Source organism: Amphibalanus amphitrite, unplaced genomic scaffold (genome assembly GCF_019059575.1).
Source record: "Amphibalanus amphitrite isolate SeventyFive unplaced genomic scaffold, NRLGWU_Aamphi_draft 000074F_arrow, whole genome shotgun sequence".
Taxonomy (NCBI): domain Eukaryota; kingdom Metazoa; phylum Arthropoda; class Thecostraca; order Balanomorpha; family Balanidae; genus Amphibalanus; species Amphibalanus amphitrite.
Genome location: NW_024881570.1, coordinates 877,390 through 1,134,855, shown reverse-complemented (window position 1 = coordinate 1,134,855; position 257,466 = coordinate 877,390). Strand labels below are relative to the sequence as shown.

At 52.2% G+C, this 257,466-nt stretch overlaps 3 protein-coding genes across 4 annotated transcripts; 2 read left to right on the top strand and 1 right to left on the bottom strand.

The window, feature by feature from the left end:
- The first annotated feature begins 32,169 nt into the window (after nucleotides 1–32,169).
- Nucleotides 32,170–180,108, top strand: LOC122379269. Its single transcript, XM_043361308.1, has 130 exons — nucleotides 32,170–32,263; nucleotides 37,364–37,416; nucleotides 48,311–48,518; nucleotides 49,987–50,091; nucleotides 50,883–50,999; nucleotides 64,412–64,543; nucleotides 67,030–67,145; nucleotides 67,932–68,187; nucleotides 68,535–68,819; nucleotides 69,687–69,806; nucleotides 72,867–73,000; nucleotides 73,724–73,961; nucleotides 76,315–76,437; nucleotides 76,738–76,872; nucleotides 77,745–77,978; nucleotides 78,213–78,728; nucleotides 79,172–79,345; nucleotides 79,690–79,950; nucleotides 80,170–80,595; nucleotides 80,751–81,044; nucleotides 81,344–81,785; nucleotides 81,984–83,533; nucleotides 83,722–83,910; nucleotides 84,107–86,002; nucleotides 86,142–86,588; nucleotides 86,734–87,117; nucleotides 87,274–87,783; nucleotides 87,961–88,159; nucleotides 88,308–88,637; nucleotides 88,770–89,296; nucleotides 89,449–89,730; nucleotides 89,917–90,051; nucleotides 91,092–91,865; nucleotides 94,012–94,155; nucleotides 94,864–94,938; nucleotides 95,174–95,290; nucleotides 96,368–96,595; nucleotides 97,037–97,687; nucleotides 98,228–98,485; nucleotides 106,370–106,564; nucleotides 107,041–107,232; nucleotides 108,063–108,233; nucleotides 108,899–109,099; nucleotides 109,573–109,743; nucleotides 109,943–110,062; nucleotides 110,220–111,038; nucleotides 112,101–112,418; nucleotides 112,710–113,324; nucleotides 113,490–113,810; nucleotides 114,067–115,029; nucleotides 115,204–115,334; nucleotides 115,592–115,799; nucleotides 116,021–116,338; nucleotides 117,075–117,398; nucleotides 117,678–118,007; nucleotides 118,287–118,610; nucleotides 118,727–119,053; nucleotides 119,186–119,515; nucleotides 119,756–120,070; nucleotides 120,339–120,662; nucleotides 120,976–121,311; nucleotides 121,498–121,821; nucleotides 122,028–122,351; nucleotides 122,621–122,950; nucleotides 123,170–123,487; nucleotides 123,746–124,081; nucleotides 124,280–124,927; nucleotides 125,210–125,539; nucleotides 125,672–125,995; nucleotides 126,306–126,623; nucleotides 128,083–128,385; nucleotides 128,609–128,959; nucleotides 129,131–129,439; nucleotides 131,332–131,991; nucleotides 132,121–132,438; nucleotides 132,675–133,010; nucleotides 133,170–133,526; nucleotides 133,688–133,996; nucleotides 134,199–134,861; nucleotides 134,994–135,317; nucleotides 135,987–136,316; nucleotides 136,446–136,796; nucleotides 140,040–140,348; nucleotides 140,753–141,412; nucleotides 141,754–142,071; nucleotides 142,279–142,959; nucleotides 143,094–143,402; nucleotides 143,606–144,265; nucleotides 144,636–144,953; nucleotides 145,148–145,828; nucleotides 146,007–146,315; nucleotides 146,463–147,122; nucleotides 147,384–147,701; nucleotides 147,916–148,596; nucleotides 149,083–149,391; nucleotides 149,559–150,218; nucleotides 150,400–150,717; nucleotides 151,275–151,955; nucleotides 152,066–152,374; nucleotides 152,654–153,313; nucleotides 153,503–153,820; nucleotides 154,435–154,764; nucleotides 154,944–155,273; nucleotides 155,628–155,936; nucleotides 156,069–157,043; nucleotides 157,196–157,873; nucleotides 158,109–158,417; nucleotides 158,600–159,574; nucleotides 159,736–160,413; nucleotides 160,646–160,954; nucleotides 161,296–161,634; nucleotides 161,872–162,510; nucleotides 162,648–163,304; nucleotides 163,694–164,338; nucleotides 164,508–164,837; nucleotides 165,078–165,389; nucleotides 165,665–166,312; nucleotides 166,547–167,428; nucleotides 167,733–167,945; nucleotides 168,625–168,822; nucleotides 169,309–169,509; nucleotides 169,779–169,976; nucleotides 170,282–170,647; nucleotides 170,861–171,271; nucleotides 171,453–171,860; nucleotides 172,149–172,913; nucleotides 173,141–175,822; nucleotides 176,087–176,287; nucleotides 177,298–178,662; nucleotides 178,901–180,108. The coding sequence occupies exons 1-130, from the start codon at nucleotides 32,254–32,256 to the stop codon at nucleotides 179,149–179,151; spliced, it is 54,054 nt and encodes an 18,017-aa protein (XP_043217243.1). The 5' UTR covers nucleotides 32,170–32,253; the 3' UTR covers nucleotides 179,152–180,108.
- A 12,522-nt stretch (nucleotides 180,109–192,630) lies between these two features.
- Nucleotides 192,631–208,331, top strand: LOC122379288. The gene is made up of 13 exons (XM_043361342.1): nucleotides 192,631–192,865; nucleotides 193,079–193,232; nucleotides 193,933–194,095; nucleotides 194,743–195,067; nucleotides 195,644–195,794; nucleotides 196,260–196,421; nucleotides 196,669–196,902; nucleotides 199,198–199,349; nucleotides 199,465–200,228; nucleotides 200,478–200,655; nucleotides 201,924–202,223; nucleotides 205,935–206,096; nucleotides 206,963–208,331. The coding sequence occupies exons 1-13, from the start codon at nucleotides 192,833–192,835 to the stop codon at nucleotides 207,827–207,829; spliced, it is 3,645 nt and encodes a 1,214-aa protein (XP_043217277.1). The 5' UTR covers nucleotides 192,631–192,832; the 3' UTR covers nucleotides 207,830–208,331.
- Nucleotides 208,332–223,953: 15,622 nt separating this feature from the next.
- On the bottom strand, nucleotides 223,954–246,300 carry LOC122379263 (rhodopsin-like). 2 transcript variants are annotated; one of them, XM_043361302.1, is made up of 9 exons: nucleotides 246,013–246,300; nucleotides 237,765–237,955; nucleotides 237,309–237,405; nucleotides 234,430–234,553; nucleotides 230,768–230,945; nucleotides 228,975–229,074; nucleotides 227,885–228,018; nucleotides 225,060–225,133; nucleotides 223,954–224,619 (listed from the first exon to the last, which is right to left on the bottom strand). In XM_043361302.1, exons 1-9 carry the CDS (start codon nucleotides 246,137–246,139, stop codon nucleotides 224,466–224,468), a joined length of 1,179 nt encoding a protein of 392 aa, XP_043217237.1. In that variant the 5' UTR covers nucleotides 246,140–246,300; the 3' UTR covers nucleotides 223,954–224,465. The 2 variants fall into 2 exon arrangements, with proteins under 2 accessions (XP_043217237.1, XP_043217238.1); XM_043361303.1 differs by lacking the exons at nucleotides 223,954–224,619; nucleotides 225,060–225,133; nucleotides 227,885–228,018; ... (3 more) ...; nucleotides 237,309–237,405; nucleotides 237,765–237,955 and adding an exon at nucleotides 241,204–242,965.
- Between the last annotated feature and the right edge of the window lie 11,166 nt (nucleotides 246,301–257,466).

Below are 257,466 nucleotides of genomic sequence, written 5' to 3'. Positions count from 1 at the left end.
GCGGCCGGCGCTCTCTCCGCCTTCGCGCTCCCCCCTCTCTCTCTCTCCTCTCTCTCTCTCTCTCTCTCCTCTCTCTCTCTCTCTCTCTCTCTCTCTCTCTCTCTCTCTCTCTCTCTCTCTCTCTCTCTCTCTCTCTCTCTCTCTCTCTCTCTCTCTCTCTCTCTCTCTCTCTCTCAGCCTCTGTCTGAATGTTTCTAAGCAGGTCGTCACGGTGCCTCCCCCGCTGACCAAACAGCCCCTTCCTGTTGTGGCCAGTACTTGAGGAGTCAAACCGCGTCCGCGTCCGTTTGAAGGCTTAGTGCCGACCCGAGTACCACGGAGGAGTCAAGATGACAATGGACTCACCAATGACTCAGTATGACTCCGGGATATTTTCCCGAATGTGAGAATGCTGCGGCGATGTTCCGATAAATTGTGACTCACTGTTATAACCCATGACGTTTTTTATTGAATCACATCAACGAAAGAGACGGCTTAGGCATAAAATACGATTGAAGGCTTATGTCTTGACTAGTTGCTATGCACCAGTCCGTAAATAAATCAAAAATCGTCCGAACCAGAGAAAATCATAAAGCAAGCAAACTTACCTACATAAAATGGAGTGCATTTAAATTAATTTATTTATTTGGTGTAATTTATTGATTTATTTGGTGCCTAATTTATTTCGTGTATTTCCGAAAATAGGTAACACGTAAAAAATCAATATCTCGCAGTGCAAGCCCCGCTGACTTTCTCCGCCAGCAGAATTCCTCGAGCATCTTCAGTGTAGCCACTTTTCCGACTAATGCTCATGAGGCATCCTGGCTCCTGACCGATCGAATCGGCAATTGTATGTAAGTACTAGGGTGAAGTCGTATAAGAGTACGCACTTAGTGGATTTCTTGCTCTCATTTGTTTAATATTTGAAGGAAAGAAATCGCAAATAGGGAATATTAAAGTTCATTGAATTAGCCATCAACCCATGGGGCAACGATCCTTCAGCGTAAATGGAAGTGGTCTAAAACTGACATTTTCTGAACCGTTGCACTTGCGTACTCTTACCATATGGGGTGTGTAAGAGTACGCACGCCAGGCGGGTGGAGTACGCAAGCATATGAACACACACCTAGGCAGCTTGCACTGTCCAAATGCTTAACTTCAAACTCAGAAGGCATTTAAGTTAATTCTAGTATCCAAAAAGAAAAACATAAAATAAATCTTTCAAGTCTATAAATCAGGAAATAATCATGTCGTGTGTTTCTTAAAAAAATGCACAATCAAAAAGGAGAATAACTCGTATTTGGAAGAATTTCGGGACTCGGGTACGCATCTGCATCACAGTGCTCCATTGATGATATACCTACAAAACAAACGTCAATCAGCGATAGATTAACAATTCTATATTTCTGTATATACGATTTAATGTATAATTCTGCGTACTCTTACCCTCCTGAACAGTGCGTCCTCTTACCGTACATGCAATTCGCGCACAAAACAACCCCGAAACGTTGTGCAAAACTTCGCAGACAGAATATTGCACTGTACAGTATTTCCCCAGATAACCTCACAAGTTTCCCACAACAATCACGGAAATGTACCTTATCTTAACTGCCAAGTATCAAAATTATTGTACCATATCATAATAATATCATAACGCTCGAAAATAATATTCATCGCCTTAAACTCAACAGCGTCGCCGCTCAACGCCCACTTTCCGTTGGTGACATGCACGCACTGGCGGCTTCATGTCACTTCATGAACTCGACAAACCCGCGTTGCTAAGCAACCGAAACAGCTGATGCGTACTCTTATCGCCCGCGTACTCTTACCCGCCCTTACCCTAATCTTTGTCTGACAGGCCCCCTTGGCGACCGAGATATTAACACGCTCGATACACGCGGAAAGATACTGCCTGATCAAGCCGGCTGGGTACGTGTAATAGAACTTCATAGCATGGGAAGCCGTGTCTTTCCGTAGCCACGGCGGCGCTACACGACACAGCTGGCTGACCAGTGACCAGTGACCGTGGTTTTTCACGGCATTCCGGTCTGAGGACGTCGCGGCTGAGCCCAGCCGATGGTCGTTACGTCAGAGACACGCCGCAATGTGTGGGAGGATGACGGGCCGATTCAGTGTCCGTCCCGGCGGAGCTGACAATGCGCCTCACCAGGGTGACACGGGAGTCACAGCGTTCAGCCACAGCGGAGACGGGGCGCTGTGAGCATGAATTTCTAAGGAAGATGCCTTTCGCCGGTCACGTCGTAGGCTTATCATACAAACTGAGATTTAGGATGGCAGCGTAGCGTTTACTCAGGCCCGCTGAATCAGAAATGCATGTCTTCCATCGGCGACATCGTAACTCGGGTGCAAACTGTGCTGAAGGGGGACCGCTACTGGGGAGGGGTGAGGTGATTGCATGTCTGAAGACAATAGACGGGTCTTCGATACCGGACCGTTCTGGCTAAACAAGAAGGCGGTTTTTTAGCTTACGTGATGATAATAGCTTCTGAATTCTCAGTTTATAGCCACGTGATTACCACGTTAGAATCCCCACCATTCTAACGCACGCGTCATTTTGTGAGCTGCCTTCCATGGCGGCAACGTTCTACATTGGAGGAGCACCACTCTGAGCTCAGCCGCTCAGGTCTGATCCGCTCCCCCGGCAGAATTTTCTAGACAAGGACGGCGGACGCTGTCGAGCCGTCGGACAGAGGCGTCCTTTTTGTGACCCGTATTTGGCGATGGCCGTAATTTAGAGTGCGTTTTTGCTGAACTATATGGGTCTCGGATTGATTGCATCGGGGCTGCACCGTTGCAAAATCTGTAAACATACTTTTTCCTCTCTATGAATGGTATGAACTATCAGAATATGGTATGCCGACCAGGAAAGTGAAATGCACTGAATTGTTATCGAGCGTTTCCCATGAATCCCATGCAAAGATGACACTTGCAACTTGCAAGCACATATGGTGAGCTTGAACGCTGAATTGCTGATTGCTGCAAGTTAGGAACAGCAATGAGCTTAGCGGTATCTCCTGCGATCCTGGTTGATATGATCGTATGCTCAATGAAGAGCAGTGATACTATATCTATCTATTTCACAAATATAGGATAAACGGATTGTAACAAATGGATGCATTCGAATGCACGAGATCCCTGCACAGCTAAATATGGAGGGATTGCCCCCAATGCCCAATCTTTTGTAAGCGTGATGCTGATTAATTTTATGAATCAATTAACAATTGTATGTACATATATTTGGTACCAGGTACCACTTCGGTGGGCCTCATCTAGCCAACAGGTATGACCTGAGGCGACCCAGAGGCGTCGTGTGCAGAAGGCTTTGAATTTTGCCGCGCGCATTGTCAGTAACGTTGGCTACCGCGAGCGAGTGTCACCGGTGTTACACGAGCTTAAATGGCTGAAAGTTGACGACCTTATCTATGAACATGATGTCTTGTTAGTACGAGCACTCCTCATGGACGATCGAGCACCGGAGCCTCTGCGCGAACGAGTTGTTCGTCGCTCTGACGTATCCTGCCGCATCACCCGCTCGAGCATGGAAACACTGCTGGAACTGCCGCGTGTCCGCACTGAGTTTGGCCGCCGCTGTTTCTGGCCTCGTGCGTGTAGAGCCTGGAACGATTTGCCCACGGACTTACGAGCGTCGGCCGCAGGTAGCAGCGGCGCTTTCAAAGCCGCTTTGAGGTCATACCTGTTGGCTAGATGAGGCCCACCGAAGTGGTACCTGTCGTTTATGTGCCGTGTCTTTTATGTGCGTTTTAAATCTTGCCCTGCTCTTGTCATACGCATTTTAAACCTGTATTTATGTTAACTGACGTGAATGCTCGAAAACCCACCATGTGGAAGCACCTAAATACATACATACATACATATTTCAATTGTATATTTCACACTGCCTAACTCGGGTAACTATGGGCCCGATAGCGGGAAGGCTGGCAGCATCCTGACAGGGCCAGTGCATAGTGCAAGTATCGCGGGCAGAAGCGCCCTGACCATCGCCCATCGGGGCTGCCATCAGTCCCGACCAAAAGCAGCCGTCCACGGCAGTGTCAGGCTGCTCTCATCCCCGACCCGACACCAGTGCCGCCAGTCCACACCGAGTCGGTCCACCCAGAGCTCGGACTCGGAATGCAGACTCAGAACTCAGAAAGCCGGATGACTCAGTGATAAGGAGAACCGCGGGCAGGATCGCGGGCATGTAATCTCCTGTCCGCCAGTTAATTAAACACACCGCAATCAAAACCAGCAGGAAATGGGCCACCCCCGCTTCAAATATGAACATTGAACATGCGATCTTGTGTCCGTCTCCACCAAGTCAAGAATCCATCCAAAGTAATCTGTGAAGATTTGCCCTTTGGCCTTCCCCTCGCGCATCCAAAGCGCAGTTCCACCGGCCACATCAGCTGCGGTGAGTCGTTTTTGCCGAGGGGCACACCTCGCAAGGCATCAGTTCTGGTAAGCGGCTCTGGCCGTCCCTTCTGTGTGAACCGCACTGTGAGCCCCGAGGACCGAGGGAGAGTCACTATAAGGCCGCACTGGGAGCCCCGAGGACCGAGGGAGAGTCACTATAAGGCCACACTGTGAGCCCCGAGGACCGAGGGAGAGTCACTATAAGGCCACACTGTGAGCCCCGAGGACCGAGGGAGAGTCACTATAAGGCCACACTGTGAGCCCCGAGGACCGAGGGAGAGTCACTATAAGGCCACACTGTGAGCCCCGAGGACCGAGGGAGAGTCACTATAAGGCCACACTGGGAGCCCTGAGGAACGAGAGGGAGAGTCACTATAAGGCCACACTGGGAGCCCTGAGGAACGAGAGGGAGAGTCACTGAGCTGAAGAGCCGCGCCGTGAGCCCCGAGAGGGAGAGTCACTGAGGATGTGGGGCCAGCCGCGGCGGGGGCGGAGCGGCGCGGCGGTCCTTCAGCCTTGGCGGCGGGCGGAGTCAGCGTCGCACGGTCTGAGCAAACACAGTCCGTCGGCCCGCCGCCGCCTGTCGGCCGCCCCCAGGACGGTATACCGGAACCCGCACCGCCCGGCGCCGACCTGGGACCATGTGACCTTCAGTCGGCCGGGGCCGCGCGGGGTCACCGCCGAGCAGCCGCCGGGTGCGTCACTGCTTCAATGACTCGCGCAGCTCATGTGCAGTTCATTGGAGTCGATCAGCTTTTCAACTTAACGTTGACCACAGGGAGGCTTGACTTTGGTGACATGCCTATTGCCTAACTAAATTATGTGACCATGCGTATGTAAAACCATTTACATATTCCTCATCTTCATTGTTTTTCTCATTACTTCTTTGATTCGCACGGCACCACTGAAACCACAGTCCACGAAGATCCACCGTTCCGCTCAAATCACCCGCCCGGCCGGTGGCCTATGATCACGGCCCGTTCTTGTGCCGTGCGGAGGCTCCCAGCATGGCACGGTAAGAGGGAGGTTTTGCTAGCTCAGCGCTGGCGGCCCCGTCATCACGAACAGACTCAGACAGAGGAAATGGAGGGAAGATTGAGGTGTGGGTAGTTGAATGCCAAGGCTGCTGATGTCATATCCTGACCCCTAGCTCTGTCTGCGAGCCAAGTCTCTGCTGACGCCTTTGGGGTCGCGTCTTTCTGCTGGGTTCGGCTTCGATAAAGTTAAAGCCATACTCAGTTTCCATTTGTTGCTTTAAAAATCCAAATTAGTCAAATTCCATTGTCACATAGAGCAATGCAAAACAAAGGTATCGTATATTGACTTGGATAAACATTTGATGCGATTAAGCAATGCCTTTAATTAATATTGACTTCAAAATGTGATCAACTAGGTAGTCGCGCTGGTAGTAATTAGGCTCTGGGCTGTGAAAAGTGTTGTATTATGTAACCCAAGCTCGACACGCCAGACAAGAGAAAATGAAGACATCAATCAAATATTGTATTACAGTTGGTATCCTAGTCACACCCATTTATAGAAAGCTGTAATGAATGAGATCGACATAAAATGGCTCCCTGTCACCTTTTTTATCTATAAAATATCACGGCTAGTGAAATTCCAGCACTGTCGACGAAATACTCTTAAACACTGACAAGGTCATGTGTCTTATCTCTGTGCTGACAAAAATCTGGAGATCATGCGTGTCTTGCAGGTGATTAGAGAAGATGTGCGTGCACTAGCCGAGTGAGAGTGAAGCGACCGACCATCTAATCCCTGGAATCAGCGGGCACTCAGTAGCTCTGCCACCGCGGCTCATACCCCGCTGGCCCGCACTCTGCTCAGTGGAGCCTCAGACAGGAGCTTCCGGAGGCGACTGACCTTCGGAGCTCTCCGGGCTCCTCAGCGACAGGTGACGGCGACTGCAGAGAGGTCCCCGTCTGACGTGTCACGGCCAGGCTCCCCCTCACGGCGGCCGGGCCCGTGAGCGGAGAGCGGGGGAGGCGTGACCGGCTGAGAAGAGAGAGGGCGTGGGATGTGACCTGACGGAGCCGGGCCGCCCCGAGAGAGGGGCAGGGGCGGGAGGTCTGGTCGCGCCACGCCACGTAATGGTGCACAACCTTCATGACTGATAGATAGCTCATCGGGAGCATTAAACAATATGTCTAAGGGAAAAGGGAGGCAAGGGAAATTTACAGCCATCATAAAATAGAGTACATTTCAACATAAACAAGATCGCATTGCATTTGGACATTCACACATGGAAAATGAAGGAAGTGGGAAGCGTGCATAAAGATCATCTGAACAGTTCATGAATCATACAAACTATTCACCTACCATAAAAATGATACGAAGCATTGTATTATCACGTGAAATATGACGCTCATCTTACCATTTTCAGCGGAGGTTCATGACACATAGCCCGACATTACGTGACGACAGTTTCATTTACAACCTGCACGAGCCCGCAGATATATGGGAGGGCTCTGACCGTCATCGAATGTTGAGATTCCGGGAGAGGGCGGACGCCGCTCTGACAGAACTGCCCAACACGCTCTGATGCAGCGCTGGCACCACCCTCCCGGGGGCCAAATCAGTGCGAGGGCCGCCGAACAAATTACACGGGTCACACTGTGCAGTGTGCAGGGTCGGCGTCCCAGCGGCGCCACAGGAATGCCTTTGTTGTCTCCCCTCGGTTCTGGCAGGGGATTTGCATACCACGGCTGGCACATAGGCTGCCGCGCCCCATTGGGGAGAGCGTGTCTGCCGGTCTGTCTAATACCTATCCTGCCAGGCCACCATGGAAGGGCGAGGGCCGATATCCCGCGCCCCGTTGGGCTCTGCCGAGCAACGCGCCCGGTTGGGGGGGGGGGGCATTTTGGCCCCCCCCCCTAAGATCTCGAGAACCACGCAACATAGCGACAAGCGGTAAACGGCGTTGGATAGCCCCAATGGGGAACTACCTTGTGACCCAATTTTATTGACCTAGGTCAAACAGATGACGTCACAGGTCAGGTCAAAGGTCCAATTTTCACCGTTTACAGGCACTTCAAGAAATGCGTTGTAAAATCGAGTAAAATGCATTTCATTGAAAATCATCGATGGGGAAATGTTCTTCAAACACATATTTTGCTATTTGAGGTCACTGATACCAGGTCAGGTCACAGAGGTCAGGTCACGGGGGGGTCACAATATGATAGTGTCGTGTGATACATGTTTTATGGTCCATTTTACATGACAAATGCGATTATATGGGTCAGGCAGCCTTTGGGGCCAGCTTAGATCACGTTTTGGTCAAGGTCAGGTCAAGGTCAGGTCAAGGTCAGGTCAAATTAGGTCAAATTTCAAAGTTAATATTTTTGCATAAAATGGGTATCGAATCGATGCAGCTCGTCAAGGGGAGTTCAATGGCGGTCTTTGTTTTGCCGTAAGTGGTCTAGAATCGCTAAAAATTGAGTTCAAAAATTTGACGTCATCATTTTTGAACAGTTTTTTCGATATAACTTGGCCAAAAAACGAGATATCGATCTGAAATTTAGTATGTATGTAGAAGAGCGCTGGGAATATCACATATATTCCGGTTTTTTTCGAAATTCGGAATTTTTTTTTTGATTTTTCAAAGTTTTTCTAAAAAAATCAATTTTTTGATATTTTTTGGTCAAAAACCAAAAATTCTGAAAATCCGAGATAGCAGTTTTGTAGCACCGCTTTTTGTCTACTAGACCATATAAAGAACTTTGAAATTGCTTGATAACTGTAGCTTTGGTGAGCGTTTCAAGATTGCATGTTTTTTGCTCATTTTTGCTCAAACATGACCTCAGTTTGACCTCAATAACTCCTGACCTAAGGTGACCTAAAACTTGAAATTTGGTGTGAAGGTGTCAAATTGATGCCCGGGAAGGTACTGAAAATTTGGCGGCGCTGCGCGCCGCCGTTTTCTTGCTATTCAGAAAAAACCACAGGGGGGGCCAAAATGGCCCCCCCCCCAACGGGGCGAGGGATATGGCAGCAGTCCCCGGAGCTGCCTCCCACCCACACACGCACCAGCAGGGCTCCTCTCTGAACATAACAGGGACACGCGAGGCCTCCTCCCCATTACAGAGAACTAAGGTCTCTGAAAAGCCCGACGACCCCATAATGGAAAGTTCCCGAGCGAATACTGCATATCAATGACAGTACAGTAATCTTAACCTCACCAAAACTAGAAAGCAGATGACTCAACATTATCATTCATCAGGTTATCACTTCGCTCATTTTGTTATCAATGCGATCTGACGCTACTGTTGTTTATGCCAACTTATAACTGATATCAGGTAAAAGTTCGAAATCTAACTTCAGTCTGTACCAAAGAGTTTGTGAAAGCTATTCACCATTTTATACCGACACACTGTGCGCATTTGAATAATCAGTTGTATACGCCATAAGTATGAATTGGTTTGATGCAGCACTACCTGCATTCTTCACATGCTTGGATTATTCGTTGGCATCTTAGCTTAATAATTTCTATGCATTTTCATAAAGTTTCGCTGCTCGTGCACTTAATAAAGCATTAATACAGCAATGTACGAGGGGGTATCGAAAAGTTCTGATCATCACCATGAATTAGATGTGATAGAAGTTTGATTTTTTTACATGATGTTCATTACTCCTTTACAAGTCACCACACACGACCGCAAACTTATCGCATCGTTTCTTGAGCTGCCTCAGGCGGTCATTGTAGGACCCTCGCACTGCCCCGTAAATCACTGCTCCACCTCATCAATGACGTCATTTCTGTCCTTAAATCACCTGCCATACTGTGGATTCTTCATCTCCCGTAACAATTAAGAGTCAGTTAATACCTGGTCAGGTGAATTTCTTAGATGCGGTAGGATTTAATGTCCACATCATGTTGTTTCTTCAATCGCAGCTCAGGACGAATGGGCGGGGGCGCTGTCAGTGCGGATAAAACATCTTTCTTGGGCTTTTTGGCGGCGATTCTGCTTGAGGCCATCTCGCAACTTCTTCAAAAGTGTGCAGTAGTGCTTGCTTATCATTATCCGACCATCATCAAGACAGTCGGTAATGACTATCCTACGCCAGATCCACAACACTGATAGCATTGACCTTCCATATCGGCTTCTGCATCTTCGTCTTTTAAGAAGGACAGATGTGCCGTGCTTAAACTTCTTGATCATCTTTTTGTCTCTGGATCACACACATAGACCCAGCATTAGTCACAAGTCATCAAATGATCGAAGATGTCTTCAATTTCCTAAAAAAAGACCTAGTTTTCATTTCGAAAGGCCAAGACGCATTTTTCTCTTGAACAAAGAAGACACATGAACTTCTAAGCGGGCTGACTCCTTTATCGTCTATAGTTCTTCGCTAATAATATTTTCAGGCACTCCCAGCATTGAGACCTTTCTGTTGCACAATCATCTGAAAGGCCACACGACGATCTGTAAGGATGAGGTCCTCCACTTCCTTCACAGTCACCACCTTGTCAGTCACTGGTAGTCACTCACTTCTTGACTCCCCTGCAAGGGCCATGCAACCAAGTTGAAATTTATTTCTTCATTTTCGGTAAGTGCATGAGATGGGCTTTCCTCGCCATAAACTAATTTCACGTTCTTGATGTATTTTCTCAGTGTGATACCGTTTCAAATGTATTAGTTGGATGACGGTTCGGTCCTCAACGGGCCCAATACTCATCTTTTTTACTTCTAAGTCTCTCCTACATAAGATAAAACCTTTTCTCAGGATTCTCTTTGCGGGAGCATTGTTCTTAAGAACCAAATATATTACCAACCAAAAATCATCAAAATCGGTCTATATCTTCTATGTGATGATCAGAACTTTTCGATACCCCCTCGTAACATCATATAGAATTATCATCATGTTATTCGTATTTTTGTTAGTTGAGCCACTTTGTTATCTTTAGCGCATGCCGTTCTCTTTCACGCTCTGTTCACTGTTTTCTGGCTGTTAACTGTCAAATGTCCATCCCACGCCCCTCGACAAATCAGGCACGATCCAACCATCAGTAGAAAATATCTGTTATATAAGAGTACAAAGCGCTCACCGTGCCGACGGGCGACGACCGCAGTGAACCACACGGTCGGTGAAATTACTGAAATTCAATACTTGATCGGGAGGAGTGATGAGACGAATAGGGCTTTGCATGAAGAGTAGCAGGCACTAAGTCCAGCGCATAGAATCTTCCAGTGTATCAGAGCTTTCATTTTCACGCAATAGCTTACGTTATATTATCACACGAGCATTCTTCTTTGCAGCATTCATTTACAATTGCACTCTGGTATATTTCTCCTAAGCGTTGTAAAGTAATAGTTCCGTGTCAGTAACCATATCCCACCTGAGGTTTGCTAACAACGAAAATAGCACGATTCTGTCCCGACTACAACTACTTTTACAAACCGCACTGATCTCCTTCCGTATTTTTCCTTCCGAGACACTACCGCAAAGCCGCATAATCGTTCTTTGAAGGAGCTTAGCTTATTCGAGTGTGCTTTGCTCTGTAAGTAGCTTGCGCAAACCAAGCAGAAAACAGGATCAACAAAAAAAAAAACTTTTGTTTGCAACTTTGGATGACGCATCAGCGTCGTTTTCAGGTCATGCAACCAAACCCTCGACTGCCAAGCAAGCCATGTATGTACGTTGCTAAATGCCATTCATTAACTTTGAACTTAAACATGTATCAAACCTTCAAAATATTTCTGGTGAAAATATAGCAAGCGGCCATCCAAAGGACGTCTCGAACAGTTAACAAACACGCTATAATGTATTTATATCAACTGTCGGAAGACTCAGAACAGCCCCATCGCCTCGCCGGTAGCTACCGCTCACAGTGGCCGGTGACCTCATGCCCATTACGACGCCACTGGTTCCGCGGGCTGAACCCGGACCTGGGCTGGACCGCCACCTCCCCCGCTCCCCTCCCTCTCAGGCGACCGGCAACAGACGCCCTTATGGGCAGCGGCGATCGCCCCGGCCGCGATTTTTCCTCCGTCGGCGCCAAAAATTCGCTCACCATCGGGGACCCGAGGCCACCTCCCACGCTGGCCGACGATCACGGCGCGGGCTGGCACGAACGGACTGAATATGGCGCACCGCGCGTGACAGTGACGGCCGGCGCTAATGTCGCAACGCCGTGTCGCCCACTGAATTAGGAGAGCATCACGACAGGGTGTGGCATTTCTCACGGCTCAGAGCATCCCCGCTCGGACAGCGTTAAGATCACAGAGATTCAAGTGCCAAATGTTTATTTACAGCACCTATATGAGCGCCTGATATAGTGCATCCATGTGTGAACATCAAAGATGCGGCTCAGCCTGGACTATATCTTTGCTCACATTTCTGCAATTCACTTCAGAGCATCACAAAGGCAAATCTAAATTACTTGACAGGCTTAGCATCAGTCAATCACTTCGGCTAAATTCATAAGTAGCATTATTCAAAATATATCACTCAATTTCGTACACAGCATTGAATGCATCTGACATTTGTCAATGATGGTAGTGTTTGAGATTATATAAGTTCCAGTTCCATCGGTTGGATAGGTCAGTAGAGAGAGACAGCCATCGAATATCGATCGGTTTCAAATGTGCAGTATACTTTTAAGAATTGTAACATCCCACTCACGATCATAAATAACACGCTATCAAAAAGGCACATCAGCTGTCGGCAGATTTTCAGTTCTCCGTTACACTACCACGGAAAGTGTCCGATATGAGTGCGATTAGCGCCAGTGTTGGTGTGGCTCGCCCCGCCTCCGCCGCCTGCCCGCTGCATACGAAGGTTTCGCACACCCCACAGCGTCCTTACTTAGTGCCGGGCGTGGGTGGCTGGGTAAAAACGGGCCGGCGACGGGCCATCGAGCACGGCTCGGCCGGCTCCCAAGGCTGCCGACTCGAGATGCCTGATCGGACGGCGGCGGCCGTCCCCAGCGGAGGGGTCTAAATACACGGGGATATACGGCGGGGGAGTCCAAATAGACGGCGATAGACGGCAGGGAGTCCAGATAGATGGCGATAGACGGCAGCGGAGTCCAAATACACGGCGATAGACAGCAGGGAGTCTGCATAGTTGTTGGCGGTGAACGAAAATGACTTCAAAATAAAACAAGGCAGTCGGTAGGAGTGTTGGAATTCAGGCGCCAAGTGGTAGCAAAGGCGCCGCTTATCATGCCTGTGGGTGGCGTAGCTTGTGGTCTCATATCGATGGGTAGCATAATGCCACTGAAATTGAGACCAATGAGCTAACAGGAAAGTTTAAAGTTGATGACCCTGGAATTCATGGTGATAAACTGCATATTTGCATGCAGCGAAAGAAGCCTCATATGAATAGAATAAAAGAGTGATAACCACTAACGCTTTGCAAGAGCGCACGAGCGATGCAAAATGTCTTGTGCTTGAAGGCTGATGCATCCAACATTTATCATCAATAAACATCAAAAGAGCATAAGCACTAAGCTAACAATTCTACTAATCGCGATAGAAAAAGGTGGCAAACAACAAGAATTTCGACGTTTCCAGATCATTTTGACTAATCATCGGAAATATCAAGAGGTCACTTGAATGAGCATATCGTTCGCTCCTGCACGTCCGGGTATGATCACTGGAATTACTGCTTAAGTTAGTGCTAAAAAATTTAGATACGCGAGTGTGCAATCACACAAAAATAATTAGTCGTTACCGAGCGCTGTGAGGTAATGTGCTAGACACAATTCTGGTCAAAATAGCCACTCCCTGAGGACGAATAGAGCTTCAAAATTTACGCAACTTTGTAGATTGTAACGTTGCAAGTGCAGCTTTGTAAGTTATATAAACATACCTACCTATGTGAGCTTTTGCAACTGTTTACATAAGTAAACCAAAACTTAATTCCTACACTAAAAGTGTCAAAAAGTAAAAGGTCATTATAATGCACATAAGAGCAATGTTTTCTAATTAAATTTGCATATCATTTCATCCGCAATTGTTGGACATTTGAATATATAACAACGATATCACCGTCACTCAAACCTATTCCACATATCCGCCCCTTCTTTTGATGCACCGTTTCGGCACGTGTCCGGAGGTGCCTCACAGCCCGTTTTCATATTCAGCGTCCAGACAGTCGACAAAGCCTTGAATTGTGCTCTTCAGCTCCCGAAGTGATGCGACTTGAGTCTTCCTCAGCTCTGCGAGAGCTACTGAGTCAATGACCAGAACCAGAAGTCTAGCGGTGACAGATCGGGGCTTCGCGCTGGCCATGGGGCGGGCGGTGAGGCAGCTGATTATTTGGCCCAGGAACTTCTGGTCCAGCCAGTTCCTGGTGGCTACAGCCGTCACAGTGGTTGTTTTTGATAACTTGTAAGGCCTTGGCTATTTCTGATGTTGAAATTAGCTTCTTGTTATCTTAAAAGGCCCTCAAAAAGACCCTGACCTTTTCAACGGTTTCCGCCGAGAGGTGGGGGCGACCCCGCCTTTTTTGGACTGGAACTGGTATCGAAGGAGCCCTTTTAAACCTCTTAAGAAGCCCTTTTAAACTTTTATCATCTGGAACGTAGCGAGGTGAGAGAGTAAAACGTTTCCTGAAAAGTCGGCATACGGTTTCAATGTTTCTGATGGCACCAAATGTAAGTGTAATTCACCCCTCCTGTTGAGGTGTAAATAACCTGTTCTTGATCTGTATAAGGAAAAAAACGACTAGTAACTTTGGCCTCCTGCCCTCGCTCCGTATGGGTGTAAAAAATATTAAATGGACAAAGCATAAATGTCCAAAAATTTGCAACAAAGCCACGTGCGAACCACGTGATTTGCATATTTTATACATCTTTAATAAGCATTTACTTTTGACACTTTTAGTGAAACACCCTGTACAATAAAGCACATTCAACACACCAAGATTGATAGTATTCCACCTTTAGGATTATGCCGCACACCTCAATGTAGGTTAAACACATTTCTAAATATTGCCTTCCATTACCCCATAAATACTGTCAGACTCTTTTGAAGACAAAACCTGGTGTCTGTTCAGTTATTTTGAACAAACGTACGTTGCTGCTATGCTGTACCTAATTCTTGAACTGAAATGATTGATCGGTGTAGCAGTATAGACCAAACGAAGAGAGCTGTTCGTTTTGGCAGGTAAGTACACGCAAACGTTTACAATTCGTCACTGCCTTTGTGGAGAGCTAGGCACGTTGTAAACGCGCGGAACGGACATGCCTACAATTCACGCGTGAGAAATCACATAAAAAGCAGTGTAAGTATGTCTTACACAAGCAAGCTTAGCCGAGCTTACGTACATGCCAGCCATACACGTGTTTAGTTTTTTGGCTGAATCTGTGCGTGCGAGTATTGAGGCTTGCCATCAGGGTAGGCGCGGTCTGGAAAACAAACGGTGGAAGATCCGTGAGTTTATCGGATATCTCTGATCTCGATTTGGCCCATATTTGGGGCATGGTAAAGCCATATCACTTTAGGCATGTTTAAACGTGCACGTGCACTCAGCTTACACCCGGCGCTGCTTCAATGAGAACTCGATTAGCGCCGAGCGCTTAGTGTAAAGGATGTAAGGATCACGCATGTGCGATGCCAATAACGTGACTGAAAATCCACCGTTTTAGGTAAGTTGGTGGTCAGCTCATAGATGATAATACTGGTAGATAACAAGATCTACTGATGAGATAAAAATAATTGTAACCAAAATGAAATAAAAGATTCTCAATAAATTGCATCAGGCTCTTCAGAACTTTCTGCATAGGGGAATCACGTGTGACATGGTCATGAAATAGGGTCAGGTGATACAAATCAGTAAAGATTACTCGCATAAACTACAACAGACGGTGAGTTGAAATTGCGAAACTTTGACGAGGTAACGACGCTCATAAATAATGTTGCATATTGGGCGTTGCATATTGTTCAGAGCAGATCCATTCCTGCTGAGCACCATTTCTGACGCCATCGACACAATGAAGTTGTCCTGATCAGCCGGAATGCACTGCTCACTGCTCAGCCCGCTTCCCAGCGACTACCCGTTCTCGCCCTGCGATATCGCACGTGCCACGGCCGCGCTCGACAGGTCTGTCCGTCTGAAAACACTACTGACCTGGTCAGGGGGCCGCCAGCATGCATAAACGATCCGTCAGTGACCGTCGATACAGGGCAACAGCTCCATTCTGGACAAGGACGCATCGGTATGCAGAAACTGACTTACGCAACCGGACTGCATTTCAGATCGACTCCTGCACATTACCTCGCGCGGAGCCATGTGGCTTCTGGAGCTCTGAAAATGGCACTGTGCTAAGCTAGATGAAATGTAATTTTAGATGAGCGACCACCAGGTACCTATTTTTAACAAATCTGCAGATCCATGCATCTGAAGAATTTCTATGTACACAGGCTGTACGATCATGAGGAAAACCCAAACCTTATGTGAATGGACGCGTCTCTAAATGTTTAATTTGATAAATGTCTTCGACGTTCATTCAGGTAAGTCCCACACATTTTCATTTATCATATGCACTACAATGCACATTTCGTTTAGTGGAGCAAAAAGCTCATTCAAAGGTCTCTTGTCTATGAACTATTGCCAGCTCAAAGCTCGTAGCCCGTAGGCATGTCCTACAATTCAAAAACACTAGCACGATTTCCGCACACTTACCTTAATCGCTTCGTCTCCGTGTGAATTATGTAACGGCTGATTTTGGCGTTCATTTTATCCGGCTACCTAAGTGCTACCGTCCAGACTTCGCAATGTCTTACTCTGCCATCAAATTTACAAATACCTCATAGCCGCAGCCCATAGTGTTATGTAACGCGCGAAAATGACAACAAGATCATATAAAATATTACTATGAGCAACGCACAAAGATCGTGGTAATGGAAACGCAACGACCACAAATCCCTCCTTCATTCATGACTCCTAGTCATGATTCGTTCAGTGGCGGCGGAATAGGGGGTGCAGGGGGTGCAGCTGCACCCCCATCGAAAAACATGGGGGTGCAAACATATCCTTTTGCACCCCCAAAATCCGTACAAGGGGCCCGTCGCACCATCCAATACATTTCCCCCGAAAACCAGTGATCGGAAAACGAACACTGATGTAGAATCATCCGGGATGTCCAATTATGGTCAGGAGCGCCCCATGCTAGTCTTTGGGGCCCCCACACCGGCTAGAAGTGTCCCGAGCCGCGTTTGGTGCTCTACGCGGCATCTGAGGGCCCCCACGACGGCCTCAGAGGGCCCTTTTATGACGATCTCTGAGGGCTCCCACCTGAGGGCTTTGTCCCCTGGAGCCCTACAACGGCCACTAAGGGCCCTCATGACGACCGCTGAGGGTCCCACAGAGACTCCAGGGCCCCAAGGAGACTCCAGGGGCCACGCTGGCCTCTGAGGGCCCCTATGACGGCCTCTGAGGGCCCTAACGATGATCTCTGAGGGCTCTCACGACGAACTCTGTCCCCTGGGGCCCTATAACGACCACCAATGGCCCTCATGACGACCGCTGAAGGTCCCACAGGACTCCAGGGGCCCCACTGGCCTCTGAGGACCTCTACGACGGTCTCTGAGGGCCCTTGTGACGGCCCTAGACCCAACTCAAGTCTGAGGGCCCATTTGGCTTCAGACGGCCCAGCGACGGCCTCTGATGGCCTCAACACAACCAGGCTGCAGGGGCTGTGCTGACATCTGAGGGCTCTGCAACGGTCTATTGAGGGCCCTAACAACGATGGCCTCTAGCGGTCTTACCAAGGCCTCTGAGAGCCCTGCAAAGGTATCTGAGGGACCATGAAGACCCTCAATATGGCCAAGGACCCTCATGACGACCTCTGATGATCCTCTCGAAGGCTTCTAAAGGCCCTCACAACTTCTGAGGACCCCAGGACGGTCCCTGAGGGGCTGAGGGCCCTGGCGACGACCTCTCTGGGCCCTCACGATGGTCTCTAAGACCCAACACAAGCTCCAAAGGCCCACACTGGCGTCTGAGGGCTCCACGACGGCCTCTGAGAGCCTCGACGCAGGCAGGCTCCAGGGGCCATGCTGACTTCTGAGGGCCCTCTTGACGGCATCTAGGGCCTAACGAAGGTTTCAAGGGCCAACGCTGGCCTCTGAAGAACCCTACAACGGCTTCGGAGGGTCTCAACTCAACGCATGCAGGTGCCAGGAGACATGCTGGCCTCTGAGGGCCCCGCAGAGTTCAGATTCAGAGTATCCAACGACCTTTGTGGACCTTACGAAATACGAAGGTCTCCGAGAGCTCACGCAGGCTCCTGGGATTCCACACTGATTCTCAGGCTCCATGTCGGATTGTTGAGGCACTTTATCTGCTCTTGGTGCCCCGTCGCCGGCCTCTGAGAGTCTCAATGTCGGAACTTATGGGGCCATGGGCCCTACACCAGCTTTTATGGCCTCTACATCGACTCTTGGGACTCATGACCCATGAAATGTGGGTCTAAGCAGCTTCTAAGAATCCCCATGCTGGTTCTAGTAGCCACCAGCCGAATATTAGGGCTCACACGCGAGCTCCTGGGACCCCGTGCATACCCCAGGGGTCTACCTGCCTCTAAGACCCCACACATACTTTTGGGGCTCAAACGCTTGCCCCTGAAGGCCCCACTGAGACCCCTTTCCTCTATTCAGTCCTCCATACCGGCTCTTTAGGCTAAACATCGGCTCCTGTGGCCTCCATCCCGGCTTTGGAGGGTCTCCATACAACAGGCTTTTTTGGGGTCCGATGCCGGTTTCTGAGAGCCGTCAAAAGACTTTCGAGCCTATACTGCCTTCTGAAACCTTTCAGCAACTTTCAAGGGACCGACCCTGATCGGAGGGCTCATTCAGTCTGGGGAGTCATGTAGGTCTCTGGAGGAGTCCCTATGTGGTCGGTTTCCAAGGGGCTTCTAAACACGGTCTTCTTGGAACGGTCTCGTAGGGCCCTCAATATGGTCCTCTGCGGATCCAGAAAAGTGGTTTGAGACGCTGCGGTTGGTGGCTAGACTAGAAGATTAGCCGATAAAAACTAGCTGCATTTGCTTCTTTATGCTTTCATTATTTGAGACAGGTAGGTACAGTCCACAGCAGAAGTAATGTGGGGTTTCAGTCATGGGTATGTTCTGCTTCTGAAGCTTAGGAACGATTAGCCAGACTACAATGAAACTTTGAATGTAGCTTATATGGATCGTCACCCTTGCAGCTGCAACTTCAGCTATTGACATCTTCTTTTCGATCACTCCGCATTAAACAATCGCCAGTCAAAGCCAACCGTTGAGATTGGTAAAACCCTACATTACTTTAGCGGTGGGCTGTACACCGCAATTTCAAACCTTTTACAGAACTTGTGTGTATGGGGATAGTTTTCCAAAATCTTCGTTTTTCATAAATCAATAATAATTTTTTTTTCACTAGTTTTTTTTTCACAGTTTTTTTAATCACTAAAAAAACTGAAGGGGGGCCCAAAACTTTTAGAGGGGCCCGTTGAGAAAATTTTGCACCCCCATCCAAAATTACCTTCCGCCGCCACTGGATTCGTTGGGTGCTGTAATAACTATAATGCATAGTATTTCAATTAATTGTCCTTTTCGGAACAGATGGCGATTTCAAGAGAGGGTGAAAGGAGCGACGCCCGCACTTTGGTGTAGCTACAGTAATTATATAACGCTTGGGACGATTGGAACCTAGGCATTATATAACGGACGAAAATCTTCACAATTTCGAACCATCGAATTACTTCGAGAGAAGGAACAATAGCAAAATGCGGTTATTTACTTGAGCATATGATAGTAAAAGTAATTGTTTAAACTCGAGCTACACAGAAGTAACAAGCTCATCGACCATGACTTCGGGGTTGTGTTACCGGTGTTACCTAGCTATAATAGTCTTGTTCGCCAGTTGTTCTCATATGATGTAGTCGAATGTGTAGGTAATATGTTTACCTACGGGTTGCAGAAAAAAGGCAAATAACATTCAACCTCCCCCGCGAAAAAAAAAACACGCATAGAATGCGTAATTGATAATTAATATCCCTTCTAATCAGTTAATCTTCTAATCCCTTCTAATTAGTTAACCCGCGCCGGGCCGGGGGGTGTTTGAACACCCCCCCCCCCCTTGCGGTTTTTCGCAGATATCTCAAAAACGGCGGCGCGGAGCGCCGCCGTTTTTGGCACACCTGTTTGTGCATCTTTTCCGCACATGTTGTGAAAATTTCAGACCCAGGTCACCTTAGGCCAGGTCACCAGGTCACGCCAAGTGACCTCACCTCAGAAAAAATAAGAATGCTCGTCATAGCTACACCGACTGAACGATTGCCTTGAAACTTTCAGTGATTGATTAGAGCAACACTATCTATAAAATGTATATCTCGGAATTTTGATATCGGTGACCTAAGGTCAGGTCAATTTTGCGGCCTCTCCATTATAAGTCAATGGGAGAAAATTGAAAAGCGCCTGTTTTGCACGAACGCTATTCTAGACACTCTCAAACATCGAGATGTAGGTAAAATAGACACACTGAACCAGAAAATGGCAACTGTGACCCCTCGTTATGTCCGCGAGGTCATCTCAGGTCACGAACAGAATCTAACAGTTTTTCGATGATAACGTCTGATAGAGGCGTGCTAGAGCGCTGAAAACGCCTTAGATGTGTTCGGCTCGACGTTGCGGATCGACTGATATGCAACATGACCTTTTCCGGTCAGGTCATGACCTTGACCTGAGGTCAAATTTTCAAGTTGACCTTTCAAGGTCAAATTATAGTTTATTCGACGCGTCTCGACGAGACGAACACGATGCTGGCAAAAGTAATGTCATAGCTCTTTTGAGTCAAAAGTTATTGCCGACAAAACGTTTTTCGTAAAAACGGCTATTTTTGGGGTTTTTGCCCTCTGGAGGCTAAACCGTTGACCTGAGGTCAAATCTGAGAACATTACTCAGAAAGGTCTGTAAAAGGGCTATCGAATGCGCTTTTTTGCGGCGCTGTAGCTCTATCGGTTCCCGAGATAGCCGTTGGCAGTTTCCAAAATGTTGAAATAGTCAACATTTTACCTTTGGTGACCTCTGGTGACCTGACCTTTGACCTGACCCAAAAAATGACCGAAGTGTTTTCGTCCTTATTTTTGACGTTCTTTCGATTGCCGCTTACCGCGTGTCGCTACGTGGCCCAGGAGCCGAGTTAGCAGGGGGGGGTGTTCAAACACCCCCCCGCGGCCCGGCGCGGAATTTCAGAGCACCGGCCCGGCGCGGGTTAAATCATGATGGTCATGCCTACCTTCTAATCAGTTAAGGAATCTTATTCACAAGCAGGAAGGACTTTTTCGTTAATAGTCAAAACAACTCGAAAATACATAATGAACGAAGGATAAACGCACTCCCAAACGTTAGCGACGTTTGCTGCCAACATTGCTTGGTAAGGATCAAGGCACTTCAATATAGGTCAATATAGGTCTTCAATACCTAAAATAACTGTTCAGAATTATTTTAGCAAACCCAAGCAGATATAAGTGTTAAAAAATATCATCAATCGTCACTCAAAATGGATAAAATACGAAAAACACTTAATTATATAACACATGTACCCCTGGCGCACAGTTCTGGAACCATCCACACAGGTCTACCATTCCCCGATGTTCCACCTTCCTCCTTGACACTGCCCACTCGGTGTTATATAACGGGAACCCGCGACGGTCTGCGGGACGAGCGGTCGAGCGGGGGCGGGGCGGGGGCGGGGGCGGGGCGGGGCGAGGGTGGAGGAGCAGACAGACCGGTTACCGATGACGTCACGCCCAGGTCAGAGGTCCGAGGCGGTGCCGTTTACCGACTGGTAACAGGATGGGGATGGGAGGGAGGGGGGGGTGCACGCACAATCGCCGGCGGCGGGAAACCAAAGATGCTGTTTGCCGGATCTGTTGGAAGACAGGCATGAGGGAACGTGAAGAGCGGAGGCAAGAAGTGTCATCGGGATAAAATGGTAGGGAATCTGCCGGGTAGAAGGAGATAAAGAGGAGCAAAGCTGGGAAGACAGGGGCCTTGACTGAAATGAAGGGACCAAGAGCTAGCTTTAGATGATGATAATCGGTAATTGATTGGCAATTAATTGACGATAATTCCAGGAAAGGTCACAAAAACGACTGGCAAATGGAAGCAACTACTTATGAAGCAGGTAGTGGCTAAATCATTTGGACAAACGCATATCCGGAAATGTCCGCATTTATGGAGATAAATATTTATTCTAGCACATACCCTGGAGAGAGGCTGGAATGGAAATTCCAATAACGGCCATGACCGTGTGATGGATAACTGTTCATGTAATGCACTGGCCCTGTCAGGATGCTGCCAGCCTTCCCGCTATCGGGCCCATAGTTACCCGAGTTAGGCAGTGTGAAATATACAATTGAAATATATGTACATACAATTGTTAATTGATTCATAAAATTAATCAGCATCACGCTTACAAAAGATTGGGCATTGGGGGCAATCCCTCCATATTTAGCTGTGCAGGGATCTCGTGCATTCGAATGCATCCATTTGTTACAATCCGTTTATCCTATATTTGTGAAATAGATAGATATAGTATCACTGCTCTTCATTGAGCATACGATCATATCAACCAGGATCGCAGGAGATACCGCTAAGCTCATTGCTGTTCCTAACTTGCAGCAATCAGCAATTCAGCGTTCAAGCTCACCATATGTGCTTGCAAGTTGCAAGTGTCATCTTTGCATGGGATTCATGGGAAACGCTCGATAACAATTCAGTGCATTTCACTTTCCTGGTCGGCATACCATATTCTGATAGTTCATACCATTCATAGAGAGGAAAAAGTATGTTTACAGATTTTGCAACGGTGCAGCCCCGATGCAATCAATCCGAGACCCATATAGTTCAGCAAAAACGCACTCTAAATTACGGCCATCGCCAAATACGGGTCACAAAAAGGACGCCTCTGTCCGACGGCTCGACAGCGTCCGCCGTCCTTGTCTAGAAAATTCTGCCGGGGGAGCGGATCAGACCTGAGCGGCTGAGCTCAGAGTGGTGCTCCTCCAATGTAGAACGTTGCCGCCATGGAAGGCAGCTCACAAAATGACGCGTGCGTTAGAATGGTGGGGATTCTAACGTGGTAATCACGTGGCTATAAACTGAGAATTCAGAAGCTATTATCATCACGTAAGCTAAAAAACCGCCTTCTTGTTTAGCCAGAACGGTCCGGTATCGAAGACCCGTCTATTGTCTTCAGACATGCAATCACCTCACCCCTCCCCAGTAGCGGTCCCCCTTCAGCACAGTTTGCACCCGAGTTACGATGTCGCCGATGGAAGACATGCATTTCTGATTCAGCGGGCCTGAGTAAACGCTACGCTGCCATCCTAAATCTCAGTTTGTATGATAAGCCTACGACGTGACCGGCGAAAGGCATCTTCCTTAGAAATTCATGCTCACAGCGCCCCGTCTCCGCTGTGGCTGAACGCTGTGACTCCCGTGTCACCCTGGTGAGGCGCATTGTCAGCTCCGCCGGGACGGACACTGAATCGGCCCGTCATCCTCCCACACATTGCGGCGTGTCTCTGACGTAACGACCATCGGCTGGGCTCAGCCGCGACGTCCTCAGACCGGAATGCCGTGAAAAACCACGGTCACTGGTCACTGGTCAGCCAGCTGTGTCGTGTAGCGCCGCCGTGGCTACGGAAAGACACGGCTTCCCATGCTATGAAGTTCTATTACACGTACCCAGCCGGCTTGATCAGGCAGTATCTTTCCGCGTGTATCGAGCGTGTTAATATCTCGGTCGCCAAGGGGGCCTGTCAGACAAAGATTAGGGTAAGGGCGGGTAAGAGTACGCGGGCGATAAGAGTACGCATCAGCTGTTTCGGTTGCTTAGCAACGCGGGTTTGTCGAGTTCATGAAGTGACATGAAGCCGCCAGTGCGTGCATGTCACCAACGGAAAGTGGGCGTTGAGCGGCGACGCTGTTGAGTTTAAGGCGATGAATATTATTTTCGAGCGTTATGATATTATTATGATATGGTACAATAATTTTGATACTTGGCAGTTAAGATAAGGTACATTTCCGTGATTGTTGTGGGAAACTTGTGAGGTTATCTGGGGAAATACTGTACAGTGCAATATTCTGTCTGCGAAGTTTTGCACAACGTTTCGGGGTTGTTTTGTGCGCGAATTGCATGTACGGTAAGAGGACGCACTGTTCAGGAGGGTAAGAGTACGCAGAATTATACATTAAATCGTATATACAGAAATATAGAATTGTTAATCTATCGCTGATTGACGTTTGTTTTGTAGGTATATCATCAATGGAGCACTGTGATGCAGATGCGTACCCGAAACAGGGCCTCGGCTAACATGTTAACTACTGGGGCAAATGCCCCAGTAGAGTCGAGGAATGCCCCAGTAGTGGTCAGGCTTTGCCCAACCTCCACAAAATGAGAATATATCAATATTAACGTACATTCTTTCATTCGGGAGCGGTTGAAGACGTTTGTGGCAAGAAATCAGGGGCGGCGGAAGAGGGAGTGCACGGTGTGCAGCTGCACCCTCAATTTCCATCCAAAAACATAGGCGTACAGCCCACCGCTAAAGTAATGTAGGGTTTTACCAATCTCAACGATTGGCTTTGACTGGCGATTGTTTAATGCGGAGTGATCGAAAAGAAGATGTCAATAGCTAAAATTGCAGCTGCAAGGGTGACGACTGACGATACATATAAGCTACATTCAAAGTTTCATTGTAGTCTGACTAATCGTTCCTAAGCTTCAGAAGCAGAACATACCCATGACTGAAACCGCACATTACTTCTGCTGTGGACTGTACATTAGCAAGCATATCTTTTTACACCCCATAATCCATCTTCGTTCGAAAGAGCGTCAAAAATAATGACGAAATTACTTGAGCCACTTTTTTGGTGAGGTCAAAGGTCAGGTCATGGTGAAGGCCAACTTTCGCCGATTTTCAGGTCGAATATCGACAGTTTACAAGATGCCGACGCTTAACTCGGGAACCAATTAGAGCTACAGCACCGCGGAAAAGCGCATTTGATAGCCATATTAGCATGCTTTCTGGTTATCTCTCTTAGATTTGACCTAACGCCAACGGTTTTGCCTGCAAGGGGCAAAAACTACTAAAGACGATTTTGGGGGAACAGTTTTTCTGCAATAACTTTTGACTCATGCTTTGCACGAGCCAAGGCCCAAGGGGCTGCAGACAGAGCCAGCCAGCTCCCGGCAGCTGCCTTGGGCGGCCCACGGGGCTGTGGCTGAGCCAGCCTCCCGACGATGGGACGATGGGAGACGATGGGAGACGATGGGAGACGGCGGGAGACGCTGGGATACTGTGGGAGGGGACGCTGCACCGTGCCGCGGCTTTCCCGAGTGACCGCGATCGTAGCGGGCTATCCGGCCACGGCCAGGTTATGAGCCGCGAAATGAGAAGTGAGAACCGCTTTCTAGCGGTCAACACCAATGAACTCATACCCACTTATATCTATTTTTAACACAAGCAGCATTCGGGGAATAATGCTACATTAAAAGTGTTATATACCGTGGTTATTTGGAAAATTAGGTAGCAACCAGGTACCTCATATTGGCCATCATAAACATGATGGCCAGGATGGCCTATGTGTGTATGTAAACTGCATGACGCACGTGTTAACACTGCATATCGGCTAGTCTTATGAAACTAGAGAACAAGATACCGAGAAGGAGTGTCTGGAGCTGGTGGAGAGCCCATTGTCACTATAGTACAAAAAACACACACCTCATTGCAAAAGTTATGACGCATGTACTTCATTTGCTACAACCAAAGGTATTTGTAGGTATTTGTGCTCCTATCAGCTATCTATACGAGCCTGAGAAGCATAATCTTAACAACAATATTAAAATTCGGGCAAGAAATGGTATCAGACAAAAACAAATGCTGTTATATAACTGTCATTGTCAGCTGGCCGCTCTAAACAGCTACAAAGTCAGCTGAAGTCAGCCTGATAGTGAAGAACAGGTCTCTATCGTCGTCCTCATTATGGCCCATCGTCCAGTTATATTTGCTGCATAATTACGCCATCAAACATTCCTCTAAAAGTAGGGTGCTGTATTAACTGTAATATTGCGACACGGCTGGCAGTTCCTTGCGACACGGCTCCGCTACCCGTATTTGGAAGACCGCCTGAACTGGCTGCCAGTTATCACCTTCTGGTAAGTTCTGCAATATTCGAGGCAGAATGTTCCGCTGGAACGATGAGATTAAGAAGCAACAGGGGATCATATGCGGAAGTCTATTTTGTGAGAACCAGTTTAGGCTAGATCTTGATTTAGGCATCCATATAATTGCATAATGCGACGACGAAACAGAATAAGAACTCTGATACCTAATCTTTCCAGTTCAATTTGATTAGAGGTGTTCAGACTGTGCCCGACTGTTGCACACTGCTAGTATGGGAGGTATTGGTCGGTGTTGGCCCGTAAATGCTCAGACAGCTGCTCGCTGTCAGCCTCCGCCGCCGCCCCTCGACGCGTGTCGCCCCGACCCACCGAGATAACGGTGGGACGCGTGTCGGAGCGGCGGCCCTGGGAACCGGAAGCGGTCTGATCGGCCGCTCCAGCTTCCGACGGTGCCGACTTCCGCAGCGAACCGCGTCCATAAAACGGAGCGCCGCTGAGGAGCATCTCAGCAGCGGACCGTGTCGCACCATTGGAGCGTGTTGGATACGACACAGACCACGGTGGAGACGTCAGTTTCCAGTGGCGGAGAGGAGATTGACCGGCCGCGTCTGGGATCAGCAGCAGCCCGACGGTCCCACAGTGAGACCGGACCCGCCACTCTAGCAGAGTACCCGTGAAAATGACCGCCAATCACAGTGCTGTGATTGGCGGTCATATGTGCTCACATATCTCCGCTCCGGTGTTGTAAAACGGCGTCATGGAGGTATCCACTCAGGTCTATCGGATCAGTGTTTGTATTGTGAGTTCTGGCACGCCATGATGCTAGAAGCGGCAGTGACATGTGCCTCTCGAGGACGGGGAAGGTGTTCGTCATACATTCCTCAGTGGACGGGTGTGTTGGTGGTGTGAATATATGACCGGTGCCGGCTGCATGGCCGTGCTGGCGATGATAAACGATGTCTCCGTGACAGGCGTGAGAAGCGCCACTCCTGAGCTGCGGTCCTGGACACAACAATACCGCACCTCGTACGTACTGTCCCTCATGAGCATGCACAATGCACATACCGATTGAAGGAAATAAACAAATGAGGACTAAGCATGAGCGTACGTTGAAAACCACCTAGATAAAGTCAATCTGCAATCAACGGTAATTACGAAACACCGAAGCCAGTTTTTGGTTTTGCTTTTCAACAAGGAGCATTTGCAGAACATAAGACTGTTAGTTAAAAAAGACCAAATCGCCAAACCAGATCTAAAGCGACCAAACAGGACCAAGGGCACAGTGTTAGCATTTCCCAAACGGACCTTGGAGCCGGGTGATATATGTCGGCTCCATGACAATCGCGAAAAGCGCCGGTGCTAAAATACGGCCCCGGGGAGCGTCTCGGGGGGACCGCATGGCCGTTAGAGCCAGTGATAAACGAGGCACAGTCAGGACCAAAAGGAGGCGGGTAGACAACATTCAGCTATCCCACCATCCAAGGCACAGCGACTCAAAGCATGAATCACAACCACAGCCGAGCACACGAAAACATCATACAAGACATGCCTTACATTGCCGGCGTGAGTGTTCGTTCCCTTTCGGGGCGCGTGCCGCGTTCACTGCCTACTGCCTCCTTGACGTGTTCTTCAATGACCAAATGTTCACCGACGACGATTCAGAAAATAACGGCTAAACTGTGGAAGGTGCGGGCTCACGTGAAGCCGGATTTGATCAACTTGCTCATGAAGGACATTCTAAAGTTAGTAAAAATAATAACAATGTATTTTGATAAATTACAAAATATTTATGCTCAGAACGGAAGTTGTATATAAAATTCATTTGACCTCGCAACATTAAAATATGACTTTCAGCATTAATTGTGCTACCACAGTGTCCACTATCAGTTACCTATCGCACAATAAAGACTAACCTCGAAACTGAATAAAGACCGTAAAAAAATCATGTTTAAATACAATTAAGTATTTGCAATTTCACGACAAGACGTCTTAACCACAATGGCCTTGGACATTATACATATTTTCATTTTTCACATTGTTACAGTACACGCTGTATGCAAACTGAATCAACTATGTCACCTTTATCATCTAACGACTACTCCTTCAACTCCAAAACAACAATGCCACCAACGCCAAGCCTTCTAACCCCACAAACACGAGCGTCAAACGTAATACAAATAAGAGTTAAAAAGACGGCACTAAGCATATCTCGATACTTGATGCATACATGTAATACATGATGATACATGTGCGTACGAACATCACACACTGCGATGCATGACAAGAGTCGAGAGTAGCATAGCACACCGGCACAAAACGCATACAGTAGCGCGTATAGTCCATCCTAGACGGCGTTACGTAGAGATGTTGCCGCTGCAATGCATGGCACACTGCAGCCAACGCCGTTATGTAACACCACGCGCAGAAAATACAATAGGCAATAACAGATACCAGAACCTCGTCGTAGACTACAATGCAAGGCGTGAGAATAGCACTAGGCAGACGGAGACTGCAACGCGGGATGTAAAGGTAGTACCAGCTCCCGCGGCTGAATGAAATGATAAGCGTCTGACGTGCTAGGGACTGCAATGGGACATGAACAATAACACCAGGACGAACGGCGGCAAACGACACCATTTACTGAGCGCTTACTCCATTGTTTCATTGGAATTGCACTGTGAATGTGCCACTTACTATAATATATACACTTATTATAGGTACATATATATTATATACACTTACTCATAATCTGATATCAAAGCGAAAAGATGCCGTTCCTATCGTCACTGCCGAACTAAACCATTTCGATTCTCCACTGTATCCCCAAGACACCTCATACATATCGAGCCGCCTCATGTTTACTGCATACATACGCGTGGGTTCGAGGGAGCGACGACCTAGCGGAACAGAGCAGTGATCGAATACAGCAGAGAAGCGCGAGAAAACACAGCAAAGCTGAGTTACCCAATACAGCGGAGCACTGTGCAGTGTGCAGTTACTTTGCAGCAGCTAACAACGAGGCTTGGCAATGCACTGATCGAACTGAGATTACGATCCGACCAAATGCAGCACTTCAATGATCTAACGTTGTGAGGACATTGACCACAGACGGGGTTTCCTAGTCCAGAGTAACTACTCAACATGCCGGGTGGGAAGAGCCATGTGAGGACAAGTCCAGGGTAGTCGCCCGTGACCTCTGAATCCGTACCAGAGTCATTGAACCCGTCAATTCTAGACTCGTTAGCGACTGATCACTGAACAGTGCCGTCCGTTGCATTGGAAAAAAACACCCGTCTGAGGATAGACATGGGCTCATCTAGTTTCAATGAGATGCATTTGACCGGATCATCATCATACGAATGCGTGCGTATACGTGTGCACATTCAATTTCCTAAGGCACCTATAACCATCGCATCGGCTCCATCGTGCGCAGTTATCACCGGAAGAAGTCGCGACACACGAGTCTGGTCAGAGAGGGAGCAGCACATGAGGAATCGCCTGAATCACCGTCGCCGGCCGCGAGGCTGCAGCATCGCGGCCGGCGACGGTGATTCAGGTGATTCAGCAGTAAGTACCGGCGGCTCATGAATGTTCACTGGCGCTGCTCATGAATTGCAGTAAGCAAGTTGAAGTTCAAGCACATGCGCAATGTGCGGGTTTGAAACCTCTTATGATTTTCCTTTATTTGCCGAGGTTCTAGAAACACTTTCGGTTTGCAGCATAACAAATTATGCGTAGCAAGCGAAGCAATTACAGGGTGATCCAAAAAATTTGGAACCCCTAACTTAACCCGCGCCCCAGTGGCGGTCTCAGCCAACTTCGCCCTAGTGAGGGGGGGCATATGTTACCACCCACCTCTAACTCAAAAACTAAGAGGGCTAGAAAGACGCAGTAAAAAGCAGTCGATAGCTCTCAATGCGTACGTTTGAAAGTATTTCAGTCATTTTTCACCTTAGAGCAATATTGGGGTCACCAGAGGTCATCAAAGGTCAAAATTTGCCAATTGTCATTATATTTTTCAGAAAACATGCCGCTATCTCAGGAACTATGGTAGCTAGAATAACGCAAGGAAGAGCAATCGATAGCTTTTGAACTCTTCTTTTGAAAAGGTCATTATTAATATTGACCTCAGGTCAACGGTTTGGCCTCCAGAGGGCAAAAAGTCCAAAAATAGCTGTTTTTACGAAAAGTGTTTTTCGACAATAACTTTCGACTACAAAAAGCCACGACATTTCTATTGCCAGAATCGTGTTCCTCTCGCCGAGACGCGTCGAATGAACTATAATTTGACCTTGAAAGGTCAAGTTGAAAATTTGACCTCAGGTCAAGGTCATGACCTTACTGGAAAAGGTCATCTTGCATATCAGTCGATGCGTCTCAACAAGGCAAACACAATGAGACCATCCCCAGCGTTCTATCTCTTTCCAATCGCGAGTTATTGGCAAAAAACTGTTTGTAGCCTCAAGTGACCTCGGATGACCTGTCTAGAGGCTATCAGCAAAAATGACACCTTGGTCATCACGAGTGGACTAAATCATTGTGATTCTGAAATATTTGGACTGTTCCGATGCGTACACACGGATCTAGAGGCATTTTCATTTTTCTCCATTGACTTGTAATGGAAAGGTTTCGCCACTGACCTGACCTTAGGTCACGGATATAAAAAATCCGAGATATACAAATTGTAGGCGCCCATAACAGCATGCAATCCACCAAGTTTGAAACCTTTCTGACAAACACTGCAGGCTGGACATGATTGCAAACTTTTTTTAGGCTTGGTCAGTTAACTTGACCTGGTGACCTGACCTGACATGACCTGGGGTCAAAAATTTCACACATTGTCCAAAATTGATGTACCAAAAGCTACCCCAAGCGGCGCGGCGCTACGCGCCGCGGTTTTTTATTCACACGCAAAAAACGCGACAGGGTGGTAACATATGCCCCCCCCCCACTGGGGCGAAGGTTAAAATGTCTATAAGTCCGAAAATATTCACTTTATTGTCACATTGCGAATACCATTAGAAAGAGCATTATATTCTCTATAAAATCACGTCAAATTGGTGCATGGATGGTGTAAAGAATTGGCACACTATTAGCTTTTGGAATGAGCGTCAGAAAACTGAGTGAAACGAAATCGCCAAATGTTAACGATGCGCTAAAATCCGTTAGCACTCTATCTGTTGTCTTTTTGCGAAGAACACCACATCCAAATTCAATTTTGTTTCATAGAAGTTTACACAGAAGCTTACAGTAGAACAGATACACGCGTCCTGGCTTCCGCTGTTCATCCCAGCATGTGCTCAACGCGAGCTCAGTGGGCCGTCACGCAGGCCTGCAGTTGCTTGGGGACAGCTCCGACAGCGCGGACCAGCAGTCTCTGGGACAACTGGTCCCAGCAGGCCGTCAGCCTTTCCTTTCCTTACAATAGCACGTGAATGAGCTATTTTTATTCATGAACCCCCAACAAGCGACATGGTCAGAACAGCAAACCGTCAATCACTGATTTGCGCATAATGTTCAAAACCGTTTCACTGAGTTTCGTGACACAAATTTTATACGCATATATCTTGGGCCATATTTATAATAATAATTAAGTTCAATCAACGTGGTTTTATAGAGAATTGAACGCTCTTTCTAATGTTTCTTGCAATTTGTCAATAAAGTGAAAATTTTCTGACTTTACGACATTTTAAGTTAGGGGTTCCAATTTTTTTGGATCACCCTGTATGTAGGCATTTGTCTGCAGAGAGACGGCAGTGAACGGTGTTTTGCCATCTCTCTAAAAGGCAGGTGTAATTACATGCATCGATGTCAATGGCACACAGCGAACAAAGGCAAAACAGTGATATAGTTTGTCTGGCGGACACCTCGGAGGGCGAACAATGTTATCTATTCCGTCGGAGCACACCCTCCGTTGCGTAAGGATGGCCACTCGCTGTCGGAGGACGGCGCCCGATTTCCGGTCCGGCGACTGGTCATTGTTCGGCGGCACGGTAGTCGGATCACCTCGGACCGACCCTCCGTCCGACCCGCGATCGTGGCCGATAGACCTGCTGGACAGGGGCGCCGCGCCGCGCAGCTAATCTCCTGCTGGGGGCACGCGTCAGCGGCTAATCCCCGCTGTCCCCACACCTGGCACACGCATCCGTCCCTGTTTACTGGCAGCCACCCGTTAGAGGCCAATGTCTCCATCATAACATAAAACAAGCCTCGGTGCTCAGTGACGGTGAAGCGAGAAACGATGCTCATCCTCCTGTTGACAATCGGCCAACTGGAGTGCGTCGTCGCGCGCCGACAGGTGGGTGCCGGCGACCGAGTGTCGAGCATGGCTGCTCGCGGAGGCGGCGGCGGCGAGCGTTCACCCCGGCGCGCCGGTGCTCCGTCCGTCAGCGACATCCCGTGACACGACACGGCGACCCCTGGCGGCCCCCGGCCAGCCGCCGCGAGAGGTGGTGCAACTGGCCCATGGCCGAGAGGGGGCGGCCGGCCGGCCACTAGTGCAGCTGGCCGTGTGGGCCGCGACCGGTGCCGACCGAGCGGTGGCCTTCCGAGCCGCGCCGCCGGCCAATCAGCGCCGCCGCTGACGTCACGGCTTTCTCTGGGCGGCGCGCCGGCGGCCGGTCAGTCTGAGACGGACTGGTGAGACGCCAACACCGCCAAGCCGAGAGCTGCGGAGCCTCGGCAGTGAGCGGCCTCGTCAGCCATGTTGAAGGGTGAGTACCGAGCTCAGCGTGAGCCACATTTCAGGGAACAGCAGCAGACAACACCAGCCGACATCGCCGCCGCCACCGACTCCGAGCAGTGCCCTCGACAGCTGGCGCTGCGAGCGAGCGCTCAAGGTGATCCGTGCAGAAGTGAGCGTGCAGCCGCACCCGGCGCTGAGTGCAATGGCAGCGGTCGGGCGCGGCTAGGCTGGGGAGTGAGTGTCGGGCCACTGGGACACCGGGCCCCAGAGACCCAGACAGAGTCCCAAGGACCAGAGACCCAGAGAACGGCCGACTCCACCGGATACCAACCACCGGAAGACGATCGTCTCACCGTCAGCCAAACGACCGCCGTCCGACACCACTGGAAAGCAGCCTGGGAGACGGCCGCCAGCACGAGCCGCGCCTCTGAGCGACCTCTAAACCCACTTCCTGTGGAGTACGCTGGTGAAACGCGTCCTGCACTTCCTGCCGGCTAGTCTCATCGAGTGGGGAGAGGACCTGAGAAAAGGCCGTCAGACGATGCACCCAGCGCAGAGAGCGATCTGAGAACGAGAACCAGTTCCACAGCGTGACATCACATCGTGCAGACCGCGGCGGCCTGGATCCGACGAAAGCGGCCCATCCTGGCGAGACAGACACGGACGTGTGTGTCTCGGCGTGACCTGTCCGGCGGTGCTGACGGACGCGGCTCGGGGTGAGGACTCTGTGCCGCAGGCCGCCGGATGTGACCAGGTGCGGAGAACTGTTCGACCTCCATGGACAGAGACTGTGGGCCACAGCGCACCAAGGCCGGCTGGCGCACAAGGCCGGCGGCCCAGCGGGCCCCGGCCCCCGAGCGGCGTCTCTGCAATCAGCCGGCCGTCACCGCCGATCACGAACGGTCGGCGCCGGCCGCAGAGATTCAGTCGTGACTGGGCCCGATACCATCCCCTAAACACGCTCCTAACCTAACCCGAGCTCCGTGACCCGATCTGACCCCCCATCCACCAGTAATCTGACCTAGTCTGACCGGCTGATCTGACCTCTGTGGCGTCACATATCACCTCAGCCTGACCCTGCCTCTGAGACTCAAGAAATGATGAAACAAACGTTGGTTAGCTTAGCGTCGATTACGATCTGTTGATAGTTCTGGAAAAAAATGTTAGACCTAATCTAATTTAAAGACCTAACTGCTAAGCTTTTAAAAAACGTGCATTTTTCAATGATACATTGTGACAACTCAATAACAAACATAAGACAGGTTCGGACGATGTAGAGCTATAGGGATCAACGGGATCTCGTATAAACTATGCACGAACATAGGCTGCATTAGAAGGTCCAGACGTTCCAAGAAAATGTAAAAAGTTTGCTTCCTTGAATGAAGACGTTCCGGGTCGGAGGTCCGAACAATATTCTTTCGATAAAGTTAGAACAATGCCAGCAATCTAACGTGTCTGACAATGAAGATTACGAAAGGAACGCATCTGTGCATCGTTTTGCAAACTCATTTGCTGCAGTTATCATCTTCGCATGGAGGATCGACAAAATTGAAAGACCAATTATAGCAACACTTCTTCTAATTATATGGTTCAGAGGGCAAAGTTTGGAAAGTCTCTAAAATGCAACATGTGTGAGATCTAAATGATCGAACTTTCATTTGAGCATCTAAAGGTTCAAAAACATAATTGCTTTGCTCTACTTATTATAAAAGATTTCCGAGAAAACTGTATTGCCCTGAATATTAAATAAGTTTCCGCCATGCCTAAAAGAGCTGTGTTCAATGTTAAGCTTGACAGGACTAGCCTCATTAGGTATCAAGCACATCGATGACGTTATGTAAGTGTCGAGTGAAGCCGTGATTCATTGCCAGATCCCAATCAACTCTGTCGAGCAGTCGTTATAGAGTTGGCTCACCGCTTGCCTCATCAAATTAGCTCTATTATTAAGTCTGTTAGCATAATGAAGCGCTATTGTCGAGCCTCTTCATAGAGAAAAGACAAGCGGAAACGAAATTATACACCTATATGACCCTGAGCAGCTGCTAACATTCAGCTCAGCGCGCCGGCCACCTCTCGGCGTGTATCCGGTTCCCGTATCGGTCAGCCTCGCGGCCTCTCGGGAACCCCGCTCCCAAATGGAGCTCGGTGTCGGCCGGCTGTCCCGGTGATGAGTCGACTGCAGGTCCGAGGAGCGGGTCAGGGCGGGGCGGAGTGACCTGTGGCGGCGGTGCCAGTCGGTACCGGGCGCTCCCTCCGTCCACCACCCACGCCCGCCGTCGCCGCCGCCGCCGCTGCTGTCCCGTCCCCGGCCGGCCGAAGGTCGGGGAAGCGCCCCGGCCCGTTGGCCGCCCGCGCACCGCCACACAGCGAGGACAGCCCCCTGTGATGCGTCACACCTGTGACGCGTCACCTGTCACACCTGTTCCAAGTATCCCTTACAGTCCCGGACCCTCTGTCCTGAGGAGAAGCGCTGCAATGTGTGATAGCATCCACATGGGGAAGCCAACCGTGCCCGTCAACTCGAGGCAGTTTTCGTATTCAGTCGAGCAGGACCATTTTCTCCGCGCTTCAGTTATTGTAAACCTAAAAAAGACTGTTGTTAGGACTTTCTATAATTCCCGCAGTCTACGCTTTAAAGAGAACAATGGAATATCAACACTAGCCTCAGTTATTTTCCAATCGATCACACATCCTTTCGAAAGTGATTGATAACTGAACGCCTATCAAAATGACAATAATTAGCGACTGCGCAGCACCAGCATGCTCGTATTCCTGCGATGTTGTTCTGGAACATTCCAGAAGCTCCCACACGACGTCCACCCGTCCTCCAGCCTGTTCACCTTCGACGGATCTAGATGGCCATCGCTCTCAGGGTCCCAATAGCCGCGTGGGTGGCGGCGAAGAAAGGAGAGAAAGGCAGCGCGACTCCGAGTGACCAATGCCGCCAGCTGGGGCGCCGCCACCGCGCATACGAACGGCTCGAGCTCCGCCATGGGCGCGGCCGGTCGGAGCTACTCTCAGTTTCGCTAAATGAGCTCCAGCCACGCGCCAGATGACGAGTCAAACGTTCACTTGTGTGGGCACAGCGTGGGATGCGCCGCCGAGGGAAACGCCGGGATCCGGAGAAAACTCACACATTATTTTGACGGAAATAGAGATGTTGATGCATTCCATAATATTTTGTGAGCACTGAACATTGTAAAACAAGTCATTGAACAATAAGGCACAAAACTTATTCCAGTTTTCATCGTCACAGGCCATCACACAGGATTAGCGCTAATTGCACATGTCAGTTCAAATGTCTCGCTCTCCATGACCACTGACCGACAAGTTGACATACGCCTCCTGGTAGTGCGTATATTCACAGCACCCGAGCTGCTCTATCATTAGCCCAGAATCCTGAGAAATTATGTGATTTTCTGCGGTCCGTTTCGGTCGGCGGTCGGTTGAGGCCGTTCAGTGCCATTAGGGCCGACCTTGGCTGGCAGCCAGGCGGACGATCGGAGCCCGTTGCGTGTCCATCGGAGCGCGTCGTTGTGCCATCGGAGGCGACGGCGGCGTCCTCCCACGCCTGCCGCGCCCGTCGGCGGCGTGGGTGACCGCTGAGATCCGGCCCACCGGCCCTGATGCAATCGGCCGTTTAGCGCGGCCCGTCTGAAGAGGCGGTGAAACTCCGCCCCCGTATCCTCCTCGACTGGCGAAAAGGGCCGCCGCCGCTGCCGACCGCCGCCCGGCCGCTCGAGCCGTCCCTCTCGAGCGAAGGTCGCTTCACCTGGCGATCTGTCAATATTTGCCGCATTCCCGTCCGGTGACGGCCGGGCGGCTCCTCAGGGCCACCGGACGCCGCTCCGCTCTCCTGTCTCACCCCTCTCCGAGCCCAGCGCCCCGCTCCCGGCCGAGTCAGTAGGGCGACCCGATGGACTCCACCGGTGGTCTCTCCAGACAGTCTATCTGGCGACATCATCACGACTGAGTGACCGCGCCGCGGCGGCTGAGGGAGCCGTCTCGGTAATCCGAGCCGGAGGGGCGGCCTGACACCGCGCGCGGCCTGTCGCTCTGTTTACACTTGTCTCCGGCGCCGGGGACCCGCCGCCGCGCCGGACAGCGGGGAGGCGGCGCTCACTGTCCTACGGCCGAGGTAATTGAGGGCTCACAGCCGGATCGGGATTAGGGCAATTTGCCGCGGTAATGGAGACCGTGTGAGGGGTCGGCCGGTCTTTTCCAGCCGCGCCGCCTGGAATGGCAGAGATCACAGACCTCGGCCAGTTCAAATGGAAATGCCGCCCCGCCCGACACACCGTTACGGAGCCGTCTCCGCCGACATACACGGCGGCCGGGTATTGCCCTCATACGGGCGAGGCATCAAAATGAAGACCTCAAGACACACAAAGACGGCTGATCGATGCGTACACAGAGGTTGGAACGGTCGGAGCCATCTGCTCGAAACGCCACGGCGCTCGGCACAAGGCAAAACAACATAGCAACCGTTCAACGCAGCTCAGCACGGCTCAACTCAGCTCAGCGAGTCGGCCGACAGCCGGCACGGGCCGGTCCGGCCGACAGCCTCGTTACTGCCGGGGCGCCCAGCCAGCCGTGAACCGACACACCCGCCCGGCGCCGGAGCGAGACATCGTGTTTTGATGCCCGCCACCGCGACCCGGGGATTAGCGTCGCAACTTACTAATGCGATTCGGACACACGCACTTATTGCCACGATGATTGTGCATTGCCGCCCAGCAAACATTTCGTAATGTCATTCCGGTTAACAACATGCATATGACAATGAATAATGATGTAAAATTAAATCAATCAGGTTACGACGGTGTTTGGGGGATTTAGTGGGCACAGGAGATTCAGAGGCCATTCCGAGCGACAGTCTCTGACTTGTAGTGTTCGCGCTATTTGTGTGAGAATTCGAAAACCGATAAGCTGTTGCCTTTTATAGCCGCCGGGCCGGTCTTCTCGTCAGGCCGTGATAACGCCGCCAGTAATGGCCGGTGAGACCGGCGGCCGGCCCGCCGTGGTGTGACCGTCGGACCGCGCTCTGAGCCACCGTGTGACCGTGTGCCCGCCTCTGTGTGACCGTGTGTCCCGCCTCTGTGTGACCGTGTGCCCGCCTCTGTTTCAGCTGAGATGCCGTTCCTCGTGGGACTGGTAGTCTGGACTACCATCGTCGCCACGGTGAGTACAATCGCGACCGCTCGCCACTCGCTAAACTCTAGCCCACTTACTCGCCGATGTTTACATCTATATATCAGTCAAATTTATTCCACCCGAGCAGCACAGCAAGAAGTAGACGGGCTGCAGAGCAGAGCATCCGTGCTCTATTTACCGCCCGATCGGACAGGGACGACCTCGGTGACCGGGCGGGTGCACTGTCCTTCCTTTGCCACGTCACCCTGCCGCCCGGGCGGAGCGAGCCGCCCAGCGCCGTCCGCTCTGTCCAGGTTCACCCTGTCGAGAGCCGCCGAGACGGTCGGAGGCGAAACCAGCGGTAACGGTCGCACAGTGGAGTCGACACTGTCTTTGTTGCAGCCTTCCCTGATTAGCTGAGTCGGATGCCTGGTGGATCGTGAACGGTGGATTTGGCGCCGCGATGTAACGGGTGCCTGACTGCACGATTGATAAAAATACTGAGCCAGACTGACAGATTTCTCATCGGTCTGAGATCAGCTGGCCAATATTTTATCTTATTTTCTCTCGTGATCAATACTGAGCCGGACCCTATCAACTCCGCAACAATGTAAAACACTGATGCTGGGAGTGAGGTCCCTTGCCCAGCAGCGTGTCCGGTCGCTGGGCGTCAGTTTGAATGCCGGTCAGTGCGGCGTTTCTCGGTCTCGGCCCGCGCGCCGTGTGATCACAGCAGGCACGTGCCGGGCGTGCCGATGTTGTCTGTCTGTCGGTGACGTGCCGTCCGTCGCGGCGCGGCTAACACGGCCCGGGCGTAGCGCGGCAGCGCGGCTGGTATCTTGTTCAGTCACCCCTCGGCGCCGAGTCAACGGCCGGTGGCGGCACGGCACGTCCGGCCAGGGCTGCCCGTCTCCGGCCGGCAGGAAGCGGACCGTGTGTTTAGCCGGGCGGCAGAGGTGGCCCGCCGTTCACCTGCTAACTGTCTGCCCAGACAGATGGCACGCAGACCCCAGCAGTAACGGCGCGACGAGACGCGGACACTGTTTTTCGCGTCTGATGCGACGCGCAACGGGTCGCTAAAAACGCCTCCATACCGCGGCCGCACGCGCCCGAGCGCGGTGACGCCGCTCGGTGAGACGGTGCGGGGCAGCGGGCTGTGCCGGCGCCGGGTTTTGTGCGCTGCTGTTAGACGGGGCACCGGACCGCGGCGGTGAGGTGGTGTCATTAGCAAGGGTAGCGACTGGGGCAGGCGCAGAGACGCACGCAGGACAACAGGGCAGCTCACTCCAGTGAGCTCAGGGGCCGTAACACAAAGGGACGCGAAACTGGCCTTGTTTTGCGCTGTCACACGCCCTCTGATGAGCTTTTTGAGGTTTTTCGATAGGCAACCTTGCGACACGCATCTTGTTAGTTAGAGAAGCATGTTGCGAAAGCCTGGCGAGCTCTGGTAAAACTCCTAGTCATAGAGCGCGACAAAGACAAGAAGTATGACGCGATTCTGAGGCAAGGATTTCCGCAACTTCGCGTGATGAGTATCGGAACGGGGATGGAACACCCCGAGACTGGCGCCAGAGTAACCTCTGGAAGAGCTGCCCAGACGGTGACGTCATCCCCCGGAGACGATCTGGCAGCTCCGGTCAGCTGGCAGCCCTGCTGCGGCCAGCTGACTGCGGTCTCCCGGGAACCCGGCACTCCCCACATACCGCACCGCGTTCGTCTGTCACGAGACTCTGGTAGACCGCGTGGGCCGTTAAATTCGGCGACACGGAGTTGCGTGCCACCCTGCGACGGCCAGAGGTGGCCAGTCTACCTGACCGTGGGGTCCACAGACCGGCTACAATGCCAGGAAGCCGTAATTCGCTGCAGCGCCGACAGACCCGGGCTCGGTTCTCGCCAGCGGCGGTCGGCGAGCTGGAAAAACCGGCCGCTCGCCTCCGCTCGGAGCCGCTGCCCGGTGTGTCGCTGATACCCAGAGTGGCTCTCTGGCCGTGTCACGCCGCTCCACTCATCAGCGCGCTGTCGGCCGTCATTAGCGAGCGATCGACGCGAGGCCGTACCCCGGGTGGCGGCCGCATGGCCCCGCCGGAGACCAAATTACGACGAGACGCGCCGCCGCCCGCCGCCGCCGCGCCGCCCGCGGTCGACCCCAGCACGGTGTCAGTGACCCTAAAGATAGAGCAGCCGGGGCGAAGGGCGGGCGGAGCGGCCGCCACCTCAGACACCGCCGCTCGCAGAACGCTCTGCGCCCTCCCAGAAAGTGAAAGGCTCAACATGAAACTGAGCTCGGTCGGTTATCTCTGGAGGCAGGCACGGTCTCGGCCCGATGTCACTCCCCTTCCTGCTGGTATCGGACATACCGCCGGGGCCCTGAAGGTCACTGTCAGGACCGCGGCGGCGCCGACCGGCCGGCTAATGGACTGAGACGGAGCCGGCGCGGCCGCGGCGGAATGAGCCGCTCCGTGAGCGCCGCCGGCCGACGTGGGACGCTCCGGAGCGGCGCGGTGGCGTCGTGCACGCCCCCGGTGAGGAAATTCACCAGCAGTGTGACCTCAGCGGCGATTAGGGCCCGCCGACCGACCGCGGCGACCAACAGTGCGGGAAATCGACGATCCATTCGCAGGCGCAACAGCGGTGCAACAGCGCCGCGCGCCGCCCGAACGGTTTCACTGGAAGCGGAGCTCTGCAGTGTGGGAGACCGGTACGGGATTCAGTGGTGCGCAATCCGTCTTAGCCCGCTCAGAAAACGCCTGTCAAGCCCCGGAATATGAATGAAATTTTACTTATATAGAATGCCCATTTATGAGTCCAACTGAAAGGTATTCATTTAATTTATTTCAGCAATAATTGCTCTGACGTAAATGTAAATCAAGTTGGTAAAAATATTTTTACTTGTTTTTATATCGGCATCAGAAACAAATTGTCGTCTTCATATCTGAGTCAGATGTCACATTTAAAAATGTACCTAATAGATAACCTGAAACTGTTATGTTAAGTCACGTCAATCTTAAGGGTTTATGCTTCATGTTTCGATCAAAGCCACCTCGCACAAGGAAATGCTTTTTGCCTTATTCCCGTCACCCGGCGCCGTTCAAGGTTACATAATCAAATTAGTCATCGTATTATCATAAAGGTAGCCTTGGTCTCTGCCGGGGCATTGTCATAGGATCAACAACATATATATGTTTTCAAATATAACCTTATGTTCAATGATTGCGAAATGCAAATGGTTCCAAAATTAATTACAAAATGAATATATTTCGGACACTGTCCTTCTTCAGTTCAGAATTGCAAATTAAATCATTTAGTCACAACAGCGCCAGAATATGTCGATAACAGCTAAGTTAGGAAGTCTCACATTGGTAAATTCTCGCGCAAAATAGACAACCATCTTACAGTTGAAATGTTCACAAGGTACCCTTTCATATAAATATAATACATGTGTCCACAATTTACACATTAATTCATCCCTATCATCTATCAATCACTAGACCACAAGCATCTAGTCGTCTATTCAACCATCGAGCCATGCAATCAGTCAAACATCCAACCATCCATGTACTCACACATCACTCAGCTATAGATAATTAGACAATCAAGTCATCAAAGGCCACCATCTTACATCAAAGAGCATAAGTACTTTACCATTAAACCATTCATTCAAACCTCGAAACAATACTCAATCGTTCAATCATTCATGTTCATCCATACATTCATACATTCATTCATTCATTCATTCATACAATCATCCAATTATTCAGTCCTTCATTCATTCATTCATTTTCTCACATATCATTCATCAATATGGTTGAATATAAAAGCCACTTGTCACTCAGTAATACACACATGATCAGTGAATCAGTGGCAAAGGCATCAGAACAGAAGACGTTACAATAGCGAAGTTGTAAATGCTAGAGTACTACAGGACAGGATCAGTTCCTCATTTCTTTCCCTTGGTCTATGACTCGTTACCCTTTAAATGATGGTCCAGGCCGCTATGTTGCTGTTTAGAGCTGGGCGAATCTGTGTGATCCAAAGAGACTCCGCTATTTTCCTGCCTCTACTTTCATCGCATGCCTGCAGAATCTTTGCCCTTACATTATGGGGTCCCGGCCGACACTGGGGATGCTGTGTTCGGAAATGCTCGCCCCACGGGGAGTCATTCCGCTTGTTTTTAGCGTCTCGCAAGTGCTCGTTGTAGCGGAGGCGCACCGAACGTCCCGTCTCACCAACATAACTCTGGTTACACAGTTCACACGTGAGCTGGTACACCACACCTGAGCTGTGGCATCTTCCTTTCAGTCCGGCGGCGCACGAGTGGCATCGAGAGCCACCGGGACAGGGTGGAGGCTGGAGGGCTGACCGGACCAGTTGGTGCCTGATGGTGTTCTTATTAGTCCAGGCCAACCCCAGGTCAGGTTGGCTACTCCTCCGGACGACTGACTGGACCGCGTTGGCGAGCTCGTCGTCGACAAATGGTAGCACCATTCTGACTGCGGAAGCATTCGGTCTTCTTGTTCTTGCTCTGGTCGTCTTCATGCACTGGTCCACCGCCTTGTTGATGGTCTTCACGTTGTACCCGTTGTTGGCGAAGAGCTCTCTTGTTTTGTTGATGCTTCGGTGTCGGGCGTTATCGTCACTTGATAGCTTGATGGCTCGTCGTATTTGTGAGTGAAGCACTGCCCTTTTGGTCTTCCATGGTTGAGCCGACTCTGCGTGAAGCATAATCCCGGATGATGTTGGTTTGATGTAAAGTTCCGTTGTATACTTTCCCGAAGGGTAAACTGTGATCTTGGTATCTAGAAAGGGGATTGGTGTATTGTCTTCCGTCGACTCGATGGTAAATTTCATTGAAGGATGTGCTTCGTTGATGTGGGATAAGTATTCTTTGAGACTAGTTGGTCCGTGAGTCCACACTCCAAAAATGTCATCGATGTATCTCATGTAGATGTCCGGTTTGAGAAGTGCGCTATCGTTGAAGGTATCCTCAAGGTGTCCCATGAAGATGATGGCTAGTGGTGGGGCTACGTGGCTTCCCATGGCGATACCAGTCGTCTGGCGGAAGTATTTGTCACCAAATCTTAAATAGTTGTTGGACAGGCAGTGGCGTAGGAGATGGGTGACGTCGGATGTGTTGAGACCGAACATGTTGATTCTTGTATGATGCAAGTCCAGCAGTTTCTTGGCGCTCTCGATGGCTTCCTGATAAGGGATGTTTCCATAGAGATTGGTGACGTCCATGCTGAAGGCAATACTCCCCGCAGGTAGCTTATACCCGGGGTAGGCGTCGGAGAGGCGTTGTAGGTACTCGTCAGTGCTTCGGAGGTGGGCCGGGACGAACTGGACAAGCTGGCTTAAAATCTTCTCTAACAGTTGCGAGATCTTGTCGAGAGGGTCACCACAAGCAGACACGATCGGTCGAAGGGGGACACCCCTTCGACACCCCTTCGGGGTTCAATGATTGCATTTCGCAATCATTGAACATAAGGTTATATTTGAAAACATATATATGTCATAATGCTGTTCATACAAGTACTTCGCCATTTACTTGGATCAACAACACATCAATTGAGCTCGCCGGGCCGCGAAACAGCCCTGGGCGGAGGGCGGTCGGGCAAACATCGAAGCACTGCGACGTCTGCACGTCTTTATAGCCATGGTCTGTGCCAATCAGCACCGATTCGATGCTGGTAAGGCAGCGTTCCAAAGGCCCTTTGTGTGAAATTCACGCTCGCCTTAGGCTGCTCCAGATTCATTCAGGCGTTATCAGGTCATCATTTTGCACGGAGACATGACTCGAGAGCCCGCGGACGAAAATTGGCTGCTGGCGGCTTCGATGACGGTATAGACCAGGCCGTTGTCTCGGCGGCACTGATTATGCAAACGGGACAGACCGAGCGGCGGCACAGTCCTCCCACGTGCCTCCGAGAGTGAAAGTACGCCCCGCTCGCTCGTCATCCACACGTCGGCCGCCACGCACACATGCGACACAACACCACGCAAACTCCGTCCTAGACGCACTTCACCGACCAATCGACCCCGCCATGCGCTTCGCCGCCTTGAAAATGTCGCTCAGCCCTGGCTCTGTGCCGATCGGGCCCGCCGGCGGCCGCGAAAGTTCTTGGCGCGGCTGGAGATCGCGCTCCCCGGGTCACCGCCTGACCTCCTTCTGCAGCGCTGGGTCCGCCCGGAGACCGATCGAGCCGGGGCGGTGGAGCCGGGGCGGCGCGTGCGGGGCGCCGGGCGAGGTGTGACCGGCGCCGCGTGCCCACAGATGACTGATAACGCCCTGTATCTGGCGTGATTAGGCGGCGCCAGCTATCCCCAGTGTCCCTGTGATGGATCAGCCACTGCCTGGTGCAAGGTTACCAACGCTGCGTCGAATGCGGACGGGCGGACGGGGCGAGAGCAGCGGGCGGGAGAGGAAGATATCGGCGCGCCCGGTAGTTTGTCGTGCCGATACCGGGCTGACGTCGCCCGGGTGCCGCCCCTCTGCATTCTCCGCGTCGCTGACGCAGTCGTTCAGAGTAGACGGTCGCGATCGCCGCGTCACCGATTGTATCTCTGGCAGAGAGTCCTCAGCCTCAGCCTCGGCCCGGCGCCGCTCGGTGGCCCGGGCGGAGAGAGTGGAGGGTGCGTCCCACCGTTCCAGACGGTCTCACATGACCTCCGACCCCGCCGACGCTGCGAATGCCTTCCGCGTCAGAGCCCGACCCTCCGATTGGTGGCTGGAATCGGAAGGCGACTGAAAATCGGCTGTAACGCAGCCTCGGGGCAGAATCCATCTCTGAAATCGTCCACCTGTCAGACGGACGCGTCGGCACTCACCACAAACCGGAGTTTGATTTCTCCCCAGTGGACGAACCGGAATCATGTCGATGAACCGGATTCCAAAATTCAGTTTGATATTCAGAAGTGTTTTGTGTTGTATCTGATAATAATCATCCCTCTGAGAAGTTGACACGGTGCCAAGATTCGCGGAGAAAGGCACGGCCGCAAACCTTGAAGCGGAGTTTGCTTTGGTCAAGGTTTTCCAACTGAAGCTCGTGTGATGCATGACGATGTCATCGGTGCGATAAGCAGCGCGGGCCGACGGACTGTCGTGAGATCACGCCGGACAGTTTTATCCATTAGCCAGATCCAAATGTATCTCAGAGCACCATCACAGCCGCAGCAGTCCCACAAAACATACATCCCCAGCCCTCACAGCGGGTGGGAGGCAGAACCCCGTCGGCAAAAACCACCCACGCGGCGCGTCGCGTCTTGCCACCCTTCGACCGGGGCCATTCCACGCCGGCCACATCCTCTTCATGGACAAAGCGCAGCGCGGCGCGGCCGCTGCTCCCTGCGCCCCGCCGAGCCGTGATCTCAGAGTTCAAGGTCGCGACACGGGCACCGCGGCCGCCACCGCCGCCGGGCATCGTTGCAGCTGAGGCTCGCCGGCGCCGACCTTGATAGGGGCCATCCCGACCGCCCTGCGCTCGGAGCCGGCCGGCCGGCGCCGGCTGATGGCTCCCGGCCGGCCGGGCTGCCCCGGGTGGCTCGTTCACCGAACCGTCTCCCGACTGCCGCTCGGCCGTGTCAGTCAACACCGCCTCCACCGGGAACAGTCAACAGCCGACCCGGCACAGAGTTCCGCCCGGCTGCATTAATTCACCGGCGGGCGTTTGCGCTAGAAACAGAGGGCCATTAACAGCCCCGAACGAGGCGAGTTTCTGTGAAAGCGAACACACGGCTCGGACGCGGCGCTGGCGTGGTCGTCCCCGGGGCGGAGAATGTCGCCGAGCTGCCGCCGCCACCGCCCACCGTCCGCCGCCTTCTCCCAGCGCCGGCCGGTGAAAACGGTCGACATCACGATCTGTCCGGCCCCCGTTTGATAACTAGACCAGATAGCAGCCGGACCGCACCCACCGGCCCATCGGGCCGCCCAGAGCAGACGTGAGCCATGAGGAGTGACCCTCAAAATTCCCATCTGATGCGGTATTACAGAGATGCCAGCCAGAGATATCCAAGGCGGTGCTTGCCTTATAACTGACGAGATAACATAGCTACAAGACGCGGTACGCCCTGCTTAGCTGCTGGGATTCACCCCTCGACACGCGATCATATGTATGAAGTCACACTGTCTCACCACGGAGGCCCTTTAGCTGCACAGATCACACAGCATACTGGCTCCCGAGAAGGAGACAAACAGCACTGCCGAGCCGGGGACAGATCGGTACACAGAACCTTGGCCAGCCGGTTGGAGCGGCGCCAGCTGCAGGTCCCCGTCTCGGCGAGGCTCAGGACCCCCTCCCTGACGGCGGAACGTTGCGGTGTCGGCCGCTGTCCGATCCCATTCGGCGGCGCCCGGACGCGGTGGCAGTTTTTCTAGTCGCGCATTGTTCGCAGCAGCGCCGTGCGGTTCGTTCTGCCGCCGTGGTCGCGGCGTCGTCACGTCTCAAAACCCGGCGGCCGGGGCGGCGCGGCGCGATGACCGCCAGCAAAAACGGACCGACGGCCGGACGGAGACATGAACGACTGCACTTAAACGGGACCATCGGCCCGGCGGCCCGTCATTTGGACACATTACCCCGCCATCGTCCTGTCCGCATCTCGCCGCGGCCAATTTACATAAGCGGCGGCGGCGGGCGCCTCTCCGGCGGCGGCGGTGTTCAGATGAGTCAGGAGGGGCTCAGCGACGGTCGTTCGGTCGGCGTTGACGTCTTTTTGCCGGGATCGTAATCGTCACCTGCGCAGTGCCAAACGCAGTCGGAACGCCGACCGGCGCGGACGGATATTTGTTTACGAGCCTGTAAGTGTCTCGGGTTCTCTGCCCACCCGGCGGCAAGGTTACAGAGGATCCGACACCGGTGCGGAGGCCACTGTGCGGCACAGCGCACGCCGGTGAGCCGCCCGCTCACAAATTGATTGTTTGGATCCCTGCCGGCGGCAAAAAGGGTGTCCCTGTCGTGAGCGCATACCGCGAGGGTATGAATCCTTGATGAGTCAGCGGCGCCCATGAGCTGAACGCAGCCGCCGCTGCGCTGAGTGGTATTGCGAAAAGCCGCCGCGCCGGCCGGTGCGGGACCTTGCAGCCGCCGTATACGGCTCCCGGAGTTTGCACAAGCGCCGCTCTCCTGGCGTCGGCCGAGCGGCGAGCGGCGGCCCGACGCCTCCGATTACACGCCAGGCACCGGCTGGTGCTAGCCGCCAACGCCCGATTGCAGTCACTAGATGGCTGAGTTAGTCTGTTGTAGTCGATCGCAGTCTCCCGGTGGAGGTTCCGTGCCGCGCGCGCCCCGGCACAGTATCGGCGCCGTGCCGCGCTGAGGACACCCGCGGTCGGCGCCGTGCCGCGCCGAGGACGGCCGCGCGGTCGGCGCCGCTCACGGAGCTCGGCGGCGGCGGTTTTTGGGCGCCGGGCCGTGCCGACCGTTCGGCAGGGACGTGGTGCCGGCGCTCGGTTCCGGCGGCACGGCGGCGGTTCGCGGTGCGTGCCGAGGTCGCCTCTAAGGTCGACGGCTGGTCCGGTCGCGCTCCGTCGGCCGGCCGTGGCGCCATGGGACGTTGCCCGCTCGGCGCGAACCGTTGCGGCGCGGCTGCTGGTGCCCCGAGGTGTGACCGGTCACCGTAGGCCGGCGCTCTGAGGCGCACCGCACCCCGTCCCCCGCGAGCTGACCTCGACCCGGGACCGTATCCGCAGCGCATTTACAGCCCACAGCGGGGCCTTATCCGGCCGCACACAAGGGCCGGCGCTGTGCAATAGCCGCATGCAGAATGCAGTCAGTCATGTTCTATAGAGAACTGTGACGGTGAACTGAGGCCAGGCTCAATGTTCTGACTCAGAACCGAGAACCGTCTCACAGCGCTGTTCGCCGTCTCATAAAGATGGCGTATGCTTGTCCTGTAATCGAGGAATGCCGTGTAGATCCCCTCAAACGAGTTTCGTTTTCAAACACACCTTCTTTTAACACGGCGAAGCAGGAACCTGTCGTCGCTGGGCCGAGTTCACAGCGACTTCAAGGCCGCTAGTCGCAACCCTTCGCCGTACAGCGACCGCACAAAGCCAGCGAGCGGTGCGCGGTGACGACGGAGGGACGATGGACCAGGCCTGTGATACGGGGCCAGCGGACGTCTCTATGGCCGCGCATGAATGGTCTCCAGTGCGCCGAATCACGCCCGCCGGGCACCATAAATCAGTCGCTCGCACGGCCGGCCGGGAAATCGGCGCTCTGTAACGACGCGACGCTTTACCCGGACGGCGCGGCGGATCGCGATGGGCAAATTGCCGGCGCCTGACGCCGGGCGGAAACTGAGCTCGTCTCAATCCGTTCAGCTGACGAGTCACCACGCTCGGCGGCGGCTCACAAGCGGGACAATCACCGCCGACAGTGTGTTCAGTCGCTGTTAAAGAGGCTATCATGAGAACACACACGTTATTAATAGGTGGGTGGCGTTCTGGTCAGACTGCCTGGTGCGACCGATGCTGCTCTTTGTCGCCGCTGTGCGCCGGCCGAGGCGCCGTTTAGAGGCGCCGTAATTAATGGTGATGGCCGCCGGGTGTTCGATGTCGCTGACGGCTGACGGAACAAAAGCGATCGGGCCGGTCTGCTGTGGCGCCGTAATTGTCGACCGAGCCGGCGCACCATTCCGGGAGTTCACGGGAGAGGTCATCCACTGACCGGGCTTACCGCTCAGGGTCGCCGTCATTATCTCACCGTGGGGGCGCCTCGTAATCGCGCTCAGTTCGCTCACTCCATTTATACTGCGGCGCCACAGCCCCGGCGAATTCATGTAATTTATCCGACACTTAAACACACCTTACCGTTACAAGAAAATCCAACAATTCATTCCTCAATTTGTGTACCAATATACCCGGAACTTGATACGTGCTTTACCTGACAATGTATCTGGGAGTTAAAATGTGTTCGACCTGACTGACAATGTCCCGTCTCTGTTTCAGACGTTCGGTCAGGTACCACCACCCCGGTTAGACTACGGTGGCCTCACGCAAGAAGTGTTTTTCCTAAACTTAGAAGATGGCTATTTTGGCTGCCAAGTAAACGAGAGCTCCGAGGTGCTGCAGCTGTTTGAGCTGTCCAAGCTGTGTGATGGCGTGCCTCAGTGCTATCTCGGCTCTGACGAGCTGGTTAAAGAGCTTAAGTGCACAAGTAAGTCATACCCGTTTTTATTATTTGACTTAAATGTAGGCATAGTTCGCTACCGCTAAAAAGAACTTTATATAATATGCACAAATGATTTAAATTATTCTCTATCACATCTCCTTACTTTGTAACAAAAAAAAATACGTTGTATAAAATATTTGCGTCACATTCAAATACCGATGTGTAACAGCGCGTTTCGTCAAAGGCCGTTTAAGATGGTTTCCCTGATGGCCGGTGTCCGCTCCCACCAGCCCATTACGTGTCGCTGACTCCCGTTTGTCGCCCCGACCGATCCTCAGACCACCCAGCACCTCCAACGACCCGCTCGCGTGTCCACCCGCCATTGTCCTCCTGCAGTGACCCCTGAGCCAACGGTCGGACCAGCAGCAGTGTCATCACGTAATGGACTGTTACGGCACCCCCAGACGTTAGTCGCCAAACATGTGTCCCAGCGACAAACAATGGCACAAAACAGAGTGAAAGAAACGCAACTGAGCAACAATAACGATTATGTATTTGATGATGCATTTACGAATTAACAAAGCCGTGATGACATCACTTAATTGAAAACCACAGTCCACAGCTAGAAAAAAGCAGGTGTTGTAGTTTGAATTGCAAACACTTGTTTATCATTTCTCTTTACATTCTATAGCTTGACAAGAGTTATAGCTCCCTCAAGGTCAACGTCCCTCCTGCAAAGCAGCCCCGACTTCAGATTCAATCATGGCCACATCACCAATCAGTATGCCAGCCATCTCTGCAATCATCGGTGGCTGTGCCGATCACGAGCTAATGCCCAATTTGCGCCCCTCCCCTCCAGTGATCGTGAGACCGGTCTCAACCAGTACCGGTCCCTGAGACCGGCTGGACTAGATGGGACCACATGACTGGACCGGATCACTGTCTGAGAGGCAGCTCTCACATCCCAGTAGGACAGACATGATTTGTTCTTTCTCTTCAGTTTCAGCCAGACTACCAGACATAACCGTATTGCTCGTTCCTTCCCGATAGATATGGATTTGTATTTCAAGGAGCTGTAACCTTATTGAGCGACATACCTAGCCTTTTCATTATGACACTCAGGTATTCTGACGCAACTCCCGACCACCTAGCACCGTTTTGTGCCGTCCTTTACCATCTCCCACGGTCCTTCCATCCGAGTCCCTCGCCTTCCCTCGAGTTGTCGGCGCCTCTCATGGTCCCACGATCCCGCGGATCTGACCGGGGCGCGCAGCCCGACCGACACACCGTTTTTGCCGTGGCGCCGCTGCCGGCGTGCCCGGCGTGCTGCCGCTCAGGTCTGTGGGCGCTCCGGCCGCGGCGGCGGACAAAACCCGCAGCGCCGGACTGCGTCCACCGGTCACCGTCGCCGCGGACCGGTCCGCCGCCGGCCGGGGTCAATGCATGGCGTCGGCGGTGACCGCACTGACCGCTGACCGGCTGCTCACCTCACCACGTCCCGCCTCTGTTGCAGACACATGTCAGCTGGCCACCGGCCGGCCCTGTGTCAACGGTGCCTGCCTAGATTCTCAATGCTACTGTAACGATGGCTTCGGTGGCAAGGGCTGCGAGATGCCCGGTAAGTAGCGCCGTGTCGGCACAAAGTCCCACTGTGTGTGCACAAGGTGTTTGAGGGTTACGAGTGTATTTGATGTCCGGACACTAAGACAACGAAATCTGAGACTGCTAAGTTTGAACTGTTCTACGAAAACTGAATATGGATGTGGCGTTGATTGGAGGTGGAAGGCAAGTGATAGGGAAAGGATATGTAAAGGTTTGATTGCTGCTTATACTCCTACCTACATTGTTTTCAAATGTCTTGAATTTAACGTATTTTGACTAAATGATCAGTGCAGCTTGTCCTCATAACTACGCTGCTGACACTAATTCCTGACTTCGGAATCTGCATCCCCGCTGGTAATACTATTGCGAATCTCGGTTAAGTAACTAAGCTGAGCAGTGATGCGGTATTGATTGATAGGCCAGCGATCCTTCTTGGAGCCGCTCGCGGCGCCGTTGCTCCGGGTAGGGAGTTACGTCAGCAGGCGCGGCGGCCTTGTCACCTCGCCTGCGGGCAGCAGATGTAGCCGTCTGGCCGCTGCTGGCGAGGGTCGCGCGAGGGGTGTACCGGCCAGCCGTCACTTCCGGCCACGGCGATCATGACGCACGCCTTCAGCGGCGGCAATCGTGACGCAGATGTTCAGCGGCCGCGACCGTGAGCGCGGAAACCCCGCCACCGGAGCAAGGACCGATACCGTGATCAATCACCACATCATCAACCGAGCCGAGGGATATCAGTCCAGTGCCCTTAAAAAAAAAAACTGATAACCTCACTCTTTTGACGCAAATGACACGGCGTGTTTGTTTCAGATGAGAATGAATGCAAGTACCGCCCGTGCGACATCTTCGCGCGGTGTACAAACACGATGGGCGGCTTCTTCTGTTCCTGTTTCCCGGGATACGAAGGCGACGGCACAACTTGCACAGGTAGGTTTTCTTCTGACAGCACGGCGCCTTCTGCCGCGCCCGTCAGCCCACACACATCCTGTTCACCCACAACAGAGCGCGAGAGAAACCCAAGACCGGCTCTGTTTGTCCACTTTGGCGGAAGCCGCGTGCTGCTCCAAACAAAAGACGGCCTTAGCTGACCCGAACCGCCGCCCGTCGGACGAGGCGAGAGCTACACGCAATATCGCCGACAGACGGCGTAAATCTTACATCCGCGCTGCAGCACCTGAGAGACAGGTCAGCGAAAAACAGCCGGGCTTGCCGCCGTGATAGCGGGTGGAGCCGGCCCTCGAGTCGACGCTGAGGGCGTCACAGTGAAAGGCTGCCAGGTGCCAACGGACGCGTAAGAGTGCCACTGTCGAGGGTCACAGCGGGGGCCGGAGAGCGCGTGGGTCGGGGGTCGCCTTGGTGGCGACTGGCGGATGTCCGCCCAGGTATAACCTAGTTACATCGGCTGCGGGCTGGAACTGAGGAAGTGTGGTCCTGAGATACACATGGGCCAGCTTCAACGGATAAGTTAGCTCCATGCATCTTGTACGGGGTCTGGGCTGCTAAGAACCCCTTTATGAACGCTCACCTCAGCGCGCCTTGTAGCAATGTAGCTGGGTAGCTGACTCGTGATTAATCCCTGGGCGTCGCCGGCACAGACAGATTAGATCTGCCCACTGGCCGTCTGAGGAGGGGGCGGGGGAGGGGAGCGGTGTCAGCGCGCCTCCACGCGCACTGACGTCACCCTGCGCTTATGGAAAACAGGCGGGTCCGGCACTCCGCCCAAACAGCGCCTATCCCTCCGCCTAATGCGCGCACAAGCGGGAGGGTGGCTGAAGAGTCAGCCGAAACGACTGATATCTCCCAGAACCGAGGAGTAGAGAAGCGGCGGTGCCAGGCACCCTCCCCATGTTAATCAGGGGAGAAGGGCGGGTGCAGCGGATGGTGCAGCTCAGCGACTGCACCATCCAGATGTCTGAGTGCATGATTCGTAGAGGACACAAAGAAGTCTGTGCTCGGTCGCCGACTCCGGCCCGGACCGTAAATCACCCTGCAGCAGCGCCTGCCTCCCGCCGCGGAGGGTGTCCCGAGACGCGCCGACGCGCCCAGAAAGTCGGCGTCACGGCCGCCGCAGCCACGTCATGCGCCGAGCGGCGCCGGCCCCGCGCGGAATGCGGCGCCCACTCGCGCGCTGCGTGCAGGTGCTGAGATGAGCGAGCGGTGCCGGGCACCAGGGCTGACGGCGGAGCTCCACCCATAGCTCCGGTCGGCCGTCCGCTCCCGCGCGCTAAAAACGCCGCCACACCGCGCCCGGTGAAGGGAGATGGGGTCAGCGCCGCGGTGTCACGACCGGCACGAGTCAACCAAGCGGAGCCGGGTCAGGTGTCGGCGGTTTAAAGGGCCGGGCGGGGCGGGGCGGGCTCGAGATGGCAGGGGGAGGGCGCGGGCCGCCCCACCAGGTGTGGGCCGACACTGCCGCGCCGACCGGCGCCGGCAAGGCCAGCCAGCCGGCCGGCCGGCCCCGCGGCCGCCCACGCCGGCGCCGATGAAGTGGAGAGACGGTGCTGGCGGCTGGGGCGGTGGCTCCGCCTCAGCGGCACCGAGGCCACCGCCCGCCGCCGGCGGCCGTCAGTCCACAGCCGCGCCCGCCCGCCCGCCCGTCCGGCACGCACCTTCTGCTCATCTGCACATTCACGGCCCGCTCCCAGCCGTGACACGGGCCGGTCACCAGCACTCCACCCCCGCCTCCCCGGGCCGCTCGCCGGCTGTGCCTGGGCCGTTTGGGGGGCATCGGGCGGTGATGTGGGCGCCCACCAAGGTCAGCGTGCCGCCCTCCATCGCCACCAGATGAGCCGATCGGCCGCGGTCAGTGGCGGTGCCCGTTCATCAGACCGAGCCGACCTCCTCACTAGACGGAAGGACCGGCGGCGCTCCAACTCCTTATCGGGACGGCGAAAGTGACGCGGCCGCCGCGTTCTCGGAGCGGCATTGTGACGTTCCGCTGGCCGGCCATCTCCATGGCGACCCAGACGCCGCCGGCGGGATGGTATACTCGCAGAGTGACGGAGCGTTCCGCAGGCCGACACCCTCTGGTCCTGTCGACGACTCACTGTAACAGACCGTGTCCACTGCCGGTGACTGCTCTGCGCTCCGCACAATGAGAAGCAGGACGGCGGCGCGGCCGCAGCAGCCGGGCGCGCGTGCAGTGCGCGGTCCGACACACCACCTCTGAGGTTTCGCTTTCTGTCAGCGGTGGTAACGGTGTCGGGCCGCCTGCACGTAACCAGGTCGCGGCATTGCAGCGGAGAGAAGCCCCGCTGCAGCCGGCACCGGGCCGGGCCTTGAGGCGGGCTTAGCCCGTCAGCTGGTCCACCCTCGCGACCCGGGACGTGGGTATCTCAGACGCCGGATGATAGCGCTCGTGAGCGGCCGACTGAGCCGGCTCGGCCGGGCCGTGAAGAGTGGCGAAGCGCGGCCGTGAACGCGGGCGCTGGAGCTCATTTCCGAGACCGCGCTGAATTAACGCACCTGCCACCCGCGGCCAGAGCCGGGAGAGATGACAGCGCGTCCGGGCGCACCGGAGCGCGGCCACACTTTCCCAGTTCGAGGATGCCCGTCACGTCTGTGTCGCGACCCGGAGGCCGCCTCCGAGACCGACCGGCCGACCCGTCATGGCGCACGCCACCCATATAAGGTCGTTTGCGCAACGCGGAAGGCTGTTGGCGCACGATGGCTTTCACCGCAGCGGGGCTGTTTTGCCGGGTGGCGTCGCGGTGCGATGCGCCATTGTGGCCCGTCCATATCGGGCGGTGGCCGCTCTGATTCCGATAAATGCCTCCCAAAAGGAGGTCTCATTAATGGTATGGTCCGCACGACATCGCCGTGTCACCACCCGGACTCCCCCGGTGGTCGGGACATGACCGGTCACGGGCGGGCTACGATCGCTGTCATTCCACGATCCCACGCGTTGGTCGCTGTCCAGTCAGCTAGAACCACCCCAAACGGCCACGTCACCGTCCAATTGGGAGTCCACTCGGTTCTCACACTGTGCCACTCCTAGCTCGGTGCAGTGCAGTACAGGAGGAGCGTCTGGCCGGGCTCGCTGGGAACGGTGGCCGAGGCCAATCAAACGCCAGCGATGGAACGCGGACGGAGAAAGCTGCGCTGCGTTTTATCATGGCGGGCCGGCGCGGCGGCCGCGTGCCACCGTCGCCGGGCCGCCGCGCCGGCAGGGAGGTTTCCCCGCACGCCTGCTAACGATCCACACACCCGGCGCGGCCGATGACGAGCGACCGGGCCCGGCGGCGCCGCTGACGCCCATCGGCTGGTTATGACACGGACGGCCGTCACTCAGGCCACCGCCCACGCCCGTCAGCAACAGCGACCGGCCAACTCGGCAGCGGCGAGGCGCTGGCCTTATGTGTAAATCCGAAAACCGGCCGCTGGGAAGCTCTGACATGCACCGCTAACAATGGGTGTGCACTGTGCACACAGGAAAACTGCATTTCAAGGAATGCACACGATTTGAAAATAACTGTGGACACATGTGAAGAACACCGGGTGAAGGTGCACTCAAAACTTTTTTACTACCTCCTGGAGAGTTCATTTTCATCAAACCCGCAAGATAATAGTATATTGAAAGGGTAACTCGCTGCTACCATTATGTGCATAGTAACGGTACGTGGTTAATATGAACTTATTCGCCAGCGAAGAGTATTATTACCATGTAAATATCAATATTACTCTCGCGATCCAGAACATCACGAAAACTCTTTCCTCCTGGGTATCGTGACTCGGGTACAGATAGTCGTTTCATGCGTGGATCTTGTTTACCCTCGTGAAGATGATATTTGAAATGGAAACAATCAGCCAATCAGAAACGAGATCGGCCGTTTGCGGTTTGAAGGCCGCGCGCATCTGTCAGTTTTCGGCCGTTGGTCTCCGAGAGCGGATGCGAGCAGTGTCGGTGCCGCGCGGCGTGGCCGTTGGTGATTGTGCTTGTGTGTTGTTCATCGCCTATAGAGCCTCTGTGGACATTTTATTGTAAGTACCGATGTGCTAGAGCATTGCGTGCCGTTGAGTGGTGCTAATTTGACCTGGTTAACAGGACCCCGTGCACGGCCACGTGGCCTAAGTGTTGTGAGTACGTACATTAATTTTGTTGTGATGCTACAAGTTTATGCATTTTGTTGGTGACTTTGAAAAAGCCTTGCACTGTAGTGATCCAGTCTCATTATCTCACGCAGACGGGCGACCACCCAGGAACGCCGTCGCTCACTTCAAATATTGTGCGCTCTGCCTAATCCAATATGAGGGCGCTGAATGTCTTGTATTCATATTCAAATTGCATTCAAGTTGTATCGTGGTGTTTATTTACCGCTTGTGCATTGCTGAACGCTTTGTATAAATTTGTATGAATAAGTGAAGAGTCTCACAATGTTCATGGTTGGTGTGCCCCTCGTATTGTTTGTACGGAAGCCAAATATACCTACATTGTTGCTCTTGAAACATTTTTTTTTTAGTTGGTGAGCTCCGGTTAACAGAAGCTTCGTGAAGCTTCTGAAGGAAGCGTCTGTGGGTCTGTTACCATCCTCTGGGGGGGTTTACACTAAAGGAAAGAGTAAACATTACCATGTGACAAAGGGTAGGCCATAAGAATATACTCTCTGTAGGAGGGTAAAGCACAGAGTAGATGATGCGTTACTCCCTAAAAAAGGGTTCCGTTAAAGATTTACCCTTTCAAAGAGTGTAACCCAAAAAATGTTACACTCTAGACAAGAGTAAATCAAAAGAGTTTACCATTCAGAAGATGGTAAAAAACGTCTGTGTGTCATGTTACCGGCCTCCCTGGCGAGTTTACTCTTCATGAAAGAGTAAAATTTACCATCTGGAAGGTGGTAAAAAACGTCTGTGTGTCAAGCTACCATGCTATGACGGGTTTACCCTTCAGGAAATGGTAAAAAAGTTTTCAGTGTGTTTGTTTGGTTTGACGGAATTGTTGCGGTAAGTGGTAAGTGGTAAGTGGTAAGTGGTAAGTGGTAAGTGGTTAAGCGTTCTGAGGAATATCATCATGAGAAGTATGCGCATCTGGCTGACCTTATCCTCACTTCTGTATGGAAATATGAAATTGCCAAAATAAATTACTGTATTAAAAGTCGAGATATTTCGAGCACAGCTCTTCGTCGGTCGATTGTAATTATTTACACACATAACAGGCACACAATGTCGAATTCGTCTCAAGTTCTTCAGTAATGTCGCAGTAAGAAATTTAAATACACAGATCCCGTGCAAATTGATCACCCTAGTTCCTACCTTAAAAATATATCTACACATAATTCCCCAGTTAAACTAGCAGTACATATATAGGTATCTTTCAAGAACCGATTCACACACATTTATATACATTATTTTGGAAGAAGCTGCCATGATGTAGTGTTATCGTTAATTTTGGGCCTGGCGTCTCGGATGAAGATGGATTCAGCGATTCTTCTATCCGCTTCGTCTTTGCATACACGCAGGATTTTGGCCGTCACCGAGATGTCGCGTCGATCCATCTCAGGGTGCTTATGCAGCGCATGCTCTCCTAGGGGAGTGTCCTCTTCTCTGTTAATGCCGTTCCTCCGATGCTCGTTGTAGCGGAGTCTAACTGGCCTGCTCGTTTCTCCGATGTAGGTGTCGCCGCAGTGACTGCAGGTAAGTTCATATACCACGTTTTTGGTCGTGCACTTGGACTGTAGCCCCGCCTGGCATGAATGACAGCACCTTCGTCCCGAGGGGCAGGGGGCTGGGTTCAGTCGTGTCTTGACCAGTCGGAATTGTTGCGGCATGACGTAACGAGACCAGCACGACATGAGACACGTCTCTGTCCGTTGCTCGTGCTCGGCGGCCGGCGAAGTGAGCTGCTGGGGCCGACCCGAGGACCGCCCACGCCGTCCAGCCAGCCGACCTCGCTGCAGCGGGGCCGGTTACGGCGCGGCCGGGGCCCCAGCCGACCTGCCGAGCCTGTCACGTGACTGGCCTTGCAGAGCAGCGGTCGCTCCGATGACGTCACCGGCTCCAGTGTCGCGCCGCGTCCACCGTGTTGTCGAGATGGCGAGATAAGCCGCCGGCCGCCGGCTGACGAGCGCAGGTCAGTACAGCCGCCACATGTGCACATAGCGCCGTCCTGTGCCCAGACGGTGCCGCTGACCGGTCGCGTGATCGGCCCGGAGGAGCTCTCCCGTCAAAAGATATAAAACAGGCCGACTTTCTCCGACACAATTGCTTCCTCTCCCAGCTGGAGCCGACTGTACGCTCGACGGAAGGCATTCAGCCTGGCGCTTTGTCCATCGGCGCCTGGATGAAGCGGCACGCTATCTCACGCACAATCACTGTTTCCTCTCGTAAATTCGTCCGGTCATGGCGGCAGCCCTGAACAGTACATACACCCGCCCGATAGCCGGTCTCGGCGCGGCGCCGATGGCGGTCGATAACCTGACGCACCCGGGCAGTTCAGCTCTGCGACAGCACCGTGCACTTGAACAGACCAGTAGGTACAGGGACCCGCAGTTGCTACTGTACACATATATTACCAATTTAGAATTGCGCTATTATTTGCTAAGTGCTGGCCATTGGAGAAAGGAAATGTAGTGCAAAGTATGGAGGAATAACACATGTTTGCTCCTAGGACGTATGTTTTGTATAATTCCTCTTACCGCAACAGATATTCTTCCAAAACTACAATCGTGCTATTTTTCCGCGCCGGTTGCCTCCCCAGAGCCCGTCCTTGGTATCGCCTATAGCTTCCGTTCCCGCTACGTGAATGAAAGTCACGTGACTACTACAGGTTTGCGCTCAGTACTAACACACCTAGCCCGAGGGCCGGTCCGTAGCGGGGAGGGGTAGAACGCCAGAGCTCCAGCGCAGTGGAGGTGGTGGTGGCCCGTATCATAAAGAGGCAACCGTAAGCAGAACTACAATTGCCGCAGTATAAGATTATGATCAAGTTTTCTTTAGATGTATTGATTGACAAGAAAGTGCAATGCTTATCCGATATAATAAAACGGTGTCCAAGGCCTTGGAAGAACTATAAAACATATTCAGCAACTTATAAATTTCTGATACAGGCCATGACCTTTCACCTTGCCTCCGGGGAGGACCGCTCAGGAAGCCACATACCGAACGAATTGAGGCCTCGCAGCGCGGCGGCAGAGGAGGTGGATAAACCATCGCCAGATCTTTCGGTTGCTTATGTTTCCAGAAGAAGGAGGGGGGGGGGGTGGAGGTTGAGGGCTGTTTTCAACCCACTCACCAATCCTTTCCTTATTAACTTATAGCTTACCGAAAAATGCAACACAATGATGGCCGTCACGAGATGTAGCGAAGAGTGCCTCAGCCACACCGGTTTTGAGTAAACTTTAAGCATTGGAATTCAGGCCAGTGATCCTGAAGCATTATTTTATTTTTGTCGTGCATAAGCTGGGATGACGTGGTTCAAGTTATTTGCGAAGAAACGGTTTTAGTTTCAGAACATTTATGAGGCTTGTCGCGCCAAATAGTATACGTTTGTTGCAAAATGTCAAATAGAATGTTGACGTGCTATCCAGATGATGGAATTTATTTGACACAAGAAGTCAAAAAGTGGCATCGTTAGTCATCCTGCATACCTATAAATCGATTCGTCACCTTGGTTCGAGCTCAATAGTTCTTTTCGCGGATGATCGGTTTCGTTTTCTTTCTTTCTTTCTTTCTTTCTTTCTTTCTTTCTTTCTTTCTTTCTTTCTTTTTTTTTGGGGGGGGGGGGATAGATTATGAGCCAGTAACCACCCTCCCCAGTCCCCCAAACAACAATTGTTGACAAATACTGTGATGGCCTAAAAAATGCCCTCAATTGTGTTACGTAGTGGAGAATGAGGTAAGTTGAGCCGCTTTTTGTTTTTCGTAAGCTACTGGCTGATTATTTTTCTGCGTTTACGGGTTGGACGGACAGAGTGGTGATTTGCGCATGTAATGGTGGCCAGAAATGTTTCATACCGTTTATTTTTGTACTGAAAAAGCTTCGTCAAAAATCATCTTGCACGTTGCTCATCTTACCCCATGGGCGGGGTAAGTTGAGACACGTCGTGGGGAAAGTTGAGCATGGATAGAAAAACGAACCTCTTCTTTTCCCGGGCGCGGCGAAGAGTGGGCTCTTTTATTTACTCCATGGCAAAGATATTTATGGCAAAGTGTTTTTCCTCCATCAAAAAGTGACTGTTTTAACCCGCGCCCCGTTGGGCTCTGCCGAGCAACGCGCCCCGTTGGGGGGGGCCATTTTAGCCCCCCCCCCCCTAAGATCTCGAGAACCACGCAACGTAGCGACAAGCGGCAAACGGTGTTGGATAGCCCTATCAGGGAACTACCTTGTGACCCAATTTTATTGACCTAGGTCAAACCGATGACGTCACAGGTCAGGTCAAAGGTCCAATTTTCACCGTTTACAGGCATTTCAAGAAATGCGTTGTAAAATCGAGTAAAATGCATTTCATTGAAAATCATCGATGGGGAAATGTTCTTCAAACACATATTTTGCTAGTTGAGGTCACTGATACCAGGTCAGGTCACTGAGGTCAGGTCACTGGGGGGTCACAATATGAAAGTGTCGTGTGATACATGTTTTATGGTCCATTTTACATGACAAATGCGATTATGTGGGTCAGGCAGCCTTTGGGGCCAGCTTAGGTAACGTTTTTGTCAAGGTCAGGTCAAGGTCAGGTCAAGGTCAGGTCAAATAAGGTCAAATTTCAAAGTTGATATTTTTGCATAAAATGGGTATCGAATCGATGCAGCTCGTCACGGGGAGTTCGATGGTGGTCTTTGTTTTGCCGTACGAGGTCTAGAATCGCTAAAAATTGAGTTCAAAAATTTGACGTCATCATTTTTGAACAGTTTTTTCGCTATAACTTGGCCAAAAAACGAGATATCGATCTGAAATTTGGTATGTATATAGAAGAGCGCAGGGACTATCACATATATTCCGGTTTTTTTCGAAATTCGGAAAAAAATTTGGATTTTTTTTTAGTTTTTCTAAAAAAATCAATTTTTTGAATTTTTTTGGGTCAAAAACCCAAAATTTTGAAAATCCGAGATAGCAGTTTTGTAGCGCCGCTTTTTGTCTATTAGACCATATAAAGAACTTTGAAATTGCTTGATAACTGTAGATTTGGTGAGCGTTTCAAGATTGCATGTTTTTTGCTCATTTTTGCTCGAACATGACCTCAGTTTGACCTCAATAACTCCTGACCTAAGGTGACCTAAGACTTGAAATTTGGTGTGAAGGTGTCAAATTGATGCCCGGAAAGGTACTGAAAATTTGGCGGCGCTGCGCGCCGCCGTTTTCTTGCTATTCAGGAAAAACCACAGGGGGGGCCAAAATGGCCCCCCCCCAACGGGGCGAGGGTTAATAGCTCGACAAGTTTTCTACCACGGAAGAAATCATTTTGTCCTTCAGATAATCTGCAAATCACTTACAACTTGTGTAATCAACAAAGGAAAACAATTTCCTACCATTTTTATTCAGCAGAAACTAGCGCAGCTCAGTTTGGCTTTCGACAGCGGAGACAACAATGGCTTATCCGGCTCATCTTCCCCCAGGTGAAAATGGCTCATCTTGCCCCACCCGTGGCCATTTTCGATTAATGACACACGCTAAGGAAAATAACCATGCACCGCAGATAACAACCATCTCATTTTAAAGGCAAAACATGTCTTAGTTATCAGGGGCGATACCACATGTTACCCGTGCTGAGCGTGAGAACGTTGCCGTCTCACGTGAAAGACTGCAGCATGGTAAGCGAACGGCACATGGAAGCTCAAGTCAATTAGCGCCATAGGAGCTGAGAAACATGGGGTGGTTAAACTTGCCCCTTGGCTCATCTTACCTCACTCTCCCCTATTTGGGGCTCTCAACTTTGATTTGTTAAAGTTTTTTGTCTGTTCATTATAAAAGCTGTCAAATTTGCCGTATCATTAAACTTTTATTGAGTTTGTATTTCACACTTATCTACATAAAATGAACAATTTTATCACTGGCTTCTTTTATGAATGGAATTGGATGGTCGCATGAATGAACGAATGAATAGCTCCATTTGAGCATCAGCTGAAATCAATCCTAAAATTTAATCTACCAGTCTGCAACGAAAAGGTTTAAAAAGCAGTGCAGGTTAGGTGCAGTTTCTAATCTATGCCTTTTTTTATTAAGTGTCTTAGCTTCCTAATCTTGAGCCGCTTAGTCTTACGATTCATTTTATGTGGTGCTTACATGTGTTCAAGAAGTTATAGTATTCGAGCTCGTTGGTCTTAAAAACTGCTATCGAAGTAAATTAAAGTGCTTCGGGCTTCGGCACTTAAAAACCAATCGATATTTAACCCTCACCCACTTAGGCATTTCTTTTCAGCGTCTTACATGTAGCGGAGGGGCGTAGAAACCCTCAGCCATTCGGCCCTTGATAAAAATAGCCAGAGCTTCGCTGAAAAATACAAAAAGAGCGAGCTGCTCGTGACGAGAGAAATCCGATGATTTGAGGGTCCTGGTCATCGCTGACGAGAGAAAGCCAATTATTTTTATGTCCTGGTCAATGCTGAGATCCTAGGTCACTGGTTGACCTCCCAGATCAGGTTAATAACCCAAAAGCACGGAAAATTGGGTCCTGCTAGAATTTCTACAAGTGAAGTTTGCTGGGGCTTGGCTTGCTTCTGACTCCGAATTTGCACTTGCTTTGATCAAAGATGATGTATCAAAGCATTTGGGGTAGGACGGGTCACGCCAGATCACCCATTAGGCGTTCTGCCGGCTATCCATAGAATGTTAACCAGCACTTACACTTTACAGCCTTGCAGCATATTGCATAGGCACTATAACTGATACCTAAGTATGCCTAGTTTTCAAATGCTAAAATGAGTGCTAAATTTCAAACCAACACTTCCTAAAAGCCACAGTAAAAAGGTGTAAACTTAAGGAAGTTAACCGAGATTATTTCAAGTAAATGACCTTAACCTGAGTTTCACGTGACCTTGGCACCCACAGCAATCAATGAGACAAACATTATAAAGGTAGTATATTTCACATTTTGTCACGTTGCTAATCACGAAACGACTATGGAAACACACAGAAGATGTGCGCTGACTTTCAATTGTTATTCTGGCCTGACATGATCTTGAGAAAAATAATCACAGGTTAAAGGCAATTTGGTTCAGGGATTTAAAATTCTCAGACAAGATGCAAAAATGATAAGGGCTATTTAATTTTCCGGGAAGTTGTAAAATTGATTAACTCCAGGGCACCAAAGAATCGTCGCAATCCTTCGCTTTGCCGCGATTTATTGGTGAAAAACAGGGGGCGCGGTCTACTTACCTCTACTTATATGTGTGGTGAGGGCTGATATTCATTTAACTGTGTTGATGAATATGCAACAATTTCTAGTTTCTACATGAACTGAGACCAGTCCATATGAGTATGTTTTTCTCACGGACAATGACAATATAAAAACAATGCGAATAGAACCAAACGTTTCGGACAACAACGTGCCTTCGTCGGTGGAGAAAAATAAGTGTATAGGTTTAACATCGATGAGAATTATAGGTACCTATGCGGCACCGTCTCGGTCTGGCCAGCCGGGTTGCCGATAAAATACACAAATGTTTATAAGCTTCCATGATGTGCTTAAAAAACTGCTGAAAATATATCTTAAAAAATAAAGATAACTACTTCATCCATTTTATCGAAAGAAAATATGTATGCCTGATTACTTATTTCTTGCCACTGACGGAGGCACTTTTTTGTGCAAAACGTCTGGTTTTATTCGTATTGTTATTGTATTGTCATTCCCTGTGAGAAAAAAAGGATAACTCTTCAGTTAGTAACCATAACAGCGAAACGGCTTAATGTAACACAATTCACTGTGTAGGTATACGAAACCTATAAGTCCCTAAAAATAATCCTATCTACAACTTTTAAAAAGATACAGCTTATACAGCTTAGGCATACAATTTTTTTTCTGCATTAAGATAATATTCATTTATCTCCACAGAATATGGTAAATTAGTGCTGCTGAAGTTCGCTTTCGAAGCGTCTCCTCCAGGCATTCCACAGCTCTCGTGTCATTTTGGATCACGGAACATGGCTGGGCGCAGGACAGGCCGTCTGCGTGCTTGGACGGACCACGTGACCACCTCCTCCCCTCCCCCTCACTCCCGTCCCCTTCCCCAGCAGGGCGTCCGATCTAACCGCGCCCCAGGCAGTCGGCTCGGTCCGACCCTCCCCTGGTCGAGCCACGGCCCGGTGCCGCCTGAGTTTGTGCCGGGTGCAAAACTGGAGCAGTAACTAGCGCCGGAACTAGTAGTCAGCACGACCATCGTCAGATGGCAGGAGTAAATGGAATAAGCGGTTCCAGGTTTCAGAAGGAATGGGGCAGGAAAAAGCGCTGAAAACAATGTTTTGCTGATATAGCCATAAACAGTTCACTGAATTAGGAGAGCAGCACATCAGTTTAAAGCCCTTCAGATGGTGGTTTTAATAAGCACACAATCATTTCCCAATTCGCCTCCAACGGTGTCACAGGCAAAGAAAACGCTGAAATACTAGTGTGTACAGAAGCAACTGCGGGTCCCTGTACGGCAAGAGAGGTTGGGGATTGGAGAATGTCAAAGGTATGTATTACGAGACTAAAAAGTCGTGTGCATTCAGACATGAAGCTGTTGTAATACAGTGGTGAGGAGCTCAAACTCTCACCCTCGGCCGTTAGACGACAACAAAAAGTGAGGCGTTTGACGCCAGCACGATGGTTTCTATAAAGCGCCTATAAACAGCATGAGTTCTAGCGTAAATTTAGGCACTCCACACAAAAAACGCCGAATCTTACGTACTAAGCAAGAAGCCATTTCGACCACTACACTACAATAAGTTAGTTATGTCTAAACGGTCTTTGGTATCCCACACAACGCGCTCTCGCGCGACGCTGCTATAGTTCTTATTGTCCATTGTTTATGTGAGCTGTGTTGTAAGACAGTGCGATTTCACCAGCAGCTTTCGTTTATCAGATGGATGCAAAACAGACCAGTTTCCGACAGTTGGCCGTTCCAGATTCTCACCGTTCCCATGCGGACAACTGCAAAGAATCGCTTATCGGTCCGACGCCATCGCGTTTCGGGCAAATATCCTTGACTGTACCCCGGGTTTCCATGCTATCGGCTGTGTCGCTGTGCATCCTTTCCTCCACTGCTGTAACTGTTCTGGAACCATATCACCGATGCCTATGTGGCGCATGCTGAGCATATGTTTCATGGAAACGTGCGTCTGTTGAAGTAATGCGTATGCTCGTGCGTCGGGCGTCCACGTACACAGCTGTCACAGAATTCCAATGACACATGGACATCTCTTTCCGCAGATATCGACGAATGTCTGGACCCAGAGCTTGCAGCCCGGTGCGTCCCCAACGCCGAGTGCTGCAATCTCCCGGCCCACTACGTCTGCAAGTGCAAGGAGGGCTTCGAGGGCAAGGGCGACGAGGAATGTCGAGGTGAGTTACACCCGGTCCCCGCGGCAGACCCCGCTCGAGCCCGAACTGGGCCAGTCGCGTGTCAGTGACAATTTTTGCGCGCCGTCCGCCCCTGTCGCGACTTTTGCGGAGCCGTTCGGTTGCGGGACAGATCCGGGAGGGATGGGCGCCTGCCCCGCCTGCTTCCGCGCAGTGGATGCGCCTCTGTATTGGGAAGACTTGTGGTTGTCCGCCGTCCGTTGTCCATCGTCCACAGCCCACAGCCCGTCGTCCGCTGCCCTTGTTAGTCGGTAACAGCGCCGGGGACGACGTTTCACCTCGGCCGTAGTCGAATCAGCAAAGCGTGAAATTCAGAGCGCTATCGCCGTCGACCGCGGTCCACGCCGCGGCTAATCCAACAGAAACCGCTTTTAAGTGGCCATTGCATGTTCGTACTGGGTCCTCTGACGGGACAATCCCAGACATAGCCGTTCTAAGCGGCGTTTTCGCGAGGTGCGGCTAGACAATGCCGTCTGAATGGCGGCGAACTGGGCCGCCGCCCGCCGATCGCCCGCGGTGACCGCCACTGCTAATAATCCCATGCGAAAACACACGAACCGGCCGACCGACGGTACAAATCACTGAGAACGTTTTCACTTTTGTTTACTCGCGTGCGTCCTGCCCAGGGCTGTTTGTGCGCGCGGTGAGGCGCTGCCGTCCACGCGCGTGTAGCGCCCGAGGGCCGGTCGGCGGGCAGATATGGTCGGTCGGTCGACCACACTCTCCCCTGTCACCAGCAAGCGCCGTGTTCGATACATCAGGCCGGAGGGGAGGCGTGTCGTCCGACAGTTAGCTGTGAATGCCGGCGCCGCAATGTCGAGTGCAAATGCACGGCGGAAGGGTGAACGCACGGTGAGAATGGCGAGTGCGCTGCTTCAGTTGAGTTAATGGTCCCGACAGCCGGCCTCACGGTGACGAGGTCTTTGTCAGCGCTGTCGTTGGCAGCGGTGTCTTTGACCCCGGTCACGGCTTCACGCCGCTGTTAGGCGGCCACGGATCAGTGCTGCTCCTTTGAGGAGACAAAGCGGCGCTCCGCCAGGTCGGAACGGCGCCCACCACCATGAGGCCCGAGAGCGCCGCCGGCTGAAGGTCCGCGAAGTACGATGTTCTTGGGTGCTCAGCGCCCACTGATCGCCACTGCCTACCCGAGGTGTTATGAACAATGGCGAGCCTACCCACAAAAACGACACATGATATCCGTGATCGGCCGATACTGCGTCCCAATAACCGTCGTAGCCCGGGTTACGCGCCAGGTCGGCAGCTGAAAAAGCGGCCAGATGCATAACTCAACAAATGCGCTGTTTCAGTGAGTTATGACGGGGGTCCGGCCACCCAACACTTTACCGGCGGCCTTTTTGCGAGCCCCACACGCGGACACCATTCATTTTGGCGAGACGTGCCAGAGCCCAGTCATGAGACCGGCAAATAGACGCCGACACAAAAAGCGTCAAAGTGTAGCAGCTTTTTACTGCGGCGTTGTATGCGTCGGTACCGAAGCGTGCTTCCCTCGCCAGCCGGGGACTTGAGACAGTCTCGACAAATCTTGAAAGGTCAGTGCACGTTTGTGCCACTCCCGCCGTCGTCTGTGAGCGGGCCTTCGTTCGCTCGAGTACCCGCTGGGCGGCATGGGCAGCGCTGGTCCCGGCGGGAGGCCGCGCACCAGCCACGCTCGTCTCGCTCGACGGCGCGGCGGCGGCCATTGCCCGCCAGGCGGAAACCCACTCGGCCGAGACGAGACCGGCCTCGAGCCGGGGGCACAGCTGAGAGCCGGAGACTCACTACCGCCGCCGGCTGGCGGGCACCGCCACCTCAGACGCACTAATGGACGTGTGTAATTGCACTGTGGTAGTCGCATCAAATATCGGCCAGTTTTTGTCGATCCCGTCTCGTCCGACCGCGGTCGGCAGAGAGGATAACGACCTCCAGCCGGTGGTCGTGGTACACGGAACACCGCCGCTGCAGTGCCACCGCGTCCCGCCCGTCCGCGGCAGCTGCACGCACACCGCACACCGCACACCGGCGCCGGAGCCGCCTGACGACGCGCTTTTTGCCGCACCCGTGAGCGGCGGCGTCCACGGGCAGCGCACCTGAGGAGTCTATCTCGAGGGGCGGCCACGGGGCGGACAGGGGCGGGCTGCGGCGATCATCGCAGTCTAGCTGAATGCTATGTCACTGCCGAAATAGCTCGCTCCGTAAAAGGACTGCCAAACGACAGGCTATAGACGACAGATGACCGATGAATTGCGGGACTCTGCGCCGACACCCGCGCTCGCCCGTCGCCCGTCACGGAGATGCTCTGAGCGCGGTCCGTTTGTCTGTCAGCCGCCGTGTGTGTCCGGCCGTCAGCTGCCTGTGTGTCCGGCCGTCAGCTGCCTGTGTCGGGCTGTCCGCCCTGCCGGCTGTCTCCCCGTCACCGCCCGCCCGCCCCAACAGCCTGTCACGCCCATCCCGCCCGTCTCCGTCCGCAGATATCGACGAGTGTTCCAGGCCGGACGCCTGTGGAGCCAACGCCATCTGCCAGAACTACCCGGGAAACTACACCTGCACCTGTCCGGAGGGATACGTCGGCAACGCCTACGACGGGGTGAGTACGCACTCTCCCACCAATTTCACAGTCGGGGGCGACCCTCAATAGCAGCTCGGATGACCGGACTGTCATCGGCGATTGCTCCTCTTAGGGCTTACCCCGAGCCAACGAACCCGGTCGTTCCTCGCCACAACCTGTCAAACCCTCCAACTGTGACGCTTCCTCTCCAAACGCTATGCGTCAGTTAACTAGCTCTGGCAGGCTCGCGTGGGCAGAGCCGGTCAACACCGCGCATTCCGGCATCTGAGCCGGCCCGCCGCCCAGATAAAAACCTGTTTTCAAGAGGAGAAAAACGCCGTGGCCGAGCGCTGGCTCTGAGTTATCGCATGTGACCGAATCGGAGGGTCGCCGCTGTTCAGTTGGGGAGCAGCGGGGATCTTCTCCGTCGATTTTCCAGTCGCTCTCCCACGCACGGAACAAAACTGGCAAAGGAGACTTCGCGAAGGGATGGCCACCTCCCCATAAGACAGTGATCAGAACGCAGCAGCACGATGCATTCAGAGAAGGGAGGCATTACAGTTATCAATGCATAGCATTCGTCGAATGTTTGGCTTTCGCTGGCGTCCCTTCAAAACATTTCTTTGAAAGACAGACCGGTCTAGTCATCCGTCGTCGGGACTCGTTTATAAGTACCCAGCCCGTCTGCTCTGCACCATCCGATCACTTGCTAAGGAGAGTCCTGATTAATGGTTAACAAGTCACGACCTCCTCGTGTCAGTTCTGCAGCGTTCTGATCCGTGCCTGGTGAATGTGACCACTAATCCCCTGGTGTTCAATCTGCAGTGTGTCGACTACGACGAGTGTAACGAGCGAGGCATGTGCGGCCCGAACGCCCGCTGTCGGAACACGGTCGGCGGCCACGAGTGCTCCTGCGACGCCGGCTTCGTGGGCGATCCGTACTCGCGCAGCGGCTGCATTGACGTGAACGAGTGCACCCGGGATCCGTGCGGAGCCGGCGCGCTCTGCAAGAACACGCCGGGCAACTACACCTGCCAGTGCCCGCCCGGCTTCCGCGGCGACCCGCTCGTCCAATGTCAGGGTGAGTCCCGGCCCGACCGGCCGCCAAGGTCACTGCCCCGCGCCACTGTCATTAACCGGGCGAGTCCGGAACACCCATAACCCGGCAACTAATGTGAGCCCGCTGCAGTCGTTGCACGGGTCGACTAACGTTCGCCGCCGACCAGCCGTGACCCGTGTCGTGGGAGTGCAGAGGCGGACCACTCGACCGCCTCGCCCTCTGTGCATACTAGCCCCTAACTACCCGGCATTCTCACATCAGCCCGTAACGAGTGCAGTCTAATCATGTAGCCTCACCGGTCACTGTACATACAACATGCACTAAGCGCCCACTGCCCCCGCTAACCCGTAACTCGCTTGTTCACTAAGACCTGGACGAGTGCCTGGAGGGCACGCCGCTGGGCCCGGGCGGCGAGGCTCGGAACGCCAGCTCTCTGTGCGGTGCCGGCGCCATGTGCATGAACACGGCCGGCAGCTACAAGTGCGCCTGTCCGCCCGGCTACACGGGCGACCCCGCCGACGCCTGCTCGGACATCAACGAGTGCGGCCGGCCCATGACCTGCGGCGTGAACGCCGCCTGCCGCAACGAGCCTGGCGGCTTCGCCTGCTTCTGCCCGGAGGGCTTCAGCGGCGACGGCCGCGTCTTCTGCGAGAGTTAGTCACGTCACCGCGGAGGGACCGCGTCGGCCACCGACTGCCGACTCTCCTTCGACGTCCGCTGTCCGTCCGCTAACGCGGCTCTCGTAGGAACTCGACTCCTAAGCTTGCTATGCGCGCGGTGACACGTCCGCTGGCGAGGGGAGGACGGCTCGCTCCAGCCGACTCCCACGGCTTGCTTTCTCCTCCCGGCGGCGCCAACCACCGGGTCTCTTCCGCCAACTCCGCCGGGGCTACTCGAGCGCTACCTTCGCCATCGCCAGTCACTATATTCGCTGCCAAACAATTCCGTCTCCTCTTTCTTGTGCTTTTCTGTCTGATGCTTATGTTTTGACGTCTGCCTGCTCTTGTCTCTGACGCTGTCGTACGCGACGATCCTGTCACCTGGTACGAACTACGAAGCGCCGCTCAAGGACAGCGAAGCAGACCCGGACGTGCCACCGAGCTGCGCATGAACAGACGCCGCTAAGCTGACGATTGACGTGTCCTCTACCCCTTGAAGTATCATCTCGATGACCAGTATGCATGTCGACTGATAGGAACTTTTACTAACGTGTATGCTGAACGACTTTTTCAGACATCCTTCAGGAGTGATGTGTCATTTTCTTCACATTTAGATACCGCGCATGACATCTGTCTACTGTCGAATCGCTGACCTTTGACGTCGACAACCCTGATATTTTGTGTCGTTAATTCAAACATCCAGCTAATTAAAACGTTAAAGATCAGAGATCTCTCATTGAAGGCCGCATTTCCCGAAGGCCCTAGCTTCCTGGTGTAAAAGACGAATACGAGCGTTTTTTGAAGACAATGGCTCCAACAGGGCGAAACTGGGGCGGCTCGGTGACACAGTCTATTCCACAGACATTGACGAGTGTGCCAAGAACCCTTGTGGAGCCAACGCCCGCTGCATTGACACCGTGGGCGCCTTCACGTGCCAGTGTCTGCCCGACTACACCGGCAACCCGTACAAGGGCTGCACAGGTCAGTGTTGATCGTCTCCCGGTCACTTCAGCCGGAACGCACTCCGACAATAGGTACTGGCGGTGTCCCAACGCGTTCAGAGCCACCGACGACCAATCAAAACCGGATGCTGCGGTCGATTTGAATTTCAAATTGGCCCGAGCGAAACTCATTTAGTCTTCCGTCTCATTATTCAGCACCGCAGTGAAGGACGGCCTCATTCTCGTCCCTCGGGAGGCCGTTGTTTTTGGGATAGTCAGCTGATGCTGAGTAAAGACTCGTCACTCGATCGCTACAGTAGACAGCAATAGGCTTCCCACTTCCCAGTTCCCACACAGTGATTCACGCCACCCACTGGTCTCGGTAAAAGGAAACTAACGGGAAAAGAGAAAGGGACACGTCATGCAAAAATGTGACCAGCATAATTTATTGCGGCCTCCAATATTTTTGATTCTATATTCCTGTTTTTTCAATGCCTGTTTAATTACTAAAATTATGTGATTAGGTACGGGGCGGTGTTTCACGGGACGCTGCTACCACGCTGCTATCAAATTGCGCGAGCTGACGTCACACTTGTGGTAGTGTTGGAGCAATGGGCCTGTTGATGTTTCCATGGAAACCCAATTTGACACGTGTAAAAGCAGCGTGCTGCTATCACCGGTGAAACAGGGCCAAGGTGTAGTAAGTGTTTGTAGTTTACAGTTCATAAGCATTTTGCAAAGTATGTAAAATTTCACGACACCTGGCACATTCTGTAAGAAATGCTGTGAACAAACTTGCAAGCAATGCGATGTTAACACTGAACTCTATAATGGATGTTAACACAAAGCTATGCAAACTGATGCAAACAAGGCTATGGCTGTAAAGCCTGGAAAGTAAGTTTGCAATCAAGAACAATACTGTGCAACCGATATTGCATTTTTATAAAAATTTGTTTAGGTTTAATATTATAATATTCTTATATAAATTGAAAGATGATATTATTTTAATTTATTGAAAATATGAGCTCACTTTGTCTTATTATTGAAAGAAATTAGGGAAATTAGAAGCCAAACAGCAGAAAAGTGTGAAATGCAATTATGACGCGCGAATGACAAAACATCACCAAAACATGATAATATTGAAATATTGAAAACCATCATGCCTTTTAGCAGGGCCAGGGGCCATGTAAGACCTTTTTAGGGAATATGCTAAGTAAAAAAGAGCGTATAAATCCCCGGCATAGCTTAGTTGTTCTAAATAATTTACCGTTTTACATTATTGCACAAAGGTAAGGTAACTAAATTCCGAACGGCAAGGCCACTGGAATTTCATGCTTGTAATCGCAATGCTTTCTTTCAAGTCCCTGGTCTTGTGACAGAAAGTTTGCGCTTTCAACGGTTCTTACCTAACAAGCTTCTGAAAAAAAATAATTTTGCAACTTGTTAACCCGGCACCGCCTGGGCTATTTCCGTACCCACATCAGCCTGGGGGGGGGGTCGGATCCGACCCCCCCTGTTATCTCGAGAACCAATGGTCGTATCGAGCCCCGCGAGGCGGCGTTCGAAAGGTCTCTTCGAGACCTTCCCAAAGCACTCTTAAGATTTTAAGATTGAGGTCAACTTTCGGGTCAAGGTCAGGTCAAAGGTCAAATTCAGGGGTTTTGCATGATTAGGCTTACGGACAGCGGAATCGATAGCTGCTGCTCGAAACTCACCACAAATGACCTCAAAGACCTAGTGAAGGTACCATGTGCGTATGGGGGTCATACTAAGTACGGGTCAAGGTCAGGTCAGGTCACGAAAGGTCACGGTTTTCACTTTCTGCTACATGGGCGTGCAACACATGTTTTATGGCTTATTTTTCACGCCAAAACCGATGGTAATGGTTATATGTGACCCCAAGTCACTGTGCTGGTGATAAGTGTGCATTGAAAGCATAAAAAATCGTTTATACCATACATAACTAAACGAGGGCTAAGAAAAAAAGTCAATTTTTCAACTTTTTATTTTTGACATAAAAATGCACTTTTCTAGACGAGCTTTGTCCCAGGAATCTAGTGGTGCCATTTGTTTTCACATGCGATGTTCAGAAGTGCCTCTAATTCGCGAAAATGCTTATGACGTCACCATGCCCTATGCATGTTGGAGCTATTTTTTACAATTTGGGGGTCAAAAATCAAGATAGAAAGTTGAAATTTGGGACATCTAATGTTCTAATAGAGCTCTATAACATATATTCCTTTTTTTTGGAAATTCTCAAAATTTTGGATTTTATTAGCTGTTTTCCAAAAAATATAGTTTTTTGAATTTTTAGGGATGAAAAACGCATTTTATGGAAAATCCGAGATAGCCATTTTAAAGAACTCGTTGAGCTGCGTCTTTTCATGTCCTTAATTTGCAATTTGCTTAAAACCTCGATTTTTAGCGATTTTTTAAACATTTACCATTTTTTGACTGAAAACGCCATGTAGTTACATCACCAAAATCGATATATCTCAGAAATTTTTGAAAAATTTTTCTTAAAAATTGCACAGGAGACGTCAAATTGATGGGGGAGAAGGTATGCCAAGTTTCAAGTTGATAGCGCAAGCGGTTCATGAGTTATTCAAGAAAAACGGAGGGGGGGGGTCGGATCCGACCCCCCCCCCCAGGCGGTCGCGGGTTAACTCAAAATACGTGCTGGGAGGTTTCGTGAATTTCAAACACTGGTTATTATTTCTGGTAAAGTCAGGTTTTTTTCTTTGTAATTCAAATTACTAACTTAAACTTTTGTGACCTTATATGAACTCACTGCACATTTAGCCTAAGAACAAGGTGCAAGGACATAAGTGGAAGGTAAAGAACGCAACGTAAAGGTAGGGCATCTTCGACCCATATCAGCGATTTGCCAGGATAATGAATATCACCGCGTTGGCATCCCGCTGGCCTGGAGTGGGTGATGGGGTGGAGGGGGAGGGGAGGGAATCCGTTGGGGAGCGGTCCAGCCGCATTGGCACCCACGGCGCGGCCTCGCGCCACACCGTAATTGGTCCGATCCGGCCGGCCGCCCGCAGCCGGCCCTGTCACCTCCCGGAAAACTGACCGCCGCCCCCGACCGCAGACATCAACGAGTGCGTCGTGTACGGCAAGCCGTGCGGCGACTACGCCATCTGCAAGAACACCGAGCCGGGATACTCGTGCCGGTGCCCGCAGGGCTACCAGGCCAACCCGACCCCGGCCGTCGCCTGCGAACAGGTCAGTCAACGAGCACACAGACATCCAGAACATTCCGGACTGCAACTTCGGCAGACAGCACTGCAAAGCTAATGTTCATTGTTCAGTCAATGACGCTACGTTCACCGTTAAACTACAACAAGGTTATGTAATTAGATTTAGCTCTGAAAAGCTCTCTCTTGTGTCGCCCACGGCGACCTAAGACCGTTGATACTGGGCAGTGGGCAGCTGATGGACGGGTAGGTAGATGGAAGGCTCCGATGTTATCAGTCCCGGTGGCCAGCGGCCCCCGGGACGGGCGAGGTCAGCTGTCGGGTCACCTGCCAGCGACACGGGGCGCGGTTCAGAAAGGGAGGCCACACCACACAGGGAGGTCGGGTTACATGCAGTGCTGTGGCGCCATTAGTAACCCGTGCGGAGTCACGCAGGATAGTGTAATTCATCTGACCGTTATAATGAAGAGCACCGCACTGACACATGGCTTTAACGAGGTGGTTCCGATGAGCACGTAGAATAAAGGTGAATCACTAAAGCTTCAGATGGTTAGCTAAGCGTGTCATACCCACTTGCGACAACACGGAATCTCTTTAGATGCATGACATTTCATCATTTATCACAAGACCACAAAAACACCAGCCAGAAACTTATGGGCGCTCCTTATCCCCGAGTTTTACCGCCACTATAAAAACGTCAATCCCTCCATCAGTTATCGAGTGGGATTAACGGTACCTCGCTTGCTGACAGGTTGACGTCAAGATCCTCTGCAAATCCAACTTCGACTGTGTCAACAACGCCGAGTGCAAGGAGGGCCAGTGCTTCTGCAAGAGCGGCTTCGAGGAGCGCGGCACAACATGTGTGGACGTCGACGAATGCGCCAAGTCGCCGTGCGGGGCCAACTCGCACTGCGTCAACGTGCCGGGCAGCTACCGGTGCGAGTGCGACGCCGGCTTCATCGGCAATCCGCCGAGCACGCCGTGCAGAGGTGAGTTCCCGCTCCGGCGGCCCCAGCTGCGGACGGCCCTGACACCGAGAGCCGATCGCGGACCGGCATACACCACCGCGCCACGTCGACTTTCACGGCACGGATGCGGGTCGTCGGGCCACGGGGGCGGGGTGTGACGGGGCGGGGTGGGGAGGGAGGGATACGGAGGAGAGGGAGGGTAGCAACTGGCGATACGGAGGCGGCAGCATGCGAACTGCTTCTATTGAGCTGTCTCGGGTGTCTCGAGATGGCAAAACGGTAGTTGTATTCGGGTCAGCTGCCACCGAAATCTGACGGGATGACATCATAATTCCCGGACGGGGAGCCCTATCAATAGCCATGACGACGACGGCGGGATTGGCGCCCGATGACGCGGGCAGCACGGCGCGGCCGGCAACGGCACGTCCGCGCCGAGCCGCCTGTCGGCCAGTGAAAGTCGGCCGCGGCGCCTGACACAGTGCTCCAGAACGGGGTGGCCGGCGGCGCGGCGACCCTGACCGGCCGCCGGCCACCGGCAATGTCCCGCAGACCAGGACGAGTGCGCCGGCGAGCCGTTCCCGTGCGGCGGCGGCGCGCAGTGCGCCAACACGCCGGGCGGGTTCCGCTGCCAGTGTCCGGCGCACCTCGCCGGCGACCCGCTCGTGCTCTGCTCCTGTGAGTGTGGCGTCACCACAGTGCGTCACGACCGCACCCGCTCGTCACGAGCCGCGCCGCCCGGGCACGACACGCACCACCGGGCAGCGATAGTGTAGCGCGCACCCGCCACCGACCGGCCCGCCGCGAGCGCCTGATGCAGCGACGCCTCTTCGACCTTCTGTCCCCCTGGCTGGCAAAAACCAGCATCTGTCTTGACAATCGTGGCTCAGCTATCGATCAGGGCAGATAGTCATGTTGCACGAACTCTGCTAATGACGATGACGGAATCAGTACTGACGATGATTTGCAGGGACGAAGCGGCCGATCCACAGACAGTGTTTGACGTTGTGTTGGTGGTGGGTTTCTAACGTAGACAGATTTAATACTTGTGTGACCTTGGAGCTGCGGGTGCCGCATAAAACGTTATGTACCTGCACCCTTCTGACGATAAACTGTGTATGAATCTTTCGAGTTTGAAGGCCTGACGCCATCTAATCCGAACAGACGGATGTTTTTACCCGACGCTAGGCGATATAAATCTACCAGACATACCGCAGTTGCTAAGTCGGTGTCGGCTTCTTCCACCAAACGCGCCGGGTTTAAACATATCCGTCTGCTCTGCCTTACCGCTTCACTGAGCTTCTCTTACCGACCGTTAAACTGACTGTGACGTAACGTGACCTGAACTGACCCGAACTGACCTCAGCTGACCTAAACCGACCCGACTTGACCCGACGGCCAACTGCTTACAGCGCGTGACGGTAGATGCGCCTGTGACAGCATTCCGTGGAAGGCTATCCCGGCCCAGCCGCCCCGCGGCGGTCGAGGGTACGGTCGTGGTAAGACATCTACCTTCTACTGGCTATACCTATCTTACCTTCCTTCTATTACCTTCTCTGTGAATGCGCCATGTCAAAGACTGACTTGGCATCCAAAAGTCTAGACCATTTTCGACTTCTTCATTTTCGACTGGTCATTCTGTTCTCGACGTCAAAAACTTTCTGTTCATGCTCCCTGAAATTTTAAGCAATCTCACTTCATGCCTCAATCTGCATATCACTCTATCTAAACGTTTGTCCCGCACACCTTTCAATGTAGCGTGTTTGCGACACGCCGCACACGCCTTCTCGTCTCTCTGTCTCGCTATCCTATACGTCAGACGACCCACTGTGTGTTGCGGCTGGTCCGCATGTGTGACGCTCGACCCGACCTGCCGTGACGCTCCGGTGACGGACGCCGGATCCCCGGCCGTCACGCGACGTGACGATAGCGAGGATAGGAGCGGACGCTGCACGAGTCGAACTCCTCACGCACTCCGCACCTCCATATATAGACTGGCCGCCACGACCACGAATGACCTCACCATATCTAGAAATAAACGTGCCAGAGGTTCACTGTAGTCATACTTCACTCGTAGTCACTGGGACATCCCAACACTTTTTCAAGTCCCCTATAAATTCAAATGTGTAGGCAAAGACTAGCTCGATAAATAGGCATGAGACGCTTACCATAAACAACTCATGAAAATATCTCGACAGGGTTTGTCGATAAATAGAAGTCGAAACTTAACAAATACTTATCTACTCATGAAACTTATCCTCCCAATCGCTTTAAAAATTCTAACCTAAACCGCTGTTAACATACCCCTCCAAACTAGACTCTTTTCCCCGACCTTTGGCAAATATAGACCCGCCTGACCTGACCCCACCGCCCGCAGCGCCATGCGACGGTATGGAGTGTGGCCCGCACGCCAAGTGCAAGCCCGACGGCCTGGAGGCGCTGTGTATCTGCGACGACGGCTGGACGTACGACCCCGTCAACGTCAAGGCCGGCTGCGTGGGTGAGTGTGAGAGCGCGGCTGGGAGGTAGCCACTGTGCAGCGGCCACCCGCCGGCCGCTCCGCCGAGAGACCGGTGAAATCCAACCGGATTCCGACAGTTTTACGGGGGCCGTGAGAGAAACGGCGCCTACTTACCGATGAAATCAGTCAATTTGCAGGTGTGACATTCCGAGGATGGTGACGCTTCGAAATTGAACATTTATTCATCTAGAAAAAAAAACATTTTAAGGAAACTTAGCCAGGCTGGGCGATCACGTGTCTTACAAAGGATGTACTGAGATGACGCTCTGTTTTCGGCAGATGTGAACGAGTGTGACCCGGCGCTGGGGCCGTCCGGTATGTGCGGCGAGGGAGCCGTGTGCACCAACACTGCCGGCAGCTACAGCTGCGCCTGCAAGCCGGGCTACTCGGGCAACCCGCAGGTCAAGTGTGTCGGTGAGTACCGTACTTCATCGAGGATAAACCTCATCCGACAGGTGGTGATGACATCTGGCATACCCGGCTTCCTGTTCACTGAATGTTGAACAAGTGTGCGAGGCCTAACAAGGCGAAAACATTTACGTTAGTAGTTAAGCAAAGGTATAACGATCAGCGTGATGTAATTTACAGAATTCGCTTTTGTAACTTTTTAAAAGTTAATTCGATCCACCGTTGTCACTGGATGGTTCACAGCGGGAGCCCTAGGCCAATTACCATTGTGCCGCTCTCGTGAAATTTAGTGTCCTTGGGAACGGCCGAGCCGGCGACGTTCCGTATTGTTCGTGCTGGGAAGGCCATTTGGAAACAATAAGGTTCCATTCGACACCGGGACAATTACAGTCCTAATTGACATCCCAACTTCAAAATATTCCCGCCGGATGCTCCGAATAAAACCCAAGCAGTTTACATAAAAACAGTATCGACTCACGATGGCGTGCTCTTCGAGAGACTAGCTGCGTATCAAAATATCCGGCCCCTCTGGTGACCCATCGTTTGCACCATGGCTCGCGCCAGCGGCCGACCGTGGTCAGTTGCAGGGCAGGCCGGCCAACGGGGCCGCGGTGTCCGCCGGACACCTGAGAACCGGTCCATTACCAAGGTCACCGGCCACCATCGGGCCGATAAAAAGTGAAATGATCGCCGCATGCCCGGCCGGCGGACACCTGCATACATCGGCGCTGCTCAGCAGAGCTCATGACTCGGGCGACTCTCCCGGAGAGCTGGGCTGCACGCTCGAGGCTGCACGCATTCTACGCATACCTCTCTCACTGAGCACGACCCCACTCCCGCAGCTGTGTACACGCCCCTAACCAGCCGACATTTCACAGACGTGGACGAGTGTCGGCGGCCGGGCGCCTGCGGCACCGGCGCCCTCTGCACCAACACCCCTGGCGGCTACAAGTGCTCGTGCCCTGAGGGGACCGAGCCGGCGCCGGACGCGCAGACCCTCTGCGTGGCGCTCATCACCTGCACCGGCGACGATGAGTGTCCCGGAAACTCCATGTGCGACCCGGCCGGACAGTGTCTCTGCCCCGAGCCCAACGTTGGAAACGACTGCAGACGTGAGTGGCGTGCCCTGGGTCCCGGCTCGTGGGGCAATATGGCTGTTGTTGCTGGTTTTTGCCTTAGTGACGGCTGAAAGAATGTGGTTACAAGCCGATAATGGTACCGGATCATGCACGTTGTTTTTGTGCTCCTGTTACTTCATTCGACCTGTTAAACCAGTCGGTACTGCCGAAGAGCCATTCATATGTGACGTTACGTTCGACCTGACCTTCTACCGCTCCCACCCACAGACCCGTGCGAGGACGTCTTCTGCGGCCCGAACGCCGAGTGCATGCTCATCAACGGCCTGCCGAAGTGCATGTGCGCCTCGGGCTTCACTGGCGGCGCGCTGAGCGGCTGCGTGGACATTGACGAGTGCGCCGGCTCGCCGTGCGCGCCCGGCGCCGTCTGCCGCAACAGCCGCGGCAGCTTCGTCTGCGAGTGTCCCAGCGGCTCCGAGGGCGACCCGTACCGCCAGGGCTGCATCGAGTCCAAGGAGGGCTCGTGCGGCCCGCAGCACCCGTGCCCGCCCAACGAGGACTGTGTCCGCGACGAGGGCGTCGGCAGTGACGTCTGCGTCTGCATGCGCGGCTACCGACGCGACGGCGCCTTCGGCAAGTGCGTCGACATCGACGAGTGCACGGACACCGCCGCGTCGGCGGCCGGCGTGTGTGGCGCCAACGCCATCTGCACCAACAAGCCCGGCACCTACGACTGCACCTGTCCGCCCGGGTTCGCCGGAAACGCCTTCTCCAGCTGCGAGCCGCGTGAGTTGGGTGTGCAATGGCCGGGCCAATGGAGCCAGGTGTCTGAGCGCGGGACGGGACGGCTGGCAGTCGAGTGGAGTGACGGCGCACTCGACAGATGCCGCAAAAACTGGACGATGAGTAATCGTTGCAAAAGATGGCTTCGATGCGGACCGAGCACTTCGTACTATTGCACAATCAAAGCTCACAACTAATTGCTAGGTCACTGTCGAGATTTGATAAATCGTACGACAGATAACAATGAAAACCAGCCGTAACAAGGCAGTTTTTATCTACGTGCTACTAATGCGAGGCACACTTTGCGCAAACGACTAAAATATTTTGCTCATTCGCAAAATTTCACACCTGTTTCCCTTGCAAGTCTGTAAGACCACTTAGCTCGACATAGCTTTCCCCTGTAATCCTCACGAATGTCATGTAACGATTAATATCGTCTCTCGCAGAATCGAAGAGCGGCTGCCTGCCTCCGTTCAAGCTGATCGGCGGGGTGTGCGCACTGGGCCGGTGCTCGGGCGCCAAGGGCTGTGGACCTGGAGCGCGCTGCGTTCAGCTGGGCCGCCAGAGCTACTGCGTCTGCGACCAGGGCCACGTCGCTCAGCCCGACGGAACCTGCCAGGGTGAGTAGGGTTTACGTGGCGAGGAATATGTTGTAAGGCACGTGAATGGCCTCCGGTGACACCTATACTCGAACGAGCTAACCTGTCGTATTATCGGGTGGAGGAGCATTGCATGCACGATTTATGGTTCGCCTTTGAATTATGACGAAATACCGTAGGCTATTGGCTTCGGTTAGGTATTTTCATCATAAAACCAACGAGTTGGTAATTATGCATCACCCTGACGATTAGAAGCACGTAGGCGGGTGTTTTTTAGGCTTATCAAGGAGCCGAGGGCAAGCTGAGTGGTGGTATTTCCAAAGACGTTCATCCACTGACGTCACTCGCGTCGTTTCGTGTTACAGACGTAGACGAGTGCTCGGAGCCGACCTCGGACGGACGCCCGCCATGCGGTGTCGGCGCCGACTGTATCAACCTGGTCGGCTCGTTCGAGTGCGCGTGCCCCGAGGGCAGCTCGGGTAACCCCTACAGCGGCTGCACGGCCAACAAGGTCCAGTGCGGCCGCGACAGCGACTGCGGCCAGAACGAGAAGTGCGTGCAGCCGGGCCAGTGCGTCTGCCCGCCGCCCTACTACTCCGATACAGAGGACGGCAACAGGTGCAAGAGTGAGTATTCCACACTGTTCTGCACTGTCATTCAGCCATGTTTACTGTCATGCATCACAGCTGAGTTATTCCTGGAGTTGAAAGGTTGTTGAACTATCGAGGTAGTTATCCCGAGAATCGTGAATGAGGCATTACGATAACGCACGACTGATAGCGATCGGTGCATTACACTGCAGCAGCACTGGAGGCCGCGCTGACGGGCGTTTTCGGCGTTCACAGGTCCGTGCCAGCGGTTCCCGTGCGGCGTGAACGCGCGCTGCACTCCGTCTGACCCACCAAAGTGTCTCTGCGACGCCGGCTACTCGGGCAACCCGTACGAGGGCTGCCGGGACCAGGACGAGTGCCGCGACAACCCGTGCGCTCCCGGCGCCAGCTGCATCAACGAGAAGGGAAACTTCAAGTGTATCTGCCCGGCCGGAACACAGGGCGACCCCTTCGTGGGCGGCTGCACGGGCGCCGCCTCTGGCTGCGCGTCCGACAACGACTGCGACGGAAAGCTGGCCTGCGTGAGCGGAGAGTGCCGCAACCCGTGCGAGCAGCTGCCGTGCGGTGCCAACGCCGTCTGCGAGCCCGAGGGCCACGCCGCCTGGTGTCGCTGCCTGCCCGGCTTCAAGAAGGCCGACGGCTCCAACGACTGCGTCTCAGGTGAGGGATCGGTGACACCATCGCCTCGCTCTTTTGTCAAAATGGAATATGCATAATGGGTTAATTTGTAAAGAAATGCCATTAGGAAAAGTTGCATCGCATAATGCTCGGCATAAAAGATCGCCCCTTTCTCACATATCGTTTCTTCTTTCCAGAGTGTGACGGCTACTTGTGCGGTGACAATGCCGAGTGCATCGTCTCCGCTGACGGCCCCACCTGCAAGTGTCTGGAGGGGTACAACGGCAACCCGTTCCCGGGTGGCGCCTGCTCGCCGGACGTCTGCTCGCCGCGCAACCCGTGCCAGGGCTCAGAGGTGTGCGTCTCCTCGCGCTGCAAGGTGCGCTGTGAGGGTGTCACCTGCGGCATCGGCGCCAAGTGTGACAAGAACACCAACAAGTGCGCCTGCCTGCCGTTCCACGTCGGCAACCCTGATCTGCTCTGCGTGCCACGTGAGTCAGGGGACGTGACTGCGAGTGGGGACCGATGAGGAATGATGGTCTATTGTGGTATATGACATATGAAGGAACATGCTGTAGTTGCCATAATGTAAATGAATCGAACTTGATGACAGATAGCTTACGGTAAGCCTAGAGATATATGAATGGCCATTGTCTCGACGAACGCTTGTCCTCAGATCACCGTTAACAATGTCTATGCTGTTCCATCATGCCCATTGTCTGACTGATGCGATCATTGTGCGTGTGGCGGTGCACGCTGACGTTCATCGACCCTCCCTTTCTATCCGCAGCCACCCTTCCGCCAATGTGCGAGCCCGCCTGCGCCAAGAACGCCCACTGCGAGTACGGCCAGCCCAACAAGTGTGTCTGCAACCAAGGCACTTCCGGCAACCCGTACGAGGGCTGCGGCGCCTCGGCGCGCACCTGCAGCACTGCCTCGTGCGGAAAGGGCGCCACGTGCAAGGAGGGCGGCGGCCGCGTGGACTGCGTGTGCCCGGCTGGCTACCGCGGAAACCCGTACGTCGAGTGCACAGATGTCGACGAGTGCATGGGCAACTCGTGCGGCATGAACGCCCTCTGCATCAACACACCCGGCTCGTACGACTGCCGCTGCAAGCAGGGCTTCCAGGGCAATCCGTTCCTGATGTGCATGCCGCCGAGCTCGACCAGAACCGACTGCGCCAGCAACCCGGATAACTGCCAGTGCTCCGGCTCCAACGCCTGCCCCACCGGGTGAGTAGCGTGCCAGAGCTGGTAGAGTAAATGCCGGATCAGAATTCAGATGCGTTTAGCATCAGTCATACATCACATACCTAGCCAGCGGCATAGTCCGTCTGCAGCATCATAATAGGCACAGTTGGTAGGGAAGCTGAATTAGCATAGACATGGGCATTCACAACCTTTTCATGACTCTTTCGCTCGCTTTTGCAGATACAAGTGCAGCTCAGGCAAGTGCGTGAACCTGTGCGCTGGCGTGGCGTGCGGACCGAACGCTGTGTGTAGTGGAGGCAAGTGCTCGTGCCGCGCTGGCTACGAAGGAGACGCGTCCGACCCCAAGGTGGGCTGCTCCACTGGCGGCTGCCTGAACGACCTCTACTGCCGCGACGACGAGATCTGTCTGCCGGCGGCCGGCGGCCAGCGCCGTTGCGTCAGCGCCTGCTCCAAGCTCTCCTGCGGCTCCAACGCCTACTGCGTCACCGAAAACCACCGGTCGAGTTGTCTCTGCAAGGACGGCTTCAGCGGCGACCCGAGCAACCCGCGCGTCGGCTGCCAGCCCACCACGCCTGTCGACCAGTGCAAGACGTCCCGGGACTGCCCCAAGGATCGGTCCGTCTGCACCCTGGGAGAGAGCGGTCAGAAGCAGTGTCTCGACCCGTGCAGCACCTTCTTCTGCGACCAGAACGAGGTGTGCTCGGTGCGCAGATCGCGTCCTGTCTGCCTCTGCCGTGACGGCTTCAAGAAGAACCCGCGCACCAACCGCTGCGAGAGTCCCGGAGTGCCTGAGTGCGCCAGCTCCGACGACTGTCCGGTCACGCACGCCTGCCTGGCGGACGCCCTCAAGGTGAAGAAGTGTGCTCCGGTGTGCGAGCGCACCCAGTGCTCGCCCAACTCGCAGTGCGTGGCGGTCAACCACCGCGCCTCCTGCCAGTGCGTCAGCGGCTTCTACGGCAACCCTAACGACCGGGCCGGCTGCAAGCCGCTGTCCCGCAACACCTGCTCCTCGGACGCCGAGTGTCCCGAGACGGAAGCCTGTCGGGACGCCGACGGCGGCCGCCAGTGCGTCTCCGTCTGTGCCAGCCTGCGCTGCGGCCCTGGCGCTGTGTGCGTGACCAACAATCACGTGGCACAGTGTCAGTGCCCGCCGGGCAAGTATGTGGGCAACCCGAACGACCTGGAGGAGGGCTGCCGCGCCGTCGGCTGCCTGGGCAACTCGGACTGTCTGGCCACGCAGGCTTGCAACCAGCTCGACTACCAGTGCTACGACGTGTGCCGCGACGCCTGCGGAGCGCACGCCGTCTGTCTGGCGGCCAACCACGCGCCAGTCTGCTCGTGCCGGCCCGGCTACAGCCCGAATCCGACCGCCGAGACTGACTGCGCGTCCGTCGACCTGTGCGCCGACAAGCCGTGTCACTCGTCCGCCAAGTGCATCAACAAGCCCGGCTCGTACTCGTGCTTCTGCCCGCCGCGTCAGATCGGTGACCCGTACACCACGGGCTGCCACCCGGAGGGCCAGTGCCCCGGCGGAGACGCCGACTGTCCGCCCGACTCGGTGTGCCGCCGCGGCCGCTGCGCCGACCCGTGCCAGGGCGCCTGCGGCCAGAACGCCCAGTGCAACGTGGTGCAGCGGAAGGCGCAGTGCAGCTGCCCGGCCGGCTTCCAGGGCAACCCGGAGCCGGAGCAGGGCTGCGTGCGCGCCGTGGTCCGCTGCAGCGGCGACGCCCAGTGTCCGGACGGAGTCTGCATCAGCGGGCAGTGCAGAGGTGAGCCACACATAAATCGCCCTGAGCACCGGGGAGACGGGTGAGGGGGAGGGATACGCTAATTACGCTGGTTTCATATTTGTCACCAATGTCACACATATTTCTTGCGCTTATCCTCAGTTGGAAAACTCACTAGCAGTGCCACATCCGAGGAGTGACGAGAGTCTGACCGACCGTTATGTTTTCAGCCGTGTGCTCTCGCAGCAGCGAGTGTGCCAGTGGCGAGCGTTGCGTGAGGAACCGCTGCGTTCTGCCCTGCCTGTCGAGCACTCAGTGCCCCAAGGACCAGACCTGTGACGGTGGCTTCTGCTCACTGGGATGCAGCACCAACGGAGACTGTCCCGCGGCGGATGCTTGTGTCAACAGCAAGTGCCAAGGTGCGTATAATAGACGTTACATATAGCAACATGGCATGAAAAGCAAAGAGGCTACGCTTGCAGTATCGATTTTCTGTATGATCAAACTGACATTCGAAGTGAATATCGTTGACCTTTATAAGGTGCGAATAACATACGAATAATTTATCGTCTTATGAGCCACCACTTCTAACCAATTTTACCTGGGATATTGCAGACCCGTGCAAGACTGACGGTGCTTGTGGCGCGAACGCCCTTTGCACAGTCAAGGAGCACCGGCCGCAGTGCACCTGCCCGGAGGGATTCACCCCGAACCCGACACCGCAGCAGGGTTGTATGCGCACCCCGACCGTCTGCCAGAGCGCGAGGGACTGCCCAAGCGGCCTGCGCTGCCGCGACGGCGCCTGTCGCAAGGGCTGCCGCGGAAGCGCCGACTGCGCCCAGGGTGAGCGGTGCACCAGCTTCATGTGTGCCACCGTCTGCTACCAGGACAACAACTGTCTGTTCGGCGAGGTGTGCGTGGACGGCGCGTGCCGGTCCGGCTGCCGCTCGGCCGCCGACTGCGGCACCGGGCAGACCTGCACCAACGGACAGTGTGCCTGCGCGCCCGGCTACGTCGCCGACGACGACGACTGCGAGGACGTCGACGAATGCGAGAACCGACCCTGCCACCCGACCGCCACCTGCCTCAACCTGCCCGGCTCGTTCAAGTGCGTCTGCCCTGAGGGTACGGCCGGTAACCCGCTGGCTAGTCCCGGCTGCGGCTCGCCGAGCGAGTGCGACTCCAACACCAACTGCGCCGGGAACCTGGCCTGCACGGAGGCGGGCGGCCGACGCCGCTGCACCGATCCGTGCACGGACGCCGTCTGTGGCGCCGGCGCCGAGTGCCGCGTGGTGAACCACGAGCCCGTGTGCCGGTGCCCGTCTGGCTACCAGGGCGACCCGACCGACCGCGCCGTCGGCTGTTTCCGGCCGCAGTGCAGCAAGGACACCGACTGCCCGGCCGACCGGCTCTGCGACGACTTCCGCTGCGTCAACCCGTGTGACTTCGTCCGCTCCTGCGGCCGTGGCAACTGCCAGGTGCAGGACCACCAGGCTGTCTGCTTCTGCAGCCCCGGCTTCGAGCAGGGCGCCGACGGACTCTGCGTGGACATCGACGAATGTCGCGCCAGCCCGTGCCACCGCTCGGCCGAGTGTCGCAACACGCTCAGCTCCTTCACCTGTGTCTGCCCGCCCGGAACGGTCGGAGATCCCATCACCGACGGCTGCAGGCGGCCCGGAGAATGTCAGGCCGACTCGGATTGCCCACCTGCGGCAGCCTGCAAGCAGGGCCGCTGCCAGAACCCGTGCGAGTCGGCTCGGGCGTGCGGCAAGGGCGCTGAGTGCACCACAGTCGCACACCGCCCCGTCTGCTCCTGCCCGCCGCAAACCACCGGTAACCCGCGCACTGGCTGCACTCCGTTCGAGTGCATCGACAGCGCCGACTGCGCCGCTGCGCAGACCTGCGTGCGCAACAAGTGCGTGGACCCGTGCAGCCAGCTGAACGTGTGCGGCGCTAACGCTGACTGCACCGTGGTCGACCACCAGTCCATCTGCAGCTGCCAGCCGGGCTACACCGGCGAGGCTCGGCTGGGCTGCACGAGGGTGCTGCGCTGCAGCAGTGACGACCAGTGCCCTCAGGCGCAGCGGTGCACAGGCGGCGTGTGCGCTGACCAGTGCCGCTCGCGGAGGGACTGCCTGCAGGGCCAGCTCTGCCTGGAGGGCACGTGCCGACCGACCTGCGCCGCCGACACCGAGTGTCCCCAGTACCACAGCTGCGTCAACCAGATCTGCGTGCAGGAGGTGCGCTGTCGCGCCGACACTGACTGCGGAGCCGAGGAGCGCTGTCGCACCAACGCCTACGGCCAGGCCGAGTGTCAGGGCGTGTGCAGCGGTCTCGTGCTCTGCGGACGCAATGCCGAGTGCCAGGCCAAGAACCGCGAGGTGGTCTGCGTCTGCAAGCCCGGCTTCCGCGGTGATCCACAAGACGAAAAGACCGGATGCAGCCCTGTTGAGTGCGAGAAGAACACCGACTGCCAGCAGAACCAAGTCTGCGACAACTACAAATGTGTTGGTGAGTATATTCTGGTATTCGGATAAAATGTGTAGATGTTTCTGCATACTTCGTTTATCGTACTTGATATTATTCAATAATTTATTCTAATTCCTACGCATGGCAACGATGAGCCTAACCGAGAGTACTCTATTTACAGTTGCGTGCAAGGCCAACAACCCGTGCGGTGAGAACGCTCTCTGTTTGTCGGAGGACTACCGTTCCGTGTGCTTCTGCCGCGAGGGCTTCGTGGGCGACCCGCTCACGCGCTGCAAGCCGGTCGACTTCTGTCGGTCGAGCCCGTGCGCCGGCGGAGCCAAATGCCAGAACGGCGCCGGCTCGTTCAAGTGTCTGTGCCCGCTGGGTACGATCGGCGACCCGTACGAGCTCGGCTGTCAGCCGGCCGTGGAGTGCAAGGTGAACGACGACTGTCCCTCGACGGCCGTCTGCCGCACCCAGGACGGCGAGCCCAAGTGCGTGGACGTCTGCGAGACCACGCAGTGCGGCGCCAACGCCGACTGCAAGGCCACCAACCACAAGGCGTTCTGCGTGTGCCGCCAGGGCTACGACGGCGATGCCAGCGACGTGCTCCAGGGCTGCCGACCGAGTGAGTAGAATTCCATTCAATATCCGTAGTCAGGTGTTTGGGTTGTGAAATAGTAAGCTAATGTATACTCTTATATCTCACAGACATTAACTTTAAAATCGGGACATGAACGACAAGTGTTAAAACATTGCTCCTATGTCCACAGTTCCGGTGAAGTGCACCTACAACCAGGACTGTCCGCGCAACACGGTGTGCGACGGAGGCCTGTGCCGACCGCCCTGTGCTACCAACGACGAGTGCGCACTCACGGAGTCGTGCGCGCGCGGCCAGTGCACCAACCCGTGCAGCTCGGACGCCGCCTGCGGCCTGAACGCCGTCTGCCAGATGGTCCGCCACGAGAAGCGGTGCTCGTGCCCGCCCGGCTACACCGGCTCGCCTGAGGTGGAGTGTGTTCGCATCCCGGTGCCCTGTCAGAGCAGCCTGGACTGCGGCCGCGGCTACAGCTGCCAGGAGAGCGTCTGCATGAGCGCCTGCTCGTCTGACGCCGACTGCGCCCTCAACGAGAAGTGCGCCGACGGCTCCTGCATGCGTGAGTAATCGACTTATCTTGAATGGCAACTCGTGTCTGCCAGCGACTCATGGTAATCGCATTCCAAATGCATTATTTATTACGTGATTTTTATAGAAATGCGCATTCTAGCTCTTTTCTTGCAACCAATGTTAACGCACCCTCTTCATCCCACAGTGACTTGCCGCGTGGACAACGACTGCTTCCTGGGCCATGTTTGCCCCAACAACCTGTGCATCATCGGCTGCCGCGCCAACAGCGACTGCAACGCTGGCGAGGCGTGCCTCAACAGCCGCTGCACGGACCCGTGCGACGCCAGCGCCGTCTGCGGCCCCAACGCCAAGTGCGGGGTGCTCAACCACCGCGCCCAGTGCAGCTGCAGCGCCGGCTTTATCCCCAACCCGACTGCCAACGTGGCGTGCGTGCGCGAGCCGGTGCCGTGCAGCATCAACTCGGAGTGCGGCGCCGGCGCCGTCTGCCAGGCGGGCCAGTGTCGGCCCATCTGCAGCGACGACCGCGGCTGCCTCTCCAACGAGCGCTGCGACCAGGGCCTCTGCATGCCCGGCTGCCGCCTGGACGACGACTGTGCCAGCGGCGAGATCTGCCGCGAGCTCGTCTGCGTGGCCGGCTGCCGCGCCGACACCGACTGTGCCGCCGCCACCAGCTGCGTCAACAACAAGTGCATCGGTAAGGGAGTCGCAATACCGGAGGCTCGTAACATCCGTTACTGACCTGCTTTCCTGAATCTGAATCATGATTTAATAGCACTGAATCGCAGCCTTTGATTAATTGAAACAATATTTTCGGACTTGTCAATGACATTGCTGACTGATCATGCATCTCGACATCTACCTTCTCTTGCAGACCCGTGCGCCTCCCCCACCGCCTGCGGCACCAACGCGCAGTGCTCGGTGGTGAGCCACCGCGTGCAGTGCACGTGTCCTGCCGGCACCACTGGTGACGCCTACAGCAGCTGCCGCGCCCCGCCCAAGGTCTGCGAGAAGGATGAACAGTGCGACGACGGCACCTGCTACGGCGGTGTCTGCGTCGCCAAGTGCTCAAGGCAAGTGAAGACCACATATTATCGCATTGTTTCAAAGATACATTGAGTGAGGTTTATTTAACTGAGCTCGATGTATGTGATTTTTTATCATCTCTTTGATTAAAGCCTGTTTGGCACCACTCCACTCTAACACATTCCAACCCCGCAGCGACACGGCCTGTCTGAACGACGAGCGGTGCGTCGGCGGTATCTGCAAGTCTATCTGCAGCTCGGACACGCAGTGCCGCTCCGGCCAGATCTGCCAGGGCCGGCTGTGTCTGTCCGGCTGCCGCTCGGACGACCACTGCTCCGCCGACCAAGCCTGCATCAACCGGCGCTGCCGCGACCCCTGCCAGGGCACCGCCGCCTGCGGCACGTGCGCCCAGTGCGACGTGGCCAACCACCGCGCCCAGTGCACGTGCCCGGCCGGCACACTCGGCAACCCGCAGGTCGCCTGCCAGCCGGTGGCCACGCGCTGCTCCAGCAGCAAACAGTGCAAGTGAGTAGCATAAATCAAAGAAACTGAAACATTTCGCTTGCGTGATACGAGTGAATCCCAGGGAGCATCTTCAATGCTGTTTGCTAAATAATACCATTCTGTCCTTTGACCGACTCACCCGTTCTGTTTCAGCGGCGGTAAGTGCGAGTCCGGCCTGTGCCTGTCGCAGTGCTCCACGTCGAGCGACTGCGGCTGCGGCCACACCTGTGCCGACGGCGTGTGCCGTCAGCAGTGCTCGGCCGACGCCGGCTGTCCGGAGGGTGTGCTCTGCGCCGATGGCCTGTGCGTGGCCGGCTGCCGCGCCAACGCCGACTGCCCGGCGCGGCTGGCCTGCTCCGGCGGCCAGTGCGTCGACCCGTGCTCCGCCGGCTCTCCGTGCGGCAGCGGCGCCGAGTGCAAGGTCTCCGACCACCGCGCCGTCTGCCTCTGCCCCGACGGCTTCAACGGCAACCCCAAGGAGGCGTGCACAAAGGCCGGCTGCAAGCGCGACGACGACTGCGTGGACCGCACCATGGCCTGCATCGACTCGCAGTGCGTCAACCCGTGCCTGCAGCCGAACGCGTGCGGCGTCAACGCCCAGTGCAAATCGATCCGGCGCCGCGCCTTCTGTCTCTGCCCGCCCGGCTACTACGGCGAGGCCACCGTCCAGTGTCTCAAGGGTACGTTATCTGTTTTTTTTTTTATCCCAACGATATAGATCTCGATTCATCTGACATTTGACAACGTAGAACAATGGTCGAGGTGCTCTTCGACTTTCAAATGTCTCGTGTGTACCGGCTACTTGGTATGACCATTCACGCCACTTCCACAGAGGCCAACGAGTGCGTGAGCAAGCCGTGCGGCGAGAACGCCTATTGCACCGACACACCGGACTCGTTCACGTGCACATGCGAGAAGGGCTGCTTCGGCGACCCCCTGCGCGGCTGCGTCTGCGTCGGCAACCAGTGTGACAGGCTGCAGTGCGGCGTCAACGCCGAGTGCCGCGTCAAGGACGACGATGACGACGATGACGACGACGACGATGATGATGGCAGCAGCGGAGCCGAGTGCTACTGTCCGCCGGCGTTCCCCATCGGAAACCCCAACATCAGATGTGAGTGACCGTTTGGATATTGGCATCATTAGCTATCTGTATACATGAATATTATTGCCCATTAGGCTGGTGAAAAGTAAACGTAAATAGCACGCAGTTGCTTTTTTGGCCACCGTTGGCCCGGCACATTGCGTGATGAGCTCCTGTGCCACATCCAGCTGATTATACGCCTTTCCTTGCGCGCAGGCTCGACATCGGGCCGGGTCAACTGTCGTAGCACGGGCTGCGGCCTGAACGCTGACTGCGCGCGCCAGGGCCTCGGCTACGCGTGTCGCTGCCGCGCCGGCTACGTAGGAAACCCGGAGACCGGCTGCTCGCCAGGTGAGTGCCGCCGCTCGGCCGCGGGACGGGTCGGATGGGAGAGGGGTTAGATGGGAAGGAGACAGGGTGGGAGGGGAGGACAACGACGGAAGAGGTTCCGACTTCCGAGACATCGCGGGAAGGGGAGAGACGAAAACGGGAAAGGGGTCCACGACTTGTGCCATAAGGGGGTGACGATTGCATGGGGAATGTGTATGTCCGTGACTAGACTGAGATCTTCCCTCAAGATGTACATTACGAAGACGGATACCATGGGCGAAACCCCACTCGACAAGCTGTGAATAAGGTCGGATTGCTGATTTGTCCTTCCCAACAGAGCCAAACGCGGGAATGATATTGAGAAAATAAGTATATTGAGTAAAAAAGGAAAGTTTAGCAATAAGCCCTTGACAAAAGTGGCATCAACTTGCTTATCCACTACCTCTGTCTACCGAAGCACGATTTCACGAAAACGATTGTCCCATACAGAACCAAACCTCTGTTTGGGTAGCATTATGGAAACTCACTTTTCACTTTCGTCAGGAAACGATGTAAATCAACAAAAGTTTGTATGGCAGATTTTTAGTTTTAGTCTCAAGCTTGATTAAAAGCAATTTAGTCATTGAGAATCATATCCATACCAAGAGACAAAAGCGACTCATTTCATTTTTGACTCTGCTACACATCCACTTCTTCCGGCACTATTGTTCTAAAGTCATGCCTTTCGAGCATAGCCATGAACAGACTTCTTACTCTGAGACCCTGTCGAGTTGTAGAGTGCATGTGACATTCCCTTCCCGACTGTGTGCTGCCTGATGACTGTACCCCGTCCAGTGGACGGCGGGCCCGGACTGTACCGCCCCGGGCCGCGGCTGGCGGCGGCCGGACTGCGAGCTCCCTCCTCTGCTTTCCCGTCCACCATCCCTCCGAAAACCCGTCAGCTGGCTTAGCATGCCGCTTGTCGTCCCGCGCCGCGTCCGGGACCTCGCGCGGGCCGCCGCCGTGCCGCTGCCCGCGCCGCCGCATGCGTCTAACCCGACCCATCTCCGCCCGGACGACAGAATCTGCATGCACGCGCGACTCAGACTGTGGCACGTCGGCCGCCTGCCAGAACGGCGAGTGCGTCGACCCGTGCGCCGTGCGCGGCGTCTGCGGCCAGAACGCCCTCTGCCAGGTGGTGTTCAGCAAGGCGCGCTGCTCGTGCCCGCAATGCTACGTCGGCCAGCCTTCGGAGGTGTGCCGGCCCGACCCGACCTGCGGCCGCGTGCCGGAGAGGCCCCCCGGCCCGCGGACCCGCTGCAGCGGAGACGACGACTGCGCCGACAGTCTGGCCTGCCAGAGCGGCGAATGCGTCGACCCGTGCTTCGGCTACACACTCTGTCCCGAGGAGAAGAAGTGCATGGCACGCGACCACGTGGCTGCCTGTGTCTGCAAGTACGGCATCAGCGTCAACGAGAAGTTCGAGTTCGTCTGCGCCGGGCCGCGCATCGAGTGCCGCTCGGATGATGACTGCGCTTCCAACCTGGCCTGCTTCACCGGCAAGTGTCAGAACCCGTGCATTCTGCAGAACCCGTGCCCGACCAACAAACGCTGCGACGCCGTCAACCACCAGCCCATCTGCATGTGCTCCAAGGACTGCCAGTCGTCCGTCTCGCTGTGCCTGAACGACCGCGGCTGCTCCGACAACCTGGCCTGTCGCAGCTACCAGTGCATCGACCCCTGCGAGGGCTTCAACTGCCCACAGGACCGACCCTGCTATGTCGAAGACCACAAGCCTGTCTGCAAGTTCTGTCCAGAGGGCTTCAGCGTCGATCCGATCTACGGCTGTATGAAAGGTATGCGCGCCGGCTGCGCGTTCGGCTAGCTGGCTGCGCCCTGGGAGCGGGATCGCAAGCTAACCTGACCGCCATGCCGCGCACTAATGCCTGTCGCACGTGCTACCGACGCTGAGGGACTGGTACCACCTCTGCTGAGGGCCGGTGCCACCTGCTCTGCGACTGTGGCAACGGAACCAAACGATGTAACCGATGCTGCCGCGCTTGCACTAACGCCAACCCACCGGCGATTTAGAGGCCGTCGTCTTCCCGTGGTGTCTATCGCCGTTTTTTAGGCATCACGAATCTAACTTGTCTCCCTCTTTTACAACGACGTAGAGACACCACGGGATAAGACGATGTCGCCTCATGTCCCCGCTCACGCTTGCTTGTGCTTTCTAAAGCCCTTAGCTTCATCGGCTCAATAAACCGGCTGACACAGGGAGCTCCAGCGTCGTCCACCTTCCAACGGAACTGTACTTCGGAGGGGCTTCTTCTTCGCGCCGCGATCTGAACTATGACAGACGGGCACCTGCTCAGACTCAGACATCACCAGACTCTTTAACCCGCCAGCAGGCGGAACGACACACGCATGGACAGACTTAAACACTTCGAGACGACTTCATACTCACCAGAGGCAGATGTTTCCAAATCTGCATGCTGCATGTGCATGAAACGCATGATCATATGATGTGCATGATATGCATGTTATTAGCCCTCTTCCTCCAGGGATTGGTGTCTCAAAATGCATGCTCGCTTTACGCATTACATCTCCAGCCGTAACATCATCAGCAATTAACCCTCGCCGGCCGAGGGGGGGGGGCGGGTGCCGCCCCCCCCCCCCCATAGGGTTTTTTTCGCGATAGCTCCGAACACGCTGGCGATAGAGAGCTGAAACTTGGCATACCTGACCTTTGATCCAAGCCGCATCTTTTGACACCAACCGCATTTTTGGGTCAGGTCAGGTCACTGACCTATGACGTCATAAGTGAACCTCTGCACGGTCTTCAGATGTCGCAACTTCGCAACGCCCTCACTGCCAGAGGAGATGTCACAGGGAAATGAAACTTGCAGGATCTAGTATCCATTATGAGTCTCACAACTTGTATATCTCGGATTTTTCCTAAAGGTCATATGAGGTCAGGTCATTTTCGTGACCTCACCATTATAAGTCAATGGGGAAAAATTCAAACTGCTATTCTGGCGCCGGGAACGATCTCCAACTATCTCAAGCACACAGAATCGTGATTTGATGCACTCCTTGCAAGGTTAGATGCGTCACTTTTGCAATGTTGACCTTCCGTGACGTCATTTATGACGTCATCAAGGTCATATTAGTTTTTCGTCAATAACTCCCGATCAAATTGAGCTAGCGAGTCGAGAAAGCCACCAATGGACTCAGGAAGACCTGCCGAATCGAATGATATGCGACATGACCTCTTTCGACCAACTTCGTGACCTGGGGGTGCTGACCTGACCTTGACCTGAGGTCAACACCCTAAGTTGACCTGACCCGAACAAAAAGTATATCATTCGACGCGCCTGAGCGAGGCGAACACGATGCTGCCAAAATCGCGGCTCTGCGGCCGTTTTTTGCGAAGTTATTCACCAAAAACTGAACCGTACCCTGGGGCACTTGACCTGACCTCAGAGGTCACCGGTTGACCTAGGACCTTAAAACCGGGTACCAATCTCTGCGTCTCGTAACGGCGCACACGCTCGTTTTTTCCGCGACGCGCTAGCTCCACCAGGGGCGAAACGGCGAGGGGGAGGTCGTACCCGCCCCCCCCCCCCCTCGGCCGGCGCGTATGTAGAAAACCAATAGGTCCGGCGAGGGTTAAACATATAAATTATGCATTAACTATACTCAAATCGCCTGCAATTAAAATGCCTCACCAGAATAATCCATCACGCTGCGCGAATTTAGTGTTCGTTTCAATCACTCACCAACTTTAACTGCCTTTGTCAAGGCCCAAAGGACGACTAACTTATTAACTGTGGCTGCCCAGCCACGGATATTGGAGATATATCAGGCATGTCAGGCCTCGAGCGAGGTCAGCCCCGCCTCCGATAATCACCCAGCCTTGAATCATAACGTAACTGCTTCGCCGACGCCGCTCTGACGTCACTGCCCCCCACCGTGACGTCACTGGCCGCCCGTCCACAGTGATTGGCTGCCGGGAGAACGGCAACTGCCCGTCCAACCAGGCCTGTATCAACGGCGAGTGCAAGAACCCGTGCATGCTCGTTGATCCGTGCCAGGCCCCTGAGGTGTGCCGCGTGCAGGACCACAACAGCGTCTGCGTCGACGGTACGACACCGTTTGTAACATGCTGCGCTCAATGACGGGATGTAACATAGTTACCGTGTACATATGCATGAGGGAGTAACTGGGGTGGGGGGTGGGGGACGGCTGATAAGGGAATCCAAGACTTTATTGGAGGGTCGTAAGGGTAACTTTTTATATGGGAAGCTAATGATGTTTATTAAAATGGCAAAGTTGGCAAAAGACGATGTCCTCGAAACCAAGTGAAAGGGAGGGGGTGAATACATTGCGATGCAAATATGGTGTACAGGAGCAGAAAAGTGTAGGCCGAATGGAGATGCTATAAAACTCGCGAGCCTGGTTTCAGAGTGGTGATAGGTAATGAAGTGGATGTTTTAGAGCACACAAAAATGCAAATTTTAAGTGATGTATTCCGTTTAAATCAAAAACTTTAGATTTTACTTTTCTCTGACAGGTTTTACCTGGATGTACACACGTAAATACCTACTTCGGAGGAATTTATCAAAAAAGAAAAGAAAAAAGAACGTAGTCCGGTAGTTTTCACGGGATATGTTCGTTAGGTATATAGTATACATCCACTCGTCTTAGAAGTGCCATAGCAAGAGGCTCATTTGGTAAGCTGCGCAAATTTTCCCCCTTTTCAAAGAAGGGTTGGAAAAATGGTGCAGGGTCTGCCTTCTCTTACTTACCGAGCAGCGTTACTGATCGAGCCCCGCACCCGCACGTCCACAGGCTGCCGGTGCAGCTCCAACGCCGACTGCGGCATCGGCGAACAATGCGACGGCTGCGAGTGCCAGAAGAGCAGAGGTGAGCACTGGAACTGCAGGAAGGGTGCTGTTTCTTAAAAACGGGTTAGATGCGAGAAAGTGTCATGTAAACGATTACGATCCAGACATCGAAATGCAAAGATGCGGCTGGATATTCAGCATTAAAATACGTAAAAGAACAAACTTACCAATCAAGGCCATCACGGCACGGATCCGTTGGACGATTTCCTCTGCTCTGCTGATCTGCGCTGACCGATGTTGCGTCGCCCCCGCAGTACCCAACATCGGCTGCGTACCGGGCAGCTGCGACGACGGCCAGTACTGCGACGAAGGCACCGGCGAGTGCGTCGATGACGATGACGATGATGATGACGACGACGACGACCCGACAGGTAGGTCCCCGTGCCCTTGCCGGCCGGGTGTACCGTATGAGTCGTGTGAGTGCGAGTGCGAATCGTTAAACTGCCTCGTGGCTCTGCGCTTTGGTAACCGCTACCGGCGCAGGTTGTGACCGCTGAGCTATAACGAGCAGCCGCAGCTAGCGCGCACTGCAGTCTAGATCAGCATCGTGGCTAACTAAAGCGTAACCGCTCGCCGTGGCATGTTGTTAACTCCTCTAACCTGCATCGCCTGACCGCCTGCCCCGAGTCCTGCCCTGGCTCGCCCTCACCATTTCGACCCTGCCAGCCTGACCCCGCAGCTGAGCCTAACGCCGCCGGTCGCGGAGGTGCCCGGCGCTAACAGGACCGCCTGCGGCGCTGGTGCGACTCGCCTGGGACGCTGCCACCGACCACCGGCTTCAGCGCTTCCTAATCTATACTCTCTGGCTTTTGCTCTGATCTCGTAACCCGACCAGCTTCTTGGGTCAAGTATTTAGAGCATGGTAGTATGGGAGATTGGGCCTTGCATCGCGAGCTGGTTTTGGGTCACACTTTCAGTCTGCATCCAGCACCTGCCTGCATTCATAAACAAACACACATTGCATCAAGTTAATCAAACTTACGCCCACATGCCAATCAGAATACAGCTCAGCATGCATTGTTTATGGCACTTTTAGGCATGTATTGCGCAGCATGCCGCAAACTACAATCCAATAAAGAGGAATGTATGAGTGCGTGAGCGTTTGGACTGTGTGTGCGCGCGTGCTTACCTGTGTATGCATTTGCTTCACATGTACCATTTCAGACGATAGACTGGCGTTAGAGCGGAGCTGACCTTTGTCAGTAGTATGTAAATAAGCTGTACGTTCGGTTTCGCCTTGCCGTTCGCCTTCTTCAACCATGCATTGTCCGTTCCGGCCGGACCCTTCTCTCGACACACAAACACACACACACACATACTTCTTCCACGTGCCGCAATTTCGGCGGCGCGATAGCTGTCCGTCTCGGCGTCTCCGCTCTGTCTCTCTCGGTCTCCGTTCGTCTCTGTGGCGTTTCTGCCGTCGTCTGACCCGGCGCGCCGCCCAGCAGTGCCGCCCGCTCCGGCCGGCGCACAGCCCACCGTCCGGCCGACCGCCTCGGGCGCGGCCTGCGGCAACAACTCGGACTGCCCAATGGCCGAGACGTGCCTGCAGGGCCGCTGCTCGGACCCGTGCCGCTGCGGCGTGGGCGCCGAGTGCCGCGTGCGCCGACACCGGCCCGTCTGCCGGTGCCCAGAGGGCCACGTCGGGGATCCGGCCGTGCGCTGCACACCCGCCGGTACGTCGGAGTGGTCAGACGATCAGCAGGTCCAGAGAGACGTCCACTTGAGTTAGGCTTTTGTCGAGCCCAGAAGTTGATGATACTAGAGTTGAATCGGCCAGGCCAGGCGCATACGGCGCCAATAACGTAACAAACCAATTAACAGTCCCGTCTATGGCACTCACAACACTCGTTAATGTTTAACCCGGTCAATGGACACCTAACTATGTAACGTTTACGGATAACAATAATCCCAGCACTGGTGTGTTACATCTCACATATCGTGACGTCCCGTTGGTTTTGTCACATCCCTAACCACGGCGGGAAATGGTAGCCGCTGGCGAGCCGTCACCGGTGGACCGGGCTTCCTCTGCCCGTCTGGCGGTGACGGGTCGGTGGAACCATGCCCGCCACTCACACGAACCCATGTCTAACACAGTGTCTCTGTCCCCTAACAAGGCGGCACCACCCCGGCGCAAGACGGCACTGGGAGCGGCACCACACCCCGCCCCCGGCCTGGGCTGACCCCCTCCGTTCCTGAGGCAGCCGGTACCCCCGGCACCCCTGCTCCCCCGGGCGCTACCCCTGGCAGCCAGGTCACGGCCCGACCCGGAACATCCACTGCTCCCGGAGCCCTCCGACCCGGCCAGGTCACCGACAGGCCGGGAACGCCCTCTGGGACCACAGACGGACCCTACGTGCCCGGTCAGAACAGGGAAACCGTCTACACGACCCCCGCTCCTCAGCGAGGGGCCGACGGACCGCCTGGCGGACCCAGCGTCCCCGCCCGTCCCAGCGGGCCGACCTCCTCGGTATCCGGGGAAACCACTCCTCGTCCAGACTCCGAGGTATCCGCGACGCCCAGTCCCTCCGCCACCCCCGGTTCCTCCGAGACGCCCGATCCCGCGGCCACCCCGGTCCCCAGCGGCTCCGGGTCGCCGTGCGCGGCCACGGCTGAGTGTGCTGACACGGAGGCGTGCCGGGGCGGGGTGTGTGTGAGCCCGTGCCAGTGCGGCGCCGGCGCCACCTGTCTGGTGACCGGCCACCGACCCGTCTGCCGCTGCCCGCCCGGATACGAGGGCGACTCCTATGTCCAGTGCCGACCGCGGGGTACGTGCTAACACCGTCCGATCACCACTAACCGACCGCACTCTGTGTGTTCATAGTGAAAATACGACCGCTGTCTGTACAACGCTTGGGTTCATGGTTCGGTGGAATTGTTATTAACTCTGGTGCACCGTCCAACATGATCAGTGATGGTTAATATTTGCTAACTGTTGGTGTTTAATCTCCGTGAATGGTTCATTCAGATATGGTTTTGCTCCGCTTACACGGTAACATTGGTATGACATTAACGTTAACAATTCACTACTCAGTAACGATTTTTCGTCATTACTACATGCTCGTTTCACAAAGTAACCTCTAATCAACCTGTGTCTAACCAACAACATACATCATTCCACGAGCTCGCCAGATTCAGTGGCTGGTTTATCCCGCATGACTAAAGATTCACAATATGATTCGAAAAAGGACACATATTTGCCACTGGAATTTTGGTGCCACAACTCCGATTCGAAGCCAGCCCTGTCTCTGCCGAGCTCGCGGCCCTCTCACCGACCCCGTCCCGCACTGACCACTAACGGCCTGCAGGCGAGACGGGCGTGCCGACGCGCCGTCCGCCGACGCCCACTCTGCGGCCCGTGGTGCCCGTGGCGCCGACGGCCGCCTGCCGACGCCAGGACGACTGCGCCGCCAGCCTGGCGTGCGTGGCCGGCCGCTGCGTGGACCCGTGCCGCTGCGGGCCGGGCGCCACGTGCCGCGTGATCCGGCACCGGCCGCTCTGCCTGTGTCCGCCGGGCACGCGCGGCGACCCGATGACCGGCTGCCGCAGGCCCGCCGCCGGCCTCGGTAGGTACCGCGCCGCCTTCTCCGCAGGCACAGCGCTGTGCACCTGCAGCTAGATAGATGTCGATGCTTTGTAGTGTGACAGAATCGGCTTTACGTGTAGATGGTTGGTAGAGGTTTAAACGGTCAGACCACCTGATTGGGGATGAACAGAAGTCGCTCGGAGCATAGAAAGGTCTAGCTTTGAGGTGTTGCTCCATCACTGGTCTCAGCAGAGTCACTGTATTTCAGACGACTCGAGTTCTACAGAGGCGCCGCTCGGCTCCACTACCGTCGACTCCCCTGCATATACGCCGTCCGTCCCAACCCCGACCAACTTCGACCCGTCCCCGAGTCCCGGGCCCGCTCAGCCGGTCACCGTTCCGCCGGCGTCCAGCCGGTCCACGCCCAGTGTCGGGGGGCAGACGGCTCCCGGCCCTGAGACAGACGTCACTCAGACCACAGCAGCCACAGACGCGCCTGCAGAGGTCCTGAAGAGTCAGACGGAGACCCCTCAGGTCGCCACCACGGAAGCACCTACAGAGGTCGAGAAGAGTAAAACGGAGACCTCAAAGGTCACTACCACGACCACGCCTGTAGAGAACACTCAGACTGAGACACCTCAGGATACAGTAAAGATTGTGGAGGAACAGCAGACCCAAACAGGCGTCACTCAGGCAACGATCACAGTGGCCCCTAAGGAAGATCAAAAGAGCAAAACGGAGACCCCTCAGGTCACGGTCACCAAGGCGCCTAATGAAGATCAAAAGAGCAAAACAGAGACCCCTCAGGTCACGACCACAGAGGCGCCTAATGAAGATCAAAAGAGCAAAACGGAGACCCCTCAGGTCACGACGACAGAGGCCCCTGCAGAGGTCCAGAAGACTCAAACGGAGACCCCTCAGGCCACGGTTACAGAGGCGCCTGCAGAGGTCCAGACGACTCAAACGGAGACCTCTCAGTCCACCACTAAGGCGCCTGCAGAGGTCCAGAAGACTCAAACGAGGATCCCTGCCACTCAGGTCCCAGAGCAGCCAGACGGCGGGAGTACTGCCTCCCCGTCGACGGCGGTGCCTTCACAGGAAACCAAGACAGCTTCGCCCACGAGCTCACCAACTTTCACCGGAACTTCGCCGGTTACATCCGAGGGTTCTCCAGAAAACAGGACACCTCCCGATGGCATTCCTGTGATCGGTACAACTGGCGTGGAGAGCAGCTCTGCACCGACCGTGTCTGGTGCGGAGGAAGAGGCCATCGCTTTCACCCTCCCCACTCCTGCAGGCACAGAACGGTCACCTACCGACACTGCCTACCAGGAGGAGGGCAGTGCCACGCCGGTACCAGAGGGCACGGGAACCATCGCTCAGACGAGCGGGGATGTCGTCAGGGATGGTGACGATGGCTTTGAGAGCTCCAGCGATCCCACTAGTGAGGCACCACCGGCATACACGTACACCGTCCCGTCAACAGCGACAGATCCTCAAAGTGACGGCAGCACATCCACGGTACCTTTCGATGTGACATCACAGACACCTATCCCTGGGACAGAGAGCGTCACCACTGAATCAACTGCTTCTGATGTACCTCAAACCACTGCTGCTGGAACAAGTGGCGATTCCACGCCGTCTATAAGTGTGACAACCCCGATCACCGCCACGGGAATCGATGCAGTAACTTCTGCACCACCCGCTAGAGTTACCTCGGAGACCACTGCTAGTGGAACCGATGATGGTACGTCTGCACAAACAACTGACATGACATTACAGACCACCAGTGCTGGCACTGTCGGCGGCACTCCTACGACCTTGCCTGACTTGGCATCAGCGACCACTGGAACTGCAGCTGATGGTGTCACCCCAAAGCCCTCTTCTGCCCTGCCATCAGTGACTACTGATACCAACATTGAGGAGACATCTACAACAGCAATTGGTGTAACATCAGAGACCACTGATGTGGAGACCAGCAGCGCAACGCCTGTGCCTCCTGCTCCTGTAACGTCTCTGACCACAGGGATTGAAACTGACATTGTCACCTCCACACCATCAACTGGTGTCATACCGCAGACGGCTGATGGCAGTGAATCGTCTACAGCATCACCCGGCGAAACCACTAGTACTTACGAGAACAACATAACTTCTACATCGCGACCTGCCGCGACATCACAAACCACAGAAACTGCCACTGATGCCACTCTTACAACGATTAATGGTGAGACATCACCGAGTACTGTTGTTGGAATAGATGCCATTTCTTCTACGCAATCTACAACAGTGGTATCGCAAGCCAATGTAACTGAAACAGGTGGTGTGACTTCAACGCCATCCACTAGTGCAACAGCAACTAGCACTGATGTTGGCATTGAGCAAACGACATCAACATCTCCAGGCCGTGTGACGCCAGAGTCCACCACTGGAGGTGCCACTTCCACACCACCTACTGACGTAACATCACAGACAACCAGTACTAGCATCGGCGGCAGCACGTCCACGTCACTACCTGACGTTACGTCAGGAACCACCATTTCTGGCACTGATAGCGTCACGACGTCTAAGCCGGCGCCTGAAGTGACATCAACGACCACGGGAACTGCAACTGACGGTGTCACTTCTACACCCTCCTCTCCCGTACCATCACAGACCACTGACACTAACATAAATGTCGTCACGTCCACATCATCGACTGGTGTAGTATCAAAGACCACTGGTGACGGAATCAATAGCGTCACGCCTGCGCCTCCTGCTCGAGTAACATCACAGACCACTGATGCGGTAGTTGACAGCGAATCGTCCACATCATTCCCTAGCGTGACATCAGAAACTACTGATGCTGTCATCGCTGGTGTTACTTCTACATCGCCATCAATCACATCACAGACGACTGATGTTGAAACTAGTGGCGACTCGTACACCCCAACACCTGGAGGAGCATCACAGAGCACTGCAACTGATGACTTGACTCCGACACCACCTTCAGTCAATTCACCGATCTCCAACACTGGCATTGACGGTGTGCCGTCTACAGGGGCACCCGGCATTGATGGCGTGCCGTCTGCAGTATCACCGGGCATTGGTGTCGTGTCGTCTACAGTATCGCCCGGCATTGATGGCGTACCGTCTACAAAAACACCCGGCATTGATGGCGTGCCGTCTACTGTATCACCCGACATTGATGGCGTGTCGTCCACAAAAGCACCCGGCATTGATGGCGTGCCGTCTACAACATTGTCGAGCGTTGAGGGCGTGTCGTTTACAAAAGCACCCGACATTGATGGCGTGCCTTATACATCACCTGATATTGATGGCGTGCCTTCTACATCACCTGTTATTGATGGCGTGCCGTCTACAAAAGCACCCGGCATTGATGGCGTGTCAACTACTGCATCACCTGGTATTGATGGCGTGCCGTCTACTGCATCACCGGGCATTGATGGCCAAGCGTCTACAAGAGCACCGGGCATTGATGACGCATCGTCTACAGTATCGCCTGATGTGACATCACAGACCACAATTATTGGAATTACTGGCGTCACTTCTACCCAATCACCCGGAGTGGAATCACAGCCCACTTCTTCAGGCATTGATGGCATCACCACGCCTACATCATCGCCTGGTGTGCCATCACAGACCACCAGTGATGGCATTGATGGCGACATGTCTACCACATCACCGGCGGTAACATCACAGATCACTACCACTGACGCCACCCCAAAACCACCCGTTAGCGTTACGTCGCAGACAACCCCGACAGAAACTGACGCCGGTACGTCCATATCATCCACTGACGTTACATCACAGACCACAGCTACTGCCACTGAGACTGTAACGTCTACGACGCCTGCAGGTGCGACGTCTCAGACTACAGCCAACGCAACTGGTGTCACATCTGAAACCTCTGATTCCGTCACTGGAGGCACCACATCACCAACAACCGTTGGCCAGACTCCGACAAGTCAACCAGGAACATCCGCCACAGTCACTAGCCCGTCCTCGGACGGTTCGACGCCACTGCCTGGTCTCACCACACCCCTGTCTGGTGCTGGTGGTGAGCCTGCCTACACCCTCCGACCGACCGCCCCAGGCAGCAGTGGCGGTGAAGATGGTAGTGTTGTCACCAACGTGGTGCTTGTGGTCCCCGAGAGAGATGAGGTGCTCGCTCCGCAGGATCTGGTGAATGAGACAGCTGCTGTGGCGGTGACACTGCCCACGATCGTGGAGGAAAACACGACTGAAAGTGTGACATCCACTAAAGGAGAATATGTAACGGTCTCCCCTGTCACGCAACAGACCCAGGCAGGGACTGAAGCAACGACGGAGGCAACAACGCCAGCTCCGATCATCCCAACGAATGACACACGCGCTCCAATCGAGATAATTGTCGAAGTAGGATACGGAACAAACACAACGTCCACGGGGGTTGTCGAGAGCCGTGAGCCTCCCGACGAGGGACGCCCGACGGTCGTCGACGGTCCGGTGACCACCACTGACGGGCCCAGCATCCTGAGCACCCCCGCCCCCGCCACGGCAGCCCCGGCCGCTGCCGGCGACGCGTGTCGCTCCGACTCGGAGTGTGCCGCCTCGCTGGCGTGTCTGTCTGCCGTCTGCCGGGAGCCGTGCCGCGAGCTGCGCCCCTGCGGCCCGGCCGCCGTCTGTTCCGTGCACCGGCACCGGCCGCTCTGTAGGTGCCCGCCCGGTCACATGGGTGACCCGAGCGTCGGGTGCACCCCACAAGGTAGCTACAGCGCCCCACCCGACCTAACCCACCTGCAGTCCTCTGACAGCTTCTACCATACTAACAGCACGCCTCTTCAGCCGCCCCAGTCCGTCTTCGTCTTGAGCAGAGCTGCCGTCTTCTTCCGCATCTGACGCCGGCGAGTTTCAGAGAACCTCTCCAGAGGCGGCGTCTTTCGCCGGCTCTGGGTCGTCCGTGTGTGCCTGCCCGTGTCGCCGTCGCTCTCTTACGCTCGCTGTCTTGCTGTCTGACCCGACAGAGCGGCCTGTGACGCCCACCGCGCGGCCCACCGCGCCGCCCTCGTGCGCCTCGGACCTCGACTGTCCCGACAACCAAGTCTGCTACGACACGCTCTGTAAAAACCCGTGCGACTTCGATAACATGTGCGCCCCGAACGCGCTCTGCGACACGAGGGCGCACCGCCCTCAGTGTCGCTGCCCGCCGGGCTCCCACGGAGACGCGAGGAGGGAGTGCCTCCTGGACGAACGTAAGACCTGGCTCCGCCGCCGCAGAAGCGGCCCGGCGACCGGCCGACAGCCCGACCTCAACCGCTCCATTCACACATGTTTGACATTTGACTGCTTTGTAACAAAACCATTGACGGGAGACTGAAATGGTTGCACGGACACTAGAGGGGAGGACAATCGGCCGGTCGCCGGACACTGACAACTCGCTAACGGACTTTTACAGACAGTACTTGATGCTATCAAATAACATCAGCTGCTTATTACATGACCTTAACGTTGATCGATATTTAACAATTGCTGGAAGGTAACTTACATCATTTTAGCAACGATTGCGCTAACCTGTAACCACGCTGCCTGTTACATGACATGACATCATTGACTGCTGACCTGACCTGACCTGACCCGTTGACCGCTCGCCCAGTTGGCTGTCTGGCCGACTTGGACTGCCCAGACGCGCAGTTCTGCGTGGATGCCGACTGCCAGTTTCCTTGCGACGTTGGTAACCCGTGCGGAACCAACGCCGTATGCTACAACCAGAACCACGTGGCGCAGTGCCGCTGCAAGGAGGGTTACCACGGGAATCCGCTGCTACTCTGCCTGCCAGGTGCGCTCGCTAACGCCAACACGCTAACCGAACAAACGGTATAACCACTCCAGTCCAGTAGCGCAAGCTCGCTTTTATTTCGAGTAAGTTTTTGTTTTAATGCGCAACGCATCATTTAAGCAAAGTCAGGATGCTAGAAAGTCACACTTTTGAAACCGGTGGCGCAAAATTCGGGACCGATCATGTCTAGTTTCTAATGACCAAATTTTTAATTGTCACAGTAGAAGGCATTTCATCGTAGCAGAAACTGCTGTTTTGAGTCCACCGGGACTCACCGGCTCACACGTCATTCCGCCGCAGCCGGCTGTATGCGCAACACCGACTGCGCCTTCGACGAGGAGTGCGTCAGTGGCGACTGCGTGAGCGCGTGCCGCGCCTCGGCCAACCCGTGCCACCGGACGGCCGTGTGCCGCGGCGTCGACCACGTGGCCACGTGCCGGTGCCGGCCGGGCTACGGCGGCGACGCGGCCACCGGGTGCTCGCCGCTGCCCAGCTGCCGGCGCAGCGCCGACTGCCCGCCCGACCTGTCATGCATCGAGCGCGTCTGCGCCAACCCGTGCACGGAGGACGCGTGCCCGGCGTCGGCGGTGTGCCGCGTGCAGCAGCGGCGGCCCGTGTGCGCCTGTCCGGCCGGCTTCACCGGCGACCCGGCGCGCGGCTGCGTGCAGCTCCAGTGCCGCTCGGACCGCGACTGTGCGGCCGGCACGCGCTGCGTCGGCCAGATGTGCCGCCAGCCGTGCAACGTGTGCGGGCTGGACGCCGTCTGTCGCGACGACCGCTGCGTCTGTCCCGACGGGTACACCGGCGACCCGGAGCGACAGTGCACGCGCAGTAAGCAACGCTCTCAGAATTCCTCTATTCGCGCGCGGTTGAATCACGAGACGTTTTATGAAGTCTCCATTTTTTTTCCCGATTCCGAAAATAACACGTTCATAAAAATGTTCCAGAATTTGCAAGCGGAATTTCAGTTCTTAAAACGTTGCAATTTCTTTTATAAAATAGTTTGAATATGTAATGCGATGCGAGATCACGCGACACTGGACTGGATCCCTCTAATCGATTTTGGCTGGCCGACCGGCAGTTCCTGGACTGTGTAGCGGAGACGATCAGTGTCGGCTGAGCGAGGCCTGCCTCGACAGCCGGTGCCGCAGTCCCTGCTTCGCAGTGCCAGCGCCGTGTGGCCTGCGGGCCAGCTGCGACGTCATCAACCACCGGGCCATATGCTCGTGCCCCGACGGATTCGATGGCGAGCCCTCTAAACAGTGTGACCCAGGTACGCCGCACGACAATGCCCGTCCGCTAACCGCCTGCGGTGACGGTCTGACGCACTGACGCACCCGACGCCTGACGCACCACCCCGACGCCACCTTCCTTCACTATCGAGACGCTGTGTCTCGCCAGGACTGGGTTTCTATTTCTCCTTCTAGCCACTGTAGCACGGTGTGCTCTACGTCTGTGGTCTGCCGCTGAGGAGCGTGCATTCTGGACCTACGGTCAGTCCGGCACGGAATGCTTGGGTGTGCTGTCCGATCGCGTCTGGGCATGCGTTTTGCCTGCTGCCTGGACGGGAGCCTGACTGTCGTGAGCGTCAGGCGGCTGTCGATGTCGTTACGGCCGCGGTAGCTCCAGCTAGCTAGGCAGGTTTCTCTTCAGCTTGTCGTGATCCATTCAGCATCGTGGTTTGCTATTCGAGTCTCAGCTCTTCTCGAGGAATGCAGGACGCATGGTTTTAGACGGCGTCGCTTTGCTGGAGACGCTGTGGCGTTTCAGACACGCACGCCACTTTGGCAGCATAAATCCAACTGTAAATCGTGCTCACTCGCATGTGTGAGCACATAAATTGGCACACGCCGCAGTACAGATCACATGAGATGCCCGACCGCGTTACCTTATCGTTCATTTCGTTTATTCAGCAGTATTTAAACATTAAATCACTTTCACGACATGCAACATCATAATTTTCTTTGTTGACATTTATGCAGTGTTGTTCCCGGTGTTCCAATACCACATTTACCATGCCTGCTGTGAAGGTGACCCTCGGGCGCAGCATGTGGCACGCGCCTGTCGTCTGTTCGGGTCAGCCCGCTGACCTCAGCCCGTGCCGTGCAGTGCCGTCGCCGCGGCCCCGCTGCGGCACCGACCGCGACTGCGACCGCTCCGAGACGTGTCACCAGGGCGTCTGCGTGGACCCGTGCAGCCTGCGTCCGTGCGGCGCCAACGCCTTCTGCCGGCCGACCAACCACAAGGCGTTCTGCGTCTGCGAGCTCGGCTTCACCGGCAACGCCCAGATCGAGTGTGTCAAGCGTGAGTAACCAAAGGCGACGAAACTTGTGCCAGAATAGAGAGCGACAAGTTCTTCCTTCCCATACTGTGCTTCAACGCTTTTTCAGCAGGGCTTCAAAGTAGCATTGGCTCTGGGTGCTGCTCCATCATCGTCGAGCGGCAATGTGCTGATTCAGCAGACGGAGATGCCGGGCTATGCTTCAGCTTATGATTATTTGTGTGATGTTGTTTATCCCGTACTTCTGTTACTATAAGCTTCGACGATCAACGATAAGACGCTGATGCAAAGCGATAAGCCAGTGGTAAAACGAACGTTGTACCGCTTTGGTGGATAAAATTCCCTTACGTCTCTCTTCATGCAACTATTCATCCGATCTCCGAAACGTTTCATGTTGTGTTAGATGACAGCTTACAAGTATAGGTAGGCATCCACCTTCAAACGTATGTGCCTCAGCTTGAACGCCCCTGACCTGACCTGACCTGTGCCTCCACACCAGCCGGTCCTCGCGACTTCTGTAAGACCATGTACGACTGCGAAAACACAAAGACGTGCATGTACGGCCGGTGCGTGGACCCGTGCCCGTTGGCCCAGTGTGGCCGCGGCGCCCAGTGCCGCGCCGAGTACCACGAGCCCATCTGCTACTGTCCCGCGGGCCTCAGGGGCGACCCCAAGGTGGAATGCGCCAATAGTAAGCACATCTGTCGACGTCTTCTTCTGTCTCTGCCTGTGTCTCTATGGTCTATCGTTTTCCTCGCTCTCAGCAGTATTGCAGCCATACAAAGTTGCACTGTTTCATTTGGTCTTCTTTTCATTGGACATACAGAACGCATAAACAAAAGACAAAGCATCTTGCATTACATTTTATTTGCGAATCGCATAGTGTTTAAATGTATTGCAAAGCCTTGCTGTCTCTCTTTCTTTTCAATGATGCTCTTAGTTCCGAGAATGCTACTTTTCTTTGCCGCGTTTCGAGCCCGGAGCCAGTTGAATTGCTGTGGTTGGTGATATTGCGTGCTGGAGTGGCGCTTTGCATGCTATTCGTACGGGGACCCGCAGTTGCTACTGTACAGCGACCCTGAGTAAATTGTCCCAGCACACTCACAGGGAACAAAAATAAGCTGTCAGGAGGGCACGCACAGAAAATCTCAGCTGCTCTTATACAGGGACCGGCAGTCGATATCAATGTTATCGGTTGTTACTGGACAGGACAGACGGCTAGAGTTGGGGTTCGTGTACAGTAGCAACTGCGGGTCCCCGTACAAAATTTAGAGATGACATCCGGGTTGCCTGCGGTATGGAGGTGAAGGTCCCGACTGACTAGAGCAACGACAGCAAAACAGACATAGCCTCGTCCCGTATCTTCCCACTCACAACTCTAACCAGTCCTAACGCCTCCTGGAGCTCACCAACTGTGGAACTGAACAGGTGTTAACTACTCACCAACTGGCGGTGTGCCCTCACCTGGCCGGTTCGTCGTGTTTGAGGTAGCGGGGCTGACCACTAACCCCTGCCGTCCAGTGAGCTGCCGCGGTAACACCACGTGTCCGTCTAACCTGCGCTGCGCCGGCGTCTACTGCGTCGACCCCTGTCCGGAGGTGCGCTGCGAGGGCAACCGGCGCTGTGTCACCGAGAATAACTCACCGCGCTGCGTCTGTTCAGAGGGTTACGGCGGGCCCGACTGCCTAAAACGTGAGCAGGGTAAACGACGCCCAGACGCTGGGAACCCACAGTGGGAGACGAGTCGGCGCTTCGACGATTCCCAACTGAGCTCAACGCTCCCTTCACGCGTCTGTCTTCTTCTAATTTACTAATCTCACCGCCCTTTTTTGTGTAATTTTGTTTCTCTGAATAATTTCCATGTGGTGGATGAAACATTTATCTTTATCCGTGACGTTCTAATTGCCTCAGACTGCTGTAGATATATGCTTATGGTATAACCTAACTGTATATAGCTCTCTTTGCCGCGGCTTTCTCTTTTCCGACGTATGTGAAACCTAACAATGTTTGCAAAGAAGTTTACCTAACTTTCCAGTTGCAATTGTTCTATAACCACTTTTCACCTTACCGTTTCTTCTGTATGAAGTCTGTCAATCTCTATTACAAGAGGCCAAGAATCCTGAGCAGAGCTGACGGGATAAATAACGAAACATTTCTTTCTTCGCATGAAAAATCTAACAAATGGCATTCTCTACATCACATTACGAAATATGCATTGGATCGCCATTCATACGGTTCTCATATATAGAACCACACGCCCACAATATAGGGCGCTCTGAACTCTAAAGATCCCTCGCTCAGCTCTGCTCGGGAGGGTGGAGGGACCGAGAGCTGACCGAGCGGCCGGCCCCTTCCAGTGGACGACGGCGGACAGTGCGTGGCCGCCAACGACTGCCCGGCCGACAGGGCCTGCATTAACCGACAGTGCATGGACCCGTGTCTCGTGGAGAACCCGTGCAGCCCCACGGCGCGGTGCGCCACGAGGCAGCACGTGGCCACGTGCACGTGCCCCGCCGGACAGACTGGGGACCCCAAGAGCAGTTGTTACGCCCCTAATAGTAAGCAGACGGAAGGGCCAGGAAGGTTGATGCTCGTCGAGAGGAACTCCTTTTAGTATCTGTCAGACGATGCTCGATATTTTCCTTGAATGTTCGAGATGGCAGCGCCTTGGACATGCTCGGTACTGATGATACTTGCAAAACGAAATTAAGCTAACATTTAACACTGGTCACTGACGCTAATATTTTAATGAGAGAATGATCTTCATAGGTGTAACTATTGTGAATGGTCTGACTGAAAAAATGATCCTAATGTATCTATTGACCTAACAAAAATGATAACAAAAACCTACTTCTTCATTACTAGCAATGCATATGATCGGATGTCTTAAGGCCATAACAATGTAACCAGAATCCAGGCGTGTTACTGACCCTGCTCGTTGAGTAACTCGGCACCAGTTTATAACTGCATAATCCGGCTCCGGTGGCTCTGCGGCGCGCCCCTCCCCGTGCTAAGCGCCCTGTTCCCGCAGCGCTCGGCTGCCGCGCCGACCGCGAGTGTCCCAGCACCAAGGCCTGCATCAACGGACGCTGCGAGGACCCGTGCAAGTGCGGCACCAACGCCATGTGCGATGTGATCGCCCACCGCGCCGTCTGCAAGTGCCCGTCCGGCTATCAGGGCAACCCAGAAATCAGCTGCCAGGGTGAGCACGCCAGTCTTTTGCTGGCAATGTGCGCTAAAGGACCTTGACAACTGGTGATGACGTGTAGATTTGCTTTCATCAGAGACCTGTTTGATTATGCTGGTGACATTACAGATGACACTTCACGTGTCCTTACTTGTCAGTAATAAATCTGCTGTCGATAAAACCAACTGACTTGTCATGCTTTACCTCCGCACAGTTCCGTACAAGCCGTGCGACCCTAGCCCGTGCGGACTGGGAGCCATCTGCGAGGTCGATCAGGGCAATCCCATCTGCTCCTGCCCCAGAGGACAGACTGGAAACCCCTTCGTCAAGTGCAGTAAGTAGCGTGGGCCAACAATAGCAAGACCACACTAACACTATGCAATGTACAACATACATCAACCATAATGCTGTAAAAATTGCATGTCACTGTTCCTTTATATGCCTGAATGATGGTCCCGATATTGGTTAACATTCACTGTTTCATCCAACAGTGCCCGACGGTAACGAGTGCGACGACTACGAGTGCGGCGCCAACACCGGCTGTCGCGAAGTCGACGACGAGCCCGTGTGCTTCTGTCTGCCGGGCTTCACTGGCAGCCCTCCGAGCACGAGTTGCACCCCGATCCGCAGTCCATGCGAGCCCTCGCCCTGCGGACCCAACACCAACTGCAACGTGGTGTACGGCTTCCATCGCTGCACCTGCAAGGAAGGTTTCTTCGGAGACCCGAACACGATTCGCGGCTGTTCGCCACCGCGTGACCCGTGCAACCCGAACCCTTGCGGGGGAGGGGCTCGCTGCGACGCCTCTCGTAACCCGACCTGCTACTGTCCCGATGGCACTGTGGGCGATCCTTACCAGCGCTGCGAGGCGCTGGTGGTCGCCGAGTGCGGTCCCGGAGACTGCGGAGCCAACGCTCGGTGCGACGTGGTCAACAACCGGCCACTCTGCTCGTGCCTTCCGGGCTACACGGGCGACCCGGTGACCGGGTGCCGTCCGCGCGACCCGTGCCAGCCGAACCCGTGCGGCCCGCGAGCCGTCTGCACCGCGCGGCCCGGCGGGGAGTACAGCTGCGCCTGCGAGCCAGGCCTGATCGGCAACCCGACCAGCCAGCTCGGCTGCCGGAGCGAGTGCGAAGTCAACCAGGACTGCTCCGCCACGCATATGTGCGTCGCACAGAAGTGCGTCGACGCGTGCGCTGGCGCTTGCGGCATCAATGCTGAGTGTAAGGTGGTGAACCACAGCCCGATCTGCACCTGCGCCCGTGGCTACACCGGCGACGCCGTCACTCTCTGCCAGGAGGTGGCCACAAGTAAGTGGGACACCTTAGTGTCATACCCCTCGGCCCTCACCCAGTGAAAACAGTTGTTGTGTGTTCCTGTGTACGATTGATTGTGTCATCCCAAACCTACTCTTCCCAACCACCTTGCCAACCCTCAAACCAACACCGATGTCGGGCCAAACACCACGGCTCTGGAGCCGACATCATTTCTGCAACGTGAACACCGAGCGTCGAGACGACTCCTCGACGGCCGGGAGAGCTGTGCTGTGCGGTGAGGCACATCACAACACCGTAGGCGGACCAGCGCACCAGGCGGAGATCGCAGGTAACGACAGTCAGTGGTTTGGCATGCGGACTGAGGTCGGGCGGCTCGGGAGGAGGAGCAGGAGACGATGATCAGAGAAGATGAGCCCCACTGCACCGGGCACCGGCACCCAGCGGCAGTGAGCATGGTCCGCCCACTCCCACTCCCTTCTCCCCCGACTGCTCCCCCTTGGGGCACCCTAGTGTGCCTGCCATGTCGGTAGCACTGTCAGGAGGGCTGCAGTCAGCGTAGGGGCAGGATCTTGCCTTTGTGTGTCGCTGACCTGTATTGTGGAATCTGCCGGGCGTGGGTCCGCGGCTTTACCGCGAGGCCCGCTCCAGCATGCCTGTGATGCGCATGGTTGTGCCGCCGCCATATCTTCGGCGAGTGGACTTCGTCACACGTGCACTGTTAGCTCTTCTGCTTTCTATTCGATGTCGTGTTTCCAGAGTGGTTTCTTCCAAGTGTCTGCGTGCTAGGGTGCGGTCTGGAACTGCGGCCCTTTGAAAGCTATCTTGCACATTTAGCAATGGGTTAAAAGCGAACCTTGCCACAACTATAAATCGGTTTGAGAGCCTCTTGCGGCTGGGTTGGCATCACAAGTTCTGGATCTGTCTCTGCCACGGCACCTCACTCCCCGCATCGGCCCAGACCGCACCCGGGCGCCTGCCTGCCCGTCTGTCTGTCCGTCGCCTGTATCAGTATGCCTGACGCCGGGTAGCGGCGCCGCATGGGCCGGCCGCACGGTCGCCGTACGCGCATGGGTCAGCATGGCGCGCATGTTTCAGTTCGGCCTCCGTCTGGCACGCCGGACCCGTGCGTGCCGAACCCGTGCGGCGACCAGACGGTGTGCACCTCGGTGAACGGTCGGCCACTCTGCACCTGCCTGCCGGGCCTGCTCGGCTCGCCGCAGACCGGCTGCCGCGAGGAGTGCCGCGTCAGCACCGACTGCGCCGAGGACCTCGCCTGCATCGGCAACAAGTGCCGAGACCCGTGCCAGGGCGCCTGCGGCGTAGCGGCTGTCTGCGACGTGGACGACCACCGCGCTGTCTGCGCCTGCCCGGCCGGCTACACCGGCAACCCGTACCAGCAGTGCTTCTTGAGACGTGAGTCAACGAAGGAGGGGCACGACTATACTCTTAGCTCCTTCCATTTTCAAGTGACAATATTTTGACATGCTTATCATGCATATTTTTTTAATGAAAAGTACGCTACAAAATCAAGGATGCTTAAAATAATGTCCAATATGTTGCTAAAGCCAAACGTACAACGAGCTCACCGTAAACAATGATTGGATTTCAGGAAATCAAGCAAAAGAGTAAAACACGCAAAAGGTGCGCTCCATTTTCAACCAAAGAAGCTAGTTGTCTGACAGCGCCCTTGTCTCTCACCCACAGCGGTGCCCGGCCCGACAGACCCGCCGGAGCCGCGTCCCCTGCCGGACTCGTGTCCGCTGGGCCAGTTCTACACGGAGCGGGACGGCTGCCGTCCCGAGTGTCTGGTCAGCTCCGAGTGCTCCTCCAACCTGGCCTGCATCCGCAACAGCTGCGGCAACCCATGCGTCGGCTCGTGCGGCGTCGGAGCCGACTGTGAGGTGGTCAACCACAACCCGATCTGCAGCTGCCCGCGCGGCTACACGGGCGACCCGTTCACCCAGTGTCGACCGTTCCCAGTCACCGAGCGACCGACCCAGCCGAGCAACCCGTGTTCGCCGAGCCCGTGCGGCCAGGGCGCCGACTGCCAGTACAACGGCCAGCGGCCCGTCTGCTCGTGCCCGCCCGGCTACCGCGGCAACCCGCTGGTGCTGTGCCAGCCCGAGTGCACCAACGACGCCGGCTGTCCGCTGCAGCAGGCCTGCATCGGCCAGAAGTGCCGCGACCCGTGCCCGGGCAGTTGCGGCGTCGGCGCCGAGTGTTTCGTGGTGAACCACGCGCCAATCTGCACGTGCCCGGTCGGCTACACTGGCGACCCGATGACGCAGTGCGCGCCGGAGCCAATCACCAGACCACCAGGTGAGGCAGGCTCCCATCCTTTTCTGATGGACGAATCTCTTGTGTGTGTTGCATAGCTAGCTCATTCAACTTTAGGATGTTGCCAGGGCTAATGGTGTTGGCATGCCGCTATGCGCAGGCAAACAACCCAACCACAATCTGACGCGCCCGCCTTTCTCGTTGCAGTCATCCCCGACCAGCAAGTGGAGCCTTGTGTGCCTTCGCCGTGCGGCCCGAACTCGCAGTGTCGCAGCGACGGTTTCCGCGCCGTCTGCTCGTGCGTGGCTGGCTTCCAGGGCAGCCCTCCGCTGACGCCATGCTACTCAGTCGGCTGCACCAGCAACTCGGAGTGTCCGCCGCAGCAGGCGTGCATCAACCGCGACTGCCGCGACCCGTGCGCGGGCGCCTGCGGAGTGGGCGCCGACTGCCAGGTGGTTAGCCACCGGCCCGTCTGCTCCTGTCCGGAGGGGTACAGCGGAGACCCAACAACCATCTGCAAACTGCGCCGTAAGTATCGCCATCGGGGGCGTTCCAGTCAGAGAAAATCAAAAGCCATGAGAAAACTATTGATCATTCTTCCATTGCCTGTACTTGTTTGTGAGAATCGCTGAAACAGTAACTTTTTGTATAAATACTGTCTCAATATTGTTTGATGCTCAAATTTATTCAAGCTTTCCACCTCCCAATGCTTAAAAGTTAATTTAAAGTCATTACCAGTTATCCATGTCGGCACTCAGCTGACCAGACTCTCCGTCTCCGACAGCGGTGACGCCTGCGCCTCCGCTGACGCCTGTCAACCCCTGCCAACCGTCGCCGTGCGGCCTGAACGCCGAGTGCAAGGTCTCCAACGGCTACCCGATCTGCTCCTGCATCACAAACTACTTCGGCAACCCGCTGGTGAGCTGCCGTCCCGAGTGCGTCGTCTCGTCCGAGTGTCCGTCGAACCGGGTCTGTTCTGACAAGCTGACCTGCGTCGACCCGTGCCCGGGCCTGTGCGGCGTGGACGCCGTGTGCAACACCATCAACCACCAGCCGCTGTGCCGGTGTCCGGACGGCAGCACGGGCGACCCGTACTCGTACTGTCGCCCGGTGCCGGTCACGCCGGCCGTGCCCGTCTACCCGTGCCAGCCGTCGCCCTGCGGACCGTTCTCCGAGTGCAGGGAGGTCGGCTCGCGGGCCGTCTGCTCGTGCAGGCCTGGCTTCTTCGGATCCCCACCCAACTGCAAGCCCGAGTGCGTCATCAACTCCGAGTGTCTCACGCACCAGGCCTGTCTTGGCCAGCGCTGCGGCGATCCGTGCCAGGGCGTGTGCGGTGTCGGCGCCAACTGTGAGGTGGTCAACCACAACCCGATCTGCAGCTGCCCGAGCACACACACGGGTGACCCGTTCGTGCAGTGCCGACCGTTCCCGGTCACCGAGCGGCCCAAGCCGCGCGACCCGTGCTCGCCGAACCCGTGCGGCGCCAACGCCGACTGCCAGAACGGCGTCTGCACCTGCCGCGACGACTACTTCGGCAACCCGTACGTTCAGTGCAAGCCCGAGTGCGTCATCAACTCAGAGTGCCCGCGCGACAAGGCCTGCTTCCGCAACAAGTGCCGAGACCCGTGTGTGGGCGTGTGCGGCCCCAACGCTCAGTGCAACGTGGTCAACCACGTGCCCAACTGCTACTGCCCGGCGGACTACCAGGGAGATGCCTTCGTGTCCTGCGAGCTGAAACCAGTTACAAGTGAGTCCACATGATGCCTCTGGTTTGGTGGTTGAGCACTTAATGCAATTATCTATTTAAAAAAAACTCGACACCTTGAGCACGTTTTGAATATAGACTATAGTAATTTTATCACAAAGCATGGAGCTGTTTATTACAAAGCTGTTGTTTTGACCTCGCATTCCGCCGTTGCAGCGCCGTATACCCCGGACAAGGAGCCACCGGTCGCTGTCATCAACCCGTGCTACCCGAACCCGTGCGGTCGGAACACGGAGTGCAGGGAGGCCGGCGAGCGGGCCGTCTGCTCCTGCCTGCCCGGATACCAGGTCAGTGGCGAAAACGCCGACTAATATAAACCCAAAGCTTGTGGTTGACAGGGAGTACTGAGAAACGTGGAAGCTAGATGGCTCTTTCATTGACTTGTACCAGAATCTTTTTCTTTTTTCATAGCTAGCGCATGTAGGTATATTATTAATCGGGTTTTGTAACTGGCACTAGCTATAGTTGCTCTCTTGAGTCGTTGTGCATTTCTGAGAAAAACAATAGTGAACAATAAATAACGAGTGCGTTTCCGCTGGCGCAGGGTGACCCGAGTCTCGGCTGCCGGCGCGAGTGCGAGACGTCGTACGAGTGCGCGCCTCAGCTGGCCTGCATCCGTTTCAAGTGTATTGACCCCTGCCCGGGCACGTGCGGAATTAACGCCAATTGCCGTGTGCAAAACCACGTGCCGGAATGCTACTGCGTCGATGGCTACGAGGGCAATCCCTACATGGCCTGTCAACTACAGCCGGGTAAGTCAGTGCAACAGTTAAGTTACCATCATTTATGTTCGGTGATAAAGTTTGTATTGAAGCCTTAAAATGGTTATTATCGTTCACTGCTTTATTTACTTATCAGCATTTTATAGTTTCTTAGGCCATGCCGGGCTCAATTGCCTAACCTTGGGTTGTGCAGGATCGACGGTTTGTCTCCGTTTGCCCATAATGACGCGGATCCCGTATGGTGTGCACAGTGACACCTGCCGAGCCGGTCGACCCGTGCCGACCAAGTCCGTGCGGCGCCAACGCCCAGTGCAACGTGGTCGGCGACCGGGCCGCCTGCTCGTGCCTGCCTGGCTTCATCGACCGGCCTCCCAACTGCCGTCCCGAGTGTGTGGTCCACCAGGACTGCCGCGCCGACCAGGCCTGTATCGGTCAGAAGTGCCGCGACCCGTGCCCGGGCAGCTGCGGCGTCGGCGCCGACTGTCTGGTGCGCAACCACAACCCGATCTGCAGCTGCCCCAGCGGCTACACGGGCGACCCGTTCACGCAGTGCACGCCGCGGCCCCAGAGTGAGTACCGCACCGCCGTCAATGGCGGGGTAGATAATAGACCCGTCGCCAACCACCAGTCACACAGCAGGAATTGCGATCATTTATATTTGAAGTAATGCCTTGGATTATTGACATAAACCCTTTGCAGACTTCGCTGCCTGATCAGTGAACAGAAAGTAAATTCTAAGAGGATTTTCTGGAAAAGCTAATGACAGCTCCCATTGCCTTCAAGCAGGGAGAACGTGGTGATATGGTGGTTGGTTACGTGGTTCTAAGGTGAAGGGACGCTCGCAGCGCTTGCCCTACTGGCAGCGTAAAGTGATCACTGAGTCATAGCGATAGTTTCTGCTCAACGTGGTACAAAGTCATGGTTATACTAGCACTGGTCTTGTTCACTCGAGGAAGTTTGCACAGTTCTGATACTGGCGACCAGATCCGTGAAAAGGGCATGGGCGATCTCTCGCGTATGTATGTATGTAGCAACCATCATGTTAGAGATAGTTTCGGCGTACTTACCAGAAGGCAGGGTGCCGAAAGAGTCGGCTCCAATCCAAATTAAGACGGAATTTGTCTTAGTCGAATGCCTCCGGCTTGGCATCTAGCGCACCTGTAACAAATGTAAGGCGAGTCGGTATCAGGTCGTGTGAGACTGGAAGGACGTTCTTAGATAGAATCGGTAATGCTGGTGCCTCGACCTCCGCAAAGTCGCGAAGTTAGGTCCTTCAGCAGCCCTGGTTTGTCGTACCCGTTGCAGCGCTGCCGCCACCGCCTCAGGCAGTCTGCTACCCGGGCGTGTGCGCCTACAACGCACGCTGCACGGAAAGGGACGGCATTGCTATTTGCAAATGTCTGACTGGCTACTTCGGCAATCCATACGTGCAATGCAAGCCCGAATGTGTTTCGCACGCTGAATGCCCGCGCAACAAGGGCTGCGAGAACCAGAAGTGCATCGATCCGTGCGAGGGCATCTGCGCTCCGTCGGCACTGTGCCGCGTCCACGACCACGTGGCCATGTGCTACTGCCCGGAAGGCTACCAGGGCGATCCCTTCACCGCCTGCACGCCAAGACCTATTACCCGTGAGCATGACCTTCGGCCTGCTGGGCCTGAGTTCGCATTTCAGTATGCTTCTATGAACTGTCTTTCTGCCTTGTCAATACTATCGGTCTCGAATATGTTTCCATATCTGTAATCTCTTGAAAATGTAAGAATATCTCAATCTTTCAATTCATCAAGGTGAAGAGTGGTAAAGGTATGCATGCTGCACTCTCACCGTAGAACGGTCTTTGCATCAAAAGCACTGGTAATGCACCGCTCTGTGTACTTTTGCATGCCCAATGTCCATGCCGTGTTTTCAGCTCGTCCGACGGCTCCAGTTGAGGTAGAGCGCGATCCGTGCGAGCCCACGCCGTGCGGTCCGAACACGAAGTGCACCAGCAACAATGGGGTGGGAGTCTGCAGCTGCCTGCCCAACTACCAGGGCAACCCCATCGTCGGCTGTCGTCCCGAGTGTACCTCCAACGACGACTGCCCGCTGGACAAGGCGTGTGGTCTGCAGAAGTGCATCGACCCGTGCCCTGGAGTGTGCGGACCCAACGCAGAGTGCAAGATCATGAACCACAACCCGATCTGCTACTGCGTCTCAGGCTACACCGGCAACCCCAACCAAGGATGTCGTCCCATCCCTAGTACGTATGGGTTGCGATGAGCAATTAATTGGCACACTTGTATGAACAGGCTCACGGTAAAAGTGCATGGTTCCGTAGATATTTTTAATGCGCCGTACAACACATAAGTTACCAGGATAGATATGAAAAAATAAGCATACATTTATATCAATTCAAACGTAACTACCGCCTAGACTCAAATAACATTGTGCAAAAGCTGCTCCACGATTTTTTTGGAAAGCAAAATAGTTAAAAACAGAATTTTTCTAATAACTTTTCTCCACTTCACGTCACCCATAGAGACCACACCGAAGCCTGCCATCGATGTGAACCCGTGCCTTCCGAGCCCGTGCGGCCCCAACTCGCAGTGTCGCGAGCTGCACGGACAGGCCGTGTGCTCCTGCGTCGAGGGCTACTTCGGCTCGCCGCCCAACTGTCGGCCCGAGTGTCTGGTGGCGTCGGACTGCGCCAACTACCTCACCTGCATCGACCAGCGCTGCACGGATCCGTGCAAGGGCTCGTGTGGCCTCAACACCAAGTGTCAGGTGTACAACCACAACGCGGTGTGCACCTGCGTCGCCGGCTACGAGGGAGACCCGTTCACCGGCTGCGTCCTCAGGCCAAGTACGAACATCAATATTATCCCACGCTTTACATGTAAAACATATCATTTGATATTATTACTTTTTGATATGATTACTTAGCATCAACACCACCCTGACAATATCGTTCACTTTTAGCGCTGCCGCCACCGCCACGAAACCCATGCTACCCATCTCCGTGCGGAGCCAACGCCGAATGCACCAGTGACGACGACGACCGCGCCGACTGCAAGTGCCTGCCGGAGTACTTCGGAAACCCATGGGTCTCTTGCAAGCCGGAGTGTGTGGTAGACACAGACTGCTCCCGTGACAAGAACTGCTACCGCAACAAGTGCAACAACCCGTGCCCGGCCCCTTGCGGTCAGGGTGCCGAATGCCGAGTGGTCAACCACGTCACATCATGCACGTGTCCCGAGGGATACATGGGGGATCCGTTCGACATGTGCAAGCCGAAGCCCATTACGCGTAAGGATGCCTTATCTTTCTGTAACATTCTATGCACCGCATGTTGCTTGACAAATGCATGCTGATATGTTACATCACTTTTCTTTCAGTTTTCATAGCCAGTGGTCTTACCTTACGAACCCCGCCCCACAGAGGCACCGACTGAAACGCCCCAAATCGACATCAGCCCGTGCCAGCCGTCACCCTGTGGCGACAACGCCCAGTGCGCAGACCGCCAGGGTGTGCCCGTGTGCACCTGTCTGCCGGGCTACTTCGGAAACGCGCTGTACAGCTGTCGGCCGGAGTGTGTTACGCACACCGACTGCGCGCTCAACAAGGCCTGCAGCAACCAGAAGTGCATCGACCCATGCCCGGGCTCGTGCGGTGCCAATGCCGAATGTCGTGTGGTTAACCACGCGCCAGAGTGCTCGTGCCTGCTCGGCTACACTGGAGACCCCTACGTGCGCTGTTCGCCACAGCCCGGTATGCACGCAACCTGTCTTATCTTGTGTATCTTCTTATTCTTTCAATCTATAGAAACTGAAATTGAATGATTAGAAAAGTGCACTGAACAGTGAACAACCTGTTCACTTGACCATTCATCTTCTTCCGTTGTACTATGCACCTTCTTTATCATTCTTTCGATGTCTGTTTTGCATGACGATGAATGACAGCATTGCGGCATGACCCTCATTGCATGTGCACTGTGACCCTGTGTTTTAGTTACGGAGGCTGTAACCAGTCCGTGCACACCGAGCCCGTGCGGACCGAACGCCCAGTGCCGGGAGCATAACGGTGGCGCTGCCTGCACGTGCCTTGAGGGCTACCAGGGCAGCCCGCCCAACTGCCGGCCCGAGTGCGTCGTCAGCGCAGACTGCGCCAGCCACCTGGCCTGCGTCGGAAACAAGTGCCGAGACCCGTGCGACGACCAGTGCGGCGTCAACGCAGAGTGTCGCGTTAGGAGTCACGTTCCAATTTGCTCGTGCCTCTCTGGATTCCAGGGTGATCCCTTCCAGGGCTGCACAGCTATTCCAATCAGTGAGTCTTCGCATCTGGTCGACGGTTTTGGAACATCGACATAGTTTTCGCGACTTCGAGGGTATTTCAGGGCTGCGTTATGTCCACCTAATTCATATTCATCATTTCCTTTATAGGGAAGCATAAGAAAGGTTATCGTGTTGTGAGGACCAAATAGGTGTGATATATGTATGTCCAACATATTGTCTAAGTCGTCTATATACTCACCGGTATTCTGCTCACCAAGAGGTAGGTGAAACTGACGCTAATGCGTCGCGTCTCTTTTTAGCAACTCCGGCGCCTGAAAAGGCCATCTGCTACCCTGGAGTGTGTGGCTCGAACGCCAGGTGTCGCGAGCACAACGGCATCGCCGTCTGCTCGTGTCTCTCCAACTTCTTCGGAAATCCATACACGGGCTGTCGGCCTGAGTGCGTCTCAAACGCCGAGTGTCCGCGCAACAAGGGCTGTGAGAACCAGAAGTGCATTGACCCGTGCGAGGGCATCTGCGCTCCGTCGGCACTGTGCCGCGTCCACAGCCACGTGGCCATGTGCTACTGCCCGGAAGGCTACCAGGGTGACCCCTTCACCGCCTGCACGCCGCAACCCATCACGCGTAAGCTCTTTTCCACCCCGCCCGAAGCCTATCTGAACTATTACCTTTTTTATTTCAAGCACGTCTTGGTCCTGAATTCATTGTTGATTATTCAGTTACTTTCTGCTGGCGAGACGTATGATTACCATTCCATCAAATTGCTTGCATGTACTCTTGTCTTCAACACGTCCTTGTGTGTTGCACCGATGCACTTAAGATATTTATCAGTCACGCCCTCCAAGCAATCTTAAAACTGTCTTTCTGTCGCTTCTATCTCTGCCTAGTGCCTGTCTACGGTAGACTGATGTTGGGATTATGCGGGTGCCTGTTGCAGCGCGACCCACAGCTCCGGCGGTATTCGTACCCGAGCGTGAGCCCTGCGAACCTTCGCCGTGCGGCCCCAACACTCAGTGCCGTGACAACGCCGGAGTGCCAGTGTGCAGCTGCCTGCCCGGATACAAGGGCAATGCCATCGTCGGCTGTCGGCCCGAGTGTACTTCCAACGACGACTGCCCGCTGGACAAGGCGTGTGCGCTGCAGAAGTGCATCGACCCGTGCCCTGGAGTGTGCGGACCCAACGCAGAGTGCAAGATCATGAACCACAACCCTGTCTGCCACTGCGTCCCAGGCTACACCGGCAACCCCAACCAAGGATGTCGACTTATCCCACGTACGTTATCGCTTAGCGCGATGGAAGCGCGCCAGCTTTTTACATTGTTTCAAATCAAATGTAACGACCAAAAGCCCATATAATGATACAAACTAGGTTCTGTTTCAGTTAACCTCATATTAAATAAAATAGAAAAATAGAAAAATATAAAGACAAGCTTTACACCCTTCCTGTTTTCCCCTCCAGAGACCACACCGAAACCTGCCATCGAGGTAGACCCGTGTCTGCCGAACCCCTGCGGACCGTACTCGCAGTGCCAAAAACACAACGGCCAGGCGGTGTGCTCGTGCGAGAGTGGCTACTTCGGGGTGCCACCCAACTGCAGACCAGAGTGTCTGGTGCCCTCTGACTGCGCCAAGACGCTGACCTGCATGGACCAGCACTGCGTGGACCCCTGCGAAGGCTCATGCGGCGTCAACACCCACTGCAAAGTGCGGAATCACAGCCCAGTCTGCAGCTGTCGCACCGGATATGAGGGCGATCCGTTCACCGGATGTGCCATCAGGCGCAGTACGTCCACATTTTATTTTTGATAATTCATTTTCACTGTTCTTTTCGATGACGGCGCTAACTTTACATTTAAAGTGACGCCGTCTTTCTCTGGCATACATTTTTCAATTGTCGATATGTCTGATTACAATCTCTCAATGATGCATAATTCCTAAATTAAAAATAGCAAGTAGGGATGACATTCTGAGCGAACCTCCCACCCGCAGCCACTCCGCCCCCTCCGTCGGACCCGTGCTTCCCGACGCCGTGCGGCGCCAACACCCAGTGTCGCAACAACAACGGCCTGCCGGTCTGCACCTGCCTGACCAACTACTTCGGCAATCCGTACGAGGGCTGCAAGCCCGAGTGTGTGCTCGATGGCGACTGCCCGCTCGACAAGAACTGCGCGCGCATGAAGTGCGTTAACCCATGTCCGGGCCCGTGCGGCAGCGGCGCCGACTGCTCGGTGGTCAACCACATCACCATGTGCTCCTGCCCAGAAGGATACACCGGAGACCCATTCTCGCTCTGCCGACCAGTGCCCGTAACCAGTAAGCAAACAAGCTGTCCCTACTTCATAAAAATTTCATCAATAATCGTTTAAAGTTGTAATTGTTGATTGATAGTTGTGACGGACGGAACACTGTTGACGGAAACGCTGTATCAAGGGAAAAGTTATGTCGCTCTGAAAGTGTTTACCTATGTTATTCTTACCATTAGCGTAACGTTTGAAAAAAGAACTAAGTGTACTTTCACAATGATATAAAACTTTTGGCGAATGCAAGCGCCACCATAATGCTAAAACTCGTCATTTCCTTAGGACCAACGCCCCAAGAAGAGAGGCCGAGAAATCCGTGCATCCCGTCGCCCTGCGGATCGAACGCCCAGTGCTCGGAGCGCCAGGGGGCGGCCGTGTGCTCGTGCCTGCCCGGCTATCACGGAGATGCCACCCAGGGCTGCCGGCCCGAATGTGTCACCGACTCCGAGTGCAGTCTCAGCAAGGCCTGCGCGCGCCAGAAGTGCGTCGACCCGTGCGAAGGCGTGTGCAGTATCAACGCTGACTGTCGCGTCGTCAACCACAAGCCTGTCTGCACATGTCAGACCAGATACGAGGGCAACCCCTACTTCGCTCGCTGTGTCATCAAGCCACGTAAGATGAACACGCGAAACGGGCTTAATTGAAGTTGCCATGGACATGTTTTACAGTTTGCCGTTTCATGACCATGTAAAGACCTGGAATCACTTCTCAGTCACTTTCAGCTTTTTTTTTGCGGTCTCTTTTAGGTTTTTATGCATGTTGTATGCACCTGTGTACTGTTCCCACACGCTTTTTGCTTCGGAATCCCGCATGCTATGCACACCCTTCCAGAAACGGAGCTGGTCGTCACAGATCCCTGCCAGCCGAACCCATGCGGCCCGTATTCCACCTGCAAAGACATCAACGGTCGGCCGACCTGCTCGTGTCTGCCCGAGTACCTGGGCAGCCCGCCCAACTGCCGGCCAGAGTGTGTGGTCAGCTCCGACTGCGCCAGCTACCTGGCCTGCGTGGGCGAGAAGTGTGTCGACCCGTGCCCGGGACACTGCGGCGCCAACGCCGACTGCCGTGTCTCCAGTCACACGCCTGTGTGCACATGTCGCGCCGGCTACACGGGCGATCCATTCGTCGAATGCCGTCTTAGGCCACAGAGTAAGGCGATAACGAGGGCCACTTGAACATCTCCAGCTATTTTACTTGTGGCAAGGCGTCCTTAGATGGTTGCAGGGCCGCTTCAGCGAGTTGTTGAGGCACTATGGGAAACATCTGACATTGAACCTAGTCGTACTATCATGTCATCGAATTTTAGAGACTCGTTAAATAGTGGAGCATTAGCCACGAATGAACATTTTTACTACGTTTTTACGCCTAGCTGGGCTATTTTGCTAACGCTGATGATCCCTTTCACAGCGACCCTGCCGCCGGCCACCCCGCAGAACCCTTGTTATGAGGGTCGCTGCGGTGCCAACGCTGACTGCCGCGAGCACAACGGCCTCGGGGTGTGCAGCTGCCGCACCAACTACTTCGGCAATCCGTACGAAGGCTGCAAGCCCGAGTGTACCACCAACTCCGACTGCGACCGCTCCAAGGCGTGCGAGGCCATGAAGTGCAGGGACCCGTGTCCGGGCGTCTGCGGCTTCCGGGCCGAGTGCCGTGTCGTGGACCATGTCGCCATGTGCTACTGCCCCGCCTACCTCACCGGAGATCCCTTCGTCGCGTGCAACGAACCGCCTCGTACCCCTGCACGTAAGTCATACAGACCAGTTGAGAAGCTTACAGTTACATCGAATATTCATTGACGACGAATTCCAATAAGCATTTTAATTTCTCATTACTATACCTTTGTAAATAAAAAGCATAATATATGTATTGATTTTCTGTCAACATTTATATTCTGACAATAAATAGAAATGATAATAAATATCCCTTTTCGCCCCTGCGCAGCGGCGCGGCCGACTCAACCGGTGGTGGTCCAGCCCTGCTCGCCGTCTCCGTGCGGCATCAACGCCCAGTGCACGGAGCGCGGCACGGTGGCCGTCTGCTCCTGCCTGGAGCCGTATGGTGGAGACCCATACGTCGAGTGCAAGCCCGAATGCACCAGCAACGCCGAGTGCCCGCAGAAAGAGGCCTGCGCCCGCTACAAGTGCATCGACCCCTGTCCAGGCGTGTGCGGCCAGAACGCAGAGTGCCGCATCATCAACCACAACCCGATCTGTCACTGTCTGCCGGGCTACAGCGGCGACCCGTGGGCCGGCTGCCGCGCCGTGCCCGTCACTCCGGCCACGCCCGAGGACCCGTGCCGGCCGTCACCGTGCGGACCGAACGCCGAGTGCCGGGACGCCGGCGGCCGACCCATCTGCTCGTGCCGCCCGTCCTACATCGGCACGCCGCCCAACTGCCGGCCCGAGTGTGTCGTCAGCTCCGACTGCTCCAGCCTGCACGCCTGCATCGGCCAAAAGTGCCGCGACGCCTGCCTGGACGTGTGCGGCCTCAACACCATCTGCCGTGTGGTCAACCACAACCCGGTGTGCAGTTGCAAGCCCGGCTACTCGGGAGATCCGTTCAGCGGCTGCATCTTGAAGGCCACCCCAGGTGAGAAGACATAGAATGGCCAAATTATTATGTTGCGATATTATAACCGATTATTCATTTGCAAAGATATGGCCATCAAAGGATGCCTGATCATTAAGCCGAAAACGCGCCGGCGATCCTCCTTCTTCGTTTGGAAATCTATAAGATTCTAGTAAGAGCATACCCATAATACTATGTGCATTTCAAAATGAGGGCAGCAAACACGACGGAAATGCCACAAACATGTCATCGTTTAAAAAAAAATAATGCCTTTATCATCACGGGCCTGTTCTTGATTCGCAGCCGCTCCGACGGCGCCGGTGGTGGTCGACCCGTGCAGCGCGTCCCCGTGCGGCGCCAACGCCGAGTGCAGGGAGAAGGACGGCCTAGCCATCTGCGTCTGCATCCCCGAGTACTTCGGCAACCCGTACATCTCCTGCCAGCCCGAGTGTGTGCTAGACAACGACTGCTCCCGCGACAAGAACTGCGTGCGCCTGAAGTGCTTGAACCCATGCCCGGGCCCGTGCGGCAGCGGCGCCCACTGCTCGGTGGTCAACCACATCACCATGTGCTCCTGCCCGGAGGGATACACCGGAGACCCATTCTCGCTCTGCCGACCCATCCCAGTCACAAGTAAGCTACGCTACTATCGTTATTGGGAAAGACGTATAATATTAAATTTGCCTTTCGACACACCTTTATATGGCTTTTGATTTGTCGTTCAAGTGACAGCCAGCGCTAATCACCGGTCTCTCCATTCCACAGCGCCACCGCGTCAGCCCGTCCCCACCAACCCGTGCGCACCATCGCCGTGCGGCGCCAACGCCCAGTGCAAAGACAACGGCCTGGTGGCCGTGTGCTCGTGCCTGGCCGGATACCAGGGCGACCCCGTGTCCGGCTGCCGGCCCGAGTGTGTCACGCACGCAGAGTGCCCCTCCAGCAAGGCGTGCGTCGCTCAGAAGTGCGTCGACCCGTGCCCGGGCCTGTGCGGAGCCAACGCGCGCTGTCGTGTGCAGAACCACAACCCGCTGTGTGACTGCCTGGACGGCTACTCCGGCAACCCGTACGAGTCGTGCAGGCTCGCGCCTGGTGAGTGGGTGGAGCGGGACCAAATGGAACAGCACATGCGGTTTAATGAATTGCCGGCTTTTGATGGCGCAAACCAATTTGTCACTTAAGTGAATGGCATCAGTGAAATCATTCTCACCTCCCTAATTCATAGGCAACTATTCCATGCATACTTGTCAACGATCAATACTAGCTACAGCGCGCTTTTCTCTCACCTTAAAACCTCAAAGATTTAGGTAAATCCAGGTCATAACAACTTTTCCAATGAATTCCCGTGAAAAAAGCAGCGGTGTGGGCCACAGGCGCTGACGATGGCTCCTTGCCGTTACAGTGACCCCTGCGGAGCCTTCGGACCCGTGCCAGCCGAACCCGTGCGGTGCCAACTCGCAGTGCCGCAACCAGGGCGGCAGCGCGTCGTGCGCGTGCCTGCCCGGCTTCCTGGGAGCGCCGCCCAACTGCCGACCAGAGTGCCTGCTCAGCACCGACTGCGCGTCCCACCTGGCCTGCGTCGGCACCAAGTGCGTCGACCCGTGCCCGGGCCGGTGCGGCGCCAACGCCCAGTGCCGCGTGGTCAACCACCAGGCGCAGTGCTCCTGTCTGGAGGGCTACCACGGCGACCCGTTCTCCGGCTGCCGTCCGCGTCCGCTGAGTGAGTACAGCCCCCACTTGTCTGCCTGCCGGTGGCGCGTGGCCGCCCCGTGGCGGCCGCCCGCCGACTATTCGTCCAGTCAATCCCAGCTGTGCTATGAGCATGTCCAGTCAGCCAAATGATTCCAATGTGAGTCATTGGGCTTTTGACGTCAAATTGCTTTCAGTGTTGTGTGAATCGTAAGGGCATGACTGGCGAATAGTCAAAATTTGTATTAAGCATGGCATTTGTTGCCTGCACGCATGCTGTATGAACACATGATACGTCATGCTTGCATGTCAGCACTATTTGCATGAAGTGTTCTTGAATATCGATGTTATCGTATACAGGTAATAGGTATCGATGATTTTAATGGTCTTTCAGCGGCACGGTAAGTAAGAGTTCGAGGATTTCAAGACAAGCCAACAATGCTGATTGCAGTCTTTTGTCTTTCAACAATGCAGTTTCCTATGCTATAGCCAAACTATTTAACTAGTCTAGTTGCTTAATTTCTAATGTTGTACTCGTGCCTTCTTTATTTTTAAAAGCTTATTTGTGCTCTATTGTACCAATTTCGTGTTCGTTATTGTTTTGCAATCATTTTACATGTTATGATATTGGTCAACCACTTAGGTAGGCATCTAATTTCATTCTCGTGTAAGTGTATTTGTTATCTGCTCCGGCATTATAAAATACTCGATAGTGATTCGATTGCAGACATTGAATCGAAGCAATAACGAGACAAACTAGCAATCGTTGTCACATATAGCACTATTAAAACTAGAGGACCGACGGTTGGTAGACATATTGGTAATAATTACTGCCGAGAGGAGATTTTCCCAACTTTGGTCCCTACATGGTTGATATAGAAATGAATCGCAATTCAGAAGATTCCTATTGTAAATATGGAAACATAATTCGATAAAGCTTGTTTACCTAAACGCTAAATGCTTTGAGGCTAGTCATTCCTAGATGCTTTAAAAATTATTTCAACGATAGCATACCATTATTTATTTGTATTTACAGGATATGGGATATTTAATCATTAGAGGAGAGGGGCAAAGCGTACTTAAAATCCTCATCCGAAAAGAAATATAAAAAACAAGGTGCAAATGCATGATAATACCAAAGTTAAGCGAACGGTCCTGCGGCCTCTTGCACAACGATTATGTTATAGTGCATCTCACCCCTTACACCACCGCGATTGCGACATAACAACAAATATTCACTTGGTGGTAATATGTGATTAAAAGGGAAGAATTTTATTCCACCTCAGTAGGCAACAATGACATTAACAAAAACATAACTATAGTAGAAAGGAAAAGGCTGAGTCGGTTACCTTAGAGTCATACAAACAAAGCCCGTTTGACGAGTCTATCCGACTGCGTCTATCGAACTGGTCTACACCACTGCGCAATGATGCTCACGCAATGGTGGTCTTCTCCAGCAACTGCTCGTCCTCTGATCGAGGACGACAGAGACCCGTGCAGCCCCACTCCGTGCGGCCCCAACGCCCGGTGCCGGGAGCACAACGGTCTGGGCGTGTGCAGCTGCGTACCCGAGTACTTCGGCAACCCGTACGAAGGCTGTCGTCCCGAGTGCATGATCAATGATGACTGCGACCGCTCCAAGGCCTGCGAGCGCAACAAATGCGTGGACCCGTGCCCCGGCGTCTGCGGCTTCCGTGCCGAGTGCCGGGTGCACAACCACGTGCCGATGTGCTACTGCCCGGATGGGTACAATGGCGACCCGTTCACTGCATGCACGCCGATACCAGTCACACGTAAGCCATAATTCATCCTACCCATCTGAAATCGAACCGGTCGTCACGCGCATGTTTGAATGCATGCTGTACATTGTGTGCTATATGCATGTACCGTGAATGATTCCTTTGCACGTTGAATGTCGCCCTACTGCATGTCACCCTGCACCGTGCTCCCGCTCCCTTGAATGTATTGCATGTATACCCATCCAGCATGCCAAAGCAGAACATTTTATGTTCTCAGCCGCACAACCGACTCAGCCAGTGGTAGTCGACCCATGCTACCCATCGCCTTGCGGTTCCAATGCCGAGTGCATCTCCAAGGACCGCGATGACGACGACTTCGCTGTTGCCATCTGCAAGTGTCTTCCGGGCTTCCCTAAGGGCGACCCGTATACTGGCTGTCGGCCAGAATGTGTCACCAACGCCGACTGTGCTCAAACTCGGGCATGCGGGTCTCAGCAGAAGTGCATTGACCCCTGCCCTGGACTTTGTGGACACAATGCCGCGTGCAGAGTCATCAACCACAATCCACTCTGTTCCTGCAATGAAGGCTATACCGGATCACCGTATCAAGGATGCAGGCAAATACCACGTAAGAAATTATACCAGAATGTCTTGCATCAATTTTTTCTTCTTCAGAAAATACCCTATTTATTCAAAAGTATAGGTATGCGTTTTTTTTGCGAATTTCATTCTACATCATTTGATCATTTTTAATTTTGTATAACTTTGTAGTCTCTAAGTTTTCCGGTCTTGTTTACAGCGAAAGCGCCAAGACAAACGTGCTTCCCAAACCCGTGCGGACCAAACTCTCAGTGTCGCGAGCTCAACGGCCGACCTACCTGTTCGTGCTTGCCTGGCTACTTGTCCAGCCCGCCCAACTGCCGACCGGAGTGCACCATCCACTCCGACTGTCCCAGTCACCAGGCGTGCGTCGGAGAGAAGTGTGTCGACCCGTGTCCGGGATCCTGCGGGCAGAACGCCGACTGTCGGGTCTTCAATCATAATCCAGTCTGCACGTGCCGCCCTGGTTACAGGGGTGACGCATATGCCTTGTGCACTCCGATACCTCGTAAGTTCATACTCACTAATCATTTAGACATTGTTCATTGAACCGTAGTGCGAATTCTGCTTTTATGAGCTTCCGATTTGTGTGTTCGTATTTTCGGATCGTTTTCTTGAGAGATGTTGATAATTGTCCGATTATATTGGCAAAGGTTTCAGACATAACATGTATACAAAATTAAATTCCTTAAGCTTTCGAAGACATCTACATCTTCATGATCACAAGGTTAAATTGTAAAAGCACAGAGCCTAAGTTTGCTATTAGAATGGAAGGGAGAAAAACTAAATACATATTGTGCGTGATAAATTGCTAAGGCCTCTTGCAGTTGTCACATTCAGTAAACACACTAACTAATATACCTACATCGTTCCACACTTGGATGCATGACACATGACACATTTTGGTAATATGACACCCTTCTATGCACAGATACATAGATACTCTAAACGTCATATAGCCCTCCTAAATCCGATATCACTAATACCCATCGCATTGTTCAGCTCCAAAGCGTGAGTGTCGTGCACCCCGACTTGTAGAGCTGCTTGTTGATGTGAGGCGAGTACTCACGGATGTACAGCGCCTCCAACACCCACAGTCTTCGCTGGTCATGGGTAGAGCACAGTATTTCGGTATTGTCCACCAAAATTTGTCGTGTGATGTCCTTGTCATGTTCTTTGTGCATGTGATTCTTCAGTGCGCCTTGTTGTTTATGCATTGTAAGTCGTCTGGACAGGGATGTGGTAGTCGCGCCAATGTATTTATCTTTGTTGAGAAGTCTACAACCTTCTTCGGGGCAACTGAATTGATAAATTACATTGGCTTGCTGTAAGTGTCTGCCCGCTCAAGAAGTTCAAGAAGAAGACACGAGACAAGGACAACAGACACTTACAGCAAGCCAATGTAATTTATCAATTCAGTTGCCCCGAAGAAGGTTGTAGACTTCTCAACAAAGATAAATACATTGGCGCGACTACCACATCCCTGTCCAGACGACTTACAATGCATAAACAACAAGGCGCACTGAAGAATCACATGCACAAAGAACATGACAAGGACATCACACGACAAATTTTGGTGGACAATACCGAAATACTGTGCTCTACCCATGACCAGCGAAGACTGTGGGTGTTGGAGGCGCTGTACATCCGTGAGTACTCGCCTCACATCAACAAGCAGCTCTACAAGTCGGGGTGCACGACACTCACGCTTTGGAGCTGAACAATGCGATGGGTATTAGTGATATCGGATTTAGGAGGGCTATATGACGTTTAGAGTATCTATGTATCTGTGCATAGAAGGGTGTCATATTACCAAAATGTGTCATGTGTCATGCATCCAAGTGTGGAACGATGTAGGTATATTAGTTAGTGTGTTTACTGAATGTGACAACTGCAAGAGGCCTTAGCAATTTATCACGCACAATATGTATTTAGTTTTTCTCCCTTCCATTCTAATAGCAAACTTAGGCTCTGTGCTTTTACAATTTAACCTTGTGATCATGAAGATGTAGATGTCTTCGAAAGCTTAAGGAATTTAATTTTGTATACATGTTATGTCTGAAACCTTTGCCAATATAATCGGACAATTATCAACATCTCTCAAGAAAACGATCCGAAAATACGAACACACAAATCGGAAGCTCATAAAAGCAGAATTCGCACTACGGTTCAATGAACAATGTCTAAATGAAGATACTCTGCCTATCTACACAAATATTAAGACTCACTAATCAGTAAATATTCCGCTTTTTGACATGCAATATACATTTGTTGAACCAATGAGTTAATGCAATTTTAATGGAAGTGTTCAAATACCCTAACAACAACCCTTGAAATATGATACATGATTATGAAAAAACGGAACAACATTGGTAACAAGTATAAACCCTGTGCTTTCAGAGACGCCGGTTCCTACAGCTCCGGTTGTGGCCGACCCTTGCTATCCGTCACCGTGTGGAGCTAACGCAGATTGCAGCGACAAGAATGGCGTTGCGGTATGCATTTGCCGGGATGAGTACTTCGGGAACCCTTACGTTGGATGCAAACCAGAGTGTGTTCTGGACTCTGACTGCCCGCGGGACAAGAACTGTGACAACAACAAGTGCAGGAACCCATGCCCAGGCCAGTGTGGCACAGGAGCAGAGTGTCACGTCGTCAACCACATCATTATGTGCAGTTGTCCTCAGGGCCACATCGGAGATCCATTCTCCTATTGCAGACTGGTGCCGCAAACACCACCGTCATTTGAGCCTCAGTACACGAACCCCTGCGTGCCATCGCCTTGCGGCGAGAACGCTCAGTGCCGAGAGGCCAACAACGCAGCTGTGTGCTCTTGTGTGGCTGGTTACCATGGCGACCCCACTATCGGATGTCGACCAGAGTGCGTCTCCAACGCCGAGTGCGCCCCGGCCCTGGCATGCATCAGTCAGAAATGCAAGAACCCGTGCGCTGGTCTCTGTGGAGTCAACGCACAATGCCGCGTCCTCAACCACAACCCCAGGTGCAACTGCCTGCCAGGATATGAAGGAGATCCTTACCGGAGCTGTGCAGTTGCAAGAAGTGAGTAGGGCCTGTAAACTGTATTATATAAAATGTTTACCTACATTTAATATCTCTCATTTCGATGAACATAACACTCATCTGTATCTGCGCATTTCCCATCACTAAATCTTTTCTTTCTCTTTTTAGCGGACCCTCCACGGCCCCAGAATCCATGCCAGCCGAGCCCGTGCGGCCCGAACTCAGAGTGCCGGGAGGTAAACGGCGGAGCCGCCTGCTCCTGCCTGCCGGGATACAAGGGTGCTCCGCCAGCCTGTCGGCCAGAATGTGTCCTGAACACGGACTGTGCCGACCACCTGGCCTGCATCGGACAAAAGTGCCTCAACCCCTGTAGTGGAGAGTGTGGTCAGAACGCGAAATGCAGCGTTCACAGACACAGCCCTTTGTGTCGCTGTCGTGCCGGTTTTACTGGAGATCCCTTCCGCGCCTGTCGCAGAATTCCACCCGGTAAGCATTTTGGGAACTGGTACATGTATTACAGCAAGTCCTTGTTGTTGTGCACCTGTTTTCGTGAAACGTTTTTTTTAATACGTATTGAATTGAGTATTGAATACGTTTCATGTGTAGTGAAAGTTAAAACTATACATAAAAGCACTTTATTTAAAGTAAAAATGGAAATGGATATGAACTGAAGACCACGAATCACTTCAAAGCACATCCTTCATCAATGCCTTCTTTCACAGCGACGCTCGCTCCGGTTGTGGAAGAAGCAAGAGATCCGTGCAACCCCACTCCTTGTGGTCCTAACGCGAAGTGCCGAGAACACAACGGTCTGGGCGTGTGCAGCTGTTTACCAGAACATTTCGGCAATCCGTATGAAGGCTGCAAGCCCGAATGTGTGGTTCACTCTGACTGTGACCGCTCCAAGGCCTGCGAACGCAACAAGTGCGTCGACCCGTGTCCGGGAGTCTGTGGCTTCCGTGCAGAATGTCGCGTACATAACCACATCGCCATGTGCTACTGCTTGGAAGGTTATCGAGGCGATCCGTTCAGCTCATGTAACCCAGTTCCCGTGACACGTAAGTAACCATTACTGCCGTCCATGTTTTTGGTTACATTTTGTGCAATAGCGACAATCGTGATGTTTATAATACCCGTTGTTCTCGTAATTCTTAAACATTTCGTTATATGATTCAAAACACTGTATCTAACAAAGGAATACCTGTCTCTTCCATTAGAACCACCTCGTGAGCCGACGCCGCAAACGGCAGATCCATGCTTCCCATCGCCCTGCGGGCCAAACGCTGAGTGCGTTCACAAAGCCGGTGACGACGACGATAGTCGCCCCGTCGCTGTCTGCAAGTGTCTTCCGGGCTTCCGTAAGGGCGACCCGTACACCGGCTGTCGGCCAGAATGTGTCACCAACGCCGACTGTGCTCAAACTCGGGCATGCGGGTCTCAGCAGAAGTGCATCGACCCCTGCCCCGGCCTGTGTGGACACAATGCCGTTTGTAGAATCATCAATCATAACCCGCTCTGCACCTGCAATGACGGCTATACTGGATCACCGTATCAAGGATGCAGACAAATACCACGTGAGTATGCATTGCGTAACTTTACATTTTCAATGAAACAATTTTCCCTTGTTTGCGATTGTTCCGCGTAGGAATTGCAATCCAAGATAAACATATTTCGCATGTACCTATTCGTAAGAAATGTTCGGTTATCGATGACCCCATGTTTCGCTTTCTTTCAGCGGAAGCTCCTAAGGTGACCTGCTTCCCTAATCCGTGTGGTCCAAACTCGAAATGTCGGGATCTGAACGGCCGCCCGGCCTGCTCGTGTCTACCGGGGTACCTGGGAGCGCCACCCAACTGCCGGCCAGAGTGCACGGTGAACTCAGACTGTCCCAGCCACATGGCCTGCGCCGGACAAAAGTGCTCGCCGGTTTGTGAAGACGTCTGTGGAGAGAATGCCGACTGTCGGGCCCATCGTCATGTCGCTACGTGTACATGCAGACCAGGATACACCGGAGATGCCTATTCATACTGTTCGCCGATTCCCCGTGAGTGATATTATTGCGAAATATTGAAACTCGATTGTGCATAAGTTGGTACTAAAACGATAAGACTGATAAAAACGCGTCCGGTTTTATTCATAAATAAAAAGTACCAGATGTTTAGAATATTCGTCGCTTAACATGATATCCATATTTTCATAATGGTAACAAAAAATTGTTTCTGATGGGTTTGGATTTACCTTTACAGAGACCGTACCTCCAACTGCCGCTGCTGAAACGGATCCATGCATTCCGTCTCCGTGTGGTCCCAACGCACAATGCCAGAACAAGAACGGGCTTGGCATCTGCGTGTGTGAGGACGATTACTTTGGAGATCCATACAACGGTTGTCAGCCCGAATGTGTAATCGACAGCGACTGTTCTCGCGACAAGAACTGCCAGCGGAACAAGTGTGTGGACCCTTGCACTGAACGATGCGGCATTCAAGCGGAGTGTCACGTGGCAAACCACATAGTCATGTGTACCTGTCCAGCGGGCTATACGGGAGACGCCTTCTCCTACTGCACCCCGATCCCGCAAACCGCTCCGCCGCCACGTGAGCCCCAATACAGCAACCCTTGCGTGCCGACACCCTGCGGACAGAACGCCCAGTGTACGGAGCACGGCGGTATCCCCGTGTGCTCTTGCATCAAGGGCTACCACGGCGACGCGACCATCGGCTGCCGACCAGAGTGCTTCACCAGCTCAGAGTGCTCTCGCCACCTGGCCTGTGTCAACTTGAAATGCATCGACCCGTGCTCTGGCCTTTGCGGGCCGAATGCACAGTGTCGCGTCTCCAACCACAACCCGATCTGCCACTGCACAGCGGGCTTCACCGGAGATCCCTACAGGATCTGCACGATTGTCCCCTGTAAGCATGCCTGCATGAAAATGTACATACCCAGTACCTAGCATGAAATGACTGCCCTTGATTTGTGATACATTTGCATGTGAGCCTATGCATCATGCATGCCGTGTGACCGACCGCCTCCTGTCCTTCTAGCCACCCCAGAGAGGCCCTCCAACCCGTGCGAGCCGAGTCCATGCGGGTCGAATGCCGTATGCAAAGAGAGGAGCGGCCACGCCTCGTGCTCGTGTCGGCCCGGCTTCCTGGGGACGCCACCCAACTGCCGACACGAGTGCGTGCTGAGCAGCGACTGCGCCGCACGCCTAGCCTGCCTGGAGAACAAATGCCGCGACCCTTGTCAGGATCGGTGCGGCGTCGAGGCACTGTGTACCGTGCGGAACCACCAGCCGCTGTGCCGGTGCCCAGCCGGTTACACTGGCGACGCCAGCCGCCTTTGCCGGCCTGTGCCACGGGCGCCGAGTAAGTGCATGCTGCATGACGACTGGACGTTACGAGCACAACCTTACCAATTTATTTAGTTCCGAGCGAGATGCAAGGTTTATTAAAACACAACGAAATATGCACATTGCACTGCTTCTTTTGGTGCAAACTTTACATGGAACACGGAAAATATGAACGCGATAGAGCTTGATGCTAGATGTTCATGTTTTGTTGTGGTGGGTTCCATGGATGATGGGTAGATAGCTCTGAAGTTGAAGTGCAAGGACACGAATAATTAACAATCCGAAAGAGAAGACTCGAAACCATAGCGAGATATATTGAGGGTTGGGGCGAGTTCGTGAGTGAGTAAATGAGTGAGTGAGTGAGTACGTACTGTGCACTCTGAGTGACTTCAAAGAAAAGAACGGATACTCATATTAAAACAGAAACTGCGTTAACCCATATATATATATATATATATATATATATATATATATATATATATATATATATATATATATATATATATATATATATATATATATATATATATATATATATATATATATATATATATATATATATATATATATATATATATATATATATATATATATATATATATATGCGCATTACACCTATCCTTTTATGAATAAGCTGCTTAACTTTAGGCGTACAAACATTCAGGCTGGTGTCCTTCCATTACAGCAACTCCGGCACCAATTCCACAACAGCAACCATGCTTCCCGGGCAAATGCGGCATAAATGCCCAGTGTCGGGAGCACAATGGTCTGGGAATATGCACGTGCCTGCCGGAGTACTTCGGCAACCCGTACGAAGGCTGTCGGCCCGAGTGCATGATCAATGATGACTGCGACCGCTCCAAGGCCTGCGAGCGCAACAAGTGCGTGGACCCGTGCCCCGGCGTCTGCGGCTTCCGTGCCGAGTGCCGGGTGCACGACCACGTGCCGATGTGCTACTGCCCTGACGGGTACCGAGGAGATCCGTTCACCGCATGCACGCCTGTACCATTGAAACGTGAGCACACCTGTTACACTGCCTGTGAATGTTGCACGCATGATATGCCTGATATTTGCATTGCAATGCCTTCCTGCATGCGACATTTAGGATGTTGCATGTTTGAGCATCCTTGGTGTCTTTCCTCAGCCGCACAACCGACTCAGCCAGTGGTAGTCGACCCATGCTACCCATCGCCTTGCGGTTCCAATGCCGAATGCATCTCCAAGGACCGTGATGACGACGACTTCGCTGTTGCCATCTGCAAGTGTCTTCCGGGCTTCCCTAAGGGCGACCCGTACACCGGCTGTCGACCAGAATGCGTCACCAACGCCGACTGTGCTCAAACTCGGGCATGCGGGTCTCAGCAGAAGTGCATTGACCCCTGCCCTGGACTTTGTGGACACAATGCCGCGTGCAGAGTCATCAACCACAATCCACTCTGCTCCTGCAATGAAGGCTATACCGGATCACCGTATCAAGGATGCAGGCAAATACCACGTAAGAATTTCTATCAAAATGACTTATCCTAAAATACTGTCTCATGCCCAGGCTCCTCCACTACGCGATTTTCCGTGCCATTTTGCGATAACGCAAGAATGCAATACCCTTAGCGATGCCATAAAATGTTCATCAAGCGCAAAAGAATGCGCCAAGCCACAGTGCGGGAATCGCATTACCGCATGAAATATCACCCAATACCGTTCGCGCATAAAAAGTTCAGATTACAGACTACTTTTTTGCAAAATCGCACGGAAAAATCGCGCAGTGGAGCCTGGGCTTTATGGTAAAAGTGGTCTTATTAGAGATGTCAATCGGATACCTACCAACTTTTTGGTAGGTATACCTACCGATAACAAACCGCTACCAACTTGGTTTTTGGTATTTCAAGGCGAATGTATTTGGTATTTTGTGGGTATTATGGAATCCTCACTAATGTCACGCGGTCCAAAAATTTGGTTAAAAAGTTGGAATTTCCCTCATATTCCCAAGTTGGTTCGGTATCGGTATTATTTTCATTGGTAGTGTTCGTATTTCGTTTGGTATCTCGGTATCGCGATTTTCCGTAACCGACGTCAATAGACCTTATGCTAATGTTACACTATTGAAGTGGTACTGAAAGAAGACAAAAAAACATGATTTGCTTGGTCCCTCCCCTCCTGAAGACCGCGATGACGACACCGGCACCGCGAGTGACTGTACCATCCACTCCGATTAATGTTGACCAAATAATATATTTGGTCTGATTTCAGTATCATTTCAATATTGTAGCATTAGCATAAGTTTATTTTTGACACTAAAATATTCATAATAATATACAAGCGATAGCTCACCTTCAACGATAAAAATACTGTATTATTCATTCATATAAATATATATATATATATATATATATATATATATATATATATATATATATATATATATATATATATATATATATATATATATATATATATATATATATATATATATATATATATATATATATATATATATATATGCATTGTTTGTTGAAAGCGACAGCGAGCTGGGCGTTGACGATCTTCTTTTCTGTCGATTCGATCTTTCGCACTAGCTTCTTTCCGGGTTCGTTATATTCGTTAAGTAGTTCGGCGAATGTCATTGTAAGTAAAAATATAAAGCAACTGGTTGTAAGGTTCATATTTTCAACGTTTCATTGTAAATCAAACAACATTTTCAAGATCAGAACCTTGACTGTGTTAACAGTTGCATATCACGTCACTAGTGTACTCGAATATATAAAACAAACACGTGCATTGGTACGCTGGAGCATCTCTCCTTACATTCCTACGTTCATATATACATCATTACATCATGGAAATATAGACATGTGACACCTACCTCCCGTGTGGTAACATACCACATATCACCAGTGGTGCAACATCACACAGTTAAAGCGAGACGTGCACCCAGCGGTGCTCCACCGTACAGGGACAATGTTCCGCGTGCATTGACCTGCTTGTTGATGAGAGGGTCTAAGTCTCGAATGTATACCGCCTCGAGTGCTGTAAGATACCGTCCAGTGGCCCCATGTGCTAGTATTGTCGTGTTGGAGGTCAGCATATGTCTCGTCAGTCGTTGATGATGATGTTTTTCCATGTGTGTGAGTGGTCCACCGCTTTGTAGATGCATGGTCAGTCTACGTGAGAGTGAGGTCGTCGTCATGCCGATATAACCACTGTTGGGTAGAAGTGCACAGTCTTCTGTCATGCATTTAAAGTGGTATATCACGTTTGTCTGTTTGAGTGGTGAATTGTCTTTTGTCATGTTGTTACGTAATAGCAGGGATGATGTTTTTGGACTCTGATAGTATATGTTGAGCCGTACTTGGTGTGAGGGGTCTTGTACCTTACAATTGCGTTGTACTATGCTGTGGAGTACCTTTTCGTCCGTTCGGTATCCTGGTGACATGGTGTTACGGTAGTAAAGGTTGTGAACTGTCTCAGGCTTTGATGGTGCGGTTCCTGGTTGTGCGTGTCGATTCAGCCTGAGACAGTTCACAACCTTTACTACCGTAACACCATGTCACCAGGATACCGAACGGACGAAAAGGTACTCCACAGCATAGTACAACGCAATTGTAAGGTACAAGACCCCTCACACCAAGTACGGCTCAACATATACTATCAGAGTCCAAAAACATCATCCCTGCTATTACGTAACAACATGACAAAAGACAATTCACCACTCAAACAGACAAACGTGATATACCACTTTAAATGCATGACAGAAGACTGTGCACTTCTACCCAACAGTGGTTATATCGGCATGACGACGACCTCACTCTCACGTAGACTGACCATGCATCTACAAAGCGGTGGACCACTCACACACATGGAAAAACATCATCATCAACGACTGACGAGACATATGCTGACCTCCAACACGACAATACTAGCACATGGGGCCACTGGACGGTATCTTACAGCACTCGAGGCGGTATACATTCGAGACTTAGACCCTCTCATCAACAAGCAGGTCAATGCACGCGGAACATTGTCCCTGTACGGTGGAGCACCGCTGGGTGCACGTCTCGCTTTAACTGTGTGATGTTGCACCACTGGTGATATGTGGTATGTTACCACACGGGAGGTAGGTGTCACATGTCTATATTTCCATGATGTAATGATGTATATATGAACGTAGGAATGTAAGGAGAGATGCTCCAGCGTACCAATGCACGTGTTTGTTTTATATATTCGAGTACACTAGTGACGTGATATGCAACTGTTAACACAGTCAAGGTTCTGATCTTGAAAATGTTGTTTGATTTACAATGAAACGTTGAAAATATGAACCTTACAACCAGTTGCTTTATATTTTTACTTACAATGACATTCGCCGAACTACTTAACGAATATAACGAACCCGGAAAGAAGCTAGTGCGAAAGATCGAATCGACAGAAAAGAAGATCGTCAACGCCCAGCTCGCTGTCGCTTTCAACAAACAATGCATTAAGAATAACATTCTGCCAAAGTTTACTCATATATATATATATATATATATATATATATATATATATATATATATATATATATATATATATATATATATATATATATATATATATATATATATATATATATATATATATATATATATATATATAGTTGCATTATGATTTATGTACGGATTTCATTTTATACCATTTCATCATTTGTAATATGCAATTTGCAAACAATATGCGCAGTCTTCAAGTGTTCCGGTCTTGTTTACAGCGAAAGCACCAAGACAAACGTGCTTCCCCAACCCGTGCGGACCGAACTCTCAGTGTCGCGAGCTCAACGGCCGACCTACCTGTTCGTGCCTGCCTGGCTACTTGTCCAGCCCGCCCAACTGCCGACCGGAGTGCACCATCCACTCCGACTGTCCCAGTCACCAGGCGTGCGTCGGAGAGAAGTGTGTCGACCCGTGTCCGGGATCCTGCGGGCAGAACGCCGACTGTCGGGTCTTCAATCATAATCCGGTCTGCATGTGCCGTGGAGGGTACACTGGAGATGCCTACGCACTTTGTACGCCCATTCCCAGTAAGTGTATATATATATATATATATATATATATATATATATATATATATATATATATATATATATATATATATATATATATATATATATATATATATATATATATATATATATATATATATATATATATATATATATATATATATATATATATATATATATATATATATATATTATATCTGCTGCCGAAACTGTCATACCTTCAAAGTACTCTGAATAGAAGTATTGAGCGCATATAAAATATGGGCTGTGAGTTATTTTATGTATTTATTTAAAGTGTATCGTATCATCTTTGCTGGCAGTATTTCAAAGACAAAAAACTTCTACAATACAACCTTCCCTTTTCACAAATCGATGCTTAAATCGAAACAAAAGCAACCATAAACTTCAATAATCTTTTCCAGAAACTCCGCCACCGACGGCACCGGCGGTGGCCGACCCATGCTATCCGTCACCGTGTGGAGCCAACGCAGATTGCAGCGACAAGAATGGCGTCGCAGTATGCATTTGCCGTGACGAATACTTCGGGAACCCTTACGTCGGATGCAAACCAGAGTGTGTCCTGGACACGGATTGCCCACGGGACAAGAACTGTGACAACAATAAGTGCAGAAATCCGTGCCCAGGCCAGTGTGGCACAGGAGCAGAGTGTCACGTCGTCAACCGTATCATTATGTGCAGTTGTCCTGAGGGCCACACCGGAGATCCATTCTCCTACTGCAGACTGGTGCCGCAAACACCACCGCCACTTGAGCCTCAGTACACCAACCCCTGTGTGCCATCGCCTTGCGGCGAGAACGCCCAGTGCCGAGAGGCCAACAACGTAGCCGTGTGCTCTTGTGTGGCTGGTTACCATGGCGACCCCACCATCGGATGCCGACCAGAGTGCGTCTCCAACGCCGAGTGTGCTCCGGCGCTGGCATGCATCAGCCAGAAATGCAAAAACCCGTGCGCCGGCCTCTGTGGAGTCAACGCACAATGTCGAGTCCTTAACCACAACCCAAGGTGCAACTGCCTGCCAGGATATGAAGGGGATCCCTACAGGAGCTGTGCTGTTGTAAGAAGTGAGTATAATGTTGCCTCGTTGCCAATAGTGGTTTTGACGTTCTCATTGATAGGTCACGAATCAATGTTTTTGTTGTATTCAAACGACACTGTTTCTAAGATCATTGCCAGTAAAAGCTATTGTAAGTCCTAAAACTAGCTAGAGTTTTATTCAAAACTAGCTAGTCAAAACAAAACTATTCAAAACTAGCATGGCACATAAAATAAAAATATTATTCAACGAATATACCTGCAATAATGATATGCCATGCAGTACATATTTATCATACTTCTATTCAAATCCAGACTGATAGCCAGTGCGTATAGGAATTAAAATTAACAGTATGCATTGCCGTTTCAGCTGATCCGCCTCGCGACGAGAATCCATGCCAGCCGAGCCCGTGCGGCCCGAACTCGGAGTGTCGTGTCAAGAACGGCGGAGCGGCCTGCTCCTGCCTGTCGGGATACAAGGGTGCTCCACCAGCCTGTCGCCCAGAATGTGTCCTGAACACGGACTGTGCCGACCACCTGGCTTGCATCGGACAAAAGTGTCTCGATCCGTGCCAAGGACAGTGCGGCCAGAACGCCAGGTGTTCTGTACAAAACCATCGTCCAGTGTGCAGATGCGACTCTGGCTACACAGGAGATCCGTTCCGATATTGCTCGCCAATTCCTCAGAGTAAGTACATATCAGTGTTCGCCGGTGAAAGTCGTAAATAATATTTGACGAGCCTGAGGTTAGTTTGTTTACACACAGCATTTATCACTTTTTCAGCCGTATAACCTAAGAATTTGTTATCTATAAGAGGCTTCATACCGGAAGAAACAAACGTTGATCCTTAGGCCACTTTTTACAAGGCAACATTAACAAATGCCTTTTTCGCAGCTACTGTCGCTCCGGTTGTTCAAGAACAAGACCCCTGCTACCCTGGAAAGTGTGGCCCGAACGCCCAGTGCCGCGTACACAACAGCATCGGAGTTTGTAGCTGTCTACCAGAATACTTTGGCAACCCATATGAAGGCTGCAAGCCCGAATGTGTGGTTCACTCAGACTGTGATCGCTCCAAAGCCTGCGAACGCAACAAGTGCGTCGACCCCTGTCGTGGCGTGTGCGGCTTCCGTGCTGAGTGCCGTGTGCAGAATCACGTGGCCATGTGCTTCTGCCCAGAGGGATATAAGGGCGACCCCTTCTCAGCATGCACACCGGTTCCGGTCACTCAGCCACCACAGGAACCGGCAAAGGCCGATCCTTGCTTCCCATCTCCGTGTGGATCAAACGCCGAGTGCATATCCAAGGACCGGGATGATGACGACTCCGCTGTTGCAATCTGCAAGTGTCTTCCGGGCTTCCCCAAGGGCGACCCGTATACCGGCTGTCGGCCAGAATGTGTCACCAACGCCGACTGTGGTCAAACACAGGCATGCGGGTCTCAGCAGAAGTGCATCGACCCCTGCCCCGGCCTGTGTGGACACAATGCTGCGTGCAGAGTCATCAACCACAACCCGCTCTGCACCTGCAACGCTGGTTACTCTGGATCGCCCTATCAAGGATGCATTCAAATCAAACGTGAGTATAAATACTATGAGCCAATTCAAACTAAACAAATTACGTGAAATGAAAAAAAGGCATTCAATTTTAAATTATTTTTACTTTTTTCGTTTACTTTCTGATATCGCTAACATTCTAATATCACTTTTCAGCCGAGACACCCAAGCAAACCTGCTTCCCAAACCCCTGCGGGCCTAACTCGCAGTGTCGGGAGCTGAACGGACGTCCTACATGCTCGTGTCTGCCGGAGTACCTGGGAGCGCCACCCAACTGCCGGCCAGAGTGTGTGGTCAACACCGACTGTCCCAGTTACCAAGCCTGCGTTGGGCAGAAGTGTGTCGACCCGTGCCCCGGATCCTGTGGCCAGAATGCCGATTGTCGGGTTCAAAGTCACAATCCAGTCTGCTCATGCCTGCGTGGGTTTACGGGAAACGCATATGCCCTCTGCACTCCAATTCCTCGTAAGTAATTAACCTTATATGAAGCTGAAGCTAACAAATAACAATGCTATACTGTATTTGAAACAATGTGCAATTTCCTTTTTTATGGAATTACATGTCGCCTACCGTTTCATCACAAATCCCTTAAGGAATGATATTATCGGGCTTGTCTCGTGACATCAACTCATCCATGGTATACACAAAACCATTGTTTCGCTTTCCAGAAACTCCGCCGCCGACAGCACCGGCAGTGGCCGACCCATGCTATCCGTCACCGTGTGGAGCCAACGCAGATTGCAGCGACAAGAATGGCGTCGCGGTATGCATTTGCCGTGACGAATACTTCGGGAACCCTTACGTCGGATGCAAACCAGAGTGTGTCCTGGACACGGATTGCCCACGGGACAAGAGCTGTGACAACAATAAGTGCAGAAACCCGTGCCCAGGCCAGTGTGGCACAGGAGCAGAGTGTCACGTCGTCAACCGTATCATTATGTGCAGTTGTCCTGAGGGCCACACCGGAGATCCATTCTCCTACTGCAGACTGGTGCCGCAGACGCCACCGCCATTTGAGCCTCAGTACACTAACCCCTGCGTGCCATCGCCTTGCGGCGAGAACGCCCAGTGCCGAGAGGCCAACAACGCAGCTGTGTGCTCTTGTGTGGCTGGTTACCATGGCGACCCCACCATCGGATGTCGACCAGAGTGCGTCTCCAACGCCGAGTGCGCTCCGGCGCTGGCATGCATCAGTCAGAAATGCAAAAACCCGTGCGCCGGCCTCTGTGGAGTCAACGCACAATGTCGAGTCCTTAACCACAACCCAAGGTGCAACTGCCTGCCAGGATATGAAGGGGATCCCTACAGGAGCTGTGCTGTTGTAAGAAGTGAGTATAATGCTGCCTCGTTACCAATAGTGGTTTTGACGTTCTCATTGATAGGTCATGATACAATGTTTTTGTTGTATTCAAAACGACACTTTCTAAGATCATTAAGTCCTAAAACTAAATAGAAAATGAATGGGACATAGAATTAATACAATTCTTCAACGAATGCACCTGCAATAATGATATGTCATAGGTACAGACTGTATGACACATCATTGTAGGTCCAACGGTTATTCGTTGAAGAATTGTATAAAAGTATGATAAATATGTACGGTATGATACAGTCATATTTATCATACTTTAATTCAAATCCAGACTGATAGCCAGTGCGTATAGGAATTAAAATTACCAGTATGCATTGTCTTTTCAGCTGATCCGCCTCGCGACGAGAATCCATGCCAGCCGAGCCCGTGCGGCCCGAACTCTGAGTGTCGTGTCAAGAACGGCGGAGCGGCCTGCTCCTGCCTGTCGGGATACAAGGGTGCTCCACCAGCCTGTCGGCCAGAATGTGTCATGAACACGGACTGTGCCGACCACCTGGCTTGCATCGGACAAAAGTGTCTCGATCCGTGCCAAGGGCAGTGCGGTCAGAACGCCAGGTGTGCTGTACAAAATCATCGTCCAGTGTGCAGATGCGACACGGGATTCACAGGAGATGCCTTCCGATACTGCTCGCCAATTCCTCAAAGTAAGTTCTCAACAGTGTTCGCTGGTGTAATGCACTTACGCCCTTGAATATTTCTGGATCATATATGGATCAGTTTGCTTAGAAGCAGATGTATTGTCTAAAAATAAGTAATCTAGAAGCTTTATGCCAAAAGCAAAGCATTGATCCTTAGGTCTCTTATAACAATACAGCATTAAGAAATGCCTTTTTCACAGCTACTATCGCTCCGGTTGTTCAAGAACAAGACCCCTGCTACCCTGGAAAGTGTGGCCCGAACACCAAGTGCCGCGTACACAATGGAATTGGAGTTTGTAGCTGTCTACCAGAATACTTTGGCAACCCGTATGAGGGCTGCAAGCCCGAATGTATGGTTCACTCAGACTGTGATCGTTCCAAGGCCTGCGAACGCAACAAGTGCGTCGACCCCTGTCGTGGCGTGTGCGGCTTCCGTGCTGAGTGCCGTGTACATAATCACGTGGCCATGTGCTTCTGCCCAGAGGGATACAAGGGCGATCCCTTCTCAGCATGCACACCGGTTCCGGTCACTCAGCCACCGCAGGAACCGGCAAAGGCCGATCCTTGCTTCCCATCTCCGTGTGGATCAAACGCCGAGTGCATCTCCAAGGACCGCGATGATGACGACTCGGCTGTTGCGATCTGCAAGTGTCTTCCGGGCTTCCCCAAGGGCGACCCATATACCGGCTGTCGGCCAGAATGTGTCACCAACGCCGACTGTGCTCAAACTCGGGCATGCGGGTCTCAGCAGAAGTGCATCGACCCCTGTCCCGGCCTGTGTGGGCACAATGCCGCGTGCAGAGTCATCAACCACAACCCACTCTGCACTTGTAACACCGGTTATACTGGATCGCCGTATCAAGGATGCATCGAAATAAAACGTAAGTTTTTATATGCATTACTTAATACTTAACTTCTGCATTTAAAATCTTCCTTTTTAAAAAAAAGCTTCAATCAATGGAAACATTAAGGCAGAAAATTTTGAAATTCAGTCATGAAATGCGTTTTAAAATTTAAAGGTTCATAATATCTGTTTAATAATAGGTATCATTTTTTCAGCGGAGGCACCCAAGCAAACCTGCTTCCCGAACCCCTGCGGGCCTAACTCGCAGTGTCGGGAGCTGAACGGACGTCCTACATGCTCGTGTCTGCCGGAGTACCTGGGAGCGCCACCCAACTGCCGGCCAGAGTGTGTGGTCAACACTGACTGTCCGAGTTACCAAGCCTGCGTCTCACAGAAGTGCGTTGACCCGTGCCCAGGATCATGTGGACAGAATGCCGACTGCCGGGTTCAGAGCCACAATCCTTCCTGTTCTTGTCTACCTGGATTCACCGGCAACGCATATGCTCTCTGCACTCGCATTCCTCGTAAGTTCTCATCATTGAATAATGTCTTCCGTACATTCACATTCTATTAAAAAGCTGAAATAACCTACCTTGTGTGTTAAGTTTATAAAAGCTTTGATTCGATCGATCGTCGAAAGATTATCATGAAGAAATTCTTCCTTTTTCCAGAAACTCCGCCGCCGACAGCACCGGCAGTGGCCGACCCATGCTATCCGTCACCGTGTGGAGCCAACGCAGATTGCAGCGACAAGAATGGCGTCGCGGTATGCATTTGCCGTGATGAATACTTCGGGAACCCGTACAGTGGATGTAAACCAGAGTGTGTCCTGGATACAGATTGTCCACGGGACAAGAACTGTGACGGCAACAAGTGCAGAAACCCGTGCCCAGGCCAGTGTGGCACAGGAGCAGAGTGTCACGTCGTCAACCGTATCATTATGTGCAGTTGTCCTGAGGGCCACACCGGAGATCCATTCTCCTACTGCAGACTGGTGCCGCAAACGCCACCGCCATTTGAGCCTCAGTACACCAACCCCTGCGTGCCATCGCCGTGCGGCGAGAACGCCCAGTGCCGAGAGGCCAACAACGCAGCTGTGTGCTCTTGTGTGGCTGGTTACCATGGCGACCCCACCATCGGATGTCGACCAGAGTGCGTCTCCAACGCCGAGTGCGCTCCGGCACTGGCTTGCATTAACCAGAAATGCAAGAACCCGTGCGCCGGCCTCTGTGGAGTCAACGCACAATGCCGCGTCCTCAACCACAACCCAAGGTGTAACTGCCTGCCAGGATATGAGGGAGATCCCTACAGGAGCTGCGTTATCTCGAGAAGTAAGTATGAATTCAGCACAATCATCATAATTTTAAACGACTTAAAATCTACATCCATCAGCTTAGGTATTGTGTTTATGCCCCTACAGGCTTGACAATTCTGGGATCACTCATAGGTCATTGTCCAACGTCGGTACCTTCTACTTACCATTACTTTTAAGAGCGCAAATCATTTAAAATGAAGATAACATGATATTTGGTAGAATTTATGGTGAGACGACTTTTCCTGAAAAAATGTAATATTTACGAATTTCATTTCAGCTGATCCACCCCGTGACGAAAACCCATGCCAGCCGAGCCCTTGCGGCCCGAACTCAGAGTGTCGTGTCAAGAACGGCGGAGCTGCCTGCTCCTGTCTGGAGGGATACAAGGGTGCTCCACCAGCCTGTCGCCCAGAATGTGTCCTGAACACGGACTGTGCCGACCACCTGGCTTGCATCGGACAGAAATGCCTCGATCCGTGCCAAGGACAGTGCGGCCAGAACGCCAGGTGTTCTGTACAAAACCATCGTCCAGTGTGCAGATGCGACTCTGGCTACACAGGAGATCCGTTCCGATACTGCTCGCCTATTCCGCAAAGTAAGCACAAGTGCAATACTTTATTTCACTTGCCTACTCGACATCTGTGTTAGCTGATTTTTCAATCAACTTCCAGCGGCCTTCCCACGTTTATATAATTATATGGTTTATTATTAGGCTAAAGATAAATTCTTTCACAATAAATAAATTAAGAAAGATTATTCCATTCATATTGTAAAATATTACTTACCAAGTATGCATGTCTTTTTCACAGCTACCGTCGCTCCGGTTGTTCAAGAACAAGACCCCTGCTACCCTGGAAAGTGTGGCCCGAACGCCCAGTGCCGCGTCCACAATGGAATTGGAGTTTGCAGCTGTCTGCCAGAGTACTTCGGCAACCCGTATGAAGGCTGCAAGCCCGAATGTGTGGTTCACTCAGACTGTGACCGTTCCAAGGCCTGCGAACGCAACAAGTGCGTCGACCCCTGTCGTGGCGTGTGCGGCTTCCGTGCTGAGTGCCGTGTGCAGAACCACGTGGCCATATGCTTCTGCCCAGAAGGATATAAGGGCGACCCCTTCTCAGCATGCACACCGGTTCCGGTCACTCTGCCACCGCAGGAACCGGCAAAGGCCGATCCTTGCTTCCCATCTCCGTGTGGATCAAACGCCGAGTGCATATCCAAGGACCGTGATGATGACGACTCGGCTGTTGCAATCTGCAAGTGTCTTCCGGGCTTCCCCAAGGGCGACCCGTATACCGGCTGTCGGCCAGAATGTGTGACCAACGCCGACTGTGCTCAAACTCGGGCATGCGGGTCTCAGCAGAAGTGCATCGACCCCTGTCCCGGCCTGTGTGGGCACAATGCCGCGTGCAGAGTCATCAACCACAACCCACTCTGCACTTGTAACACCGGTTATACTGGATCGCCGTATCAAGGATGCAACGAAATTAAACGTAAGGCAGTACATACCATTACACACATTTATAAATGTCAATCGGATAAACGTTTGATACCGATACCAAACCGATACCAACTTGTTATTTGGTATGTCAAGGCTTATGCATTTGGTAGTTTGTTGGTAAAATGAATCGTATCTTATGTAAATATGTGACTGGTAAAACGTTGCATTTCCCCCCGTATTCCCAAGTCGATTCGGTTTCGGTATTTTCTCATGAGTATTGATGGTATTTGGTTTGGTATCGGCATCATTATTTTCCATAATTGACATCACTACTGACACATTGTCATATAACTTACTAATGAATCAGAATAACATTAGGATCATATCATATGGCTTTTGTCTTCAACTAGCTCTAAAGCTTCGCTCCTTGATGTTGATGACTGTAATGCTGGAAAGGAAATATATGGCGAGCACACACTGTTCTGAAACGTATCTCACTTAAAGTAAAATTAACAGTAAATATACTTTTCATTTGCAGAGGAGACTTCCAAGCAAACCTGCTTCCCGAACCCCTGCGGGCCCAACTCGCAGTGTCGGGAGCTGAACGGACGTCCTACATGCTCGTGTCTGCCGGAGTACCTGGGAGCGCCACCCAACTGCCGGCCAGAGTGTGTGGTCAACACTGACTGTCCGAGTTACCAAGCCTGCGTCTCCCAGAAGTGCGTCGATCCGTGCCCAGGATCATGTGGACAGAATGCCGACTGCAGGGTCCAAAGTCATAACCCAGTCTGCTCATGTCTGCCTGGGTTCACGGGCAACGCATATGCCCTCTGCAACCGCATTCCTCGTGAGTATATACGTGTACCTAGGAAGTCCAATAACGTATTATGTTTTTTTTTTGCAGAATTTTGACAAACTTTTTGCTGCAGACACACATTAGGGCTCTAATTTAAAGTTACCTTGTTGAATAATTTTGTAGGCATTAACAACTAACCTTTCTGTTTCGCTTTCCAGAAACTCCGCCACCGACGGCACCGGCAGTTGCCGACCCATGTTATCCGTCACCGTGTGGAGCCAACGCAGATTGCAGCGACAAGAATGGCGTCGCGGTATGCATTTGCCGTGATGAATACTTTGGGAACCCGTACAGTGGGTGTAAACCAGAATGCGTCCTGGACACGGATTGCCCACGGGACAAGAACTGTGACAACAACAAGTGCAGAAACCCGTGCCCAGGCCAGTGTGGTACAGGAGCAGAGTGTCGCGTCGTCAACCGCATCATTATGTGCAGTTGTCCTGAGGGCCACACCGGAGATCCATTCTCCTACTGCAGACTGGTACCGCAAACACCACCGCCATTTGAGCCTCAGTACACCAACCCTTGTGTGCCATTGCCTTGCGGCGAGAACGCCCAGTGCCGAGAGGCCAACAACGCAGCCGTGTGCTCTTGTGTGGCTGGTTACCATGGCGACCCCACCATCGGATGCCGACCGGAGTGCGTCTCCAACGCCGAGTGCGCCCCGGCCCTGGCATGCATCAGCCAGAAATGCAAGAACCCGTGCGCCGGTCTCTGTGGAGTCAACGCACAATGTCGAGTCCTTAACCACAACCCCAGGTGCAACTGCCTGCCAGGATATGAAGGGGATCCCTACAGGAGCTGCGCTGTTGCCAGAAGTAAGACACTTTCCGCTTTAAATACCTTATTGAGTCAGAGTGACTGCAAGTAGGGTAATGACCGTGGTAAATAGCTTGTCTGAAACCGAACTAAGAATCCAAATTTATTATTTATTATTATACAGTTACCAATGACGGCGACCCAATCCAATCGAATGCTTACACTGAGTCTTTTCCGCAGCCGATCCACCCCGTGACGAAAATCCATGCCAGCCGAGTCCGTGCGGCCCGAACTCGGAGTGTCGTGTCAAGAACGGCGGAGCGGCCTGCTCCTGCCTGTCGGGATACAAGGGTGCTCCGCCAGCCTGTCGGCCAGAATGTGTCCTGAACACGGACTGTGCCGACCACCTGGCTTGCATCGGACAGAAATGTCTCGATCCGTGCCAGGGACAGTGCGGCCAGAACGCAAGGTGTTCTGTACAAAACCATCGTCCAGTGTGCAGATGCGACACGGGATTCACAGGAGATGCATTCCGATACTGCTCGCCCATTCCAGAAAGTAAGTTTCGTTAGATGTTAACGAACTTTTGATAAGGAAATTCAATAGAGGAATTCCTTTGTGAATAAAAAACGTTTGGTGAATGTATCACGCTTTGAAAATATAAGAGTAGTCTCAAATCGTGAGTCCTTTATCTTTTCATAATTCTAAGGTGTTACTGCCAACCTAGAACTTTCCTTTTTTAATATCTCACTTGTTTGGAAAGTGTTAGCGAAAAATATAATTTAAAAAAAACATTGAACACTACGTAAAGAGTTATGAGGGAAAACGCTGGTTGAATCTCTGGTTTATTCTTGATTTTCTAAAAAGCAGCGCATAGCTTTTTAAGGAAAATTCTTGCTTCTACTACACAGCTACAACCTTGTTTCAAATAAATCTAAAGTTACTCTACAGTCTGTAGAGATTTTCTACATTCAGGCATTTGAATCAAATGCTATTTCAAATTATGACGTTTGCATTTTTCTCCAAGTAGGCATATCCTGGAACTAGATGTGCAATTGAAGCGTATTATTAGCCTAGGTAATGTAGTAGTTTTAATACTCTCCTTGCTTTTTCAGCTACTCTCGCTCCGGTTGTTCAGGAACAAGACCCCTGCTACCCTGGAAAGTGTGGCCCGAACGCCCAATGTCGAGTACACAATGGAATTGGAGTTTGCAGCTGTCTGCCAGAATACTTTGGCAACCCGTATGAAGGCTGCAAGCCCGAATGTGTGGTTCACTCAGACTGTGATCGTTCCAAGGCCTGCGAACGCAACAAGTGCGTCGACCCCTGTCGTGGCGTGTGCGGCTTCCGTGCTGAGTGCCGTGTGCAGAATCACGTGGCCATGTGCTTCTGCCCAGAAGGATATAAGGGCGACCCCTTCTCAGCATGCACACCGGTTCCGGTCACTCAGCCACCGCAGGAACCGGCAAAGGCCGATCCTTGCTTCCCATCTCCGTGTGGATCAAACGCCGAGTGCATCTCCAAGGACCGCGATGATGACGACTCGGCTGTTGCAATCTGCAAGTGTCTTCCGGGCTTCCCCAAGGGCGACCCGTATACCGGCTGTCGGCCAGAATGTGTCACCAACGCCGACTGTGCTCAAACTCTGGCATGCGGGTCTCAGCAGAAATGCATCGACCCCTGTCCCGGCCTGTGTGGACACAATGCCGCGTGCAGAGTCATCAACCACAACCCGCTCTGCACCTGCAACGCTGGTCACACTGGATCGCCTTATCAAGGATGCACTGAGATAAAACGTAAGCACCGTGAAAAGACAATCCTCATTTGCACTGAACTTCTGAATTACATCTTTGTTAATGTACATACTGCCTTCATGTATGATAAGATGATCCATCTTTTTTCTCAGCGGAGACACCCAAGCAAACCTGCTTCCCGAACCCCTGCGGGCCCAACTCGCAGTGTCGGGAGCTGAACGGACGTCCAACATGTTCGTGTCTGCCGGAGTACCTGGGAGCGCCACCCAACTGCCGGCCAGAGTGTGTGGTCAACACTGACTGTCCGAGTTACCAAGCCTGCGTCTCACAGAAGTGCGTTGACCCGTGCCCAGGATCGTGTGGACAGAATGCCGACTGCCGGGTTCAGAGCCACAATCCTGTATGCGTATGCCTTCAGGGATTCACAGGAGACGCCTATTCGCTTTGTACACCGATCCCACGTAAGTGTTCCTGATAGATCTCTGTAGTTATTATGGGCACATTACCTGACATGTAGGCAACGTATGCTGACTTTTTCAATCATAAAATGAACTGACGCAAAAACCACTTCAAAATCTCATTAACATAACCTCTATGTTTGCATAGTAGGGAAAGATCGACGTGTTTCACAACGTCCCTTTAAATGCTGTCGGTAACGCGTTTGGCTAAATACCATCAAACGTCAATTTTGTTGGTAAATAATGGTTCAGAAAATGCTAATAATGTTCATCCTTTCTCAGAAACTCCGCCACCAACGGCACCGGCAGTGGCCGACCCATGCTATCCGTCACCGTGTGGAGCCAACGCAGATTGCAGCGACAAGAACGGCGTCGCGGTATGCATTTGCCGTGACGAATACTTCGGGAACCCGTACAGCGGATGTAAACCAGAGTGTGTCCTGGACACGGATTGCCCTCGGGACAAGAACTGTGACAACAACAAGTGCAGGGACCCGTGCCCAGGCCAGTGTGGCACAGGAGCAGAGTGTCGCGTCGCCAACCACCGCATCATGTGTCATTGTCCTGAGGGCCACACCGGAGATCCATTCTCCTACTGCAGACTGGTGCCGCAGACGCCACCGCCATTTGAGCCTCAGTACACCAACCCCTGCGTGCCATCGCCTTGCGGCGAGAACGCTCAGTGCCGAGAGGCCAACAACGCAGCCGTGTGCTCTTGTGTGGCTGGATACCATGGCGACCCCACCATCGGATGTCGACCAGAGTGTGTCTCCAACGCCGAGTGCGCCCCGGCCCTGGCATGCATCAACCAGAAATGCAAGGACCCATGTGTTGGTCTATGTGGTGTTAGCGCGCGTTGTCGCGTTCTCAACCACAACCCCAGGTGCAACTGTCTGCCAGGATATGAGGGCGATCCTTACAGACGCTGCGTGGTTACCAGACGTAAGATATGTTTACTTCGTTATGTATATATGCATATTTTCAGAGCCTTTTTATATGCATGCTTTTTCGAAAACTGCATGATAGCATGACTTTTTGCACTTTACCGAATGATGAGCATGACATTGCATTACCCCCGAATGCATCGCATGTCTGTTTAAGTGCTCAAGCATGTTCCTCTCCTCCTTTTAGCCGAACAACCTCGCCCTGGAAACCCGTGCCAGCCGAGCCCGTGCGGCCCGAACGCGGAGTGCCGGGAGCTGAACGGCGGAGCCGCCTGCTCCTGTCTGGAGGGATACAAGGGTGCTCCACCAGCCTGTCGACCAGAATGTGTTCTGAACACGGACTGTGCCGAGCACCTGGCTTGCATCGGACAGAAGTGTTTGGATCCATGCAGGGACGAATGTGGTCAAGGTGCTAAATGCACCGTGGTCAACCACAACCCTGTTTGCCGCTGCGAGGCAGGCCTCGTGGGCGATCCATACAGTTTCTGCAGAGCAGTGCCAACAAGTGAGTTATAATTGGGAGACGATTGCTAGTGCTAAATACCGACTATGGACAAATTACGGCAATGTGAAAGGCATCAGGAAATTACCGACTCAGCCAGCCGAATTCCGCATGATTACGTATATCGATGCTCTGGTCTACATAGTGGAGATAGCCGGTGGTTTACTATGAATGGATGAATATTATCCCAACTGAACTATTCTTTTCTAAGACAACACTTTAAATACACAAAAAAATGCATCAAAGCTTCAAAATGTAGGTACCTATAACGCAATCCTTACGTATATTTATACCTAAAAAGCAGCAAAATAGAGAAAGCATTGTGGTTGAAAAAGCGGCAAAGGAAACAACGTTGAATGATTTTCGCATACTTCTTATTTATCATAAAACAATTATTCATCATAAAATAAACTGTTTACCAAACCTATTAACAACTTGAGAAGGCCAATTAAATGGTTAACAGAAGCAGCGCGTCCCAACCCAAGCACGCGTAAGCCGTAAGGTAAGCAATGACAGCAATATAATTGCCTACAATTGTTTGTGTAAAGTGCCATTTTATATAATGCTGTATCGCAATGCGACGTATTGCGAGTTTTGATATAACCTCTGTCTTTCAGCCACTCCAAGACCTGAACAACCACAAAACCCGTGCTACCCTGGCAAGTGCGGCCCGAACGCCCAGTGCCGTGTGCACAATGACATCGGCGTGTGCAGCTGTCTACCAGAGTACTTCGGCAACCCGTATGAGGGATGCAAGCCGGAGTGCTTGGTAGATTCCGAGTGTGATCGTTCCAAGGCCTGTGAGCGCAACAAGTGCGTGGACCCGTGCCCTGGCGTCTGCGGATTCCGGGCCGAGTGTCGGGTGCAAAACCACATGGCGATATGCTTCTGCCTGGAAGGATATAGGGGCGATCCATTCACTGCCTGCACACCGATACCAGTCACACGTAAGACAAAGTCATTTGAATGGTTCACGCATAGTAATCGAGAACACATTTTAGATATACTATACAGTATGCATGCATATTTTTTTACCTACCTACTGCGAGTTATCTGGAGAAAGTTGTATACATGTATTTAAAAGAGACATCGATTAGTAATCAATGGTTTCCGCTTCCATTCACAGCACAACCATCTGCCCCGGTTGAGACAGATCCGTGCAATCCAACGCCATGCGGAGCAAACGCTGACTGCATTGAGAAGAACGGTGTTGCCACGTGCAAATGTCGCCCAGGATACCCCAAGGGAGACCCTTTCAGTGGTTGCCGACCCGAGTGCATCACCAGTGCCGACTGCGCGCAAACGAAAGCCTGCGGCACTCAGCAAAAATGCATTGATCCATGCCCAGGTCTTTGCGGCTCGAACGCCCTGTGCCAAACCATCAACCACCAGCCGATCTGCCGCTGCAACAGCGGCTACACGGGAGATCCTTATCGTGTGTGCACCAAAGAAATTCGTAAGTATCAGTATTGCATAGACTCAAGACTGTTCAATTGCACATCTCTGCATTGTAACGATAAAATATGCAGTGCAGATGAGCACCGTAAATTTCCACGCAATGTCGTGTTCTCTCATATACTTGATTATTTTGAGCGGAAATAGTGCGTTTCAGCATATTAATTAATTAGTTTAATCATACATTATCAACCAAAAAGCCCTCGAAGAATGAGCATAAAGTTATTATTCCATAAGGTTATTATACACTTATGTACTCGTACTGTTTTAAGGAAATAGTGCAATACGTTTTTACAACAACAAAATACGAGGCACGAAGACATAACGCCGCTTACACGTTCACAACTTGTTTCAGCCCGCGAGCCGGTGAACCCGTGCTTCCCGAGCCCATGCGGCCCGTACTCTGAATGCCGTGTCTTGAACGGAGGTGCAGCATGCTCTTGCAAGCCGACGTACATCGGAGCACCACCACAGTGCCGACCTGAGTGCGTTGTGAACTCAGAATGTTCCAACCACCTGGCCTGCATTCAAGAGAAGTGCGTCGACCCGTGCCCGGGCAAGTGCGGGCTTAATGCACAGTGCTCCGTGCGCAACCACAACCCGAAGTGCACATGTCTTCCAGGATACAACGGAGATCCGTACTCTCGATGTGTTCGGGAAATACGTGAGTACAAATTACCTATTCATGTTATTAATTTTGATGCACATCTTTTGCATGTATTCCATAGCACTATAAGCAGTGAAAAAACCGGATCATAAAAAGCATAGGCTTAACGATGCTTACTTTTCCTTTCAGAAACGACCCCGAGACCGCCTGCTGCTGAGGTTGATCCGTGCTACCCATCGCCATGTGGTGCCAACGCGGATTGCACGAACAGAGATGGTCTTGGCGTATGCAAGTGTCGACCAGAGTTCTTCGGCAATCCATACGAAGGATGCAGACCGGAATGTGTTCTGGACACCGACTGTCAACTGGACAAGAACTGTGAAGCAAACAAGTGCATCGATCCTTGTCCTGGACGCTGTGGATCCGGCGCCGAGTGTCTCGTCGCTAACCACGTCATCATCTGTTTGTGTCCGGCCGGCTACACGGGAGATCCGTTCTCATACTGTAGATCGATCCCTGACGATCCTCCACGCCCAGAGCCGCCATCGAACCCGTGCTTCCCGAATCCGTGCGGACCGAACGCCCAGTGCCGTGAGGCGAACGGCGTGGCAGTCTGCGTCTGTCTGCCCGAGTACCGTGGTGATCCCACGACGGGCTGCAGACCTGAATGTGTATCGCCGGCCGAATGCTCATCGGATAAGACATGCGTCAACCGTAAATGTGTTGACCCGTGCCCCGGGGTGTGTGGACAGAACGCACAATGCCGTGCTATAAACCACAACCCGGTGTGCGACTGTCTGCCAGGCTTTGTCGGTGACCCGTACCGCCGTTGCACGCTGGAGGTGGTCACTCAGCCAGTCAAGGATGACCCGTGCTCACCGAACCCATGCGGACCGAACTCTATCTGCCGTGTGATCGGCGACAAGGCAGCCTGCAGCTGCGAACAGGGCTACAAGGGATCGCCTCCAAACTGTCGCCCTGAGTGCGTCACCAACCCAGAATGTTCGGCCGATAAGGCGTGCTACGGACAAAAGTGCGTGGATCCCTGTCCGGGCCAGTGCGGAACGAATGCCAACTGTCTCGTACAGAACCACAATCCAGTCTGCAACTGCCAGGCGGGATACACTGGAGACCCATATCGGTTCTGCTCACCCATTCCTAAAAGTAAGTTATGGTTATGTTGTATTACCTAGCTGACTGGTAAGATCAATATGCAGTCTAAATAAGTCATTCTAATCAACTATCAAGTGGCATATTGTTTTTTTTTTCAATGGCTTTAGTTTTTTCAGTTGCCCTTACATTAACTTTTGTTTCAGCCACTCCGAGACCCCAGGCACCACAAAACCCGTGCTACCCTGGCAAGTGCGGCCCGAACGCCCAGTGCCGTGTGCACAATGACATCGGCGTGTGCAGCTGTCTACCAGAGTACTTCGGCAACCCGTATGAGGGATGCAAGCCGGAATGTGTGGTCAACAGTGACTGCGTCAAGTCCAAGGGCTGTGAAAGGAACAAGTGCGTTGACCCGTGTCCTGGTGTCTGCGGCTTCCGCGCAGAGTGTCGAGTTCAAGACCACGTGGCGATTTGCTACTGCCCGGATGGATACAGAGGTGATCCATTCACAGCATGCACACCAGTTCCAGTGACCGAGCCGCCGAGGGAGCCAGTCAAGACCGATCCGTGCTTCCCGTCACCATGTGGACCCAACGCCGAGTGCGTTACCAGGGACAATGATGACGACGAAAAGGCAGTAGCAATCTGCAAATGCCTCCCAGGATTCCCGAAGGGAGACCCAGTAACTGGCTGTCGACCAGAGTGCACTGTCAATGCGGATTGTTCTCCGACACAGGCATGTGGATCCCTACAGAAGTGTGTGGACCCGTGCCCTGGATTGTGCGGAGCCAACGCCCGATGCAGCACAATCAACCACCAACCGATTTGCCAGTGCAACGACGGCTATTCAGGAGACCCATATCGTACCTGTACTCCTATTGTCCGTAAGTTGCAACATCAACGTCATCACAAACGCTTGAACTTAAGCTTCCTTGACAGATTCAATACGTTGATTACATGCTTGTTAATAGAGAAGGCACTAAATTTATTTCATTGAATAGTATCTAGAATTAAAGCATTTCAAATGTAGCCAAGTCGGCTATTTTATGAATCCTTTTTCCCTTGTATTTTTTCCCAAATATACTGTTGTTTAATTCACTAAAACGCTTCTGTTTTCAGCCCGCGAGCCGGTGAACCCGTGCTTCCCGAGCCCATGCGGCCCGTACTCTGAATGCCGCGTCTTGAACGGAGGTGCAGCATGCTCTTGCAAGCCAACGTACATCGGAGCACCACCACAGTGCCGACCTGAGTGCGTTGTGAACTCAGAATGCTCCAATTATCTGGCCTGCATTCAAGAGAAGTGCGTCGACCCTTGCCCGGGCAAGTGTGGGCTTAACGCACAATGTTCCGTGCGCAGCCACAACCCCAGATGCACATGTCTTCCAGGATACACCGGAGACCCGTACTCTCGATGTGTGAAGGAAATAGGTAAGTTGACTTCTGCATATCAGTATTTGCTTTGCATTGCGTATTACTGTACAATTTCATAGCAATCATGCTCCAAGGTTTATTCAAGTGTCAATCCATGACTATTGATGACATTCCGTAGAAGGAATGGAAAATATCACCGCAAAAACAAAAGGGTGACACAGCTCATTTTTTTCTTGCAGCCCCAACTCCGAGACCACCGGCTGCTGAGGTTGATCCTTGCTACCCATCGCCATGTGGTGCCAACGCGGATTGCACAAACAGAGATGGTCTGGGCGTATGCAAGTGTCGACCAGAGTTCTTCGGTAATCCATATGAAGGATGTAGACCAGAATGTGTTCTGGACACAGACTGTCAACTGGACAAGAACTGTGAAGCAAACAAGTGCATCGATCCTTGTCCTGGACGCTGTGGATCCGGCGCCGAGTGTCTCGTCGCTAACCACGTCATCATCTGTCTGTGTCCGGCTGGCTACACGGGAGATCCGTTCTCATACTGTAGATCGATCCCTGACGATCCTCCACGCCCAGAGCCGCCATCGAACCCGTGCTTCCCGAATCCGTGCGGACCGAACGCCCAGTGCCGTGAGGCGAACGGCGTGGCAGTCTGCGTCTGTCTGCCCGAGTACCGTGGTGATCCCACGACGGGCTGCAGACCTGAATGTGTATCGCCGGCCGAATGCTCATCGGATAAGACATGCGTCAACCGTAAATGTGTTGACCCGTGCCCCGGGGTGTGTGGACAGAACGCACAATGCCGTGCTATAAACCACAACCCGGTGTGCGACTGTCTGCCAGGCTTTGTCGGTGACCCGTACCGCCGTTGCACGCTGGAGGTGGTCACTCAGCCAGTCAAGGATGACCCGTGCTCACCGAACCCATGCGGACCGAACTCTATCTGCCGTGTGATCGGCGACAAGGCAGCCTGCAGCTGCGAACAGGGCTACAAGGGATCGCCTCCAAACTGTCGCCCTGAGTGCGTCACCAACCCAGAATGTTCGGCCGATAAGGCGTGCTACGGACAAAAGTGCGTGGATCCCTGTCCGGGCCAGTGCGGAACGAATGCCAACTGTCTCGTGCAGAACCACAATCCAGTCTGCAACTGCCAGGCGGGATACACTGGAGACCCATATCGGTTCTGCTCGCCCATTCCGCAAAGTAAGTTCAGAAATAAGATGAATTAGACATTACATGTTATCTTAGACGAAGACAGTGTAAATATGAAATAGATATCCATTATGAATATCATGATATTAACTTTTTATGACTTAAAACCTTATCGTCAATTTGCCTTGTCCTTACATTAACTTCTGTTTCAGCCACTCCGAGACCCCAGGCACCACAAAACCCGTGCTACCCTGGCAAGTGCGGCCCGAACGCCCAGTGCCGTGTGCACAATGACATCGGCGTGTGCAGCTGTCTACCAGAGTATTTCGGCAACCCATATGAGGGATGCAAGCCGGAATGTGTGGTCAACAGTGACTGCGTCAAGTCCAAGGGCTGTGAAAGGAACAAGTGCGTTGACCCTTGCCCTGGCGTCTGCGGCTTCCGCGCCGAGTGCCGAGTGCAAGATCACTTCGCTATGTGCTACTGCCCTGACGGCTATCAAGGAGACCCATTCACTGTCTGCACCCCTGTTCCGGCGACTCAGCCACCCAGGGAACCGGTAAAGACCGATCCCTGCTACCCGTCCCCGTGCGGTCCCAACGCCGAGTGCATTGCAAAGGACGATGATGACGATGGACAGGCTGTGGCAGTCTGCAAGTGTCGTCCGGGTTTCCCCAAGGGGGATCCCGTTACCGGCTGTCGCCCGGAGTGCACCACCAACGCCGACTGTTCCCAGTCAGAGGCGTGTGGCTCTCAGCAGAAATGCGTTGATCCTTGTCCCGGTGTGTGCGGCACGAACGCCCTGTGCACAGTGTTCAATCACAACCCAATGTGCAACTGCAAGCAGGGATACCAAGGCAATGCATACGGATACTGCTCACCAATTCCACGTAAGTTCTTTGCTTTGACTTCCTACCATTTGCTGTTGATTTATATCAACCTCTTTTGCTTAAAATGAAAATAATGTTTTTGTAAGCTTTCCAAAAAATATTAAAATAAGCTCTATGCGTTTCACTAGAAGTAGCTTACTAAACTGTTAGCATCATAGGTGCTCACCGTGACAACAATACCAACAGACTACGTATCGTGCTGGTCTCTGACTACTGCTTTCTATTTTCACAGAGGAAACACCGAAACAGGGCTGCTTCCCGAACCCATGCGGGCCCAACTCGCAGTGCCAGGAGGTAAATGGTCGTCCGACATGCTCGTGTCTGCCGGAGTACCTGGGAGCGCCACCCAACTGCCGGCCAGAGTGTGTGGTCAGCTCCGATTGCCCCAGCTACCAGGCCTGCGTCTCGCAGAAGTGCGTCGACCCGTGCATCGGCGCATGCGGCCAGAACGCCGAGTGTCGCGTTCAGAATCACAACCCACTCTGCTTCTGTCTGCCAGGCTACACTGGAAACGCTTATCAGCTCTGCTCAGCAATACCAGGTGAAGCTTTTTGATCTTTATTTAAATGTCACCCATCATAACATGTGCAAAGTAGTAAAGTACCGTTTTTGGAGTTGACGGTAGTTGATTTGATTGATAAGGCTTGTCGGTTTTATTGTTGATAACTTTTGAAATTAATGTACATTACGTTTGGTCCAAGATATTTGCTAATAGTTACATGTTTCTTCGTTCACGTCAGATCATAAGGAAAGAACAACATTTTTGTATTGTCTACAACGTATTTTGTGCGTAACGCCTTTACACGATAAGTAAATTAAAATGTTGATTGTCCTTGTAGGCACCTCATGCGAAGCATCTTAATGGTGATTGTGTGGTTTCAGTAACGCCGAGACCGACAGCACCGGTAAAGGTCGACCCTTGCTTCCCGTCGCCATGCGGCTCCAACGCCAACTGTGAGGAGCGCAACTCGATCGCGGTGTGCAAGTGCATCGAGGGCTTCTTTGGCAACCCGTACGTCAGCTGCCGGCCAGAATGCCTGCTCAACCAGGACTGCTCGCGCGACAAGGCCTGCAGTCGCGACCTCAAGTGTGTGGACCCATGTCCAGGCACCTGCGGCGTGGAGGCTGTGTGCAACGCTGTCAACCACATTGCAAGCTGCTACTGCCCTGAAGGCATGATCGGAGATCCCTTCGTCCAGTGTCGCTTCAAGCCCGCTGAACGTGAGTGGATGATTGAATTACATCGAAAACAGGCGAAATACTTATTTAATTGATTTATATTGGTACTTTATAGTTATATTACCTTTTTCCTGTCACCTTCAATAAAGTTATACATGATTGCAATTGTTGCTGCACAAGCAAGTAACCATTGATCCAAGACTCAGCTGATTGTATCGCAGCTCAGCGATACAATGCATTTGAAATTTGGAATGCATCTGACGAGCCCTTTTTTTGCAGCGGTCCGGCCCCAAGAGCCGGCGAACCCATGCGTGCCTTCTCCGTGCGGCCCGAATGCCAACTGTCGCCTGATGAACGGCGTGGCGCTTTGCACCTGCTTGCCGGGCTTCATCGGCGACCCACTCGACCGGTGTCGCCACGAGTGCGTCTCCAGTTCGGAGTGCGTCTCGGACAAGGCGTGCATCGGCTTCAAGTGCCGCGATCCGTGTGAGGGCACGTGCGGTCATCGGGCCGAGTGTCGCGTGGTGAACCACCAGCCGCGCTGCTCGTGCCCGTCCGGCCTCAGCGGCGACCCGTACCGCGCCTGCTACGACGCCCCGGTAACGCGGCCCGCCGTCGGCGACCCATGCCAGCCGAGCCCGTGCGGTCCCAACTCGGTGTGTCGCGTGCAGGACGGCCGTGCCGCCTGCTCGTGTCGCGACGAGTACCAGGGTGCGCCGCCTAACTGCCGACCGGAGTGCGTGCTCAACGACGACTGTTCCTCGGACAGGGCCTGTGTCAGCCAGAAGTGTCAGGACATCTGCCCTGGCTTCTGTGGAACCAATGCAGTCTGCAATATGCGTAACCACATTCCTACTTGCTCTTGCAACGCAGGATACACGGGAGACGCCTACAGATACTGTTCTCCCATACCGCAGAGTGAGTGCTGATACTTGCCGTCGATTGCATGCCCGTGCATAATTTACGTTCATTTACAGTACGTTTTTTTTTTCAATGCGTTCAACATTTTTCATTCTTGTGATATTACTAAAGTTTAACTGAACTTTATGTTTCAGCTACACCAGCACCTGCCGAGCCAAGAAATCCATGCTACCCTGGCAAGTGCGGCCAGAACGCACAGTGCCGCGTCCACAACGACATCGGTGTCTGCAGCTGCCTACCAGAGTACTTCGGCAACCCATACGAGCGCTGCCGGCCCGAATGTGAAAGTAACGCAGACTGCGATCGCTCCAAGGCCTGCGAACGCAACAAGTGCGTGGACCCGTGCCCCGGCGTGTGCGGCTTCCGGGCCGAGTGCCGAGTGCAGGCGCACGTGGCCATGTGCTACTGCCCGGCTGGCTACGAGGGCGATCCATTCACGTCGTGCCGATTGGTGCCACCGCCCCAGGAGCCAGTGACCAGACCGCCGGCCACACCATGCTTCCCGAACCCGTGCGGCCCGAACGCCGACTGCCAGGAGAAGAACGGCGTGGCGCAGTGCGTGTGCCGGACGGGCTACCCTCGCGGTGATCCGATCTCCGGCTGCCGGCCCGAGTGCGTCACCAACGAGGAGTGCTCGTTCTCTCAGGCGTGTATGCGCCAGAAGTGCAGAGACCCGTGCCCGGGCGTGTGCGGCCTGAACGCACAGTGCACGGTGCAAAACCACAATCCCATCTGCCGCTGCAACGAAGGCTATCGCGGCGACCCCTTCACCGTCTGCCGTCCCGAGCCTGGTAAGTGAGATAAACGTACAGTCTGTCTTGAAAGTACCGCGCAAAGTAGCGGTGGATCCATCAAGCCTGACCGAGAAAGGACTGCTAAATTTGAGTCAACGAAGCAATGGACATCCTCGTCCATTCCTCAAGTCAATTGGTTCGGTGACTTTCAAAGTATAGCAGGCCCTTCCTCGGTCAGGCTTGATGGATCCACCATCACTTTGCGCGGTACTTTAAATTAAGAGACTGGACGTATGTATACTTCATTACGTGTTCATGTCGAATCATTGCTCTCACACACGTAAAAGTATATGGGTAAAGGTAGAGTTGGAAGAAGACAGTTGTTAATGCTGTTTTATTTTGTTTTATCCTCCGTCTGATCTTAACCGGACCACCATTTTTTTCAGATGACGAGACACCTAGGCAGACCTGCTTCCCGAACCCATGCGGGCCCAACTCGCAGTGCCAGGAGGTAAATGGTCGTCCAACCTGCTCTTGTCTGCCGGAGTACCTGGGAGCGCCACCCAACTGCCGACCAGAGTGTGTGGTCAGCTCCGATTGCCCCAGCTACCAGGCCTGCGTCTCGCAGAAGTGCGTCGACCCATGCATCGGCGTATGCGGCGTCAATAGCGAGTGCCGCGTGCAGAACCACGCGCCGCTCTGTTTGTGCGTGGCCGGCTACACGGGCGATCCGTTCGTCACGTGCCGTCCGGTACCAACGACGCTGCCGCCGCGCCAGCCGGTGGTGGGCAACCCATGCAACCCGTCGCCATGCGGAGCCAACGCCTACTGCCGGGAGAAGAACGGTGTCGCCGTCTGCTCCTGCCAGGACGAGTACTTCGGAGACCCGTACTCGGGCTGTCGGCCAGAGTGTGTCCTGGACGATGACTGTGCGCGCGACAAGCACTGCTCCAACCGCAAGTGTCGCGACCCGTGCCCGGGAATGTGCGGTCTCAACGCCGACTGCCGTGTTATCAACCACGTCCCGATGTGCTCGTGTCCTGTGGGCTACACCGGCAACGGATTCTCCAGCTGCTACCCGGTCCCGTCGAGTAAGTATTCGTGGAGCAACTAGGTTAGTTGCCTGTTGGACAACCAATGATTTTAGCTACATTTATGCTAAATTTTGCAATGACGCCATTAGTATTATTCCTTCGTTGACATATCTCCACATCCCCAGTTTTCCCCGTGCATTCATATATTTTTTATCATCACTTGCAGCCTCGAAGCCGGCTGCACCCCCGCTGGTGCGCGACCCGTGCTACCCGAACCCGTGCGGCACGTACGCCACGTGCCGTGCCGTCAACGGCGTGGGCGTGTGCGCGTGTCCGCCCGACTACCTTGGCGATCCGACGGTCGGCTGCCGGCCGGAGTGTCGCACGCCCTCCGACTGTCCGTTCGACGAGACCTGCGTCCGAGAGAAGTGTATCGACCCTTGCCCGGGCACGTGCAGCGCCTTCACACAGTGTGTGGTGCGCGCCCACAACCCCATCTGCACGTGCCTGCCCGGCTATATTGGCGATCCGTTCCGAGGATGCTATCCGAGACCGGGTGAGTTTAGGGAACTTGTCACTGTGCCTGTTTATGCTCTAGCGGATCGGTAATTTTGAACCTTGATGATTTGTTTCATTGATTTGCTATACAAAAATATTCACAATGAACATGATTAAATTTCAGTGCTCATTTCCTTCATTTTATGCTCGGCGGTGAGGTCATTAAGTAGAATGAGACGAAACACACTTCACCGAACTCTCTCCGGTTCTTACATCATCGTGCGCGTTCCCTCTGCAGAAGCACCTCAGGAGAATGACCCGTGCGACCCGAACCCATGCGGAGATGACGATGACGACGCCACGTGCCGCGTGGTGAACGGCGTGGCACTGTGCATCCCGGCCGAGCCGGAGCAGCCGCGCCGCGAGTGCTCCACCAACGCAGAGTGCGCACGCCACCTGGCCTGCATCGGCTTCCGCTGCGTCGACCCGTGCCCAGGCAGCTGCGGCACCGGGGCGCGCTGCGACGTCATCAACCACGTGCCCCGCTGCCACTGTCCGGCAGGCACCACCGGCAACCCGGTGCGCTACTGCGCGCCGGTGCCCGCCTCCAGTAAGCGCCCGCCGACGCCGTCCAGCGCCGATCATCTCTGCCGGTTGTCGCCGGACCGGTCACAAGCCGGCTCGGCCTTGTATTCTAGCATGCCTGTAAAATGTTTGCACGTCAAAGTTTGCATGCTCTGTCACCAGTGTTTGTTCATGTTCACTGCCAGCATGTCGGTACACACTGTGCCGAGCATCGTGCCTGCATGTGTGCCTGCCTTGAATGCATGCTGCATGGAGCCCACCGACAGACAGAGCGCTGACCTGGCTTCGTGTCTGTTTCAGCGCCGGCGCCGCGGCCGCAGGACCCGTGCTTCCCGTCTCCATGCGCCGAGAACGCTCGCTGCCGCAATCACAACGGCGTGGCTGTTTGCACGTGTCTGCCCGAGTACCAGGGCAACCCGTACGTCAGCTGCCGGCCCGAGTGCTTGTCGGACTCGGACTGCGCCAACACACTCAGCTGCCAGCGTCAGAAGTGTCGCGACCCGTGCCCGGGCACCTGCGGGCGCAGCGCTATCTGCGAGGTGTTCGGCCACCGTCCGCGCTGCCGCTGCCCGCCGGGGTACCAGGGAGACCCGTACCAGCCGAGTGGGTGCCGACCGGTGCCGGCCACACCGCCGCCGGTGCCCGAGCAGCCGCGCGACCCGTGCCAGCCGTCACCGTGCGGCGACAACGCCGTCTGCAAGCGGCGCGGCACGGCCGCCGCCTGCGTCTGCCTGCCAGAGTACCAAGGCGACCCGTACGTCGGCTGCCGGCCCGAGTGCGTGCTCAACTCAGAGTGTGCACCACAGCTGGCCTGCATCGGCCAGAAGTGCCGCGACCCGTGCAACTGCGGCCTCAACGCCGACTGCCAGGTGGTCAACCACATCGCCTCGTGCGTCTGCCCGCAGGGTCACATCGGAGACCCATACCGCATGTGTCACCTGGCGCCAAGTGAGTACCACGTCCGACACTACCATTTCGTAAAAGTATCTGATAACGTTTAAACAAACTGCATGTAGTCATTGTTCACGTCGTTGGCTAGTTACAAGGAAAGTGACGCTTTGTCATTTTCGAAAATGTTCGCTTATCAGATCGGGTCCTACATCGTTGCGCTATCAAGATTTATCGTGAGTATTGAATCACATGCGCAGACCTGTATGACAAACGGTCTTCCCTGCCCTTCAGGTGCACCGCCCGACCCGTGCAACCCGTCGCCGTGCGGCCGCGGTGCCATCTGTCGGGTGAGCGGCACCACTGCCGTCTGCTCGTGCCCGCCCGGCCTGTTCGGCTCTCCGTACGTCGAGTGCAAGCCAGAGTGCACGGCCGACTCGGACTGCTCCAACACCATGGCTTGCGTGAACCTGCACTGCGTCAACCCGTGCATCGGCCGCTGCGGCGTGGCCGCCGTCTGCGACGTGTACAACCACCGGGCGCAGTGCTCGTGCCCGCCGCCGCTCGAGGGCAATCCGCACGTGCAGTGCCGCGAGCGGCCCCAGGCGCCTGTCGTGGTGCCCAGCGTCAAGCCCGAGTGTGAGGAGGACGACGACTGTTCACTCACGCAGTCCTGCATCAGCGAGCGCTGCCAGGACCCGTGCGCGCTCTACCCGAGCGTGTGCGCCAGCAATGCCATCTGCCGGGTGATCCGTCACCGCCAGGTGTGCTCCTGCCCGGACAGCATGACTGGAAACCCGAACGTGCTCTGCTATGAGCTCGGCTGCCGCTCCAACTCGGACTGCCCGTCCACAGAGGCGTGCATCAACCGCCAGTGCCAGGACGTGTGCGCCTTCCAGAGCTGCGGCGCCAACGCGCGCTGTCGCGCCTTCAACCACCAGGCGCGCTGCGAGTGTCTGCCGGGCACGCTGGGCGACCCGTACACCGGCTGCCGGCAGCCCGAGTGCACCTCCGACCAGCAGTGTTCGTTCTCGCACGCCTGCCGCGACGAGCGGTGCGTGCCCGTGTGCACGGACGCCTGCGGCCGTCTGGCCGAGTGTCGCGCCATCAACCACCGCGCCAGCTGCAGCTGCCCGCCCGGGTACACCGGCGAACCGACCGTCTCCTGCAGCCCCGGTGAGTGCGAACGACAGACCTGGCGATCAAGCGTCAACTGCCGCTTGAGGGTAGGATGCCATACGCACCGTTCAGTATCTTTGACTTATTCGGTAAGTGACATGACATCTCGTCGTTTCCCTAGGAGCATAACTTTAAACAAAGTCAGATACGCAATTGGTGTAAATTGCTGCAAATTTCCTCATCGAAACATTCATGTGAAAATCGTTAAATAAATATAACACCGAGTACTTACCACTGCCGATGGCCCGGAACCGACGCAGTGCTGGTGAATGTCTCTGACGCCGCCTCTGGCCGCCCGCAGTTCGGGAAGAGCCGCGCCACGAGTGCACCACCGACGCCGAGTGTCCGTCGCGGCACGCGTGCATGGGCCACCGGTGCGTGAACCCGTGCCAGGCCATCCAGCCGTGCGGCCTGAACGCCGAGTGCCGCGTGGTGGACAGCCTGCCGGCGAGGACCATGCTCTGTCAGTGCCTGCCAGGCTTCATCGGCGACCCAGACGTCGAGTGCCGACCCCGTGAGTGCCCCCCCCCCCTCCCAACCGCCGACGCTAGTTTGGACCGCCATCAGCGGCTCAGACCGTGTCCTTACTTAGCTCAACCGCAACGTAACTTGGTTTTAAGATATGTGCTTTAAATTGGGATCCTAGAGCCAATTGCAATAAGCAGGGGCCATACGGGAACCTTGTGTTACGTAAAATGTGCAAAGATGTGTCGGCAGCACCCCGTATGCCGTCGTCTATGGGTAATTGACCGTGCGTGTCTGTATGTTCACAGGTGCTTAACACGCTAACAACGCGACATCAGTAACGATTAACGAACCTTCATCCTTGTCACCATATCCCGCCTGCTCGCATATGACCAGCTGATGTGTGCTTCTATTACAGGGTCCTCAGTCCCACCCATTATCCCTCTGTGAATGTGTGAGTGTTATGGACCGCTTGGCTAACATTATTACTACTGTTACAACGATATGGAATATGGATACTTTGCGTTAACCCTTGTTACGAATGTTCATCACACTAACATCGCATCTTTCTTTCAGGGTCATTCGTCCTCCAGGCTCACCCATCCTCGTGTTAACAACATGCCACGGCTGTGCTATCGCTCGTATGTGTGCGTGTGTGGTGACCGGTCCTATTGCAGGTCGGCGCCGGTCCTGCCCAGCCCCGCTGACCGCTGTCCTGTGTCGCGCAGCGCCCACCGAGGCACCCGGCTGTACCGACAACTCCGAGTGTCCCCCGTCCGAGGCCTGCCGCAACCGCGCCTGTGTCGACCCGTGCCGCGTGGCCAACCCGTGCGCGGCCAACGCCATATGCCGCGTGGCCAACCACGCCGCCACGTGCGAGTGTCCGGACGACTACGTGGGCAGCCCGTACACGGGCTGTTACCAGGGTAAGTGGCCCGCGCACGGCCAGACGGAACGCGCAGTGCGGAATAACGCGGGCAATAAACTCGGTGACAGACGCCCGCTAAACTGTCCCGCCCGCTGCTGACCATTATGTTCAATGCTAACCGCTAACTAACCTAACCCACCCCGTTGTGCCAATGGGACAAGCATAGATAGCGATGATTTCGGTACCTAGCTCAGTAATACTAATAATTAATAATTATAACCTAGCAATATTGCACATTTGCTAGAAACTGAGACTTTAACTACCCCTCCCGCTTCTAGCCCCGACTAAATAGAAGCTTGCACCTACATACTAGCGACCCTGCAGTAACCATGCACATAACCATTAGCTGGCTGATTAATAATGCATAACCGTGTACATAACGCGCCTAAGCCAGTCCCTGCTAACTGCGTCCACTAACTAATTGGAGCAGCACACCGCTGTACCGCGCCCACTAACCGGAGTCTGCCCCGCCCGGCCGCCGCAGCCCTGCCTCGACCCAGCCGCCGGTGCCAGGCCGCCGCCGACTGCAACGACATTAACTCGTGCCTGGACGAGCGGTGCCAGAACCCGTGTCTCGTGGCCAACTCGTGCCCAGAGACGGCCACGTGCCGGCCCTACCAGCACGTGCCCTACTGCTACTGTCCCAACGGCACCACAGGGGACCCCAATGTCGGCTGCGCGCCAGGTAACGTCACTCCGCGATGTAGATACTAAGCGAGGAACAGCGTGATGGGCAGCCTGGTGATGGTGTCTTCCGTTTCAGCATGTTCAAGAGAAATGGTACCCAGCTCCAGTGCAGATCGGCAGATTTACCACATCTAATTCTTTCGGCGAATCTTAAGATTTCTTTGTGAAAGACAAAGTTCCGCGGGGTTCTCGTCTGCCGGAGCCGCCATGTGGGTTCCCGTCCGGGTGTGCCTCGCAGCTGACACTGACAGAGTGTTGTGTCCACAGTGCCGGAGGCGGAGCCGGAGTGCAGGCGGGACACGGACTGCGCCGACACCCAGGCGTGCCAGCAGCAGCGCTGCGTGGACCCGTGCCGCACCTCCAGCCCGTGCGGCACCAACGCCAACTGCCGCACCGTCAGCCACCGGCCGTACTGCACCTGCCCGGCCGGCTACCTCGGCGACCCGTTCAGCCGCTGCTACAGACGTGAGTACCGCCGCCGCGGCCCAGACGCCGCCGCCGCACACTAACACGTCCTGCCGACCGTCCTCGCCGCCCCCCCGCTCTCCTGCCCTCCGTGCCGAGACGGGTGCCATCCACTAACGCTTGCCAGCCGACCGACGGAGCCGCTCGCCGACCAGGTGAGTGCTCCGCCGGCGGTGGCCGCCCTCGCTTGTCGCCGCCGCCACGGCGCGCGCGACCTCCTCTGCCCCCAGGCTAACACCGACTAACGGAGCGCCGACGCCTGCCGCGGCTGACCCGCCGTCCTCGCCTCGTCTCTCCTTCGACAGCTGAGTGCACGCGCGACGACGACTGCCCGCGCGACCGCGCCTGCATCTCCGAGAACTGCCGCGACCCGTGCCAGACGACGTCCTGCGGCCGGCGCGCAGAGTGCCGCGTCACCGTGCACCGCGCCCAGTGCTACTGCCCGCCGGGCACCCAGGGCAACCCGCTGCTGGCCTGCGTCGACGTCGGCTGCCGCGTCAACGATGACTGCGCAGACCACCAGCGCTGCGAGACGCGCAGCGGTGCGTGCGTGGCCGTCTGCAGCACCGGAACGTGCGCCTCTCTGGCCACCTGTACGGCCGACGACCACCAGGCACAGTGCACGTGCCCGCCCGGCTACAACGGCAACGCATTCTTCCAGTGCATCAGGGGTGAGTGCCATGCCGCCGCCCGCCGCCTTCGTGGAACGAAATAACGATATAGTGATGTTCCTGCATAGTTCCGGAACTATCTCGACAAGTTTATAATGGTGATTGTTTAATTTTTTTTAGTCAAATTACCCATTTCGGTGAGTTAAACATTAGTAACCGGTATGTATATTGCGCCGTCTGACCTGTGGCCTCCCTGCTCGGTGCGCGTTTCAGACGAGCCGCGAGTGCCGGCGCCAGTGTGCGTGGTGGACACGGACTGCGCGCCGGGCCTGGCCTGTCTCGCCGAGCGCTGCCAGGACCCGTGCGCCAGCATCAGCCCGTGCCGCGGCGGCCAGCTCTGCTCCGTGCAGAACACGGCGCCGTTCCGCACCCTGGTGTGCCGCTGCCCGGCCGACATGATGCTGGACAGCTCGGGCCTGTGCATCACCCCGGTGGTGGCCGAGCCCGAGTGCACGGTCGACTCGGACTGCAGTCAGGACGAGCAGTGCCAGCGCGCCAACTGCATGCCCGTCTGCCGACCGGACCCGTGCGGCGCCAACGCCATCTGCGAGCCAAAGCAGCACCGCGCCGTGTGCCGCTGCCCGCCCGGCTACGTCCAGAGCCAGTACAACGCCTGCCAGAGAGGTGAGCCGCTTCACTCAAACGGATGTGTCTGACGGGCTTGGTAACGTCTACCCTCCACATCGCCGATAAAATACGATCAAACATTTACATTGGAGACTTGAACAGGTGCCTCAAGTGTCCGTTGCAACGTAGCTGATTGTAGAGCATAGCATGACGACTGACCGGGCCATCTCGTTTACAGAGCCGCCGACGCCGCAGCCTCCGATCGCGCGGCCCGAGTGCGTCTCCAACAGTCAGTGCCGCTTCGACCAGGCGTGCATCAGCAGCCGCTGCCAGAGCCCGTGCGACGTGCGCAGCCCGTGCGCGCCCAACGCGCGCTGCGAGGTGCGCAACCACGGCGCCATCTGCAGCTGCCCGCCGCGCCACATCGGCAACCCGTTCATCCAGTGCGTGCCGCAGCCGGAGCAGCCGCCGGTGGCAGGCTGCCAGAGCAACGACGACTGCCCGGCCCAGCTGAGCTGCCAGAACCGCCAGTGCCGCTCGCCGTGCAACTGCGGAGACAACGCCGACTGCAACGTCATCAACCACCGGGCCATCTGCAGCTGCCGCCAGGGATACGACGGCAACGCGCAGACTGGCTGCTACCAGGGTCAGTCATGGCGGGACGGCGCGCCGGTCGAGCTAGTGGAATGGAGAGGCAAAATTAACAATAGATCAGACAAAACGCGACAGGCACAGCCGCGCTCTTATATTACATCCATTTTTCAATCTGATCATCACAGTATCAGTTTCCTTGCTTTATGAATCCAGATTCAAAGAAACAACTCGGAATCTATTAACGATTTATAATTGACGATGCATCTAGAATGTATTTCTTGCCAATTTCACGACACATGGCTTCGTTTGGTTGTTCACAGTACCCCTATTGTGTTTTCAGTTGGATGCAGAGACAACAGCGAGTGTCCGTCGGACTCGGCCTGTATCAACCGCCAGTGCATGCAGGTGTGCGCTGTGCAGAACCCGTGCGCGCTGAACGCACGCTGCGCCGGACAGAACCACCAGGCCTCCTGCTCGTGCCCCGAGGGCTTCGAGGGCGACGCGTACCAGCGGTGCCGCCCGGTGGGCTGCCGCTCCGACGACGAGTGTCCGGCCAGCCTGGCGTGCCGCAGCCAGCGGTGCGTCGACCCGTGTCTGTACCAGCAGTGCGGCTCCAACGCCGAGTGCCGTGTCCAGAGCCACCGAGCGCAGTGCGTCTGCCGGCCGGGCACCGAGGGCAACCCGCTGTTCGCGTGCCGCGCGCCTGAGACGCCGCCCAGCCGCACCTGCTCCATCGACACGGACTGCGCCTCCCAGCTGGCCTGCATGTCCGGTGTGTGCGTCAACCCGTGCCTGGAGGTGCGTCCGTGCGGCCAGGGAGCCACCTGCAAGGTGCTCGATACGGCGCCCTACCGCACCATGGTCTGCCAGTGCCCGCCGGGCTACGAGGGAGATGCCTACGCCGGCTGCCGCCTGATGATCATCGCGACGCCCGGCGGCTGCACGTCCAACTCGGAGTGCGCCGCCCGCGAGGCCTGCATCAACCGCCAGTGCCGCGACCCGTGCGACTGTGGAGACAACGCCCGCTGTGACGTCATCAACCACCGCGCCATCTGCACGTGCAAGCCTGGATACGAGGGCAACCCGCAAATCGCCTGCCTGCCAAGTGAGTGTGCGACCGGTGCAACCCATGCTTAAGTCACTGGCCCAACTGCGCAAAAAGGCGTACCTACATGATAATTAATTTCAGTGAATTAATGATAGCTAGAACACGAGTCATTACGCGCATAATTTCAATACACATCAAGCCGTTTCAAAAATATGAGTCCTGTTACTGTTCTCGATCGGTTTCTCCCCAGTCATTTCTGACCGACCGTTCCTCTCTCTCCACAGGCGGCTGCCGATCAGACAGCGAGTGCGGAGACCGCGAGATGTGCTACAGTGGCAACTGTGTCAACCCGTGCAGCGTCTCCAACCCGTGCCTGCGCAACGCCGAGTGCTACGCCCAGTCGCACCGGGCCCAGTGCCGCTGCCTGCCTGGATATGAGGGAGACGGCGAGCGCCGCTGCTCGGCCGTCGGCTGCTCATCGGACGCCGAGTGTCCGTCCAACCAGGCGTGCCTGAGCCGGCAGTGCGTCAACCCGTGCCTCTACCGCAACCCGTGCGCCTCCAACGCCGAGTGTTTCGTGTCGCTGCACCGGCCGCAGTGCCGCTGTCCGGCCGGCTACGTGGGCAGTCCGCTGGTGCTGTGTGTGCCCGAGCCCAGCCCCGTGTGCCTGATGGACTCGGACTGCGGACCGCGCCTGGCCTGTATCTCGGACCAGTGCGTGCCGCCGTGCAGCACCATCGACCCGTGCGCCGACACGGCCCGCTGCTCGGTGGTCAACACGGCGCCGATGCGCAGCATGGTCTGCCAGTGTCCCGAGGACATGGTGCCCGACAGTGTGGGAGGCTGTGTGCCCATCCAGGTGACCGGCACCGTGGGCTGCGCCTCCAGCTCCGACTGTCCCAGCGACCAGGCCTGTGTGAACGGCCGCTGCCAGGACCCGTGCGAATGCGGCCCGAACGCCGACTGCCGCGTGGTCAACCACCGCGCCATCTGCGAGTGCCGCGCCGGCTACTCGGGCAACCCCAACATCTTCTGCGCCGAGGTCGGCTGCAGCGACGACGACAGCTGCCGTTCAGACGAGACCTGCGTGAACGGAGAATGCATCAACCCGTGCGTCTACAGAGACCCGTGCGCACTGACGGCCCGCTGCTACGCCGAGAACCACGCGGCCGCCTGCCAGTGCCCGGAGGGCATGCAGGGTGACCCCTTCACCCGCTGCGAGCCGATCGGCTGCCGCGCTGACAGCGAGTGCGCCATGACACAGCGCTGCCAGAACCGGCAATGTGTGGACGTCTGTCTGTACGACGACCGGTGCGCGCCCAACGCCGAGTGTCTGGCGGTGCGTCACCAGGCCGTGTGCCGGTGCCCGCCGCACCTGCCGCTCGGCGACCCGCAGTTCGACTGCCAGCCGCGCAAGACGCCCGTGGTGGCCGAGCCCGAGTGTCGCCGGGACGCCGACTGCGGCCCGCAGCTGGCCTGCGTGGACGAGCGCTGCCAGAACCTGTGCGCCGTGCTGGCGCCGTGCGACAGCTCGGCCGAGTGTCGCGTGGTGGACACGCTGCCGCGCTCCGTCACCTGCGTCTGCCTGCCCGGCTTTGTGATGGACCTGGCCGGCCGCTGCAGGCCCGTGGCTCTGCCCACACCGCCCGGCTGCACGGCCAACTCGGACTGCCCTAGCACGGAGGCCTGCTTCAACCGCCAGTGCCGCTCGCCGTGCAACTGCGGCACCAACGCCGAGTGCACCGTCACCAACCACCGCGCCGTCTGCAGCTGCCGACAGGGATACGAGGGCAACGCCAACATCGCCTGCCACGCCATCGGCTGCCGCGGCAACTCAGAGTGCCCCTCTCACCAGGCCTGCGTCAACAGCGAGTGTGTCAACCCCTGTCTGGTACGCAACGACTGCGGACTCAACGCTGAGTGCTACGTGCGCGACCACAACTCGTTCTGCCGCTGCCTGCCGGGCTACGAGGGCGACCCGCAGGGCCGCTGCCTGATCGCCGGCTGCAGGGACAACGACGCCTGCCCCGACCACCAGGCGTGCATCAACCGCCAGTGCGTCAACCCGTGCCTGTTCGACCGGCCGTGCGCGCCGAGCGCCGAGTGCGAGGCGATCCGGCACCGCGCAGAGTGCCGCTGCCCGCCTGGCTACGTCGGCAGCCCGCTGATCGCCTGCGTGCCCGAGCCGCGGCCCGACTGCGAGCGCGACTCCGACTGCGCCTCACGGCTGGCCTGCATGGACGGCCGCTGCGTGAACCCGTGCGCCGCCGACGAGCCTTGCGGCGACGACGTCGAGTGCCGCGTCATCGACTCTGTGCCGGTGCGCTCCATGACCTGCGTGTGTCCGGACGGCTACGTGGGCGGTCCGGACCGCACCTGCCAACCGCTGACGGCCATCACCATCGGGTGCCGGTCACACGACGAGTGCGGACCGACCCGGGCCTGCGTCAACGCCATCTGCGTGCTGCCCTGCCAGTGCGGCGCCAACGCCGACTGCCAGCTGGTCGGACACAAGCCGGTGTGCTCGTGCCGTCCGGGCTACGAGGGCAACCCGAACCTGGCCTGCCACGAGGTGGGCTGCCGCGCCAACTCCGACTGCCCCAGCACCCACGCCTGCATCAACGGACAGTGCGAGGCCGTCTGCGACGAGCGCCACTCGCCGTGCGGCCAGAACGCCATCTGCAAGCCCGCTGAGCACGTAGCCCAGTGCACGTGCAAGCCGGGCACGCAGGGCGACCCGCGCACGCTGTGCTTGGCCGTCGGCTGCACGGACAACTCCGAGTGCCCGCCGGAGGCCGCCTGCATCAACAGCCAGTGCAAGGACCCGTGCGATGAGCACGACTGCGTCGAGCCGGCTGTCTGCAAGGTGTTCAACAACCAGCCCACTTGTGTCTGCCCGCCAGGATTCGAGACACAGATCTCGGATGACGACGGAGACCGCAAGCCGGAAGTCAAATGCGTCCCAAGTAAGTAGCGAGACGGGATCTGGTTTGGGTTTAATCTGGGTATTACTGTCATCAATTGTCAGGCTTCGATATAGCTAACAGTTACTTAATATTGAGTCGGCACAAACGTAGAAAGATAAGCAGCACACCAGGCCTATTGCGTTCCACCCATAAGGCATCAGCTTAAACTATCACGTGAACGTGAACCAGAGAACCCTGGATCCCCTAATATGTCCTGTGCAATGTGCATCGCGCGCCGTTCTCACGTCCACCCACCCGTTTCAGTCGTGGTCGGCTGCCGACTCGACTCCGACTGCCCCTCGGGAACGGCCTGCATCGAGGGCAACTGCGTGGACCTGTGCGCCGAGTTGAACCCGTGCGCCGAGCACGCTCAGTGCACCACCGTCGACACGGAGCCCGTGCGCACCATGAGCTGCGAGTGCCTGCCCGGCTACCGCGGCAACGCCAAGGAGGAGTGTCTGCCCAGTGAGTACCGCCCCGCCCCGCTCCGCTCCGCCCCGCCCCCGCCCCGCCCGCCGACCGGTAATGCCCCCGCCTGACGCTGCCCTGTTTAACGCTTATCCGCTTGGGTCGATGCGCTTGTTCTTTCGAAATTACAAGATTGATTATGTGCTTGGATGCTTGAATTGTGTGCTTCTTCTGCATGCAGTATATAAATTATTTGCTTGAGATGCTGTAAATTACTCCTGAATGCAAGATGGTGTTGTCTGTTCTAACAAAACGGACATGTTTTTGCTTCGCATATAGGCGAACGCATTGCACAGAGCTATAGAAGTGTCCTTTTCTTGTACTAATTTCGATAGTTATTAAAATTTGATTTTCCGCAAAATGCTTACTTTGCAGCGAGTCAAAAGGGGAAGGTTTTCATAAAAACCTATGTGGCAGTTGGGTATAACATTATGGGATTCCTCTTTATTCAATGGCATGCCCGCTGTAACTAAAGCCTGGGTGAAATGTGTAGGAATTATGATGCTTTCAAAATACGGCTTAAATACCAATAAGGCTGATGTATGAATAGTGAACTACGAATCGTAATGCTTTCTATCCAACAACTGTTTCGTTTATGTAGCCAGCATGACTGCTAACGCTTTGCTGTTGTGTGAATGTCAACAAAGTGCATGTGCATCATCATTTTAACTTTATCCTTCATTTACAGGATAACACGTCTCCTTTCCGAATCCTAGTTTCCTTCAGCAGAACGTTTGGCCCATGACCTCGCCCACCACTGCACATATGAACACACTAGTGACGGCTGTATACCTACTGCTGAGAAACTGTCCAATGGATTAATGTATTATTATCAGTTGCTTAAATTTTGTCGTTGAATTCTTAGCATGATATCAAATGAAGCCTTTCAACATGGTAACGAGTCTACAACTATCAAACAATTAATGCGTAGCAACTATGTGCCGCTTTATTTCCCGATTCCGTGTCTGGCTATCGGTAACCGAGCTGTTCCGTGCGCGTGTCCACAGTCCCCGGCTGTCCGACGGAGCGCGGCTTCGTGCTGGGCGCTGACGACCAGTGCATCTGCCCGCCCACGTACGGCGTCAGCGCTGACGGCATCTGCGCGCCCTGCGACGAGACGCTCGGCTACCGGGTCGACGAGAACGGTCACTGCGTGTGCGCCGTCGAGCGCGGCATGGTGGTCGACGCCAACGGCAACTGCGCCTGTCCCGAGCGCTACGTGCTGGTGAACGGCGTGTGTACGGGCGTCGAAACGCCGCCGCCGCGCCGCGAGTGCGAGACCAACGACGACTGCGCCGAGGACAAGTTCTGCGAGACGCGAGACAACACGTGCCAGGACCCGTGCAAGTACTCCGAGTGCGGCAGGAACGCGTTCTGTGTGGCACGCGCGCACGAGCCCGTGTGCAGCTGCATCCCGGGCTACTTTGGCGACGCATACCAGGAGTGCCGCACGGCGCGCACCGACCTGCCGCCGCGCAACTTGGTGGTCAACTGCCAGCACGACGGTGTCCAGGTGGACGTCAACGTCGGCGAATTCAACGGCCTCATGTACGTCAAGGGCTACTCGCAGAACAGCGAGTGCCGCAAGACGCTCGGCACCGGCGACAACACACAGAACGTCGACTTCAAGGTGCTCTTTAACACCTGCGGTCTGATCCATGTTGATGGAGAAGCGGCCTTTGTGCTCGTCATCCAGAAACATCCCAAACTGGTAACGGCCAAGGCGCTCGCCTATCAGGTCCGCTGCGTCTACAAGACGGGCGAAAAGAGCATCAACATCGGCTTCAACGTGTCCATGCTGACTACTGCCGGCACGATCGCCAACACGGGCCCGCCGCCGACTTGCACCATGTCCATCTGCACTAGCGACGGCGAGGAGATCAACACGGCCAAGATCGGCGACCAGCTGATGCTGAAGGTGGACGTGCAGCCCCAGGACATTTATGGCGGCTTCGCGCGCAACTGTATCGCAACCACCGTGGACGACAACGAAGAGAACGAGTACTTGGTGACAGACGAGAACGGCTGCGCCACAGACCCATCCATCTTCGGAGAGTGGGACTTTGACCCGCGAGCCAACCAGCTCAAGGCCATCTTCAACGCATTTAAGTTCCCGTCATCCAACAACATCAAGTTCCGGTGCAACATCCGCGTGTGCTTCGGCCTGTGCCCGCCAGTGAACTGTAATGGTCTGGACGCGTTCGGCCGTCGCCGTCGGCGTTCGCCCATCACCAGCGAGCAGGAGGCGGTCGTCAGCGACTCGGACAGCCTCTTCAGCGGAAAGCTGCGCGAGGAGATCCTCGTCCAGAGTCCGGCCATCCTCACACTGGAGCAGAGCGAGCCGACCGAGAACAGATTCGTTGACCCACAAGGTAAGTTTCTGAAAGGTGTTCGCATTGTTAGACTATTTATTGTTATATCAACAACGACGTCACTACCAGCATTACCAGTAACCGTTCCATGCATTTTTTATGTTGCATCTCTTTTCTTATTTCTGAAGTCAATCTAACTGGTATTCTGAACAAGCGTCGCACTGCTTCCCTTCATACTCCCGTCTGGTGCCAAGTGCGGCCTGTATGACTGACACCGCCCGCCTGCGTCTGATCACAGAGCCCGAGGTGGCGCAGGCCGGCCTCGGACCGGACGAGATCTGCGTCAGCAAGCTGGGCTTCATCATCGCGCTCATCATCACGGCGCTGCTGGCACTGGTGGCCGTGGCCATCGCCATCAGCTGCTGGTTGATGGCGTACCGGCGGCGGCGCAAGGTGGACGGCCCACTGCCGCACCCTGCCGAGTTCCCCAACCCGCTCTACACCACACCGGAGCCGCTGGCCGAGCCCAGTCCCGACTACCACAGATGAGCCGAGCGACACACAACCTTAGACGAGAGTGTGTGTGAGACAGAGAGAGAAAGGATCCGCGCGCACCGCACGCACGCCAAATGTGATATAGAAAGGGCGCTGGGCGCCGGCGTGCGTGTGCAACTGAGCCGTTAGAATGTGTATGTGACTAGTGAGACAGTATTGCGCGCAGCGCCGCGGATGTAAGGTGGACCGCGGTGCTCTACTGTGAAACAGTGAGACTGCCAAACCAGTGTCCTGGTCATGTGTTTTCGTTTCAAGTGTACCCTCGCCTGATATTGACCAAATCATCTTCACGCTTACACGCATGCACACAGACATACAGAGCAAGACAGAGGCTGGCTACGCGTCTGCCACCGAATGTGTGCGACGCAGCAGCGCCGGCGTAGGGTACCGTGTATAAAGTGTGCGTACGGAGCCGGACGTCCGCTTGAGATTCCTCGGCGGTGTTGGCGCGGGCGGCGGCACGTCTTGGGGAAGTGCCGCCGCCGTCCCGAGGCCACCACCGCTGGGCTAATATCGACCGGCGCCGGCGACCGACCGCCAGCGAGCGAGAGCTACTGAGAGGAAACGGAGCGAGCGGCTGCCGGCCGTGGGTGCAGCGGCGGCGCCAGTTGTTATGTGAATCAGCGCTCGGCCGCTACCGATGTGTGACACGCGTTCTCTATCGAGGTCCGTTTGACGACGATCACTGGCTCTTTTAACTGTTCTTCGCCAGTGAACACACCGACTACACACGCACGCCTGAAGTTACTATGACTAGTGCATCTATCTACCTGTCCGCCACTTTATTCTCACACTCGAACATTCTGTGCTACCAGGCTAAGCTCCAACTTTAATGCGCAAACACGGTGTGATTCAGCTGTTCGTCTAACAAATAGGCCGCTCATTAACCTCGAACGCTGTCTGTGTAAAATATTTAATTTTTGTAATTGTTTGGTCAATACATTTTAATAATAATACGCCTGTTTATACGTTCCAAGCTCCGACCGACACAAGTCTATACCATATCGATGAAAGTAGAGAAATTACCTTGAAGTGCACAAGGAAATCCAATATACTACGTGGTAGGACCACTCGTGTGAGATTTGCGCTACCCAGGCTGTCGACGGTCAGCGATACCGGATGACCCTGGCAAATTTTTGGAGTGTCCTGAAAACTACAATGGGCAGAGATCCCGAAGCACAATATTTCCAGCTAGACGGTTCTACGGCCAATACCGCTAAAGAAAACCGGGAGTGGCTGCAGGAGCGCTCCGGACAGCGTGTGATCTCGAGGTTTGAGACTTATCCGTGAACAGCGAACTCCCCGGACTTGAACCCACCGGAATTTTTCCTGTAGGACCACCTCAAGTCCCAGGTGTACCGAAACCATACAAGAAGCCCCAAAGACCTGAAAGGTGCAGTGAGGTCGACGGTGCGAAGCCTGCTACCTTCCGTGTGCCGTGCTGCAACAGAGGCCGCGCTGCGCCAGGCTAAGCCGTGCATCGAGCGAAGCTGGGGTCATCTCGAAGAGGTCCCGCACGGCTCACTAAGGCGATCGCCGACAGTCAAAATCCCCTCAAACAAAATATATTTAACCTGGCTTTCAGGTGATACCTGATTTATTTTTGTAGGTAAGACACCGACACACCTAAAACATATGAATTATAATTTCGTCTGACTTCCGTGAGCAGCCTGTTATGTTATAATCCGTAACTACAGTCTTCAATCGACATACCAAATTTGAGATCGATATATCCTTTTTACCGAGCTATGGCGAAAACAAAATTTCAAAATTATTGACATCGAATTTTTTTTAAACTTAATTTTTAGCAATTATACACCCGTAGCGCAAAACAAAGACGAGCTGCATCGAATAAATACCAATTTTATGCAAAAATGTCAACTTTGAAATTTGACCTTATTTGACTTGACCTGACCTTCACCAGAACGTAGGTAACCTTAACTGGCCCCAAAGGTCGCTTGACCCACATAATCGCATTTGTCATGTAAAATGGACCATCAAAGACGTATCACATGACACTTTCATATTGTGACCCTCAGTAACCTGACCTGGGGCCGTATTCACGTCGACTTCGTAAGTCGATTTTCTTTCGTAAGTATAATTTGGTATTCACGTCGACACTGCTTAAGTTTTTATCGACGGAGTTCACGTGATTAAAAAAATTTACTTAAGAAGTAGGTCAAACTTAAGAAAATTCTTACGAAAATCATCGACGTGAATATGGCCCCTGGTATCAGTGACCTAAAAAAGCAATGCTATTTAGCATAATATGTGCTGGACAAACAAATCTCCATCGATGATTTTCAATAACATGCCTTTTACAATTTACTTGCTTTTACAACACGGGTTTCACAGGTAGGGTCTGGTCAAAGGTCACATTTTCACCGTTTACAGGCATTCTAAGAAATGACATCGCCCGGTTGGACCGATCTCAATTGAAATCGGGTCACATCACAAGGTATAGTTCCTCGGTTGTATAACTGAATCTGCAACTTCAAACATGTACACTGCCCCTGGACACAGCTGAATTTCCAGTAGGCTAAACCAGAGGACCGGCACTATATACCAATGAGCAGATACAGGCACTTTTCATCTACCACTACCAATGAGCAGACATGAACACTCACCCAAAGCAGAATGATGGGTCCTGGCTATAGGTCCCTCAGCTGCCCCCGCTTCCCTAAAACTGCAGCATTATGTGCTCAGTTTCATTCAGGTTCCTAACAGCCAAGGTTACTTAAAGGGACCCTCCCACCTTCAAAAAAGTTAATGAATTGGCACGAAAGTGATGTCGCTCGGTTCAGAAAGAGCGAAAACGAATATCTACCAAATTTCATCGAAAAATATTCACCGGTTTTCAAGATATTAGACTTTTACTTTTGTTTACTTTTTGGGATCTCCGCTGTTCCTAGCGACTTTATTTGAAAGTGCGGCATTTGTTGCGCGCAAAGCAGCATATAGGTACCACCGCGTGGTACCAAACGTGTTAGTAAAAGATTTAAAAATCGTTAGATCTCCGCTGACGTCACAAATTCTAAGGGGGCATACCAATGCACTAGCCCCTTAGAATCCGAAAACTGCAAGTTTGAAATTCCATATCTCCGAATTAAAGCATTTGTCAATGTTGTGAGTGCCCAAACCGGTATTTGCAGTCCATGGCCACCAATTTGGCTATCTCAACTCAAAACTAATGTTAAGGTGGGAGTGTCCCTTTAATTTGAATGAGGCGCTTCGGGAAGTCGACACGCGTCAGCTGCTTTATAGCCGTAGGGCCGAAGTGAGAGCCAAGATTCTTGCAGATAGTGAGAGCATCATGATCCGGAAGTGAGCTCGACGTTTTGGGCGGTTTTGCCAATGCCAGTGTGAACATTTTTAGAACAAACAGCAACTCATATTTTTGCAGCATCCTGCCCTTTCGAAAATAATCGCGATTCCTATTTCCTAACCCTTTAGCTACCTACCTACTACAGGGACACCGAGTTCTATGAGCATCGGTTCCAGTAAAAATATGTACAACAGAAATAAATAACGTGAAAGAGCGTTTGTATTTCAAACACGACACTCCCCAGCCACGCCGACGGCGGTGCCCGTGACGACGCCTCAAGGACAAACTGAGCAACAGACCGCCTGCCCGTGCCTGATCGGCAAGTCAGTGCGCGAGCACGGCGGTGCTGACCATCCGCCATGCTGCATGGCGCTAATAGAATATTGATGAAGTGCATTTCAATTTCACAGTAGCATCTGAGTGCGCAAAATTCCTATTCACCTTCCGATGTTTTATTTGTAAAATGTAACTGCGTGTACATTGGATATAAATGGGTTGTAGGTAGGTAAGTACCTATAGTGGATAGAAAGTGAGGACCCGGTCGCATGAATTTTGCTGATGATAAGTCACTGCGTCAGCACGGCCCTGAGCTGATAGCGCGGCCCCAAGCTGATAGCGCGGCCCTAAGCCACTATTACAGAAACGTTCCTGTAAACTTCCTCGGAAATTATCCACCGAGCTTTGTACAAAATAAAGTATAGGTATGCTATATCTAATTTAGGGGGAAGGGAAGGAATTGCGCCACCTTAAGGAAAAACGCTATAATTGTAAGAAAACTGATGGAGATATAAGCATACACTGGTAACCACTTCAAAGAGGAACTCATTAGCTACGATTTAAGAGCCTTCCGATCAATTAAGAATGTTTCGTTTGCTTCCGACAGCTGCTTTTTCAGAAACATGCAAAAGGGCGCATTTACCAACAACTGCTGTAAATTGCGCCAGGGGGATGGCGCAATTAGAATCCAATTGCGCCCTATACTTATAAAACATGGCTAAGCGAATGAGACGTAGGCACACCGGCAGTGTAGTGTCATCGCGGCTTACTTAAACATTTATAATGTTAACCCGCGCCCGGCTGGGGGTCCTGGATTTCCACGCCCTGCTGGGGGGGGGGGGTTTGAAGACCCCCCTCCCCTTCTAACTCGGCTCCTGGGCCACGTAGCGATACGCGAAAGGCGGCGTTCGAAAGAGCGTCAAAAATAATGAGGAAATCACTTCGGTCAATTTTTTGGTCAGGTCAAAGGTCAGGTCACCAGAGGTCATTGAAGGCAAAATTTCGCCGATTTCCAGGTCGAATGTCGACAATTTCCAAGAAATCAACGCATAACTCGGGAACCAATAGAGCTACAGCGCCGCAGAAAAGCGCATTCGATAGCCCTATTAACGCCCTTTCTGAGTAATTTTCTCAGATTTGACCTAACGTCAACGGTTTTGCCTCCAGGGGGCAAAAACTGCAAAAATAGCCGATTTTTTCGAAAACAGTTTTCCTGCAATAACTTTTGACCCAAGCCTTGTACGAGCTTACTTTTACCGGCATCTTGTTCCTCTCGTCAAGACGCATCGAATGAACTATAACTTGACCTTGAAAGGTCAACTTGAAAATTTGACCTCAGGTCAAGGTAATGACCTGACCGGAAAGGGTCATGTTGCATATCAGTCGATCCGTATCGTCGAGCTGAACACATCTAAGGCGTTTTCATTGCTCTAGCATGCCTCTATCAAAAGTTATTTGCGAAAAACTGTTAGATATCATTCGTGACCTAAGATGACCTCAGGGCATAAACAGGGGTCACGGACACCATTTTCATGTTCAGTGTGTCTAAACCACTTGTACTTCAGTGTTTGGGAGTGTTTATAATGTCTTTCGTCCAAAAGAGGCGCATTTCAATTTTCTCCCATTGACTTATAGGTAATGGGGAGGTCGCAAAATTGACCTGACCTTAGGTCATCGATATCAAAATTCTGAGATAAACATTTTGTACATGCTATTGCTCTTAGCAATCGCTGAAAGTTTTAAAGCGATCGGTCACTCGGTGTAGCTATGACAGACATTGAAACTTTTTATGAGGTAAGATCACTTCAAGTGACCTGGTGACCTGACCTTGAATGACCTTGGTCTGAAATTTTCACAACATGTGTAGAATTGATGTATGATAAGGTGTACCAAAACGCCGCCGTTTTTGAGATATTCGCGAAAAACCACAAGGGGGGGGGAGTGTTCAAACACCCGCCCAGCAGGGCGCGGGTTAATCAGGCTGGATAAATAATAAATGTAGATATAAATCACGATGTTTTTTTCCCCAGGTAAATAACTTTACCTAAATGTGTCCGTATGTTAGTTAAAGAGCAACGAAAACGTTTTATGTAACCGATCAGATATATGTGAAAGTATGCGCCTATACGGTTAAATTTTCAATCGTTTCTCTCAAAATTAATAATTCTTATCGTTTCGACAACTCGTTGACATCAGTTTTTACTTTTTATCATAGCTGTCACCTCTCACGCCAAAGTTCATGTTGAAAATGCCGTATTTTGTCAATTACACCACAAGTTCGCAGCCTAAATGACAGCTGCATTATAAGTTTGACGAGAGAAATAATTTGCGGACTGGCGACAGCGGGCTGCTCCCCTACCTGGTATTAAACTCCTTCTTTATTGCAATCAGTTAATCATGCATTCATACTGTCGTGATACAATAGCTACACCATTATTCTATTTGCGCCCCCATGGCGCAACTGCCATGGGCGCAATTAAAATTGAGGTACTTTTTAATAAAAGCGTAGAAGTTATCATAAATATGCTGAAGGAAGTTTTATACTGTTTAAGTGAAATATAATGAAAAAAGGGATTTTCTTTCCCAATATCACTCTGAAAATCACACACGTATCACATATTTTTATAGCCAACGGTTCAAAATACGGCAAAAAAGCTAAGAAAACGCCGTAATATCTTTGATGGCGTAATGAGCACTTCTAATTGGCTTCGTCGGAGAACTTGGGCCATAAAATGAACTATCCGGTGGTGAAAATATTGTTTTCGAACACAGAATTACAAACATGCCATTGAATTTGTGGGAAATGTTGGTGGGCGCAATACACCCACTTTACCCCCTCCGACCACACGTTGGGGGTGACTTCGTTTTAACGCCATGAATGCGTTTGTGCTCTGTTATCTGGATGTTGGTTGATTGTAGTACCTATAGGAAAGGAACTCTTGCCAGATATTTTTCCTGTTTAAAGGTTATCCTCTAAAATTACTGCTTCTATCAGAAAAAAAAAGACTTTTAATAACAGTGAACGTTTGCACGAAACTGCCCCACCTATGGGGCACTTCCGTGCACCCTGCGAAGCTCGAGCAATTACCGGGCATTACCAGAAATTTACCAAAAGAAATTGGCAGGAGGTCATTTCACTTGATTCCTTTCGACAAGAATGCATTGCACAACATAAGTAGAAAGAATGGGCTGGCCAACAAGAATGTGCCAACTGCCGGCCTCCGTGACCTCGCCAAGGTCGCGTGAACTACTTGTCACGACGTCGCAAGCAGCCGAGATTGAGTCAGGCAAGCGTCATTAATGAAACCTACCTACTACAGATAAATAAAGTCATAAATCACAACAGCTAAAAAAAATATACACGAATGTGCCCCTAGGCAGTGCGTATACACGAACCTGCCGCACAACGTTATTTGTAATGTATTTCAGAATTTATTGTTGAAAACAATGACACTTATTCAACAAATAAGTTTGGCAGCAGTTCCGTGAATAGAGTGAGCTTCTTCGGCCCCAACTTTGTGAAGCTGAACCACATTTCCGAGTCAGAATCACGAAAATGGATGATATGAGAAAAGTTTGGAAAGCTCACGAATATTACAAATTTGCGTTTTTATCAAGCATGACAGCAGCTAGAGTGTTGTCTTCTACAGTGCACGAAGGGCGGCAATTAGACATATTTCCATAATTTACCTTGAGCTCGTGCAGTCACTCGTGTTCCCATAAACTGCTGAAAACGAATGTGCCCCATGCACGAATGTGCCCCACTCTCCCCTAGACTCAACATAATCCATTATCCAATAATTACACATATAATAACTTCAAACACAAATAATCACAGCTAGTTATCAATGCAGTCACAGCGTTTTGAAGAGGTCTATAGCTCGTAGGAGCCTGCCGCGTCGATTGCCTTTTACGACGTCCACCGCCCAGATATCTATCGAACCCTCCGTTCATCTTCGAGAACAGAGGACTTCCCCGTCTTCCTGCAGCGCGCATTAGCGAATGACATCATCACTTGCTGAAGAAAGGACGTCATCCGACAGGCGACAGCGGTTCAACGGCACCTGGTTGATCGGCGATCCCTGTCGGCGGCGGAGCGTGGTGCGTTGTGGGCCACGCGCGAAAACACCCGCCCTCGAGGTCGTCAGGGAATCCCCGGCCGCTACCGGCCCAGTCGGCCGCCGCGCCGTGAGTCAGCAAGGAGAGCAGCGCGCCGGCGGCCATTATGCAAACCGCTGGAATGGAACTCGGGAGACGCGGACCATTCGTGGTAACCGCATAGTCCAGTCCCCGTCGTGCAGAGAGAATGGCACTTCGGGTCGATACATGTTTAAACAGTATTCCAGAAACTACGTATCACTAGGAACATATTGTTAAACGGACAAGAACAGCGAAGGCTCCCGAAAATAGTTCGATGTCACAGCCCGCACATGCATCGCCATATCGCGTACAAATAAACGAAAGTTACAGGGTTTATAGGCGTGGGAACCGTGGGTGCAATAGAAGCAGCTTGCCCCAATAGCTTTGGGGTCGTGGGGGCGCTGCCCCCTCAATTTTCACGTAGGTTCTCTGCGGAAGTACAATATTACGGTTGCAGAGCCTTATCCAATATTTGTAACGGGAGATTTGAATGCAGTGACTCTAAATTAATGTTACCTACTGTTATTACCCGTTTCCTCTCTCTCTAGAAAACCAGTTAAATTGTGCCCGACTTTATAAATTGGATGACCAGGAACACGGTTCTGGCATTTATTTTTCATTAAACATCTTAGGCTTCCCATATTCCAAACACAAATCTCAAATATGTGACGTCACAGCCCAAAATTACCTCCTTCCCCAGGCCACATTACTGTCATAAAGCTGATTCTTTTTACTCTGTAGGCACCACAACAAAGTTCAGACCAAGTTTTAAGCGATTTTTCAACGAACAAACCCATTTAAATCAGAATGACTAAACGAGGTGACGTCACACTAACGGTCGCTCCATGTTGAAGATAGGGCCTTGCGCAAGGCCCATTTTCAAATGAAGGGAACGAATTTCTTCAACACCAAGAGGCCGCGGGGGTTGCAACCTAGATAGATAGTGGTTTCTGAACCTCGCCGCAAACTTGGCTATCTCAACTCAAATCCCATGTTAAAGGAAAAGGGCCACCTTTAACATGGGGATTGAAACTGAGATAGCCATCTTGTAGCCCGTGTCCGAAAACCAGTCTGTCTACCTCCTTACGGCCGATTTCGGCCTCCATTCGTAGTTATCGCCCCGATAAGTTATCGGCAATTTTAAAAGAAAATACGCCAGGAATGCGTCCTTATCCCAGGAATGCGTTCTTATCCGACAATACAGCCACCCGCGGCGAGGCTTTGGTTTTTTACCAATCAGCTCCAACCAGCTCAGCTTTAACCAATCAGCTTATCTGACACAATCCGACGAGCCTGTCTTCTGAACGCTGATTGGCTTGAGTGTGACGTCATCGCTATGCCATCATACAGTAGGTGCCGTAGAGAGTATCAACATAGTACCAATATGTTAAATAGTTTTAAATACTTTTTCGCGAATTGTGCACTTCTGGCACCAGTTTTAAAAAGAAAATGAAAAATAATAATGTCAAAATGAAAAACAACGATATCTTCATATTTCACGAAGGTGGCCCTTTTCCTTTAAAGGTGGGATAGTCCCTTTAAACCTCACGGACACGGTGCACACACACACCACTCATCACCTAATTTGGTCAGAGAACAACGCATTGCGCTAAAGCAAGGTATAATTGAGCGTTAACCATCCCGGCATGTGAAGCGTTAGACAATAGTTAATCAAAATACATGAAAGTTGTTAGCCTGATGCGCACTATACCTAAAACAACGCTTTGGTGCATAATAGCCGTTTTCACGACGGGCTATCCAGAGGCGGATCCAGCTCAGAGTTTTTTTTTTGGGGGGGGAGCAAACCATAACAATTTATCGATTCTTTCCATGCCTCGTCCATAGGCGTAATGTTAAAGTTATGCCGTTTGGGGGGGGGGGCAAATGCCCATTTTGCCGCCCCCCCCCCCTAGATCCGCCACTAGGCTATCCGGCGAGTGCACCTGATTTGACCAAATCTGCAGCTAATTTCTTTTACAGCAAATATTTTATGAATTTATTTCAGTGTTTTAACCCTCGCCGGCCGAGGGGGGGGGGCGGGTGCCGCCCCCCCCCCATAGGGTTTTTTCGCGATAGCTCCGAACACGCTGGCGATAGAGAGCTGAAACTTGGCATACCTGACCTTTGATCCAAGCCGCATCTTTTGACACCAACCGCATTTTTGGGTCAGGTCAGGTCACTGACCTATGACGTCATAAGTGAACCTCTGCACGGTCTTCAGATGTCGCAACTTCGCAACGCCCTCACTGCCAGAGGAGATGTCACAGGGAAATGAAACTTGCAGGATCTAGTATCCATTATGAGTCCCACAACTTGTATATCTCGGATTTTTCCTAAAGGTCATATGAGGTCAGATCATTTTCGTGACCTCACCATTATAAGTCAATGGGGAAAAATGAAAACTGCTATTCTGGCGCCGGGAACGATCTCCAACTATCTCAAGCACACAGAATCGTGATTTGATGCACTCCTTGCAAGGTTAGATGCGTCACTTTTGCAATGTTGACCTTGCGTGACGTCATTTATGACGTCATCAAGGTCAAATTAGTTTTTCGTCAATAACTCCCGATCAAATTGAGCTAGCGAGTCGGGGAAGGCACCAATGGACTCAGGAAGGCCTGCCGAATCGAATGATATGCGACATGACCTCTTTCGACCAACTTCGTGACCTGGGGGTGCTGACCTGACCTTGACCTGAGGTCAACACCCCAAGTTGACCTGACCCGGACAAAAAGTATATCATTCGACGCGCCTGAGCGAGGCGAACACGATGCTGCCAAAATCGGCGCTCTGCGGCTGTTTTTTGCGAAGTTATTCCCCAAAAACTGAACCGTACCTTGGGGCACTTGACCTGACCTCAGAGGTCACCGGTTGACCTAGGACCTTAAAATCGGGTACCAATCGCTGCGTCTCGTAACGGCGCACACGCTCGTTTTTTCCGCGACGCGCTAGCTCCACCAGGGGCGAAACGGCGAGGGGGGGTCGTACCCGCCCCCCCCCCCCCCCCCTCGGCCGGCGCGTATGTAGAAAACCAATAGGTCCGGCGAGGGTTAACCCGCGCCCCGTAGGGCTACCGGCGGACCCTACCACCCGTAGGGGGGGGGGCGTTTCGGCCCCCCCCTAAGATCTCGGAAAGTTACCGGCCGATTTTCAAAATTCAAACGACGTTCGATAGCCCCACCCGGGAACTACCTTGTGACCAAATTTCATTGACCTAGGTCAAACCGATGACGTCACAGGTCAGGTCAAAGGTCAGTTTTCACCGTTCACAGGCATTTCAAGAAATGTGTTGTGAAATCGAGTACATTGGTAATTTATTGAAAACCATCGATGGTATATTGTTCGTCAAACACATACTTCGCTATCTGAGGTCACTGATACCAGGTCAGGTCACAGCGAGGTCAGGTCACCGGGGGTCACAATATGAAAGTGTCGTGTGATACATGTTTTATGGTCCATTTTACATGACAAATGCGATTATGTGGGTTAGGCAGCCTTTGGGGCCAGCCTAGGTCACGTTTTGGTGAAGGTCAGGTCAAGGTCAGGTCAAATTAGGTCAAATTTCAAAGTTGATATTTTTGCATAAAATGGGCATCGTTTCGATGCAGCTCGTCACGGGGAGTCTAATGGGGGTGGTCTTTATTTTGCTCTACGAGGTCTAGAATTGCCAAAAATTGAGGTTGAAAATTTGACGTCATCATTTTTGAACAGTTTTTTTTTTCGCTATAACTTGGCCAAAAAACGAGGTATCGATCTGAAATTTAGTATGTAGATAGAAGACGGTAGGCACTATCACATTTATTCCGTTTTTTTTCGAAACTCAAAAAACTTTTTGGATTTTTTGGCTAATATATCCAAAAAAATGTTTTATTCTTATTTTTGGGGGTCAAAACTCAAAAATTTTAAAAATCCGAGATGGGAGTTTTGTAGCCCTGTCAATTCTACACCTTTTGTGTTCGATCATTTTTCTGTAACTTCAAAGCTGTAGGCCTGACAGGTCTTCTCGCGAAGGTCTTTTTTCGGTCGAAAATGACAGAACATGACGTCATTCTGACGTCGTTTGTGGCCAACCTATCATAGCCTCTGGAAACATTTTTAGTCACAATGTGTAAAATTGATGCCCGGAGGGGTCCTGAAAGTTTGGTGGCGATATCTCCAGCCGTTTAGGAGATATCGACCGAAAAGGACAGGGGGGGCCGTTTCGCCCCCCCCCCCTACGGGGCGCGGGTCGATGATACTCTCTGATATGACAAAGCAGGCATAGGTATGAGCAAATAGTGCAACCCTAGCTGATAGCTACTAAGAGACACACTGAACCTGATTTGACCAAATCTGCACCTGTCTGCACCAGATGTGCACCAAATGTGTACCAGATGGCCGTCGTGAAAACGGCTAATCAACACAAAATATAAAAATTACTCCAAAAACAAGATTTTTGGCTGTAGCTGCATATAGAAGCATTGCAATGCCTCTCCAGTCCGCTCATAGGTATAATGAGCATTAAGTGTATGTTTTATATAAGAGAGGATATTTCCCCAGAACCTTGCCAGTTCCGAGAAGCATCGGTAAGGCGTTTTACCTCGGCGGGGCGACTTGTCCCGGTCTATATACCCAAAATTTGGCGCGCCTGCGGCGTGCTGATTTTTAACTACAGCGCAGCGCAAAAGAGTGTGTGTGTGTGTGTGTGTGGGGGGGGGGGGTGGTGGTAACTCACGGACTAATCAGAAGCTCCACCCGGTTTACCCTCCCCCCCCCCCACACACACACAAGTAATGATGCTGTCATGATGCGTGAGTTTCGTTTCTTGACCTTTGCCCATTATTCAAAAATAGATAAGCGAGCAATACAAATGTAAGTACTTTCGTGGGTCATTTTCAAAGACCTTCACCCCTTCTCGCTACGTAGCCCGAGAGCCGAGTTAGGAGAATGAGTAAAACCGTCCCCGTCGTTAAATACATAAGCAATTCATGAAAAACGTAAAATAAGGTTTTCTTCAGTCGATGTGTAACGATCGGACCAACAAGCAACATACGATTGAATTGTTATATGTTATAAGTGTCTTTGATAAAACAAGCGCCGATGCGTAATAAAGTCACTGTGCCGGTTGACAAAACCACTTATAGGTAACAATCAAAATCACATTATAGCTACGAACTTCAGATATGCGGAATGCGACACATGCGTGAACTTACGTCAACAGATGCCCACATCTCTTGTAGTGTATCAGTAGGTACGTACACGAAAAAAATGCAGTGCTCAGGGGAGAGCGCCTAAGTTAATTGCCAAACGACTGGGGAAAGCATAATTTTTTCAAAATTCGAAAAGAAGATCAAATCCGGTGACCCCATCCAATACAAATTCGTCCCGTATGTGCTGCGCATCGAGCTACCACGGCCCAGGTGTATGTACAGTCCACAGCAGAAGTAATGTGTGGTTTCAGTCATGGGTATGTTCTGCTTCTGAAGCCTAGGAACGATCAGCCAGACTGCAACGAGACTTTAAATGTAGCTTACTTACATGTATCTTCACCCTTGCAGCTACAACTTTATCTATTGACGTCTTCTTTTCAATCAGTCCGCATTTAACAATCGTCGGTCAAAGCCATCCGTTGAGATCGGTAAAACCACACATTACTTAAGCGGTGGGCTGTACTTCCACAGTCCGGCCTTGGTCCGCTGTGCAGCGACAGCCGGCTGCACGTGGACGCGGCCGCTGCGCCCGAGGCGCCTAGCGATGGCGCGCCGCGCTGCTTTATAATGAGCTGGTGGCCGCGCAGCCGGCCATTCAAGGGCTGCACGCCCTCAGTGCCGTCGCCCGTTCCGGAGAGCATTGAAAAGACAGGGAGCATCGACTGGACACAGGACTCCGGGGACAGCGGCCGCACAGGACTCCAGAGACATCGGCCCGACACGACTTGATTCCCGAGGTTCAGCCATGATGATCAGCATAGCAGTCGTGTTTCTATCGGTAAGTACTGTGGTCACTTAACCATATCACTCTTCGCCGGGCCTGCTGAGTGACAATCATGATGCTGTCTCATCAGTCAGTTCATCAATACCCAGTACCCACTCATCACTGATCAGTAATCGGTAGGCATGAGTCTTTCTTCCACACCGCCTGCCGCCGCCCCCGTTACCATGCTGCCCCACCGACTGAGTATGCCCCTCTCTGTGGCGGTAGCTGGGCACAGCGCTCGCCGCCCCGTCCGACCCGCTGCTGGAGAGCGTGCTGCGCCTCAAACGTCAGCTGCAGCTCCGGCACAGCCACCTGTCACCGGCCGCCGGCCGCGCGCCTCGGCTCTCCAAGCAGCTGGAGGACCTCAGCCCGCCGCCAGGTCAGTCTCAAGTGTAGACTTACAGAGGAGGCCACTTCGAAACTATTATCGGCTGATATGTGATAGAGTTCATTGAAGCGGTTTCTAGATTTCGATTGTTTACGAATTTCTTCCTGCGCTAGTGGTGCGAGTCTTAAATCTTGCGTCAAGTTTCCATATTTCGTTTTCGATAACCCTCGTCTTCTACAATTCGTCAGACTACGGAGGGGCACGCCATTTCATTTCATAAACTCGTTCGTAACCAATCATGAACAATAATAGTATTCTTTTATTTATCTAGAACTGCATAAGGAATCAGCTGCAACGCGTCTGATTCGGTGTGACGGTGTCTTCTGTGATGTTAGCACTTCGTCAATTGTGCTCCAAAGTCGTGCATTGTGTTGTGCTTCTCGATGCATTGTTTTCATCCATTAGATGTCTTCCTCCAAACAGCGTCCCTCTGAGCAGCGTTCTTCCAGTTGCTCAGTCACAGCGTGTTCTCTGCGCAGCGCCCTCCAATGCAGCGCTCCTCGGCGCAGTGGTGTTTGTTAATAGGTCCAGTCTTTTTTCTTTCTTTTGTTAATTAGGTGCTTCGGTCCAATCGGACCATTGCGCACCATAATAGGTCCAGTGCAGTTCATTTGGTGCCTCGTGTCCCTGAGCGCAGTGTTGCTCCTTCCCCGGCACCCCTGTATCTATCTGAGCGCGGTCGCCCCCGCAGCGGACCTCCCGCTGAGCGGCCGCCGAGTACGGCTGGTCGGCGGCGCCGGGCCGTGGCAGGGCGTCGTCCAGGTCTACTTCGCCTCCGCCTGGCGCTCGGTCGTCGCCAACCGGTGGACTGAGGACGAGGCTGCCGTCGTCTGCCGTCAGCTGGGACACGTCAGGTTAGACACGCGAACCATCATTTTATTTTATCTGTTCACCATATCAGCCATGAGCCACGGGATATGCCCATTTATTGCCAGTCGCAGCACATAAAGCTACACAGCCCTGATAAAATTGGCTCCATTGCTAAAGCACAAACAAGAATAAATATTAAATACCCAAATGTTAGCGTGTAAACATCTCAAAAGGTATGAGAACCACCAGTCTTCACATGCCTTATAAGACAGGACATAATGCTAGACAGAGAACAATCAAATAAATATGTCGACCTATTGACATCGCTGCAAGAACTCGTTTATCATCCTGCAGGGAAGCCTACTGCCTACAGATTATGCCCGCTTTCATTTTCTCCTTCAGCGTAAGATACCGCGAGAAAAGTATATGGTCCGGTAATGCAGGGCGGAACGGCCAAGCCGAAGTGCGACCGCAAGAAGCTGAAGTCAATGCTGTTTTACAACATAACATCTAATTGACAGGAACAGCCCTGTCAATGACTGTTCCTGATAGGTCTAAACACGCCTAATCAGACGTCATTCGACAGGAAGCATTGTACCCGAATACCTACAAAATTTGCCAGGTAGCATTCCGTACCCCTCAGTAAACAATTAAGTTTTAATATAATATATTCTCACATTCCCTGTTGCAGCTACTTCCGGGAGGCGCCGTTGCCGACTGCCGATCTCACAAACTCCAGCGTCGCTGCCGACCCGGCCCCGGTGGGCATCCACAAGTGCTCGGGCCGCGAGGCCTCACTGCTCGACTGCGAGAAGGCCGACGTGGACAGTCCGCCGCGCCCCGTTCAGGTCAACTGTCTGGCCGAGGACGACCTGTCGTCGGGCCGGCGCTGTCCCTCGTCCCAGGTGCCGTTCGGCGACAGCTGCTACTACATCGGCCGCGAGCGGCAGACCCGGCTCAAAGCCGAGCTCGACTGCCGGCGCGTCAAAGGCACATTGGCGGTCATTAACTCCCAGGTATGCTCGACGGCAGTCGATCCAATCGCAGCCAGATATGCTCTCCGATCAGATGGCAGCTCCCTTTGGCCGCCACCTCGGTGATATTACGCATCAACAAACAAGCGTCAGATGGGAGGGGTTGTGATGTTTCTCACACAATTCTTGGCCACAGGCAAACGATATCCGTCTTTCAACAGATTTCGTAAAATAATTAATACACTATGCTTGGTAGGTATATTCGAGTGCTATGCATACAGTTAACGTATGCTAGCTTTTATGGTATTTCGGTAATTTGGACGAAGCCAAAAACTTTATTACCCCATAGATCGCCATCGAGTGCAAAACGTTTCCAATGTAACTTTTTCTTATGAAGGATATTCATGAACTCTCAATACAAGTCAATTATCAATGACATACCTACAATGATGATTTTTTTAGTTGTGTGCCAGTTTCATGTCGATGCAAGGTGTGCCGAATATGGGCTTATCTGGCTGAACATCGGCTGTCTTGACAGACATTGCACGAAGAGCATCGTCACTTTGCTAGAGACGGAGAGTATCTCCTAGACTAAAAGCGTATTGAAATATGTTGCAGCTCGAGAATGATTTTTTGAGTGGCCTGATGAGCTCCAACGACCTGAAGGGCATCCACACCGCCGGCCGGGGTCGTCGCATTGCCAGGAACTCAATCATCTGGAGCTGGGATGGATCCAACGCGCCCTTCTCCTTTACAAAATGGAATCCAGGTAAGAAAATTTGGTGACATTCGTTACATCACATGTGATGAAACATCCATGACGGGAGGGACACTAACTGTTAAAGAGTCCCTAGCGCAAAAATAATTCATTACTGAAAATATCAAAAGTTTCGCGGTGAATTAGAAGAACACTTGACAATAACGTAGTCTTTACGTACCTACCTAGGTACCTACTTACTCTTGACGTACCGCACGAACATGGATAAATTTCATACCTGGCATCGTGCAAATGGCATATATGAATGCACACATATCAATATCGGCGCATCGAAGGCTCAAGGCACTCTTTCCTTTTAAACCTTGAAAGCACCTCTGGCCAGTGGCTGGGGGTTTGGAACGGTTGGGGACAGCAATCTGGATCAATTCATGGATATAAAAGGCGGGAGGACACCGCACATGCGGTGTCGTGTACATGCGTTGCTGGACTGCCACCTGCACGTCATGTCCGTGCCAGATGAGCCGCCGGCGGCCGTCGGAGTGCAGCAGCGCTGCCTCACGCTGGAGGCGCCCGGTGCCGGCACGACCGTCGCCGCCGAGCCCGACTACGGCGTCTGGAGGTCATCCGACTGTAGCCGCAGTCTGCCGTACGTCTGCGAGATCCGGCGCAACTGGACCGGTGAGTGCCCGGCAGAGTCTGCCGCACCAGGCGCACCCCGCCCGGTGAGAGGCCTCAAACAAGGAATGGCTGCCGTGCTACACCAAAACGATACATGATGCGGTGGAATATATTAACTCTGCTATCTCGAGTGCTGCACCTGTGCGGGCCGCCCTGATGCGCCCTCTGCTCAGCCCGGTCAATCGATGCCGTGACAGCGCTCCCGCCCGTGGCTTGACCTCCACCCGCCGCGCCATCTCGCCCGCAGACTGCGCCCGGCCTGTTCCCGGCAGCTTCATTAGCTCAAAGACGACCACCGAGTGGGGTCGGACGTGCCTGCCGTGGTCCGATGTGACTGGCGTGCCGGGCCTCAGCAGTGCCGTTCTCCGCGAAAACTACTGCAGCAACCCGGACGGCGACGAGCGGCCCTGGTGCTTCGTCTCGCCCGACGAGTTCGAGTACTGTTCGGCGTATGACTGCCCGCCGCTGCTGCCACCACCACGTGAGACACAGCCCTCACCCAACTACCGCACAGTGTCCCTCCCGACCGAGCTCTGAACACTCGTCAGGACTACAAGACACAGCCCTCCCCCAACTCCCGCACAGTGTCCCTCCCGACCGAGCTCTGAACACTCGTCAGGACTACACGCGGCGCTGAACAATGAGCAGGCCACCAAACACCCACAGGTGCAGGAGAAGTGCTCAGTTGGTATGAACTATCTTCATATAATCTAGTTGAATAAATGTGCGGCTGTTAACCCGCGCCCTGGTGGGGTCCGTTTCTAACGCAACCTGGTGGTGGGGGGGGGGGCTATTTTTTGCCCCCCCCCCCCGTATCTCCGAATCTACTAGACGGATCAGCAAAATTCAAACGGCGTTCGAAAGCCCTATCAAATTTGTTGAGGGAAACCAATTTAAACCAATTTAACTGACCTCGGGGTAACCGATGACGTCACAGGTCACGTCAAAGATAAAATGTTTGCCGGTCACGGGTCTTCTAGGCCCTAGGGAATGCGCTATAACATCGAGTAAACGCATTTTAGGTATCGAAAATCAGCGATAGGGCGTTAGTTGCCTAGTACATATGTTGCTATTAGAGGTCACTGATAATACCAGGTCAGGTCACAAGCCAGGTCACCAAGGGTCAGCACATGAAACCCAATTTTACTAGGGCTGTGTGATGCATGTTTAATGGCCAATTTTTTATTTCAAACTCAATGGTGTTGGTTATAAGACCATCAGGAACGGAACATCAGTAACACTTTCTGGTGGAGGTCACGTCAAGGTCCGGTCAAAAAAGGTCAAATTTTAAGCTGATATTTTTTGCATAAAATGGGTATTGATTCGATGCAGCTCGTCACGGTGAGTCTACGAGTCTCGTAATGGTGGTCTTTTATTGCGCTACGTGGTCTAGAATTGCTAAAAATGAGTTTGAAAATTTTACGTCATCAATTTTGAACAGTTTTTACGCTATAACTTGGCCAGAAAAAGAGGTATCGATCTAAAATGTGGTATGTGAACAGAAGTTGGTAAGGGCTATCACATACATTCCGGTTTTTTTCGAAAATCGAAAAAGTGTTTGGATTTTTTGGCAATTATATTTTTTTTTAATTAGGGGTCAAAATTAAACAATAAAATCAAAATTCCGAGATAGCAGTTTTGTAGCCCTGCTAATGTTACATCTTTTATGTCTTTTAAGTTTTTCTGTATCTTCAAAGTTACAGGCTTGACAGCTCTTCGCGCGAAACTTTTTTTGGTCGAAAACGGCAGAACATGACGTCTAGTGAAGTCAATTACCGAAAATCGTGATACCGATACCAAACAAAAAACCAACAATATCCATTTAAAAATACCGAAACCGAACCGACTTGGGAAATATGTGGAAAATAATAACAACTTGTTACCAAATTCTCAGCCACTTTTACATTAGTGAGGATTCATAATGTTAAACGCTGAGCTCCTCTCCTCCTTTATTCGTCTCTCGTCCATCCACCTCGGCTCTCGTCCACCGACTGCCCACTCCCCAGGTCACCGACCAGCACCGGCCGCCCCGCGTCCGGTCGCGGTGCATGCGCCGCGCGGTCCGGTCAGCTGGACCGACGGCCCGCCCAGCACTCACCGACGCACCGAAGGCCCGCCCGACATCGAGCGGACCCGCTCAAACGGCGAAAATGGACCAAAGTCCCACAATAATACCAACAAAATACCAAATGCGCTCGCCTTGAAATACCAAATATCAAGTTGGTATCGGTATACCAAACAGTTGGTATCCGATTGACATCTCTAATAACGTCACTCAGACGTAATTTGCGGCCAACCTATCATAGCCTTTGAAAAAAAATGGCCCCAATGTGTAAAATTGATGCCCGGGAGGGTACTGAAAGTTTGGTGACGATCGGCGCAGCGGTTCTGGAGATATATCGAAAAGTCTGGAGGGGGGCAAAAATAGCCCCCCCCACCAGGGCGCCGGCTTAAAAAAACTGTTTTACTCTTTACCTTAATCAACGTTGAGGCTGTACTGAATAAACCTGCTTCAAAACTTTGGATGTGCGAATAATCATGTAGGTATAATCTTTGGCGTTGTTTACAAATTTTTAGAACAGTAATTACCTAAAAGAGGCCTTGTGCTTTTTGGGTGTTACCTTTCTTTTTCTGATCTATTTGTACATAAGACACACACAAGGACACAACCATGGATTAGGACGCAAATCAATAACACGGACACTGACGCTGTGAAGCGTCACTAACACAATATACCCGAGTCGCAGTCAGAGCACTGACGGTGCCCCTGTTGCAGCCGCTCCGAAAGACAACTACACCTGCCACAGCCTTCAGTTCGCCTGCGGCGACGGCCGGTGCGTCAAAATAACGTACGTCTGCGACGAGGATCCGGACTGTGCCGACGGCAGGGACGAGGCCGTCTGTGAACATTTTCCATCCAGCTTTCAGGTGAGATCGTGCTACGTTTATTGCTGAGTTTTTGCATGAACATCATATAGTGGCATCGTATGGTGGTGATGGTGAAAGACAGTAAAAAATAACTCATCGCGTTTGCCCTTCACAGAGTTTCGTAGGATACACCGCCAAAGTCGATGATGTGACTGGGATCGTCTCGCGAGAAGGCAACGTCGGTGAAAAAACGTGCCAGTTTCTGTGTTTGGCCGACCCGTCCTGCTATGCCGTGATGTACGAAATACTCATCAAAAACTGTCTACGCATCACGACACCGCTAGGTCCACGACTCCGGCTGAAAAATAACTTGGCCGCGCTCACCAACGTGCACGTGGTGCTGGACCGGCACACGCCGTGCGTCGGCCACCGGTGCGACGACTTCCAGTGTCTGAACAGGACGGACGTCCGGTGCGACGGCGTCGTCGACTGCGAGGACATCTCTGACGAGCTGCACTGTGCCGCTGTCGCGTCCGTGCCGCTGCGTCTGGTGGACGGCGCCGCCGCCGGCTCCGGGCGACTTGAGGCCCAATACCTAGGCCGCTGGGGTAGCGTCTGTGACGACGGCTTCAATAATCGCGCCGCCGATGTGGCCTGTCGGCAGTTGGGCTTCCAACGACACCGACGCCTGTTCAAGAACGGTCGCGGCTACCCGGCCGGTGCCGGCGCCGATTCAAACTTTTCCATATCGTTTTCGGTGTGTGACGGCGATGAGGAGCAGCTGGCCGACTGTGTGCTGCTCTACAAGGAGGACCGCTGCATCGCTGGCGAGCACGTCAGCCTCGAGTGCACCGACGAGCCGGGCCTGTGCACCCTGTTTCAGAACTTCTTCGAGTGTCTCGACAGCTCGGACTGCGTCGCACCGTCACAGATGTGCGAGTAAGTACGCGTTGTGGCCGTCCCTTTGCTTTGCAATTAAAAGGAGGGGACTTATACAGGGTGGAACAGCACAATCGGGAGTAAATATCAAACGGGTTTATATGGACATGAATGTAAAAACACAGCTCAAAGCTCTATTTTAATAAAATGCCATCAATCGGTCACCTTTACCCGTCATCCCACATGACCGCCCTCCGCGTCGATGACCTCAATGCGTAGGTATTTTGATAGTCCATTTTTTGTTTCCAGCGGCGAGGCGCAGTGCTCGGACGGCAGCGACGAGTCGGAGGATGTGTGTCCCAAACAGCAAGTGCGGCTGCAGCGGGACCTCCCCGGCCGACCGGCTGCCGTCGAGGTCAAACCGAAAGGCTCAGAAAGGCCGTTCCTGAGCGTCATCAACCTGCCGTTCGGGGACCGCGAGGCCAACGTAAGACACGAGTTTTTGGTAAATTCGGCTTCTTACGAATCAGTATAAGCAATATCATGAAGGAATTCATTTCCAGAAATCTGGAAGCGCTGCCACAAAACGCAACCAAACATTGTTACAAAATCATGTGGTCAATTTCTTTTTTTTTTAACGAAAAATGCATAGGTCAAAATTGTAACGATATATTTTTGAGTTTTTGACATACCAACATGAGTTTAAAGGGACCCTCCCACCTTCAAAAAAGTTTATGAATTGGCATGAAAGTGATGTCGCTCGGTTTAGAAAGAGCGAAAACGAATATCTACCAAATTTCACCGAAAAATATTCACCGGTTTTCAAGATATTAGACTTTTACTTTTGTTTACTTTTTTGGGACCTCCGCTGTTTCTAGCGACTTTATTTTAGAAGTGCGGCGTTTGCGGCAGATGTTGCGCGCAAATAGCATATACCACCGCGTGCTACAAAACGTTTTAGTCAAACATTTAAAAATCGTTAGATATTTGCGCTGACGTCACACATTCAGAGGGGTATTCCTAAGCATTAGCCCCTCTGAATCAAAATGCTGCAATTTAAAAATTCAATATTTCCGATTTAAGGCATTTCTCGATGTTGTGAGTGCCGAAACCGGTAATTGTGAGCCAGGGACCCCATTTTGGCTATCTCAACTCAAATCTAATGTTAAGGTGGGAGGGTCCCTTTAAGTTTCAAAATTTTGAAAATCAGAGATAGCAGTTTGAAAACGCCAAGAGCTAGCTTCAAAACTGGACTCTAGGGATTGATGTACCTATAGAACCATGTTTAACATCAGAATTGACCGGTCATGACGTCACTCTGACGCCATTTTCGGCGGTTTTGTTGGGGTCTCCACATTTTCTGTTGTTAGGATGCACAGAATAGATGCTAGAAGGAGTTAACCAAGTTTGGTAGCCATCATGGCCTTCGTCCTTCGCTTAGGTCTAAGAGATATGAGCATAAATCAATGATCTGACCTAACCTGAAAATACAGTTGGATGCGGCTTGCATCAAGAGTCAGGTGTTTCGCTTTCAGCGTTCCAAGCAATCGCGAAAAAAAAACGTCTGGAGTGACATCTCCATCCCTCTACCCCCTTAGCAGGCGAGGGTTTAAGGTAGGCCATGTAACTGACACGCAGAATAAGCCAATGTCCATATACAAATTTATTGCGAGTCCTTCGTATGTATCCTATACATGTACCACCGTTGACCGGCTACTGTCGCTCTGGTGGGGCGGCCTATCTGTGGTTCGGCAGTATTTGTGCGGCGCCCTCGGCGGCGGCCCGTACGGAGTGCCCATGGAGGACGTCGGCCTGCTGCCGGAGCGGGAACTGGCCGCTCAGCTGGTGTGCGGCGCAGACGACTGCGTCATTCACTCGACCACGCCCAGCGCCGGGGCGCACGCGGCCCGCCTGCGCTGCGAGTCGACGCCGCCGCAGCCGGCAGAGCTGCGCCTGGTCGGCGGCGACGAGCGCAGCGGGATACTGGAGCTGCGGCCGCCGCGGGCCGACTGGGGACGCGTCTGCGCCGCCAGCTTCACAGACGCCCAGGCCCAGGTAGGTGGCGCCATCCAATACCAACAACATCATGCGTGTTATATGATATACCTACATATGTCATACGGTCGCCCGCTCACAACCTCTCCGACGTGTCACTTTTGCTGGGGACTTTTTGTAGGTACGTACAGCATTAAATTGCGATTTGTATGCTTGACCAGTGCCTTATTGGAAGCAAGGCTATTAGAAGCGTAGGTACCATGGTCAATTCGTGATCCTACATCGCGGGATAATTCGGGCGGTCCTCAACATCTGATGTAGGTCTATAGCTAGGCATGCGTAAATGCGTTAGGTAAATATGCTTGATGTGGGTATGACCCTTAGTGCATAATGTAATATGTATGTGTTACGGGTCATATGCTAACTTGGGCAGTATGCAAACTACCCGGGCAGTATGCAAACTACCCAACAGTCCGGGCAGTATGCATACCGCCCGGGTAGTATGCATACTACCCGACCCCTTGGGCAGTATGCATACCGCCCGGGCAGTTTGCATACTGCCCGGGTAGTATGCATACTACCCACCTTTTCTCTCACGGGCAAGATGTTTACTCGGGCAATATGCTGACCGTGGCCCGTGAGACCACTTAATGCAATAGCTCACATATACATGTCAATGACAGACGCTTTAACCCGCGCCGGGGCGGTGCTCGGCGCCAGTCGTGCCGGGCTGGGGGGGGGGGGGGGGGGGTGAACACCCTGTTCGACTCCCGTGCCACTTAGCGGAACAGAAGTAAGCGGCATGTAAGATGCGGTAACCGGCATTCGAAATAGCGTCAAAGATCATGACGAAAGTGCCCTAGTCATTTTTAAGGTCAGGTCAAAGAAAAAGGCAACAGAGGCTATCAAAGATCAAAGTTCGTCTTTTCATTTTTTTTTTTAAATAAATTCTCCCATAACTCGGAAGATAGTAGAGCTACAGCGCCGCAGAAAGACGCATTCGATAGCTCTTTTAGCGCTTTCTGGAATAAATACTCGAAGCTGATCTAAGTTCAAAATTTGACCTGAGGTCAAGGTCATGACCTGACATGAAAAGGGCATGTTGTTTATCAGCCGCTCCTTATCGTCGAACTGAACACATCTAAGGTTGTTTCCATGACCATCGCTCCAACACGTCTCCATAAAAAATAATGGAACAAAGAACAGGCGTCCTTGAAGTTTCTCCTGTCAACTTCTTAGGGAGACTGTGCAAAATTGACTTGACCTTAAGTCAATGGTATGATAGGTATCAAAATTCAAATACGTGCATTTTGAACCTAACGTTACTCTTATTAATCGCTTTAAGTTTCAAAGCGATCGTTCGGTCCGTGTAGCAATGGCGAGCATTCTAACTTTTTCTGGGGTAAGGTCGCTTAACCTACCTGGTAACCCGACCATAACAACTTGTAACGTCTTACATGCAAATGGTTTCATGCAACATTAGCTATTGAAACTATAATAACGCCCTCTACAGGTCCAAGTAAAGCATCATTTCACCCTTCGATCGATAAATCACGTTTGACGGCAAAAAAGACTTCGCGATTGAACAACGTTACTTTTTAAAATTTAGTCCGAACCTTTTATCCTTTGAATAGAAGGATTCACCGCTAAGCGCAGAGCCCCCGCTAAGCGAAGCTTGTTGCGGCAACCCTGCCGTTTACCCTCCGATCGCGCAATGCTGGTTCTATGGCAGAATTTGGAGTCCAAAGTTTAAAGTGCGCACAGAGCCGCGCACGGCCGGTCCTCTCACTGACTTCGCTTGGCTACGGCCTGCCACAAACCGCAATCATACCTGTAAGGAGGCTCATTAAACGTCAATCGCCCGCCTCACGCTTCAAACCCGGACTGTTATAACCGGGAACGCGTGCTCTCACCACGCGGAGTCCAACGCTCTACCGACTGAGCTACAGCACCGGCCAATACTAATAGAGCCATTAATACTTTTAAAATGGACATGGAATACACAACTTCAAGACAAGAAGCGGGCAGTATGCAAACTGCCCGAGCTTTTGGGCGGTATGCATACTGCCCAAGGGGTCGGGTAGTATGCATACTACCCGGGCGGTATGCATACTGCCCGGGCTGTTGGGTAGTTTGCATACTGCCCGGGTAGTTTGCATACTGCCCAAGTTACAGGGTGCGCCATAAAGATTTACCCATCGAAAAATGCACTGTATTTCCAAACGAGTTGACATAGGTAAGCCATTTTTTGCACACAAGTCACGAGACTATCTCCGAACAGGCTAGTCTGGCCGATTTCAGATGTGTTCGCCTTTTGCCTTGATCACACGTCTGAGACGCGAGGGCACTTCAGCGCACGTCCGCCGCACGGTCTCCTCGCTGATCCCCCTCCACGCTCTGAGGAGGTCGCGTCGCAGGTCGACCAAGCTGCTGTGGGGGACGTGGCAAGCCTGCCTCTCTAAGATAGACCAGATGGAAAAGTCCATGGGGTTTAAGTCTGGGCTGGACGGAGGCCAACAGTCCTTGGACCAGAACGCGCTCATGTTCTGCCGGCACCAGCTCTGGGTGTTGGCCGCTGTGTGGGCCGGCGCACCGTCTTGAGTGAAGACATACTGGTCGCCGTACCTCTCCTTCAGCCAAGGGAGCACTTCCCTCTCCAGCATCTGCACGTAGATGGCGCTGTTGACTTTGACTCCAGGTTCCACGAAGACCAGAGGAGATTTGGAGCCGTCAGAGCCAACAGCAGCCCAAACCATCATGCTTTCTGGTTTCTGTCTTCGAAAATGATACTTTTTTGTTGCAGGTATGTCTTCGGTACTCTTGGCGTATACCCGGTCGTTTTGGTTGTTGGATACTGACTCTACGTTGAAAATCTTCTCATCCGACCAGATAAAGGCCTTTTGACCGGCGGACTTCATCTCTTCCAACATTGTTGTTGCCCTGCTCAGTCGCTTTTTCTTGGAACTTTCTGAAATCGTGTGCCGCTTTGACATCTTGTAGGCCTTCATTCTTAGCCTCCCTTTCACGAGTCTCCTCAAAGACGTTTTTGAGATATGCATCTCTTTTGACATCTCCCTCAAACTCCTCCTTGGATTTCTGGCTATTCTCTTCTTTACGGCCTCGGTGATACTTGAAGTCAGTACAGATCGTTTTCTGCCTGGAATTGGTCTGTCAGATGTTGTGCCATTCTCATTGTACCGTTTCATTACATTGTAAATGGTTTTACGGCACGCACCGACCTCTTTTGCAACGGCCCGGTCAGTGAAGCCGGCATTTTTTAGTGCAACGATTTTGTCACGTCTGCTTGTCCGGGTCATGGTGCATAAACTGTGTTATTCACCTAAAAAATAATTTGTTTTACATAAAAGTCACGTGTTTGCCTCGCGCATGCGCAATTTTCGGACCTCTATGTCTAAAAATAAAGTTTTGGCGAACAAGTTTGTGATGGGTAAATCTTTATGGCGCACCTTGTAGCATATGACCCGTAACATATGCATATTTACCTATCTAGCTCATAGGGTGAAAAGAAGTTCACACCGTGGTACTCGTTCAACAACCCAATCATAGGTACATACCTACGTACTCGTACAATAGTCGCCTGATGGTTGAATCACGCAAATGTGATTGTAGAAAAGGCCCACAAAACAACAATAGGCCAGCGTCCTCTTACTGCGACGTTGGAAGGAGCATTTGATTGTGTCCGCCGCACACGTCCTTACCGATAGATCACACCGCTGCCTGCACACATGGTCACGGAGCTCGACATTACAGGTGGTTTGTCGTCAGCTGGGATTCAGCGGCGAAGCCATGTTTTTGGAGATTCCGAGGGACCCCAACAGCACTGTGAGCCTGCGAGCGATGGACTGTCTGGGCCACGAGAGCAGCATTGCTGAGTGCGTCCGGCTGCCCTGGATCAACACGGATGAACCGGAGGTGGGTAACAGCTGACACACACGTCAGTTGGTAGACATAGATTGTTTGGCCAGGAAATCTTATTGTTTACAGTTGTCAGAAATTCTCATCGGAACTGCTTGCATTGAAAAACTCAAAGCTTTTTGTTTGTAGGTTTTATCTGGAGGTTTTGATTTTTTTCTTTAAGTTTTTTTTTTACACACACACGCACACCCCTTTCGGTCGATTGAGACCATTTCAGAGTCGAGTCATTTTAGGCATTAGGAAAACGTTCGTCAGGGCGGCCATTTTGATGCATCGCGGCGGCAGAGCACGTGCCTGAGGGCAGGTCACCCATCAGCGTTGTCACTCCACCCTTCTTGAGAGTTTTTATGTGGGCGAGGATGGATGACATGATTATGATTAATATAAGGAGGCTTGAAATGATCTCACGCATGTCAAAGTGTTTTTATTTTAGGCAAAATAAATATCTAAAACAGTAAAACAAGCTTTCGGCGTAATGCCGAAAGCTTGTTTTACTGTTTTAGATATTTATTTTGCCTAAAATAAAAACACTTTTACATGCGTGAGATCATTTCAAGCCTTCTTGAGAGTGTCGAGGAGCTACTTATGTCATATGACGGTGGCCAGTGGCTACCCACCTGTCATGTTTTTGTGAATTTAAGCCTTAAGGAGAAAGGCCCGTCCTGAGGAAAGATCAAGGGGATCAAAACACATTTATAGAAGTATGACCTCTCACTGCATGTTTCACACTACATATATATTGTTTTACAGACCAATCCTCCCTACACCAACGTAAGCCGCATGTATTATTGGTGTGATGCCAGCTATATGGTTTGGGCGGAGGTGGCTGGCTGCGTTTGTCTGACAGTGCCTTGCGGGCCCAGGTGTGCGGTGACAGTGGTGAGGCGTACGTCTCCTGTGACGGCGCGGCGTCACGGGATGTTCCGGCCCAGCAACTGACGGCCCAGTGCGCCGCGCGCGACGCCGACCTCAGCCGAGTTCTGAACGGCGAGACCGGCCAGGTGCCCGCCTACGCGCAGCTGCAGATCATTGTGCTCAGCAAGTGGAAGACGCGCTGCGGCGCCACCGTGCTCAGCGAGCGCTTCCTGCTGACGGCCGCCCACTGCGTCCAGCCGACGCGGACGGAGCGGCTGAGCGGCGTGAAGGAGCTGACCGTGTCGCGGCTGTCGGCCCTGCTCGGGGACGGCACGCGCGCGGCCGTGCGCCGCGTCATCGCCCACCCCGGCCACCGGATGCTCGGCGACAACACCGACGACCTGGCACTGGTGGAGCTAGAGCGCGAGCTGACCTTCTCGGCCACCGTGCAGCCGGCCTGCCTGCCGCCCGAGGACGCCCCCTACTCGCCCGAGCTGGCGTGCTCGGTGGCCGGCTTCGGCAGCACGCGGCCCTCCTTCGGCACCGCTGCAGATGTCGGGTCCTTTGTGGCGGCCGACACGCTGCAGGTCGCCAACGTCACCTTCTTCACGCGCGATGAGTGCGAGACGTTCTACGGGCGCTACAACGTCACGCTGGGCACGGTGTGCGCCGGCGACGCTCAGTTCCGGGTGGACACGTGCGTGGGTGACTCGGGCGGCCCGCTGTTCTGCCGACTAGGCGACTCGGTCACCCTCATGGGCGTCACCAGCTGGGGCAACGGCTGCGGCCGGAAGGACCAGCCGGGCGCCTACATGCGCGTCGCCTCATACGTCCGATGGATCCAGGAGGTGGTGCAGGCCGCATCAATCGCCTGAGCCTAGGGTGGAATTCGCTGAGGTTTTCTTGGGGTCCGTCACTAGACCAAGACCAGCCACCGCGGGCAGCGACTGGTCTGAGCTCAGGTGTCGGACCGGTACTGGAGGGCATTCGCGCAGATCAGAGCCGCTGCACGGCACCCGCACTGCGTGCAGAGCGGCATTGTTTTGGGGCTCATTTATACTCATGGGACGTCGGTTAGATTGTGTACATATCAGGACGACGGATATAGGTTTAGCGTGTGATGTGTTTACACAGAGTTTCTGGTAGTCAGATAGGGACATTACTAAGGCCAAGTCACTGCTTAGTGCTTAGACATCATAGGTACATATACAACAGCGTCCAGTAATAATATTACGTAAAGTAGGTATGTGTCTGTTGTGCCTTTTTACAACATTACGTGACTTATTGCACAATTGTGTCTACCGCTTGCTACTCTATCAGTGTTTTTATTTGCCACGATCTGGTTATTTCTGCGTTTCAAATAAATACTCACGCTCATTTATTGCTTATATATCAAGGGCAAGATGGAGCATTGAATCATAAATTGGTGCCTACGAAGTTCTAACGCTGTCGGTAATGCTGGCGCCGCGGGTCAAATCGATGACGAATGCTGGGCCCGCCAGTCAGGAAATGCGACTATCATTTATCCGGGACCGGCCCAAGTGGGACTGGTGGCACGGATCCAGCACACAGCACACAGGCCTACTATAATAGGCCACGCGGGGCATGCCGCACGGATCCAGTCCGCTGTCGGCTATGTTCACAGGGACAGGGGTCCCGTTCACGGCGGGAAGGGGTCCCGTTCATATAGCAGATCGGACCCAGTCCGCAAGGCCAAGGGTATCCGTTCACAGGGGAACAGGTCCTGGCCCCAAAGGAGTACAAGTACATCTCACAGAACACAGACAAAGTTTCTTTGTCCAGAAATGTCTCAAAAACGTCCAGCCAAGCAGGGAGCCATAGGAGATAGATATCACTAACATCAACGAGCAATAATTGGCAGGATCACGTAAGAGCTAGTTGCATGATAGAGTTTCACATGCAGGCATCTCAGAGAGCTACGTTCATAGGCACATTTAAAGATACTTAAGGGGTACAATTTATGACTGCAGGGATAGGGCTCAGTCTGCACCAACACGCTTTGCGCGCGGGTACACGGCGGAGCGGTCAGCGGTGCGCTCTAGAGAAATATCCACGCACACCAGTCGCTCCCAAGCGCATCGTTTATATATGTAGGTATGCACCAGGTGACGGATATTGCAGCAAGTGACGACTTTGCCCATCAAGCTAATATCACTGAGGAGCACCTGGGACAGCAGAACGGTCACAATTATGGCGTTCCTGATGTCAACTCTCATCTGTCCTAATAACGACAAATGCTGCAACGACGAGCCCTGAGGCGCAATGGTGATGTGACGGTGGTTGTTCACTGTCCACCTCAGTGGGTCCACAAAGGCCAATGGAGACGTGCAAACAGGGATTAACCCTCGCACGACCAGGCCATTTCTCATAACACGAACGACCAGGGGGGGGGGTTGTTACGACCCCCCCCCTGGCGTTTCGAAACGGAAGGTCGTAGAGCTTAGCGGAAAAAACCAACGGATTGCTCTCAACGAGATCTCGCAATTGGTGGTATATTTTTTGGTCCTAGGTCAACATTTGACCTACTTTTGACCGGTCAAAGGTCAAATTTTCGGAAAAATAGACTTTTTCAACTTTCGGCGGCGATTGCGGCAAAACGGTAAGAGATATCGACTTTAAACCTTCACTATCGTGTTCCTTAATCAATTCTCTATCGTTTGGTATGTATTTCGTTTCCCTAGCTCTAAAAATGGCGCGTTGGGAGCGCCGGAAGTCGGCAAGGTCACAGTCGGCGGCAGAAATTCGAAAAATCAAAATTTAAATTTTTGAAATCTGATTGTATTTTTGGATTTGGGAGGTCCATTTGCTCCCTATAGAAGCTAATATTGCTGCATATTCCCATTGAGGTGACAAGAATTAGCAAAATAGTGGTTCGGGCGCTTTTCAAAAATAGTACCGGACGCTGTTCCTCTTGTGACGTCATAGCTCCGTGACCTGACCTGACCCGGTCAAATTTCTTATACCATATGATAGCCAATACTTGCCCCAACATGCATGGGAAGTTTCATCACGATCCATCAACCGATGTCCGTACCACCGGCAGGAAACCTCGGGCGTTGGCACTCATTTGTGAAAATCCGGCCGGAGGCTGTACCTCTTATGACGTCATAACTCCGTGACCTGACATGACCCGATCAATTTTTTTCGGCAAAAGATGGGCAAAGGTTGCCCCAGAGGGTATTGAAAATTTCAGCCCGCTACGACAAGCCGTTTAGCGTGCACTTCGAAAAAACCTCAGGGGGGTTGATACAACCCCCCCCCTAGGCGTTCTAGGGTTAATACAAGGCCAACAAATAACAATGTACCAACGTTCGACAATTAACGGTGTACTTTTCAGAGTCTCAAGAGTAAAGCCTGTATTTTTAATTTAAATGATGGCAAATATTTCGACCCCCATTGAGGAGCCTTTTTCAATGCGAAATTACATGGAAAAGTAAGCGATGCAGACTACAGGCTTTACTCTTGAGACTCTGAAAAGTATACCATTAATTTATCAACCTGAGTAAAAGTAGGTATATAAGATGACTTAGTCCCACTTAATGTTCAACAATGTGACAACATTGTTGTCAACAATGTACGGGGACCCGCAGTTGCTACTATACAGCGACCCTGAGTAAATTGTCCCAGCACCCTCACAGGGAACAACGATAAGCTGTCAGAGGACACGCACAGAAAACCTCAGCTCTTGTACAGGGACCGGCAGTCGATATCAATGTTATCGGTTGTTACTGGACATGACAGACGGCTAGAGTTGGGGTTCGTGTACACTGTACAGTATAGCAACTGCGGGTCCCCGTACCAGGATATGGTACAGACATAGACTACTGTATTACAGAATAAAGTACTCTATGGTGCAAAATATGGCTTTTCATGTCAGCGGCGTACAAACTACATTAACCCGCGCCCGGCTGGGGGTCCTGGATTTCCATGCCCTGCTGGGGGGGGAGGGGGTGTTTGAACACCCCCCCCCCTCCTAACTCGGCTCCTGGGCCACGTAGCGATACGCGGAAGGCGGCGTTCGAAAGAGCGCCAAAAATAATGACGAAATCACTTCAGTCACTTTTTGGTCAGGTCAAAGGTCAGGTCACCAGAGGTTCTTGAAGGCAAAATTTCGCCGATTTTCAGGTCGAATGTCGACAGTTTCCAGGAAGCCAACGCATAACTCGGGAACCAATAGAGCTACAGCGCCGCGGAAAAGCGCATTCGATAGCCCAACCCTATTAGTGGCAGGGGGGGGGGGGGGTGTTTTCATCCACCCCTCAGGTTTTTCGGGAATATCTCCAAAACCGCTGAAGCTACGATGCTGAAATTTTCTGACTTTTCCTAAAACTAAATTGGGCACATTCCCTGAAAATTTCAAGCTCATAACTTTACCAGGGGCGGCTCCAGAGCACTGGAAATTGGGGGGTCCTATTCGTGAAGCGAGTCATTTGGGCGAAGATCACGATGCTGATGTATTATAACTGTATGCACCAGTTTTACGAACAGTGAATGAAAGGTATCATGTGATCAGGGTTGTGCTTGACTCATGAGTCGAGTCAGAAATTTGACTCAACTCTGACTCAAATGAGTCAGATTTGAGTCGGGTCGGATAAAATGTTGAGCTGTTGAGTTGAGTCAGAGTTGAGTCAGACAAAAATATTAAAGGGACTATCCCACCTTTAACATGGGGTTTATATATATATATATATATATATATATATATATATATATATATATATATATATATATATATATATATATATATATATATATATATATATATATATATATATATATATATATATATATATATATATATATATATATATATATATATATATATATATATATATATATATATATATATATATATATATATATATATATATATATATATATATATATATATGGCAATGCTCATTAAATGATAAAGCAGCTTTTCCGTTTATAAGCTTACGGCTTATGGACTCTAGTGCCCTTATAGCTTTCTTATTGCTTTCAACATGTTCAAAGGTATATATGTTACGGGTCATATGCTAACTTGGGCAGTATGCAAACTGCCCGGGCAGTATGCATACTACCCAACAGCCCGGGCAGTATGCATACCGCCCGGGTAGTATGCATACTACCCGACCCCTTGGGCAGTATGCATACCGCCCGGGCAGTATGCATACCTCCCGGGTAGTATGCATACCACCCACCTTTCTTCTCACGGGCAAGATGTTTACTCGGGCAGTATGTTGACTACACTTCGTGAGGCTTGTTAATGCATTAACTCGCGTATATATGTGAATGACAAACGTTTTAAACTTCCGGGTGGGGGGGGGACATTTTTTGTCCCCCTTAGTGTTTTTCGATATATCTCCAGAATTCCGCTGCGCCGATTGCCACCAAACTTTCAGTACCCTCCCGGGATCGTAGCTATTACACATTGTGACTAAAAATTTTTCCCAAGGCTATGATAGGTTGGCCGCTAGTGACGTCGGAGTGACGTCATTTCTGCCATTTTCGACCCAAAAAGGGTTTCGCAGGAAGAGCTGTCAGGCCTACAGCTTTATAGATACAGAAAATGTTTAAGAATAGGTATAAAAGGTGTCGAATTAGAGGGCTACAAAACTGCTATTTCGGATTGTTTTAAATTTTTAGATTTTGACCCCCCCCCCCCAAATCAAAAAAGTAATTTTTTTAATATAATAGGCAAAAAATCCAAAAAGTTTTTTATGAATTTCGAAAAAAACGGAAAATATGTGATAGTCCCTACCGCCTTCTATCCACATACCAAATTTGAGATTGATTCCTCTTTTTTGGCAAAGTTATAGCGAAAAAAGAACTGTTCAAAATTGATGACGTCAAATTTTGTCGTCGTCGTTTCATTTTACTCTGTTCACGCTTCACAATGACAATGACTTGTTGGCCACTGGTTATTCAACAATGGATTTGGGAAAAAGTAATTTCAACACTTTATTCCAATCCTCATTCCATCCTACGATCGATCAATCACGTTTGAAGACAAAAATTCTTCTCGGTCGATCTATTGTTATCTAGAGAGCCATTTATATTCTTAATGTGGACATGGATTACACAACTTTAAGTCGGAAAGCGGGCAGTATGCAAACTGCCCAAGCTTTTGGGCGGTATGCATACTGCCCAAGGGGTCGGGTAGTATGCATACTACCCGGGCGGTATGCATACTGCCCGGGCTGTTGGGTAGTATGCATACTGCCCGGGTAGTTTGCATACTGCCCAAGTTAGCATATGACCCGTAACATATATATATATATATATATATATATATATATATATATATATATATATATATATATATATATATATATATATATATATATATATATATATATATATATATATATATATATATATAAGCTTTTCCTTCCCCCCCCGCGCTTATCAACTTAGGCCTGGCCCTGCTGCCGGATTCCCCCCCCCCCAACAACTTTTTTATCTGAGTCAATTTTGAGTCAACACACTTGACTCAACAAAAAAATGAGTCAAGTTTGAGTCAACTCATATTTTAATTGAGCCGCTTGAGTCATGAGTCGAGTCAAGGGAAAAAATCAGCTCCTAGTTTGAGTCAGAGTTGAGTCAGGGCTTTCTGAAGTTGAATGATGAGTCGAGTCGGCAAATTTTTTTGAGTCGAGCACAACCCTGCATGTGATAGCATATACAAAGTTATTGTGCATCTTCTTTTGACACGTTTTTGCTATAATAGGCGGATCCAGGCGTCCAAAAAGGGGGGTTATGTTTTACCTCCCAACATAGGTGCTCTGACACCGCCTATGCATGACCAATACAATTGTAGTCGTTCTCTCATAAGAAAATTGTAACATAACAAGACCATTACCACCCTTTTTGGAAACAGTACCTACCAACAAAAACCTTATTTACTATACTTTTTGTGTACCCCCAATCTCAATGATCTGTATCCGCCTATGATTTTTGAAAATGCATATTTTTAGGATCCATGTGAATTCCTGGTTCATTCTCTATCGATCGGCAAAAGTTGCGTTAAGATTGGTTCAGAAACCTGGCCGTGATAAACAGTCTAAAATGTATCTGCAATTTGCCCGTTTTTACCCCCCCCCCTCTACCCCCCTATTGACATTTTTTAATTTTTATTTTTTTAGAAATGTAGATCACGTTGAGCGAAATCGAATGCCGTTTGAATTTTGAAAATCGGCCCGTTAGATCTCGAGATATCAAGGGGGGTTGTAACAGCCCCCCTGCCACTAATAGGGGTAGCCAGGAGCCTGCCACTAATAGGGTTAACGCCCTTTCTGGACAATTCTCTCAGATTTGACCTAACGTCAACGGTTTTGCCTGCAGGGGGCAAAAACTGCATAAATAGCCGTTTTTTTCGGAAACAGTTTTTCTGCAATAACTTTTGACCCAAGCCTTGTACGAGCATTCTTTTACCGGCATCGTGTTACTCTCGTCAAGATGCATCGAATTAACTATAATTTGAACTTGAAAGGTCAACTTGAAAATTTGACCTCAGGTCAAGGTCATGACCTGACCGGAAAGGGTCATGTTGCATATCAGTCGATCCGTATCGTCGAGCTGAACACATCTAAAGCGATTTCACCGCTCTAGCATGCCTCTATCAAAAGTTATTTGCGAAAAACTGTTAGACACCATTCGTGACCTGAGATGACCTCAGGGGCATAAATAGGGGCCACGGACACCATTTCTATCTTCAGTGTTCAGTGTGTTCAACCACTTGTAATTCAGTGTTTGGGAGTGTTTATAATGTCTTTCGTCTAAAAGAGGCGCATTTCAATTTTCTCTCATTGACTTATAATGGGGAGGTCGCAAAATTGACCTGACCTTAGGTCACCGATATCAAAATTCCAAGATAAACATTTTATAGATACTGTTACCCTTATCAATCGGCGCTGAGTTTCAAAGCGATCGGTCACTCGGTGTAGCTATGGCTGACATTGCAACTTTTTATGAGGTGAGGTCACTTCAAGTGACCTGGTGACCTGACCTTGAATGACATTGGTCTGAAATTTTCACAACCTGTGTAGAATTGATGTATGATAAGGTGTACCAAAAACGGCGGCGCGGAGCGCCCCCGTTTTTTGAGATCTTCGCGAAAAACCACATGGGTGGTGTTCAGACACCCCCCCCCCCCAGCAGGGCGCGGGTTAACAACCCGCGCCCCGTAGGGCTACCGGCGGACCCTACCACCCGTAGGGGGGGGGGGGCCGTTTCGGACCCCCTTAAGATCTCGGAAAGTTACCGGCCGATTTTCAAAATTCAAACGACGTTCGATAGCCCCACCCGGGAACTACCTTGTGACCAAATTTCATTGACCTAGGTCAAACCGATGACGTCACAGGTCAGGTCAAAGGTCAGATTTTCACCGTTCACAGGCATTTCAAGAAATGTGTTGTGAAATCGAGTAAATTGGTAATTTATTGAAAACCATCGATGGTACATTGTTCGTCAAACACATACCTTGCTATCTGAGGTCACTGATACCAGGTCAGGTCACAGCGAGGTCAGGTCACCGGGGGTCACATTATGAAAGTGTCGTGTGATACATGTTTGTTGGTCCATTTTACATGACAAATGCGATTATGTGGGTTAGGCAGCCTTTGGGGCCAGCCTAGGTCACGTTTTGATGAAGGTCAGGTCAAGGTTAGGTCAAATTTCAAAGTTGATATTTTTGCATAAAATGGGTACCTATCGATTCGATGCAGCTCGTCACGGGGAGTCTAATGGTGGTCTTTGTTTTGCTCTACGAGGTCTAGAATTGACAAAAATTGAGTTTGAAAATTTGACGTCATCATTTTTGAACAGTTTTTTCGCTATAACTTGGCCAAAAAACGAGGTATCGATCTGAAGTTTGGTAGGGTAGCCTGGGGCAAGACGCCCCAGATAATTTATTTTGCTACATAAATTTTGTCCCACATCACCTGGAAGGCTAAATTTGTGCTCAATGCGTTCTTTGGACATTTTACTTCAAATTGCACCCCTCAAATTGATCCACTTATGATCGGACTCCAAGCTAGGAAGTGATTTGTGAAGCAACTGCAAATGGGGCATTTTGCCCCAACCCCAGGGCAAAACGCCCCACGGCCTGGGGCAAGTAGCCCCATACTTTATATTAAAGATTTAACATGGTAGTTGGCTAAATCTTATGTGGGAGGTCCGTTAGACCTCTGGAGGCACGGCACTGAAGTTAGCACATTCCATCCTGTCAGGTGCTCAGCTATGACACTATTGTATGAGCAGGTTTTTCACCTACCTCATAAGACCAAATAATAAATTATTGCAATGCAAATGTAAACAAAATACTTCCTTTGCCATCCAGTTGCTGAGAAAAATACACATAAAGGCATAGAAACTTACTGTTCGCCAGCTACCGAACATTAGAAAGTGGGTAGCCCGAACAACACACGAGGTAAAACGCCCCAGGGGCTTTTTGCCCCGCGACCTACTGGGGCGTTTTACCCCATCACGTAGTTCGGTCAGAGAACAAGGCCTTGCACTCCAGCAAGACATAATTTAACACGAACCAACCCGGCATGATAAGCGTTAGACAATAGTTGTTTAAAAAAACATAAAAGTCGTTAACCTAATGTGGACCATAAAAGAACGCCATGATACATAATCTGACAACAAAACATAAAAATCACTCAAAAAACACATTTTTGGCTATATCTCCCGAAAGAGTCATCACAATTTCTTTCCAGTCTGCTCATATAATGATCATATAGTGCACGTTTTATAGAAGAGATGATGTTTCCCTAGAACCCTGCCAGTTCCGAGAAACATCGGTGAGGCGTTTTACCTCGGCGGGGCGACTTGCCCCGGTCTACCCTATGTAGATAGAAGACGGTAGGACGTAGGTACTATCACATATATTCCGTTTTTTTTCGAAACTCAAAAAACTTTTTGGATTTTTTGGCTAATATATAAAAAAAATGCATTTTTGATTTTTGGGGTCAAAACTCAAAAATGTCAAAAATCCGAGATAGCAGTTTTGTAGCCCTGTCAATTCTACACCTTTTATGTCTCGATCATTTTTCTGTATCTTCAAAGCTGTAGGCCTGACAGGTCTTCTCGCGAAGGTCTTTTTTCGGTCGAAAATGGCAGAACATGACGTCATTCTGACGTCATTTGTGGCCAACCTATCATAGCCTCTGGAAAAATTGTTGGTCACAATGTGTAAAATTGATGCCCGGAGGGGTCCTGAAAGTTTGGTGGCGATATCTCCAGCCGTTTAGGAGATATCGACCGAAAAGGACAGGGGGGGGGGGGCGTTTCGCCCCCCCCCCCCTACGGGGCGCGGGTTTTAAGACGGCAGAGGCGCAGTTGCCACCCAGTTGACAGGAGGTGCCCGGCATACAAGGGAGGGCCACAGAGGGTAACTCTAAACGATAATCTTTTCCAAATTCAAAAAGCCTCTTCTCCTTACTGTGATTGCGGGAGCCCAAAAGAGACCGTAGCACATTTCGTACTAAATTGTCCCCATTTCAACATGCTGCGGTCTGAACTCTTTCGTCAAATCTCTTACATAACTTCTAAGTTCCAGCAAGCAAACAACTCAAAGAAGCTTGACATTCTTCTCAGTGGCACCGATCTAAGTTTGAAAGACGGCATCCAAATAGCTTCTCTTTTTCAAAATTTCCTTATCAATACAAAACGATTCCACCTAACTGCGCCCAGCGGCGGACGACGGACCGGGCGGTGTGTGGCGCCCCCTGGGGGCGGCAGGCTATGAGTGACCCGGTGGGCGGGTGACGGGTGTGGTGCGCCGCGGCGGCGGTTTGGCATTGTAAAGTGTCATTTTATTTCGTTGTTTATGTTGCATTCATGTTATTGGCTATCGTTTCTGCAGAGAGGTGCTTTAATTTAAGAATTTTATTCTTTTGCACCAATCTGATTATGCGTTTGTATCCTGTGTTCTGCTTCTATTCTTGAAAAATAAATGTATTGTATTGTAATTTGTATTGTAGGGCGCTGGGGCCTATTGGAGGGTAGATAAGCGCCCACGGCGGAGCAAGCAAACGCCACCGTCCGTCGAAACGAAGAAACTGCGGGAGAGCTGGAACACACGCAAAAGGAGCTGGCGGAGGTCGAGGCCGCACCAGCCAAATCCTACCGGATACCGAGGTATCAAGGTATACGGCCCTCAAGTTGACGGATAAATATCCTTATAGAGCAGGACGCAAACACAAGCCTTTCTTGGATATGCTGTTGCAGTGTTGCCTGTTAGCATATATAAACGATAGGTATTGACATACCTAATGATTAAGCATTCAAGGCACAAACCACTGACCATCCAGTATCAACATCCCCACAATTCCCCCCCCCCCCCCAGAACTGCATAAACATAACGGGCGGGGTTCCGTTCGCGTGTGTAGCCCTGGTCCGTTATATGTCCGTGAAGGGGCAAATTTTTTAGCGACGAAATCCGATTACGTTCAAAGTGGCCATCAACTTGAATGGACCACGAGGATCACGAAAATCACATCGATTTCGCTGTTGACCTTGACCTTCAACGTCAAAAATTGACCTTGACCTTCAGTGTCAGTCAAGGTCGAGAAATCAAGGACGAGAAACCGCAAAAGTGTCACAAGATGTCACACGGCCGTTTTTTTTCTTCTTTTCTTGCATCGAGATGTAGTCCATGCAAAGTTTCAGCCTAATGTTGAAAACCATTCCTGAAAGGTTAAACTTAACCCGCGCACCGACGGGGGGGGGGGCGGATATCCGCCCCCCCTGGGGTTTTTCGCGAATAGCGGGAAAACCGCGGCGCGTAGCGCCGCGAAATTTAGTATCACTATTCCCTTATCAATTTTACACATGGTGTGCAAGTTTGAACCTCCTACCTTTCAAGGTCAGGTCACCAGGTCACTTTGAATGACCCAACCTCAAGTCACTTTTTTGCAACTTTGTCACCATGCCAGAGCTACAGTAGATGTCGGAGGCCTTTGAAAGTCGCAGGATGTTATTAGGTCATTAGTAGCTACAATTTGTATATCTCGGAATTTTGATATCGGTGACCTAAGGTCAGGTCAATTTCGCGACCTCCCCATTATAAGTCAATGGGGGAAAAATCAACTCCCTGTTTTTACCACTAAAACGGGTCGGAATGGCCCCATATACCATACATGACTTCATATACGATCAACCTTCACTACCTTGAGGTCTGTTTTGCTGTTGGGCAGCTGTGAGGTCATGTGACGTCATCAAAGGTCACCAAAGGTTTTTGGCCAATAACTCCGTACAGGAACAAGATACAGACGCGTGGATGGTCTCATTGTGTTCAGCTCGTCAAGACGCATCGAATGATATACATGATGACCTCGAGGTCACGTGACCTGAGGTCAACCTTTGACCTTGACCTTTCGAGGTCAACATATATATCATTCGATGCGGATTGACGAGAGGATCACGATGATGCCCTTAGTTTGTTCCTATCTTGACTAATTCGAAAGTTATTCGAGAAAAACTCTCTCCATATTTAGCGCCGCCATTTTGACTTTTTCGACCCCTGTGACGTCATCTTTGACCTGACCTGAAAATGACCTTAGTAAAAATTGTAGATCTTGACCGTGCGTATCCGATGCCGTTTACCGCTTGTCGCTATCTTGCTTCGTTCTCGAGATCTCAGGGGGGGGCGGTCATCCGCCCCCCCCCCCCGTCGGTACTAAGTTGGCGCAGACCCCCGTCGGTGCGCGGGTTAAAGGAAGACTGCCACCTTCAAAAAGTTTTCTCAGATCGGCCTATGATTTATTCCCTGGACAAAACAAAATTTTAGAATTCACCTGACAAAGTATCATCACGTGAATCGCGAAAAAAATTGTCGATTATCATACAATTATCAATCGGTTAATGTCTAGCGACAATGTTTACACATCACTAGACTTCAAGGTCATAAGATTATTACATTTTATTTGAAAAAGTAAGGTATTTTATGATTTACTACTATATGATTTCATAAGAAATTGGCCATGTTTAATTTATTTTGCATTTAAGTTCGTAAAACATTTAAAAATCATGGCTCATTTGGAATGGGTCTGCCGCCCATGTTAAACCCCATTTCCCACACTTTTTTGGAAAAAATGAACTACTGAATATATAGGTTTAACTTTTATTTTGACACTCCAAGTCTGATCTCGAAACAATCAAAGTTTTGACATATATTTACCAAAAGATAAGAAAATTCGTGTTTCAAAGTTATCGATAAACAGTAGAGATGTCGGTTTTCTTGGACTAAAAAATGGCATCAAACTGAAGTCTGAACTTTGGTCTCCGATTTCTCGCAAACGGGTTCGAATTTCGGAAAACCGACTTCAGTCTGGGACATAGGTGGCTCAGCTCTAGTGAAAACCGTTTTGTGGAAAAAAAGGTGGCAGTCTACCTTTAAGGTAAAAACGAAGTCAAATTACGGGAAACCGCAAAATGCTTCTATATATTTGTACGCCTGTCGCCTTACCTCGATAAAAATGGTTTTCCAAGTGCGGTGACAGCTTCCCATGGGCTACATTTTGGCGCTAGCGTTTAAAAAATCGGACAATATCTGCTGGCACTTTTGCGCTTTCCCCTCCTTTAACCTTGACTTTGACCTGAATGAAGGTCATTGTAACGGAGTAGCTGCGAGTTTCATGATCCTCGTCGTCCAATTAATTTGATTCGCAATTTTGAACGAAATGAGATCTCGTCGCAAAAACAAAAGAATCATTTTGCGTCCTTCGACGGCACAAGGGGGGTAGGTAGGAATATACCTACTGCCTGGGGGGGGGGGGTAGTGCGACCCTCCCCCCTCGCGCTTGGCCCCTGATTGTGATCGAGCTAGAGCTTCGCGGAAAAAACGAGCGTGTTGCACAAGACGAGAGGAAGCCGATGATGTTCAATGACCTGATCTGACCTTCAAGTGACCTTGACATCCACCCTAATGCATTGGAGCAACATCAAAGCACATGTTTGAACGTTTGAAATTGAAACCACGAAAAGACTGCAAACACGCAAAGACTGCAAACACAAAAGACTGCAAACACGCGAGCCGACGTCGCCGAATCGCGATTCCGGCCGAACATGGTCTCGAAAAGTAGGTCACAGGTCAAAGGTCATTTGGGTCAGGGTCATGAAATTTTAAGGGTAGGTGTAAAATTAATCGACGCGAGGGTACTGAAAGATTCGTCGCGATCGGCCGCTTTTTACGTGAGCTATTCGCGAAAAGCTTTGGGGGGTGCATCACCCCCCCCCCCCCCCTGTGTCGGCGAGGGCTAGCGTCGACGGACCATTGCGCTTTCTATTCTGGTGACCCTCGATCAGGACTGACCTGGCTGCTGAGCATGATTGATGGCCCAGCGACTAGCAAGACCACGGCACCTTCAACTCCAGGCTCTAACTGGAACTGACGATAGTCTCCATCGTCTTCTGGCGTCTCCATCGTCTTCTGGCGTTCATCAAGACAAGTCGGGCACATCAACATTGCCAGGCTGCTGAGGCGCCACATCCCCGGGGCCGGATAGAAGACATCCTGCCGCTGCGCCTAGTTTCACGACGCAGGCAGCCAGGCGGATTACCTGGCATTCACCATTGCGTCTATGCATCAATTGGCCATAAAGACACTGGCACACAGCACAACACCCAGTTCAATTTCCAATAAGAGTATGTCTCTGTCTAGCAAAAGAGAGAACCACCCGACGCACCCGACCTAGCACCCAATCACACTCTCGTCTCTCCCGCTTCCCGCGCGGGCTGGCGTAAACAAAAAGATCGCAGCGCTCGGATCAAGGTTGTTGGTAAAGTATATCTAAATCCTTTTGAAATTAGACCTATTCAAATGACGTCATGGCAGTTCCGATTTAGATTTAGTTCGCTAGATCTCAAATATGTATGTAGAGGAAACGAGCACAGGAACTATTCAAATGACTGGTAAAACGTGTGTGAACCACAGTGTATTTAAATGTTTGCTTTCGCATAGGTGTAGAAGGAACTGGAAGGAACCTAGTAGATTTGTTGTTTATCAACTGCAGCGATTTGCATGCGTAATCAGAGATAAAAATGAGCGTCCTAAGGATGGCAGGGCTGTTGCGAAGGGCCGCTCTATCCCATTTAGGTACGGGCCTGATGATCGGAAGGTGGTGCACATTCGTCGCCTTTGACGTAATGATTGGGTCGGCTTTTCCAGGGGGAGGGGGGAGGGTCAGCCATATCCCAGCTAGGTCAGGTGGATACGCGCAGACACCGTTCTTCGTTAGGTCTATTGTACAAGCTCACCACCTGAATTCCCCGACCGAAGGCTGGCGTCAGTTTTCCAAAGTTTGTTTTAACCTTCGCCGGCCAAGGGGGAGGCGGGTGCCCCCCCCCCCCCCCACATGGGTTTTTCGTGGTAGCTCCGAGCACGCTGGCGATAGAGAAGCTGAAACCTGGCATTCCTGACCCTTGATTCAAGCCGGATCTTGTGACACCAACCGCATTTTAGGTTCAGGTTGACCGTTCCGTGCTTCTATCGGCAGCTCCCTTGGAGCGGCACCGCTGCTCCCGAGGGAGCGCACCCCGTGGCCGGGTACAGAGAGTGCTGGGGGGCTGGTCGGCCTGTCCTTTCGGACGGGCTCAGCCCCGGCGACTCTCTAGGGTGTCTGCCCAGACCAATGTCTCCCCCTAATTCCTATCATTTATTTATTTATTGCGGTTCTTGGCGATATCCACATCGTGGCTCTTAGAACGCCGCGTCAGTACATGGGCGAGACTTATGACAGTTCATACAATAAAATACAAGAATAGTGATTAAAATGGTAAGTACACGCAAAAACACATTTGGTATGAACACATGGGTACGAGTACAACCTACATGCAAAAGCGAAAAACGATAAAAATGATGTCATAGAGTCAGTGGTTAAGATCAGTTACACAATGAAAGACAGAACCTTTTTCTTAAAGTCATTGAGAGACTTGCACTGCCGAGTGGCAGGGGGAAGAGAGTTCCACTCTTTTACAGCCCGATAGGGAAACGCTTTTTTCACACACTCTAGACGGGGGTGTTTTTCTGCACTAGTCTGCAGCATGGTTTCGTCGCATGTGGCCCTGGTACGTTGCTTAGATATTTCAGACCGGCGTTTGATGAGACTCCGCGTAGCTTGCCGTCCGTCGGGCACGTTAATGATGCGATGCACGCATGTGCAGTCCCGAACGGTGACGGTTTCACCAAAGCTTAGCCAATTTAGCTGCCTTCGGGGTGGAGTCACGTGATCACGCCTGCGAAGGCCGGTGACAACTCTAACTGCAAAGTTGATAACTTTTTCCAAGCGCTGACGTTGCGCTGCTGTGATCGGAGCCCAGGCTGGTAAACAGTATCTGATGTGCGGAAAAACAAGTGACTCGATTAGCGATTTTAAAGTCGCAGTGGGAAGCACATGTCTCAGTTTGTTGATTGCCAGGAGACAGCCAAAACTGCGTTGAACTGCGTTCATCCTTCCGGCTCTGCAATGGTCTTGTCAGACCGAAAGGGCCTAACCCAACAAAACAAACAAAAGGTTCAGGTCAGAGGCCTCTTGCACCAAACTACCTAGCTAGGTAAAATCGAAAAACCGGTTTCAGAATAAGCTAATCAAACGGTGGTAAATTTGTTTGCAATAGCCCAATACATAATCCTACAGGTGCTTGGTAAATTTTACACGCAAATTGTCACATTTGAGTCTTGGATTGGGTATACGATGCAAAATAATCCAAGCATTGGTGCAAGAGGATTTTGGTGCAAGAGGCCTCAGGTCACTGACCTATGACGGCGTAAGTGAAAGTATATCGGCGTAAGTAAAGTATATGAAGCATAAGTGTTATGAAAGAGTCAAAGACCTTCGAATGCCCTTAGGAAATAATGGTTGTCCAAAAGTTACCTACCTTTCTATTATCTTTCTACTTAGTACTTATCTCTATCTACTTTCTGTTACCTAAAGAACTATATACTTCTACTCTTATCTACTTAATTTCCCCGTTTTACAAAAAAAAGCTGTTTTATTCCACGAGAAGTATTTATTGAGATTGGAAACCATTCAGAATCTCAAGAAAATTCTTGCCTACATACATTTAACACAGTTTGCAACAGAGCTATGAGTTATGCAATATTGTTAGTAGTCAGCACACACTCGTCTATCCGCCTTCTCTAGGAAGACACACTATACAATTAAAATCTGTCATTGACACTTCACTAGCGTTCACATCAGCATCTCAAACATCCGAGCGATTCTGAACCGGTCATCATTTTTGGAGCGCCTGACACCGGCGCCGGCCATCCTGAGGGCTCTCTGACACCGTTCATTTGAGCGACTGACACTGGGGGCAACCTTTTCATGCTTTTTGACACCGATTTCATCCACCTTTGCCGTTCCAAGCAGTCACCCGTCACTCGGATGAGCTATCCAACCACGACCGTCCTTCAGAGCACTCAGCCGACAGCAGTCTCCTCGGCGATACGCTGCCGGCAGGGGTGAGCTGCCCCGCTGCCGGTTCGCGGACGCAGCCCGCTCAGAAGAAGATCTCGGCGTTGACGATGCGCCGCGGTGTGGCCAGGTGGGACGCGTTGGACGGGCCGCAGGACGTGGACTGGCACAGGCGGCCGCGCCGAATTGTCACTGACGAGCGGCGCATCACGCGCAGCTCCAGACCAGAGCCCGAGTCCCTGCAGCGACACAGTCACAGGTCAACTGCGGTGATACAGTTCTGTGTTGATAGACAATCAGCTGTGGGGACAGTCACAAGCCAGCTGTGGGGACAGACGCGGTTTTTACACGGTCTTTGGTTACAGCACGAAGAAAGCCGAGTAGGCGACATCTGATACACTGTTGATTCAACGTGAGGAAAAACAGGCGATATTGGTCCACTGTGGCAGCATACGCTGTCTATATTGGGCCTCTGTAGTCTGTAGTGACACACTCTCGTAATTAGTTTACTCGGTGTCATGGGCAGGCGCTCAGCCCATTTTGGCGGCCGATCTTCATGAAAACATATAATGCTCGCGATTGATCTCGCTAGTCTGTGGTGGCAGGCGCTGGCCCGCTGAACGGACTGTCATGCGCTCCATTCGCGGCACACGGCCTCACCCATGGTTACTAGTCTCACCGGCTGCACTCGGACTGCGAGGCACAGGCGGGGCTCCAGCCGCGAGACCACTGCTTGTACTTCTTCTTCAGTACCTGGCCACAGGAAGAAAAATAAAACTGGCGTCAAAGGCACAAGACCATCGGCTTATAATACTAGATAACAGGTCAATTACAAACAGTCAAACAGCAATAACTTTTATGATGATTATGATTGGGTTTGGCGGCGTGCCCAAGAACTTTTATAAAATAAATTTTAAGTATTATAGACAGCTGGCGAGTGAAATTTGTGCCGTACGTAAGTTATGTCGGAAACAGAACAATCCTGTACAGCATTAGGAGCCATTAACGTTCGCCCGTTGGGGGGGGGGGGGGCAACATGCCCCTCCCCCTGTGGTTTTTCCTGAACACAAGAAAACGGCGGCCAATTCTCAGCACCCTCCCGGGCATCAATTTGACTCCTTCGCATAAAATTTCAAGTCTTAGGTCACCTTGCGCCCGGAGTTAATGAGGTCAAACTGAGATCATGTTCGAGCAAAAATGAGCTAAAATCATGAAATCTTGAAACGCTCACAAAAGCTACAGTCAACGAGCAATTTCAAAGTTCTTTATTTGGTGGTGCAGAGAAAAGACGGCGCTACAAAATTGCTATCTCGGGTTTTCAAAATTTTGTGATTGTGACCCTCAGAATAAAAAGTATGTTTTTATATAACAGCAAAAAATGCCAAAAGTTTTTCGAATTTCGGAAAAACGGAATATATCTGATAGTCCCTGCCCTCTTCTATTTACATACCAAATTTTAGATCGATATCTCCTTTTTTGGCCAAGTTATAGCGAAAAACTTCAAAATTGATGACGTCAAATTTTCAAGCTCAATTTCTAGCAATTCTAGACCACGCAGCGAAAAACAAAGACCACCACTGAACTCCCCGTGACGAGCTGCATCGAATCGATACCCATTCTATGCAAGAATAACGACTTTGAACTTTGACCTAATTTGACCTGACCTTGACTTGACCTTCACCAGAACATAACCTTAACTGGCCCATAAGGTTTTCTGACCCACATAATCGCATTTGTCATGTAAAATGGACCATAAAACCTGTATCACACGACACTTGCGTATTGTGACCCTCATTGAGCTGACCTTGTGACCTGACCTTGTGATTAGTGACCTCAAATAGCAAAATATGTGTTTGCCAAATCGATTATTTTCAATAATATGCCTTTTTACTCGACATTTCTTGATCTGCCTGCAAATGGTGAAAATTCGACATTTGACCTGACCTGTGACGTCATCGGATAAACCGAGGTCAATGAAATTTGGTAACAACTAACAAGGTTTGGATATCCCCTGTTGGGGATATCCAATACCGTTCACTGCTTGTCGCTATGTTGCGTGGTTCTCGAGATTTCAAGGAGGGGGGGGGGGGCAAAATGCCCTCCCCCCCCCCCCAACGGGGCGCGTTGCTCGGCAGACCCCAACGGGGCGCGGGTTGTGCCGTTATTCTGGTAGGCAGCAGTAATCATACAGACGTTATATTGAATCAATGCATGGGTGTGAATATAAGCAACATAGGATAGTGTCTCTTTCAGACACTAGGTACATCGGATCAACCCTCGGCGGCCGCCGAGGAGGGGGGTGTCGCCCCTCCGCATAGGGATTTTTTTCACGATAGCTCTGAACACGCCGGCGATGGAGCTGAAACTAGGCATACCTGACCTTTTTTCAAGCAGGATCTTGTGACACCAACCGCATTTTCATATCAGAGGCCAGTGTTATCAACAGAAAAGTGGCCGTCTGCCGTTTTTTTTTGCCTTATGACCGCTTCACATACGGAACGTAAACGGTTAAGCCCTATCCGCTTACGTGCCCATCGCGTTTACGCGTATGTGCCCATCGCGTTTACGCGCCCATCGCGTATGTGAAAAGGTCTTTGGCAAAAAATTCCGGCAGGCGGCTATTTTTCTGTTGGTAAAACTGGCCTCAGGTCAGGTCACTGATCTATGACGTCATACGTGAGCCACTGCACGGCCCTCAAATGTCACAACTTCGCAACGCCCCTAGTGTCAGAGGAACTTTCCGAGGGAGATGAAACTTACATGACCCTAGTATCCTCCAGAGGTCTCCCAACTTGTATAACTTGTATATCTCGGAATTTTCCTAAAGGTCACATTAGGTCAGGTCGGTGACGTGACCTCACTATTACAAGTCAATCGGGAAAAATGAAACTGCTATTTCGGCGCCGGCAACGATCTCAAACTATCTCAAGCACACGGAATCGTGATTTCATGCATTTCTTGCAAGGTTCGATACTTCACTTTTGCATTGTTGATCTTATGTTTACACAATCCAGCCAAGGGAGAGTCTCGACTCTCGAACACTGAACGCACGGTAAAACCAAGCGGTAAAACCACAATTAACGTAACTTAACAACACAAAAGCAATCACCAAAGCAATGGCCATCAATAATAAATCCCACGCTAGAATTGTCCAGGCATGGCGCTGATTATGTTTAGATCTGCGCTTTTTTTGTATGCTGAGCGGCGACGGGTTTGTTCCGATGGTTTGAGTTCGATACCCAGTCCCCGTATTATCTAGTCAGCGAGCTCGTTTTTGGATGCATCGTCATATTCGCCCCCCCCCGCACACATTTCATCGATTGATAGCATGAAAACTCAACCATATTCGCGACAGAGTTCCTTAAATTTCTTATCCCTTTTTTAATAGAGGAGTCAACGCTGATAATCCGCAAAAAACATGGACAACAAACTGGGCCTGAAATGACACCTGATGGACCTACTGGGTGACACCGCCGCTGGGTGACACCCCCGGCTGGCTCTCACCTTGCGGAACTTGTTGTGCGCGAACACGTAGATGATGGGGTTGTAGACGGCCGACGCCTTGGCGAAAACGGCGGACGCCAGAGACACAAACGGAGTCAGCCGGGGACTGCCGGTCATCCCGAGGATCACCGCCACTGGAACCACAGCACGGGTCATGTGACATCTCGAGAATCATCACCGCTAAAACCACCGTGCAGGTCACGTGATAAGCTGACTCACTACCACTGAAATCACAGCACGGATCACGTGACACCTCCAGAGTCACCGTGTCGGGGGCGTGCCTGTTGTCGGGTCACCTACCACAAATTCCGACAAAATTTCATCTGTGTCCTTGCCAACAAACCGCCCATCATCCGCCGAGACCGAGTTCACCTCAATGTTGGGCTCATCGGCAGGCTCGCAGCCATCGGGAGCGGCAGTCTGAGCGAATGTGTGAATATAAACATTATTATGACCGGCGGCACCGAGCTAAGGATGTAGAATATCGACCTGGTGACCGCGTGTGGTGTAAAAATTTTGGAGCTAGGTCAAAGATGGATGATCCTTGGCTGGGACCTTATGTTGTGGTGCAACGTGTGGGCCGTCGCCATGTAGACGTGCAGGATGATCGGGGTCGCATTCGCCGTACGCACATGCGGAATATGAAGCGTGTGTTTGAGTGTCCTGTGTGAAACCGGAAACGTCGAAAACAGGGTGGGTGTGTGCGCCAACTGTTCTGTTGTACTGATGTGTGACTGCATCAATTTTGTTGTGCTGTGTAGAAAACGTTTTCGTTTTTTAAAGGGGGGAAATGTCGGGGGCGTGCCTGTTGGTGCGGCGCCTTTCAGGTGACCTTGGCCTGGGCCGGTCACGTGGTGCTCGGGTCGGCCGCCAGCCGGGCGGCCGGGGTCAGTGGTTTTCGGAATACAGTGAGGGCCGGACGCGCTGTGTGTACGACTGCGACGGGTCCGGTCAGCTACCGCGACACCGCCACTGAATACACCGTGCAGTCACATGATAGGCTGACAGAGTCACTACTACTGAAATCACAGCACGGATCGCGTGACAACCCGAGCAGACCGCTGGTCGCGGTCGGGCGCCGGACACTGACCGGTGTAGGGCGTCCAGGAGAGGCACCAGGCGGTCACCAGCAGCACGATGGTGCGGCTCAGCTGGGTCTCCCTCCGCTTCACCAGGCTCTCCCGCACCGTCTGTAACGGTCCACCGGCATCGGTCACCGACAATCCGACTCACCCCCAGTGGCGGATTGGCGATATCAGAAACTACAACTGTCTGGCGCCTGGACGGTCTGCATTAATGGCATCGGCCCCGTGTGTCCATAACTGTATGGCCTGTCGGTATTTGGTATGTGGCCCGTACCTGTATGCCCTGTCGGTATTTGGTGTGTGACTCATACCCGTATGGCCTGTCCGTATATGATGTGCGGCTCGTACCTGCATGCCCTGTCGGTATATGATGAGCGGCTCTTACATGCAAGACCCGTCGGTATATGATGTGCGGCTCGTACATGCATGACCTGTCGGTATTTGGTGTGTGACTCATACCTGTATGGCCTGTCGGTATTTGGTGTGTGGCTCGTACCTGTATGGCCTGTCGGTATTTGGTGTGTGACTTGCACCTGTACAGGGTGAGCCATAAAGATTTACCCATCGAAAATTTGACTTTGTTTCAAGGCGTGCTGACATAGCTATGTCATCTTTTACATACATATAACAACGTCATCTGCTAACTAATAAATGTAGTCTGTTTTCTGCATGCCTGCATTCTTCTTTTGTTACGCGCCCGAGACGCAAGAGCACTATGGCACGCGGCCGCCGCACCGTCTTTTTACTTTTTTTCCTCGATCACCCATGCTATAACAATGCTGCGCCGTATGTCATTTGCGGTGTTTCAGGGACTCGGTAGAGTCGGGTTTTCAGGATATTTCAGCTTGCGAAGCCCGTGGGGCTGAACTCGGGGATAAATTGTGCCCAGCATTCTTTAGACCAGGGCTGCGGAGTCGATGGATTTTCGGCGACTCCGACTCCGACTCCGACTCCGACTTTCATAAACCAGCTCCGACTCCGACTCCGACTCCGGGCAGAATTGTCGACTCCGACCGACTCCAACTCCCGACTCCGACTCCGCAGACCTGGCAGGGCTGCGGAGTCGACAGATTTTCGGTGACTCCGACTCCGACTCCGGCTCGGGTTTCTAAAATTGACTCCGACTCCGACTCCGACTCCGGTCACAACTGTCGACTCCGACCGACTCCGACTCCGACTCCGACTCCGCAGCCCTGCTTTAGACCAAGGAGTATTCAGCAGCCAACATCCAGTGGTGATTCCTGAATTTCAGGAGCGGCGGATGTTTGTTAAGACGACCTCGCATTTCAGGAGCGTAGCAGAGACAGTGGACGAGCATATACAAAATGAGCTACACTGTCAGGATTGGAGACAAATTTGCGACATATATGCAAAAGATGGCATACCTTAACCTAGGCCAACCCGTTTGGAAATAAAGTGAATTTATCGATGGATAATCTTTATGGCTCACCCTGTATAGCCCGTCGATATTTGGTTTGTGACTCGTACCTGTATGCCCTGTCGGTAGTTTGTGTGTGACTCATACCCGTATGGTCTGTCGGACCGTATATAATGTGCGGCTCGTACCTGTATGCCCTGTCGGTATTTGGCGTGTCAGTGTGACTGATACCTGTGTGGCCTGTCGGCATTTGGTGTGTGTCTCGTACCAGTATGGCCTGTCCGTATATGATGTGCGGCTCGTACCTGCATGGCCTGTCAGTATTTGGTTTGTGACTCATACCTGTACGGTCGGTCGGTATTTGGTGTGTGTCTCGTACCTGTATGGCCTGTCAGTATGTGATGCGTGGCTCAGTCATACCTGTATGGCCTGTCCGTATTTGGTGTGCACGGCGATGTCGGGCATCCTGCCGAGCAGCCGGTAGATGGTGCAGTAGCAGACGGCGATCACCACTAGGGGCGCCACGTAGCACAGTACCACCGACAGGCCGATGTAGGCGCGCGACACCGCGTCACCCGACACGTAGTCGAACGTGCAGCTGAAAAAGGTAAATATTCCGCCAGGTGAGGATGGTGTAGCTTTTACCCACGTTATAAGAATCTGTCAAGTAGCATAGGTAACGAGGATGGCAACAACATGGTTATTGGTTATGTTCGTAATTCTATTTGCTTCTGCACTTCGATGCAACTGCTGGGGTTCACGCAGCGGGTGAAAATAATGCCAATGAAAACAATTTCAGCAACATAGTTGAGTGCGATCATTACAAAACATACCTATAAGTTTTTTTCGTCCTTTGATCAGTGAAACTGACATTAGCACGAATAAACGCTAGGTGTTACCTTAAAAACTGACCTGTCATCCTTTTTTTTCGAAGAGATACGTCATTCAGCGACATGCTTTTCTTCAACGTCGACGAGTGTGATTCAAAGGCACGTTTTATTCGCAAGGCTCTGATTTATCTCGCCCAATATGAAAAGGATGAAAGATCCAATGTAGTTCCAGGTTCCAGACGCGTATTCGTTCTGAGCACAGACATTTTTGGGGATTGGGCTCGGCTCTGGCCTAGAAAGTGATCGCCCTCTGTCGAACCAGATTGGTCTGATCCGAGTGGTTTTTATAGCAGCATATTCGGTGCTGAGCACCAAGCCATTCAGGGCTGCGAGCTGCCGGCTGCGACACATTTGAGATTCCCGGCCCCATCTCACCCTGGCCTGGTGTTGAGCTGATGTTACACTTAAATGTGTGAGTTTGGGCTGACCATCTTGGATACGTTTAAGGAATGCATACTAGCAGAGCCTGTGCTGATATCAAATATTTAGCCATAACAGTTAAGGGAGAGAACGAAAATATCTAATAGGAAATCAAGTACTTATAAATAAATAGAAATTCATCACTTTCCATCTCATGCGCCTTACCTACATACTATAGGGATGTATTTTTTTTTTCATTAGAAACACAATTATCTAAAAATGTTGGTTGGCTAAAAGAAAGCCGTACGTCTAATGCCTTGCTGGATTATGCTAGTGAGCGAGCCAGCTGAACCTGGACGGTTACTTTTAACCACGGAATATATAGTCTACGACATGGAATGGACAACATCGAGATTTCCTGTAACTGCCGAGTTTTTGGCGACCTGATGATTTAGTCGTGCGGATTCGCTGTGGTTACTTCCTTTACGAGGATGAAAGTATAGTTGCCAGACCTATAACTAATAGGGGAAGGTGGGGCATAACGGGGTACCGGGGCAATATGAGAAGGTGCATTTTATTCTAATCAGGTGTTGTTGTCTGGAATCACTTCTGACAATTTAAACTTCGCTCGTTTGCCGCCCTTTTCCGGTGGACGCCAGCGGGAGGCGGCGTTGCTGAGGATGGTGGGTAAGGTTTTTTCATGGTGCTGATGTATTTTTCAACATTCGTTTGGTAACTTCCTAGGTGAAAATCCGTTCGAGTAGGTTTGTTATAGTCAGTGAAAGCAATGACTCTCGTCCTAGCCAACCTTTCGCTTCGATAGAAAGTTGCCGGCTGTTTTGATAAACATGGACGATTCTGCTCTATTGCCAATGTCCTTTGGGGGTTAAAACGGGTGTCCGGTAGAGGCGATATGGGGTGGTGAATTTTACCACATTTACCCCATTTACGTGCCCAGCAGTGCTTTTTTGTTACAGTTAAAACTAGTTGCCTTTATTGGCCCACTCACGTTTCATAAATGCATTTAGAAGAGGGGTTGTGTTAAACGTTTCAAACGTTGTCATAATGTTTCTTCATTATAAGTAGGTACACAGGCCTAATATGTGCCTAATATATATTTTTGCCGAGATAAACTCTTTCATTTTCAGTAGCTTGGATCTTGGTTTAAGCGGCGAGTGCACAGGAACGTGCACCCAGCAGCCTGACACAAGTCCTAGATTTTCACCACGCCTTTTATCGTTTGTCGGCTGTCGCAGTCCTCGAATGGAGTCGATGCTGGCGCCGCCACCGACCGTCCACCGCTGCAGCCAGGCGTCGCTCTCCTGAAGAAACTGCATGTGTTCCCCGCCGTTGCTGGATGGAGGCTGGATATCGCGCGTCGCTTTGAGCAGGAGTCGAACCGGGCGGAAGAGTTTAGCACATCGAGCAGGTCGTTGAGGCGCAGCAGAAGAGTAGCAGTCGGGAGTGCAGTGCGCGGGAGCTTGCCGTGGGTCGCATGCAATGTGATTGCTGCTGCTACTGTCCGGCTCATCACCTGTAGGGCATAGCTGACTTTCATTTTTCAAAGCTGTTTGGCCTGATGTGTTTCTGGCTTAGTTTTGGAGCAGCCCGTGGGGAAGAAGCGCATTCCAGTGCGTAGAGTGTTTCTAAATGACTCCAAGAGGCTACTTTACCGTCTACTTCAATATCGTATTTCATTAATGCATTTCGTATGCATTTGAAGATGTGAGGCACGTCATACAGAGCAGCAACCTCGTGCCCGTCCACGGTGAACAAGCCGGTTTCCGCAGCTCCGAGCAGTCTGTAGGTCGCCTGGTTGTTCTTTGACATGTCACAAGTTGTAGCTAGCACAGTGAATCCCGCTGTTGTTACACGTTGGACACACTGTGTTAACAGCTGCTGCTGCACAACGGAAACCGATGGGCTGTTTCCAGCGTTTGGTGACACTGACGCCCCGCACCATCATGACCAAGGCGTGGTCGGCGCAGGCATTGGCGCGGCAGAGAGAGCCATGATCAGTGAAGCCCTCGATGACGTCATCACCCCGCTGGTAGGCCAACCTTGGTTTCAGCTGCATTTCGTCGAACGAAATGATGCACAGCTTGTCCTTGGCACTTGCTCCGGCGAACTTCTCTTTTATGAGAGCCAAGATAGCGTCATGAAAGCCAGGTCGCATCTGTATTTTTTCCATCTTCCTCCGCAGAGTTCGAGGGTGGGGAAGGAGTACCGTTTTTGTAGGAACCGATACGCCCTGGGACCAAGGCCATACATAGTCCTGGGACCCTGGAAGTAGAGCGCGAGTGCTCGCACTTCCTCATCTTCATCAAATTTTAGACGAATTTCATCGAATTTCATTTAATTTTAGACCAATGTTAAAACTGTAATGCAATGAATATGTATAAATGCTCCCGTAACAATGTGTGCTAAAAGTTTCCAATAAAATATACGGTTACCATTTCAAAGTCACAGTCACAACTTGGCCCTTGAAGACGAATCATTCGACGATTGTTAAGAAAAAATGTATAAAATGTCTAAAATGTTAAGAAAATATATGAAAATGTAAACCCACGTGGAAAGAAATTCATCCGCATCCTCCGCATCTCCGGATATTCATCCGGCAAAATTCTTGATTTTTGGTTACACACGTGGCAATGCTAATCGAAGCTCCTGTCCATTCCATGTCGTAGACTATATATTCCGTGCTTTTAACTGTGAGACGACCCCAGTGCCCTCACATTCCAGACTATCTCGGCCGCCTACGTCGACACAGATGCTGCAAAGTAGCACGTCTATCTATTTTCGCGTCTATTTCCATACACATTGCTCACTAACCTGGTCATGAACCCCTCGGGGACGTATCGGCTGACTCCGACAAACGGCAGGCTCATCCACACCACCGAGAATCCCCAGATGAAGGCGATGCGCCCCCAGGTGACGGCCAGGCCAAGGCTGCTGTCTGCCGGGACGGGCAGGTGACGGTGACGGCATAGAAACGAAGACGTGCAACAGGGTACCGAGTCGGAGAGACCGACAGCCCCAACAGTGGGACGGCGGGGAAACGGCGGCCGCAACAGGATAACGATTGGCGACGGAGACACGGTTGTATTGCACGAGGGATGCCGGAACGGCGACAGCGTTCAATAGGGTAAGCGATGCTGAGACAAGGACATCGGAAGAATTCCTCCTGGTTACTGCATGTATATTGTATATTGAGCGGGCGCGGCTCACTTGGACCTCATGCATCAACTTTGCGCTTAGCTGACGTGAGCTGTTTCCTGGGTACCTATTTGCATACAGACTTCGGAATATGTTAATGGAACAGTGCCTAGAGATTGCTTAGGTAGGTACCTACCAAGAAAATTAGCTGAAGTCTGTAACTGCTGATGTAATTCTGTATTCAGATTTGTAAGACGCTGCATCACTTCTAGGAAAAGTTCGGGAAAGTTGGATTTAAATTGCTTCCTTAGTTTGCCAAGTGGAACTATTCTTGAAAAAGGAAGAGGGTTACATACGCGCCACGAGAGTTGACAGATGATGAAGATAACGTTAGTTTTCGTATGCAAATGTTTCACAATAATTACGTGCTTTTGATGAGTTAACAGAAACACTTCAAACGAGAGTGCTCATATATCCTTTCCATTTCTTTTGTGTGCTAGCATCACGTAACTGCACTCAAAATAGCTTTCCGAGTGCTGTCATACGTTAAATATAAGCAACTCTGACGGAGCACACCGGCGACAGTCAGTGGCTGGTGATACATATCTGTATTATTAACCCTCGCCGCAGGGCATTTTTCATAACACGGCCTGGCAGGGGGGTCGATGCGACCCCCCTCGCGATTGGCTCCTATGGCACCTAGAAACACCAAATTTGGTAGGTAGGTGGGCCCCTTGGAGTTCTCGCCCCTGTGCAAATTTGGTTGCTCTAGGTCAATATTTAGGGGGGTTTTGGGGGGTACAAATGTTAAAATTTCGCTAAAACAGGTCAAAAGTTTATCGCTTATTTCTTTTGATCTAATTAAAATAGAGCAAAAAGCAAAGCACCAGTGAACTCAGCACGTCAAGGCGCGTCGAATGATATAATTTTTAGCTTGCTTAAGTGTACTTAAAGTTTTTCTTAATTATTAAGTAAACTTTAATTAATTAATCAAGTTCAAGTCAACCAAATTGCATCATATTGCATATCATTCGATTCGGCTGAGAACACGTAACACAATGACACCATTTTTTTTTAGCTCTAGCGTCATTATGTCCCAAGTTATTGGAAAAACGTCATTTGACCTCAGTTGACCTCATTTGACCTGACCCATGGATAAGTACACCAAACAAAGAAGCACCAAGTGACCTGCTGTTACGTACTGTGGTTTCAAAGCACAAAAGTGATGGAACGAAGCGGATATCTCCAGTATTTTCCGAATTTAATATTTTCCCATAGGCTTAACATTACGACGTAATGACCTCTAATTGACCTCAGGTCAGTGACCTCAAAAAACCGAACCATATGTTATACAACTCGGTGAACTTAGCAAATCCTGAGAGTTTGAAGGAAATCAGTCCAAAATTGTGAGTTGGACAGGTGTAAAAAAATTGAAATTTGACCATGACGTTGTACCGGTTTTTCTGACCTGGTGACCTGACCCAAGGTCACCCGGACCTGAAATTTTCAGGTCATATGTAAAAAGGTTGCCCCATAAGCTGTGCCAAATTTGTTTTTACGCTATCTTCGAAAAACCTTAGGGGGTGGGGTCGCATCGACCGCCCCCTGCCAGGACGAGGGTTAACCCGGCACCGCCTGGGCTATTTCCGTACCCACGACAGCCTGGGGGGGGGGGGGGGGGGTAGGAATAAATACACAGTTTCTTAAATTACTTGGACTTTATATCGGTTTCGCCAACAATTGCAATGATGCGCCACTCGAGAAGCTAATAGAAGTTGGGCAAACGTCTCCCACCTCCAGCGGCTACTCCTTACCACCGTCCGGGCGATGCTCGAAAGGGATGACTTCCGAATTACTTCTGCCCGGACGCTAAGCTCGAAATTAGCTCGTTTCGTCCCGGAGAAATGTCGGAGGGTGCCGTCTCCTAACGAGACAAACAGGGGCACCACCCGACCAGCACATTGAGGATGGAAAAGATTAAACGAGACGCGTTTCTTCGCCATCTTATCTCACGGTGAGTGGTTTCTAGTTAAAACGACGACCTTGACTGTGTTCTTAAGAAAAGCTTTGATAATATGACATTCCAAGCATGATAGCATGGAGGTCGTAGTTGTAAATAAAGACTACGATGCCTCATTAGTAGCATACATATTACTCACTTATGCCGTAGCTCACTTAGCGACTACCTTTCTTTTATGGGTGAAATATGTTAGCTTTTAATAATGTCGATTACGGCTCAAATTATATGACTTCTTTTACGTACTCATTCTTTATTTTTTTTCTTTTTGCAAATGTGCAACATTTGTACTTTCATTATCAATCATCACACATTTCAACAAACGTTGGCTGGTATGACTATAATGCGTTCGATTTTGCAACATCCTAGTATTAGACATGACTTTTATATATACACAGACTTTAACACAGACTACACAGTCTGTGAAGGCATTAATAAGTGAGTCATAGAGTAACAAACAACCTTTTTATTGCAGCTTGATTGAGCAAAATCACGGCATGCCGCCTTCCACCTCTGACCATCAGACGCGGCTAGTTACTGGGGGTACGGTAGAGGACAGCTCTTCTCTCTGCGGCAATCATGGCCAGACTCATGATGGAGGCCGTGCCGAACACCCCGCCGCAAAAGCCGTACACCTGCCGAACGGGATCCCCGTCATTTTTCCGCGCGGTAATGCACATGAGCCAAACAAACTTTGACAAGGTTTAATGGATTGGTTAACTAAAAAAAAAATGGTGACGGTATCCCGGCCCAGGTCGAAGTCATACGGGGTCTCACACCATACAATATCTCCGTTACATTCAAGCCAGTCAGTAACACGGAGTGAAATACTATCGTTCAGCAGATGGACTAGCAAAAGAGCACAAATCTTAACACATCGTACAGTACTTAACACACGGGGCTGTACTTCGTACATCCCCGTGGGAAAATCTGGCCTACCACTCATGCCCTCCTGCCCCGCGAGAGCGCCCGGCGGCGGCGCGCTCAACCCCACCTGACACATCCAGACGGGGGCCGCCCAGCGGCGGCTGAAGCTGTTCACCACCAGCAGCGGGATCTGTGTGGCCGCCATGCCCAGGTCGCTGACGGTCAGACTGGTGATGAGGTGGTTGGCGCGCGTGCGCAGCGAGGCCGTCGTGACGAACAGCACCAGCGAGCCGGCGTTGGCCACCGTAGCCAGCAGGCCTGGACGGCACACAAAAATCATCCTTGTAAAACAAAATATTTGGAAATTGTACTTGCTTTTACAAAGAATCCATTGTTTCATCAGAAAATTAACGGCTTGTTTTGTGCTCTTCTTGTTGTTCCGAGTAAACTCCAACAAATCCACTTTCCATTTAGGTTTCAAAGAGTGATGACTGACAAATCTGCAGCTGACGCAGCTGTTTCTGATGAATCAACGGCTAATTTGTCATGCTCGTACCAGTACTTTCCGGTACGGTTATTGATCGAGCTAATATCCTAGAGCGCCGTGAGCCGGACTGCCCAGTGCTGAGCTAAATTCAGCCCGCTCTTTCTTTCTCGCTCTCTCCCTCTTTCCTTCGCTCCCTTCATCTTTTTCTCGCATAGTGACATTTCCACCCACATAGTTGTTTTTATAGCCCCTATAACAGCATATAGATCAATACACCGCACAGAATCACGTCTCAGCACTGCGTTACTGACCTTATCTTGCGAAGACAAAATGAGTTTTCCTCTCATTCACAGACTTCCTACTGATATCAAATATCAATTGATCACGTGGGCGTGTGGGCGGACGTAATTCGGCGTTTTCGCAGATAATTCTAGTGCAGCTGACATTCCCCATTTGCAATATCCGACACTGGGAGACGACAAAAGGCAATTACACCGCGCCACTGGCATCGAGGATAATCCCGGAAATGGGGGGGGGGGGGGGGCAGCGTGGCGGGCCGTGTCGCACCGCTAGCAAACCTAGGCCCGAGTGTCTCGCCATCCCCTCTTATTAGAGGGAGGGAGGGAGGTCTTTGATGCCTCAGTTTAACTTGTCACATCACCTGTCACGAACGGGTCAAATGAGCTCAAATTTCAAAAGAGGTTTCCAGATTTAGTTAGTGTGTATTGTGTAACTGTATAAGTGACTCAGTTTTATGGCAAATTTGATTTTGTTTTCTTTTTAATGTGGTCTACAACTTAAAAATATAATTTTAGTAAGTGTGATTTTGGCGGCTAATTTGACCGATTAGAAAAAGTATGCACAAAATTGACCTTTTCGTTACCTAGGGGCTAGGCATAACGAAAAAATGGGACCTGCAAGCAAAATTGGTCTACGAATCAATATGTACATCTATAAGCTTTTGGGACACCGACCAGTATCATGCCAGCATAACAGGAAACAAAACAATCGAATTACCTACCAACCAGTAACTACATACCACGAATTACCGCTAGTGATTCAACAACCAATTGACAATAGTCGCCTGTAGTTGCATATCGGCCGTCCGCGCGGCGTTCCGACCACGTCAGCGACTGATGTGCACTCGTCCGAGAGGATGGCTCGGCAGCAGCGTGACATGCATGTCTCGAGTGCTGGTCAGCGCCGCATCAGCACACCGCGCGGCCCCAGCCGCACGGACGCACCGCCGGGCTGCGAGAGGTTGTCTCCGCCGGACTGCGAGAGGCCGTCTCCGCCGGACTGCGAGAGGTCGTCTCCGCACGGACGCTCCGCCGGACTGCGAGAGGTCGTCTCCGCGCGGCGCTCCGCCCGACTCCGGGCAGTTCACACGGTCAAGGACGCTCTGTCGGTCTCCGGGCAGCCGTCTCCACACTGCCATCTTCTGGCCACACAGCCGGCAGTCTGCACCTCAACGTAAAAGCGTGGATTCCACGGCACTGTTTTTATATAACAGAAACACAACAATTTTCAATCTCCCTTTTAAATTCAGGAACTTTCCGCGCAATAAAAATAACCATAGTGCCATATTAAGTATTGAACTGCAGGATCATGCAATCTGCTATACACAAGGTGTACAGGGTGTCTCAAAAGTTCGCTTACACATTTCCCATGTCAATAAAGCATATAAGAACCGGCCAAAAATCTAAGGTTTTGGTGTCCGTGTGTACACTAGACAAATATGCATGCTTTGACAACTGATTCGGAAGGTTGGAAACCAAACCCTTTGCTGTATCTCCAAAAATATTTGCCCATACCGATTTTCGTCACTCCGTCAGCTGCCGGAGGCTGATAAAAGGTTACCAGCTTTCAAGCTCTTGTAGGGGAATCCCCCGCAGTTGCTGCGTCGGATTTAGGTTTGACGAGCTCCCCGGCAACATCCGCTTCTCCCTGAAAGCCGATAGCTTGCATCAACACCATCCGTGAGTATTTTGTAGGTCTTCTCTGGCGCTAACTCCTTCATGAATGACTGGCGCCGACCTCCCAAGCACCATTTTCCTTTTCAAAACAACCCCATTCCTGAACAAATGGGAAGTGCCAGGGGCAAATTTTTCGCAGCATATCGTAGTAGAATGTGTCGGCCATCTGTTTCTTAGACACATTTTGCAAAATTTGCAAATCCCGAACGCTCGTCATTCCCAATGCCAAGACCTTCGCTGGGTTCCGGAGTGTTTTCCTCAGGAGAGGTTCTGCTTTGTAAACGGCCAAAACCTGTCCATCGTGCGGTTTTGTCCGGATTTTGTGTGTAAAAGAAAGCTATTTGCTCCAAATCTGCCTCTTGAAACTTCGTTAGATAAAACTTTACATTAATTGACACTTTTGGAGGGTCACTTGTCCTCGGCATTGACGATTTTCGCATTATTTTCCCTCAAAATTTAGCGTTATAGATATTATAAACAATTTTAAATGATATTTTGTCTTTATTTTATGATGACCTGCAATTTTTGAAACTGGATAACTTCTGTCTGTGAGCTTCTAGTCAGTTTTCAATAGTTAGGACTGCATTTTCAGCTGCTTTCCGGAGCACGAGTCTGCTGCGGTACAAGGGTCGTTCAAAGCGCTGTTAGCCTCGCATGGTTTTGTCCTTCAAAAATTTTAGCCACCGTTTTTATTAGATGACCATCATGTTGTACTCATCCTCGCCGACACTTTGCCATGTGTCATTTCCGACCTAACCATTCCCATTACTCGTGAAGCAGAGAGTTTCTCAGTCGACCCGAGTATGCGACCTCCATTTTCATGCCTGATCCATGGTCAGAGGTGAACCCTTTTTTTGACAGATGTGTGCGCCTCGGTCGACGGCTGCGCACTGCGGTACTTGGGCCCATGGGGCACCCGATACCGAGCTGTTGACGTCATCTCGTTCGCTGACGTCACACCTACCCTCCTTTGTTCCTCCATAGTCTGGTGTAGGTCAAAGACCGCGTGTGTGCGTGGCCGAGGCGACCGATAAAGGACTTCAGACAACGTGGTCGTCTGAATTGTCATTTATCCGTCGCTCTCGTGCTCGCAAAAACCGGACTGTGATTTTGGGACTGTATTCAGCTAGACCGGTTTTTGGTGAGGTGACACATGCCCACCACCCCACCGAACCACGAGACGACGGAGCTGTGGCGCGAGCGGGAGAAGTAAACGGACTCCATCCGTTAACAGAGAATTGCGGTGTGGGAGCCTGAACCCAATGTGGTGGCCACGCTGGGGTTTGATGCAGTCGATATGTATGTATAATAGTGCAGTTTGCGCGTTGTCCGGTGGTATCGCAGCCCCGCGGCCCGGAGCCACATGGCACCGGCCGTGTCGGAGCTGCGCTGCAGCATGAAACACACTGTGCATAATCATTTGCCACACAAACGCTACCTTTGCTGAATAAATAGTGGGCGCGTGACCCTGCCATTGCGACATGACACAAAGCATGACGCCGCGGCCAAGGGCGATCCCCTTGCCGTGTCGACGTCATGTTCGGGAAGCCGCAGTAGCGCCACTGTTGTAGGAAATACGCCCGGAGCAACGGCAATGCAGCGCAGCAAAAACACCTAATCGAGAATAAACACCTAATCGAGAACAGTGAACACTCGTAACCCCACCGCATCCTTGGCTAACTATTATAGTACAGTCGCGCTGACCCGCGACGAGAGGCGTCCCGCACCCTCATCGTGTCGGGATTAGCGCAATGGTCCATGCCGGGCTGGCTGTCATGGCGCATGGCGCCGCGGCCAAGAGTTGATCCCCTTGCCGTGTCGACGCCATGGGCTGGACGCGCAGCACAAGCTGTAGCTAGCGGGAAGCACCGGCAGCTGTCGGGCCGGCATTGGGTCGGGGAATGCGTGCGCGTGTTTGCGCGAGCTGTGACGCACAGCGGGTGGCCGGGTGATCGCCGCGGCATGTACGGCACGCATGTTGGTAGCGGCATGATCGGGCAGGGCAGCCCCGAGCTGTGTTGTACGCGAAGCAGGGCCGAAATCGCATAGGGGTCTCAACAGGCCGCACCGGGGGATTGCCGACTCTCGCTGCGGTGCCGATGCCCCTGGCGACGGCCTGTAGCCAAAGCGGGGAGGAGCTGGCGGTTGTGCCCCACTCATGGCACTGGGGAGCCACCTCACGCGCCTTGCGGAAGGCTTCGTCGTATTCGCGCCAGGCGAGCCCTAGCCCCGCGCCTGTCAGCTGGCCCACCTGTCGCATGTGAGCCATGAGGCCCGCCGCCGCGGCAGGACGCGATTGTACGTATACTCCTGCATAGCGGAGGAATGCGATGCACCACGTGCCAAAAGAAGTGATGACGCGCGGAGCTCGTGAAGCCGGGCGGAGTTGCCCGTCCACCAACTGGAACGCCTGATTCGTCTCCGCCCGTGCTCCGTCGGCATGGTCCAGCAGCAGGCCGAGGTCAACAAAGCGGTCCTCCACGATTTTTTGGCGGAGGGCGGCCGATACCGTTTCGGTACCATCGCAGACCACTTGTGCGTTACCGAGCGGACTGCTCTCCGGGGACTCTAGTGGGTCGTACGGCGCTGAACCGGTGGGTGCCGGGACGCTGTGGCTGTAGGACGGCGCCGGAGCGGCCGCGGGTCTCGATGCGGCGGAGGCGTCCAGCGCCTCCTGCACCACGTCCTGGATGATGTTCCGAAGCTGTGTCGGGTCGACACAGACCTGAGGCTGACTCTGTGCGGCGGCAGCGGGAACACCGCGGCTGCGCCGACCCGAGCCACCGACATTCGACGGCGTTGATGCAGCGGCGGCGGCTCGACCGCGGGATGGGGCCCGCGCCTTCGGCATCTCTCGTTGGCAGCATGAAAATGAAAAGAGAACACTCCGTCAGAGCATTGGCGTTTATCCACCATCCGACTGCAATGCACATAGCGGCAGTGACAGGCTAATATCATAGCTCTGGAAACATTTCCCACCAGCTTAGCTCAGAGTATCCACAATCTTTATCAAAGCTCACAGTCAAACCTCAGTTTATCCACAACCTGACTGCGGTGCACATTGCGGTAAGCGATAGGCTAATCCAATTGCTCGGGAAACATGGACCTAATGAGTATGGGCTCTTACACAGACTGCACAGGCGGCGCCACGGGCCACGACTGTGAAGCACACTATAGATGCACCTTATGGGGGGGGGGGGGGGAGAACGGCCAGCGCGTTGATAACGTGAGTAAGGGCTCGCTACCCTACCGCCGAGGAATGGACGCCATCCGAGCCAATAAACTCCTCCGTCGCTGAAAATGACAAACGCAGACGTCTCATCGGCGGTTGACCGCGCAAAGCGCCGTCGGAAGAGGAGGTTGGCGATACGCCTCCGCCGCCGGTGCGCAGTCACAGACGCCGAGCCACGCCGGGAGGAAGAACGCGGCGGCACCTGGAACACGTGAACCTCCGCCCCTGTGGCGCAGAGGCCGAGGACTGGCTCCATGAACCGCTGCATTATAAGCTGCGTGCTGAAACTGACTTGAGTAAGGTCATTGCCACCGATCATCAATAGGATGCGATCTGGCCGGAGCCCGATAGCTCCGCTGGCCCATGCGCGAAACCGATCGTCTGACAACCGACCGCCACGTCAGCCGACCGATTGTACGGCTGCCTGCAGCTCGCAGCGGCGACTGGCCCAAGAGGCGAAGCTATCGCCGAACACCAGGAGCATCGTGCTGGCCAGTCGGAATGCTACAAGTACACAAAGATCATCGCCCCTGGGGTAACATATAACGTTGTTCTAGTCCCACTCTCCGGGCTGATAAAGGCCCGTTGCAGAGTGGCGCCGACATGGCGGGAGGACATATAATTAATTTCTCTCGCAGGCATAAGTCAGCTCCCTTTGCTGGCGGAAACAATCGCCATTGTCAGAGTCGCGCCCGATTGGCGATAGGACAACAAACTATTCCCACTTTGCATGCTGACAACTGTCCATGGCAGAGTCGCGCCCGAGCGGCGAGAGGACATACCATAATATCATTGGTTCTCTGCTGGCTGAAACAAACGCTCGCGTCAGAGTCGCGCCCGAATGGCGATAGGACACAAAACTAGTCCCACTCTGCATGCGACAAATGTCCATGGCAGAGTCGCGCCCGAGCGGCGAGAGGACGTACCATAAGATCATTGGTCCCACTCTGCGCATCATATTTGTCTCACCCTGCTGGCTGAAACAAACCTTCACGTCAGAGTCGCGCCCGAATGGCGATAGGACACAAAACCAGTCCCACTCTGCATGCTGACAACTGTCCATGGCAGAGTCGCGCCCGAGCGGCGAGAGGACATACCATAAATATCATTGGTCCCACTCTGCGCATCATATTTGTCTCATCCTGCTGGCTGAAACAAACCTTCACGTCAGAGTCGCGCCCGAATGGCGATAGGACACAAAACGAGTCCCACTCTGCATGCTGACAACTGTCCATGGCAGGGTCGCGCCTGAGCGGCGAGAGGACATACCATAAATATCATTGGTCCCACTCTGCATGCTGACCACTGTCCATGGCAGAGTCGCGCCCGAGTGGCGAGAGGACATATCATGATATCACTGATTTTACCCTGCGCGTCATGTCGTTTGTCCCACTCTGCTGGCTGAAACAAACGCTCACGTCAGAGTCGCGCCTGATGGGCGATAGGACACAAAACTAGTCCCACTCTGCAGGCTGACAAGTGTCCATGGCAGAGTCGCGCCCGAGCGCCGAGAGGAATAGGTATCATTGGTCCCACCCTGCGTATCATTTTAGTGTCACAATCCGCTGACTGAAACAAACGCTGTCAGAGTCGCGCCCGATTGGCGGGAGGACATAAATGAGCAAAAACTAGTCCTACTCTGCATGCTGACAGATATCCGTGGCAGAGTCGCGCCTAATGGCGGGAAGACACATTAATATACCACCGGTCCCATTATGCGGGCTACAGCAATCGCCCTGTGGAGTTGCACTAGAATGGCGGGAGGACGTCATTACACAATCAGGAGAAAAAAAAAAAAATAACCCGCAACGGCGGGAGCCGAATCACCCACATTTCGTTCCCCAGACCGAGACTCTAACCACTCGGCTACGGCGGCATCCTTATCATCGGCGCCACGGGCCTTGGCAAACAGTTACGCCGAGCGCCCATGCTATCGTCCATGGTCGGACGACGTCACCTATGACGTCAACTGGAGGCGGAGCATGAACGGCGCAACGCCAATACCTCCCCCTAGGAATGGGGACAGCCGCAAGGTGACGTCACGCCGACCGGCGAGGCGAAGCCAATCAAAGCACGGGACAAACCAAACACGGGACCTCTGGCTCTCCGCACCGGCCACGTGGGCCGACCCACGGCGACGAGCGAGAGATAACAACGGTGAGATAACGGCGGCGACACCAGTGGCGGAACCAGGGGAGGGCAAGGAGGGCATTCCCCCGCCCAACCAGCAAAATCATTAGATTACGCGTATAAAACCTGGCACCCTGCATGTATACAGTGCATGCTACCATAAATGTAACCAGTGCATGGAAATAACCATTTCATTGTTATTGAATATTGTTTGCCCCTCCCAAGCCACTGAACTAGATCCGCCAGTGTGTGACGGCAAACCGACGCCTGAATTAAGGCGATGGTCGTTCAGGGGCCTGTCATTTCACAATCTTGGGACAGCTCGAGGCGTAGCCTACGTCGACCAGGTGCACTTGAATCAATTAGCTGGGGTTGCACTAGGGCGAAGAGAGCACGCTGACCCGCCTTGCTCCTGCGTAATTGTCCTGCATTGACCGTCCCGCGGACAACGGCTTCCCCTCCCTGCTCCCAGTCTCTATCGTGGGAAAATTCCCTGAAACAGCCGATGGGGCTTATTGCACGCCATGCGCGTGTGCCCCGCAACCCTTACTGGTAAACGGTGCGAAGCTGTAGAAACCGGCTGGACCTTCGGTGCACCTCGAGGTAAACAGAGGGAACAGATTTGACAGATGTGTGCGCCTCGGTCGACGGCTGCGCACTGCGGTACTTGGGCCCATGGGGCACCCGATACCGAGCTGTTGACGTCATCTCGTTCGCTGACGTCACACCTACCCTCCTTTGTTCCTCCATAGTCTGGTGTAGGTCAAAGACCGCGTGTGTGCGTGGCCGAGGCGACCGATAAAGGACTTCAGACAACGTGGTCGTCTGAATTGTCATTTGTGAGCTCATGAAGGGTCGAATGCGCTTGAAAACAATGAAGCTGCTTGAGGAAGGTTGTTACCAATGCCCATGCAAAATTTCGACTGTTAATTTCATGTTGATTCAGAATTATTGACAAAAAAGCATGGCTGGTACCTGTAAGCGAACTTTTGAGACACCCTGTACACTTACAGCCCACCGCTAAAGTAATGTAGGGTTTTACCAATCTCAACGGTTGGCTTTGACTGGCGATTGTTTAATGCGGAGTGATCGAAAAGAAGATGTCGATAGCTAAAGTTGCAGCTGCAAGGGTGACGATACATATAAGCTACATTCAAAGTTTCATTGTAGTCTGGCTAATCGTTCCTAAGCTTCAGAAACAGAACATAACCATGACTGAAACCCCACATTACTTCTGCTGTGGACTGTACATACTTTCCGTTTCAGCGAAATGAATCCAAAATGCTTTTGACTGGTACTCAAACCTACTGAATTGAGTTCACGATGCAAAAATTAAACCTTTACTGGGTGACCCATTAAAAACGTCCCGAACCTTCCAAGTCGTATCGTTTCTAAAATATTGATCAAAAAATGCATAACATTTTGTGATACCGATGTTTGACGTATAGGAAAAAAAAACTTTTTAATGGCCTCCTTACAATGAAATACCAAATGATGGCATACCTTATGAAACAATTATTGATGGTAAAGTCTGTCTGGCTTATTTTGATAATGACCTGTGGTCGAGATCATCAATAATTATTTCATTATGTCATCATTTGGTATTTCATTCTAAGGAGGCCATTTAAAAGTGTTTTTTTCATAGAACTTAACCTATGCCTTACATACAGCAAGTGCTACAACAAGGAAGTTTGACCTTTATTGATTATTGGTATATCTATCAATGGCCTATTGTTCAAGGATGACAAGGAAAATATTTTACATGCTTCATATTTTAATTGAGCACTACAGATATCACCATCGGGCCTTATACATCCTTATACATTGGGCCTTATGCATACATGTAGATGATCTGTGGCTTTTACCAAAGGACGCATTGAAAACCTTTCTTTTCGGCGAGCGAGATACATATATGGGCTCGGTCTGCGAGCTCTACTGCACGATCGCGAAATTCCGTGCTATTTCAGAAATTGAGTGAAAGGTTGAACGTTCGCACATTGCCAAAAACCGTCCATCCGACGCATCGAATCCATTCGGGTCGGAACGTGACCAGTGGCATCGGCCGCACACTATTCCCATCAGCGGCGAACAGAGAGTTTCGAATCAATTCCAGTCCCGATCGGTCCGAGGATCCAACGCTCTCCAGGCTGAATGAGACGGACGAGTTAAAGTGTCCCTGGTGAAATACCTACATTGAAAGTTTTGATCGAGAATTAACGGCTCAGCTTGGAGAATTTCAATTCAATTGGAGAAAGCTCATTTACCATCTTTGAACAGATCAATTTCATGAATATAGTTTTAGATAGTTCTGCCAAAGCAGCCCTAAAAAATTAGGAATTAGGTATTCCAATCTTCCTTAGGAATCCTTATCCTTAGGAATTATTCCAAAAGAAATTAGGACCAATCTTCTCGAAGCGTTTTTGAAGTTTTTCATTTTGCGGTAAACTGTGAGCGAAATTTTACCTCAAGTAACAAATTAGTTTTCAGAGTGACAGACATTGTGGACAATAGTAATAAAACGTTGAACAATTTATCATCATACGAGTATGGAAAAACTGCGCGGAAGGTTTCACACATCAACACTGCCTGCAAAATGCGCAAGCGATTGCGTATTCTCGAAGTAAAGCTTCGTTATAGTGATAGAGAGTAAAAACGCAAATCTCGCCACGCCGGTAATTCAGCGACACTCGCTTCACCGCACCCAATCCAGCGACGACGCACAGTGGGCCGATATGCCCTTCTAGCGCGACAGGGCCTGAATCTTCGAACGGAACCCTCGGTTTTTCGCGAGTAATTCGCGTAAAAAGCGGCCGATTGCAACGAAACTTTTAGTACCCTCGCGATAATTAACCCGCGAGTTGCTGGGGGGGGGCGTTAAACGCCCCCAATTTTTTCGCCGGGCCATAGCATAAAAACGGCGCGCCGCAGGCGCGCCAAATTTTGGGTACCTATAGGGAATTGATTGGAGTTTATTGTGACAGAGTTTCAAAAAAATGGGTCGGAAAATTTTTGAGATATCGAGGTTTTAGTGACGTCATGATTTCTGAGTTTTCGACCAAAAACGGCATATGTTCAAAAAATCATATAAAATCACAGAATAGACATACAGACATGCCGTAAACGCCATTAGACTGCCAATACCATGATCAATCAAATGGCTATCTTCGATTATTGATTATCGCTCCGCATTTTCCATAATCTTGAATTGAATCTTGGCAATTTTTCGTGACTACTTCACGACCATGATACATGCATTTCTTAAATTGAACTTTTTGAGCCAAACACGTACACATATGATATAATGAATGTCACCATCGTGTTCTACGCCCCAAATTACCTATAAAACATGTGTCACAGGCTGCGAATATCAGTTTTGATTTTCGGGGATATGTGCCTACCCGGTTGACCTGACCTTGACCCTGACCTATGCTTGACTGACCCCTACATGGAGCTGACACTCTTGTAGGCCTTATATGATGGATTGTGCACCGTTTGGACAGAGTTTATGACGAGAGGCGCCCATTGCGAAGTCCTGAAGTCCATGCTACTGAAAGCCCGATTTCAGGTGTTTGACCTGACCTTGACCCGACCTGTGACCTCAAAATTCAACTTATAAGTACTCATCTGAAGCGTCTCGTCGCGCCCTTTCGTTTGCCGCCTCGTGCGTTTCGCTGCGCCTATTGGTTCTCGAGTTATCGGCTGGGGGCGTTTAACGCCCCCCCCCAGCAAACGGTGGGTGGCGAAATACCCCAGCAACTGCCGGGTTAATTTCACAGCTAAACTGAAAATTGCATGACCCTGACCTTAATGATCTTTGACCTGTGACCTTCTTTCGAGACCATGTTTGGCCGGAATCGCGATTCAGCGTATGTCGGCTCGCATTAGCCGCGAGTTTGCAGACTTTTCGTGGTTTAAAGCGTTCAAACATGGGATATTATGTTGCTCCCATGCATTAGGGTGGGTGTCAAGGTCACCAGAAGGTCAGGTAAGGTCATTGACCTTTGATGACCTTGATTCACTTTTTCGAGTTTTACATGTTTCTAGGCTAGTTTTTGGAGCTGAATTCGAATCTAGCAGCCATTTGAACATTTACTATGTAGCTTTGGTGCCTTCGTAACATGTTACAGCTGTCAGAGGGGGTTGCCACCTACTGCAAATACCCGGCAAAACCCTTACTGGTTGACCTGACCTGACCCGACCTGGCCTAAATGTATGAAGGACATCATCTACGATCATAAATAACATTATATTCGTGATCAGCACCCAAAAAACCCATAGCAGCCACCCTTTACGACGTTCTAACAGGTCCCGATTTTCCCGACTTTTGGGTCATTGACCTGACCTGGAAGGTCAACTGATGACCTAGGACCTTACAATTGGGTATCATCAGCTTCCTCTTGCCACGGGCAACACGCTTGTCTTTTCCGCGAAGCTCTAGCTCGATCAGGGGCGAAACGGCGGGGGGGGGGGGGGGTCCGACGGACCCCTTCTACCTATACGTTCGCGGCTGGAAAAACACCACTAGGGGCGAGGGTTAAGCCAAATCTGAGGGCTTATTTCAGAAAGACCGCTAAAGGATCAATTGAATGCACTTTTCCGCGACGATGTAGCTCTATTGGTCCCCGAGGTAAGGGCCGGTGTTTCGAGAAATGTTGTTATATGCAACATTTTACCTTTGATGACCTCTGGTGACGTGACCTTTGACCTGACCTAGAAATGACTAATTACTCTATCTGGAATTTCGGGCGCAGCCACTTGCTACTTGTCGCTATGTGGCCCAGGAGCCGAGTTAGAAGGGGAGTGTTCAATCAACACCTCCCGGCCCGGCGCGTTTGACGCCGAGCACCGGTCCGGCGCGGGTTAATGTTTGGCTGCTACATCCAAAGTCGCAAAAAGTCGCAAGAAATAACTGTTGGATCTTGTAGTGCAATGACTCATCGACATGTAGCGAGATTTTCGAAGCGGTACTTCGCGGTACTTTTTTAAAAGTCTTAAAGTGTGTGACATCAATTATGTGAAATTATATTTTCGTCTTTAAATCTTTGCGGTACAAATACATCATAACCAAGTAAGAGTTCGCCATTTTCATGTGGTTATGTGTGTTCTGCAGACCCAGAGCTATCGTTTGATGTATATAAATGTGGAATCCCTCCTCAAATTGTGATTGTTTTCGTGGATCAAAGATACGCTGTCGAAGAGTGCGGGGGACGAGTTCGGTCCAAACGATTCCGAAGTTCGTGTTTAAGCTGAGTTTTCGCCATGAAATAGCAATTGTGTTGGAAAACAAAGACCACAGCAATGTAGTATGATCATTTTAGAACAAATTAGTATAGGTTTCATTGCACATCCACAAAGTTCGATTTTTTACCCATGTCCAGCTAGACCTGGCGATCGGCCCAGTGTGCGACGGTGGGCATCACGATCATTTGTTTTTCGGAGCGCGAAAACCAATGCCGCCCATTATGCGCCGCATGTTTTCCCCATTTTCCGTCTGATCGGCGCCAAGCATCGTTCAGCCCCTCGTGCCGCGTGCGCGATGCGGCGGGGCCGACTCGCGACGATTAACGAGTCCGTCTCCAGCCAAGATCGTTACGGATTATCGCCCGGCTGGCACCCTGACCGTCAGCGTGGCGCTCCTGTCGACCGTAGCACGCCGCCGCGCCGACACGGCGACACGATGACGCGAAATTGGGCCGACAGACAAAATTCGGCCGTGCCCGATCAGCCAGCCAGCCGACGGAAACGAGCCCACTCTCCCCTCTCTGCCTCTCTCTTCGCATTCTGAGCTCTCGTTGATAATTATCCTAGATAGAAATCCTTATCCGCTGCCAACAATGTAAGAGAATATAATAAGTGAGAATATAAAAACGTAAGAATTAAGTGAATAAAACTTGAAAAGATGACTAATTGTTAGCCCTGTTTTGGGAGACACCATTATAAAAGGTATAAGTTTGAAAAACTATGGTCTAATAATTGAATAAAAAAAAGCAAATGTACGTGGAAGTATGCAGCTATCTTCTCAACATTTTGCATTTTGATTCTAACGTTTTTGATAGTACCTATACGGTTATTCTATTTAATTATACATATATATATATATATATATATATATATATATATATATATATATATATATATATATATATATATATATATATATATATATATATATATATATATATATATATATATATATATATATATATATATATATATATATATATATATATATATATATATATATATATATATATATATATATATATATATATATATATATATATATATATATATATATATATATATATATATATATATATATATATATATATATATATATATATATATATATATATATATATATATATATATATATATATATATATGTAAAAAAAAACACTGAAAACGCCCTCCCCTCCCCTACACACACAACACCAACAAAACGATATACAAAAAAGAAATGAAAAGCCTTTGGTTTGGAGCAGCAAGGTTTCACGACACGACATACCTACGCATGCATAAAACGAAAGCACACAGCGCCCACCTACTATGAACGTCAAACCGCTTGAGACCCCACTTTTTTGCGATAATTTTTAAATGCGTCAACTTTCGTTGACAATATTCTGGCAATGTATGTTGCAGAACCTGCCGAAACTTTTATTACTAAGGTATTTTGACGCCAAACGATTATGGAAGGTACTTCTCATTCACTCGTAATGCTAAGGTCAATTCAGGCCCGGGCAGAGGCTTGCGCTCGGCCACACTCGAGCCCCGCCACCAGCGCCATCTGCTCTAAATGCCATCTACCAGCGCCCGCTACCGCTACCAGCTACCGCCCACCATCAAGCCTGAATGGAGCGAGGGACGCGAGTGACCGGTCGCCGGGCAAGGAGCGCCGGAGGGGTAGGGCGGAGCTTAGCGCTGACGTCATTACGTGGCTCCGCCCCATGAGCGCGTAGCCTCTACCCAAACAGCAGATTCGTTCCGTGAAATTTAACATTAGGGGCGTTCCACGACAAATCGACAAGTGCCCTGCACCCTCATATTTTATTTTTTGCTTAAAATTGGTCTAAAGGGTTGTGATGGGCGGGGAAGCCAGCTGTGGCAAGGATTTTTTTCTTCGAACAACGGTTTCCGAGATATAGCCTCGGGCAATTCCTGGAGTTCGCGCTGCGGCCCTATGTTTGGCGGCCTATAACTCAGAAACTATTGTTTTTTTACGATGAAAACTTTATATGGTTCAACTCACAATCAACAAACAAACATTTTGGCTATCTCGGAATTTCAATTTTTGAAAATTTTGATCACGTGACCTTTTGTCCTATTTTTCGAAGACTGACCTTGATATTTTCCCCACTGAAAGTTGCAATTTTGTCTGATGACGATTAAAGCCTTATCAATTTTCATTCATATGCGATAATAAAAAAAGTGGTTATCGCCCTGCGTTGACCTCAGGTTAGGTCATTTTCATGACCTGTCCATTATTACGAGCGGAAGCGACAGCGAGATCTCGAGAATAAAGCAAGATAGCGACAAGCGGTAAACGGTAAAGGGTATACACGGATAAGGTCTATAATTTTTACTGAGGTCATTTTCAGGTCAGGTCAAAGATGACGTCACAGGAGCTAAAAGGAAGTCAAAATAGCGGTACTATACATATATATGAAGTTTTTCTCGAATAACTTTCAAGATATCCCACCTAGGAACAAACTAATAGCACCATCGTGATCCTCTCGTCGATCCGCATCGAAAAATATGTATGTTGACCTCGAAAAGTCGAAAGGTCAAAAGTTGACCTTAGATCACGTGACCTAAGGTCAACTTTTGACCTTTCGACCTTTCGAGGTCAAAATACATATGTTTCGATGCGGATCGACGAGAGGATCACGATGGTGCTATTAGTTTGTTCCTAGGTGGGATACCTTGAAAGTTATTCGAGAAAAACTTAATATATATGTATAGTGCCGCTATTTTGACTTCCTTTTAGCTCCTGTGACGTCATCTTTGACCTGACCTGAAAATGACCTCAGTAAAAATTATAGACCTTATCCGTGTGTACCCTTTACCCCTTACCGCTTGTCGCTATCTTGCTTTATTCTCGAGATCTCGCTGTCGCTCCCTCTCGTAATAATGGACAGGTCATAAAAATGACCTGACCTGAGGTCAACGCAGGGCGATAACCACTTTTTTTATTATCGCATATGAATGAAACTTGATAAGGCTTTAATCGTCATCAGACAAAATTGCAACTTTCAGTGGGGAAAATATCAAGGTCACTCTTCGAAAAATAGGACAAAAGGTCACGTGATCAAAATTTTCAAAAAACTGAAAATCCGAGATAGCCAAAATGTTTGTTGGTTGATTGTGTATTGAACCATATAAAGTTTTTGTCGTAAAAAAACAATAGTTTATGAGTTATAGGCCGCCAAACATAGGGCTGCAGCGCGAACTCAAGGAATTGCCCGAGGCTATATCTCGGAAACCGTTGTTCGAAGAAAAAAATCCTTGCCACAGCTGGCTTCCCCGCCCATCACAACCCCTTACACCAGTTTTCAACGAAGAAAAAATATGAGGGTGCAAATTTAATTTTTTATTTGTCGATTTGTCGTGGAACGCCCCATTACGAGTGAATGAGAAGTACCTTTCATAATCGTTTGGCGTCAAAATACCTTAGTTAAAAGTTTCGGCAGGTTCTGAAACACACATTGCCAGAATATTGTCAACGAGAGTTGACGCATTTTAAAATAATCGCAAAAAAGTGGGGTCTCAAGCGGTTTGACGTCCATAGTAACCCATAACAAAGCACGACACAAATAACAGCGTCCGACTCACCGATGACGAGGTAGACTGATCCAGTGACGGTGTGCCAGATGGGCAGCGGCGCTGGGAACTGGCGCCAGTGGTCGGGCACGATCTGCAGCAGCGGCTCCGGCACCGTCTCCAGCAGCGAGACGTCGCGCCGGTACAGCCAGCTGGGGAACTCACTGCAGCGACAGGGACGCGAGCTCAGTGGCGGTGTAGGAATTAATGAATAATTCGAACACGGAAAATGATGGAAAGGAAAAAAGTGATGCCACTGCGAGGCCGGGCTTACCTGGGTAGTTGTCTGTCGGTTTGGCCTCTGTGATTATTTGTGTCACTGCAGTATCCTCTCTTGAGTATGACAGGACACCACGAGTAGTGGCATTGAGGTAGGTAGTCGTAGTTCAAGTTTGAAAGTATTTGAGCGCACTGCACTGCCGTTTATCACTGCACGCGCGCGACCCATTCGAGACCAGAGCAGACTGGACGTCTGGCTCGGGCAAGGTCAGCGACCGCTGACCCGGTCGCCCCGGGCGGCAGTCCTCTGAGCCGGCCAATCAGCTGGCAGCCCTGCGTCTGACGTGGCCGCCGCTCCACTGCACAGTGTGGCCGAAGACCAGTTTAGCGCGAATTTAATCCCAGCGCCGCTCGGATTCACTGAAAATGGTTCTCTGGTTTCAAAACTGACATTTACCCCTCGCCGGACCTATTGGTTTTCAAAATACGCGCCGGCCGAAGGAGGGGAGGGGGGGGGGGGGGTACGACCCCCGCCGCTGTTTTGCCCCTGATGAAACTAGAGCCTCGCGGGAAAAAAACGAGCGTGTGTGCCGTTACGAGACGCAGCAACTGGTATCCAATTTTAAGGTCTCTGGTTAACCTGTGACCTCTGAGGTCAGATCAAGTGGCCCAAGGCACGGATTCGTTTTTTATTAATAACTTCGCGAAAAAATGCCGCAGAGCCGCAATTTTGGCATCATCGTGTTCGCCTCGCTCAGGTGCGTCGAATGGTATACTTTTTGTTCGGCTGAAGTCAACTTAAGGTGTTGACCTCGGGTCAAGGTCAGGTTAGAGCCCCCCAGATCACGAAGTTGGTCGAAGGAGGTCATGTTGCATATCATTCGATTCGGCAGGTCTTCCTGAGTCCATTGGTGGCTTTCCCGACTCGCTAGCTCAATTTGATCGGGAGTTATTGACGAAAAACTCTTATTACCCTAGTGACGTCATAAATGACGTCACGTAAGGTCAATAATGCAAAAGTGAAGCATCGGACCTTGCAAGGAGTGCATGAAATCACGATTCCGTGTGCTTGAGATAGATAATTAGGCTGGAGCCTGTTCGGCCGCGCCGCCCCCGACCTTGGTCAGGTCACGCCGGGCGGCCGACTAGACATGTTCAAAGCTGAATTGACGGCAAATAGGCAAAAAGTGGCAGCTGAAACTTGCTCGCTTATGTTCAGAAATGTGCGGAGAGTTCAGCCATGCCCTATTCGTCATATCCATTTTTATCCATTTTGACATTTTCCAACTTCTTTATGAAATACTATCGTGAGAACGATACACATGCAAGGCTCCTGTTCTAACTCATTAAACTCAGAAACCATTCATTGAAAAGCTACCATGATAGCAGAAACAGCTTCATCATGAATTGTGCTATCCGGTGATATGCTATTTTCTCATATATCTTCTCGAAGCTTCCGTAAAATTTACATTGAAAACTGGACATATTTCTCAGTACCATAGCCCGATTTCAGGAACCGGAGCGTGGGTCTACTTTCGGCAGGGATATAAGTCCTCAAATGATAAAGCGGCTTAAAAATAAGGTTCTATCCGATAACTTTGGACAATTTCCTACCCATTGATAGGTATAAATAACAGGTTATTGAAAGTCGGGTTTTTGATTAAATTCGCGCTAATCTGGTATTCGGCAACACCGTGCACTGGGCCGGCCGCTCCTCCCCTACCCGCCCGGCCCCCCACAAGTGGCGATAGGAAGAGAGGGGAGGTCGGCAATGGCGTTGGGATAATGAATGATTGCATATATGAGATATTGTGGAATTGCAATTTCTCACACCCTCCCGCGGACTGATGCTAAACAACGTTTAGCATACATGTTTGAGAAGCATGCTCTAGATGCTTCCAGTACGAAGGAGAGACTTGATGAGTTCGTCTTGTTTGACCGCAGCTTGTCGCTTTGGACGCCTGGTCACTTCTTCCTGCGCCTTTTCAACACCATCTTGGACCTGCTGGCAAGTTGAGTCGGCCTGCTGTTCATCGTTCAGGACACGGCGACCAGTGTGCGTGCTGTGAATCTCAAGTGGGTACAGCTGAGAGATGGAATACCTTTCTGTACGTCCAGCACTAGTTTTCAAGAGAACTTGGCGGACATGGCCATCATCTCCGTACAACAGCTGCATAACTCGTCCCATGAGCCAGAACATTCTTGGTCGGTTCTTCGTATTGATGAGGACGATGTCACCTACAGCTATCTTGTCTTGCCATTCTGTCTGGAACAAATCTCGAGTGTTCTCGCGCAAACTGAGCAAGTAGTCGCTGTACCACATGCTCTTGTAGCGATCTTGAAGTTTCTGTTGCTCTTGAAGAGTCTTGTTGAGCTGCTGGTGAGAGTCGTCGGGTGTTGAAGTCCACAGAGGATCATCATCGACAGAGCACTCAACGAGTCGCAGTCTCGGGTTGGTGTGAAGCTTGAGTATTTTGTTTGGCGTGAGGGGTTCAATGTCGTCCAGCTTGCTGTGAACGTAGGTAATTGGGCGACAGTTCACCATGTTCTGTATCTCACTAAGCTGAGTGAGAAGCTCGAAGTAGTTAAGTTTGGCCTTGCCTACACTCTTGTACAAGCATTGTTTCACCGTCTTGATCTGGCGCTCGTATACGCCACCAACCCAGCTTGCGTACACGGGGATGGTGCGATGTTGAATCTTGTGCTGTCTCAGGTGTTCTTCAAATTCATCAGACGTGAAAATATTGTTAAGAACTTTCTGACTTGCCAAGAACTGCTTTGCGTTGTCCGTGAACAAGAAGTCAGGGACACAATACATGCTGCAAAACCGTCCGAATGACTGTAAAAACGAGTTCAATGTGAGGTCGGGGACCAGGTCTAGGTGCACAGACCGAATTGCAAGGCAAGTGTACAACACAATGTACATCTTTTTCATGTTCCCATCTTCGTCTGCGACAGAAATGTG

Excerpts from the sequence above, each read along its gene's own strand:
- LOC122379269 (XM_043361308.1), top strand. Across the intron at positions 128,960-129,130 it reads AGGATGCAGGCAAATACCAC|CGAAAGCGCCAAGACAAACG; the intron begins GTAAGAAATTAT and ends TCTTGTTTACAG. Across the intron at positions 159,575-159,735 it reads CTGCTCGCCCATTCCGCAAA|CCACTCCGAGACCCCAGGCA; the intron begins GTAAGTTCAGAA and ends CTTCTGTTTCAG.
- LOC122379288 (XM_043361342.1), top strand. The coding sequence starts at position 192,833 with ATGATGATCAGCATAGCAGTCGTGTTTCTATCG. Across the intron at positions 193,233-193,932 it reads GGACCTCAGCCCGCCGCCAG|CGGACCTCCCGCTGAGCGGC; the intron begins GTCAGTCTCAAG and ends TCGCCCCCGCAG. Across the intron at positions 194,096-194,742 it reads CGTCAGCTGGGACACGTCAG|CTACTTCCGGGAGGCGCCGT; the intron begins GTTAGACACGCG and ends TCCCTGTTGCAG.
- LOC122379263 (XM_043361302.1), bottom strand. The coding sequence starts at position 246,139 with ATGGGCCCAAGTACCGCAGTGCGCAGCCGTCGACCGAGGCGCACACAT. Across the intron at positions 234,554-237,308 it reads TGTCCTCTACCGTACCCCCA|ACAGCAGCCTTGGCCTGGCC; the intron begins GTAACTAGCCGC and ends CCGTCCCGGCAG. Across the intron at positions 230,946-234,429 it reads CCCGAGGGGTTCATGACCAG|CTGCACGTTCGACTACGTGT; the intron begins GTTAGTGAGCAA and ends TACCTTTTTCAG.